The following is a 286,341-nucleotide window of genomic DNA, read 5'->3' as shown; positions in this document are numbered from 1 at the left end:
TCATACTGTACGTATAGTTGGGGTTATTTTTCCCAGTGTGCATTACTTTACACTTATCCACATTAAATTTCATTTGCCATTTTGTTGCCCAATCACTCAGTTTGGTGAGATCTTCTGGAGTCCCTCACAGTCTGCTTCTGTCTTGACTATCCTAAACAGTTTGGTATCATCCGCAAACTTTACCACCTCACTGCTTACCCCTTTCTCCAGATCATTTATGAATAAGTTGAACAGGATTGGTCCCAGGACTGACCCTTGGGGGACACCACTAGTTACCCCTCTCCAATCTGAAAATTTACCATTTCTTCCTACCCTTTGTTTCCTGTCTTTTAACCAGTTCTCAATCCATGAAAGGACCCTCCCTCCTATCCCATGGCCATGTCATTTACACAAGAGCCTTTGGTGAGGGACTTTGTCAGAGGCTTTCTGAAAATCTAAATATACTATATCTCCTGGATCCCCCTTGTCTGCATATTTAAATGGCTCCCGGTGCTACCCCAACAGGGGCTGGAACTGCAAGCCCTTTAAATAGCAGCAATTTAAATGGCTTACAGCTCATGGCTCCACTGCTACTGCATTGCCTGGCAGCAGGGATGCGGATCCAGCCCCCTGATAGCACTGTGCCTGGGAGCCCTTGAAATAGCTGCAGTAACCCCAAGCGGCTGGCAGGCAACACGGTTGTGGCGGGGCCAGGAGCCGCGATCCCTTTGCTGTGTTTTTAATTCAAAGCCTCCAGCCCCAGACATCTCTGGGGTGAGGCCCATCCCCAGTAATGCTGCTTCCGCCCCAGGTTCCACTCCTTGCGGGGGTGGAGCTGCCCAGGGCCACGTACCAAAATTCATTGAGTGGTCCCCCCCACAACAATGATTGCCCACCCCTGCTTACTCACAGTCTTGAGCACAAGCAGCACCTAAAACAGCAATGTGGCCACAGTGCGTTGTATCATGCAAGCCAGGTAGTAACCCACTTCAACAGGCCTTTATTTACCAAGGGTGAAACCTCTTTACAAAGCTGCTGCTGCTCCCCTCTGTAGCTCTCACTCAGGCCTGGCCCATCTCCTCCCCCCTCCTTCCTGTTTCCTGTGCTTCCAGATTCCCAACAGCCAGTGCTCCCAGTTCTAATAAGTACAAGCAGCATCTAAAACACCACACAGTGGTACAGGCCAAGGCTCGGGATAATTACCTGCACACCATCCCACCATTCCTCTTGGCCTTGCAGCTGCTGGCTGTAGGTGCTAATGCCTGCAGGCTACCCAATTGCTGCATGAAGACACTCTGGCTACGCCTAGATTGGCATGATTTTCCGCAAATGCTTTTAACTGAAAAGTTTTCCGTTAAAAGCATTTTCAGAAAAGAGCATCTAGATTGGCACGGACGCTTTTCCACAAAAGCACTTTTTGTGGAAAAGCGTCCGTGGCCAATCTAGATGCCCTTTTCCACAAAAAAGCCTCGATCGCCATTTTCGCGATTGGGGCTTTTTTGCGGAAAACAAATCTGGGCTGTCTACACTGGCTCTTTTGCGTAAAAGTTTTGCGCAAAAGAACTTTTGCCCGAACAGGAGCAGCATAGTATTTCCGCAAGAACGCTGACAATCTTACATGAGATCGTCAGTGCTTTTGCGGAAATTCAAGCGGCCAGTGTAGACAGCTGGCAAGTTTTTCCAGAAAAGTGGCTGATTTTCCGGAAAAACTGGCCAGTCTAGACACAGCCTCTAAGTTTAAACAAATCCATGGAAGACACCAAGAACCACCAAGAAGAAAATAAATCACCAGACCCAACTTTGCTGAGGACTCAGGCCCCGGATCCTTCTGCTCTAAAACCCACAAGCTGCTTCTTCTATTTGATCTAAAAGAGATCTTAAATAGTGAGCAATGGTTGAATATCCTTTCCTTTCCATGGGCCAGCCACTAGAGAAGAAGAGGGGAAACAGCATTGTCCATTTATTGTACTTGTATGACCATCAGCACTTTAGTATTGGAGTGCCTCACACTCGAGTGTGTTTATCCTCACTACCATCCCGGGAAGCAGGCAGTCTTATCCCCATGTTACAGATGGGGAACTGAGGCAGAGAGAAGGTAAGGGCCAGATTTTCAAAGAAATTTAGACTTAGATGCAGGTGGGCACCTTGGCCCAGATATTTATAGACATTCCTCCTCTCTGTGTTGCCATGCCCAACTCATTTGGGAGCTAACATTTCATTTTTCCAAAGGGATTTAGGACATGGGAGCCAAAAATCACATTGCCTGTCAACTATGTGCCTAAATCCCTTTGGAAGATAAGACTCAGGCTGAGGAATCAGTTAGACATTGCAACACTGAGCATAGCAACGCCTAAATGCCTATAAAGATCTGGACTCTCAGAAGTATTTCCTCTGACGGTTGCCAGATGGTTTCTGAAAAATATACCGAGAAAAAAAAAAAGAGGACCCCAAGAGTTGTTAAGCAAAACAACAAACAGCAACAACAAAAACCCCTAAAAAGCCCCGCATAGTCCCTTTAACACTTTACTTTTGAGGCTTTTTGGCTTTAACAGGCTGCCAGCAGCTGCCTGTCATCTTGTCTCCCTGCACCGGCCTGAACTGCTCCTCTGGGGTACATCTAAACTACATGGCTCCGTCGACGGAGCCATGTGGATTTGTTTGTTTGGCAAAGGGAAATGAAGCCACCGTTTAAATAATCGCGGCTTTATTTAAATTTAAATGGCTGCCGCGCAGAGCCGACAAACAGCTGATCAGCTATTTGTTGGCTCAGCGCGCTAGTCTGGACGCTCCCCTGCTGACATGAAAACCCTTTATCGACCTCCCCGGTAAACCTCATCCTACGAGGCATAGCAGGGAGGTCGATAAAGGGCTTTCAGGTCGATAAAGGGCTTTCAGCGGGAGCGTCCAGACTAGCTCGCTGAGCCGACAAACAGCTGATCAGTTGTTTGTCGGCTCAGCGCGGCAGCCATTTAAATTTAAATGAAGCCGCGATTATTTAAATCACTGCTTCATTTCCCTTTGCCAAACAAACAAATCCACATGGCTCCATCGATGGTTTAGACACACCCCTGCTGAACCCAGTAAGCACCTGGGATTTTCGCCTCCTGGCTGGGAAAAAAAAAATCAGAAAATACCAGACATTTTAGATGTCCAGTATTTTCTGAAAAAAATTTTTTTACCAGACAGGAGGCAAAAATACTGGACTGCCCGGTTCAGTACCGGATACCTGGCAACGCTATTTCCTCTTCTGGAAATCTCACCAGTCGCCTGCATTCTCAGGCCTCAAAATATGCGTAAAAGTTTGTCCCTGTGGGACTTGGCATCAGTCCCACAGGGTGCCTGTTTCAGAGCAAGGAATTGAATCCTGGGCTGCTTTCATCATTGGCCCAATCATTCCTCATTAGGGTTGCCAGGTGTCTGGTATTGCACCAGACAGTCCGGTTTTTGGGCCCTCTGTCCAGTAAAAACATTCAGAAAATACCAGACGTGTGCAATCGTTTTCCAGCTGGGTGCCCAACGGAAGCCTGGTGGGGGGAGGGGCACATGGCTGGGAGGCGGGGCGCGATCGGTGCTGGGAGCCTCTGGTTGCATCTGACGTAGGCGTGACGCCTTGGGGAGGAGGAGAAGCCCTGTCCGTGCTCCTGAGCCCTGGTCAAGCGTGTTGTGGAGCTGTAGCCGGACTCGCTCGTGCTTCGCCGGGACCGTGTGTGGGACAAAGTGAGTCCTGGGATCTTCTTGTGCCCGGGTCAGTCCTGTTCCCCGCTGGCCGATTCTTCCCCCTCACCCCGATCTCCCCCAGTGAGCCCCGCTGCCCCCGAACCTCCCTGCCTCCAGCCCTGCTTCCCATCCCCGCCTCCTCCCAGCCAGCCCCACTTCCTTCCTGGCTGGTCGCCCCGCCCCCACCCCACTCAAGTGTATCCAGTATTTTTTCTGAAGCTACCTGGTAACCCTATTCCTCATTGCTACAAAACTAAATCCGTTGTTTCTTCTCAGCCCAGCTGTCACGAAGGCCCACTGCTTTCTGAAATCAGTGAAGGCTGTTTTTGCCTACGCCCTGACAGAGGAAGGCAGAATGTGGTAGATACAAGCACCATTCCAGACACCCCTGAGATGTTCTGGTGTTTCAGTTTAGGAAATACACCCGTGTCAGATCTATGCTGAGGGAAGGTTTCAGGAACAAGTTCAGATAAAGAATTAACCTGAATCTTCCCTCTGGAGCCTGAACTGAAGCTGAAAGTTTTAGGTTTTTTTTAAAGTTCAGTTAAAAATAATCAAAAATTTTTCTTTCATTTTGTTTCAGAACTTCCTGATTGTAACTAAAAGCAGAAGTGCTTACATTCTCTGCAAGTGGCTGCACATGCACAGACTTTTGGGTAATGGCACCAGGAGAAACGGAGGCTAGTAAAAATGCTAGATAGGGCTTGGGACATTGTTACTACAGTGGATCTATTGACGTAACTTATGACCCCCACATACTCTTTGACACCTTCATATTTCCAAGGCATCAAAAGCAGGCTCATTCTGGGCAATAAGACAGCTTTGAATGCAATTGCGTTCTCAGTGCAAAGCTAGTCAGTTTTGCTGAACTTAGCAGAAAAAGAGAAATCGGAAGGCTCACTAAGGCCACCAAACAAACCCCCCAATCCTTCAAAGAACTCCCCCCACCCAAGGTACTTTGCACCTACCTTGGCTCTCTGCTTACTACTCACTGCAGGATCAGATTCTGAATGGTGAAAGTGGCAGCGTGAAATCTAGTGGAAACACCGTCACAGGTTTTGTACACACTCAGCTGGTACTATTCCCAGCCAACGCAGATACTTCACATGATGGTCAACCCGATGGTGCAGAGGCAAGAAGTCTGGATGGATATGCCATCTGAATGATGGGGTGGTAAGAAAGGGAATAAACACAAGTTTGGCTGTGTCTACATTGGCATCCCTTTCCAGAAAAGGGATGCTAATGAGACACTTCGGAATTGCAAATCCGCGGAGGATTTAAATATCCCCCATGGCATTGGCATTTGCATTTACATGGCTGCCGCTTTTTTCCGGCTCGGGGTTTTTGTCGGAGAAAAGCGCCAGTCTAGACGCGATTTTCTGGAAAATAAGCCCTTTTCCGGAGGATCCCTTATTCCTACTTTCAAGTAGGAATAAGGGATCCTCCGGAAAAGGGCTTATTTTCCAGAAAATCGCGTCTAGACTGGCGCTTTTCTCCGACAAAAACCCCGAGCCGGAAAAAAGCGGCAGCCATGTAAATGCAAATGCCGCAGGGGATATTTAAATCCCTCGCGGATTTGCAATTCCGAAGTGTCTCATTAGCATCCCTTTTCTGGAAAGGGATGCCAATGTAGACACAGCCAAGGGGAATAAGCTACGGCAGAATAACCTTTTCCTTTGGCACTGACACACCAGCTCTACCGGTGGGTTCTGACATCCATGCAGCGAGGCCGCAGCAGTACAACGGACAGCAGGACACATTGTACTAATGTCAGGAAGCCAAGCTGGGGAGGAAAGGGAAAGACAAGAAAATTATTGCACAGGAAAGACGGGGTGTTGTGGTGTCCAAGGAACTGCCACGTCAGTCACAGTACAAACTGGCTTTGGTACGCAAAAACGTGCAATCAAGTTCTATTTCCAGCAATGGTAAACGCCATTAAACAAATACCCAATAAGTGAATAAAACACACAAACCATTTCCTCCCTGTTTCCTTCCATTCGGACAGAAATGCTTCAATTAATTATCAGTAAGGAAATAAAACCCTAAAACGAATGGCTAGGAATATTGTTCAAATAACTACTCAGCCCCATTCCCCTTCTCATCCTGCGGGCAGTGTTGTTCGGTGATCTAAAGCAGTGTTTCTCAGCTAGTGGAACGAGTACCCTGAGGGGTACTCGAGAGAAGTCTGGGAGGTACATCACCTCAACTAAAATTTGGAGAACGGCATTTTTGTTGTAAGTTTCACAGCGTTTTATTATTTTTGTACTTTTTACACCCAAAAATTCATCACCCGCCTGGCTACGATTAAGTTGTTTAAACAAATGTGTTGCAATGGTAGAAAAAAAATATGTGTATCTGAAAACTGCAGTTACTGGGGGTACTTTTTTTTTGTTTGAAAAAGAGTTACTTTATTTAAAAAAAAGGTTAAGAAACACTGGTATACAGCAGAAACAAAATACAGGACTACGTAGCACTTTGAAGACTAACAAGATGGTTTATTAGGTGATGAGCTTTCGTGGGCCAGACCCACTTCCTCAGATCAAATAGTGGAAGAAAATTGTCACAACCATATATACCAAAGGATACAATTAAAAAAAATGAACACATATGAAAAGGACAAATCAAATTTCAGAACAGAAGGGGGATGGGGGGGAGGTAAATGTCTGTGAGCTAATGATATTAGAGGTGATAATTGGGGAAGCTATCTTTGTAATGGGTAAGATAATTAGAGTCTTTATTCAAACTTAAGTGTAAAGTGTCGAATTTTAGCATGAAATATATATAAATATATATATAGTATAAAGCAGAGATCTGAGATCTAGACACAACTGACTCCATCAAGGAATCCCTCGATGGGTTGTGTGGAAGTCACTTAACCTCTCTCTCACTAAGCCTCGCTTTTCCTAGCTAGCAAATAAAGTGATGTATTTCCTCTTCCCTGCCCCCAGGGCCCGCTCTGAGGTCTAGTTAGCTGACGTTCATGTAGCACTGAAAACTCGGCAACCGAATAGACAACTTCCTGCAGTATCTTTGAGAGACCACATTATGAATGGTTTGTGTGTCATTGTGGCCTAGGGATTATAGACACTCCACAACGTTTACCGCAGCTTCAACAGAAAGTGAAAGCAATGAGGGATAATTAAAGCAAATCTTGCAGGTTACCTAACACCTATGGGCTGTGTCTACACTGGCATGAATTTCCGGAACTGCTTAAAACGGAATACTATTCCGTTTTCAGTTTTTCCGGAAAAGGAGCGTCTACATTGGCAGGCTGCTTTTCCGGAAAAGCCCTTTTTCCGGAAAAGCGTCTGTGGCCAATGTAGACGCGCTTTGCCGGAAAAGAGCCCCGATCACCATTTTCGCGATCGGGGCTTTTTTCCGGAAAAGACTACTGGGCTGTCTACACTGGCCCTTTTCCAGAACAGTGTTCCGGAATAAGGACTTATGCCCGAGCGAGAGCAAAATAGTTTTTCCGGAATAGTGGCTGATTTTGTACAGTAGAGCATCGTTGCTTTTCCGGAAATTCAAGGGCCAGTGTAGACAGCTCGCAGCTTATTCCGGAAAAGCGGCTGATTTTCCGGAATAAGTGGCCCAGTGTAGACACAGCCCCCGAGAGGAACCACTACCTGGGAATTTTGCGCATTCTGGTTCAAACTGGATTTTCCAGATAGCAACAGACAAAGAAAAGACTTTTGGTTCTGGTGCCAACACTGTTATGAACTCGTCACCACAGGACAAGCCCAGTTGTGAGATTTGAAGGGCTGACTTCTGCCACTGATCCAGGAATTGGGGTGGTCTTTGGTAAGCTTTTTAGCATGTGTATAGGTTCTTTTATGGTCTTATATTAAATCTCTTGCTAATGCTTTTACCTTAAGAATAAATATGCTTGCTTAGAAGGAGATGTGTAACTGCTGGCAATATGCTGTTCATAGCCCAAAACAGAATCCAGGGACTGGCATATTGAGTATTTCAGAGTGCAGTTCTGGGAGCCTTGCATCTTGAAAAACCCGAGTCAGAAGGGAGAGGGAGGCAGGTCTCTGCGCTGGAGAGAAGATGCTAGGGTCTAGAAAGCTTTAAGAAGGCCACCCACAGGGGACCACAGAGAGGAAAATAAAGGTGGGTTTACTCGTGAAACCGTGATATGCACTAAATATTATTTCAAACAAACAGCCTTAAAATAATGAAATCCGAGTGAAGAGAGGTAGGAAGTGATAAAAGGGCTGTGGTAGCAGTCAACTTCCCTCGCCGGCCCTTATTTAGATCCCAGAGCAGTTTTGAAAATCTAGTTCCATTTGTGGATCCTGTAAGTGGCTGAAAATTCTAGCCTTAGCAACTAGCTCTTCGTGCTCTATACAGGATCCTTTGGTGCGTGCTGGGTCTCCGTGAAGTATTACACCTTCTGACTGGATAAGTAAATTGGACACTCAGTAAATAGAATGCCGTGGGCACAACTATTTATTTAATCAATTTGAGCTTTACTGGCTTTTAAACAGAGTCTTTCCCTGGTTAATAGGTGAGTCTGCACTGAAAAATGGCACCTTCTTACTCGACAGATCTGGTCCCTGCCTGTATTCATTCCAAATTCAGATCAGCTGACTTATTTCCGAGGAAAGCTTTTACTGGCTTTCACCCGTCACCCCTGTGAGAGTTAACACAGCTGGGAAAATGAGCTAGATTTTTTTTTTTAATCCATCACAACAGGATTGCTTACTAAGTTCTGACAAGTTACATTTGTGCAACATCTCTGAATACAAAGGGGAGATCCCAGGGGTCACTAAAGGCCCAATTGGACCCAGGTCAGTAGTGATGTTGCATGAGAAGGAAAGAGCCCACCTTGACTCTCAGAACCCAGGTTGAATCAGCAGGGCTGGCGCTTAGAAAAGTATCATTATATTACAGGTTGAACCTCCCAAACCCAGGACGCTCTGGTCTGGCAGGGCCACAGATGTTGCTGGACCAAAGAGCCCCAGAGGTAGAAGCTGGAGCCAGCTGAGAGAATACCAGGCTGGATAGCCTCAGCTGGGCCAGCAGCAGCTGACAGAGGTCCCGTCCAGCCAAGGAACCCCTAGCATCAGCTGGGCCAGGCAGCCGGGGAATCCCAGCTGCAGTGGGACTTACAGTGGCAGGCGGCTCAGCTGGAGACTGCCCCTTTCCCGCCCCCATGGCAGCAGGGCCAGTGGTAGCCAGATGACCCCACCTGGGAACCCCAGGATACCCCCGATGGCAGCGGGGCCAGATTGGGCAGCCCCAACTGTGGAACTCATGGCTGTAGAGGGGCGGCAGAGGCAGGCAGCTCCAGCTGGGGAACCCCAGGGAGTTTCCCGCGGCAGCAGGGCCGGCCCTAGGAGCGGTGCAGTGTGGCCGGGCGACCTCAGCCGTGGAACCCCCAGCGGCAGTGGGGCTGGCGGCAGCCAGATGGCCCCAGCCTGGGAACCCTGAGGAACACCGGCTGGCAGCAGCCAGGCTGTCCTAACTAGGAACTCCAGGAGACCTTGGGGCAGCGTGCAGGCAGCAGGATGGGGAGCCCGTGCCAGGCCAGCGTTAGTGGGACCAACAGCAGGGCTGGGAGCCTGAGGGAGAGGAGCAGTTGCCAGGGAGCACTGTCCGCCCCTGGTCGGGCACATTGCCGGGTTCAGGACAGCGCAGGTGCCGAGGGTGCCAGAGCAGGGAGGACCAACCTGTAGTCATTGAAGCACATTTAATGCAGAAATCACTGAGACACAAGACATAAAACTCCACAACGCCCTGGGCAGTCTCTTCTCGCAGCACGAAACTGCTTCAGAGAGACACCACAAAAACTCTCAGCAGTGCAAATGGCAGAGGGGTGTTTCTTCCTTCAGCCCCCACCAACGTGGGACTTCGTTCCCTTCTGCTACTGCTTATGAAAAGTTCACACAGCTGGTGTCTTGGGTTCAGGAAAAAACAAGTAAGAGGAGGAAGGGGGTTATTATTTGATTAACAGATGGGGTGGCAAATTACTCACTTGCATGCTGGCATAGCTCACACAAGAAAAGGGTGCATCTTTCTCCCTTTCTTGGGCCTGGTCTGCTTCCAGAGGTTCAGCTTAGAAAAGAGGAGACTAAGGGGGGATATGATAGAGGTCTAAAAAATCATGGCTAGTGTGGGAAAAGCAAATAAGGAAAAGTTATTTACCTATTCCCACAAAAGAAGAACTAGGAGCCACCAAATGAAATGAATAGGCAGCAGGTTTAAAATAAACAAAAGGAAGTTCTTCTTCACTCGCACAGTCAACCTGTGGAACTCCTTGCCAAAGGACGTTGCGAAGGCTAGAACTTTAACAGGGTTCAAAAAAAGAGCTAGATAGATTCATGGAGGTTAGGTCCATCAACGGCTATTACCATCCTTACCCATCCTGGCTGTCCCTAGCCTCTGTTTGTCTGGAAATGGATGACAGGAGAGGGATCACATGAGGATTACCTGTTGTGTTCCCTCCCTCTGGGGCATCTATTTTGGCCACTGTCAGCAGACAGGACACTGGGCTAGATGGACCAATATGGCAGCTCTTATGAGCCTTTTTCCACTGCTGCTTGGGGGGGGGGGGAGTCACCCTCCCATAGCATCAGAGAGGACAGTTCAGTGGGTAGGGTGTTATCATAAGATTCAAGAGATTCCACTTCCGTTCCCCCTGTGATTTCAGGCCACTCTCTGAGCCTCAGTGCCACCGTGGAAAACAGGAGAGGCCCCTGCCTAGCAGAGCACGCTGAGGATAAAGAGCAAGAGGGGCTCGGGCGTGGCCGTGGCGTTGCTATTAGAAGTACCTTAGTCCTTCAGCTGAGGACTAGTTGAGTCTCATGGTTTTAGCTCTTTAGGCCCCAAGGTTTTCTTGATGGCCCAGCCAGCCCTCGTTACACAAACACCTGGGATGGGGCTCAGATTTGGAGGGGCCAAGTCTCTGGCGGTGCTCCCCCGGATACACTGGCTGTGGACCCTCATGCACCTCCTTTGAGCCCCTGGATGTGCAGCCGAGTGCCCGTTGAAGCTGCAGCACTCTGCCCCTCAGCCACGTTAGCGGTGGGGTTCTCTCCCATTCTGGGAACGGGCCCCTGGTGTCCAGGAAGAAGATTTTTTGCCACAGAGTTTGATTTTCTAACCAGCCCTCGCTCTAAGGCAGCTTCCCCGTACTATGCGCCTGCTGCACCAGATGCAAAAGCAGGCCGGGCAGTCTGTCCTCATTTGAATGTTTTCCTTCTCCTAGTGCCAGAAGTACAAGAGTACACTATTTGCTTGTGTCATGATCCACCAAACCACTAATTACTCCCTGGGAGAGAGTGCTACCTAGATCTGATAAAGGCTTTGCAGGCCGTGACTGACGTGTCATGGTGAAAGCCTGAGAGTTAAAAGGAGAAATATACACAACTAACTTGATCAACTTCCTGTTCTTGCCTCTTATCTCTATGGGCCAGACCGTCTCTAGGAAGCAAAACACCCACATACATCGTTACTTTGCAGCCTATTTCCAGGGAGCATTAATAATTCACACAAATGTTCCCGGGTTTGTCGCCTGCTACAGCGTTAGATGGACAGTAAACCACTGAACCCTCCCAGCTATGCTAATTAGGGTAAAAAACTGCACCTATGCCTGTTTCTGTGGGAGAAAACTCCTAGACCCTATTCTGCACTCACGTATAAGTGCGTAAATCCAGATCAATGCCCTGAAAGTTTTAGGGTTCTGCAAAATCACACCCCTCCCTTAAAACCTAACTGGAAATTCTTCCTCCCACTCTGGAACAGGGCTCCTAGGTTGCAGGCCAGTGACCTCCCAGCATTCATTCCTCCAGCAGCTGCTGGCTTTGGCGGAGAAGCTGGAATAGCAGTTACATGGGATTTGCAGGACAATTGAATCTGCATAATCCGATCCTGATGCTCCTATCGGTTTGGTCTAGGTGGGAGTTAGCACAGAGACAGCTTTATGATATGCAGGCTCCCCCAGCAGCTACGGTATGGGCAACCTCACTGCTAGACGGACCTTGGGTCTGACCCAGTATGGCCGTTCTCATGTTCTTTACAACCGTCCTGTCCTGGGGCTCGTACTCTCAGCGTGTTCCTTATGCCAGAGTAAAAGAGACCGGACAAAACTGATCACCAGTAATAAATAACAACCTCTCCTGCCTGCAACCACCTGGCTTTTATCTAATGCTTTTCATCAAGAGCTCGCCACATGCTTCACAAAGGAGGTAGAGACAATGATCTATTTTACATCAGGGTGAGCACCAGGAGGCAAAGTTAGTTGCCCAAGGTCCATCAGCAGAGAAGTGGCAGAGCCAAGAAAAGAATCCAGGTCTCCAGTGCTTTAAGCCCTCCAACTGCATTGCCACCATTTAATTCGCCCAGCTGGCCTGATATCTGAAGAGCGATACAAAGCAGCACACAAAGACAGATGTCAACTCCTGCCCGGTTTGCCACACTAACCCGGTTACTTTGAGACCAGCTGGGCTTGAGCTCAGATGTCTCACGGACTGGTGACATGGCCGTCCCCAAGCCCTGGGCATCTGCAGGGGAAGCGTGGGTGTATCAGAACAGACAGCAAATAAATATTTTGGAGCTGATCTCATTCTTGCATCATTCAGCTCTGTACCGACACGCCCTTATGCTCTGGGCGCTACCTAATCCTGTTTACCTAAAAGAGCTGTGGACGTCACAAGGAAAACCCTGAGCAAACATTCTGCTTGGAAACAGTTTTGGCTCACCACCTGCTCCCGGACTGGTCACCCTTGGAGCCGAATTGCTGTGTGTCAGCACAGGCACAAGCAGCACGAACATGACAAATAAAGCTCGTAATTATAATTCCAGGATGTACCTGGAGTCGAAGACTCAAAACCTAGATACTCGTACATGATACTGGCCAATGCATTCAACAGTGCTTCCAATTTCCAAACCAGTCACCCCACAACCTGCAGACTCTGTGGGATGTGTTTGTGTGTGTGTGGGGTGGGGGGGGTATGTTTACACTAGTCCCCTAGATCGATCTAGGGAGGTTAATGAGGGTGACCGAAATTGCAAATGAAGTGCAGGGTTTAAATATCCTGCGCTTGATTTGCACGTTCCCAGTCGGTCGCCATTTTAAAAATTGACTAGCCCGAAGTAACGGTCCCGTCTACACGCGGCAGTGAAACGGGATTCCGAAATAAAGCCCTAACTCGAATTAGCTGGTATTCCTCCTGCAATGAGGTTTACCAGCTAATTCGAGTTAGGGCTTTATTTCGGAATCCCATTTCACTGCCGCGTGTAGATGCGGACCGTTACTTTGGGCTAGTCACTTTCTAAAATGGCAACCGGCCGGGAACATGCAAATGAAGCACGGGATATTTAAATCCCACGCTTCATTTGCAATTTCAGTCGCCCTCATTGGCCTCCCTAGATCAATCTAGGGGGCTAGTGCAGACATACCCTGGTTGATCTTACTCAAACTTTAGAGACAGTACAAGGGACAGGAACAGTGTCAAGAGATTGGAGCATGTACCAGAGAGGGGAATAGGAAGGGCGAGGTGTTCTGGATTCCATTGCTGGTTCTGTGACTATTAATGGGCTCTAACCCTCTTCAGATTAATGTATTACCGCAGCGTTTCCCAAACTATGGGCCGTGGCCCGGTACCGGGCCATGGGAAAAAGATACTGGGCCTCAGCAGGCCTGGTGGCTGCCGGCAGGACTGGCCTTAGGCCGATTCGGGCCCTGGAAGGGCCAGCGAGTTACAGAGCCGGGGGCCTTGCTCCACCGATATGTGGAGCTGGGTCTCTCCCCCGGCTCTGCCTGGAGCGGGCACAGGTTCCCCCCCGCGCGCATGTCTTCCCACCCCGCCCCCAGAGCGTCCCCGCCGTGCACGGCTCCTTCTCATCGCCTGCTGCTGCCCATGTGCGGCGTTGCACGTGGGCGGGGAGGATGCCTGGACGTGATGTGACGTCACGGCTCGGGATTTTAAAAGTCTTTGTAGGCACGTGGCGGGACCACGCTGGCTCTGGCCCTGCCATGTGGAAGGCAGAAGGTAGGGAATGGGCTTGTGCGGAGGCGAAGAGGCGGCGGCGGGCTTGCGTGGAGGGGGAGGAGTGGAAGGAGAAGGGGCTTGGGCGGGGGGAGGGGAAGGCACCAAGGGACATGGTGCAGGAGAGAGACACAAATGGCAGGGGGCCGAGTGCAGACAATGAGGGAAAGGGCAGGAGGGGAGGTGTCAGTGGGAGGGGGGACAGGGTGATGCTGGGAGAGCAGAGGAGAGGGGAAGGACATTGGGGGCTGGAGGAGGTGGTGCTGGGAGAAGGCTTGAAAGAAGGGGTGGGCATGAGAGAGGTGGGGATGGAGCAAGCCATGTGGGAGGGCACAGAGGGGCAGGAGGGGATGGGGCAGAGAGTGCTGAGGGGGCGGGTATCAGGGAAAGAGAGGGCAAAGGGGGCAGGGGCAGTAAGGGAAGGGGGAGGCACTAGGAGGGTGCAGGGTAAGGGAAGGTGCAGGTGCCAGGGGATTCTGGGGTGAGGAGGAGGGGAGAGCTGGCCACCAGAAGCAGCATTGGACGGGGGAATCGGGGCAGGCTGGGGAGATTGGGGGGGCCGATGGAAGCAGGGCTGCCAGGGGGTGCGAGGTTGGGGGCAGGGAGCTGGCCAGGGAAGATGCTGGGAGGGGGGGGGTAGGGGAGAAGAAGCGGCCGCCGGAAGGAGGGCTGGATGCGGGCAGCGGGGCTGGCCAAGGGAGATTGGGAGAAAAAGTGGGGGGGACCTGGCTGCCCGGGAGGGGGTTGGGGGAAGTGGGGCTGGCCAGAGGCGCAGCGGGGGGAGCACGGGGGAGGAATGAATTGGCCTGCGGGGAATGGGACTGACCCGGCCATATGTAGATCTTGGGGCGCTGCCCCCGTTCCCCCCCCCGCAAAGCACAAAGCATGAGTTAGTCCGGCCCGGGGATTCTATTGTCCCCCCCCAAACACCCCTCCGAGTAGTTGCGAACTGTCTGGCTGGAGACACACTCATGCAGCCTGAGCACATTTAGCAGCCAGGCCGTTCGAAACTACAAACTGATACATCTAGTAAGAATACAACTTCCCTACTGAGAAAATGGCTGGTATTTTCTCAGTTTGTTTTTTGTGTTTATATTTTTGGGCTGCAAAGAGCAGTATTGAAAAAAAAAAAGGGGGTTCCAACTAAAGTAAAAAAGTTTGGGAAACCCTGGTCTACCCAGCTTTCTGTCTGTCTTACAGTCCATTTATCCAATCCATATTCCTTAACTTTCTGGCAAGAATATTGTGGGTGACCATATCAAAAGCTTTTCTAAAGCTGGCACTGGGGTTTTTGGGAAGACCAGAAACAACGTATTTGAATATTCATCATTTGATTAATGAATATGCAAATGAATATTACCAGTCCTCCAAAAGTTCGTGAATGGATTTACTGGTCCCCGTGTCAAAAAGTTTGGGAACCCCTGTATTGCCGTATTGATTGCACATTATTGAGCTTGGAGAAAATACAGGTGAGTTCAGTGTAAGAGTAAGTTCCTGTCTCACTTTTCCCTTCTGTAAAATAAAGCTAAATGATGCAGCCCCATCTCCAAGAGGGTGAGGTGAGGGTACATTTGTTAGAGGTCTCTAAAGTGCTCTGAGAATCCGGATGAAAGATTCTATAGAAGGGCAACATTTTACAGATGTGATTTCAACTTCAGGCTATCTGGTTCTGCTGGATAATTTCCAACCCTCAGCTGGCAGGATGGATTCAAACGAGACTGGGATGGTCTCCCCAGCAGGCTTGTAGAAATTGCTCAGAATAGTGTGCATTCCTCAGCTTGTACAGTTTTCAGGAGAGATTTATTTTTTGAAAATCTTCCCATGCCTTAGAAGTGAAGGGACATACTCCTCCTCTCACATAGTGCATCAGAACTCATCTCTGGAAGACCAGAAGAAGCAGGGATTGTCACAACGGGTTTCAAATGCAAGACCCCCGTAATCCATGAAAAACCCCAACCACAGGAGGCTGCAGAAGCCCATTCTGGGGCACTCTTCATAATTCACGCTGCAAAACTGGAGGGGCTTAATATGCTGCTGTTTTCTCTAATGAAAACGTTGCCATGGCAACTGTCTGATCACATTATTGTGGTGTGCAGATACCCACAGGTGTCTGAACACTTGCTAACAGCCTTGACCAAAGGCGATCAGCAGAACACAACAGCCAAAGCAACCAAAAGGTGACTGACTCCAAATGCTGCCTTGAGGGGATGCTGGTGATGGACTTAGGCTTAAGAAATGTAAGTGGGGCTGGAACCAAAACAGCCCCTGCAGCTACCCCTTCTGATCCCTTATCTTCAGCGATGGTGGGCAGGGGAGATGGGGCTCAGCACCTGTCTTGTGGCTTCCTAGGCTGACGTCACCACCCTTCTCCCCCCTGCACATGCACAGAAGCCTCTCCACACTGAGCATTTTCGGAGCTCCACAAGCTACCTATGCCTTCCCAATGCGCCAGTTAACCCTGAGCCGTTAAAGTGTCCTGGTTGACTAGACAGGGAGCCAAGTTGTTCGCTACATACGCTAATGCTGGGGGGAGAGATCACCCGGAACCGAACTCCCACATCTAAACACGGAGGCACGAGGAGGGGAGTCTGCCCTGCCTACGTACCAGGCCTTTGCATTTTTAAAAGAACTGCTGTTTGCAGAGAGAGTGACCGTTTTGATCTTGGAGTTGCCGGGGTGTCCTGGGAGAGGAATCACAGGCCCTGAACATTGTCTCTCTCCCAAGCAGATTTCACCCTGTCTAACCTAACTAGCTTTAGGAGGACGACCTCACTTTGCCGCTCGGCTACAGAGGCCCCGGGAATTCACTTGACCTGCTCGGTGCCTCAGTTTCCCCATCTGTAAAATGAGGCAGGGAAATAACTCTCCCCCAGGTGTTGTAACGACAGTGAGGTTCTCAGGCACTGGAGGGAGGGGGCCCATACAACTACCTAAACTACCTGGGAAAAGGCCGAGTAGAAAAGCTGAACAAATTGTGTGCAAAGGTTCCCGGAGTGTTCATTTACATTTTAAAATGAATTCCCTCTGATCACATTATAACAGCGGGTCTCAATAATTTTCTTTGCACTGCAGCCCCCTCCAGACAAAAAGGACTACACAGTCCCCCAAGGAGGGAACAAAGTCCGAGCCCCACCATGCCAAGAAAGGGCAGGGGGGAGGGGGCAAAGTCAGAATCTGAGACCCCCCCCCCAGCACTGAACACTGGGCTGTGTCTACACTCGCGGCTTCTTGCGTGCTAAATATGCAAATGAGGCTAAGCGTGGAATATCGCCACGCTTCACTTGCATACCTAATGAGCCGCCATTTTTGCAGAAGAGGCTCTTGTGCCAGAAGGAGCTGTCTACACTGCTCCTTCTCACGCAAGAAAAATCCTCTTGCACAATGCCGTTATTCCTGAAAAGTAATTGGCATAACGGCATTGCGCAAAAGGGTTTTTCTTGCGCAAGAAGGGGCAGTGTAGACAGCTCCTTCTAGTGCAAGAGCCTCTTCTGCAAAAATGGCGGCTCATTAGGTATGCAAATGAGGCTCAGCGATATTCCACACTGCCTCATTTGCATATTTCTCGCGCAAGAAGCCACGAGCAGAGACATAGCCCAGGGCGTCAGCCCCAAGGCAGTGCAGCTTGAGCTTTGGCTTTGACGCTGGGCCCAGAAAGTCTAAGCCAGCCCTGGCAACCCCAATACAATGGGATCATGGCCCACTGTGGGGCCCTGGACCCACAGTTTGAGACCTTTGCATGTGCTTTCTGCAGCTATTCTCACGAACACGGTAACCGGCAGCAGTTTTCAGAGAAGCGGTGGATGTTAAGAGAACATGGACAGAAGGCCAATATTTAGCACACGCACATGGGTATTTACACGGGGGCTACATCTACAGTGGCACCCTTTTCCGGAAATGCTTAAAACGGAACAGTTTTCTGTTATAAGTATTTCCGGAAAAGCGTCCATGGCCAATATAGACGAGCTTTTCCGCAAAAAAGCCCTGATCGTCATTTTCGCGATCGGGGCTTTTTTGCGGAAAAGACTACTGTGCTGTCTACACTGGCCCTTTTCCAGAACAGTTTTTCCGGAAAAGGACTTTTGCCTGAACGGGAGCAGCATAGTTTTTCCGGAAAAACAATGACGATTTTACATTAGATCATCATTGCTTTTCCGGAAAAGCAAGCGGCCAGTGTAGACAGCTGGCAAGTTATTCCGGAAAAGTGGCTGCTTTTCCAGAATAAGTGGCCAGTGTAGACACAGCCTGGAAGTAAGAACAGAAGCACGCCGGGGATCCTTCTTCAGAACAAGAATCGCGTGTGCCCTATGTGTTCAATCAGAACTAACCAATGGATCTAGAACAGGGATGAGGAACCTTTTTGGGGTCCGGGGTCGCTCACAAGTGAGAAAAAAACCCCAAACAAACCCTAACGTGGCCCCCACCGAGAAGCAGAAAGACACTCCACACACCAGAGTCGAGGAAGGCCCAGGCTAGTGGATTGTGTGTGCTCCAGCCCCATGGAGGGATGGCAAGGGGGTTGGAGTGCCAGCATGGGCTCCCCAATTCTGGGAGGAAGCCCCAAGCCTTGGGAGATTGATTCAGGCCAGCTGGGAGACACATCTTAGGTTCCCCACCCCTGATCTAGAATTTTGAATTCCAACCATGAACCTCCTGTGCAATATCTATTTACCAAGAGCTATTCATAGAAGGTATTTGGCAAATAGCTAAGCAAGAGTAGAATGAGAATAATACATGGGTAGGAGACAATTTGTGACTTGAATTAGGGTGGAATTTGCTGTATGAATCCTAGGTGGGGAATTGTTACCCAGCTCTATTGAAATACTCAAACGCTAGGGGCCACTGTTTGAAATCCCAATGTAGACCCTCAAGTCTAATATGCAATTTCATTTTTTTTTTTTAAAGGAAATGAACCAAAACCCCAGGTTGGACACACTTGCGGCCCTAAAACTTTGGGGGTAGGTGTGCGTCTGTCTGTCACGTCTTTCTATATTGAGGGCAAAGGATCCCTGGAAACCACAGAATTTTTAGAAGGGGAAAAAAAACCCTTAATATTAAGGTGTCTTTCCATGCTATTCCTTAAAGCAAAAATTCAGCCTATTAGTCATGTCATTATACAGCCAGCACTGCATCACTCTGTTTCATTATTAAATTGACTGGATTTAGATTGCAATCTCTCTGATTTAAAGAGACTTTTACAACACACTGGGCCCACACACAGTCTTCTCACTGATCAGATCAATTGACAGCTTTTAATTATGGGGAGCTATTAACATAAAAATGCAAAAAGAGTATGACTAGAATTTTTACAATTCTTTTAAAGGAGTCTGAAATTCATTCACAGGAAGCATTAGAATAGTGTAGGAGGCTGCTTCCTTCATTAGCCCAGAAACTGCACTTTCTCCTAAGTTGCTTTTTTTACAATTCCAATTTTTGGTAAACTTTTAGGGATCAGATAAAGTCAGCACAGCTATTTCTATTTATTATTTGCATTAGAGAAGCCCCGGCTAAGATCAAATCTATATTGTGCTATTCCCAATGCAGACACAAAGAAAGAAAGCATTTCTACCCTGAAGAATATATAATCAGGTTTGGCACAATTCCATTTCATTCATTGTATGTATATATATATATATATACACACACACACACACACACACACACACACACACACACACACACACTCCCTGCAAATTTTACAATCTCAATGCTTATTTTTAAGCACTATTTTTATCTGCTGAAATGTTCACAGTTTCAGGAAATGGAGGTGAGCAGACAATGAGTTCATGACAGAAGAAGCTGAGATTCAAAAAGTTTAAAACTTTAACCATTAACACAGACTGTCGTCATCAGATGCAATGTCAGCTTCCTAAGCCTTAATTCTCAAGCAGCATTTTTCCTTCCTTTATCTCTACATTTCAATTATATTAAATAGAAATATTTTTTCACTATACGCTGCCCAACTGACAAAAATCTAGGTTTACTGACATTTACAAAAAAAATTGATCTTTCCAAGTCTACTCTAATGTAAATAGACAAGACAGACAAATGGTGGGAGAAAAAGTGTGATTTTCCTGTTGCAGGTGGGAATGGAGGCATGGAGAGGCCAAGTGACTTGCTTGAGATCATGCTGCAAGGCTATGTCTATACGACGAATTTTCTCAGCAAAAAATATGCTAATGAGGGACTCCTTTGCATGAATCCCAATCTCATTAGCATATGTCCTGCCAATTTATTTTTGTGCAAAAACAAGCAGTGTGGATGTTTTCTTTTTGCGCAAAAACCCCTTTCTGCACGATCCTTATACCCCATAAGGATCTTGCAGAAAAATGGGTTTTTGCACAAAAAGAAAACATCCACACTGCTTGTTTTTGCGCAAAAACCCCAGCGCAAAAACAGATTGGCAGAAAACATGCAAATAAGATCACAACTCATGCAAATGAGTCCCTCCTTGGCATATTTTTTGCCGAGAAAACTCGTAGTGTAGACGTAGCCCAAGAGTGTGGCAAGAGGAGGGAACTGAATTTAGACAACCTGAAACCCACTCCAGGAGTGGCAGTGGCTGGAGTCCTGGGCCCTTTAAATCACCTCCAGAGCATTTCATGGCCCCCACCAGGCAGCTCTGAGGGCTGAGGAGGCTGGTGTGGCACGCACCGGGTGGCACTGAGCCCTGGCTGCCCCCAATTCTACCCCTTCCATGTGAGGCCTTTCTCTTCTGGGAGCACAGAGCTGCCCCCCACCACGTTGTCCAGGGGCCCACTATCAGCCCCCCGACTTTAAATCCAAGTCCATCCATAGTTGCTGTACAATCTCCGTTCACCAAGATGGTTGAATTTTTAATACCTGAGCTTTGGTAGAAGTAAACAGAGCAATGCTACCTCTAGAAATTCAACGGTAAGCCCTCAGGGCAAAACAACACACAGTAAGCCATATGCTGCAGGCAACGCTCTCCAGCCATGCTGATTTTCTTTGCCGATAGCACCCTTTGAGGGCTCACACACACACAGTAGATACAGAAGCATGTGACCCGGTGCATGCAAGGCAGGGAAGGAGAATGATGTAACTGCCTCACAGGATATTCACATCCGGATCAATAACTCGTATTCTGAGCCTCAGGCCAAAGAGCCGCACTAGTGAACGCTGAAAGCCTGCGTTTGGAACGGAAGGGCCGTGAGGTGGTTGTGAAGCACTTGCCTCACACGCGTCAAGGCTCTGGAGTCAGATGACCCAGGGTCCCATGGAGGATCAGAGGCAGAACTTCCTTTAACGGTCACCAGGGCCGGCCCACAATATTTTGGCACCTGAGGCAGGAAGCTCAAATGACGCCCCCATGCCCCCTCGCTTGGGCCAATACTTTGAAAGGTCTCAATTCTCTGGGTCCTACTGCCCCCCGCACCCTCACCCCACCATCTGGCACCTGAGGTGTTCGCCTCATGGTAAGGCCAGCCCTGAGGGTCACGGGAAGGACGCAGGATTAGCTTTCTGCAGCAGCCAGGTGGTCTGGGAGGAGATATCTGCAAGGAATAATGGGAAAAGCTTCAACAGAGAGAAAAGCAGGTCCTGGGGTTCCGGAAGGAGCTAGAAACTCCATTGCAGTTTTGTTTACAACGGACATTCACATGTTCAGTGAAGACCACCCTGAAGGAAGGGACTCGAATGCTGCTACTATTGGAAGCTTTTTTCAACCTATTTGGCCCAGGCATAGGGCACTGGCCTAGGAGTCAAGAGAGCTGGGCTCACATCCTGGCTCACTTACAGGTGCATCGCTTTACAGGCACCTTCGCTCAACCTCCCAGTGGGTGTGGGCATTGCATCTGCTTATTTCATAGAATCCCAGGGCTGGAAAAGACCTCAGGAGGCCATCAAGTCCCGCCCCCTGCCCAGAGCAGGACCAATCCCAACTCAATCAACTCAGCACGGACACCAGCCAGTTCTTGCACATGTCCGCGTGGCCTTGGCAGCGCAGCTGAAGGAGAACACACTGGGTTCCGTTGTGCTTCATCTCTCTGCCACCCAAGAGCTAATGATCCAAACGCAGAGGCAGATGGAGAAGAGGTGGCTGCCACAGAAACAGGCATCTTCTCATCTGTAACAAGACAAATGTGATCTGAAAGCCACAAAAAATACACAAGCACCTCATTGCTTGTTCCACACGGATATTTTTCTAATTGGGGCTGTACTTAAACTCCAAGGACCCTGTACTTAGCACAGCATGTACCTTTTTCCTTAATAGCCCAACAATCCTTGTTTTTATGCTGTCTGTCTGTCTCCCCTGTCCTATGCATGCCAGCGGTGTTGCCAAGCAGCCACATTCAGAATTCATCTGAATCCCGGGATGTTTAGATTTGAAGTGCTGGTTTCGCTCACTGTGGCGATGGGTCCAAACGGCAAAGTTGTCAGGTGAGTCAGAGGGCAGGAGAAGGGTCGTTTGGACCTTCCAGTCCAGCTCAGGAATGTCTACGTCAATCAAACTGCAAAAGAAGTTGGGCCTGAAAGATACCAACGTTGGCCTGTGTCAGTGTTTACCTTCCTTCTGCAGCCAGCTGTTCTAATGGGGACAGAGCTGGTCTGGGTGGCCATTAACTACAGTGTGGCAAACGCAGTGTCCTTGGTTGCCAGAGGCTCTGGGTTGGGTGTTTTTTGGCTTGTTTGATCAGCATCTTTTCTTCTGCTCCCTCCCCCTCCCCCCCCCACCTGATTCCCGCTCCCGCCTTGGCTTTCGGAAGAAATCACATCATTTCCTGTGGCTCTTCCTCCAGCCGCCTGGAGGAGCTCATGCACAAGCCTGTGCTGCAGCTGTCCCTGTTCCTCTGCTGCCTCGGGACCACTCCAGAAGTCCCACTCTGCACTGTTGGCCTCACACTTGAGTCACTTCCCAGTGTGCAATGGCAATAAATACAATGCAGAGGACGATGTATTTCATATAGGAACAAAGTACTATAAGAGTGCATGACTCCCAAAGCCCTATCCACATACATCTCAACCTGTGGAACTCCTTGCCAGAGGATGCGGTGAAGGCTAGAACTTGAACAGGGATTCATGGAGGGAAAGAGATTCATGGAGGTTAGGTTCATCAATGGCTATTAGCCAGGATGGGTAGGAATGGTGTCCCTAGCCTCTGTTTCTCTGGAGATGGGTGACAGGGGAGGGATCACCTGAGGATTACCTGTTGTGATCCCTCCCTTTGGGGCAGCTGGTATAGGCCTCTGTTGGCAGACAGGATACTGGGCTAGATGGACCTTTGGTCTGACCCAGTCTGGCCGTTCTTATGCAACGTAATGGGCTATGTTCCATGGGCCACCATCATTTTAAAGTAGGGAATGCAACACGCAAGACCCTCTTGTAATCTGAGCTCTGTTCAGGTAACAGCATTTTGTGGTTTGGTCCATGGCACCTTCTAGGAACTTGTCTGTTAAGTTTCTAAGCTGTTGTTCTGCTACCCAGCTAACACCGACTGTCTGTGGTTCCCAAAGGACCACCTGGCTGCTGGAGACTGGCTGAGCACATTTCTCTTTTGGTCACTCCACTTACCTGCCACACTTTAACCAGGCCTGCTGCAGCGAGAGGGGGTGCTGATGGGAAGGAGGCAGGGCAGCAGGCACGAAGGAGGCCCGACAGAGCTGGGGCTGACACACACAGAGGGCGTAGCTCCTCGACTCCTTCCTACGGCCATTTCTACACTTTGTGCAGACACAGGGTACTTCGGGGCCGCTTTGGAGCCAACGCGCTTGGCCTGAAGAAGTGCCAAGTGCATGTTAGCCTCGATAAGTCGGTCAATAGGAAGTCCTGCTGAAGCTCTTTAATTTTATAAGTCCCCTCACAATAGAGCGGAGAGCTGCCAACTTTCCTTTCGCATTGTGAGCAACACAAGACAGCCGCCTTCATGCACAGCTTAGCCTGGAAAATTTGTACCTCCCTCAAAGAACAGGGTTTAAAAAAAAAAAAAAACCAACACCCTGGCTAAGTAAAGCTGCTTCTTGTCTGGAGCCCAAGAGGCAACTTCTGCGTTTAATCTAGCGGTGACCTTCTCCTCCCTTCACTGGTTTCCAACGTTGTTATTTTAGGCCTGAAATGAATTGGCATGGTTGCCCTGAAGGGACAGCGGAACCCACGCCGGTGCTGGAGAATGGCTGTGTCTTTGTTAGACTGGGTGACGCAGGGTTCCCTGGGGGTCTGCTTTTAGTTATTGTGATGGTGGGGTTAGGGGAGGGAGAAATAAAACCATTCCCCCCCTGCATGTCTAAATGCACAATTCTACTGGGAAGCAAATTCAATAATGGATCATCTTCTCCCTGCTACGTGTCTGCGTGAATACAGCGTGGGGGGCTTCCATGAAGTTGTCAATGCCACCTGGGAAGAGGAGAGAGAAGATGGCCCGTAGACCCAGTCTGCACAGACACCGGTCCAATTGATATCAGAGCCCCTCAGTGCTAGGTATTGTAATGTCACATACACATTGGAGAGCCACCAGGCGTAGGATAGAGCTAGATTATGAAGGTTATAAAACATCATTAAACACAAGAAGAGTCTGTCACGGATACGACCCATCTGCCAGGACTGGCTCCATGTGTCCAAGTGGGTTATTCTCAATACCTACCTCACAAGAGGGGTCAAGCTTCTAGACCCAGGCCCAATGGCCAAACTAGGCTCCGTTTGAGCTATAAATCCTCCCTCGCGGGTGCAAATCAGAGCTGTGGCACCAGCCCAGCAATTGAAACCATGACCTCAGTGACATTATTGAAAGAGAACTAGATACATTCACGGAGGTTGGGTCCATCGATGGCTATTAGCCAGAATGGGTGGGAATAGAGTCCCTAGCCTCTGTTTGTCTGGGGCTGAGAATGGGTGACAGGAGAGGAATCACTTGACAATCCCCTGTTCTATTCACTCCCTCTGGGGCATCTGGTATTGGCCCCTGTCGGCAGACAGGACACTGGGCTAGATGGACCTTTGGTCTGACCCAGTCTGGCCATTATGTTCAAACGTGACAAAACTCCTAGTTATTTTACCAGGGCCAGGATTCCACCAGCATGCACAACCCCTAATTGTGAGCCCACTCACAGTTACCCCCACATAAGGGTAGGGATGGATTTAGTAGATCTTTGGGGCTACCTCTCGTCACAAGATGCTCACGGGTAGTGGGTACAAACTGTTTTATGAGCAAAAATACCAGCGCTGGGGAAGAGGAAGCCGCACACAGAGTTTGTTTTAAATTAATATTTTTTTCTAGCTAAGAAAACTCTGGAGATGGGCTGGTCAGCAGAGGAAAAGCTCAGGGTTTTCCATTTTCTAACACTGTAGACAGCTATTATCAGAATAAATATTTAGGCTGAGTTATAAACTACTGAGAAAAAGGACATTTTAAAATGGAAACATCCACAAAGCCATCACCCTGCAGTTCTATGACAATTTGGCTGCTTCTATAATAAAATAGTAATATCTGGCTCCTACATAGCATTTTTCATCAGTAGATCTCAAAGCACTTCACAATCTAATGTATTTACCCCACTTTACCCCAAATGAGGTAGGACAGTACTATTATCCCCATTGTACAGCTGGGAACTGAGGCACTGAGCAAATAAGTGACTTCCCCAGGGTCTCTCACAGGAAATCAGTTGCAGGAATCTGAACCAAAGTCAACCAAATTCTTGGCTGATGCCGTAACCACAGAACCATCCTTCCTCTGGTAAGAGGTAAGGACGCCTCACATTAAAATGTCAAATCACCTTTTGCATTTCAAAGCTGGAATTTTCAATGCAAATGTGGCTGAGAAGCTAAATCCAGCACAGCACATCCTGCTGTTTCCTTAGCGAGCGCACACACTGGATACTGCCTATGACAAAGAGCCTTCAATTTGCTTGTGTGCAAATTCCTTTGCCCTTCCGCATCCACCCTGGATGTCTTTTGCAGCATAACAAAAAAGTAGCAAAAAGCGATGGTCAAGGACAGTGAGAATAGGTAATTTCTTATGAGTGAGTGAGTGTAAAAAATGGCAAGCATTAAGAGTCATTTCAGTGAGCAGGAGCTAAGACCACGGTGCGTGGTCTTAGCTCAGTGCGTGATCACATACTGCTTAAGAGACCTGACATGCAGAGGATCGCACACAAACAACCAGCATGAGCAAAACTCAGTCACACCACACCACAGACAATGCAGCACATCACGTCAGCTCCCCTACGTGTACGGACCGGGTGAGAGTGGCCGGCGTGTGCACAACTCACTCTTCTGGGTCAAAAAGGTCATAAAATCATTAGAGTCAGGAAGGCAAATGCTGTACTGTGGAGAAAAGGATGCAGGAGTTTCTTACTTCTCCTGTGCCTCAGTTTCCCTACTGGTAGTCTTCCTTTCACTGGCTTGGTAGTTCAGCTCTCCGGTCAAATCCTCAAGCCTCTAGGAATAAACTAGAGTCCAAGAGAAGTTCAAAAATTTGTTTCTCCCCCCTTCTCTGGCCCTCTGGGACTAGGCGACTCTCAGATGGGGTACATTAAAGGTTGGTATAAATACATCCCCCTGTTGGATGCTCTGACCAAAGGTGGGGTCTTGCTGCTGAGCGCAAGGCCTCTTTGTGCTTTGGTGATGAACACTGTGAGCAGGAGCATCCCAAAGCCAGGGTCTGATGGCTGGCTTAGGGACACGTGTGCGGTTCCCTTCAGCCCTGTCCTTCTGACTGTGTCATTGCCTTTGGCAACTCAGTCTGGTTAACAGCAGCTCCAGCAATCTGCATTTATGCAAATCACCCGATTTGCCAAGCGCTTTGTGACATTTGCCTTTGATTAAAATAAAGTGCTATGAAAATAGGGCCATACCAGTCCCATCAGGTGACATAGCTTCTCTGTGGGCAGGTGTGATTGGCCAGGGACGCATTGCAGAGGGGAAGGAAAGAGCCACAGACTAGAAAGGCGATCCGAATGTAAATGTAAGGGGATTTCACATTGAAGGCCGATTCATGGGAGGCTGAATTTAAGCCAAAGGATCTGTGGCAGTCTCCTCTGCTCCAGCCTGGTATTTGTATATGGAAAACAGGAAGATTAAAGACAACAGAACAGCTCCACCTAGGTAAATAGTTAGCCAAGCAGTCCAAATACCGGGTGGTAAGAAACAGCTGCTGAATAGGGGGAGAGCAAAGGGGGAGAGAAGTGTCAGAGTAGATAGGAGGGAGAAAGAGATGAAAATGGGGCAGCTGTCAGGAGCAGGCACAGGAATGAGCCCCCAGGGAACCACCAAAGGTTTGGTCCAGACGAGCATCCCCGAGAAGTACAGAAAATCGTATGGTCTGGGTAGCAGGCGAATGAGGCAATAAGGCCGTTACCGGTCACTCACTGAGCTCACGCGTCTGTATGAAACGAGACCTTGTCCCTGCGCTTACCCACCTACAGAAGCAGAGGGAAGTGGACAAGCCCCTCTCAATCAGGATGGCGCTAGGCTAGCAGGCTGCCTGTAGATTCAGCACAATGGCGATCAAGCAGACAGGACATTCCCTCCCATTTCCTCTCGCCGTTTGCTTATTGTGTGTGTCACCCACGTGTGGGGAGTCACCGGGCCCTGCCAGATGTGACTCAGTCAGCAGGTAGAAGGTTTATCGGTGGAGAAGGATGCAGCGTAGGACAGTCTTGCCAGCACAGACTCCAGACGCAGGCAGTACACTCCATCTTGGAGAGCGGGGACCCAGAGACAGGGCCCTGGCCCTCCCCAAGCCAGTTGAGACCAACTTACCCCCAGCTCTCCCCACCTAGGCAACTCCTCCCACCTTTGTCCTGTTCGGGGGCAAAAGGTATCACCTGGTCACACGCTCTCCTGGGCTCAGGTTACAAAAGGCATCAGCCAATGCGTACGCGCAGGAGGCTATTGCAAGGAAATTCCCATCACCATCTAGATATTGGTGCAGTGCCCAGGAAAACAGACACCCACGGGTTACTATAAGACAGAACTCGCATGCAACGTAAGGCGAATGCAACGCCCCACTTCATCCCAGTGTGTAAACATTTGGCTTGGGCCACAGGCTGGACTGATCCAGGCAAGCCGTGTGTGCACAGATGGCCGAGTCCCCAAAGGCTCCAGGGACAATACTTGAGCATGCAGCAGCAGCAGCAGCAAGTTTGAAGAAAAAAAAAATGCTCCTTAAGCCAGAATGACGCCATTTTGGCCAGCCTCAAAACTCTGGAAGCAGAACAGACCCAATAGAGCAGAACTGGCATTTCTAAAGCACCTCTTTGTCCTAAAGCACTCAGCAGAAAGCTCTGCTGCTAGCACGGGGTGCATAGATAGCCACTTAGGAGACTGCCGAAAGTTCCTACATCACTTAGGGTTGGATTCTAAAGTACGTATCTATTCTGTAAAAGCGCCGAGTTCCTGAATATGCAAGCATTAGAGTGCTGTGATAGTGGTTCTGTTTCACAGCAGTTCAGGCTGGATCACACCCCCAATATGGAGCTCAAATACATCAAGACCTGGGCAGATACAAAATCTGAATACTGCATCTGTAGCCACAGATATCTGTACTGACATCTGCGGATGTGGATACCTGTGGATTTGCAGGGCTTTACAAATACAGTTTTAGGCCATGACTGTACTTATGCAGAAGTTCAGATTAAGATATGCAACTCCAGCTACGTTCACTGTATAGCTGGAGTCAACGTACCTTAATTCGAACTTTGGCACAGTCTCCACCGTCAAATGCTCCCGTCAACTTTCCTTACTCCTTGCATTGATGGGGGCACTCTCAGTGTTCAATGTAGAGGGTCTTTACTAGGTCTGTTCAATTGAACTCTGGAAGATGAACTGCCTCGGTCCATCTTCTGGAAAGTGAAGACATGGCCTTAGTGAGACCACTGCTGGAATACTGGGTCCATTTCTAGTGCCCGTATTTGTAAGAGGTTGACTCATTGGAAAATGTCCAGCAACTAGAATTATCCAAGACCTGGGGGGGAGGGGGGGGAATCTATCCTGCAGGGAGAGACTTATCCCAAAATGGTTAAAAGCACTTAATTATGGTCTGTAAGTCTCTGCATGGGGAAAAGATTTGATAGAGCAAATGAAGGCAAAATGCGAGTCAATGGCTAGAAGCTGAAAGGCAGGCCAATTCAGACTAGAAATAAAGGTGCAATTTTTTAATAAGGGTAATAATTAACCCTTAGAACAAATTGCCTCAGCATATGTTAGATTCTCCGCTATTTATAGCCTCTAGCTCAAGACTGGATGTTTTTTCCAAAAAGATCTGCCCTCTCTCAATGAGAAATGACAGGTTTGATGCAAAGCCTCTGGGTCTGTGTTATACAGCAGGCCAGATGAGATGACCATAATGATTGCTTCTGGAGTCAGACTGCCAAAGCAAAATCTCAGCTGAAGTCATGAAGTTCTTCCCGTCTTTGAGACGGATACAAAAGACAGACTTGAGCTTCATCTGTGAACCCAGACACGCACACACTCTTCCCTCTAACTAGCTGCAGCAAAATGCTTATTTCAAACACTCCCAAACTTGAGTGTGCGCAATTCAGATACAAATTCAGCCTTGGCCAGGTTTTGGAGCATTCAGATTCAGGTCTTTACAGGGACGGGCTCAACTGTGAATTGGGATCACAATCTGGTTCCAGGGATTCGACATAGCCCATCCCTACGGACAACTGCTCAAGATGAATCACGTGTGGCATGCTTTGCACCAGAGTCACTTAAACACTCAGCGCAGACTCACTGAAATATGACTCATTCCTAGTGCAGTGATACCTAGAAGCCTCAGACAACCTGTTGTGCTAGGAACACACTTAGGGAACAACTGTCCCTGTCCAGAAAGCTTCCAGTTTAAAAGACTCTCTGTAACAGATGGATAAAACACAAGGGCTATGTCTACACTGGCAGGTTCTTGCACAAGAATGACTGTTCTTGTGCAAGAACCCGCAGAGCGTCCACACTGCCCACCCGCTCTGCCCACTGCCCACCTGGAAAATTCATAGCCAAAATTGGTAACAGCGATCTCTACCCACCAAACGCCACCTCTTATTCAACTGGAAAGGTTTTCTGAATCTATAACAGAAGGGGTGTGACTTTGAGGAAATTAAGGTGACAACTCACAGTCTCCTGAATGTTGGGTTTAGCAAAGTTTTGCCTCGCTATGAATATGAGTAAAAATTATTATGGACTTAAAGACCATAAGAGACCATTAAAAGTCATCTCATGTGACCACCTGTGTAATAGGCTGCAGCATCCCCTCTCCCAGTTCTCTCTAGAATGAAGCCACCAACTTGCGTTTGATTAAACATCTTGCAGCGTGGCATCTGGTTTTGATCGGAAGCCAGCAAGCAATGGAGAATCCAGCATTTCCTTTGGTGGTTTGCCATGATGGTTCATTACTTCAACCCTGGACTCTTTTCTTTCCAAGGTGTAACAACGAGGTTTATTTCCAGGTGGACAGCCTGCCAGAGATGGGTAGGTTGTACTGGGTTTAAACATTTCTTGCTAAGGAAGACAGAATACTGCAGATATGCTGTACTGCAGTAGAGTTCGAACATCTCTTTGTGCTTCTAGGCATTACATGGCAGCCCTGATGTCAAAATGGGTTCACATGGGCGCCAGATTCCCTTCACATGAGCGCCAGATTTAAGAGAGCACAACTCTGGGGCAAAGCTGCTTCACTCCTTTGGGTCTCTTGGCTTTGACTACCCCAACTTAAAGCACCTTCAACTTAACCATATAGTATGGCCGGTTGAGAGTTCTATGCCATGTTATGACCATGTTGGGGTCCATTCTGGGATTTCTAGTCCTCCCAAATGAGGAACTGCTAGTAATCATGACAGCCTGGTTTTCATGGGCTTCCCACCTCTTTTCTGTAGGCCCAAGGGTTTTGGAGACACAGAGGCTAGGTCTACACTGGCAGCTTCTTGTGCAAGAACAACTGTTCTTGCGCAAAAACTTACCTGCTGTCTAGAGCGCACACGCGTTCTTGCGCAAGTAAATTTACAGTACAGCATTGTAAAACAGGGCTTCTTCCGGAAGAGTTATTCCTCTCCCCACGAGAAATAAGCCCTCTTGCGCAAGAGGCCAGTGTAGATAGGCAACATGAATTTCTTGCGCAAGAAGCCTCTATGGTTAAAATGGCCATCAGAGCTTTCTTCAGCAAGAAAGCGTCCACACTGCCATGGACGCTCTTGCGCAAAAGCACATACCAGTGTAGACACGTTCTTGTGGAAGACTTTTTGTGCAAGAACTCTTCTGCAAAACAGTTCTTGCACAAGAAGCTGCCAGTGTAGACGTAGCCAGAGGTCTGAGTGCTTAATGGAACTGCCTAGCACAAACAAAAACCCTGTTCATTCCCCACAGTACACGTGGAGGGAAACTCAGCTCTTTAAATGCAGTGCCTCATCAATACTTCATGCCTGGCGGGCCGTTTCCTACAACGTCAGGACTATACTCCCCTCCCCTGTTTGCATCTCAAAGCTTGGCCAATAAAGGGGCAGAGCTTTCCACAATCCGATTCCAGTCTCAACCCACGTGAACTAGTCCTAGTAGAAGGCAGATCACACAGCTGATCCAAGGTGCTCAGGGACGGCCTCCATGCAGTACGGTCAAGCAAGACAGCAGCCATTTCCTGCAGTAGACTGGCACAGTGTGAAACGGGCCAATGGAGAGGTTCCATCAGGGTATGCTTTTCCATGAGCAAAACTCAAGGGCCACCTAATAAAACATCAATCAGTCGGCCAAGGAGTTTCCACAGGAACTGGGTAGAACCAGCCACTAGTTCAGGCTTTATTTTCAGCAGTCCCACTTAACAATATAGCATTGTTTGATGTCGGCTGGGTACGGCGGGGCTGTAAAGTGCAAAGCGATGTTTTCTCAAGGAAGTGCCTGTGAAGAGGAAGTCTCAAGCCGCTGATAACATGCTTTCAAGTTTTCCCGAAGAACAGGTTGCTCTCCGTAACATACTTGGGTGCACGTATTTGGATCCTAAGTACAGCAAAGCCGTTCTAATGGCTATCAACTGAAGGGAGGCAAAACCATCACAAAGTTACCCCCTTCTCTTTCTAAAATGGAACAATGAGGTTTACTTCCAGCTGGACAGCCTGCCAGAAGTGGGAAGGCTGTACTGGAACAGACTGTGCTCAGGGGAGACCGACTCCTTGGAAATTTAAAGCTGCAGTACACAGAGCCATAGGGGCTACAATATTGAGCTGGGTGGATGTGTCCTTATTTGTGATTTTGTTCATTATTTGTACAGGTTGAACCTCTGTAATCCAGCACACTCTGGCCCAGCAATATCTGTGGTATGGCATGATTTTAGTTAGCTGGATGCCCACTTTTCATGGGGTGGTCAAGTTTCCCGTGGTCCCATAAAGTTTGCTGGCAGCCAGCAGTTCTGTGCTGTTATTTAGCTCTATTTTACCCCTCAATGTCTTCTAAGGGCCCAATAAGCACTGGAAGTGTTGGTAATACTGCCACACCAGGGCTGGGGAAAATAGGGTGTGCGGGCCGTATCTGCCCCGCCAAGTCACCGGATCCCACCCATGGACACAGCAAGGAGCCCCAGGCAAACTCCTCTGCTTGCTCTGGACCCTGCACGCTGCTCAGAAAAGCAGCTGCTGGGTCATTCTGCCCCCGCCCCCCGCTTCTGCCTCCACCCCCAGCAAAATCCTACTGGCTGGTTTCTGACCAATGGGAGGGGCCCATCTGAAAAATAGGCAGCGCATGAAGCCCCTCTCCTCTTCCCCCCCCAGGCTCTTATTCACATATGGCCTCCTGCAGCCTGTGAGGGGGCAGAGCAGGTAGGGAGCTGGTTGCCTGAGAAATGTGCTGGCTGGGAATCAACCCAGGTAAGTCTCCTGGACAGAGTTTGCCTCTGGAACCACAGCCCCTCCCTCCCCCCAACTCACCTTCACCCCATATAACCCAAACCCTCTGCCCCTCACTCCTACCCCACATAAGCCAAGCCCTCTGCCCCTCACCTGAGCCCATACCCACTCCCAGATACAGCATCCCAACCCCCTGCCCCGGATTCTCAATCCTCTCATGCCCTACATAGAATCATAGAATCATAGGACTGGAAGGGACCTCGAGAGGTCATCGAGTCCAGTCCCCCGCCCTCAAGGCAGGACCAAGCTCCGTCTACACCATCCCTGACAGATGTCTATCTAACCTGTTCTTAAATATCTCCAGAGAGGGAGATTCCACCACCTCCCTTGGCAATTTATTCCAATATTTGACCACCCTGACAGTTAGGAATTTTTTCCTAATGTCCGATCTAAACCTCCCCTGCTGCACTTTAAGCCCATTACTCCTTGTCCTGTCCTCAGAAACCAAGAGGAACAAATTTTCGCCTTCCTCCTTGTGACACCCTTTTAGATATTTGAAAACCGCTATCATGTCCCCCCTTAATCTTTTTTCCAAACTAAACAAGCCCAGTTCATGAAGCCTGGCTTCATAGGTCATGTTCTCTAAACCTTTAATCATTCTTGTCGCTCTTCTCTGCACCCTTTCCAATTTCTCCACATCTTTCTTGAAATGTGGCGCCCAGAACTGGACACAGTACTCCAGCTGAGGCCTAACTAGTGCAGAGTAGAGCGGCAGAATGACTTCACGAGTTTTGCTTACAACACACCTGTTGATACAACCTAGAATCATATTTGCTTTTTTTGCAACAGCATCACACTGTTGACTCATATTCAACTTGTGGTCCACTATGACCCCTAGATCCCTTTCCGCCATGCTCCTTCCTAGACAGTCGCTTCCCATCTTGTATGTATGGAACTGATTGTTCCTTCCTAAGTGGAGCACTTTGCATTTCTCTTTATTAAACCTCATCCTGTTTACCTCTGACCATTTCTCTAACTTGCTAAGGTCATTTTGAATTATGTCCCTATCCTCCAAAGAAGTTGCAACCCCACCCAGTTTGGTATCATCTGCAAACTTAATAAGCGTACTCTCTATCCCAATATCTACATCATTGATGAAGACATCACAACCCAAACCCCTTCACGCCGTCCTGCACCCCAGTACCGTGCTCCAGGTCACAACTGCCTCCTTCACCCAAACTCCCTCCCAGACCTCACACTCCCTCCTGCATCCCAATCCCTTACCCCAAGCTCCCTTCTGCACCCCGCCTCTATCCCAGACTCTGCACCTCCTCCATCATTATCATAGAAGAGAGCAGCCCTCAACCACTTTCCAAAATCTTGGAATGCCGCCCCCCCCTCAAAAATTGCCTGCCCCTGTGCTAAACAACATTGACCTCCCATGGTCTGGAAAATTCTCTGGTTCAGCACAGTCGGCTCTTGAGTGTGCCAGACGAGAGAGGTTCAACCTGTAATAGTGCCTGTTAACCTCTGCTGATTAGTGGTTTCCAAACTTCACCACTATTCTTACTGCCATGACGCTTTCCAGGTCACAAGGGGGCTGTGAAGATTAAAGTGGGTTTGAGGGCTCAGTATACAACACTAAGTCCTATTAACCATCTCTCCCCGTGCTTCCTGTCCTACTGAATATCAATCCTTGAAGTCAAGGCCCGCTGGTGAAATGAGGTAAAGGTCTGTGGGTCTCCCCCATGCGAGAGGGCAGGCTGCATGATTTAACAGCCACAAAGCCACTGGATTGGTCGTCTGCAAATCCCTCCTTAAAAATTCCCTTTTCCTGTAATGCCTACACGGAATTTTCCAGGAGACCATTAGGTTAGCGGAATTGTCAATTGTTTCCCTGTGCCACTGTCTCTCTTCGTATTTGTCTTGCACCTTAGACCAGGGCTACTCAACACACAGCCTGTGGGCTGTTTGTTTGCAGTCCACGGTGCAGTTTGGGTTTACGTGGGGCTCAACACATGGCCCACAGGTGGGATCCTTTGAACATGGCCTCCACTGGAAACACGCTCCACAACAGCAAGGCAAGGCATCTCCCAGGCAGGGTGAGCACTGAAGCAGACAGGCTGGCTGGAACAGACGGGTACGGTGTCGGCATTTCTAGCCCCCAAGGAGGTAGTGCCGGCGGGACATTGTGAAAATCTATTTGCATGTATATGCAACCACACTTACATTGTGGCCCTCAGCATGTGCTGTGAGTATCATCGTGGCCCCCGGGGCTTCCAAAGTTGAGTAGCCCTGCCTTAGATTGTAAGCTCTTTGGGGCAGAGACCATGTTTTTATTCTATTTTCATAGAACGCCTAGCCCCAGCATCCTGGCATGTGACTGGGGCTTGCAATAATACAAATAGTTAATGAGGGTCCCTTGTGGTCCTAGAATCTATGAAACAGTTTCCTCGCTCCACAGAGTAAACACTGACCAAAAAAGTAGTATTCCTCTGTCCCCAAACCTTCCGTCCTAATGGCAATGGAATGACGATGAACATTAGCTTCCTGAATACAGATGTGTTGCAGAACACACAACAAACCCAACTCCTGTAGCAAAGCTCCGGGGATTGTGCAGCTGGAAGGCAGACAGGGCATCCCTTACTCATGGGTCATTTGTCATCAGCTATTCCTTCTCCACCTCAGTGGGTGATTTCTGAATTATGCTCATGCACTTAATTGCAGCATGTCCCCCCCCCCCCCCCGATCCAAGTGACTGTTCCACACCTGTGACTACTGAAGAGCCACCGCCCAGGTTTCACCTTGCTAGAAATAACAAAAGGTGGCCATCTGAAGCTCACTAACCCACCAGGGGAATGAGAAACTGACTCACGTTCGGGGGAGGCAGCTGCAACGGTGGCAGGCTTCATCATCGCGCCTGGCAAGCTGAGATCATTACCATTTGCTTTCGGCTCAGCTCTTCCTGCTATTGTAATTCATAGGAAAGCAGCAGCCCAGGGCAAGAACTGCACTGATGACATGCACTTCTTCCATCGCTGAAAGAGCCCTCCCCCCCCCACCCCTTACGCACACAGCACTGAGTGGCTCAGGGGAGGAAAAATAAGAGAAAGTCTTTTATAAGCCTTTTGCCTCTAGCTCCACAGGTTGAAATCCAGCACAGTCCAGTAGACAGGTGATCTGTGGTTGTGTGAAATAACTTGCCAGCTTTCACTTAGGGCTTCCCTTCCTTCATTTGTCATTCTCAGAAGGAGGCTAAGGCTAGGTCTACACTACGACCTAAGATACGTCGACGTACTTTAGATCAAACTTCCGCGGCATCTCCACTGCGAGAGATTGATGGGAGAAACTCCCCCATCAACTTCTTTTACTTCTCATGACCCGGTGTACTGGAGTCACCATCTGCGGTTGATTTAGTGGGTCCTTACTAGACCTGTTAAATGGAACCCTGAGAGATCGACCTCCCGGAAAATGGAGACAAGCTCTTAAGAGTAAATGAGCCTAGAGCTATCCCACAGGAAAAATGGGAAGCTAGTAAACCAGTCTGGTTTTGGGTGGGTATTTCACACCCATCTAGACTGCACCCAGCCAGGCCATCCACAAAGAGATAACCCTGTGTCCTCTGGGCTCCTATCCCAACTTGCATTGCTCTCAACAAGACTTGTGCATGTGGTGCAACTTCTTGTGTGCACATGCTCCAGTGATGACATGCATAGCTGAACCTGCGTAGCGTTGTGCAGCTTGCACACACAACACTACCCTCTCTGGGTATGCCTACACTGGCAGAAGGACCCATGGCACAGCCACACTGGCCCAGGTCAGGCTCACAGGGCTAAAAACTGCTGCGTAGATGTGCGGTCTCGGGCTCCAGCCCGCATTCAGTGACCTTCCACCCTTGAAAGGTCCCAGAGCTCAGATTTCAGCACAAGCCTGAACATCCACAGAGCTATTTTTCAGCCATGGGAGCCCACATCAGCGACCCCAGGCCAACTGTGGGTTTTTCATCCTCATGTAGCTGAGCCCTGGAAGGACCAGATTTGTGGGTGGTGCAGGAACCCCCCACCTTTGGGAAGGCCAGCCCAACCTGAATCCCCACAGGCTTCAGGGGAGAAGGTGTGAGGGCAGGGCCATAGCCTGGGTTGGAGGAGATTCAGCCAGCCCATATCTATTGTACACACCGCCTATGGCCTGATTCCATGGCTTACTCATGATGCAGTACAGTACCTTACTCAGCCAGCTGCCTTCATTTCAGTGGGGCTACTTAAACAGTAAAACACAAACTCCTCAATCTAGCACAAAAATCATTGCAGGACGCTAGCCCCCTTCCTGGACATGATACACGTATGGCTCAACTTCTACTGGCCTGGGTGCTGAGCATTTGTGAAAATCTGGTTATTAAGGCTCTCTCTCCAGGGTCTGTCTTCTAACAGTCCATACAGAAAGACAGTCATCTGGTGATGACTCCCCTACATTTGTATTGCCATGGGGAAGCTCTCTGGAGTGAAGTCTGCATCCCTGCTGAGTTTTGCATAACCCAGCTGTTTCTAGGTGCCAGAGCTTCTGCATTCGATTCCCGGTGTTGGATACTTTTCCTGCTTACTGTAAGTTACATGCTTCTTTATTCCTTCGTCACTCATTTTTCATTCTTGATGATATAAACTCAGATGCTGTGATTTTACTTTGGCCGGTGCTTATTTCCAGACTGAATAAATCTCACAAGAAGTCATTATCTGCTTATAAAATTTTCCTACTCTTCCTTCTCCTCCCTCCCCCCTCAAATAAACAACAAAGGTTGTTCAAGCCAGAAGACAATTTCTGTTTGCTTAGAAAGGAATACCCCTCCCTTTGCAGCATTGTGTAACTTGCAAATGATGGCCTGCAAGATGCTGGAGATACTGCTGGTGCCTACTGCCACAGGCCTTGAGGAATACAGGAGAAGTCTCTTAGGCAGAGAATGGAGATGGCTTGCAAGTGTTCTCCTGAAGCGCTGGGTGGTACGTTCATGGCACATGCAGGGAAGTGAGGCAGAAACAAAAGCACTTCTTGTAAGTTTGGAACGCAACATTATTTCTTAGATATTATACAAGCACCCAAAAGAGGAGGCTACAAAGCAGGCTGCTCTCCAAGTCAGAGGCAGAATTCAATCCACCACACTTTACTAATGGCAGACCGACTGCTGATGCTAGGACCAGATCATACATTTCCCTACAGCGTTCCTCATCCTACAATTTTAACACAGATTTCAGTACACTGTATGTAAACCAGTTTGTTGAAACAATCTTCAAGGAGCAATCTACAGATGTAATACTGTAGTCCGGTCTAAGGATGTAATAGTGTAGTCGATTAACCGATAAGCAAAAGCATTCACCCACCCCCCTCCATTCATTCACCCACCCCCCTCCCCCCAACCAGTACATTTTTTAGCAGGCTGGCCAGCAGACTGGCTCAGTTCTGGCTCATGCCAGGTCTGGGACCTACCCCCACTGTGGCTCTGCATTTCAAGTGTATTAGGAGCTGGGCAGGCAGCCTGGCTCAATTCCTGTTTGTGCTAGGTCCAGGAGCTCAAACCCACTCTCCCGAGGGGGCTGCTGTCACCTCGCACTGCTGCCTCTATCCGAGGCAGCAGCACAGGACGACCAGCAGCCAGTCTGCGAAGGGAGCCATTTTTTAAACTGACTAACTCCCGCCTGGCATCCCGCACTGCTGCTGGCCCCGCCCCCAGGGACTATAGAATAGTCGATTAACCGATAAGCATTCGTGAGGTTATTTGACTAGTCAATTAACCGATATTTCACATCTTTAGTCCAGTCCCCACCAAGCATCATCTAGATCATCCCTGGTAGATGTCTGTCTACCCTGCTCTTCAATATCTCCAGTGATGGAGATTCCACAACCTCCCTAGGTAATTTATTCCAGTGCTTAACCCGTTGGACAGTTAGGAAGATTTCTTAATGTCCAACCTAAACCTCCATTGCTGCAGTTTAAGCCCATTGGTTCCTTAAAGGCCACGGAGAACAATTTTTCTCCCTCCTCCTTGTAACACCCTTTTAGGTACTTGAAAACCATTATCATGTCCCCCCTCAGTGTTCTCTTTTCTAAACTAAACAAACCCAGTTCTTTCAGTCTTCCCTCATAGGTCAAGTTTTTAAAACCTTTAATCATTTTTGTTGCTCTTCTCTGGACATTCTCCAATTTCTCCACATCTTTCTTGAAATGTGGTGAAAAGAAGGAGGATTCAGCCCCGCCAAGTTACTGGACCATGTATAAGAACAAAAGGTTACTCACCTTATGCAGTAACTGGAGTTAGGTGGGGGATCAACACACTTGCTGGGCCCCTATGAAAGGGCTGGTGCCATGCTCCTGGAAGAGGCGGAGCCTTAGAGGGTAGAGGCTCCTATACTCCACTCCACAGGTCCCAGGTTCAAATCCGCCCGGCGGTGGTTACAAGTAGGGGCTTGTCTGGGTTCTCAACTGGGTCTCTGAAGCTCGGGATGCGCTTCCTCACCTAGGGGAAATATGTAACTCACACATCCAGGCTATGTTTACACTGGTGCGATCTTGTGCCAGAAATATGCAAATGAGGCTAAGCATGGAATATTGCCGAGCTTCATTTGCATATCTAATGAGCCACCATTCTTGCGGAAGAGGCTCTCGCGCCAGAAGGAGCGTCTACACCGCCCCTTCTGGCACAAGAAAAACCCTCTTGCGCAATGCCCTTATTCCTGAAAATAATCAGCGGAACGGCATCGCGTAAAAGGGTTTTTCTTGCGCAAGAAAGGGCAGTGTAGACTGCTCCTTCTAGTGCAAGAGCCTCTTCTGCAAAATGGTGGCTCATTCGATATGCAAATGAGGCTTGGCAATATTCCTCATTTGCATATTTCTGGCGCAAGATCGCGCCAGTGTAGACATAGCCCTAGTGTGGTTCACTGTCCCATGCCATGGCACCTGGACCACAGCAACAGCTAAGACCAAGAGACTTCTACAGCAGGGGCTGGGAGCCAGCTGGCTTTTAGCTCAGAGGGCAGAGGCTCCTATACTCTGCTTCAGCAGTCCCAGGTTCAAATCGGCCTGGTGGTGGTTACACTAGCGCCATTGATCAGTGATTTAAGGAAGCCATGTCTGCGCAGGCTCCTTGGGACTCTCACCATGGTAACAGCACTGAGGGTGCATTTCTGGGGTATATGCCACTCCCCTAGGCTGCGGACACGTAAGGCGGGCCCGTGACAAGATTTGCAGTGTTTGGATCTTGAGGATCTCAGCATCTTTGCTACTAACTGCCCCATAAGGGGAGCATATGGAACGGGCTAAGAGCTGAACCCAAAACAACATTTTTTAAACTAACAACTTTCTAAGGAACTATCTAACCTGTTTCTAACAACTGCGATTGTCCGTGTTTTTTGTAACGGTCTAAGGAATGGCGAAGCCCTGTCCCTGAGCTCCATCTGCAGCTGAGGAGGACTGAGAAGCAACAGGAGGGCCTGGGTCACGCACGTGCTACTCGCAGTATCGTTACCATCATGCGATTCCCACTGCGCAACCTGCGCAGCTACGGCTGTCTTATCTCCCATCAGCGGTGCCAGGACACAGCCCCCTGAAGTGGAGCATCCACAGGGACTCCACTCAGAGTTTGAATATGCAGGACAAGACAGATCCCAGGTGGTATCGGTTTATGATACAAACACTGAAGCAACTCCTGGCTCCATTGAAGCCTGCAGGAGTTTTGCCAATGACTGATAGGCCGCTTACCAGTTCTACTGTGGCTATGCTGCTATTTATACACTTGCTAGCTTGAGGAGAGCTAGTGTACGCGAGCAGGAATCGCTCTCCTAGCTCGTCAGGTAGCTGTAAGCTGAGGAACGGAAGATTCATTGCATCTCCATACAGTCAGTCCTAGTTCTCACCTTCCCCACTGTGAGAATAGGGATTGTTGTTTTTACTGACTTACCTCTCCAACAATCCAGGGCCACTACACTTACTTCACACAGGCTGCTGAACAGCCTTCAGAGGGTAACATTTCAGTCAATACTGATTGGGGTTAATGAAGAACCAATAAGGATGTTACCAATCGCAGGATTCATAGACTGAAAGACCAGAAGGGACCATGGTGATCAATCCTGTCATTTGACCTCTCTTCCACAGACCAGTTTCCTGTTTGAATGAACTAGAGCAGAACTTTCCGAAAACATCCCATCTTGACTTAGAATTTACCAATGATAGAGAGCACATTCCTTGGTTAGCAGATCATGGTTAACTGCTCTCACTGTTAAAAATGTGCTCCTTGTTTCCAATCTACATTCGTCTAGCTTCAACTTCTAGCCAAGGGATGATATCATGACTTTTCCTGCTAGATTTAATCACGTTTTTGTTTTCCATTGTAAACTGTCAACAAGTCACCCGTTTCCCGCTGTTAAAATAAATTGAGCTTATTGAGTCTACTCATCAGAAGACGCAAGAGTCTACACTAGAAGACATAAGCAGAAGTAATAGAACACACTCAATATATTTTCCTGTTTATAACTATGATTTCCAGAATTTGGGCCTGTCTAAGGGTGTGTCTAGACTACAGGGTTTTGTAGACAAAACGATACCTACACTGCAACGGAGTTCTGTCGACATAACGTCGACAGAACTCAGCAGTTTTGTCGACGGCTGAAAACCTCATTCTACGAGGAATAACTCTTTTTGTTGACAGAGTTCTGTCGACAGAAGGCGTTATTGCATCTACACTGCCCTTTGCATCTACACTCTCGTGTCGACAAAGCGGCTTGCTTTGTCAACAGAACTGGATGTAGTCTAGACGCTCTTTGTTGAGAGAAGCTTTGTCAACAGTATCTGTTGACAAAACTTGTCAACAAAAGCCTGTAGTCTAGATGTACCCTAAGAGCCTGAACCAGAACCATAAATCTGAATATACCCCAAGCCCAGAATTGAACCCAACTTCTGCAGCTCAGGATCACCTGTACTGCAAATCGTATGTACAGCCTTTTGGTAGGGAGGTTGCAAGGTCTGATAGGTCACTAGACTAGGCCTTTTGGCTCTGCCACTGATTTGATGTGCATCCTTGGGCCCTCACCTGTCACTGGAGACAATAATGCTTTACACAAAGGTGCGGAAATGCTTTGAGACCCAGCAGATGAAGAGCGCCATAACTCAGAGGTACTATTACAATGACCTCAGAGATGTTAGAAGAAAGCAAAACACAGAGTTTTGGTATTGATCAGCTTCTTGTTTCAAAAACATTACAAGTGAGAGACTGTCGTTTTAGGAGATCTCCTGTAGAAGAACTTAGGCTAATTAAAATACAGGATTATGTGTTCCTTTTTTTTTAAATTGTATTTTTTGGTATATATGGTTGTGACTATTTTCTTCCTCTATTTGATCTGAGGAAGTGGGTCTGGCCCACGAAAGCTCATCACCTATTAAACCATCTTGTTAGTCTTTAAAGTGCTGCATAATCCTGTATTTTGCTTCAGCTACACCAGACTAACACTGCTACATTTCTATCATTAGGCTAATTAGAAAGTGTATGTTCCTGAATCAGGTAAGATGGGTTGTTCTCAGTAAAGGAATGGAGGGGGAATGGGCAAGAATTTGATCCTTTATTTGCCTTTTGGGAGCTTGTTAAGGCTCATGTCTGAATGCATTCCTGTAGAAATGATGACAAACCAGTAACACTATTCATTTTGACTGCCAAGATGGCTTGCTTTTCCAGAACCTCTCATAATTCAATAGAATGGAATCTGCAGATTAAGCTATTATGCAAACAGGAACTGGTTAAAAAAGATTCACGGTTAAACCGCCTCCCCCTGCTTTTGTTGCAAAGGTTGCAGAGTGAGAGCCAGAACCAATCAGCCACCTACCTCACTGCAGTGTACATATACATCCTAAATGGAAAAACACTAGGATAATATATTCTCCACCCTAATACAATTACTAGGCCTCTACCAGGAAAAAGGGATTCATTATGGCAGGCATAAATACATAAAGAGAGACAGTCCCTGCCCTGAAGAGCTTACAAATGAAATTTACACATCACTATGAATTTAGCTCCCAGCCTTCAACATAAGCCAGCATGCACAGACGCAATTTAGATTTCTATTGACAAGCACAAAGTGGCACTTAGTTCCAAAGGCTTTAAGGCCAGAGGGGATCTTTGGATCAAGTCTGATTCCCTGGTTACTTGAACCTCTGGAGGACGTCCCTAATCCGGGACTAGCCGGTGTACTGAGGAGAGGGCAGCTCTGTGCGCTGCTGTTCTTGCCCTGCCCCAGCTGGAAAGGCTTTCTCCTTGTGGCTAGTGGTGCCTGGGAGCACAAATCCATGCATGTCCTGGGAAGCAGGGCAGTAGGTAAGCGCCCCACCCATATCCCCTCATGCGCAGACCCCTCCCCCAGCACCTTCCAAGGCCCAGCAAAAACCTTTAATCAGCATCTCCTGTTTCCCAAGGTTACCGGATTCAAGAGGTTCATGTGTATAACTCAGGCCTTTCTCCTGCACTGTAGGTTTCTTGGATATAAATGCAAACCAAGCAGAATCAAAAGCAAATGTGTGTCCTGTCATGCCTAGAATTACAACGGTGTTCGATGTGTTTTAATACGTGAAGGAAACGTTATGTCGAGGTGGGGAACCTCAGGCCCGGGGGCTGGATGCAGACCCCAGCTTGTGTGGATCTAGCCCCCGAGGCTCAAGGGATGTAGCCCCCCCCTCCCCAGCATTGGAAGCCTGCATTGGCACACCAGCCACCCCCACCGCGGGGCTGGAGCGCACAAAGTCTGCTAGCCTGGACCCCCCGCCCCAGGCTCTGGTGTGTGAGGGCAATGTGGGGAGTGTCTTTCTCCTCCTCAGTCATCAAGGGAATTTTTTTTCCTTTCTGCTCACTTGTGTGCAGCCCCCAATGATTTTTCTGAGGGTCAGTGGCCTCCCAATCCAAAAAAGGGTTCCCCACCCCTGCTTCTAAGGAGACTAGAGAAATACCTCCCCTCACATAGGGAAAACCAAAGAGAGAAGCCGGAATCCCAGCAAGGATATTAAGCAGATGATCCCACCAAAGGCCACAAAAACAAAACAGGAAAAAAAAAAACCCGAGAGCCAGTGGGAGTCTGCATGAGTCACCACCTTCAAAGAAATGACGTTCTTGCCAAAGCTAGACAGAGGAGAGGCAGAGACAACCCTCAGACTCCGCCACAGCCGCCTTAGCTCCGAGCTCTGAGTAGTCACCACACGACCTTGGTGAAATCACAGCGTGCCGGGCAGGCATGGCACGGTGGGGGGCCAGTGCCACGAGGGAGCAATTTAGAAGTGAAGCCTAGGCAGGGAGAGAGCGGAACAGGAGCAGGTTGGCGGATCTAATTCGCAGCGCCACAGGACGAGGGACTGCCCAGAGGGATCGCACTGCCCTACGTGCTGGCTGCCTGCCGGGGTCCTAGGTCCATCCTTTGGTTATTTCCCCTCCCGTTTTTCAAAATGCCACCCAGGGCAGCTTGGCCTTGCCTCCACTCAAGCGAATAACTTAGGCTGAGAGAAGAGTGCAGAAGATTCACTGATTGCAAGGAAAAAAGTTGGAGTTGTGTCACAAGCAAGAGGGAGAGGACACGGGTCAGTCAGTTGTTTTGAAGGTGGGGGCCAGAGGGGGCCTGGTGTGGGGGGGACAGGCCTGAAGGACCCTGCTCAAGCACAGCCCCCTAAAAGCCACCAGCACAACGTGTGCACCGATTGTAACTTCAGTAGCTGTGATCCGCCCTGAGTTCTGCCCCGCTTCCGAGGACAGCACGGTACTTCGGAAGGGTTGTCCATCCGCACGGTCTCTTCTCCAGGGCTGGCAGTCGCCCCGGTGGCAGGGCTATTTCCGACAAAGCATGAAGTTCGCCGCTCCCCGGGCTTAACGAACGTGCTCCCTCCAGCAGCAAGGGCCGTCGGGAGGAACCGTACAGGAGACGGGCGGTGCCACAGGAACAAACAGGGCTCTCTGCTTGCCCCACCATGCACACGCCTCATTGCATTTATCCAGCCTCTTCAGCCCCTGCCTGGTCATTAGAAAGCCACCCCACCCTACGCAGGCTCCACTCGCGAGCCGCCCCGCATCGCCAAGGTTAACATGGGAGACAGAAGCAGCAAAGGGTCTAGAGAGGGGGGTGGGCAACCTGCCTCAGAGTTCTATGCACTGCCCGTGTGCAACCTCCCCCCCACCCCACCCCAAGCACTCCCCCTTGTACTGCGATCAGGCTCGTGGGGGGCAGGGATGGGGCACGACTCAGACTGTTCACAGAAGTGCAGGGAGAGAGGGGAAGGAGTGGAACGGGGTGTGCTCAGGGGAGGCACGGAAAAGGCCTGGAGGGGGCTTGAGGGGAGGGGTTGACTGGTGGCGGGGCTTGGACTAGAGCCGAGCTACTCAACACGCAGTCCATGGGCCACATGGGGCCTGCAGCCTGTTTGTTTATGGCCTGGGGTGAGCACCAAAACAAAAGTCATCAATAGAGAGGTCTTCTGCTGAGATGCATTTTAGTAGTTCAATTCCTGGGCTGTCATTGCCCATTCAATGTGCTGTCATAGGGGTAGAAATCGGGTAACTATTGCATTTTATTAATATCAGCAGAACTGACTTAAATGGGGCCGGCGTGTTCTGCAGTCTTGCCTTAATCTTTGTATTCATGCCCCTCAGTGTGAAAGAAGCTATTTGCATATATTTGCATGTATATGCAACCACACTTAAATTGCAGCCCTCTGCATGTGCTGAGAGTATCATTATGGCCCCTGGGGCTTCCAAAGTTGAGTAGCGCTGGATTAGGGTGAGCAGCTACTGGCAAAACAGTGACACATTTAATGCCAGGGCAAGCGAGGTGCATGCGGATTGCACACAACATTGTGAGAGCCACGCATGTCCTCTGTTTCTTCATTACTTTTGCCAGAAGTTTAGTTTGCCCCTACTAATGGATCACTGGGTGTTGAAAAGGCACGATACAGAAGGAGCATCACATTTAGTCTTATTCTTGGCATCGTGGTTAATGTAGATGGTCGATTTTAATCTTGCAACCCGCTGAGATGAAGGGCCACTCATGTGGTGCACACACTATCCTGGGTTGCCCATTGCTAATCTAAAGGGTTAGGAGGAATAGCTGGACTACCTTGCTTTGGACTCTGCCTCTTAGTGGTGACTTAAAGGATGCTTGGATTTACACTAGAACTGGATGTAAAACTTTCCTCTGCCCATAACACTTTCAGTGGGGAAGGGGGGCGGGGGGGGGGGGGGGGAGGAAGAAAAGAAAAAAGAAAAGGTCCCCATCTTCAATTAGGATCAAAAGTAAAAATCTCAAAAATATCTGTGAACCAAAACTGAATGGGTTTCTTCTGTTTGTTTCAGATCAATATTTTTCTTTAATTTTTTTAAAATCTTTTTTCCCTGTCTATTCTCTGTATATATAAAAAAGTTTTTCCTGCCAGATGACAGAGTGATGACATCAGCATCAACAGGCTCTCCGCCAAGCAGAAGCGGCCAGAGAAAGGGGGGTAAGTGAGCTTAGCAAGCAGAGGGTATACTTTACATTTCAAAACAAAAGCACTGGTTCAATCTGGAATTTTTAATTTAGACCACATCAAAATGTTTTGGTGGCTAATCTGCTGAAGCCAACCCTGTATCACCAACATTTCCGTTTTGCTTTTGATGAACTGATATTTTCCAACAAGACCCGAATTCCCAACCAGCTCTAATGTACACATGCCTTCCACACCAACTGATCATGGCTACACAGCAGGGGTAGGGAACCTTTTTTGGGTTGGGGGCCACTGACTCAGGAAAAAAAAAATCAGTCAGGGGCCACACACAAGTGAGAAGCAAAAACAAGCCCTAACCAAAACTCCTCACTGACATGGCTCCCAACTGAGAAACACTCCCCACATTCCCCTTGCACACCAGAGCCTGGGAGGCTAAGAGATTTCGTGTGTTCCATTCCCACGGGGGCTGAAGTGCCAGCGCCAGCCTGTTTATATGAACTTGAAACACCCTCCCTCCGTAGCATAGCTACAAGTGACTGACCAGGCCATCGTCCCATTATTTTTCAGGCACGCGCCGCACGACCCCCTTGCACTTCGGTCAGCCCCTAGGAGCGTGAGGGCAACCGCAGGGTCAGTGCGGGGTGGGTCCGCATCTGCGGTGTGAAGGCAGCCCGCTCCGTCACACCCACTCATACCTTGCCTGCTTTTAAATAAAATGTAACCACTCAGGGAAAATAACTGATGTCCTTGTGAACAGAGCTCAGCAAAAACACCAAGGAATTTTTTTGGACAAAAAACTTACATGAAATTTTTTTCCTTAAAAAAAGATGCCCAGTAAGATTATGTTGGTCACACTGCCTGATGATTTATAAAAGGGTTATAAATGTTATGAACTTACTTGCTACTGTCTTAAGCAGCCAGAATGCTAGAGAGTTAAGCCCATCAATACAAAGCGTCACGGATAGCTATGAGTCAGAGTTATGAAGCAACTTATTTGACCTTTTGAACGTATAACACTTGATTCACCATTTATTAACACATCTATTAATAACGTATTAACCCTTGGTAAACGACTAATAAATTGGCCCTGACTGCAAAGTATGACTGAAACTTGTCCGATGTTTGACGCATCTGATTCAGATTTCACTCAGTGTCAAGAACAGATGGGTTTATTTTACATAGCTAGTGTTTCAGGATCATGTACAATACAAATAACAATTCTCCACTGCAGAGTTGGTCCATTACAACCAACAACTTCTCCATGCTCCCTTCCTTTCAGTTACGCTGCAAGAGAAAGAAAACTACTTGCATCCCCTGCTTTAGATTGAAAAGGCTGCCCAGATGTGTCTGCTATCCAGATGTCCTACTGAACTCCTCATGCACTGCTGGAAACCTTGTAGAAATTCAGGACCATATCTAAGCAAAAAGGTGTGTTCTATTACTGGGTTTATTTTAAATTTATTGTAGCTGGCAGCTCCTAAGCAGTTTGACTTTTATAGAGTACTTGACAGATTTCTATTTAATAAAACATTCCAGTGCATATATTATTGGGGATTAACACGAACCTTGTGGTGCTGTTCAGCACGCAGCCAAGGGATATAGGAGAACCTAGAGGCATTTCTTAGCCCTGGAGTGTGCACACCCAGGAGTGCTTTACGGAGATAAGACAAACGAATCAAAAATACTATTTTCAACTTGTGACATTTAGAAATTAGTCTTAGGAAACAAGACAAAAAATAGCAACACAATTAATTGCAAAGAGGGTTCTAAAAAAAATTATTTTGCTGACTTGTGGCTTTCCAGCAGAAACAGAGCACGGTTCTTGGAAAGTATGCCCAGACCAAGGCTGTGATCCAGGAAGCTGATCCACGCAGGCCAAACCCTACATCCATTGATTTTAACTGAAAAAGATTTCCCCTTTTATGGATCAGCTTGTAGGATGGGGATCTTGAATGAATAAATTGTACCCCGACTGTGACCCGAGTGACAAGAGAAGGACAGTTTCAAGAGTGGTTTCCCTGGGACTGAATGGTAAGTTCATATTGTTACAGATACACCTGCCTGTGTCCACAAGCCTGAGTCCTGATCCATACCGGTGCTGCTGCTGCCCCAGAAGTTGATGGGAGGGGGAAGATTTCCCTTTCTGGCCTGTGTTTGTCCATATGCAAAGAGCACTTTGATATGAGCTCTTAAGTGCCATTTTAGATTAAGGCAAAGAACAACAGAAAGAAAGAACAAAAATAAAGCTCCCATGAGAAAACTCAGTGTCATAGCTTTGGCAGCAAAATTAGATCCTTGGCTGTGTGTAAACTGTCACTTTGCAGACTTCTTTAAAAACTTTGCTTTAATGAGCATCATCTGGAGAGTATAAAAAAAGATTAAGAGGTTCCACAAATCAAGGTTCAAAATGCAGAGTCAAGACAGGCAATAGTTGTAGCACATGAGGGCATAAATATTACTTATATCTAATAAAAAATTGTAAGTTACACTAAAAAATATAATTTTTCATTTCATTTGAAGAAATTGAGGAAAAAATCCTACTATTTTTAAACTTCCCTCCTCTCCCTTCCCCCAGACTACAGAAAAATGGGAGAGTGAAAAGAATTGCAATTGTCAACAACTTTGATATAGAAAAATTGATTGTGTCAAAAGTTTTTGTTGGGAAGTAGTCAAAGAGCAAAACATTTCAACAAAAGTAACTTTTTACCACACAAAAATTGCTGCTGTAGAAACCCAATTTCTCGGCAAATAATTTTTTCAAGGGAAGGTTTCTGACCAGGGCTGCTACCAATGTTATGAGATCCTCTTAGAGAGGACAGAGAACTTTTAGAGACCTGAACATCCCTGTGTTAGGGATGTTAGGTGAATTGTTATCCTTATTTATAGACACACTGAGGCATGGAGAAAACTAATCCAGGGTCATGGAAGTGGAAACGTAACACTAACCTGCATCCTTGCTGAACACTAGATTGAGAAAGGCCTCTGTTCTCACATGCAAATCTTGCTGCAGCCTATAGCAGATTTTCATATTAACTAACACCTTGCCATAGGCACTATAACCAGAATTTGCTTTCACACAAAAACCTATGAGATCACCAACTACTGGAGCAGTTATTTGCTAGCATACAGCAGATTTAGCAAGGGCTAGCATGTTTGCTGAGCATCCATGTTTGCTACATCTAAGTTAATAAAAAAATGTCTTTGCTGAGAAGACTGGTTTCCTAGCAAAGCCAATGAGGAAAAACACTGGGAAGAACTTAACTGGCAGAAGCAGCCTCATCTTTGTATTTATCATGTGATTAACGGGGACCTCACAGATCTCCCTATGACACACTGTGCACATCACAACAGGATGGCTCCAAAAAGCAACTGACCTAAAGGAGACACTATTAGCAACATATAGTTTGGGCCAGAGCAGAACGGTTTAGATTTTGTTGCATACAAACTTCCCCACGCTCACGCTCCAGCCAGTTCATGACATATTGTACTGCTACAAATGACTGCTGCTACAAATGACTGCTAGCGCAGGACTAGACTGAACAAATACTTACACAAAGCAGTGACTCACAGCAGCCAGTTGCGGCATGAGACTATACTGTCTCTCAAAGCAAACACCTACCCCAACAATAGCTTGTCGCACCTGAAACGGTATGGTATAGTTACCTTTAAAGTGATCTTTAAAGTGCACGTTCTCTGGCACAAACTGTCCTAGACATTTGGCAGTGACTTTGACTCTGAGTTCTAGCGACCAGTGCGCGCCCCGTATCTGTCCACACTATGTCCAAGGCCCCGCTCTCACATTATACACAGTTGGTGCATGGAATAATCCATACTAACAGCAAGCAAGAAAAATAAAGTACAGGCAGTCCCCGGGTTACGTACAAGATAGGGACTGTAGGTTTGTTCTTAAGTTGAATTTGTATGTAAGTCGGAACTGGTACATATTGTAGGGGAAACTCTAGCCAAACATTTCTCCAGAGCTCAGTTTTATTCTCCCACACCTCACTTCCCTCAGTCCTTTATTCTCAAGCTGAGGTGTCTGCTGAGAAAAGCCGCTCCGCATCTCCCTAGTCTGCTGGGGGGGGGGGGCTAGCTTCACGTCTCCCTGGTCTGCTGGGGGGAAGCAGCTAGTGCGGGGTTGCTTCACCCCATTTGTAAGTAGGGATCCGATGTAAGTCGGATCCATGTAACCCGGGGACTGCCTGTAGATAGTCCATGAGGATTAACCTAACTTCTGCACTCTGGATATAACAGAGCATGCATCCATATCCTGGCTCACTGTAAACATTTATCGGTTTTCCCCTTCACCTCCAGGAAGGATCTGCTTTTGTCATTTGAGACTTACGCTGTGGTGTATCACAAAGGCTTGTTTCTCTCCCTACTAACACCAGCGGATGGTTTTTTCCCCTCCAACCGCATTGCCTCCTAGGAAGTGATACAATTATAAACACGTGTTGGATTTCACAAGCCATTTACACAAGTTATATTGGTCCATGCCACGCTGCAGAGTGCAGGAAGTATGGTTACCTCTGGTCCACAGAGAGATTACATCACTGCCCCGAGGTCAGACAGTGAATCGGGGCTTCCTGCCTACCAGACTCTGTAGCTTTGTGAATAGTTCATTGGCAGCTGACTGACAAATGCAGTTCTTCCCCAGAAGGAATCTGGCCAAACCATTCTCTGGGCAATGCCTGGTCTTTCATATCGGGCACTTACAGCCCCCGCCCTATTAGCCTCATTTAGCACAGACACTCTCATTGACATTTTTCTTCTTCTTTCCCTCCTCCCCCCCCTTTTTCTGCTATTTATTTGTACCCTGAACCCTGACTTCATTCATCTGAAGTGGGCAGTGCCCACGAAAGCTCATATCACCATCTACATTTTTGTTAGTTTCTACATTGCTGCAGGACCATTCCTGTTTTTTTCAGTTTTTGCAGTGGAAGCTGTCAGCCCAAACGTTAAGAAGCACAGAAATAACGTTTGGAAATTTCCAGCAAGGCTTTAGGGAAGGCTAATCCTCTCCCTCGTCCCAGGGGATACAGCTTCAGGGCCTTGTTCCCTAAACTCAGCTCAAAACACCAGAGTGAAAGGTGCTAGAAGCTACCCTCTGAGCAAAGATAGCTGCTTGCACAAACAATCCTGACTGGTACTGTAAGAGTGCAGGGTGCAGTGGGTGCTAAATAAGGGGGTGGGTAAGAAGTTGAGAGCATTTTAATCCAGCCTTCTTGGAGCCACCATGTTGTGCTGCAGTGAGGCCCCAACAGTGAACAGTGCTGCGATTCCAGGTACTTCAAGAGCTGCCCTTTAAGCCTAGTAGAAAAAGCTGGGAGTAAGGGAAGTTGATTTCTGTTCCTGCCTCAGTCTTGCTTGTGACCTCGTGGGCAAGTTGCATTCTCCGTGACTCAGTTTCCCGATATGGAATATTGCAACACTACCTTCCTGTGTGAAGTACTTGGAGACCTATGGATGGGAAAGGGTTCAGTGCAACCATGAATGCTCTCTGTGCTTCAGTTCCCTATCTGTAAAATGGGGATAATCCTTCCTTTGCCTATTTAAACTGTGAGCTCTCCACATAAGAACGGCCGTACTGGTCAGACCAAAAGTCCATCTAGCCCAGTATCCTGTCTTCCAACAGTGGCCAATGCCAGATGCCCCAGAGGGAATGAACAGAACAGGGAATCCCCTTCTCCTGTCATCCATTTCCAGCCCCTGACAAACAGAGGCTAGGGACACCATTCCTACCCATTCTGGCTAATAGTCATTGATGGACCTAACCTCCATGAATCTAGCTAGCTACCAGACTCAGTGGTTTGCAAATAGCTCATTGGCAGCCCGGGCTGGATTAAGTGGGGGGGGAGGGGGACTAGCTCGGGGTGCCTGATGGCAGCTGTAAGGGGCGCTGCATGCCCAGCCACATGGCGCCCCTTAGAGCTGCCATCAGGCACCGTGCGCCCGATTGCAGCTGTAAGGTGCACAGCGCGCAGGCATGTGTAGCACGCCTGCTGCCCGGAATGCAGGAATGGCTCAAACCGGCCCTGTTGGCAGCTCAGGGGTAAGGACTGTTTTTCACCACCTATATATACACTCTCTCTCACACACACACACACACACACACACACACACTAATCATAGAAAGATATTTCATGGGACAGTAGAAAGAATAAACACAATAAAGCCTCTATCTGCTGAGCACAAAACTCCGTTCTGTATCGAATAAGTTATTCCACTTCCAGGTAGGTGAACACAATGGGAACATTGTTAGAGCCATTTCCTCTACAGGAACGGAGTCATGTTAAAAATTAAAGCTAGAAACAAAGGCTTTAGGGGTGGGAGTAGGAGCGGACTGATATCCCATTGCTGCCATCCCCCTCACAACATGCTACCTCCATGAACAAAGCAACCAGAAGTAGCAGGGCAGGGAGACCTCTTTAAAAAGGGAACAATCACAAATGGGCATGGAAAAAAAATGGGATTATTTTTTAGGCCAGCCGAGAAATCTGACGGTGGCAGAAAGGAGCTGGAAAAACAAACAGGTGTGTCCGACAGCAGAGGACATGGTAGCTATAGCAATGGGACAGTTGATATTGACAAAAGGCTGCCTGCGTGACCTTATTTACAGTGCAGCACGGTCTATTAACTGGTGACATTTCCTGCATGTGCACGTTCAGCTGATGCAAAACTTGTTACATAGACAGGCCCGCTAAGCGTGGGGAAAAGGCAGAGGTGGGGACCTGAATGCAAGCAACTACATTGCAAGCCGGGGCGAACTAGGAGCAGGCAGGAAGGTTCAGGGAGACCTGGAGAAGCAACTTTTCAGTTCAGGGTCAGTTGCTCTATGCCCTCTATAAAGGCTGCTGGTCGCAGGCAGGAAAGGAGAAGGGTCAAGTGCTGCTCTAGCACCTCCTCAATTTAACCTGCTGGGCAGCAAGAGCCCCAGGGAGCTTGCAGCAGAAGTGCTGTTCCACTGGCTTTGCCGGAGCCATTAGCCATGGCTGGTGCCATCGCATGGGGGAAACTCTAAATATACAGGCAGGTGGGAGCATCTAGACCCCTCGCCCGGGAGCACCATAAAACAATCCCATCGAGAGCCCCCATGAACCAGTGGCTGGGATGCACCCTTCCTATTCTCGCGTCCATGAAAAGCTCTGTTCTGGAACGTCCATGCCGCTGGCTCCCTGGGTTTCCCTACACAAGGGACTGTGCAAACTTCCCATTGACATGAGGAGATACCCCTAGGGCAGTAACTCTATTCCCATTTAAAATCAAAGGCGGCCATCTCCCCACGAGTCTGACAACTCCACCCGCAGGGCTCACCCCCCTGAGTTCCAGTCTTGGCTCTGCCACTGCCCTGCTGCATCACGCCAGGCAAGTCACTTCTCCCCTCTGTGCTCCCCTTCCACTCTATTGTATGCTCTGGGGGGGAGGGGTCTTTATTCCATTTGTACTCAGCTCTGACCTTAGCCCAGGATTCTAGGCGCAACTTGCCTGTCTTGCTTATTTATATGCACCCCCTTCCTCCAACATTACCAGAGCAGTGGGCAAAGCAAGGCCCAGAGAGACTAAGTGACATCCCAAAGGTCACACAGGAAAGTTGTGGTGGAGGAGGGCATTAAAGGCTGTGGTGGAGCAGGGCATTAAAGCCTGGTTTCCCGACTCCTAGGCCAGAGTCCTAGCCACCAGACCACCCTGCCTCTCTTCCTCCCTCACCACTGCAGTACAAAGAGTAACAGTCGTCATCCCACAAGCCATGGAAAATGGCCTGGCATTTCCAACCAGACTATCTATTCAGAGATCCTGTCTCCTCAAGTGTTTCCTGCAGAGCGTGGCAGAGAGCCAAGTAAAATAATTAACCGTGTTCAGGTCAAATCAATGTTTCAGGACTGTGTGCTGTCTCGGCGAGGATGGGAGGCAGATCGCTTTGCTAGGGGACATGCTGTTTCACGAGGACAGGGAATGGCATCTGTTGCTTACTTTTCGCTCCTGTTACAGGTCAGGGAGCTGAAGCCGAGCCCGTAAGTTCCGCTGTCCACACCGGACCATTTCCCCCACCTCAGGTTCTCTCATGACACCGTGGCAGCGCCGATCAAAGAGCCATTGGAATATGCGAGTTCACCACCTCCTGGGGAGGGAAGAGGTGAGGAGAGACGGGAAACATTTGCAGCTTTCCTAAGCGACCCGCACAGGAGTCCAGACAGCATCGCAGAGCATGTTAACAGCATTGATTAGCCAAGCAGAGTCGCTAGAGTATTTTAAGTACTAGGTGCCCATTTGTACTCCAAGGCATGCGTGGAATCTCCAGTACTGGGACAAGCTACAAAACCATGAAAATCAGAGAGAAAAGGCTGGTTCCACACGTCTCACTCCCTCATCTCCCGCTCCCTACAGCATCAATTCTAGTTCTTTACGCAGCCTTGTTTTAACGAGTCTCAAAGGATGCGGCTCCCCGCTTCCAACAATCACACTGCACTACCCCGTTTTTATGTGCATTACTGCCGGTAGACCCTGAGATCAAGGCCAGGGGTCAATAAAGAGCTAGATGAATTCATGGAGAATGGGTCCATCAAGGGCTATTAGCCAGGATGCCAGGGCAGGGACCCTAGCCTCTGTCAGAAGCTGGAAAAGGGGGATGCATCACTTGATGTGCCCCTGTTCTGTTCAATGCCAGGTATCCCCCAAGGAAATGGCTGCCGCTGTAAGACAGGATACTGGGCTAGATGGACCTTTGGTCTGACCTGATATGGCTGAACCAGGTGCTACTTAGACATGTTTGTAAGACAGTCCCAAAGAGTTAACAATCTAACAAGACAAGAAAAAGGGGGGTAAGAGAAACTGAGGCACAGAGAGGAGAAGTGACTTGGCCAAGGTCACCGGTAGGGCAGTGGCAAAGAGGAGACAGCTGGGTTTATTCCCCCAAGTCACAATCCAATCCTCTTTCCTCTTGACCTTGCTGCCTCCCCTATTTAGTTTAGAGCCTAGGGCAGGGGTCAGCCACCTTTTGGAAGTGGCAAGCCGAGATTTAACTTACTTCTGTTTATGGGTCAGCGTGCCCTGACACTTTTCAAAGTTAACAACAGTCCTACTTACAGCAGCTTCATTAATAAATAAATGAAGATGCAGATCTCACCGTTTAGTGTGATCCTTGGCCTTGCCGAGTTCTCCGATCTCAGGCTTGTAGTTTGATATTTTAAGCAGCACGCAAGCCTCTGAGTCAGGGCTCAGCAACCTACAGCAGGCCAGAGCAGCCACCCTGCAATGCAGCTGCGGCCGTCCCCAACCCACCCGCCCGCGGCTTCAAACACTCTCCCCCCTTCCGCAGCAACCTGCCCGCCCATGGCTTCAACTCATCCACCACGCCTCATCTTCCAGGTCCACAATGTCGGCAGTAGCTACCCTACAATGCAGCTTCAGCCCCAGCGGCAGCCGGCCCCCAGTGTAGCCCTGGCTGCCCGAGCAGCTGCCCCCCAACATGGCCCTGGGCCATCTCCATCTCCACCGCACCAGCGGGAGCAGCCATGACATCTCCCAGGGGCAGCAGGAAAGCGGGTGCTGCTGCAGAGGTGGGTGGGCTTAGATTGGAATTTGTTGAGCATCGCCGCATAGGTATGCGCATTAAGGGAACACAGGCGCAGCCTCCCAGCTGCACAGGGGAGGAGGAGCAGGGCTGAGCTTCCACCTCGTGCGCCACTTGTGGCCCGCATGCTGTAGGCTGCCAACCCCTGGCCTAGTGTTAACTTTAGGACTTGTTTTGGGTTTTTGCCATTACTGCTTTCCCCGGGTTGCCCTCCTTTCAAAACTGTGTTCCGGGCTATTTCCGATCAGGAGTATCACACTAGCATCTTCCCAAGTCCAGTCCCATTTCCTCAGTATTTCCCAAGTCCGCGTGGGTAGGCCCATGCGGCGCCGTTTCAGCTCCCTGAACAAATCAGCTGAGCATGTGTGATACAGTCAGTCTTGAGAAGACCAATACCAGAAGGCCAATACCAGACACCTGGCAACTCTACTTCTCTTTCCTCTCCACTCCACAGGGCCACAAGCTGGGCTCAGGGGCTAGCAAAGAGCGGTGAAGACTCTGCTGCTTTTCTCTGGGATGTGGGAGCTGCTCAGGAGACACTTCCCGTCTGTCTTGGGGAGACATCAGATCACCCTGGACAGGGAAAAGCAGAGACTCCGTTTGGAGGAGGACTCCTGGGAGTCACAGCTCAGTGCACCTTGGAGGGATCATCTCAGTCCATTTCTTAGCAAGTTGTTGAATAAAGGGGGCTGATAACTTTCTGCAAGCTGCTGTCTGCCTCCCTCTCTTCCTCCCTCCTCCCCACTCGGACACACACATGTTGCCTCCCAGGGCACCCAAACATACATGGACTATCCAAGAGAACAAGAGAATTCAGCTGCAACAGACCTAGTGCTCCTGACCCAGAGTACCCAGCGTGCTGGCCAGTTTGGGGGGAGGAAGGTTGCCAACAGTAACAATTGCTGCCTAGTCCAATTTCCTACACAAACACTGCAGAAGCTTTGCAGGCCCCCAAGCTACTTCGTGAGTCAATGAACACAAAGTCTCTTATTAAGCAGACCACATTTGAACTCCTGAGCAATGCAAGGAGAAGTCTCTCTCTGCCTCCCAATGTGTGTGGAAAGTAGCTCCCTCAATCCAGGGCAGATCGAATGGCAAGACGTATACAACCTTCTCTCCCAGGCGCACAGACAGCCGCTCTGTGGGTGGAAACCCTCCTCGCGGCACTGAGCCTGTGTGTCACATTTACTGAAGTTCCGAGAAGAGGCGTTCCCAGTCTCTCCAGCAGGACACAATGTTCTTCCCCAACAAGTCATGGCGTTCAGCTGGCTTGACAGAACTATGGACACACTTGAGCTAATGTCTGTGCGTCAAAATTTAGAAAGTTTCCAGATAAAAGTATCAAATGCTCAAGCTAGGAAGCTATACACCCGAGCTAGCGCAAAATCTACTAAGGACCAAGTTACCGTGATAATACATAGTATAGTACAGAATACCTGCCCATGTTTAGCATTCATTGTTTTGAGAACACCAGTGATAGCTCTGTGGACATCCAGAAACTACCACTGCATCAAGAACACACAAAGGATGAGGTTTCTCTAGGAATATATAGAGCCAGCAGAGTGCTAACAGGCCAAATGGGGAATATATCCAGCTCTTAGTTGCGAAGAAGACTGCCTTAGCTCTGGTGCGCTGTCAACCTATTAGCAGCTGATTTCTCAATTTGGCCACAGAAGCCTCCAGGAAGTCGAGTCCAACTGCAGGAGACTCCTGGCCAGTGTTCTGCACATGGATGGAACAAAATTAGAGGGGAAAAAATGTGTTATGTGCACCACCAGTGGGAACCAAAAGCCTAGCTAGGATACATTTTTTTTTAAACTACCAAAGGGATAATTACAGGCAGTCCCCGAGTTACGCGGATCTGACTTATGTCGGATCCGCAGTTACAAATGGGGATTTTCTCGCCCCGGAGGACTGGAGCGGCGGGACGCCTGGTCCCGCCACCCGCCTCCTCCGGGGTGAGAAAAGCTGCTCCCCGTCTCCCTGGTCTGCTGCGGGAGCCAGCAGACCAGGGAGATGCGGAGCAAAGCAGCGGAGGACCCGGGCCGGACCCGCGGCCGCTTCCAGATCAGCTGGAAGCGCCGCGGGTCCGGCCCCGGGTCCTGCGCGGCTTTGCTCAGCGTCTCCCTGGTCTGCTGGGGGGGGACGCAGCTAGTGCCCCCCCCAGCAGACCAGGGAGATGTGGAGCAAAGCCCGGTGCCTGTGGTAGAGCAGGTGGGGCGCTGCCGGTTGGTCCCGCAGCACCGCTCCTTGGCGCTACTGGACCAACCCGGCAGCACCCCAGCTACTCTGCCCCAGGAGTCCTGATTCAGCCGCTGCTGATCAGTTTCAGCAGTGGCTGAATCAGGATGCCTGGGGCAGAGCAGCTGGGGTGCTGCTGGGTTGGTCCAGTAGCGCCGAGGAGTGGCCGCGCTACTGGACCAACCCAGCAGCACCCCAGCTGCTCTGCCCCAGGCATCCCCAAGTTAGCCGCTGCTGAAACTGACCAGCGGCTGACTACAGGAAGCCCGAGGCAGAGTTGCTCTGCCCCGGGCTTCCTGGAATCAGCTGCTGATCAGTTTCAGCAGCAGCTGACTTGGGGACGCCTGGGGTTCTTAAGTTGAATCTGTATGTAAGTCAGAACTGGTGTCCAGATTCAGCGGCTGAATCTGGATGCCAGTTCCGACTTACATACAGATTCAACTTAAGAACAAACCTACAGTCCCTATCTTGTACGTAACCCGGGGACTGCCTGTACTCTAGGCACAACAGGTTGGGCATTTTAGAACTCGCTTCTCAAAGAATTAAATTATGTGCAAGAGAAAAAAAACTCTGAAATGCAGACCAGTCAAAACCCTAAAACAACACTTTGAAAGAAGCACAACAGCTAGTGTGTTGGGAGGCGAGCGCATTCGTGAGTGACAAGAGATTCCCATTCTCTTAAGTACGCTGAGCGTGTCCAGCCATAGCAGCAGTTGCCTCCATCCCAACTCCTGCCATGTCCCCCCGCCTCTGTAGAGATGAGGTACAAGGGTGGGGGGGGAGGATGAGGACACACTGGTATCAACACCCCCTTTCTCTGCCTTTCCCACCCTGCACAGCAAGCAAGCAACTCCTGGGGGGTAGCTCCATCACAGAGAGCAGAAGCAGCCTGGCAGTGGGGGGAAGGGGGGAGGAGGGGTATCTGAAGTGCCAGCACCTGATAACCTCCTGGCCAAACTAATCAGGATCACCTGTCAGAGTTGCCAGGCTCTAGATCTCATCTCCTGGTAGGCTACCACTGTGATAACTGGTACCATCCCCCTACTAGTGCTCTCATCATGAACTCACATCAGTCCTTCTAATTCATGAATACTCTGTCCCCTTTAACAGGATCAGGAACATATGAGCACTCCAGGGATGAGGCAGGCACAAAAGATTTGAAAGAGGAAAATGGAAAAAGCCTGATGTGCTAGTCTGAAAAGCAAAAAACAAAACCCCAAACAACCTCAAGTTCTGCTTGGAAACATCCTGAAAGGATGAGCGTGGGAATGTTAAGTCTGCAATGCTGCTGGATACTGAAGGCATGTCTACACAGCAGGGCTAAAGTCACATTAAGCTACAGAACTTCAGCCACATCAACTGCATCGGTGAAGTCAAATTAGCTTAATTTGACTTATCGCACGGTCTACACAGCAGAAAGTGGAAGAAAGAACACTCTTCCTTCGACTTCCCTTACTCCTCGTGAAATGGGAGTTACTTTGAGTCCGAGTAAGAATTCCTCCAGCTCGACATTATTTCGAAATAAAGGCTTGCAGTGTAGAGGAGTGCTATGTTATTTCAGAATAACGTCAGTTACCCTGAGTCTTTGACTCCAGTCCACTTGCGCTTTCGGTCAGCAAAATGTTTGGCAGTCAGGCAGGTGAAAAAAAGTTTCGCTGACAAAAGCACTTGTGTGGACAGCGTTTTGTTGGCAGGAGACACTCTCCGTGTAGCGGGGAGGGGAAATTAGCTGCTACACAGCGGACCTAGCAGTGCCCACTGTAAAATCCATATGGACTTAACAGAAGCAGCTGGGTTTTATGCATCTTTGTAACACACCCTACTAATTCCCCACTATGCTAAGACTGTAGAGGTGCTAATTGTCCACATCATTGTTCCTACATGTGTGAACACCTAAAGCTTAACGATAAGTCCCATCCCACATTGTAAAGCTTGTTTCCCTTTTCAGACCTGAGGAAGCTCTTGGTGAAGCTCAAAAATGTCTCCCTTCTTCATCTGAAGAAGTGGGTTGTGCCCACGAAAGCTCATGGTACCATCTACACGTTTTGTTAGTCTGTACGGTGCTGCAGAACTATTCACTATTTTAAGTTTTTTCCATTACAGACTAACACCGCTCCCCCTCCTAATCTTCTCCCTTATTGAAATTGGTCCAATAAAAGATATTACCTCATCTACCTTGTGTCCAAAAAAAAAAAAAAAAAAAAGACAGCTGAAAAATAGAATTAGCTCAGTTGATATTTTTGGTTAATAAGAATTTTACTGCTGCTAGTTTATGTAACAGAACATCCTGAAAATGAGAGCAAGAGAGATGACCTATTCCTAAGCATTCTGATAAAATCAGAGGTCTTGATCTATTTCAAGAATTCAGTGGTTCTCTGCCCTTTCATATAGGACTATTCCTGCTCACAGCACAGGCTAAAAAAACCATTTAATCACATGGTTAAGTCCATTTCTAGGACAAGCACTAAAGTATTTAATTAACTTTAGGTATTTGCATAAAGCCATGCATTAAGCATGTACCTAAAATTAAGCAGGCACTTAAATGCTTGGATTAACAGAGGACTGCTGAACCAGAGGTCAAGAAGTTACACACAGTGGCTGTTCCAGGAGTAGACAGCACTGATGATATTACTGGAGAAGGATTCTTAATGGAACCCTTTTGTAATGTTTTGGGTTTACAGAGTTTTTCATCCTGAAATGTAAACCGCACTGCCCTAAAATACAGGCACTCCTGGGGCAGCATACAGCTGCTTAATAGCACCCTAATTTACAGGGTTTTTTTGCTTGCTTTCTCCTTCCCCTCTTTTTCTGCATTATAATCCAACCCCTTTGCCTCTTGCTTCATATTTGTCATCTGAAGAAGTGGGTTGTGCTCATCAAAGCTCATGATACTATTTATATATTTTTTGTTAGTCTCTAAGGTGCTATAGGACCATTGTTGTTTTAAGTTTAAATAGCACTTAGTGGCATTCTGGAGTAGTTCAGAGAGTCACTGACCAACACGGCTCCCCTCGAAATCTGCAAAAACAATGAGGAGTTCTGTGGCACCTCAGGGTGCATCTACACTGTGGCACTAGCTCCAAATAAGCGACGCAATGTCAGCTACACAAACTGCGTACCCTATTTCAAGACAGTCTATTTCGAAATAGGCCGCTAGTCCGACAAGCCCCTTAATCATCAGGGAAGGAGGTTTACTGGGACGTCGGAATAGCACACCCGTTATTTTGATTACATTTCAAAATGACTGGCACGCTACCAAGATGCAGAAAATACTATTTCAGGATACAAAGTATCCCAAAATAGAACCCCAGTGTAGATGTACCCTCAGAGACTAAGCCCTCCTTGTAGTTCAATGAGGTTTACTCCATTCACCTAAAATTGCAGGGGAAAGATAGGTAGACAGAAAGATACTTAACATGGAATTTGGCCAGAATGCCTGAGTTAACATACTTGGTTGCACTGTCCCTTTTGCTTGTTTTCATTTCTGCATTCATTCTACAACCATCACAGGTCATCCTGTGAGAGAATGCCAGATAAATAAGTAGCCAGCAGCTCCTCTACACCTATTTCTTTGGCTGCAATAGGCCTTTTATTGCTATGAGTCAGCCACTGAAGGCTCTAATTTATATTGCAGGAGCATCCTATGACTGGGCTTTTCAAAGAGACTAAGGGAATTGGGTGCCTAGCTCCCAATGAAATTCATTACAAATTCATTCATGTGCCAGCTGAGACACATTAGGCACCAGATATGTAGAAAAGAAGTCCTTCTAAAGCTAGTCCTTGGTATCTTGCCTCTTGCAGATAAAGTCAGCCTTTTGTTTTGAAGCCAAGTATTACACTGCACACATAGAACACTGCATGTTTGTGGATGTTGTGGTATCAGAATTCAAACAGTAAATTGCATCAACTCTACATCTACTGCAGTATACTGCAATGTGTAAAATACAGCTGCACTTAAGCTACTTTGTTGGTAAATGACATCACTTTAAAAGGGTTCCATTGTAGGAGCATTAAGACACTTCTACAAAATGTCAAACCACCTTTTTGGTGTCTAGTCCACAAAAGAGAAGGGACTATTGACAAATATTTCAAGTAGATTTTGTCACCCTTCAATTTACTAACACTTTGTGCTCTGGTTGCACACAATGCAGGTTAAGTCTTTCCTCTTACTTGCACTGAAAACTTAAAAGAAATACTGAAGCAGACTATATGACGGGCATACGGAACAACAACAAAAAATCATGGGAGGAGTGAAGTAAGCCATAAGACAGAACAGGGGAGAAAAGCGGCACTGGGAAATTGGATGGGAGCAGAGGGATTTTTACTCATTAAGACCATCACTGAAAACTCAGGGGGGCAGCGGTCTGTAACTTTAAAACTTTAAAAAACAATGAAGTAATCCTTCCTCGGATGCTCATCTGAGGAAGTGGGTCTTGCCCACGAAAGCTCATCACTGAAGAGTTTTTCAGAGGAGCACACTAGTCCTGAAAAAGGGCGGCAGCAGGAATCACTGTGCTAGAATCATACACATTAAAAATTAGGGAAGATGTGCTGTTTTCCAATCGCCATTTACATTAGCCCTTCTGTCACCTCCCTCCATGCGTTCCACAAACCAAAACATGCCTTCTGTTCTGCCTGCTTATCAAGAAGCAGGGTGCACTCTTTAAATGTTAAATCCTATAAAGCCCTTTGGGGATTCAATATGAATAGTGTTTTGGGACACATTAGGATTCACGTCTTAAGGAAAGAAGGGACCAACTTTTGTGTGTTCTATGCTGTCTGCAGCACTATGCACTCATGTGGGGAAATCCTGTATTGTTGCAGTTCGGTTTTGGCGCTGGAGAAAAGAAAGCACGAGTAGAACAGAACAATGGCAAAACAGGGAAAGTTATTATCCAAGAGATCTGATTGAACCCATACAACTGCTCATTCCTTTCTTAGCACACATTTCCTTAACCTTCTATATCATAGAATACTAGGACTGGAAGGGACTTTGAGAAGTCATTGAGTCCAGTCCCCCATGTGGACTGGAGGCATTTCATTCCTTCCCTATTAACTGGAGGCATCTTTCTTGTTTATAAGGCAGAGTAACTATTTGGCTTAGAGAGAGCTGCTCAAATCTCTGCTCTATTCTGAGTACAGCCTAAAGCTTCTCCCAGGATAGTGCTTAGATCACAGAAACATGGTTATCTGCCTTCCAGATGAGACTGATGACTCGGTGGTGTCAACCGAGTGACTTTGAAAAACATCCTGTTCAGCAGGGGTCTCAAACTCACTACCCACAGGTCATCTGTGGCCTGAGTAGTTCCACAATACGGCCGCCAGTATATGCGTCCCTGCAGCTTGGGGAGGGCGGGGGTGTGTCTCTGGGCAGTTCCACCAAGCCAGCTCCTGCTCCGCTCCTCTTCCTGTTACTGCCCCAGCAGCCTCCGTATTGCACCCTTTCCCTCAAACCCCTCCCCCAAGGGATGCATAGTCTGGGATTACTGGAGGGCCTGGCATGGGGTGTCAGCCGGGGCCATCGTATCCCCTTACACTCAATAGGATGGCAGGCGTTGTGGGGAAGCAGAGTAACACAGTAGCCTCTGCTCCACTCTGCTGCCATCTCTCGGGTCTCTCCACTTCCACATGGCTCCTGCCACCGAGTGTAGGGGAATCCCCTCTGACTCTGGCCCCAGCCTGCCTGCACTGGGCCACAGGGATGTGCTGTCAGCAGCATGAAGCTAGCACCCAGAAGCTGCTTTAGCCCTACTGCACTGCTGGTGGTGGTGCCGAGAAGCCCCAGGGTAGCAGGCGGGGAGGAAAGCATGGCACCACCCCCAGAACCTGCCAGGAGGATTTGAGGACTGGCACTGGTCCCAAGGTAAATTGAGTTTGAGACCCCGGCTCTTCAGGAACATTTCATTGTTTGTTTTTATTTAAAAGGTTTACTTAGAGACTTTTGCCTAAAACCAAGCTTGTGCTGTTTCGGGGTTCATGTGAGCGCATTACTTACCTGTTGTCACCTGAAGACACAACTGGCACTACTTGCAACAGTGTTTCAAGCAAGGTGCTATGAATTCAGTTGGGTCACAGAAAAGCACCACATGAAATATACTGTTCATTGCAAATACGAAAGAAAGTACATTTAGGACCAGAACATTGGGCTTGATAACTATTGTGGATGGGCCCAGGTTTTACAAAAGGGCAGTTCTAGCCAGTTAGGGGGTGTCTACAGGGTTTTTTAGAAAAAAGTGGCCTTTTTTCAAAAAAACCTTTCCTGCGTCTAGACTGCTTCCGCATTCTTTCGAAAGTAAATCAAAAGAGCATGGCTTTTTTTTTCCTATAGTGGACAATCTTGTTTTACGAGGAAGAACGCCTTTTTTTGAAAGTGCTCTTTTGAAAAAAGGCGCCATGTAATGAATGCAAACAGTGCTTCTTCGAAAGTACTGGTTATAGTCTAGATGCTCTTTTTTGAAAGAGGCTTTTTTGAAAGTATCTTTCAAAAAAGCCTCTTTTGAAAGAAGCTTGCAGTCTAGACGTAGCCTTAAAGTGGGGTCACTCCTGATTTATACTGTTATGACAAGAGAGCAGATTTAGGCTCAAAGTCTACAATGAGAATTTCATGCAAGTTGCTCAAAACACGTCAATGGATCTTTATATTTGATTCATATTGCAGAGGCTGTTCGTTCATCACCAAAGAACATACATTGCCTTTTATAGCACCTGTGACCCAGGAGTGCAAAGCACTTCACAAACTTTAAACAAACCTCGATTTATTTGAGTTAGAGAAATATTGTAAATGGGTTCCCAGAGCTGGGAGCTGTACTCTCTCCTAGCACTGGTGTCATGCCCGTTCTTTCTTGCTTTAATGTTTTAAGTGTAGACTTAACCAAAAAGCAATGGCTCCTAATCAGCAGGAGAGCCTAGATTACAAACCCAGAACCAATTCTCAGATCTTTTTTAACCAAACTCTCCCTACATACATTAAACATTTTAAATGCAGCATTTCACTGCTAATGTTCTTTAAGCTAATGTGTAATGTGCAGCCACACACTCCATCACTTTTGCAGAAAGCAACTAAGTTTCCACACCCATGTATTGTTCCATTAGCTTCTGCAATGATACTTAATGAATTTACAGAAATAAATGTAATGCTTCTGCTCCATTAGAAACCTGAAAATCCATGTTTACAAATTGAAGATAGGTAAACATTGGGGGGGGGGGGAAGAGGGAGAAGAGGCTCCATTTTGCTAGAAATACTATTGGCAGCATCTAGTTTATATGGGTTTATATGGGTTTGTCCACAGGCAGAACTGTCCCACTTTTGAGTGGCATTTTAAACTACTTTAGTTAAACCAGTGCTCACCCTTTGACTGAGCTTCAATTGATTAGGAATTAGAGATGATAAATATCGGTTACTTGATTAACCTCATGAATTCTTGTTGGTTAGTCAACTATTCTATAGTCCCTGAGCAGCCGCTGTCCAGAGGGAGAGGGGTCTGAGCTCCCGGACCCAGCACGAGCCAGAACTGAGCCAGGCTGCCTGCCCACCTGGTTCCTAATACTTTAAATGAAGAGCCACAGCGGGGGTAGGTCCTGGACGCAGTGCAAGCCAGGACTGAGCTGGGCTGCTGGCCAGCCTGCTAAAAAATTTACTGGCAACGGGGGATGGGGGGGAAGAGGGGAATGCATGTAGTTTATAGAATTAACCTATATGCTTTTGCTTATCAGTTAATCAGCTATACTATTACATCCCTATTAGGAATGGACACAAGTTAAATCTATAGAAATTACCCAAACCAAAACAAGCATGTGCATGCAGATTTGGACTGGTTTAACAGTGCAATTTTTTGCAGCCATGACTTCAAAAGTCAGTATAACACATTAATGGGATTTAGTTTCTTAAAGGGGGAGAAGCAGCTTGGATGCTGTCAGTTGCAAGGGAGTGTGGCAACAAACTTTAAGGGCACATAGGGACAGGGGTACATGGAGGTGGAAGCAGGAAAGGTCAATGGCATTTGTTTAGTTTGCTTTAAGCACGCCATAGAATTTTACTCAGACAGCAAGGAAAGTAACTTAAAATTGCTTACAGGTGTTGTACTATTGCAACCCAGAGCCCTGCTACCTCTTTAAATAGCTCCCTGCGGGCTCTTGCTGCAGCTCAGCCAGCTCTTGCCAGAGCAGCGCATCAGGGCGCACCCACTGACTTTCACTTCTGCTCTTAGAAGATGCAGTACTGGAAAAAGCAGCACACCCCACAATAAATGAATGAAACCAGCTACTTTACAATCTGATATGGCTCTCTATAATGTGAGAGGAACATCCCTGCCCTAGATTCTCGTAGCCCTTACAGGATCACTCAAGCATAGCACATCTTACAGTCCAGGTTATCAATGTGTACTCAGTAAACACACTTATTACAACTCTCTTTGGCCATGTACAAAAGGGGAAAGCAAATTACTGTATAGTCTGGCCAAATGCCAGAGGAGACTCCAGCTAAAGGGAAAACCCCTCGCTACAGAAAATCCCTTATGTTCCCACCAACCAGCCACTGGGAAAAAGCCTATGTAAATAAATAGACTTTGCAGCATGCTTAGAAAGCCAACAAACTGCAGCTTGAGTGGACCAGTGGGAAGCATCACCCTTGCCAGCAATTTCCTCTCCATTATAGTATGGGAGCTGCTGTGGCAACAGAGTGCACCTCCATGTAGTGAACACTCACTCTAGTACAGGAACTGTATAGGAGTGAGCCACCCCCTTGAAAAATTGTGGCTCAACCTTACAACTTGAACCACATACATTCACCTTCCAAACCTCTCCCCTCCAAGGGGGAAGGGGAAAAATGAGCCTCTATATTAGCACAGGGGTCAATCCACATGGAACCAAATGCAGGATGGGTGCCTAAGCCAAACCGTCATGTGATGCTGTGCGGCAAGGTGTGGTATCAGCTAGCTAATCCTAAAAAGAACAAACAGGTTTACTTAGTCATCCTGTCTCTAAATGATTAGTATGCAAAGTAAACATCTAGCTCTGGCTGCAAATTCAATATTCAGCAAGGGAAAGAAGACACAGAAAACTAAAAACAGTGTTGTACTTTTTTATAGAATTTTTACAATATCTCTCTTCATTTGCATATTTTACCCATATCTATAACTTTGTTACATGTTGAGCTCAATCAGAATAAATCTAAAGGTCTGATCTATTTCGAACAATCAAACAATAAAAATTGCAAATTAGTAAACCCGTAAGAAAAGAAATTTAAAATCTTTTAAAGTATTTAATGAAAGCAAGTCACATGTATCATTAGGAACAATGTGATTTGTTTTAAATACATCATATATGATTCAGAACACAATATTTTAAAATTAGGCACATTTTTTCCTTCAGCATACCTGTTTTCCAGCCAGCTTTATACTATTCCATAGTATCTTCTGCATCCACTTGGAACTGCTGCAGGATTTCAAAGAGCTATTGGTCATAAATACTAAATTCATTTTACTACCCCTCCTCCCCTTTTTACATGATTGGGGGGGGGGGGAGAAATCAATATTTCTTGCCCCATAAAACCCCACAATGAACAAACAAAATGTAAGGCAGTGAAGGACTCAGTGTCAACACAGGTGACAGTCCTTCACTTCCATCTAGTGGGTAGAAAGAATATTTAGCAGCTAATGCCACTTGCAGCCCTTTGAGAGGAAGATAGCTGACTGGTAAGAGTATTAAGTGGTATGCCTAATAAGCAACTTTGGCCACTCCTGCACCATTCTCAAGCCTTTATGCATGTTATATAGAAAATAAAAATACAGTCCAACATAAGACTAAGAATGAGGAAATGGCATGAAGGATCTATGTACAGTCTGTAACCCTGACATAAAAAAAGAGGAAAAAACCTTCTGTAAATAAACATAGGCAGATCTCAACAGCACATCACATGCTTTACATACTGCACCATCAGCCTATTGTATATGTGTACTGTTTATCCAGGGACTCGTTTGAGGCAGCAGGGAAGAAATCTGCACTGTTCCAGAGCAGCAGTTTTAAAATGCTCATCTAAGCCTTTGATACAATGTACACTGTTCATTAACATGGACTTTAAAAGATTACCACAGTTTTGGTGCAATAACCCCATCTCCAATGCAGACCCTCTAGGAAGAACTGACTATCAGATGACAGAAACTCTCAGTTTCTCCTGCAGTCTGATTCCAAGCTTAAAGGCATCATTGAGAAGAGGGAACCAAAGCAATACAACTGCAAATTCCTTTATCTAGGAGTTAAATGTACACCACAAGTAAATCTTACGTTTAGTATTCAACAGTGTCTCACCCCGGAAAGGAAGAGGGAACTAACTTTCATTATGTTATGCTGCAGGGGAATTTTCAGCAGAGTGCGCATTTCTCTGCCTCTTTCCAAATTTGGGCAGAGGACAAGTTCTTTCTACACCCTAGGATTTGTTTTTAGAGAGCCATCCCAAACCCTGAATATAGTGATTACAACTTCTGGTGCCAAGGAGGGGGTTCAGTTTTTAACCCCTCCACTCAGAGTACTCTTTCCAATTTAAACTTCTCTCCACAACAGCACTGGCCTTACATTCACTTAATGGAATGGCAACTGAACCAGCTATTTCCAAGGCTGCAGCACCAATGACCATCCAAAAAATAATAAAAATAAAAATAAAAAGGGGGGGGGGGGAGGGCACTAAAGCACATTGCACATTTCCCTCCTAGAGGGAGATAGCATCACCTTTGAGACACTCCCAGTCCCAGGTGGTTGGAAGAGAACCAGTCCATAGACTATTCCCAAATGCAGGGCTCCTATACACACACAACAGTGCTTTACACTGGCCTTTTTGGACAACTAAGACCAGTGAATAGGACACGCAGTTCCAACACAGTCATTGTCATTATGCCATTTTGATCACCTTTCCAGTCTCTGCCACTGATGCATCTGGCTGTGCTTTCTTCATAGTTTCATTCTGGAAAAAAAAAATCTATGCACAATAGAAGTTTTGCAGATTTTATATTCAACAAAACCAATCAGGCAATTAGCTCATACAAAACATAGCCCCACAACCCTTAAAGCTCCTTGCAGTCTTCTTCAGCAAGGAAATAACCAGAAAATTTGGGCAAGATTAAAGCCAATTTATTTCAACACAGAGGTCTGCTATTTATTCCACATTCAGCAGGAGTAATGCAGTTATTGCTATATGAGATAAATTGGGTTAATCACTAACTCCCATCACCCCTTGATGCTGGGAATCAGGGTTTCCCAATGTTCACCAGAAGGAGCTCCTGGGTTACCAGTAGCAAAGAGTTAAGAAAAAATATGGCATGAATAATTTCTTCGAAAAATGCCATCTTTGATAAACATAAAAGTTAGGCATCACAGCCAAGGTTCCTCAGCTTCTCATACCACCTCTTTCCAAAGCTACTCCAAGGACAGCCATTGTGATTTCTGTACTAAACCAGAATAATGCATCGTACATATTTAAGACAAAGTAGAGTAATATCAGTCAATCAATCAAACCAAAAAAGACCAGTGGAGCCTTTTACCTCTCAAGGATGCTCTGTCATTGGAATCTTAACTGCTCTTGGAACCACTCAATAGTTTTAAAACCTCAAATTCAGTAATGAGTTAACTGCTCGGGTTTTTCTCCACGTGGGGCGGCTTTCAAAGCAAAGTGAAAGCTGGCGGGTTTTAAGAGTGGGCTACTTTTACACAAACCAACAAGATTCTTCTTCACCAATTTTACTTCCAATGAAAAATGGATGCTGTTGATGGCATCAGCTTCAGTTCAGTAAAACTTTTCAAGTCGTCCTTACCAGTGATCATCACTCAGTTTTCCTGGGAGCAAGTATACACAGAAGCCCCTTCCCCATTCTCATACTTCAGAAATCTTCTCCCATTTTCTCTGAATAAAAAAATACTTTTCTGTTTACTCTAACATGCTAAAATATGTGCATATGTAACTGTAGGTAACATGTGAGTTACTCCAAAATGTGCTATTTCTTTGAAGTGCGTTTTTTACTTTCACAAATTCTACATCGAAGTGGAAAGGAGGAAGGCTGCAGAGTACCCATATGCTGAAGCTGAGGGAACTTTTCCTGAACGGAGTGAAGTAGTTTGTTCCAAGGTTCCAATGGACAAACTATTCTATCCCATGCGCTCCGGCCATGAGCCAGTATTAAACATTCCAGAGACTCGTTGATTTATTTGGATAGTTAATGGCAAGGCTGATAGCAGCTATGTTTTTCAGGGCCTGGAGAGGAGGAAGAAAAATAAGTGAAACATCATGAAGATTAGCACCGTCGAGTAATTATTACTTTAAGTTCTAAAAAGCCACCCTCTGTTGTGTGAGTTTAACAGACATAGGAATAGTCTGTTCTCTATCCATCTGATTATGTTCTGGCAATGAAGTAAATTGTCATGCATCCAACAAGCTCTGGATGCTTAACAAAAAAGCAACTGCATTTCCGATTGTCCAGATGTCTCCATCTGCTAAATCTTTGCTTTTGTAGAGACAAGTCAGTTAATATGGATGCACGAGGCAGTCCACTGCAGTGTCACTTCTAAATGGACAGTGGGTTTTACTAAGATGGAGGAGTTTCATATTGAATGAGTGGAGTGTTAAGGGAACCGGAGATGCAACAGAGATGTTGGGAGAATTAAACTCTGAATTCAGAAAGTTTCTGGAAAAAACAACACTTTGGGGGTCCAGGGCTGCTCCTACTGAATTCAATGGGAGCAGGATTGGACTCTGTATGACTTAAGTGCTAGGAAAGGGAATGCAGAATCCTGATATGGGACAAGTTTAATTTTGATAATTTACATTCACTCAATTTGCATTCTCTGTAATAATATTCCTGGCGGCTATCTATAAAGGAAGACAACTTCATGAGTAGTTTCATTTGAGTGGTTATAGTTAATTTAGTCCCATCATTTTGTGCATATAGTTGGAATTATGTTTTCCAAAATTCATTACTTTGCATTTATCCGCATTATGATTCATCTGTCATTTTGTTGCCCAGTCACCTACTTTTGTGAAATCCTTTGGACGCTCTTCACAGTCTGCTTTGATCTTAACTATCCTGAGAAGTTTAGTATCTACAAATTTTGCCACCTCGCTGTTTACCCCTTTCTCCAGATCATTTATGAATATGCTGAATAGGATTGGCCCCAGTTCGAACCCCTGCAGGACACTACTAGTTACTTATCTTCATTCTGAAAACTTACCATTTATTCCTACCCTTTATTTCCTGTCTTTTAATCAGTTATCAATCCACAAAAGGCCCTTCTCTCTTATCCCATGATAACTTACTTTGCTTAAGAGCCTTTGGTAGGGGACCTTGTCAAAGGCTTTCTGGAAATCTAAGTACACTATATCCACTGGATCCCCCTTGGTCACATGCTCGTAGATAACCTTAGAGAATGCTAGTAGATTAGTAAACCATGATTTCCCTTTATAGAAACCATGTTGAGTTTTCTCCCAACAAATTATGTTTGTCTATGGGTCTGACAATTCTGTTCTTTACTATAGTTTCAATTAAAATTTGCTAGGTACTGACGTTAGACTTATCAGTCCTTAATTGCCAGGATCACCTCTGGAACCCTTTTTAAGGATTGGTGTCACATTAGCTATCTTTCAATCATTTGGTACAGATGATTTATACAAACCACAGTTAGTAGTTTCACAATTTCACATCTGAGTTTTCAGAACTCTTGAGTAAATGCCATCTGGTCCTGGTGACTTGTTACTGTTAAGTTTATCAATTTGTTCCAAACCTCCTCTATAATGACACCTCAATCGTCACATTTGTCATCTAAAAAGAATGGCTTGGGTTTGTGAATTTCCCTCACATGCTCAGCTGTGAAGACTGATGCAAAGAATTCATTTGGTTTCTTCAGAATGACTTTATTGTTCTTGAGTGCCATTTCAATTGTCCTGTTGCCCCACTGGTTGTTTAGGAGGTTTCCTGCTTCTGATGTACTGAAGTTTTGCTATTATTTTTTGAGTTTTTGGCTAGCTGCTTTTAAAATTACTTTGCGGCCTTCCTTATTGTATTTTTACACTTAATTTGACAGAATTTATGCTTTATTCTATTTTCCTCGCTAGGATTTAAACTTCCACTTTTAAAACTATGCCTTTTTAATCTCTCACTCCTTCTTTTTCTTGGTTAAGCCAAGCCACAGTGGCACTTTTCGTTCTCTTACTGAGTTTTTTTTAATTTGGAGTATACCTTTATTTTCAGCCTCCTAATTTTTATGTAGTTCCCCTTTCTGAAATAGATTTTCGTCTTTCACGCACTGCAGCTGGATTGCCATAATCTGAAACTATAGTCTTCTTTAGGTAACCAATTGTACTGAAATATAAACACCTGACTGAGGAGGGTGCAAGGAGGGAATAGGTAGTGAATGCATCAAGGCATTTGATTCCATATATGTGAGAGGCTTTCAAAACAGTGAAAAATGCTTATCCTGCAATCAAGAACGAGTGGCTGTCTCTTCAGGACCAGTCAGAGGAAAGACTCCTGACAGATTTTTTGTTTTTGTTCTTTTTACCTGTGCTGTGCAGCGATGAAGATGCTCTTCAGTATTTAAGGCAAGCAAGTAGTCCTGCAGAGATCCAAGCTCCTGAAGGCAGAAACATACTCAGTGAGACTGCTTTAACAAGATGTTTTTAGCAATGTTATTCTACAGAACAGAATCAGCATTAGCATTTCACTCTCCAAAAGATATCAGCTTCAATTCATCAAAGTTTTCACAGAACCATAGAAACGTAGGGCCAAAAGGGACCTTGAAAAGTTGTCTAGTCCTGTCTTCTGCACATACACACACATCCTTGACAAACATTTGTCAACCTATTCTTACAGCCTCCAATGACTAGGATTCCACAATCCTCCTTAAAAGACTGTCCTTATAGTTAGAACTGTGATCGTAATATCTAACTTAAATATCTCTTGCTTCTTTTTTACTTCATCTTACATTTCGCTGATATGGAGATACATTTTTATAACATTAAAAATATTTGAAGCCTGCCAATCAAGGTCTCCTCCCTCCATTTTTTTCCCCCAACACTAAACATGCCCAGTTTCTTTAACATTTACTCATAGGTCACGTTTTCTAAACTTTTTACAATTTTTGTTTCTCTTTGGACTGTCAATTTTCATTTTTTCCCCCCCAAAAAGAGTGATGCCCAGAACTGGACATAATACTCCAGCTGAAGACTCCCCAGAGTCTGAGTTGGACAATTACTTCCTGTTTCTTACATTCGACAATCTCAGCAATCTACCCTAGAATAACAGCTTTTTAAAAAAATTGTATCATTCTTGATTCATATTGAATTTGTGATGCATTATGTCCCCTACATCCTCTTTGATAGTACTGTTATCTAGCCAATTAGTCCCCATTTCATAGTTGTGTATTTGGTTTTTCCTTCTCAAATCCTTTGTTCTTTATTGAATTTCACCTTGTTTCCAGATCAGTTCTCCAATTTGTCAAGGCTATTGTGAATTTCAATTCTGTCTTCCAAAGAGCTAGCAACCTTACCCAGCTTGGTGGCAGCTGCATATTTTATAAATGCCCTTTCCACGTCATTAAGAAAGACACTGAACAGTTCTGGACCCAGCACAAATCTGTGCCGGATTCCACTAGACGCATCTACGCAGTTTGGACAGCAAACCCCGGTAACTACTCTAAGTGTGGCCTTTCAATCAGATTTGCATCCACTTTATAGTAATTTCATCTATACCACATTTCGCAAGTTGGCTTAGGAGAATGTCATGTAGGACTGTGCCACAAGATTTACGGCAATCAAAAAATAATAGCCTCTACTGCTTTGCGCCTCCTCATTAGGCCAGGAACCCTGGCAAAGGAGGAAGTCAGGCTGGTTTGGTATGAATTATTCTCAGCATTTAATATTGGCTATTACTTAGAACCTTATTATCCTCTAGGTGCTTAGAAATAGATTGCTCAATAGTTTGTTCCAGTATTTTTCCAGGTATAAGAGTTAAGTTGATAGGTCTATAATTATGCTCAAGATTGCACAATTTTCACTTCAGGATTCAGTGTAGGTTTGCCTTGCATCACATTTAAACCTTAATTTCAAATGGTTATCAAATCCAGTTCTCCCTTGAGTGTAGGCAGAAGATTAGAGTATGCATGCTTTAGTTCGTTAGGAAGAACCGTGCCCATTATTTAAGGCTGTACGATTGATAAGGAGATAGTATATGTCCCGGTATTAGAGCTTGCCATTGAACTCCACAAGGGAAAATGCTCACAACTTGTCTGGTGCCTAGGAAATCCTGACTTACTTGCGCAGAGGAGGAAGAAAGCCATCTAGCAGTACATTCTACCTGCTGGTCTCAGTGCTGATGAAAGGGAAACATATGGTTAAAACAGATTGCTTACATTCACTCTGCTCTCTGTAACGAAGAAGAGTTCGGTGAGTGCACGATGGAGTGGAAGAAGAAGAACACCAGGCTTGGACACGTCATTGCACTGGTTATTTTCCATCTGGGTGAAAAGCTGCCACAGGGGCTTTAACAAGGTAAGGTCACAGTCCCTTAAAAAAATGCAACAACCTAACATCAGTTATTTAAGCAGAATGCAGGGTAACTAATATTAATGACCCCAAACCCATTTTTTATATAAAGAACAATATTTTCAAGGGAGCTGAAATCTAGTAACATCCTGAAGCATTTAACAAGAAGCTGATTAGAAAGGTAGAATTGGATTTTGAAATACCTGGTTACAGAAATGTTGCCGCTCAATTGAAACTCCACCCAAAAGAGATTCAAGATGCCATTTTTGGGTCACAGGTCAGCAAAGCATTTAAGCACATGCCTATTTTCTTCCCCTATGCAACAATACACTTATGCCTGTGCTTAACATTAGACATAAGTCCAAGTTCGTGGACTTAAACAAGCCTAAAGCACTTTGTTGAATGAGGCTTAATTGGCCAATTGGGATCTTTGAAATAACTGAATGCAGCACTTTATCAAATGCTTGGACTCCAAAAGTTAGGGCTTTGCAACTCTAACCTATAAGCAGAAAAGGTATTCCTATTTTTTTAACGTAAGTATAGGTCATCTGTATCACTTTAAAAGTAACAGGGTTCCCAATCCTGCCTTTCCTCACATTACAATACAGTGAAGTTTGAGTATAGTCTCTACTAGGGATGTAAGGGACTAGTCGACTATCCGATATGCATAAGCTTATCAGACAGCCAACTAGTCCCTCGACTAGACACTGCCCCCTATCCTGCTGTCTCTTTGGGGAACCGGCTTAAAAGCCGGTCCCCCAGAGCACTGCCTCCGCGCTTCTGCTTTTTAAATGTATTAAGAGCCAGCAGGGCAGGGTCCATATATTGCCCAATTGTCTCTTTCTGCCCAGTGCAACCACCTCTGCCAGCCAGAATCAAGTATGAACTCACCTGAAGCTATAGTTCCATTTATGCAGCTTGCATTGTATAAATTGCAATACTGAATCAGTAAATGTTTTTTCTCCACTTTGTCCTTGATCTCCTCATGTTAGCTAAGAAGGGGAGACTCACCCATGGATCCTTAAATTTATTTTAACAGAATTAACATCTAAAAACAATTAACTGGAAATCTGACTGACTAATAGATTTGTTCCAAAGAATCTTTTAAAAAGCCATCTAGAAAAGGAAAAATAATGTTCAGAACATCACTATTTCAACAATTTTTGGCTAGCAAGACATTATTGAAACCCATCATCAGCAAAAGAACCTACAGTAAGTACCTACTAGGGATGTAAAATCCCATTTAATTGGCTAAACATTGATTAATCGATTAACAGGGGGTGAAGTGTGTGTGTGTGTGGGGGAGGGGGGAAGCAGCCCTTCAGGTGGGCTGGAGTAGCTGGTCGCCTCCTCTTACCTCTGCCATAGGCAGGGGCCGTACTGTCCAGGATGTCAGGGCAGCCACCATACCACCAGGATGCCAGAGCAGCTTCAGCATCCTGGTCAGATCAGCCCTTGCCTGTGGAGGGCTAGACTGGTCCAGCATCCCAATCAGAGCCGCCCTGCTTGCAGGGCGCTTGGGCCCGCCATGGAGAGGCTGCTCCATGGAAGGTGGGAAGCTGCTCCAGCCCCACTGTTTAACCAGTTAACCCTTCACAATCCTAGTAACCTACTTTAAATTATGATCCCCTGGTTCTCTCAGGACTTGACTTTAGCATAGCCTTTCCTCAGAAGGTATGGGTTAGTGTACAAAGTGGAGCAATGGATTTACCTCTGGCTGCTGCACTGCACTATCTTCAGGAGTAAGTGGATGGCCTTTAAACGCTGGTGTCCGATCTGTCGGCATGCTACTCCAACCTGCCATTCCCAGATTTTGGCTAGTGGGAGATGTGGGATCACCCTTTCCTCTGACAGCATTTGTTTCAGAATCTCAAATCCTGGAATTGAATACAATCTGTTATATCTGTAGGGAGAACTGCAAAACCGTCCTCTCCCCAGAATTGTTATGACAAACAAAAATAAAGATTTCACAGACAAAACTTGAGCTGGAGAAAGAAGGGCCAACTCCAGCCACCCGAAGTCCTTTCTTGGGCAAAATTTAATCGAAGTTATGTGGCTAAATTCCTTCAACTTTCTTTGAAAATCCCAACCCTAATATTTGCAATTAGAGTTTTGCCCAGGGAAGGACAACAGAATCTAAGCCCTAGTAAATATCTGAGGTACAGTAGGCCTAAGAGAATTGCAAAGCATTCCAATACAGAGTCATGTTTCAATAGACTATATTAAAATGTCAATTTATTAAATAAACCAATAAAGCCTTTCACACTGCATTTGCAAATGAACTAGAAGAGTCCATCGTAACAGGTATAATTACTCTTTAAACAACTTAAATGACTTCCATTTATAATTATCAATATTATGACAACTCTAAAGTGGTCTGTGAAACCCAAGTTGTATTTTGGTAAGTATCCTGGAGACTTGTGCGTGACGGATTTCGCTCCGAGTTTTCAAGATTCAGAATTTAGATACTTCTGTCATTGTTAAGCCAGAACGAACAGAAGCCATTCATCAAAACTCAGGATCACCCATGAATCACGTCACAACACTGTATTGTTCTTTTAAGAACACTTGAGGGGGAAAAAGCACATGCCAAGCAACCTAAACAAAAGTATATGCCAAGGAATGTTAATACAAAAAATGTGTGAAAGCATGGATCGAAGTAACTGTACTAAGTCAAATTAGTCACACTCTTACCTGTCTGGAACCTTCCAAGGTGACCTGCTGTCACTGTAAACTTGTAACCCCATTCAGTATTACTCATGTCAGAGGTGAACCGGTAATATAGTGTATCTCCTGTGGAAAATACCATCCACATTAGACCAAAAAAAAAATTGATAAGGTGCTATTACAAACAGAATAGAACAGAACTGAAAAGTTTACTGAAATAATTTGATTGTAGATTAAATCATCTTTCACCCTTCTGGTAATCCCAAAGTGAACAGAACAAAGACAAATGGAAGGCTGATCAAGAATGTTAAACAGCTGCCACTAGTGTATAAAGATACCCACACAGAGATTAATGCTTTCTATATTTTGTCAGAATTGCTTTAGCCAAGTGTGTGTGTAGGGGGGGAATGGGAGGGGAGAGGAGGGGAGGTGTAAAGGAAACTAGTGCACATTAGTTAAACCTCTTTTCTAACTGAACTGATTAATGATTTATGAGATATTGAGCAAAATTTACCGGATATTGACAAGAAAAAGGAGTAAGTTACTAATATATGAATCACTACTTTTAATTACCAGCTGGGAGCCCTCAAGCTTTTGAAAACTCTTCTGTACAAAGGATGCTTCTCCAAGTTTTGTGTGTGAGTGAGTGTTAGCAAAGATGAAAAATATTGCTAAGAGAGAACTGAGGATCTCAAAGAACCCTACTGTGTCCAGTATTCAGGTAACTAGTTCAATATATGCTACATAGAGCAGCAACATGGCTAGGGCTAATCATTTCAGTGTCACATCATGTCCATAAACTGGTATTTGACACTTAGCTATTCATACAACTTCTAGGATGATGCTCTGAAATCACTTGTCCTCTTTTCAGTCTTCTCAACACTAAGCATGCTGTTTTTCTTAAACCTTTCCTCATAGATCAGTTTTTAAATTTAATTTTGTTGCTCTCCTCTGGACTCCCTCCAGTTTGTGGGAGCCCAGATTTGGGGACAATATGCCAGCTGAAACCTCATCAGTGCCAAGCAGAGTGGAACCTCCTGCATTTTACATGAAACTTCTGTTACTACACTCCAGAATGATATTAGCCTTTTGTGCAACTGTACCACACTTTTGGCTTGTATAAGTTGGCCCTCCCTGGTCCAGCACCCTTAGGACCTGACTGGTCAGAGAGGAGGGATTTTGCTGGACCGGAGGCAGGGGAGGGGTCATTTGTGGCCCCTCACCTGCCACTGCCTCCCATCCGAAGCCATAGCCTGGCTGCCAACCACCCACCCAGTCTCTCCTTGTGCAGGGCTTCTGGCCCCACTGTGGAGGGCTCCAGCCCTACCAGGCAGTCCCACTGCCTCTCTGCCCTGCCAGACAGCTCCGTAGAGCAGCAGAGGGGCTGCTGGGCTCCTGAGTGCGCCATTAGGTGGCAACCCTGCTCCCATGTTCCTGGCCCTGCCACCAGGCAGTGCCGCTGCCTCCCAGCCCCACTGACAAGTTATGCCGTTGGGCAACAACCCAGCTACTGAGCTCCTCATTGTGCCACCAGGCAGCGGCCCCCCAACACTGCCGCCTCCTGGTCCCACCAAGTAGTTCTGCCATCAGGTAGTAGGCCCGCTGCTGGGCTCCTGGTTTTGCTGATTTCCGCTACTGGGATCCCAGCCACCAGCCCTCCAACTGGGACTCTCCAGTTCTGGAACATCCAAGATCCTGCAGATCACAGATACTGCCAGACCAGAGAGTCTGGGCTAGAGAGGTTCAATCTGTACTGAATTTGTGATATAAAGAAAGCCTTCAGAGTACTATGCCTAGCTAGTTATTGCACATTTTGTATTTGAGCATTTATTTTTCCTATCTGAATGCAGTACTTTGCACTTGTCTTTATTTACTTTCATTGTTTTGCTTTTAGGCTAGTTCAACAACATGAATAGAGAACACAACATGTATTTGAGTGAATTGGGGATGGGATAAGAGCAGGGGTTTTTCCATGTATGCCATGAACATCAGGGGACATAAATTAAACTAAAAGGTCTTGGTTTCTCACACCGCAAGCTATACTTATTTGTACTTACATATATTGTATAGCTATACAATGCATTTACCTGGAAGCTCAAAATCAGTCCACTTCTGCAGAGACCCACTGAAACTGTGCCGATCCTGTTGAAAATCACTGCTGCTGGACATGATTAATTCATCACAACCTTCTTCTGTATTACACTGAGAGTCAAATTTGATTGAAAGATAGATAGCACCAGGGATGTGAACTTTATCCTGAAGAAGGCAAACAGATGACACCCATACCAGTTTACTGTATCGGTATGCAAATAGTCAATAAAGGCAGCCTCTGATAAAGGTACAAAGATTACAATATCTCTATTAAAGAGTCTTCATTAGGTCAGTGGTGGGCTAATTCAAAGAGTGCAGAGTGCTGTCAAAAGTGACAACTATAGAGTCTAGCAGTGCTCATGTGTAAATAAGCACAGTTGTATTGCATGCCTGTAAACTGATTCACTGATCAAGAATGCCGGCTTCCAAGATACTGACCTCCAGAGCACATCTTACATGCATTAAACCACCCTCATACCAGAATTTCTACTGCATACAAATGCTAAGAGAACCCCCAGGACTGTCACTGAATTTCTGGGTCCAAGGGACATTCCTCTGTACTGTAGTGCAGAGCTAGGCAAAATACAGCCCGTGGGCCAGATAAGCCGCTTGGATCCATCATATGGCAGCCTGTCACTGCCCTGCCTGCCCCACTCCTACTCAGCACTCAGAAAAGCCATCCGTGGGGCTCTGAACTAGGGATGTGAATAGTTAACTGGTAAGCATTACCCTTACTGGGTGATGTTTACCAGTTATGGTTAACCAGCAGGGGCTGAAGCAGTCCCCTCTCCCTTCCCCCCGCAGGCAGGGAGCTGCTGCAGCTTTGATGGAACATCCCCCTCCCATGGCAAGCCTGGCCCAGTTGGAGCAGTCCCCCACCATGGTAAGGGGGTTGCTCTGGCCTGGCCATGACATGCAGGGAAGCCACTCTAGTGCAAATGAGTTGCCGTGCCCCTTGCTTACCCCTATGTGGCAGTTAACCAGTTAAATATAATGTTTAACCAGTTAACTGATTAAACAGGATTTTACATCTCTGCTGTGAACACTAGAGTTCCAGGGGAGGGGAAGAGAGGCTTCTTATGCTGTCCCCACCCCAGCAAATTCTTGCAGCTCCCATTGGCCAGTTTCCAGCCAGTAGGAGCTGCCTGTTTGAAGGACAGACAGTACGTGAAGTACCTCTTCCCTCTCTCAGCAGTCAGTTCAGAGCAGCATACACATGGCCCCTGCAGTTGCTCTGAGCACATGCAGGGGCATGGAAGGTAGGGACCTTGGTTGAAGAACTTGCTGGCCTGCTGGCGAGGAGCTGTCCAGGTAAGCACTTCCTGGCCAGAGCCCATCTCTGGCACCCTAGCCCCTTCCTTCCCTGCAACCCTTTCCCCCCCGGGTATCCCAAACCCTCTGTACCCCTAGTCCTGCACCCATACCCCTTCCCAGACCCTGCACCCCCCTCCATGTCACAACTGCACCCCAATCTCCTTCCCCAGGTCGTAATCCAACCTCTGCACCCCCTATACACCCCTGCTCCAGGTCACAACCCCCCTTCCAGATCCAACACCCCCTCCCTGCACCCCAATCCCTTAACCCAAGCGCCCTTCTTCACCCAACCTCCATTAGCATCACAGAAGAGTGTGGCCCTTGACCACTTACCAATTTCTTGCAGTGACCTCCCTATCAAAAATTACTGCCCACCCCTGTTCTAGCCACATGTTCTCTTTGCCCAACATGGAACACTGGTGCTGTTGAGTGCTCTCCTGGAAGAGGACTACCTTCTACCCTCTTACTAGTATGGTGCTGCTAACTAATGCCAGGAAAAGAGAAGTGCCTCTTCCTGGCTGCTGCAGCAGCCACAACTGGGAAAGGGGTGCATATTCCCCAGATGGGCCAGGCCCACATTTGTATGCCCTCTGCACTTCCCAGTAGAGCGAGAAATGCAGCAAACTGTGTACTTTCCCCACATTCCCTGACAAAAGGGAACAGCCAGCAATGTTCCTCTACAAAACTGAGGGAAGGGGGGGAAGCTTCAGCCCCCACTGACTTCCCTAAAGGCACCTGGAGGGTTGGAGGCAGGGGCAGTCTTAGACCGGGGTGGGGGGGGGGGGAGAGTTGGGAGTAGAGGGGCTTTCCCAGCTAGTTCCTTTCTCTGGATGTGGATTACAGGAGGGATCATGTGAGGATTACCTATTATGATCGCTCTCTCTGGGCATCTGGTATTGGCCACTGTCAGGAGACAGGAAACTGGGCTAGATGGACCTTTGGTCTGACCCAATATGGCCGTTCTTATGTTCAGTGGGGCTGCTCATGTGTTTAAACTGCATGTGTGGTGAAGTATTTTGCTGAATTGAAGGCTTTAATCTACTATATAGTAGAGAGAGTTTGTCAGAGTGAGTATGTCTGTCTGTCTGATCAAGAACTCCTCCTGAACAGTACGAGCTAAGACCACCAAATTCAGTATACAGCTTCCTCTTATCATAGCTTAAAGCAAGATGAGGGTTAGGATGTGCTGCAAAAATGCAGTGTGCCTAGAATGGGATTGTTTCTCATAAAACTATACAAGGAAAGAGAATCACCCTAAGGACACCATCCCTACCCATCCTGGCTAATAGCCATTGATGACCTAAGCTCCATCAATCTATCCAGCTCATTTTTTAACCCTGTTAAAGTTCTAGCCTTCACTGCCTCCTCTGGCAAGGAGTTCCACAGGTTGACTGTTTGCTGAAGTTAATTGGATTACTCACATGCTTAAATGAAGGCACACACACCATATCTGACTGAATAGGAACCTTACTTATATACTTTTGTACAAGGTGAAACCTCAGTTTTCGGGAATGCCTTGTTAACTGAAAGATCATGAGTGGGATTTGCCAGGAGTGCCGCCATAGGTTAAAAATGCAAGTCCCATTGCCTGAACCCGGAGAAAGGCAACAAGACTTATGCTCCCTAAGCCACACAGGTGCCATTAGAATCCTTCCCAGAAATTTCATTTCACACAAAACCTATGCAGACTCATTGCACTTTAACATATATAAATTACCTGAAAGTTAGTATTGTTGTTGTAAGGATGCTTGGATTCCCGCACTTGGATGGCCATTCCTGGTTCCTCCATAAATTGACAGGCGGTCAGTGCCATTGTTCCCAGCATGCTCTCATTGCACCCATGCAGCACTTTCTGTAAGATCTAAGGAAATACACCACCACATCACATACGGTCAGTTTGCTATCAAAACAGCATTTGCACGCTGATTTGACAAGGACTGACAAAGTTGTCTAGCAACACGACCCCTTAGAAAAGAGAAACCAAGCTACTGATAGGAAATAAAAAAAACTCAAAAACAAAATTACCAACTGGCCTCATTAGGTGAGCGTACAGTCCCCTGGAAATGAAGAAGGTTTACATTTAGTCCTCAGACTGCGTTTCAAATCCTGTTACTTTGGTGGGATTCTTGCATATTGAGACAGATTTTGAAAGGCCAGATATTTCATAACCTCTCTCAGCTCTCTGCATAGATGTTGGCATAAAGGCTAATCCCACAATGTCACAACATATTGAGATAGGTAAATAAAGCCTAAAGCGAACAAGACACATAATACTGATCTAGAGAATTTTACTAACATATCAGATTGACACTTTGCTTTCCATATCTACACTGACTTTTAATTTTAAGAAACGGTGTCAAATATTTCAGGCTTCAAATTCCATAAACCTACAAATATGAGTCTTAAATAATATCCTTCTACCAGTTATAAAATTACTAGGCATGTCAACGTGTAGACCACTACATGATTAACTGATAAGCCTGTATCAGAGGTGGCAAGGAACCGGTGCCCATGGGGAGCCCATCTTTTTGATTAACAAGTTCTTAACCTAAGCTTTAGGCATGTATACAGCAGAGACTAAGACTGAGATGAGGCATGGTGGAGCAGCCAGCTGAATAACGCCAGGAAAGGTATCAAAAGATTATTTGTTTCCTGGACATGCACACATGCTTCATTAGTTATATTCCAGTTGTGTCCAAAAGCCCTAATCCAGAGAGCAATGGCATGATGTGCCATATGGATACGTAGGTAGTTACTACTTGTCTTCAGTTACAAGTCTCAGAGCTTGTTTTCCTCAAACAATTATTTTTAAAGCAGAAGATTTTTAGGTATTTAAGTCCCAGCTTGACAAATCCCTGGCTGGGACGATGTAGTTGGGATTCTGCCTATTTTTAGCAGGAGGTTGGACTTGACCTCCTGAGTTCTCTTCCAACTCTATTGTTCTATGATTTTTAAAATACATACTGAAACCTAGCTAAAAACAGCATTTAAAATGGGCTCCTTATCCCACTGACAGTTTTCCAAATCCTAGCTGTTCATTTATTTGAAACAGCTGGCTCCAAGAAATAGGTTTTAGTTTTCTGTTGGTCACCAAGTCAATCTGTACAAATATTGTCAAAAACCCTTGTTTTTGGCTGAAAACTGAGTTTACTGTAGAAGAGATACACAATTTGAAGCTTCAAGTCTTTGAAAGTTTTGCATTTTGTTTTAATCACAAGTACCTCCAGGGGTTTGCTAGTCAGCTGGAAGTTCACATACATACAAGATTCCTTCAGACTACAAATGCAGCCCACTTACCTTCTCCCACAGCTGCTTCTCCTCTAGCTGCATAAGCATATCTAAAATGTAAGTCATGTGTGCTGGGCCACTCAGCTCCAGGATTTCTTCATTTACTGCCACGCCATCAGGCCATTCAGCCAATAATGAGGCAAGTACATGCCTGGCATAAAGAACAGCAGTGGCCTCATTCACTCGATACAAGTAATCCCGCACAGCTTTTTTGCTCCTGGAATCCAGCTCTTTGTGCAATAGTATGGAACTCTTGGTACGACGCTGTTTGACATAGCTAAGTTGGAGATCACTCTCTGTGTTGGTTATTAGTTTCTGGGTAATGGGATTGGATTCTTCAGTGGCTTTATCACAGAGTACAGGTTTTGACTGCAAGAGACAAGCACAGGTTTGAAAGGAGTTTCGAGGCAACTTCCTTCCTTGTGTCGAGAAATCTAGAACCAGAAGTGTAAATCATTGTTTACAGGTGGATAACTAGATTAATCAAAAATCACTAGTTCCAATCTTTCACAGAGAACACAACTAAGCCTGCTTAGGGAAAATGTATCTTAAGTTTGTCCTTTGATGCCAACGGACATAGTTACCAATTATATACCACTGATATTAAATACAGGCAGGAACCAACTGATTCTAATGCTGAGAGAATAAGCTTGACCTGAATTGTACAGATGAAGCAATAATGTCAAGGCTCCACACACTTTTTTGTGGTACTCCTATTGGATATACTGTAACTACAGTAATCACAGCCACTTAAGAGCAACTAAGAAATTAGCAGCTGTTTCCTTTCTGATGCTAAGTACAACTGCATTCAAAATCTATTCATTCCAGGCTCAAATGCCCAGTATCCAACACTGATCTACTGTCTTCATTCTTGTTTAGCTGAAAATATGTTCAGTTCAATGTTATTTTAAATAAGCCATGAATATATCAAGTACATAAAGACCACAAACATACAATGTTATTTTTAAACACTGAAAGTTATTCTAGCACTGGAACTAATTACTAACATATGTGGCTAATTTACCATCACTTGGGAGTCTTTAAATCAAGACTGGGTATTTTTTTTTAAAAGACATGCTGCACTTTAAGCACAAATAAGATACAGGTATCACTGGATTCAATTTTAGGACCCATACAATGCAAAAGATCATACTAGATAATTTCTTCTGGCCTTAAAAAGTAACTATGAATTTTTGGTGAATAGCCATTAAATGAGATGATCCATAACTTACTATGACACTATATTGTAGCTAGTCACAGTACTAGATACAGTTGTAGAAACCAGTAGGTATGAAACAAAAAAAAAGTTTAAAACATGTTTCCAATAAGTGAAAATTAGTGATGACCGTATACCTAAGCTTCTCCAATGAAACAAAAGGAAAAACTATGTAGCACTTTAAAGACTAACAAGATGGTTTAATAGGTGATGAGCTTTCATGGGCCAGACCCACTTCCTCAGATCATATTCTGACCATATATACCAAAGGAATACAATGAAAAAAGTGAACACATTATTAAACTGACAAATCAGATACAGTATAGAAGGTGGGGTGAGGGAGAGGGAAGCAGGAAATAGCTATTTATGAGTCAATGAATGGCTAATTGGGGAGATAAGTAGGGAAGCTATCTTTGTAATGGTTAAGGTAATTAGCATCTTTGTTAAAGCCCATTTGTAAAGTGACAAATTTAAGAATGAAAGAAAGTTCTGAAGTTTCCCTTTGTGATCTGGTGTTAAAGTCTCTTTGAAGTAAGATGCATATATAGTAAGGTCGTTAAGACTATGTCCAATTGGTTGAAATGAAAAGCAACGGGTTTTTCCTTGTGAAGATGTCTGATGTGTGGGCATTAATTCTTTGGCGAAGTGTCTGAGAAATCTGTCCAACATACATAGCAGAAGGACACTGTTGGCACATGATGGCATAAATTATATTTCTGGATGAACAGGAATGTGTGTTCTTGATCATATAACTGACACAGTTAGGTCCAGTGATGGTGTCACCAGAGTAAATATGTGGACAAAGTTGGCAACGGGGTTTGTTGCAAGGGAAAGTTCCAGGGTTGGTATTAATGTGGTATGTCCTGTGGTTGTTGGTAAGGATCTTCCTGAGGTTAGGTGGTTGTCTATAGGAAACTATGGGTCTGTCCCCCAGGGCCTCTCAGAGTGTAGTGTCCTGTTCCAGTATAGATTGTAGGTTTTTGATAATGTGTTGGAGGGGTTTAAATTGCCATGCTGGGCCCATACTAGGGATGTAAAGGGTTAACTGGTGAGCATTCACCTTTTCGGCATGCTTACTGGGGGTAACCGGTTAATTGTGCATGGAGGAGCCCCCTGCCCTGCCCAGTGGAGCAGTGGGCTCAGCCCAGGCTGGCTGGAGCAGCACCTTGGGACGGGGGGAGAGAGAAGGTTAAGTTGCTCCAGCCTACCTAGGCCTGCTGTGAGCAACTGCTCCAATGCCACCCGCCCCAGCAAACTGATTCACCGGTTAACCATATATTTTAACTGGTTAACATTTTAAGTGGAATTTTACATCTCTATCCCATACTCAGGATTTCCAGTATTTTAGCTGCATCCCAATGCATGGACTAATTGACACTTGCTACCCAGAGTCACTTAACTTGTCTTTTGCTACTAAAGTCATATGATCTGTTTCAGCAAAATGGATACACCATTCCTTGGTATTATTGAATCTATTCATATGGTAACACATCAGTGACGTGGTCAATGTATGTATTTATGGTTATATATTAGATAAAAATCTCTTGTGTGAAATAGGGAACTCGTAACATTGCAGTAAAGTCATAATTTGTTCTCCTGGTCTAAAATCTAGTTCTTCTAGATCTTCAAGAAAGAAACTGCAGAGAAGATGGATATGTTTCTTGCTGATATCTTACCTATTCTTTTTAATAGAATAAAGCAGCTTAATCTAAGGACTATGTAAACAATCAAATTTGGACTGTCTAAATTACTGGAATCCTTAAGTCTTATGATTTCAAAAGAAAAAGAAAATTTGGTAAGAGCACACACCAAACACGGTAATATGATCATGTCTGTGTCCACTGCTTTTGAACTCTGCTCTTCCAATTTCAAACGCTTGCTGGGCTGCCATTTTTGGGCTAATGTTCGGATCTTTTCATCTGTCGTAATCACATCTCCATCAAACCTTAAAAAGGGACAAATATTGCAATCAATTAACTTAAAGAGATACATTTGCATTTAAGGCTTTCCTGACTTGCACATAGAAGGCTCTTATCCAACTTCTACCTTACTCTTTTGTGAGGTCAGATCAACTAACATTCTCATTTGATCTTATTAACTGAAAAATATGTTCAAGTCTTGCAACTTGATTTTTTAAGCAGCAGATGGTACCAGAAGCTGTTCTGAGTGCCAGTAAGTAAGTAAGTCTATGCTCATCTCTCTTCCTCACTTAGGATGACATTTGAGAAATACTTTTATATCTGACTTTCCATCCATAAAAGCAATTTCTTCTACAGATAGATACTGAGAGTCAAGTCAGCCAAAGGAACATACGACATACTTCAAAAATCCTAGCTTCTGTCCTCACATCTGCAGTTCTAAATTTAACAGGAATCAATTTTCCAGTTACATTTTAAGTAGTACTATAAAGCAGTTTCATATCTTTTTCCATATAGCAGTTTCTGTTTAGCTCCCTGGTAATAGAATACAAATTATCTTCTATATTCAATGATTGTTTTTCTGCTGGATTCAGTAGCTCCCTTACCTCTTTTGAACTTCCAGGAAGAAAGAATCTGTTCTTTTCATCTGCAACTCATACATGGCACGAAGAATATGCAAAGGTGCATTGAGTGCATCATGCGTCATCTGAAACAAAACATAAGTAAGGCTAGGTGAGGAAAGGTGAATTTCAATTGGGATTATCTACACATACATTTTCCTGTTCAGCATATAAATAAAGGACTAATGAATTTCATAATCTCTACAGTTATAACTTACTAAAAACCTTAGTAATATTTATTTTTGAAGCCCACATATACAATTATATTTAATCTAGGCAATAATACAGTCAGTTATTAATAACTAAAAAAGTTGTTAAAAAATTAAAGACCAACACATGGAAACAATTGTGTCACACACAAAAAAGGGGGGGGGGGGGGAAACCGTACCAAGAAACATATTTTGGTTGCTTCATCCAAGCCCTCTAGAGGATCAAGTTTGCTTTGATCCAGATCAATGGGGCTGACAGACTGGTCCACATCCTGATCTCTCTCCCTTTCCTCTAATTCTGTATCCTCATGTTCCGCCATGGAGCTGATCTCCTTCTTTGAGGAGTACAGCATTATTGACAAAATCTGTATGGAAAAAAGCAACATGTGGTATATATAATACCTGTAGCTATTATTAGTGTATGTACAACTGGTACTTGTAAAAACATTATAAAAACTTGGACTGAATTATTAACACAGACTTTTCTAAAAACGAACAGCACTCAAATAGCATTTCCCATTTTTTAAATACTTTTAAATGCATGTTACAGTCTTCTATGAAGACATCTAAAATAATTACTCAGATTTAAAACAACTGAGAAATTAATTCTTCAACAATTTGAGTGTGTTAATATTCAAGTAATCCAATATAGGAACACCATATGATTAGCTGCAATTATCATCCACAGACAAAATGGTGTTTTTTAGCCATAGTCTTTTTCCTGAAAAACAAGTAAGTTACATATTTGGCTCCAATATGCATAGTAAAATTAACTACTAAGAGCAGCCGAATAACATACTGCCTTGGTCTTGCCAATTTATACCAGTTGTAAGCATCTAGGCTAGTACAGACACTAGGAGAAAAACTTCATAGAGCCACTATGGTCGGTTACCATAATGTAGAAAATCGCATTGCCAATTCCTCCCTTCAATAACAGATGTTCAAAATAAAAAAAAACCCACCACAAGACAAAAACCAATGTGTCCAACCATACGTTAGACCTCCCACCAGTTACACTATTGTAATGATTCATGTATATATGCTTACGTTCTGCGTACAGCAACACCATCTAATAAGTACTAGGGATGTTAAATATTGGTTAATTGAATAGTCGATTAACCTCATGAATTCTTATTGGTTACTTGACTATTCTATAGGCCCCAGAGGTGGGGCCAGCAGCCAGTGAGCTCCAGACCCACTCCCGAGGAGCCCCTTGCCACTCCAGGCTGCTGCCTATCAGAGGCAGCAGCGGGGGTGCCAGGTGAGAGCTGGCCCACAAGGGGAGCCAGTTTAAAAACTAGCCCCCCTCTTGGACCGGCTGCCTGTCACCTTGTGTTGCTGCCTCTGGATAAAAAGGCAGTAGCACGGGGTGGCAACAACCCCTGTCTGGGGGAGGGGAGGGTCTAAGCTCCTAGACCCGGTATGAGCCAAAATTGAACCAGGCTGCCTGCCCGCTGGCTCGTAATATACTTTAAATGCAGAGCCGCTGCAGGGGTCGGTCCCAGACCCATCGCAAGCCAGGATTGAGCCGGGCTGCTGGCCTGCCTGCTGAAAAATTTACTGAAGTCTATAGCGTTAACCCATAAGCTTTTGCTTATTGGTTAATCGACTACACTATTACATCCCTATCAGGTACCTTGGAGAGCTACTGATTGATTTAATTGAAAAATTAAATTGAAAAATAGCAAGGAGACTTTGGATACTACCCTCATTAAGCCTCTTGAAAAATCCCAGATTAAATCAATTCAACTAGGGGTGGCACGTTTGCAGAAATGTTGGTGGTGCCCAGAACTCACACTGCTCCCCCACTCAAACTCCCTTCCCCTTCCAAGGCTGCAGCAGGGCTGTGGGAGGTAGTTTGGGTTCTGGGTGCAGACTCTGGGCTGGGTCAAGCGACTGGAGTGCAGGAGGAGGTGCAGTCTCTGAGAGGGAGTTTGCTGCAGGAGAGGATAAGGAATTGGGCTGTGGGAAGGGGCCTGGGATGCAGGCTCTGGGCTGTGGCACCCCCCACCAGATACAACTCCTAGGCCAAGGAGTAAAGGGGATTTCCACATGCTGCTACTTACATACACCACTCCCAAAACTTCCCATTGGCTGCAGGGGTGTTCAGGGTAGGGGCTGAGCATGGACACACACCTGCCCCAGGCTGCAGGGACGTACCAGACGCCACTCTAGCCTTGCAGTACTGCTGGTGGTGGTGGTGGCGGCATGGTGCCTTGGGCAGTTTTCAATCACCTGGGGGTGGCAGGTAGAGCCAGGGGAAAAGACCCAGCTCCGAACTTTGGTGGAGTCAGGCCCTGGGCCAGGAATATTCCTGGTGCCTGGACACCACGGACCAATAATACTTGTGCTGGGAAAAAAGGAATTTAATGTGCAGTGAAAATGCAATATCTGGAGCTTTTATACAATAGCTGCTCTGATTTTTCACAAAATGTTACTTATTCTCTTACCTCCAAGTCTCTGAGAAGCCATGTCTTACTGAAACCAGTCCCTTTGCTGCACTTCTTCACCAGCAGTTTAAGTAAGCCCGAGTGAAGAAATGCTGCTTGAGTCTCCTCAAAACCATGAGTCTGTGAAAGAGAAAAAAGTTACTGTGGGAGGCACCTGACAATACACAATTCCCACCGTGCAGAACCTTCCTTATGAGAAAAGTAAAAGTGTATTCTTTTAAATATTCCAGCAAAATTTATCCTGACTCTCATTACTCACGAGATGTGTAACAGCACTACCATCTCACTGCTGTTAGTAAACACTAATTTTACTGTGCACAATGACAGAGGCCAGATGAACTCATTCAAATATGATTATTTTTCCCCCGCAGTTCTGAGAACACACCACCTCCCCTCATACTTACTTAAGCATCCTCATAGTCAGATTTAACACAGAGGAAGCTGGATCAAACACATGCCAACAATATTCCTGAAACTACTCTTCTGAGCTGTGCTCAGCCTCTATGTGCAGAGAATGCAAGAGGTCAGGTCTGACAAGTGACCTTGACTATTTTTTAATATTATGGTGATGCCTAGAACCTCTCAAGGATCAGGTTCATCCAGTGTTCCCTCTGAACTGGGCGGCAGCACAGCTTCTCAGGTGATTAATCAGCCCCAGCCAGTTAGTCAGCTCTGAGCAGAGCCCTGAACCTGACTGGGTGGGGCTGATGAATCACCTGTGAAGCTGTGCTGCCCTGCAGCTTAGAGAGAACACTGATCAGGTCCCATTATGTGAGATTCTTCACAAGAATGTCCCTGATCCAGAGAGCTCATGGTCCTCACTTCACACTTTGATGTAGCTGGTCGCTGTCACTGTCAGAGTCACACACACCCCCCCTCTCACCTTAAGTGTTCTGTACAATCCTTTAAGAGCAAGAGACAAGACCCAACTGGCTTCCACTGCTTCTGAATAGCTACTGTCCAGGCTGGTCTGCAAAAGGTGGCTGGTTATAAAAGCAAAATGCTGGAGATACTGTCTCAGTTGGGTTTGGGATTCAGCGCTTTCTTTTTCATATTTCTGAACCAACTGGTAGTCTTTTACTGGAAGAAAAAAAACCCAGTCATGTTAGAATTTTCTCTAGGCTCAGTATCCTTTGTATTATTGTAGTGTTTGGGGGGCCCCCAGTCATGGACCAGGGTCCCATAGTGCCAACTTGTACAAACACAGAATAAAAACCTAAGGCAGTACCTGTCACGTTAACCTCATAAAGAAGTACTGTTTTGTGTGGTCTGTACACCAACAAAACAATAAGAGAAATGTTATATTCTGTGCACATTTATAAAAGCAATAATAATATCACCTGGTACAAGAATATCAGAGTTTAACAGAAACCTAAAAAACCTGATCTGATTTATGGGGAGAAGTCAGATATATTTTCTCTAGGGACCCCAAGTTCAAAGCTGTGTATAAAATTATTTAATACAACTTTAGGCTTTGGAAACTCATAAGAGATATTGTAAGGAATATCATACAATTCTTAGATATAAGAATGTCAAGGCACCTGTTTTCCTTTTCCGGGTTTTGATGTCTACGACAACTGCCCTGCTTTTCTCAGTGAAGTGCTTTAGGATGATTACATTATGAGGCTCATTGGCATTATCCATGTACACTGAGCGAGTTCCCATGCACAGCACCTGCATTAGCAGAATAAAGTTAGACAGAGGACTTCAGTTATCAGTATAACAACTTTATTTTTACTTTATCTTACATACTTGGTTGTATTTTGTTTATATTGGATATCAAAATTATTTAATTATTCATTCCAATATTTGTTGGTATTTAGAGATATGCAATATATTTTTGTAACAAAATACCTCAGATGCATATTAACGATATTCCAGAGACACATAAAAAACACCAATATAGAGGAAAATAGCTTGCATTATATTGTTATAAAAGCCCTTTATGTTCAATTAGGGATGTCAACAAGTAGTTGACTGTACGATTAACCAACAAGCCTAGGTTTATCGGTTAATCTGGATGATTACTTGCATCCTCCCCATCCCCCACTGCCTCTATCAGCCAGCTCCCCCCAGCACTGGCTCCATGGTGCCTCCTGCTCTCCCGCCAGGCAGCAGCGAGGGTAGGAGGGAAGAGTCAGGGGACACTGACACAAAGCAGCAGACAGAGGCTGGTCCCCAGCAGCCCCTGTCCATGGGGGGCTCTGCCATGAACAGAGGATGCTTCATGTCAGCCTCCCCCACCCAACATCAGCTTCTGTCTGCAGGGAGCTCAGACCCCTATGGACAGGGGCTGCTGCCTCTATCAGAGGCAGCATCGTGAGGTGGCAGGCAGCCAGGGAGCTGGTTTTAAACTGATTTCTCTCGCAGACAAGCTCCTGCGGACACAGGCAGTAGCACAGGGTAGCAGGGGGCTCCCCCAAGAGTAGGACCCAGATCTCACTGGCTGCCAGTCCCACCCTCAGGGACTATTGAATAGTCATGTAACAACAGAGATTTCATGCAATGACAAGACTATTCAATTAACTGATATCTAATATCTCTATGTTCAGTGTTATGCTATTCCAATTTCAAGTTGCCCACAATTAAATGTATCCAAGCAAAAACCAGAGCTATGTAATTATATTGTTTCCCATTAGACAAAAGACTACAACCAATGCTAGACACAAAAGATGGACTTCTCAGGATGAGGCTTTGAGTTCTGTGGCATTACATTTATGGCATTAAAATGTAGCTTTGAATGTTGAATATTAAATTTTGTAATTATAACTCAAATCATTATGCATTTATCAGCATTCAATTACCTCTGGAAATCCAACAAGTACCAATAAGGTGAAAATATTGGTATGTTTTAACTGGAAGGGCAGCTGCTTAATACAATGGTCTGTGAAAGCTGCGATCACACTATGCCACTGTGTAGAAGCGTTCAAAGCTCGAAGAATATCTGCCATGGAGCATGACCAGTCCAGACCTACACGGCTAGGAAACAAAGTTAGATTGTGTTAGGCAGCTTGAGCGCAGACTGTTATGCAGCTATTCTCCCTCAAACACCAAAAACACTATTATGTTATTTCCACGTTTTTTCACAGCACTACTTGAGCCTTTGAATTCAGATATATAAATGCCCTTAATTCTATTCATTAAATGATTTTTTTTAAAAAATGGAGAATACTTAAAAATACTTAGTTTAGGACTGGGAATTTTTTTTCCTTCCTTTGCTTCTTCTTGCACATGAAGAAGACAAGCTTGGGGGTGTGGTCTTATTAAATAATCAGACAATTAAGTCTACATTTTGATATAACTGGATGCCAAAGTATCTTTACATAATGCCCAGGACCCTGTATTTCCTTGATTGATTAATCTCTTCCTCAGACCAGTATAGTACATAACAGCCAGTAGGACCACACAAGTTCCAAGACCAGAGTCCCAGTGGAGGGCTGGCGCTTAGGAGCCCTCCATGCCGGCAGGGAAGCAAGAGCTTGGTGCATAGCGGCAAACGACTAGATACAAATTTCAATCTATGGTAACATGAGACTTGGAAGTTGGCAGATTTCTTGATGTACAGCTTGTTCTGGAATCATACCTGGTATTCTATTTGTGGCTGTACTGATATTCAAGAAGTATATTTTAATGCTCTGCTAAAATGAAATGGATTCCGCTAATCAGAGATTCAGGCCTGATGATAGAACAGTGAAGGCTGCAGGCTGCCTGGCAAGGGGCCAGCAGTGGGAGCTAGTCAGGAGGCTGGGCCAAAGCTGGAGAGAACAGTGGCAGGGGAGTCAGAAGTGACTTCCCCATGTCCAGCAAAATCCCTCATCCTGGACCGGTCAGGTCCTGAGAGTGCTGGAGTGAGGCCCAACCTATAGATTATCTATGTATTCTATCTTTATATTCTGCATCCTTTTCTTAATGGTTTTTTAACTTTTCCAATCCCTCTTCCCCAGTAAAAATAATGGAATAATAATTAATCCAATATTTAATAAAGGATGCTATTTACCTTCAAGTTCCTCAAGTGTTTACGTCAAAGTACTGAAGAATGTACCTTCAAAGCTTTACTATTTCTACCTTAATGAAAGACTTTTCTACTTTTTTAGACTCCTCTACAAAGACAACTCCTTCTATCCTCCACTATAAGAATTGCCTCCCCATTTCGTTCTTTCCAGCTTGTCCATTTATTTTTTCCTGGACTGAGGGACATATTGGAATTAGGAGGAGAAGGAGACAGGTCACACCAAGAGTTCAAGAGTGAGGACTGGCCCTTGGTTTTTCTCTAAGCCCCAAAATCCTACCTTTTCCACAAGTGTGTCCTATATTAGCCCCTTGAAAATTACCCAGCTCCCAGTTGATTGCAACATAGGACCCGACCCTAAGAGATGTTGACCTTCAATAGGAGCCCTGGCTAATAGACTCTTTTCTGGACAGGGCTCCAAAATTAACCCAAATCATTCTTCCCCTCCTCCTGCTGTGCATATAAATCAATACTTATTTTTAGAGATGAACATTAAAAAGCACCTGTTTAAGCATACTGCTCCCAAACTGAACAAAAGATGAGTAGTCTTCCAGCCTTCTGGCACTGTAGACCCATCTCCTCCCGCAAACAAGCTATGTTTGGCTGAAAGGACTTTAGTCACTGCAGCATCGACTTCTGCGGGCATAAGTCTCAAAATTAACTGGCCCAGAAGACCCAGGGTTAAATGATAGGTTTCATTTAAATGGCCAGCATTGGCGATTACAACCTGAAACATCAGTGGGAGGATCTGTTCCAGGTTAATCAATGAGATTGTGCAGCCCTGTGAATAAGAAAAAAAATCTCATTAAAACAGTAAACACAGCAAAACCTTTAGTCATAGTTGTAAAACATAAAATGTATTTGCTCAAATTCACATTCAGTTACTCAATGTTCAGAAATCTTCACCTTTTGGGCTGACATTTCCAAGCCTTGTATCTACATAAAGGAAAAAAAATTGAGGGAAAGTTCTTCAGCCATGCAGGAGGGAGGAAAGAAAACAAATTAATCAATTCTGAACTTTTGGTATGCAGAAGTGAACTCTGGCATGGAAATAGCTCTGGTTGGGAAGATACTTCCATTGTTAAAAAGAAAAAAAATGCTCATGATTTGAGAGTTAAGCACGTATAAAAGTTATATTGGATCCAGGCAGTGAATTTGTTTCTAGCTAAACTTACCAACTACACATGCAGAAAATAATATAGAAAGAAATGAACTGCACATTGATAAACCATATAGAGATCCATCAGAACTGGGGGAAAGGGCTTCTCAGGCCCTTGCAAAATGTTTAGAGGATAGGGAAAGAGCATGTAGCCGCTTTCAATTATATTTGTTTTATATTAAAATATTTTTTCCATAAAATCAGATGGGGAAAACAAGGAAGGGAATTTACTCTGTGGTAAAAACTGGTGCATAAACCCAGAGCAAAAACTGTAACACCAAGTTGGGCTGATTTAAGGTTCAGCCAACAATTTAAAACAAAAATTGAGGTTTAGCTGATCATTGGTGGCTAATTAATAATGTAACAAAAAGCAAAAAAAAATTTAACATTAGCATTTTGATACAAACTAGCAAAAGAGGCGCTAAAGTTATTTCAGCTTGAATTTTGCCTATTGTTGTCATCAGTGCATTTCACAAACTGATGGAGGGGGGATTGTAATTCATTCTTACAGATTTGAAAGGTGGTAACATAGCTGCTAGCAAGCCCAGAATCCTCTTCTGAGAGCATTCAGCAAAGACTTGCTCCTGGCTAGGCATTAGAACTTTCTCAGCTTGCTTTTGGGATGAATCCTCTGAATTTTCAGCACCTGTGTTTTAAACAAAGTTAAAAAACAGTAAACTGTTGAATGTAAGTGAAAATTTAATATTTGAAATCTGAAATATAAATAGACACACTCAATGGGTTTATCGACACAGTGCATTAGTACCTGACATGTTAGAGTGGTCTAGAATTTACATCTTGTTGGTGGGCACTATAGCTGTGTCTATACTGCGAGTTTTTGCGGCAGAAAACATGCTAGTTAGGGACTCATTAGCATGAGTCACGATATCTTTACCATATTTTCTGCCATTTCTTTTTGCGCAAGGCGGTTTTGTTTAAAAAAAAAGCAGTGTAGCAGCTTCCGTTTTGCACAAGATCCTTATGTCTCCAACAGGCATAGGGATCTTGCACAAAAACCCTGTAGCGGAAGAGGCTACACTGCATCTTTTTGCACAAACCGCTTGCACAAAAAAAACGGCAGAAAATATGCTAATGATATTGCGACTCATGCTAATGAGTCCCTCATTACCATATTTTCTGCCGCAAAAAACTCGCAGTGTAGACAAAGCCTAACTGGCCCTGCTGGCAGGCACTAAAAGTTTCCGACTGTGCATGAACATAGTTTTGTTCCAAACAATACTACATTAACATATCTTTATGACAAGCCCTATATCTGATAAGATGTCTTAGAGACAGACTATTCAAAATAACCTTGTTCTGATTAGTATATTCTCCTCCAATATTATCAACCTTATTTTGGATTACTAAAATTAGAACTACTGCTGCAAATATGATCTGAATGGGTGGAATGCTGGCTTTTATAAATACTGCAAGAAGCATTTAACTTCCAAGTTAAGTGTTCTTTAGAATACTGACTGCTAAAACTATGGCACATTTGAAAAGAGTGGGTAAGAATAGATGGAAAAAAAGACACTAAATCAAAAGCTCTGGTTTTAAACCATGGGATGAGATGAAACCATATTTTTCTGAAGTATTTTTAAATATTTTCCATGTGCTTCAGCTTCCCACTATACTGTGCACTGCTAAACTGCTTTCAGGGCAGACCTAAGAGAAACAGGAGAATGATAGATGTGCCTGTGTCCTAGCTATCTGAGTGGACTGAATGGATCACTAGAAGGATTTGTGAAGGCCAATCCATATCAGTGGAAAACCTGAAAAGATAATGGAAAGCTCCCATCACCACAACATTTAGCACCCAGGAATCAATCAACCCAGAGGAAGGGGCTTTCCTTGGCTTCTCAGCAGAGTGCATGAACTCCTCATGGCCCTGCCTGGAGAACAAAGGACAGAGGTGACCAGCAGGGAAAAAAAGAGTTGGTTTCTGGAGGAGGCTGGCTGCTCTCCCCTGGGACTGACTCAGAAGACATGAGAGAGACAGAACCTGACATGGAGTTCAGCTTTACCCTTTATTCCTCTATGCTAAGCCAAAGACTTCCAATGCTGTATTTCAGCTAACTAATAAATTCTACTCTGATTTGAAAATGTTGTATTCCTAAACTGTGTACAAGTGTATACAGGAGTCTCTCTCAGTGGGACTTACTGGACAGAGCTTACAGTATATGAAGTCATTTTATTCCACAGCTGCCCCCCATTTCTTTTTCACTAATGCAAAGATCTCTACAGAAATCCAAAAGGAGTGAGAAATGCATTTGCAGAGGTAGTTGTAATTACAGGATTCCTGTTAAGTCACTTTTTCTTTCTCCTTTGAGAATTGCCTCTACATATCTCCACTTTAAGAAATCCTTTCTAGTTTTGAGTGTAAAAACAAAACTGACATCATGAAAACATTGGCTTGTAATGAAATTGTTCATTCCTTGTCAGTATAGCCACACATAGATAACACTGTGCACGGGACCTTAAATCTTGTTTAAATATATTCATATCTACATCTAAATTAATCATATTATATAGGGGTGCCTTTAAGCCATTATTTCATATTACACTGACCACAGTTTAGTTTTAAAAATATATAAGCTGTACTTTCTAGTCAAGGAACCGACTGCCATCCTACATGTAACCACTGACATTCTCAGCAATTAAACAGACACTTAACTACATGTATTTTAACACCCCTACTGTGGAGTATATATAAGTTGGATGAAATTGTAGCTCCTACCTGGAAGACATAATGATATGCTATCACCTGCAGAATTAAGAGCCAATATCTCTGAATCCTGTCTCAAAATATCTTTCTTTGTTAAATGAGCATTAGAAAGATTGTTTTGGCTTTCTTCTTTTTCTTGTTTATTTATAGAAGACTGAATTTCACCAAACACATCATCTCCTTTCCCCTAAAACACAACAAAACAAATGTACCAAGAGATTAAAGAACAATTTAATTCACTGAGTTAATGCCATGGAAAGAAACTGAGTGGACATTTTCAAATGGTTAAAAAAAAAGAAAAGATATAAAAACCCTTCAATTGATATATTTCATGCTACATTCAAGCCTTAAGTTTCAATATACAAAGTGAAAATTATACATTTTTCCCCCTCTCTCTCTCTGTGCGTGTGCATGTGCGCACGTATGTGCGCATGCGTGTCTATATATATGGGTGCAACATATATAAAGATTATCTTGCATGGAAAACTATTTGGCCTATGAAATCAAATTGCAACAAATTACCAAAGAAAGCTAGCACCCTAATAAATCTATTAGTTTCTAAGGTGCCACAGGACTCCTGTTTTTGCAACAAAATTGTAAGACTACAGAGAGGCACTATTTCCCTGCATCCACAAAAACTAATTTAGGCACACACAGCCCATTCAGAGGGGAACTGTTGGTTTGTCCTCACATGCAGTTGTGAGGAATCAAAGTCACCTTCAAAAAAGTGAGGTGACCCAGTGATGGAGGTATAACATGCTCACCCTATATCTGTTGAGGATAATATAATTAAGTTGATGCCCATTTTTTGTATTTTGGAATTTTGTAAAGAATCAGTACTTACATTGCAGTGCACAAAAGAGCTAGTCCTTGGCTTTTTATTAGTTCCCTTGATTACTTTATCCTTGGCATAGACCTCTGTAGTGCCACCTATTGGAGGGCTGACAGAAGTGGTCTCATTCTCTGAGAGAGTTTCACCTTCTGGCAACATGCAGAGGAGAGCTAAAGCTTTCAAACCTGATTAGAAAAGATTACAAAGTCCATGTAAGGATTGGATAGTAAGACATGTACCTGTTTACAGCCAAAAAACTGAATAGCAGTCTACTGACAAGGAACTGCAAATCTCTCTAGGGTTGCCAACTACTAGCTTACTATCCGATAAGTAAATGTTTACTGGATAGTCGACACTAGTCGACTAGTTGTTTCCACCCCCACTTACTGCTTCTATCAGACAGAGGCAGCGGAGGGGGGGGATAGGGGGAGAAGGGATGCTTCAAAGTGGCAGCACCAAGTGCAGCCTGGGGCCAGATCCTGGGCTCCACGTGACACTCCCACTTTGAAACACTGCTGCAGCCTGGGACCAGATAAGGAGTCCCCAGCTGGCCCTGAGCTCCCTGAGGCTTTGAAATGATGTGGGAAGCCCAGGGCCAGCAGAAGACTGCTTGAGTCCCCCTCTAGTCCTATGCGCTCCCCGCAGCACTTTCAACTTTGAAGTATAGCAACAGCCCTGGGTCTGTTGCTACACTTTAAAGTCCGAGGCGCCCTTATCGACTAATGGAATTGTTGATGCAAATTGCATCAACAATCAATGACCCAATTAATCTAAATTCAACATCCCTAAATCTCTCATCAATATTTTACTCTCAAATCTCAATACTGAGCTAAATTTGTCCAGTATTTTGCACCATGTTAATTATATTCTTTCATTAGAAAATGGAGCACATTTCTTGTTGCATTATCCAGTGGAGGCAGGATTTTCTATAATAGAGGAACATCAGGATAAAATTTAAAAAGATAAAAAAATCTTAGGTACCAGTACTCCAGGTTATTAACACTGAATGATTTCTAAGTATTTAATTTACTTTTCATCTTATAGGTACTTTAAATATTTGAACTTGCAAACTGCTGTACATTAACCAATAACCAAAGGCAGTGTGGAAACTGGTATAAAATGATACTTGTTTTGCTGATAACAGTTTTCAGCAACATGGTAGCTGCTAGCAAGAGACCCAGATATGGTAATCTATACAGTATAAAAAAATTCTAGGGTTGTTACTCTGAAGTGACCAGAACCACCTACAAACATGGCTGAGAGCTTAGAATACCACCAGGATCATTCATCACTGGTATTTACACTCAGTTACCATCCAATTTAAATTCTCAGCCATTTCCACCCTTTTATACTTTATAAATTAGATCTGTCAGACAAAACAAGCTCTCTCCAAGTTTAAAAAATAAACAAAACACACTTTACAAAGAGCTGTATTTTGCTACCCTATCACACTGAGCACAATCTTACTCTGCCAGAAGGTCTCAGTGAAGTCAATGGGATTATTTCTGCAGCACATTATTTCACCTCATGAATAAGATTAAAAGTATCGGGCAAATAAGTGCAGGTCAAAGAAGCACTTTTCCCCCCATGTCATTTTTTTCCTCTCTCAGGGCCCCTGTAAACAAGATAACTGGATCCATATCAGAACCAAGAAGTGCAGCCATCTTTGTTCGTTTTATGGCATGTAACAGGGACAGTGTGTCTTTTGGAACTGAAAATTTATGGAGAAGTTGTCCCAGTATATTAATCTAATTTTCTTAAGCTCTCTGGTTTTCCATCACATGCTTCATTATCTCTGAGAATATTGTTACTCACTTAGAAAGCAGATATAAATCATTCACTATACTACTGAATGCCGAGTAGCATCCCTCGAATATTAAGCTAGCTAGGCTTTTCTTTCCTTATAAACTGCAAAGGGACTAAACAGAGGCTTTGCACTAGGGACATTCTAACAATTATTATTTCAATAAATGGAGAATCTGGGTCACCTTTTCCATGCTGTGCTTTCATCAGGCAGTCTCCAATGAGCTGTATACATTGATGTTGCAGAACTCTGGCATGACTGAGAATTTGCGAATCCAGTTTCTCCTCTACTTCATCACCACTTGCCAAGTCTGCACAGTAGAGAGTCAAGGCAGCGAACAGCAGCCAAGAATAGTTGTGGATATAAGGTTGGATGAGTCTCTGTCGGTCACTGATTCGAATGGTCACCATTGGATATATTGTGATGCTATGAGTGGGAAGGTGACTGAAAGAAGGTATTTACATGTTAAAACTCTAGTTTAAATGCAAGTTTTCTTTCTTAGAAAAAAAGGAAGAACAGAAAGCATGTTTCAAAATTCTGAACTGCAGATCCTCATGAGGCATAAAGTCTCAAGAGCTGTGTTGGGCTCAAAGGGCCGCTGACGATTTATACTAGTTGAAGATCTGCCCCTAGGACTCCAGCTCTATAAATCAAATTTACATGAACAACTTCGGTAGCAATTTTGGAGTCATGGGAGTAATAAAAACAAACCACCATATGCATAAGGAGATCTTACTGATCTTCTAATACTTCTGGGTGGTAAATGCTTAGCCCTACAAGCTGTGAAAGATTTGTAACCAAATTACTTGGAAGTTTGGGGTAAGATATGGAGATTAAAAAAACACTTCTGCTGAACATTTGCTACTTTTCTCCTACAGACAATAATTAGATACTTTGGGGTCAGAAACAGGCTCCCAAGGAATGACATTGGAGTGTCTGTAAGTGGCCCTAATTACTGTTCTTGCCCATAAGCTGGTGAGGACAGAATCAAATACCAATACCTGTCAGAGTACTTTTTTGCAGAATAACACCCATAGCAAAGATCAAAGTCATCACACACATTGCAGTTCATCCGGCGACCTATAATATCCCCTTTGCAATGATCACAGGCATATTCCATGTTAACCATTTCATGGTCATCCTCATGACCTTTAGGTTTAACTCCACCTATATAGAATTAAAAAAAGTTTGCAACTGCAATGACCTTTGGGTACAATATCTATATCTTCCTATTCTTTTCCATAATATAGAGTAAACATATACTTGTTATTGTTATTGAATAGATGAGTACACATACTGATTAGAGAATTCATTTTGTCCCTTTAAGCACCATTAGATTAAACCAATAGAAAGCAACATCTGATTAAAGCTCTGGTCACCAAAGTTTTGCAAGCAGTGAGGGGCAAAAAAATAGGGTCTAGGAATTATAAAGGTACACTGAAGATGCAGGGAGCAGTTATATTACATTATAGAAACTATTTTTTACTATACAAGTTAGCCTTCCTATAGGATCTACAGTAGTTGTGCTTTATGAATTGAATCATTAAGCATGAGAGGGATAGCCATGTTGGTCTGTAATTTTAAAAACAATGAGCAGTCCTGTGGTACCTTAGACACTAACAAACATATTAAGTTAAGAGCTTCCATGGAGGAGTAGGGAGTGGAAATGAGAGAGAGAGAGAGAGAGAGAGAGAAACAGTTATTGTAGGACGAGTGTTAATGAAGCTAATTAAATCAGGTTGGATGTGTTCCATTCATAGCATTTGTTGTGAAAATGCAAAATACAAAGTTGGGGGAAATTGCCTTTGTAGTGAATGATTAACTAATTAATACCTTTCTTCAAACTAAGGATGTTAAGTATCGATTAATTTACTAGTCAAGTAGTCCATGGAATTTCCATCAACTACTCAACTAGTCATTAAGGAAGAGCACTTAAAGCACTCACTTCCTGCTCAGGCTGCAGCACAATTCCCAGCTGCTGCGCTGCACTCTTAAAGGGACAGAGCGGAGCAGGCGTGCAAAGATGCTGGCTCATTCTCCGGTCCCCCACCGGGTTTCAGGACAACCCTCACGCTGTCCTTCTGCATTTTTAAAAGGGTGGCTTATGCTGAGACAGACAAGCAGACAGGCTGCCGCTCCTGAGTCCCTTTTGAAATGCAGAGAGGCAGCATGAGGGTTGTCCTGAGACCCAGTGGGTGACCAGAGAATGAACCAGCGTCTTTACATGCCAGCTCCGCTCTGTCCCTTTAAAAGTGCAGGGGAGGAGCATGATCGAGTAGTCGATAGTGCTACCAGATAAGTTCCTGCTTATTGGGTAGTCAACTACGCCTTCACATCTTTAATTCAAACCCAAGTTGATAGTGTCAAACTGGTAAATTGGGGCGGGGAACCTCAGGCCTGTATGCTGGAGCACACATCTACTAACCTGGGTCCCCTTAGGCTCTGGTAGGTGAATGTGAGGAGTGTCCTTCTCAGATGGGGGCCATGTGAGTGAAGATTTATTTGGAGGGGTTTTTTTTTCCCTTTTCATTTGTGTGAGACCCCCGATTGATTTTTCTGTGGGTTAACAGCCCCTGACCCAAAAAAGGTTCCTCACCCCTGTTTTAAATGAACTCTGGTTCAGCCATCTCCCTCTGTAATTGGGTGATCGTTTTCCAGGATACATTGACTATTGACACTGAAGGGGTTTAAGCTGGGGGCTGTAGCAATGACCTACACTGGTCATCACACCTATAGCCCCCAGCTTAAATCCCTCCAGCACATCATTGACAATTTACAACCTATCCTGGAAAACAATCCCTCATTCAGACCTTGGGAGACAAGCCAATCTTTGCCTACAGACAAATGCCCCAACCTGAAACAAATATTTGCAAGCAATCACACCCCACATCACAGTCACATTTGCCCAAGAATGTATCCCTGCAACAATCCCCATTGCCAACTCTGTCCACAGATCTAAACAAACTCCACCATCACAGGATCTAACCATATCAGCCACAACATCAGGGGCTCCTACAACAGCACTTCCACTAATGAGATGTGCCATCAAGTGCTAGCAACAGGAATAGTAACACACATAAACCAGTAGTAGAACTTTTTAACTTCTCTGGACATTCAGTCATGGATTTAAAAGTAGCCATTCTTCTACAAATAAATGTTACCACCCAATTACAGAGGAAGACAGCTGAATCATCAAGGTCATTCACGTCATTCTCTTTTCCAGCTCACTGTGATCCTTCCATAGAATATAGTAATATGATTGGCTCCATTAAAACTGATTTAGTTTATGCCAAAAGAAATCCACACTAACCACATTTGGTTATTTTTTTTTTTAAGGAGACAAATAAAACATAAAATTTCTCCTTTCTTTTATTTTTTAACTCCATGCCAAATTCAAGTTCAGGTGACACTGGCAAGTATGAATCCTACAAGCACTTGCAAATTCAAAGTCACTCCTCTAGTTCTACTTATGTTAGCGCGCCCATTAAAAAAAAAAGCACATGATTCATACATATAGTATAAATTTAGGCAGGTGTTTCTCAGATTAGAAACAGGCAAAATTAGATGTGTTAAGATTTTAGGAAATTTCCAAAAGAAAAATCTTTCCCTTTGCACGCACATTAGAAATTTTCTATGAAATGGGCAATCTGGAAAGACACCGTTTGGGCTCTAGAAGTATGTTCTGACAAGAACCTTACCTAGAAAGCATGTTTTACATAGATCCATATCATTGCATTGCAAACAGCGGTAGCGATGCCATGGTGCAATCTCATCACAACCATCGCATGATATGTCCACATTCAACAGGTCACAGTAACGAGCAACAAACATATGCATCTGGAACAATAAATGGGCACAATTTACAAGTTGAATCTTTCCTGGTTTCAAGAAAGCCCTTTTTAAAAACACAAGAAGCAATGTTCCCTTCGGCAAGAAAGCATGAGGAGATATCTACATGTGCATTTCCAAGGGCACAAAGGGGAATTTGGTGCCCAACTCATAGAAAGCCAGTTTAAGCTCACTGCCTCTCTGTGCCTTTGAGAGATCTCCCTCCCCCCCAAACAAGCAAGGAGCAAGAAAAAAAGTCATGAGGTCACCTTTCTCTGCTTCTCTGGGTCAGCTTGGGCTATCTTTTCATACCAAGTCTCAAACATTATGTCCTGACATTCATCCATCCACTCAGAATTTTGCTTGTAGTCTGCAATTTCATCTTCTTCACTCCACTGACTAAAAAAAGCTCAAAATGAAGTTTGCTTTCAAACAAACTTCTTAATAATGCACACTGGAATAGCTTATTTTAAAAAATTAAATTAAGATAAAACCCACTAATAAGATAAGATCCTGTGTGTCATCTAAAAACTAAAGTGCCACCACAATATTCTAGAGACCTTCACCTACACAAAGAAAGTTTTAACAACACAATCTAGGAAATCCAAGCTCACAGAATTGCTGCTGGGTAATTACGACAGACTAAGAAAATAATGACTATTTCCAATTTAGAAGAATCTGGCCAAAGGCAAAATGGCAAGGTTAAAATGAACATACACTGAGACACGTAGATTTGATGCTCATGACAGAAGAGTAAGAGGACCACACCTATCTTGCTGGTCACTTGCCAGTAGTGAGATGCTGCTTGGCAATAGTCATCTTAAAAACAAATTTCTGCTAGTTCTAGATGTTGAAAATGGGACAATTTTCAAATGTATCTATTCCTCATCTGTCTTCACTACTTGTTTCAAAGTTCAGAGTTCATTCTTGCAAAAAAACTGTTTTAAAGCTTAGCTCTGAATTAAAAAGATAGTCTTCATGACTTACCAAATCACACTGTCATGAATACTTATGTTTTCTTGTGACATAGTCATAAGGAGAAGTGGTAACTGTATATCAACAAAGAAGGAAAGATCACTTGGTTCCCAGCTCATATCCAACAGGTGAAGGAGGGATGTCTGCACACATGATAAGGCAGGTAGCAATGATCTAAATAAATTGGGAAGACCATGACAGCTTTAATCTGAAGTTGAAGCAGAATAATTTTGGGGAAAAGATCAAAATATTTATGACTGAAGCCTTAAAAAAGTTAGTGCGTCTTACATTAAATCAACAGTAGAACCTTACTTTGCTAACCCACAGACTTTCAAAACTCCAGTACTTCTAACCAAAACATTCATTGTCTCAGGTCTGGTCTACATTAATGTTTTGTTATTCTTGCTAAATATACTACAGTACATTTACTAGTGTAGTGTACACTCTGCAGTATATCAGAGTAAAAAATTACATATTTGTCAAAATAAATTAACACATTTTCTGAGTTTTATCCTTGTCATTCCTAATTAGCAAAATTAAGTAAAAAGTGATTTTCTGTATTACAGTAGCATCAAAAGGCCCCAATAATAATAGCCCAACCTGTCCCTAACAGAATTTCCACTCTTGTTTGAAACAAGAAAAGAAGAGAAGAGGAAAATAATAGGAGGGAAGGTGAGAAGGAGGATAAAGGTAACCTAATAAACATTCTATATTACATTGGTAGGCTATGTTCCATACCTGTCACTGATGCTGTTAAATCCCTTCATGGCATTGACCAAAAAGAGAACAAGCTGATAATAGGATTCTCTAATTTCTTTGTGTAGCTCAGCACCACAACCTTCCAAGTGTCCAAAATAACTAAAAATTAAAAAAATTAGCAGATGTAGAATCTACCACTTAACAGTAACATAGCACACTTCTTTCAAACACAAGAAGCAATTTAATAAAAACCCATCATGAATAAAGAAGACTTTAGCGCTAAAGAGATGGTAAAAAACTCTAGCTATGCGACAGTGCCTGAGAAAGTTGGTTTTATAATTAAGTATTTATCTGCAGACTAGCTAATACATTAATCTACAAAGGGAAATCACAAAAGGGAGAAAAAAAATCAAGCAAGTATTGTTGACAAAACAAAAACTACTCTAACTCCAGTTTAAATTATTATACAAGAAAAAATATGAAACTGATCTATAGAGGCCACATTTTAAACTGAAATAAACAGAAAACTGAAGAGTGTGAATGTTTGAAAAATATTCTAGTCTCATTCTCTGTTTGCGCTGTGACCCAATTAGATAACTGGGAACATTCTAAAAGATCCATGCTGTAGCTAAGCTGCTGGCATAAATAGAAATACTGTTAACTAAATCTCAAAATTACCACTTTGAAAATGTAAATGCTCAAGATGCACCATAGAAAGTTTGCACTTAAATCTCAGCACAATATTTGCACTTGCTTTAATATCTATATTCAAAAGGCCATCACTTCTCATATTTTTTTCATCCTCAGCAATCAGTATTGAACCAGGGCATGCAGACATGTTATACAAAATAGCGTCAGCTGCAATTTGCTAAGTTACTTACTTTGAGAAATCTTTCTGGCAGGCCAGAAGTTCCAAGAGAAAAAGTACAAAGGGTGGCTGGAAACAGTGTGGCTGCCCAAGAGATTCTAAACACTGGCGAACTGTCTTCAATACTTCTAGTATATTTTGGGCTTGGGCTTTTCTCAAAGCAAGGACCTTTAAAATACTAGAAAAAATACAAACTCCAATTGGTGACTTCAAAACACTTGTTCTTTAGTACTTCATAATGCAATCAACACTTAAGTTAAACAAGTTTGACGTGTTGACACCTAAATCATTAACTGTACTGTGTACTGCCTTGAACAATAGTTTAGTTACAAATCTTTTACCCAAAGTTTCAGGATGTGTGGCAGAGCCAGAAATAGAACCCAGGGTTCCCAACTTCCTGTTACAACCTCTACACCTTGGGCTGGTTCTAGAAGAATTTCCTCCAGTTAAAATTTGCAGATTGACCCTTTAAAGATCCTTTCTCTAACTTCTCCAGATCTGTTACCCAAGACCCACTAATTCAGCTAAGCAGTTGTGATTTCAAGAGGCAGTTCTTTCCCTATTCAGCCACAGACAGGAAGCAACACCACCTCTCAAGCAGATTTGATGAAGCAGGGCAAAATGCAGCATCACGGCAGTAAGGGAAAGGAATCATTGTTCATCATACTGAAGTTCTATGTTCATTAAATCACCTACGCCGGTTTGTGAACCACAGGTTTGATGCTTCGATATCACAATATAATCGACTATTTTTCAAGCACATGAAATTAGAGGGATGTTACTAAAATAAGATGGTAATATGAAAGCATATTTCTATCTGAAAGCTTTGAAGTCATTCAGCCTTAAAGGACTAGTAAATTTTTCAAGTTTGCTCACCTTTCATGGGAAAGTGACTGATCCTTAATAAAGTTTAATATGTTTTTCAATATAGGATATTTCTCCTTCACAGTGGGAACTGATTTAGACTCTTCCATTGATCTAAAAGATAGCAGCCTTAATCTTCCACGGCTGAACTGAGGTTTGCGTGTTGGAGTGGAGGGAGGAGATGCTATATCCTCTTGCTGCGAAACTGTATTTTCAAGGGGCTTACTTTGAGATTCAGAGGCTACTTCTGTCTGGGATGAGTCTGACATTAGCTTAATCTTTGTGTCAACGTCTACCACTCCACCCCTTTCTGCAGAAGGGGGATGATTTACCCCATTTGAAGACAATGAGTTTGCTGCTTTAAAATCTGCTTCTACAATAGAACTAGTCCTTTGGCGTTTATCATCATGGTACTGCTGGACATCCTCTAATGCTGAAGCATCCCAATTATCAGAAACAGGATCTTTTGCTTTTGCTCTCTCAGGTAAAAACTTTAACAACAGTAGGCTCTTCTGAATACAGTGTTTTGCTGCATTATAAAATTTGGGGAGGGGAAAAAAAAAAGTTAGTAAAATCACCAAATCAAATATTGTGTAATACCTCTCCTATGTAATTTAGGTAGAAATTGGCTCTTAATTTTTTATCACCTGCCCGGAAAGTCTTGAAGGTATGGTTACGTGGCCCTTGACAGTGAGAGTCTGAATTTCCCTGATCAAAATTTTCACACCAACCGTACAAAGCATACAACATGTAAAGTGTCATTACAAACAAGTTTTTAAAGTGACAGTTCAACCATCAGTAAGATAGTCCGGCATACTGGTTGTTCTCTTTTTAGGAAAAATCTGTGGAGACAGTGCACATCACATCAACTTTTTATTCCTATCCACAAAGTTCTAAACCTAAGACAGCCCAAACTGCTAATTAATTTCCTTGAGCAAAAAAAAATAATAATAATAAAATAAAAAAAAAATGAGGAGAGCTGCAAGATAAAGTTAAGCTAAACCATTGGGAAAGACACTTACCAAGGATTTCTGGGTTTACTTCACTTGTTTCTGTATTCTGTTTCTCTGCTGTATCATTTCCTTTACCCATCAGGAACTTCTGCTTCATTTCTAACTGTAGATAGGAAGGATTTCATGTTTTTAATTTAATTAACATCCTATCCAGATGGCATGACAGCATGAAGACTGCACCATAATTGCAGAATCTCATTAGTGTGTCTTAAGGCTCTCAGAAGCAGACTATGGGTATGTCTAGACTACATGCCTCTGTCGCCAGAGGCATGTACATTAGGCTACCTGACATAGGAAAATGAAGCGGCGATTTAAATAATCAACGCTTCATTTAAATTAAAATGGCTGCTGTGCTGTGCTGATCAGCTATTTGTCGGCACAGCATAGTAGTGTGAACACTCCGCCGTCGACATCAAAGCCCTTTGTTGACAGCCCCGGTAAACCTCATCCCACAAGGAATAACGGGGTGGTCGACAAAGGGCTTTGATGTTTTCTGGATGCTCCGCGGTAAACATCAAAGCCCTTTGCCAACCACCCTGTTATTCCTTGTGGGATGAGGTTTACCGGGGCAGTCAACAAAGGGCTTTGATGTCGACCACGGAGCGTTTAGACTACAGCACTGTGCTGACAAACAGCTGATCAGCACAGCACGGCAGCCATTTTAATTTAAATGAAGCGGCAATTATTTAAATCACCGCTTCATTTTCCTATGCTGGGTAGCCTAATCTACATGTCTCTGGCGACAGACTAAGACTTCAATACAGGACTAGTTCTTTATGATCTACAACCTCCCACTGGCCATCTGTGGCACAATCCAGTGAAATCCACCACAAAACCTGACTTCTTGGAGCCAAAAGAAAGTGGAGCTGATTAAACCAATTATTTCAGTGAGAAGTTTTGCACAACAGCCGTTAGTTCGGGTAAAAGTAACTGTGCAAATAGCATCTTCTTAGTGAAGAGAGTTGATCCTTGTGTAAATCTTTTGAAGACAAAAGAATAATAATTTTACCACTCTGTCTATTAGGATAGCAGAGCCAAAATAGATGTGAAGGAGAGATTTCTCTCTGGTGGGTACATAAAGGTATCTGGAATAGGCTTTGAGGGGATACTGATGAATCCCTGTCATTTGAGGTTTTAAAAACAGGTTAGACAAATACCTATCGGCAGGGCTCGGCAATCTATTGAATCTACTGCGCATGCGCAGTGCGGGGCTGGCAAGCGGCTTTCGCCGCAGTTCGTCAAGCCCTGCCTATCAGTATCTTAGAAATGTAGGACTGTCCTTGTGGAATCGCTGCCTCAGAACAATAGGCTGAACTCGATAACTTCTTGAGATACCATCAAGCCTTCCATTTCTGAGATACAGGAAACCCCCGACATGCGACCCCCCCCTCCCCCCGAGTTCTGACCCCCCCGGCACTTACAAAAATGGCTGTAAGTGCGGAAGGGGCCAAAAACCCTTGGCCCACATTTATGACAGCGCATGGCACCCATCGTAAATGAGGGTTCAAATTATGATGCCCCCAACTTGCAACGCTTCCCCAGGAACCAATCGTGTCTCATGTCGGGGGCCACCTGTATTATAATCAAAAGAATGCCAATCACAGGGGGGGAAAAAGATCTCTTTGTACCCTCAGAAAAACCTCAGGAAGAACTTTGCTCACAGCATTTTTAAATACTGGTAACAGTGTATGAAATAAAAGGTCTAAGCTGTGATTATGAAGGTGAAAATTGACTTTGTAGGGCTAACAGTCAGGAAAAACTTCCTTCTTTTTTTAAACTGAACAAATTTTATCCATAATGATTGAGAGAAAATAAAAACATACCTCCCCCACGGAACAATTATTACAAGGCCACTTATCAAAGTAAAGGACGCAGACCCGGCCTTGGGGCTCAAGAGCAAAAATATATGTAAAAGAAGAAAACCTCAGTAGAAACAGTCATCGTGAGTAACCTTACCATCCATATTCTAATCCCATCAGCCAGGGAATATACTTGTGCAAACTCATCATTCAGAGAAATCTTGCCTCCACTGTTGACTATGAAAACAAAAAGAAAGACGAGTCCTTTTATTTGCTGCTTCAGTTTCACATCACTGAACAATTTAAAATAAAATAACTGCAAGAGACTCTCTTAAGTCAGTGGTCACCAGTAGATCTTGGAGCCTCTGACAAGTGATCTTGACTAGTTTGGCTGGGAGGCCATCAAGTGCTTCTCCCCGCACTGTCCTACTGCTGCTGCCCAGAGCCTCAGAGTTGCCCCAGGGAGCCTCCTGCTTGTTGTGCAGGGTGGGGGAGGCAGAGGGTGCTGATATCACTCTGTCCCACTCCCCTGTGCCCCATCTTCACAGAGTAAGGAAGGCGGGGCCTCAGCAAAGAGGTGGGGCTGGAGCAGGACCTCGACCTCGGAAAAGTGGTGGAGTAGGGGTACTTGGGTTTGAGGTAGATCCTGGACCCATGTTGTTTTGGACTCATGTTGTTTTGTTCCCTATGTTCTTAGGGATATGATTTTAATGCATACCAGCCTTTATATCATCTACTGTACCCTGAACAGCAGATCTATTTGCAAATTTCAGTAATGCATGAAGATATGCAGGTAGGGTTAATTTTTACATTGTTGTGCTGCAAATTTAGAGGCAGGAAAAATAGAGGCTATTCCCAGAACTTCAGTGGGAGCTGCAGGTGCTCAGAATGCTCAGAATCAGGCCCTGAGTGTCCAAATAGCATTTCTTTATTCAACAGATGAAAACTTACTTGTGTTACAACGTGCTACCTGAAGTAATGTATCATACATTAAAAAGAAAAACTGGCAACTCTACTCTCTGGAAAGGTACAAGCTGAAATGCAGAGAGCCAACTGCATGAGTTAGGAGCAGAATATTAACTCTAAAAAAACCCATGGTGGGTTACAAGTTTACTTTCCATCACCTGACAGTATGTAGGGGATTAACTTTCATTTCCTCCTCAAATTGTACAGTTAAAATGCAAATATTTTGTTTCTTGTTCTTCAGGAAACCTTTAATGAGAGCTAGAAATGGCTGAATTAGTGAGAGGTAGTTACAGGTGGCACAACTGGTGGGAAACAAATACGTCAGAGTTACAGTCCCAGTTCAAAAATCAATATCCCTTGTGGACTTGGCAAATCACAACATCTCTGACTTAGTTTACTCATCTTTAAAGCAAGAATAACCCTTATTTGCCTACCCTACTTAACAGAGGATTTGTGATAATTTGCTAATATTGGTAAAGAGTTCTGATGATAAAAACCACTAAGAAAGCATTATAATCTTGTTATAATCCACTGTGGTGCCCAACTGGTGATAGCAGCACTGTAATATTTTCTTTATACAGGATGACACATCTAACTTGAATATTTGTGAAATTAAATACATATTCCAAGTTCTACATCTGAATTATAGGATTTCTTAGAAATTATCAGCCTTCATTATTGATATATTCACTAATATCAGAGTTACCATATTTTTGTAGCTTCCCATATAAATCTGGAGTGAGATACACCAAAGCAGCAAATGTGGCGTTCACAGCTTGATCAACAGTGGAACCAGCAACTACATCTGTCTTTGGGGCCTGTTTTTTACATGCCTGTATAAGTCCTTTGAAAAGCTCGGAATTTTGCCCATAGAAATCCTGGCAAGGATCTGATTTTGCAAAGTCAAGCAAAAAGTTATGGCAGTCATCCGCATGAGAGTTCTTCGTCTGGTAAGAGAATTAAAACATTAATTTAGTATCAGCTGAAAAAAGCTTGCATCTCATTTATATAATTAAACATCCCATTCCTCAGAAAGATTTTACAGATAACACCACAAGGTTAATAAAAAGGGCAACATTTAAAAAAAAAAAAACCAGCTCATGAGATGGCCATCTTAGCATGGCAGAGTACACTTAGAAATGTATCAGCTCGTTAAGACAAAATAAAACTATTCTCATGCATAGTATTTTCATACCCATAGCATAGATAAGGTGGCTAATTACCTCTTTTTTATTTTGGTGCACTTGAGTGGGTTCATTTGTTTCTAAAGATGCCTCAGGACACATCTGATGCCTGAAGACAGGTTTCCATAAAGGAGAATTTAGAACTGATGTCACTTTTGAAGGAGGCAACTCTGCTTCACTACCTAGCTCTGCAAAAACAGCAAGACATACGTGAATTTATGTGTAATACTAAATGTTTTTGTTCAATTTTAAAGGATTGCATAAATACATAACTTTAAACACCTGCCATGAAAGTGGAAAAAGATGGCATGTTCAACAAAACAAATTTAGACTGATGACATCACACCACTCCTGTACAGTCTTACAACTATGAAACAGCTGACATTAATGCAGATTAATGACTAAAATGCAACAGAATGTTACCATTATAAAAAGCTTTACATTTAAACATCTATGACGTACTCATGATCATAGTACCTGAGTACTAGTTAACAAGGTTCTCTTAGCATGTTATAAGCCACCACAGACCTGCCATAACCTATTGCATGCAACAAAATACATTTAAAAGTATACACTGAGGTAACATTTTTTTAAAAATAGAAGCACCAAACTTTAGTTCCTAAATCCACAGCTAAGCATCTGCCTAGCTTTCTGGAGTATTGACAACTCAAAAAAGCTCCCAATGACCTCTATGAGAAATAGAGGATGTCCCAGTACCTCTGAAAAATAAAGCATGTGTCTAAATATAGACTGCTTCCTAACTTAGGATTTTCTCAAAAAAGCCTAAAAAGCCTTGAATGTCAAGCTTTCTATGGCAGGAACTGCTTCTCACTGTGTGTGTAGACAGTGCTTAATACTGTATATCATGAGTGATCCTAGAATACATGTAAACAATCAAACATAGAAACTTGTCTAAAAACTTCTGGGGAAGTTTAGGTAGGCAGAACAGAAAATTGGCCAAATCACATGGATAGGTTATACACGGCTAAGAGCAGATGACGTTTCATACTGACCCTTCAACACAGAGGCAGAATATATCAGAATGAATTCTGCATTAAGGTTCAAAGATTTAGTAAATCAATTACAGATTAGACTGAAATATGGTGCTCCAATACAGAAACTGAAATAAGTGTTCCCCAAGCTCATTTCAGATTTACGAAATTCCAAATTTACTTTAAAGTCAGCATAATTTATGTGCTATGAATTCTCTTACTTTCCATTGTTTTACTGCAAATTTAATGCTGCCAAACTATGGAGAACGAAATCCTCATGAAATCCACAGAAAAGGTACAGTATATGCAATGGCAATGAAAGCTTCTTCACACACAGCATGCTTCAACATTTAACATGACTGCCTCTGGATCATAGTAGTTATGACTCCAAGTCCATTCCACTGCTGGTTTTTGCATGGTTCACAAAGAGAAGGCTAAATAATTAGCATAGGGCAGCAATCAAACTTGCTGCACATACTCCACTAAAAAGTCACTGGATGGTTAAAAGTTTTGGTTACCACCAGCTTGATCTGTAACTTTCAAGTCAGTGGACTTTGTTTTCAAGTATGAGTGGGCTAGAACAACCTGTATTCCTCTTAAGAATATTAAAAAAAGAATAGATTTTTGCATTTCATTCCCATCATAGAAACATGATTGCTAGAGAAACTAATTTAACTTACCCAGTTGGGATCTCAGAGCCATACTCCGAGAAGCCAAGCGCCCCATCAACCTGGATACAAGAAGCTGTAAATCCAAGCCCCAAGAAACTGCAACATCTGGTAGGCCATAAGCAGTGACGGAGAACTTGTAGCCCCACTCATTATTACTGCTGTCAGAGTGAAAGAGAAACTGCAGCCGTGGGCCAGCCTTAAAGGTCACTTTCTACAGAGCAACAAAACAGTCATTTTGCCAAATGTACATGACAGGAAGACATTTTGGGGTCATGAGTTTCCTTCAGCAATTGAGTTTTTCAATATTCTCATATTTTCTCTGTAATGTGTGCTACCACCCCCATTACATGACTGAAAAACCCGCGGCATTTAAAATTTCAACTTTATATTAAAAAAATAATTGAAAGTTTCAGCTCACAATACAGCTTTTGATGTTAAAAAATACAACAAGAATTAAAGGTTACGCTGGAGTAGCTACAAAGCATAACTTGAGTGGCCACAAGTATGTAATAAATGAACTTAACTTACCACTTCAGGATTTATTTAAAATTAATGAGGTACAAGGGGATCAAAGAATAATATCAACTGTATGTTTAACTGAAGCGAAACATGATTTTCTATATGCTAGCCAGTGATGAGTTAATCAGATACTAGTACTGGAAAGGACCTTCTGGACCATTCAACATATTTGTTTCCATCACTGTAAATTACAGATTTCCTCCCCCTTCACCCATCTAGGTATTTAGAGATGGGTGTATGCACACATACACGAAAGACAAGATGTTGTCAGTTTACAAGATCTTTGCAAAACATATCTAAAATACCACAGAGTTCAATATTAAACACATGTATATTTTGCACAATATTCTATAGTCACTCACCTTGGGCCACTTCTCAGTGCCAACCTTCGTGTCATAACGAGTTTTTGCACCTCTGGCATCAGTGAACTCCAGGTAATCATATCTGCAGAGAGTACAACTCATTACTTATATATTTTTATTTTTTAAACTTTTGGGCAACTTTACTATAGGATTTCTCATCTTTCCCTAACCACCCCATTCTGGAGACTCAGCAATGTGGATACTTTGCTTCTTTCGATCATTATATAACTATTTCATTATTTCAGTACAACACCCCTAGCACATATATGGCCATTTCTGCAACAGAGCTCCCTGATCCTTAATATAAAGTTTAAGTATTAAGCATTTCTCAGTGCACGCCAGAAAAGCAGAGCTAAATTACAGAATGATCTGAACTTTGGAATAGTGGTTCTTAAGTGGGGTAAAGTGAATGCTGGGAACAGACAATGATGGGCACAGTTTTTTTCAAGTACTAGTGCAAAAGCAATCAATGGAAAGCATAGTCCCACTGCCTGAGGAACAGGGCCATGGCACTCAGGGCCTGTGCAGGAAGTTTATCTGAACTCTTTGAAGTGGGATTTCAGCTGTGTCAAGAATCTTAACCGTGGTGCAAAGAAGAGTACAAAGTGGGTCATGCATTCTGAGGGAGAAGTTGGTGGAGTAGGTAATGCACATAGGGAGGGATATGGCCCTCTGAATAGCTTTTGGAATCTGAAATGGCACACTGTTAAGTTACCTCCTTTCTGTTTCACATTTTTCATCAAACTCCACCTCAAAGTAAGTTGCCCCAGGACAAAGGAAAACTGAGACCTCATGGCAATTATTTTCATAGTTGTGAGGAGATTCCATTGTCCATGTTCGCAGCACCACGGGTTGTTCTTGCTGCCAGCTTTCCAGGTCCACCTGCGTAATTAAATACAACTTTCACCTTACAAGGGACAAATGCAAAACATACAGTGGGAGCACAAGATTATTTCACATTTGAGTGCAGAGTTTTGAATAGTCATATGCACAAGATATAGTACGCGTATGTGTGTAAGAACTTATCCCTCTACTCACTTCATTATAAGGAATGAAGCCAAGTAAGATTATCAAGCATGTACTAGTATTTTATTAACTTTTTATTTTCCTCTTTAATCTCTTTCCTGTCATCAATCCTTCTCTACTGTCCTATGTATTTATAGGCTCATCATTTCAGTGTCATTATCTACTTATTTCTCCTCCTGCCATATGCAGGCTCTTCTGAAATTTCTTATCTTTCCTTCCTTTTTTTTTAAACTTCAAAATCCAACCTTCCTATATTCAAATTACCAAAACCTTCATGAAAGCTTTTGTCAACCATAAACCTCTCCTCTGGACTCTCAGTCACTCCTCTCTTCCAAAATCAGTCTATCCAAAATGCTGACATTCTTCCATGGCTGCTATACCAACTGTATCACCACTCTTCAAAACCTCTCACCAGCTTGTTTTTCAATTAAGCTAGTGCAAGCTCTTCATTTCCCCCTGCAGAACAAAAGCATAATTTCACCCTTAAAAGTATTTTTCCTCTTATTTCCTCTTAACTCAAATCCACTCTCCCATTCCCTTTGATCAGCTTTTATATACTCACATACCACAACGATAGGTGTGGTATAAGAAACAAAAACAGAGATTTCCTACTCTTGACTCTGCATTTCATCATGCAGCCCCATATACTTGAAAATAGGTCCCCAACCTTGTACTTTTTAGTATCCTTTAAAAACTTCCACTTTCTCCTTTAAAACAATGTATCCCATTAATCCATCCCAACACAATGGGTATGAAACTGCAAGCTCCTAGGACAAATGTCATCTGTTGTATATTTAGAATGCAATCAAAAATATTAATTCACACAAACTTCTTAATCTACAGAGTGAATCTATTTTCAACCACATAATAACTAACTTATGTTCTAACTAAATCAGTGGTTCTCAATTGCAAGTATGCAAACTCCTAGAGGCATACAGAGGTCTTCCATGGGACATATGAATTCATCTAGATATTTGCCTAGTTTTTACAACAGGCTATATAAAAAGCACTAATGAAGTCAGAACAAACTAAAATTTCATACAGTGACTTGTTTTATACTGTTCCATACACTACATGCTGAAACGCTGAAACACATACACAGAGTTTATATTCCAATTGATTTGTTTTCTTTCAATTTATTTTCTTTTTTTTATGCCAAAAGTGAGAAAGCATGCAATTCTTCAGTAATAGTGTGTTGTGACACTTCTGTATGTTTTATTTTTATATTTTTGTAAACAAATAGTTTAAGTGAGGTGAATCTTTTATACACAAATCAGACAACTGAAAGTGGTACAGTAGTCTACAAAGGTTGAGAACCACCAAATTAATTGACCTTAGCATTTTTTTATTCATAACTTAGTTTACTTAAGTGAACATGATCTTTTTAAATAAAGACATGTATGGTCCCTTTAGAGTTGTGTGTTCTGAACAGTTTTTTTTATGTAACCTGGTTGCCCACTTGTAGTTGTGACTTCTCTGCTATAAAAATGCTCAAAATGACTTTACAGAAATCTTGGAGAGAGACAAGTTCATCGGATAAAGACCAAGGCAAAGAAGACTTCAGAAGGTTACAGAGAATCAGAGATGTTAAAAGTATCTATATCCATCTATCTTTGGTTACCTTATTAAGACTCTCTCCGGGTTCACTACAAAGATTCTTCAGCAGCGGTATCAAGATACTGAAACCTTGAAGTAGGGTACAGTGCGGAATGTCTAAAGTGCAGAAATCCAACAAGAAGATCACCTAAGGAAAAAACACACCAAAGTTACAAAGCCTTCATATGCATATTCACACTAAAGGAGAAGGGTAGGACATCCCACTCATTCACCTACCAGCTGCCGGGTTGCCATGGCAAAAACAGAGTTACTTAATTTTTCTACTATAAGTTTGCCACTATATTGGGATAAAAGTGATTCTAAAATTGTCCTGATATTTGACAGGAACTGACCCACATCTAAAAAAAGAAAGAGAAAACATTATGTAATAGAAAATTAGCCACATTGAGGATTCACTACTAGAAGTCTGTGTTTTTCCTGTACACTTCTCCTGGGCTTGATATTGTACAAAACAGAGAAAGACAGGTGTTGCCCCAAGGAACTTACAGGTCCCCTGCAAGCAATGATACACTGTCAATGACAATACCAAAAGCAGAAACTAGTACTTTAGTCAAACTACATCTCCTTGAGCTAAAACAGCTGTTTCAATAATCCTACTGTAAACATCTGATTTCATAGATCAGTGGTGGGCAACCTTTTTTGATCTGTGACCCCTGCACCGTGGGGGCTGCCAACTGCCGTGCCCAACCCCCAGCTGGCCAGATCTAGGCGCTGCAGGGGCCACCAACTGCCAGGCCCAGTGCTATGCAGCCACCAACAGCTGGATCTAAGTACCATGACCCCCCCAGGGAAGACATCCACGACTGCCTTGGGTTGCGCACCACTGTCCTAGATCATTGTTTCACTAAGGAATGAAACGAATTATGAACAAGGCCAGCAACTTTTAGATGCTAATATGACAACTGAATACATAACTCGTATACAAATAAAATTAAAGAATACAATCCAGGTTAGAATTTAGAAATGGCCCAATGTTACTAAGTACAAATTTTATACCACTTAACCATTCAGTTTATGGCCCAATTAGTTATTCAAGTAACTGTGGGATGCTATAGTGAGACAAAGCATGCCATGCTGATATGTGCCTTCAAAAAAATCTATATCAAAAGGTTTTATTATAGACAAAGCGTTCAGCTTTTCTTGGCATTACCCAAATCTTCACAAATAACATGCTGCCTCACCCAGAGGAGATTTTACTTTGGAGGGAGAGGATGGTAAGATGCACTAATAATGGACAACTAAAGAAACCATTTAAAATGGAAGCCAGTAACTAAAAATTCTGTTTCTTCATAGGCTCAATACCTAGCATATTTTTTGCCTCAAATTAGTTTCTCATGATTTTACAGTCTCCTCAGACATAACAACAACACAGCAACTTTAGCCATAATGATAACTGCAAATTGGTCCATATGGCTCTGGGCCAATTTTCAAATCTGTGAAGAGCACTGTAATGATAAGGATGCTTCAGATACAATAAGTGTCTAAAGATAAAAATGCTAATCAGCTTTTGAAAGCATATTTTAAAGTTCTGGATAATTGCCTATATTAGGCACTGCCTCAGCTCTGGAACTTACATTTTTTAAGAATTTCTATGGCAAGACTCTTGGCTGTATTATCACTTCCCTTAAGTTGTAGATAGCACCATGAAAGAAGGCTGCCCTGTACAGACCAGAATAAGGAGGACAGTACTGTGCCACTCTCTTGCTGCGCAATATCCAGCATCATCATTTCACACTGAAAAGCAATAATAGAACAATATCATCCCATGCACAACTATACAATATCCCATGCACTGCAGTGTGACAGATTATGGGATACGCCACATAAGATACATTACACTCCCCACTCCCTGCATGGCCTTCCCCCTCCCAGGATAGAAGGCAAAAGACCAGTCATATCAGTTGCTAGTGGATGAAAAAAAAATCAAAAGATGTATTTGAAAGAGGTTTTAGTAACTCAGAAATATGAACAGCAAACAGGTCTTTAAGTAGCTACAACTACATTTGGTACAATCCATTGAGGCTTTCAGTACATTCTGTAACAGACTACTTATTTTCACATGTGAAAAGTCCTGACTTTCCAAAGCAGAGATCTTTCAGCCTCTGGACCATGACTGGTTCCCACACTTCAAATTGTTTAATTTGCTCAATTCATTTACAGCTACTATGGAATTTTATGGAAAAACTCCCAAAGACAACCTATTCATTCAGTACATTACCTTATTTCTTACTTCAATGTTGTTACTGCTTAAGATATATTTAAGTTAGTTGGGACCCAATTCCTACAGTCATACATAAATAATTGTACTTGTGTGAATAATCTTATTTACTGGCTTCAGTCTCTTCACATCCAGCATGCCTTTGGGAGCACACCACATTCTATAGAAAAGCAGGCAGAAAAGAAGAAGTGAGAACAGACAATCTGAAAGGATAGCTACCTCTCTGGCTGCCACCAAAAAAAGGGTATCCATGACTGACAACACTGGGCTAATGTCAAAATCCTCAGAAACTTCCTTTTCTGGTAACAACAGAAGTCCACCTGGATCTTGATCACTGCAAAAGACAAAAGATCACTACAAAAGACTTTACTGAGTTAACAGCTAATGATAATAGTCTGAAACAGATGCCCTGTTGCGATGATAATCTACAGGGATCATTTGCGCGTGGTTTCAACCGGAAAAATCAAATCTCTAAAAATCTTTAAAATGCTTTTACACAGATTAAAACAAATAGCAAGTGTTTCTAACGATAACAGTTGTCTGAAGAAAAAAATTCAAGCATAAAACAATTAACAATGCTGCTCAGAGACACTGGGCAATACACCACAGCCTTAGGAATTATTTTAAAATTGGGCAATCTTTGTTATTGACTGGCACAAAAGGAGTATTAGTAAGATGCATAGAGCTTTTTATTTGCTTAAAGAGAAGGTCCATCAATAGTTTTGCTGACTTGCAACTTTCTTTTTCAGTAGAATTTGGAGTTATTGAAAAGGATGAGTAGGATGAAGATAATCAGATAAAGTTATTTTTCAATATTAAAGAGCCTCACCTGAAGTACATGCACAGGGATCTGAAGGTGAGATGCACAGATTGTTTATGTTCCTGTTCTGTTATGTTTTTCTAGGAAATGGAAGAGGTTTATGTTAAAAAAGTTTTTTTTGTAAAAAAATTACAGTGACACGATGGGGAAATAACTTTTGCTGTTTATAGGAGGATTAGTATTTTTACAATTCCAATAGATGTTTGGTTTGCATTTTCTTTATAAAAAAAAAATAGGCTCAGAAAATGGGTTATACCTTTGGTTTGTAAAAATTTGTAAAACAAAAAATGAAATTTTATCTTTACATTCTCCGCCATTGAGCAAGTCTTTAATTTAAATGACATTTAAATAATTTTTCCTTACATCTCCTAAATGGCTCTTTTCTAAATGCTATGTGCTTACCAAAAATTGTATTTATAATATAAATGTAGTATCCCATCACACATAAGAAGTCTTACAGATCCATATACACATGCTGTATTTTTTAATTATTGCAAGTGAATATTTTACTTTATTTTATTTTCCAATAGGATCTAAATCCAGAAGGAAACCATGATATTAAACACTTTAATAGTATTTAACAGACTTGGACACTATGTGTCAAATCACTGCCACAGGTTTCCTCCTGCACCTGCACATCTATCAATGGGAGTTGTGTGTCAAGACTGATTGTATGCTGAGTAGAGGTTATATCCCTCAAAGACCACTAATATGGAGCTTCACAATGCCACATTTCCTTTGTTAAACAGGAACTTTTGAGAGTATAAAAGAGCTTCCTTTGAAGGTCGACAATTTGAGTTCACAAAGTATGTCTCAAACTATTACTTTATGAAAAGGTAAAGGCAAGCTCCCCTTATCTGGAATGAAATGATTGTAGAGAAAAGGAGAGGAATATATAGATACCTGCTTTCTTTTCTGCATTAAGATAAGATACCTTAGAAATTAATTCCAACAAAACAAAAGAATTTCTCACTGCATGGATTACCATCATGGTGAAGAGCTGGTCCCGTCTGGTCTGTCTATCTGGGAAAAAGATAGCTGCTCCATTGACCAATGTGTTCTTAACTTCCTGCTTTAACATGGTCATGGGCGTGAAGTTGCTATCGCTCACGTCCACCACTGTACATACAAAAAGGAAACGGTTACAATTTCAAAAGTCAAGTATCAGAGGGGTAGCCGTGTTAGTCTGAATCTGCAAAAGCAACGAGGAGTCGTGGCACCTTATAGACTAACAGATTTATTGGAGCATAAGCTTTCGAGGGCAAAGATCCACTTCGTCAGATGCATGTAGTGGAAATTCCAGAGGCAGGTATAAATATACAGGCACAAGAAAAGAGTACCAATCAAGAATAAGGCTAGAGATAATGAGGTCAATTCAGTCAGGGAGGATAAAGCTCACTTCTAGCAGCTGATGGAGAGGAGAAACTGTTTTTGTAGTTGGCTAGTCATTCACAGTCTTTGTTTAATCCTAAAATGATGGTGACAAATTTGCAAATGAACCGTAGCTCAGCAGTTTCTCTTTGAAGTCTGTTCTTGAAGTTTTTTTGTTGCATGATGGCTACCTTTAAATCTGCTACTTTGTGTCCAGGGAGACTGAAGTGTTCTCCAACAGGTTTTTATATATTACCATTCCTGATATCTGATTTGTGTCCATTTATTCTTTTATGTAGGGACTGTCTAGTTTGGCCGATGTATATAGCACAGGGGCATTGCTGGCACATAATAGCGTACGTTACATTGATAGATGTGCAGGTGAATGAAACCATGATGGTGTCTACACCAGTGACACCATCACAGGACTTAACCAGATCAGCTACGCCACGAAAGCTTATGCTCTAATAAATCTGTGAGTCTACAAAGTGCCACAGGACTCCATCACTTTTGCAATTTCAAAAGATTAACCAACTATATTTATCTATCTTTAAATGCACAATAAAATTTCATTTCTTTTTCAAGACACAAAGCACAAGATACCCATCACACATACAGAATGTATAATTTGCAATGTGCTGGGATGTAAATCTATATTGAGATAATGTGCTGCACATTTACTGTCCAAGATAGTACATTCCAAGATACACTAACAGTTCCCTATGACCTATCCCTCTTCGATATGAGAGTAGGATCAAACATGGGCAGCCAGTAATCTAGGCAAGGGAAGGCATGGCCTTCCCAAAACTGCCTACATGCCCCGGCCACCAGGGAAAGCTGGGCTGCAGCACAGCAGCCCACCTCCGCAACTGCCTGGGAAGGCTGAGGCTATAGCACAGCAACCACGGCCCTTCAAGTGGCCAGAAAGGATGGTACTGGGGGTTGGAAAGGCTTGGTTCCAGAGGCAGGCCTCAGGCAGAAGGGGTGAGGCGGGGGTTTGTCTTCCCCAGCTGGGCCTTCACCCGCCACCCACGGTATCAAACACACTCATAGTTCCGTTGATAGACACAGAAAGGAGTCCACATAGAAACAGCATGCTTGTAAAGGATAGGATTTTAACTCAGGTTGTTACTTAAGGTCTGCCTACACAAAGATGTGAGAAAGCCTTTTGAATTGTAGCAAGAAAAACCATCTGTCAAAACAGGGGGAAAAATACTTTAAAACTATCACACTCGGCACAAAGTCATTCATCTCCTCCTTTTTTTTTCATATTTTCTTAGTATGTATTCAAGTTATGGAAAACCTTGTACTTACATAAATGGGGCAAAATCCTGGCTCCAAAGAAGTCAATGATAATAGTCTCATTGACTTCAATGAAGCCAGGCTTTCACTTGTACGTTACCAACCATGTGGGTTCATTCTAACATAGTGATGAGTGGGTAGAGATACTTATAAACAAATCTAATCCTTCCAGTGTTCCCTCTAAGATTTTCCAACCATGAGCAGAGTGAGTTTGGATGTGCGCCACCATGGCACCCAATTTATTAACACACACGTTCCTGGCTGCTGGAGCAGAAATACTGCCTCCCGTCCCCACCATGCAGAATGCCCCATTTCCAGCCATCGGAGCAGACCCCCTCCTCCCCCAGGCCATGCATCATATCCCGTTCCCAGCCGCCAGAGCAGACACTCCCACCCCGCCCTGAAGCGGGTCCTGTTCCCAGCCCCAGTCACCAGAACAGGCCCCAGACCATGCTGCCACGTGGCAGCCCTGGACACTGGAGCAGGTCTCCCCTCCCTCCAACCAAGCGGCTGGTTCCAGCCCTCGGGACCAGCAGCTCCCAACACCATGCTGTGCGGCTCCCCAGAGGTAGATGGGGGAAACATTTTTTGTGCATGCGCACATATTAAATGGGAACTATGAACCCTTTTACTTATTCCAGTACTGAAGTCAAAGGACCAATTTTTCTACTGGTGCAAGTAGATAAAGCTCCACTGAAATACCTTGCCATTGAAACTACTTTCAGGCCACGTATTAGAAGGACAGATGCAAGATCACTTCATCAAAGGCTTAAAGAAAATACACAAGTGAGCTCTCAACTAAACCCATTGATTTAAAAGAGCAATAAAGCATGACAACCTGAAAAGGCAATGGGCTTGCATTTTGGAAAATAGGTTTTATAAGCTCATGCTAGTGTAAAATTCCTTTAAAACAAATCAATACTAATTAAATTAGTAAGAACATAATATCAGCGAACCTTCACACAAATGCCTGTAGAGCTCTTGTGCAGCTTCTGTTTGGCCTGAAGTTTTGCTTTGAGAAACTTCCTGAGTTTTATTGTCTCCAGTAAGCACAGAGAAGCAGCTTTGAAGAAGCTGCAGTAGCACAGTCTGGGCAAAGAGACATTCTTCTCTTGGACTAAAAAGGAGGAAAAAAAACCAAAAAACCATACAGAAGTAAAATTTTCACAGGAAGAGCTCATTTCCAGCACACACTATATGCTAAAGCAAGTGGCACCTTGTTCCTTGAGTAATTTCATGGATTTCAATGGAATTAATTGAGTACTGCTGACAGGAAAAGGGGGAGGAAATTAAAACGGCCAGGAGCTTCCACTGCCGCTAGTACTTAGTGTTGAAGGCTCTCTAGGATAGGCGTGGCATGTTCTGGGTGGCACTGAGGCTGCCTGAGGTAGGTAGACTTAACCCTGCACCTTCCGGGGTGTGGAGCCACCCCATCCCTCTGCCCAGAGAACAGGCAAGGCTGTTGGCCCCACTGGTACCAAAACATAAAGGTTACAAATATTTATGCAGTGGTTAAAGCTGTCTAGTCTGGCACCCTCAGGATCTGACTGAAGCTAAACCAAAGAATTTGCTGAACCACAAGTCAATATTATCTAGAGGCATTACCAACACTTCCTCAGCTTACTGTGCTCTTTGAAGACATTTAGGGGTAAATCAGACCTAAATAACAGCACAGAACACTGAGAAACAGGGCTGGTGGCTGGAAGCAAACTTAATGGAAGTGTGGGAAACTTGGCCATACCTATGATCAAACTGGACATGCAGCATGATTTTAGTTAGCCAGATCACAGATGTTGCCGGACCAGAAAGGTTTAACCTATGTAATGTTGTAGCTAAAACCAGATAAGATAGAGATGGGAAAGTGGGCTTAAACTGTCATAAGGGAGATTTAGGTTGGACATTAGGAAAAACTTCCTAACTGTCAGGGTGGTTAAACACTGGAATAAGTTGCCTAGGGAAGTTGTGGAATCTCCATCTCTAGAGATAATTAAGAGCAAGTTAGATAGACATCCATCTGGGACAGTCTAGATGGTACTGGGTCCTGCCATGAGGGCAGGGGACTGGACTCGATGACCTCTCAAAGTCCCTTCCAGTCCTAGTGTTCTATGATTCTAACTATCGACTACCTCAGCTCAATGGTAGAAAACATCAGCTAAATTAAATGCATGTTACGTAAACATATTTATGGCTGTTTTGTGATGGAGGAGGGCCCTACTTTTGCCGTAGTTTATTGTAAAAATTCCAGAAAAGCTGCAGGTCAAGGCCTGTGAAGTCCAAGAGTGATCTGTACTTTAATCCTCTTTCTTTCTGATGAACCTGAAAGAAGAAAAAAAAATTATTCAATTCATTCTGCATAATGCATGCTTACAAAAAAAATTGAAAACTGCAACATATGAAGTATGAAAGAAATATCAAACTGCATATGAAATGCCACTGCCTCCAGAGACAACATGATCAGGCTTCCATTAGCATCAATCAGCTATATCTTTTCACTTGTTGCATCAGACTAACAATTTTCACTTCCTTTCACGTTTCTACTATTTAAGTAGGTTAGATTTTGTGAGAACAAGTTATATTTCTATAAACCAGTTCTAATGCTCCTGTATGCTTCCAAGAAATAAAGATTAGCTATTTGAAAGGTAGCAGAACTTTAATATATGTTGCAATAATTCCACTAAGCACTTTATCATAATGTGTGAGATATGGAAATGCAGTTCAATGTTCATAAAGAGGATATATTGCTACCTTACAAGAGGGCACTTAAATTTAGTTCTTAGTACACTAAAAGTCATTTTCCAAACACTTCAGGTTTCATGACTTGCATATTACTACTACTGTAAGCTGTAATTACAGCTTGCTTGTCTGGTCACTACATTATTTTATAATTCCTCTTAAGTTTGTTTTTGGTGTGCCACCATTTATTCTTATAAATGAATAATGTAATGACCACATGCTTGAACGAACTGAACAAATGTGGAGAGAAACATACCAGGTCCTGAGCAAGTTGTTGGATGAAATGAAGTGTTTTCAGGAGAAGGGTTGTTCCACAAATGCCATCATCTGTTGCTTTGCATTTCAGGCAGTTCATGCTTCTGTTGGGCTCCACTACAGTAGGCCGAAGATACCCCAGAACAGTCAGGCCCTGAACTCCTAGGCGCTCTGCTGTGTCTTGTCTCGTGCACAAGAACTTTACCATTAAATACTGCATAGAAAAATAAAAATACCACATGAGCTACATTGAACTATGTTGAATTCTAGTGCACAGTGGGGATATGCACCTTTGATTTTACAAAATCGGGTGCTAAAAAAACAAAAAAAACCCAACAACCTTAATTAATTCAACCTTATTTTGTAGTGTAGACATGGCCTTAGTAGCACTATTGAATGTAAGCAACATATACATTTAAGATCCAAAGCCATAGTGTCCTGGCCTCCACTACACCCTGCCCTGCTCTGCATTTCTGTAAAACACTAAGTTCTCTATGAGCTATATATTACAGGCCTCTGCAACTGCTATGTTCATCTGCAAACTCTGGTAATCCAATGATTAACTCAGATATTTTAAACTGTGTGTTCTGTTTCTTCGTTTTATAGCACCAAGTTTCCTTGCAAGTGGAAAAACAATAGCTTAATATAAAAAGAAGAGGATAAACATTTAAGGTAAATTAAATATATACATGCATTTAACTTAATTCTTTCCACATTTGTATAAAGAACCTGAAGTCGAGAGTTTCCATTAAGGAATACATCCCCAGTGTTCAAAGGTATTTTTTAATCCTGTAATCATATTGTATAACAGTTCAGACAGCTACTGAGCAAGGATATGGCATGTCCTTGATTCTATCACACAATCGGAACAGAAGGGAAAAGTCCCTAAGCAGCTACTTCTGATATTTTCTACCACTGGAAGAAGAGATTTGGAATCCTGGAACCAAATTAAAATTGAATCCAAAACAACTACATGAACTGGAAAACAAAAGTTTCACTTTTAATTGCTGCAAATTAACATGCTAATTACTGCAGTACTCAATTAATTCCATTGAAATCCATGAAATTACTCAAGGAACAAGGTGCCACTTATCTTGTATAAAGGTTGCAGAATCTAGACCTTATTTTGTAGTAATTAAAAGTAATCAAATTAGAATATTGAAAAACTGTGATTGTGCAGCTTGTTTCATGTTTTGTTCACTAGGCTTACAGTGGAACTCCTCCTCGTGACACAATCCCGTGAGTGGAAACTTTCCACGCTTTTGAGAGAGTCATGTCCCCACTAAATATAAACAAACTGTGGTCCATTGCTTTCACTGACTTTTTATAGCTTTAGTTAAGTCCTCTTCTTGGGAAACAAAAACCTGATGATTATTAAACTGGTCTTCAAGGAAGCAGGAAAATGATCATTTCCTCATTCACATTCAAGTCAGACTGCTCTAATTATTTCTTACTTGGGAAACTCTGCACTGCTGCATTTTGACATCCACTTCATCCCATTCTTCTTCCACCTCAAACCAGCCAACAGGATCATCCTCTCCCAGCTCATCACATGACAAATCACTTCTGCAGATAAAAGCAAATCAAAGTTATAATGAAAAAAAACCTTAAGGATTGCCCACCACTGCTACTATGTTACCCAACTATTTTTACCTGTTACAAAAATTTAAGATTCAGGAAAATGTAGCACCGTGGTCCCCATTTCCATGCGCCCGCCAGGTGCTCGGGGCTGGCCTGGCCCCGGGTGCGCGGCGCTGGGCGGGGGGAGCGCCGGCCCCGAGCGCGCGGCGCTGGGTGGGGGGAGCGCCGGCCCCGAGTGCGCGGCACTGGGAGCGCTGGCCCCAGGCGCGCGGCTATGGGGGGGGGGCCGCCCCTGGGCATGCGGCTATGGGGGGGGCAGCCCCCGGGGCGCAAGTGTCCCCGCCCCCTGGCGCCCGACGGCCGAACGGCCACGCCCCCTGGCGCCCGGCAACCTCGTAAGGTTGGGGACCACTGATGTAGCAGAAACATTTCCCATGCACAGACTCCAACAAAAGCTTGTATGCCATAGACTTTTTTTGTTTTTAAAGTCAATTTTACAGCATACTTGTAGTTGAAAGAGCAATGCAGCTATTAGGAATCAGCATTCTGCATAGATACAGCTCCTCAAAAGTATCAAATTGAGATTTTCATTCAAACTGGCATGGTCAGGATTATGTGTTTAAATGTAGACCTTTCGCTATGTAGTGTCAAGTGACTATTTGCAGGTACAGCAGTGGACACAAAGAAATGTTAAAGACTATTTTTCCAACTTCATCCACACTCTGAATAGGATAGAGGTGGTTTGCTGCAACATTAATTTTAAAATTGTTCGTTACACCCTGCCCACCTTTACCTGTTTTTTAAAAATTGCCTGAATTCTTGTAGTTTCCACTTGTCATAGCTTTCAAATTTTTTAAAATGCTCCTCTGCATGAAATTTTTCTGATGAGCTGTTATAAGCAAACACCAACCCACACTGGGCTCCAATAGCACCTTTCCGAACCTGAAAGGAGAACATAATACTAGAACACAGAGAAAACTAGGATAACGATTAAAATTATGTTTCTGCTTATAGTTACTCCCCAACTGACGAAAACTTATACACACAGGAATCTAGTTACCCTCAGCTCAGGTGGGCACTGCAAAGCATGTAGATATGCTTTAGGAAAATAAGTTAGCTTTTTCAAAAAAGTAATAAAAATTAAAATAAGGCACAAACAAGCTATTGAAACCTCATCCACTGTTTCCTTTCAGTCATGAGATTTTACCGATGCTTGGGGCATAACATTTTACTTTCCCACCAGAGTAAAGTTTGACATGTACTTAAAAAACACTATACTACATACACAAGAATTAGAAATATCTCATTGGCCCGAATAAGGTACAGGAAAAAAGCAATATAAAATACAGTAAGCTTCTGATAAATACGGCACCTTTGGGACCCAGGGGGTGCCAGATTATCAGATATGCCGGACTATCAGAAGGAGGGGCTATGAGGGGTCTGGGGTGGGGGGGGATGCCACCCCAGACCCCTCATAGCCCCCACCTTCCGATAGTCCAGCTCTGCCCCAGGCGTCCCAGATTCAGCCGCTGCTGAAACTGACCTGCAGCGGCTGAATCGGAGATGCCTGGGGCAGAGCAGCTGGAGTGCTGCCGGGTTGGTCCGGTAGCGCCGACCCTTGGCGCAGCGAGACCAATGGGGCAGCACCCCAGCTACTCTTGGGGACACCTGGGGCAGAGCAGCTAGGGTGCTGCCGGGTTGGTCCAGTAGTGCCGAGGAGCAGCGCTGCGGGACCAACCCGACAGCACCCCAGCTGCTCTGCCCCAGGCGTCCCCGAGTGCAGCTGGGGTGCTGCCCCATTGGTCTCGGCGCGCTACCGGACCAACCCAGCAGCACCCCAGCTGCTCTGCCCCAGGCATCCCTGTTAGGTCCAGTCGGCACTGCGGGGACCAACCTGGCAGCACCCCAGCTGCTCTGCCCCAGGCGTCCCTGTTAGGTCCAGTCGGCACTGCGGGGACCAACCTGGCAGCACCCCAGCTGCTCTACCCCAGGTGTCCCCAAGTCAGCCGCTGCTGAAACTGATCAGCGGCTGATTCCAAGAAGCCCGGGGCAGAGCAGCTCTGCCTCGGACTTCCTGGAGTCAGCCGCTGGTCAGTTTCAGCAGCGGCTGAATCGGGGACACCTGGGGTGCTGCCCGGTTGGTCCCGCAGCCCCGAGGAGCAGTGCTAGGGGATCTACCGGGCAGCGCCCCTAGCTGCTCTGCCTCCGGCTTCCCCGATTCAGCCACTGGTCAGTTTTAGCAGCGGCTGAATAAGGGAAGCTGGGGGCAGAGCAACTCCAATGGTCCCACTACCCGGAGCACTTCCAGGTTCCTGATGGTGCCGTACCATCAGGAGTGCCGGACTGTCAGATACCGGACCGTCAGATACCGGACCATTGGAGTTTTACTATAGATGGATCCCTGCTTAAAGTATGTTTGTGGCAGCATTCTGAAAACAGATGAGATTTCTGTTTTTCCTTTTGTGCAAGTTTCCTGTGACTCATGCAAACACAAACCTAAACAAACTGCTGTCACTCCATGAGGAGGCTCAAAATTTCTTGCAAATCACAAAGCTGTACATTCAAAGGTGAATAACCAAGAAAAAAGCATTAATCCATCAGTCTGCTTGCATAATGCAAACAAATTTCTTACCTTTATTCTAATTTGTGTCACCTGGAACGTAGATTCAGTTCCTGTAGAAAGAATGATACTTGCTCTGGTCTTTCCAGTCTCAGTAAGGAAGCCTAAAGGAACAAAAAGAAAACAGAATAAGGCTTAGAAGGCTGTCACCTTAAAATAAATGGATACAGAATTATGACAACAGGCGTAAAACAAAACCCAGCTCTCTGTTCTATTGCAAAGATTCAACCAGTGACTGAGACTTGAGATTCTACTTATAAGTTAATGTAAAAAGATATAGTGTCATCTTAGTACCAGCTGAACCCCTCTAGTCCGGCACACTCTGGTCTGGCAACATTCATGGTTCAGAATGATTTGAGTTAGGTGGATGTCCACTTATCACGGGTTGGCCAAGTTTCCTGCAGCCCAATAGAGTCTGCTTACAGCCACTAGTCCTGGCTCTCAATGTTCTGTGCTGTTATTTAGTTCTAGTTACCCTTAAGGTAGGTCTACACTGTGGGGCAAAGTCGAACTAAGATATGCAACTTCAGTTATATTAATTGTGTAGCTGAAGTTGAAGTAGCTTAACTAGGCTTTGGGCGCAGTCTACGCTGAAAGAAGAGTGTTCTTCCTTCCACTTCCCTTTCTCCTCGTGAAATGGGGGTTACTGGCATCGACAGGAGTGCCCCTCTCAGTTAAAATTAATGGTCTTAACCGCTAATTCGATCGAACCTTGGAAGATCAACAACAGCAGCAGCTTTGATCTTCTTCTGCAGTGTAGATGTACCCTGTCTTCTAAGAGTGCAGTAAGTAGTGGAAGTGTTGGTAATGCTGCTAGACAATTTTGACCTCCTGTGGTTCAGCAAATTCTCTGGTTCAGCATCAATCAGGTCCCAAGGGTGCTGGACTAGAGAGGAGCAACCTGTATATCCTCTCTCAGACCATGTCTCCTCTGAGGATGTTAAAATGCATGTGATTGAGTAACTATGTAACTGCTAAAAATGTTAGTGGTTACACACAGGGCAACAGCCAGCTCCCCAGGAGCTGGTGCATGCCAGCTTTTAAGGTAGCTCACCATGCATACTGGCTCCCGCCTACTGCTCTGTGCTGCTACCTCTGATACAGAGGCAGCAGCATGGGGTGGCAGGTAGCTCCCTGGGAGCTGGACCAGGAGCCACATGTAGCCCTTTGGGTAACTGATAAGCATCTTTTCCAATTACCCATTTAAATACTTATATCCCTACTCTCCATAGCCAAAGCCTGTCCTGGGACTGTACTATTAGTAACAGAAATTATTCTTGCAACTGCTAAGTTTAGTCACTCCTATTGAATGTTACTGAGGCCACTGAATTGACAGTGTTAACTTATCTAAAGGACAGCTTTTCTGGAAGCAAAGATAGGACTGTCAAGACCACTCTCTCCCTACTCTTTCCTCTTAAAATCCAGGACAAAATCTCAGAAGGACATGAGCTATAAATCCCTCCTTTTGTTACTATATTCTGAAGCAGTAGCATCAAGAGTCAAAGGCCAGGGCAATGTTACCTGTACACTTCAGCTAGGGGCTGAGTAAGTGGAAGAGAACGATTTAGTCGAAGAAACAAAACTTTGCAATGCAAACACCCCCCAATTTTGATTGCAAATAACCCCAAGACAGACAAGCGGCTTTCCAATGTGTGTTCCACATTAGTATTGCACAACTTACATGCCCCCCAAGTATGTTGCGTACTAAGCACTTCAGAAGATTTTCTAAAGAAGTGCACATTACTTTGACTTGCAGAGCCATTAATTATTGCCTCATTTATAATTTTTTCTGATTTTTAAGAATATTTTGAGTAAGACAGACATCAACAATAAAGGATGGCTGACTCTTGAAACAAAAGAGTCAAACACCTAAGCATATTCTACATGATTCTCTCTTCCATCCTTTCATCAGTGTTTGGGAAGTTCATGGTCTTTCATAGCAAAACATTACTCTATGAAATTTTTCACACCAGCCTGCTATTCACTTACAGCCAATGCACCAAAAATCTGACCTAAGATACCAAACGTGTTTTAGGGGAAGGAACAATTTCTAAGAGAAAATTCCCCTTGAGTGAGAATTACAATTTAGAGGCAAGTGTCTGCAGAGTTCCTTTTTTCTAATTGGCAAGCAGGGTGAAAATGTACAACTCTAAAACACTGCAAGAAATTGTAAGCAGAAACCTATACACTTACCGTCCCCTGTCCAGGGCTCAACAAGGAGGTTTTCAGGCCCTGATTTATCTTCCTTTCCTTTTACATCACATGCCTGAAGAGTTAGCTGTAGTGGCTTTCCTGAACAAGCAAATCAACAGATTTGTCACAGCTATAAAATAAACAATACAGAGCCACTGGCATGCTAAATTCTTTACAGCAAGAAGGTAAAAATAAGAAAGCCATTAAAGAATCACAACATCATAGAATCTTTTTTAATTTGCACAAAGGAAACTGAAACCCATTTTACTGAAACTTTACAGATCTGTAAGTATACAAAGATAAGAAAGTTGTTACAGCTGGACGAACCATGGCTGCCAAAATACACACATGCTTAATTAAAGAGTCCACAGTGCATGGAATATTAAATACTATTAAATATTATGTGAGGTGGCAGAGATACAGTTGTTATGAGAACCATAAGTGATTTTTTCCAGAAATTTGACAATAATGTTGTAGTAATATTTTATTTTTAACATATTTACATTTGTCACATATCAGAACCAGCGATTGAGTCTGATCTAAGTATTTCTCTATCTTAGGTTCACACCTGTATTCCTGGTAAGAATAGCCAGTAATTCAGGACTGGAGAGAAGTGGTTAAAGTGAAACTACTAACCTGAGATGAAGTCAATGTTAAAAAAATTGATTAAAAATAATTTCTGGTACTATACCTGTTGCTAAGTCTGCATGCTAATTGTGGTCCTATTTAAAAAGTACTTTTCTTCCTATGTTACTGAGTGAAAATCCAAACAAAAGGGAAACTGACTACACAGAAAGAAATTACATTGACTATACAGAAAGTACTGTTAAATGAGCAAACAAACAAACTAAAATATAAATAAAAAAATTTATTAACTTAAACTTATTAAAGTTTAAGTTAATACCCACAGAAAGACATTTTACTGCCTTATGCTAGACAAGGTTCAAGTTTAACCCTTTGATAAACATCCACATTTATTTTTTGCTTTTGATAAAGAAACTAAAGAATTGTACCCAGACTTGTGTACATGACATAGCTATGAAAAAATGTAAACAAAAAGTAAATATACTCCTCTCAGTAAAATGGGACAGAAAAAAAAAATCAGGAAGCCTGTTCTAGGAAGAAAAAAGATACCACAAGATAAACTTAGAGATGTGAACATCTTTGCCATCTTACTTCTGAGCCTACTGTCCAAGGAGCTCTTAAGCAAGCCTTCCTTCTCCAATGCGACATCACCTTTGGTTCTTGGAAGCATCGCAAGGATATCAAGTTTAGTGCTTGCACTGCTCTGATTCAAGTACCATTTTAGGAGATATACACCTTTCTTTTCAGCTCAATAATACTAATTAAAATAAAACCTCTTTATACCTTGATTGAAGGATCAAACCACCAGTTTACACACACAGAATTTGGAGAGCTGTCTATGATCTCTCTCACCCATGCTCGTAAACTCACTTACTCTTTCTGCAGATTGCAGTAACCATTCAAGTTGCACTTAAAGATGTCCCTGAAATATTTACCATATTTATAAAGCAGGTTTTGTCTAACAGTTGCCATTGAAGAGATGAGTGAAGAAGCCTTGTATAGAGAGTCCAGATGATCAGTGATAGTACAAAGTGAACTTATCACTTTAGCAACACTCCCTCTGGCAAGGGCAAAAGCCAATAATGTAAGTTCAACCTCTGGTGTGGCACAACAACTAGAAGATAAAAAGACCATGTACAAAAATATATAAGAAAGGAAACCTGCAATTTCATAATTAAGTACATGAAATGGTATATCAATCATTTCAATTAAAACCAATGATGTGGCATATTTATTAGGGATGTTAAGTAGCAATTAATTTGCTAGTTGAGTAGTCGATGGAATTTCGGCACGTTAGGAAAAGGCTCACTTCCAGGTCTTGGCACAAGCCCACCCAATTCCCCCGTTGCCATTCTGCACTCTTAAAGGGACAGAGTAGCTGGCACGCAAAGGCACTGGTTCAGTGTCTGGTCCCCCGCAAAGTCTCAGGACAACCATCCCCATGCTGCCACTCTGAATTCTTAAAGGGACAGAGAAGCGCAGCGCATTCCGCAGGTCTCTCTCACTTTAAGAGTGCAGAGCAGCAAGGGGGGGCGGGGAGAGGAAGGGTGAATGAGTAAATGATAGTGCTATCCGATTAGCTCCTGCTTATCGGGTAGTCGACTACTTGTTCACAGCGCTACTATTTATACAGCCAATTAAGCCATTTGTTTATAACAACTTGATAGCTAATTGTCCCATTCCACTCTTTTAAGGAATCATTGAAAATATTTTATCATCTAGTTAGAATCTCAAAGATTAAAAAAGGCTATTTAGTTTTATCACAGGAAGCCAGTATCCGAGTTTTTGTTATATTGGTCTTTTAAAAAAAGAGTATGCTTCTACTAGTACCCTGTATTTCACACTTTACCAGTCTAGAGCCTCCATCTGACATGATTTCATTCCCTTATATTTGCTCTCTATTTCTCTTAACAGATCTCATTACTTTTTGTACATCCACATAGAGCTAAACAGCAAAAAAAAAAAAAAAAAAAAAAAAAAAAAAAAAAATTCACATCCCAATAACCTGCGAAAGGCAGACCCAATAATCTAAACTTTTGTTGTACTATGTCCATACATATGTATGGGTAATGTGCTTATACCTAACACCTGAGGTTTTCTTACTGTAAACATTAATCTATTAGGTCTTTTTGTTTATAATTTAAAACCTAGTTGGCTAGCATCTGATCACATATAAACATGTCTAAAAGTATAATTCATATAAAGAAATCGATTAAATAAAAAGGAATCTAATGGAAAACTCCCAGCTGATTGCAGATGGAGCAGAATAGGGCCAACCATTTTGGTCTATATACCAAGGGTAATTCCTTAAAAATAATTCATGATGGCAATATTCTTCCTTATTACAAAAGAATAAGCTGAAAGATGGTACCTCTTGACTGTTTTGGGGAGCAGAATTCCTAGAATTCACATTTTGGATTAACTGCTTAGAATTTATTCTCAATGGAAAAAAATGTTAACTCTTCCACAGGTCCATAAACAGTTGTCACTGCAGCACTAGTGGCACATTAACTTATACTAAAAATACTCAATACTATGTCTCAAAACAAATATGAAGGAATGAGCTTTTGGCTTCTAGGTCAGCTAAATGCTCACACTGAAGAACTAAGGAACATATTCTTCATATTTATCTTGGAGTTTTTCATATTTGAGTTTTTCAAATTAACAAATGAGGACTACGACAAACGGAAGCTATTTTTGCAGTACCTATTTACTCTAATCATTTTCTGACACACAAGTACATTAATGAAATTTACCTGGTTATTCTTATAAGAAAACTATCTATTTCCTCCAAAACATTAGGAGATAAGAAGTTTGAGAAGTCTGTAGAACCCGATGTCAGGGACAGTGGGGGCATATGTTGCAATGCCTTCCTACATAAGAAAAAGAGAAACACCTTAGAAATAAACTCAAGTCAGAAAGAACTGAAGAGAAAGAAGCTTCAAAAAGGAAGGGCCACTCAGAATCTTCATACTTAAGTGGCTAGATCTCGGTGTTTAGGGTAGATGGTCTCTGCTGTATGTGGTGCATTAAAAACACAAAGCATTTGGTTTCTAGTTGGAGAAAGTAGTGCATAGATTTTTAAATAAAAGAGGCTATGAAAATACCACACAAAATTAAACCCTGCAATTGGATGCATGCCATCAGAGACTAATTTTGTGATATAGAGCACAACAAAACCATTTGATAAAAAATGCATTTCTAAATTAAAGTCAATCTAACACTAAGTAATATCTTGTTGGAAACAACTATAAAATAGCATTCCTTTATTAACCATGGATATTGGCAGACCAGAGAGGTTCAACCTGTACAAGAGTTTTTTGAAAATCATATGCCTGCCAAAATTGTTTAGTTTAGAGTAGAGTAGAGATGTCAATGTGCAGACAACTACATGATTAACTGATAAATCTGGATTTATCGGTTAATCCTGACAACTACCTACAGAGGCAGCAAGGGAGAGGGGGAAGAGAGAAGTATCAGAGGCAATAAGGGGCAGGGAGGCAGGAGCCAGTACCCTCACACACACCCCTGCGCTGCTGCCTATGATACAGAGGCAGCAGTGTGGGGTGGCTGGGGGCTCCCCAGGAGTGGGGCAAGGAACACATTGACTGTGGACCCGCCTCTGGGGACTAACAAATAATCATGTAACAAACCTGATGTGGTTACACAACTATTCAATTACATGCTGCCTAATAGCCCTAGTTTAGGGCTGTTAAATCCCAATTATGTCACTAACTGTTTAAACCTTAGGTTTAACTGGTTAAGCGGGATCCCACTCCATCCACACCACCATGCAGAAGCCAGCAGTCCTGTGTAGTGGGGAGGAGGGAGGGAAGGCAGGGCCTGACTTTTGTCTCTTCCCGCACACATGGGGCTCCCGGCAGCAGGAGCCAGCCCACCTGCGCAGGGAGCTGGCAGCAGGAACCAACAGCTGTGCACATGGGGAAGCCAACTTCTGACCCAAGAGCCGGCCGCACAGTGTGCAGGGAGGCCAGCACTGGGTCCTGCTCCCAGCTTCCACGCATGCATGGAAAGCAGGCTGCTCCAGGGTACTGATTAATGACGACCCAGTAAGCATCACCCATGAGGTTAACAGGCTACATGTTCACATCCCTAGTTTAGTTTCTTTTTGACAGTGTATAAAAACCTGTTCAACATAGAAGTTTAGTGCTTAACTATGCCATGCTGCCTCCTTGATATGACAGCAGGGTGGAGGGGCTGATTACCACTAACTGCAGAGTTTCAAGGGTGTCTACATATATTTTCCACTCACAGGATCAAGGCACCAACACAGATGCCTTGCTCTGATGTGTGCAAACAAACAGAGGCCCTGAAAGAAGAGTGAAATTCCTAAATATAAACCTAAACAACTAAAGACTTTAATATATTAGGACCGATGCCTTCTATCCATGAAAGGGTCTTAACTACGTACTGCTCATTCCATACACCACATGGTACACAATTCCTTTTTAGTTCCTGAAATATCTGAGAATGTTTAAACAATATTCAATATTTAACACTATTAGGATAATAAAGGCATAAAAAATTGGAAGCCTTTTCTCCCATGAAAAGAGATTGTTTAACAAAACTTAAAATCTTATATAACGATTGGCTCTTTTGAGTGTAATTAATATATATATGAATTACATTAACCGGATACAAGAGAAACAAAGAATGTAAGAAAGAAAAGGAATACCCTTTTAGAGTTAAGACGACTGCATTAACACATTAAAAAGCTACAAAAATATTTGAATTGATGTGAGGCAACCACTATGTGCTCTTTGAGACAGAACTACTAAGTAACAAACTGAGCAGTCAGCCACACACACACACACACACACACACACACACACACACACACACACACACACCCCCCCCCCCCCCCCCCTCATCTGGAACTAGAAGTATGTAATTAGATAGCAACAGAAACAAAAAAAGTAAACACATTATGGTACTATGTTAAATGTAAACTACTAAAAGATTTGACAAGGTAATGAGAAAAAGCACAGAAACAATTTCCTTAAGACAGTTAAAGCAGCATTTTCTTCTGCATAGAAAAGTTTCAAAGTTGTGTTAAGTCAATGTTTAGTTATAAACTTTGGAAAGGACGCCCACAAACACTTTGTTCAAACAAATAATCCCTCAGTAAGTGTAATTCTGAGGTTCTACTGTACCATATTTTCCGGCGTATAAGACGACTTTTTATGCTAAAAAACATCGCCCAAAAATCGGGGGTCGTCTTATACGCCAGGTATACAGGCAGTCCCCGACTTGCAGGTAGGAACGGGGCTTTTCTCACCCCGGAGGACACAGACTGCGGGACCTCGCGGTCCCGCCGCCCGTGTACTCCGGGGCGAGAAAAGCTGCTCCGCGTCTCCCTGGTCTGCAGACCAGGAAGACGCAGAGCAAAGCCGCGGAGGGGCTCCGGCAGCGGGGCAGCCCAGGCGCGCCGCGGCTGTCCCGCTGCCGGAGTCCTCAGAGGCTTTGCTCCCAGTGCCCCTGGTCTGGAGACGGTTCCCAGCAGACCAGGGGCGCCGGGAGCAAAGCCGGGGAGGTGGAGGGGTCCCGCGCCTGAGGCTTTGCTCTGGCAAAGCCAGGGAGGCGCGGGACCCCGCCGCTGCTGCGGCTTTGCTCCCGGTGCCTCTGGTCTGCTGGGGACCGTCTCCAGCAGACCAGGGACACCGGGAACAAAGCCGCAGCCGTGGCGGGGTCCCGCGCCTCTGAGGCTTTGCCAGAGCAAAGCCTCAGAAACGCGGCACCCCGCCGCCGCTTCGGCTTTGCTCCCGGTGCCCCTGATCTGCTGGGGACTGTCTCCAGCAGACCAGGGACACCGGGAGCAAAGCCGGGGAGGCGGAGGGGCACTGGGGTGCTGCCGGTTGGCCTCCTAAGGGGGGGGTAGTCTTATACAGCGAGTACAAGATGAAAACCTATCTTTTAACTAGAAAATTAGGGGGTCGTCTTATACACCCAGTCGCCTTATACGCCGGAAAATACGGTACTTTAAGCTAATTAGCTTGAGTGGACTGAAAGGATAGTCAGGAATGACAGTCCAAATAGATAAAGCTCTACATAAGTAAGGGCTATTGAAAAAGCAAACTAAATTAAGCTCCAGTCATAAAGAAAATGGAACACAGTCAACATATGAAAGCAGAAAACAACATTGAAAACAGGAAATGAATTAATTTCAGGCTTCTACGAGAATACTACAAGCCTTGAAAAATAAAAGTAAACTATAGAAGCATCTTGCCAGTATACAGTCAGCCATGTATTGGTATAGCAGGCATGTAAAAATAATTTACTTAGCCTGATGGTTATGTGTGGGTACTAGCCATATGTAGCAGGGCAAAGGAATGACTATTTGTAAATTTGACAAACTGGTAGCCAAGGGTCTGTTTAAATATCATGATGGAGGGAATGGAAACAAGTTATACAAGATTTTATAAAATGACAATTTTTATATAAAAAGCAATGAAGTTTGGTACTTACTGAGTATTTTGCAAGATAGTGTGCACAAATGCTGGATTGGCCTCCATGGAAGCTGTTACCAATGAGGTCAGTAAAGACCAGTACCAGATAGCTGAAGCATCACATACTGAGACGCCAACTTTCTTAACTCTTTGATAGCCAACAGCCCTGAGCCCATGGATCCTAGTATCACATCCATCACTAAGGCAACGCCTGATGTTTATCTGCACATCTGTTGGTAAGATCAATCAAGAAAAAAAGGTAATTTCTTTTTTTTCCTAATAAGAATAAATAAGAGAATCTTTAAGTTCAAAAGAAAAACTACCGGCATTACAAAAATGTGTAACTGAAGTACCCAGTATCCATGTGATCATGTGTGCATATAACTATTGCATACATGAGTATAAACATGCACAGACTAATCTGGAAAATTTAAATTTCAAGGGACTCACATGACCAACTATATGAAATATTAGCCCCTGTAACACAAAACATGGGGTCACAAGTTATAGAAGGGAAACAAAATTTTCCTCAACATGTAAATAATCAATGTATTTCACTCAATATTTTATTTTAAAGACTAACAAAAAATGTAGATGGTATCATATTGATAAATCATACTGATACCATCTACATGTTTTGTTAGTCTCTGAAGTGCTACCAGACTATTTGTTGTTTAAGTTTTTCCTGTTACAGACTAACTCGGCTACCCCTCTGACTATTTTATTTGTTATGTTTCAAAGGCAAATTTATTTGCCAAGGCTCTGGCACCTTCATCATATGACAGTAAAATGCAAATAATTTCAAAATTAGAATACAAGTAGTTAAATATGCTATCTTCATTTCAGATAATATACTTGCAGAGTTAATTTGAGAAAGTAGGTACCCTCTGTGGACACTTCAGGAAGCTATGAAAAATATTTTTCATGGAAAACACCCATTTAAATAAAACCATTGTTCAGTTAAACTTCAGAAATTGTCACTAGGTTCTATCCAAGAAGGCAGCCACAGATCTGTCATGCTTAAGGTGACAACACTGAATATAGTTTGTTAAACAAAAAGCTCAAAATATGTTGAACACGTTACAAAAGTCAGTTCACTCACGTACTGACAGAGGTGACATTGAATGACATTACAGCTGACACACAAACTGTTCCTTAACCAGAAGTGGAATTTTTGCTACATACTACCATCTAGCATATTGTGGCACTGCATAGAAATTCTTATAAATGCATTATGTAAGTAAATATATATTTTGGCATATCTTCAAATGAAAGATGCTGGAAATGCATCAAAAATTAAAACCCAGATGCTATGCAAAAAGACTTTGTAACATGGGCCAAGAACCACAATCAAAATTATCTGGAATAAGGACTTGGCAAAAGCCTCTGTATGAACACCACAAATTTCAGCAAGTTATCCTCATATCTACCCAGCCTTTCACTTTCAGAAAAGCAAAAAAGAAAACACCAATTATGTCTTTATTAACTCACACATCTGACTAATGTTAGCGTTTTCCAACAATGTCACGTAGCCAGTGATATTGCTGGGAATGTGAACATCTCGGACCTCCTGGAGATTGATGGCATTCCTTCCAACCGCCACCGTAACTTGCTGCGGCATATAACTCTGGTCATTAGCTGCCACTGCAATGGACAGATGTCTCAGAACAACATCTGGTTTCATCTTTAAACTGTAAGATGAAGAGAAATAAAACATACATATCTCCTAAAGAGAAAAAAAGAAATTAAGGGCCTGACTTTCAACCTAATCTTTGCCAACCTTCACTTCTGCAGGCACTAGCAACTGCAATGGTGTTTATCTAGCTACTTGTAACTAATCACCACTTCAAGCGAGTGCTTGAAGTGCAGGCTAAACCAGGTATTGTCTAGCTACTAATATCTGTGCCCATAAATGCAGAAGTCACTTCTGAAAATCAGACCCTGAAACTTTACATCATTCAGCAGAGTCTTCACTGTGTTATCTTATAGTCATTATAGGTGTGTAAAAGCAGAACAGAACTACAAAAGGACTATCAGTACTCTAGCACCAAAGAGAAATGTAATAACTCACAGTACAATTAAACACTGATGCTACGGGTACATCTAGACTACAGGCTTTTGTCGACAGAGGCTTTGTCGACAGATAATGTTGACAAGGAGCCTCTAGACTACATCCAGTTCTGTCAACAAAGCAAGCCGCTTTGTCAACATGAGTGTAGATGCAAAGGACAGTGTAGATGCAATAACGCCTTCTGTCAACAGAACTCTGTCGACAAAAGGCGTTATTCCTCGTAGAATGAGGTTTACCACTGTTGACAAAACTGCCGAGTTCTGTTGACATTGTCAACAGAACTCAGGGCTAGTGCAGATGCAGGTATAGTTTTGTCGACAAAAGTCCACTTTTATAGACAAAACCCTGTAGTCTAGACACACCCTATATGACCTCAAACCTATTTTCCATTCTATATTAAAAGTAGTGATATATTTTACTTCAAAATTGTGACATGAGTCTCTTAATATACTTGTATTGGGTAGTACTTAAACATTCATGATACAGCTAAAAAACTTTAAAAAATACCAAAGATGCTAAAAAAATAAAAAAGTAGTAATTTCCCCCCATGCCACACATGCATACTCAAAACAAAAATGGAAAATAAGATTTAACTTCATGTCTTTTTAGCCAGTTGTAACCAAAGTTAATACTTTTCATCTTAATATAAAGATTAAGATGATGCATAAAAATCACGTGTTTGCATCTGACTACTCAGTTACAGTCTAGTAACATTAAAATAAGTATTCCGCACTGTACATCTTAAGTGCTGACAAGCCTAAAACCCAGATGCCTATTACCATGCTACTGACCGTATCCAATGTGAGCGAGCACTCCCATCTGACTGCCAGAAGGATAAGGTTTCTCCATTAGTCATCTTGTCAATGTCTGCAGAGTTGGATGAGGTTTCTATGTGAGTATAGCACTTAGTGACAGTTTTGAGTTTGTCCATGTCTTGGTTACCATTCAGATCACTGGGGGATTCTGTAACGACACAGAAAAAAGAAGTCACGGATAAGGACACTTAAAAGCAATCACATTTCCCATATTCATATCTCCTGTAACACATTCTCTGCAAGGATGTGTCTACACAGCAGGGCTATTTTAGGATACCAGAAGTATTCCAAAATAGCTTCCCTGCATCTTTCAAAGATTCCCACTATTTTGAGATATGTGTCTCGAAATAGCGGCTGTGCTATTTAGGCATCCCTGTAACCCTCATACTATGAGGGCTAAGGGATGTCTCGAAATAGCATGTTATTTGAAAATTTGGTGCTGTGTAGATGCACCAAATTTCAAAATACGCTATTTCAAAATTCAATCGAAACAGATACACAATTTGCATAGCACAATTTGCGCATCTTATATTGAGTTTAGAATGCTGTATAGACTTACCCCAAGTATGTGCCATATTTAAAACAGAAGATAGCAATGTTTTATTAAAATTTTGCAGCACAGAGTGCACGCCAAGACTTAATCTTAATTTGCAACTGTCAATGTGAAATACTTCTATATTTCACTGGAAGTTTTGCAGACTAACTCAGAGGTGGGGAACCTTTTAGGATCTGGGGCTACTGACCCACAGAAAAATCAGTCAGGGGCCACACACAAGTGAGACGCAAAAAAAAAAAAAAACCCCACACCTCACTGACATAGCCCCCAACTGAGAAGGAAAAAGACACTCCTCACAGAATCTAGTGGGGCTCAGGCAGGTAAATTTTGTGTGCTCTAGCCCTGCAGGGAGATAGCAGGGGGGCTGGAGCATCAGCGCAGGCTCCCCAATGCTGAAGGTGGAGCCCTGAGCCTTAGAGGCTGGATCCAGGCAAGCCAGGGGTTGTATCCAGCCCCCAAGCCTTAAGTTCCACACCCCTGCTTTAACTTTTAACATAGTCTTTGGATTATTATTACCAGGGCTTGTCAAGCCATGCGGAAGTGCATGCTGTGCATGCACAGACCACGCTGCACATGAGCTGACCGTGCTACGTGGCCGCGCCGGGCTATGATCTACTTGCCACAGGCGAGTAGATTAACCTATTTGTCGAGCCCTGATTATTACACAATTGCAAACAGTGGAAAATAAACCAAGCGAGGAAATCTAGCCAGCCATTCTAGAGAGGAGACAGAGCTAATTGCTTCTCTGCAGAAATATTCTACTTGATTTTTTTCAACCTGGAGAAAATAATCAAGTATGGAAGAATGGAAAAACGTGTAAAGTCTAACAAAAACTTTAGAAAGTAAGCTTTTTCTTAGAAGTGCCAAACTATGAACATAGTGCCAGATTCAAATTCTACACAGGATACCACTTGGATAACCACAGAAAACACATTGCCAACAACTTAATAGATTTCTTTTCTACTGGACAATTTGCTTTAGGAATGGTTCACATATAAACTATGTTTCCAGTGAACCAACTATGATCAGTAAAGGGGTTTGATCCAACACAATATAACAAATAAATCTTCATTCTGAAAAATGATTAGGATATAGGAGAGAAACATCCATGCCAGTCACTCACAAATCAGACAATAGATAGGATTAAGGGAACCATTTCTTACCATTAGACTTACTCCAAGGAAAAGGGAAAGGCAAGTGTGTCAGCCTCAGAAGTCACTTCCAACAAAAATTTTGAAAGAGAGGACAGGGGTCTTGTATGTTTGTGGCTTTTAATTCCTATTTCAACCCCTGGCTACATCAAGCACATCAGAGAAACTGTATCAAGTTCACATACCCTTTTCTTTCAGAAGAAGCTTATCTAAAGAATCCTTCAGTACTGAAGATCGCATCGTACAAATATTATTGAAATACTCCAACACAGGGTATGGGATGACAATACTGGAAATACGGTTCCGGTGCAAGAATCTCAATATCATTGAAGCATGAAGACCAAGCTGCTCTTTCGACTCAGAAAATATGTCAATAAAACCTAAAGAGACATAAAAGTTATTTCTGTTTCCTGTATCACCTGCCTCACTCTGCAGCAACCAAACAGCACCCTCTCTCCTCACCACAATACATTATCACTGATCAGCTGCATTTTAATCAACTAATGAATCAGCTTGTGGAAGATTTTTCAAAAAGAAATGGTGCACACTTAAGACATTTAAAACTTAATTGGGGAAAGCACAAGAATACAAATAGTTTTCCAGGCACTGGAATGATTTGGATGGTTGACAAGTGTGAGCCTAAAGTCTTTATTTTGATGTCACTGCTTTAAAAAAAAAAAACAGTTAAAAAGTTAGTTTTTATGTTAATAGGGCACCACTGCATTTATTTGAATACTGATATATTAGATTCTAATGCTACCTCGATAATGGTATTTTGATTTGAACAGCTGGCTACATTGGTAGAAAGAACTCCTACTCTTCTGTTAGCTATCATAAAAAACTGATTGTCAAGTCCTCTTAATCACATCTATATCGAGCACTTCCTGAGAAAGATAATTAAAGTTTTGAAGGAAGTTAAACGACTGATACACATTCCACTGAAGCCTTAGAAGGCTGAAATCTGGAAAGTGACAGATGTTTCAAAGATCTGAAGTTTGGAAGATATGCAGAAGAAATTGATACACGTTATCCTTTTTACTTCCTCCAGTGCATTAGAACACTAATTACCAGAATTCAAATTCTTTCATATGAAAGTTGATAATGAACAGCTGCATTTTTCCTGGCACTTAAATTCTGTTATGAAATGGCAGTTTTGAGTTCTGTACGTCTCTCTCCAATACAGGGGTGGTCAATTTTTGATGGGGAACCACTCCAGGATTTTGGGAAGTAGTGAAAGGCTGCATTCTTCCACGATATTAATAGAGGAAGTGAGGGGTCTGGGAAGGAGGTTGGATGCAGAAGAGAGCTTGGGGCAAAGGATTGGGGTGCAGGAGGGAGTGTGGGTTCTGGGAGGCAGTTTACATGAAGGACTAGGGTGTAGGAGGAAAGTACAGGGATTTGGATTGTGACCTGGGGCAAGAGGAGCTTGTCACCTGGAGCAGAGGCCTGGGGTGATGGTCTGGGGTGCAGTAGTGGATGCAGGGGTTTGGGTTGTGACCTGGGGTAGGGGATTGGGGTACAGGAGGAGATACAGGGAGGGGTTTGGGTTGTGACCTAGGGCGGGAGGGGGTTATGATCTTGGTCAGGGGATTGGAATGCAGGATCTGGGTGCAGGGATAGGTTCAGTTTGGGGGAGCAGAGGGTTTGGGTTATATGAAGTAGGGGGACAGGAGTAGGAGGGGCTGGAGTGCCAGTGGCAGGTTCTGACTGGGAGACTTGCCTGAGTGACTCCCGGCCAGCAGCCCTGCACATTCCTTAGACAGCCTCCCTGTCTGCCCTACCTCTGCACAGGCTGCAGGGGCCATGTGAGTCTCTGAATAAGAGCTGGAGGAGAGGAAACTGGCCAATGGGATTGTGTTGGGGGAGGGAGCAGTGCATAAAGCCCCATTCCCTAGCAGCATGTAAAGCCTCTTCCCCAGGCTCACAGCTGTGGAAGAGAAATGTCCTGGTAGCTGCTTTTCTGAGCAGTGTGCCGGGGGGAGGAGGAGGGAAGCAGGGAGCCTGCCTGAGGCTCCCCACTGTTCTGCAGCCAGATCTGACAGTACGGCAGGCTGCATTCAGCATGAAGGCCATATTTTGCCCAGCTCTGCCCTAATAGATTTACCATATTTATTTTAGGTGTGTCTAAAATGAATAATTATGGGCAGTATGAAAGCTAAAATTGCCCATGAGTCATGTTTCTCTTTGAATTAACTCAGGAAAATAAAACATACAGTAGAACCTCAGAGTTATGAAAAACAGCATTATGAACGGACCAGTCAACCACATATCTCATTTGGAACCAGAAATATGCAAATACTGTGCAGCAGAGATAAAAAAATAAAAAGTAAACAACTAAAAGGGAAAGCAGCATTTTTCTTCTGCACAGTAAAGTTTCAAAGCTATATTAAGTTAATGTTCAGTTGTAAACTTTTGACAGAACAACCATAATATTTTATTTGGAGTTATAAGCAACTCCACTCCTAAGATGTTTATAAGTCTGAGGTTCTACTCTATGCAAATGATGCGTATCAATCAGAATTCAAAGAGAATAGTTAATGGTTCCTTTCACCATCAAACCCTCTTTGTATGACAGACAGCAAAAGAATGAATGGCATGACTATAGACCGAATCAGATGGAGTGATAGATGAGGATCTCAATTGCCAAGTGTGATGATGGCACTGACAATTACATAACATTAGTCAGAAAAAAAATCACTCTGAAGATGAAGTACAATGAGAAACTTGTTTTCTATCTATAATTTAAACTAGCTAAGATGTTTCCCCACTCACAAGGAGTTAAAAAAAAAAAGTATTAATACCAGCTAGCTTGCTGGCAATTGTGGGAAATGAGTCTTCAAAAGCTTCACATAACATTTCCTCAAATGAAAAATGTAATTGCTTGGACTGAAGACAGTTTGGGGAGAAAGATTAGGACCAACTGTTGATTGAGAGAGCTTTCCTTGGGGGGGGGGGGGGGGGGGGGATGAGGGGAAAACAGTTATTTCCTCATCTTCTCTTACCTGGAACAAGTGAGCAAGCCTGCAGCTGTCTAATTACATGACTAAGTTCCCCTTGAAGATTGGCTCCATTGGAATTCTTGAGTGCTTCCAGCATATTCTCCACATCCACAGTACCATCTCCCTCAGCATCAAACTGTGCAAAGGCCTGCAAGAAAGAAAAATGAAGGAAGATTGGTATTTACTCCAAACAGAAAAAGAATAGCTGTGTGAGATATTCTGAATAAGAACATTCTAAAAGGTTTAAAGAAAAAATCAGCATTTCCTGCAAAGCTAAATTCATTTTAACAGAAAATGTGATTTAGCTCATTACAGATGTCAATTAGCTCTATAGCATTTGCATGGCTTTCCCACAAAAATCAATTAATAAGATGGCTTGTCAGCCCCCTAAGATATAACAGAGTCAGAAAGACTTCCCCTGTAATTTTAACCTTAGGGTGCGTCTACACAGCAGAGCTTAACTCAAAATAAGTTACACAAGTTGAGTGTCTACACAGCACTTATTTCAAAATAGAGCACTTCTTCCTCCAACTTCCTTTTCTCCTCATACAATAAGGGCTACAGGAGTTGGAGTAAGAAGTCCTCCAACTTGACAGTATTTCAACATCATTTTGAAATAACTGCCTGCTGTACAGATGAGGACTAAGTTATTTTGAAATAACGCTAGCCCTCTCTCCAGCTTTTATTCTTCCCTAAAACACCAAAAAGCAAATGTGTTCAACATGGCCTATACAGTAAAAACAAATGCAAAATGTCTAAACTAAGCCATTTTATAGAAATGACAAACTACTAAAAAAAAAAAAAGTTCTCACCTCCTGCAAAAATCCAAATGATAGCTACATTTTCACCAAATGAGAGCTTTAGAATGCTAACTTTTATCTAACTGACAAGGGAAAAAATAAAATCCAACTACTAAAACAGGAAATGCAGGAACGTCTGTTTCACTCCAAAGAAGTTGGGAATTACCTCAACCTTAACTATAAAGAACTTAGCCAGGAGATCTACATATTTCAAAGACAGTTAAAGTCTGGACTTTGAGATGCACAGGTCTTCAGGTGCTTGTCTTATTTTTACAGCGTAGTAAATACAAGACATCAAATTTATTGGAGGGATGTTTGTGTAAGAGTGCCTTGTTTTTCTGTTTGTTTGAACAGCTAAGATTATATGCCTTTAAAATAATCAAAGTCATTTGCGGTAACTAGTTAGCTCAGGATAGCTGGCTGAGTTCTCTACTATATATTTTAAAGAATGTGTCTGCTCAAGAACAGTCCTCAATTGACATAATTAAGAGAATGTTGAAAAAGACTGAAGCAAGATGAGCCAGAAAAATAGGCTGAACCTAGAATAGGCTTGCTTCTCAAACTTTACAGAAAAGAGATAAAATGGAGAAATTAATGCTTATGTTTTGAAAACTAGAAGATAATGTTACTGGAAATCAAACTGACAATAGCCCTTTTTTGTTCAAACATAGCGAGTGATAAGAGTTTATAGGGATGAAGAAACAGAATACACTTGATAGAATCCCTGAATTACGGACCTGAGCAATGCGAGGTAAATCTGCTAGCGCACAAGCCCCTGTCCGCAGCCAGTCCTGGCTGCCAGAAACAGGGGCTGGTGCTGGAGCAGCCTCTGTTCGTGGTGGCAAGCCTTGTTCACCGCAAACAGAAGCTGCTCTGGCACCAGCCCCTGTTTGTGTCAGAGAGGGCTGGCAGCAGACAGGGGCTGTTGCTGGAGTAGCTCTTGTCCGCAGACAGCCCTGGACGCCGTGAACAGGGGCTGGTCCGGCACCAGACCCTGTTTGCAGCAGACAGGGTTGTCTGCCACGAACAGGGCTGCTGGACTCAGTCAAGCTGGGACCGGGCATCTCTTCCTACATTTAAAATGCAGAACTGCAGCACTGGTGGCTTCCAGAGCCGGCATGAGTCGAGACTGCTCAGCAGAGCAGTCCTATCAACTAGCCTGATAACTGCATTTTAAACATCCTCAATAATAACTATTAAACCACGTGGATGGGCAAAGGCTCCAGAAGGTAAAGCTTTTGATAATGCCTTAAAAATAACAGCATCTGTATGGCACATAGACCAATTTCAGATGGAGTGTCAGAGATTCCTGGTTTTTCCTACAGCTGAGAATATGTTAGCAACAATGTTCGAACACTGTTGCTAGCACAGTTTCAGTGATAGTAAAATTATGGCATTACATGTAACAGTAAAGCAAGAAACTTAGATCTTTGTTTCAGAGTGGAACAATTCAATGGGAATTAACTTTATCAAACATTACTTGGGTTGTCACAACAAAGAGTTCAAAGTACAGTTCAAAATCAAACCACTGTAGTCTTAATATGACTTCAAAGGTCAGGAGGAAAAGCCTAAGATAATGTACCCTTATTAAAGTTGGAAGCAAGCAGCTTGAATGCTGTTAACAGGGCACGCCCTGAATATGAACCATCAAATACACCCTGAAAGAACTTCATGACACTTCCACCCAACAGTAGGCTTGGAATGATATTTGCTGCTTCCAGAATCCCATGTAAGAATATGTATAGTCGACTATCATTTAAGTACACACTAATAGCTCTTGAAAAAAACCTAATTGCTTAGGGCAGAGTTTCTCAAAATGGGCCATGGGTCCACTTTGAGAAACCCACTAGCTGTCCTGCACCGCTTTGTTTACCTAAAGGGTCCATAGCTACAGAGCTTTGTGGCTCTCAGTGGCTTCCCACAGCTCTCCTTGGCTAGAAACAGTGAACCAGAGCCAATGGGAGCCACAAAGCTCTGTAGCTATGGACCCTTTAGTTAAACAAAGCAGTACAGGCCCACTAGCAGATCTGCCAAAGGCGGCTCACGGCCCACATTGAGGAATGTTGGCTTAGGATATATTAAAAAAAATGAGATTTTCTAATATATTTCTTGGGTGTGATGATTTTATATCCTGTGGTCAGATCTACGCACATATATTTCCACCTACTATGAAAGAAAGTCTAAAATAATCCACAATTTAAAACCTGTGTTCACAAGAACATAAGAATGGTCATACTGGGTCAGACCAAAGGTCCATCCAGCCCAATATCCTGTCTGCCGACAATGACCAATGCCAGGTGTCCCGGAGGGAGTGAATCAAACAAGTAATGATCAAGCAATCTCTCTCCTGCCATCCATCTCCACCCTCTGATAAACAGAGGCTAGGGACACCATTCCTTACCCATACTGGCTAATAGCCATTAATGGACTTAACCTCCATGAATTTATCTAGTTCTCTTTTAAACTCGGTTATAGTCCTAGCCTTCACAACCTCCTCAGGCAAGGAGTTCCACAGATTGACTATGAGCTGTGTGAAGAACTTCCTTTTATTTGTTTTAAACCTGTTGCCCCTAGTTTCATTTGGTGCCTCTAGTTTCATTAGTTTCATTTGGTGGCGCCTAGTTCTTATTTTATGGGAACAAGTAAATAACTTTTCCTTATTCACTTTCTCCACACCACTCATGATTTTATATACCTCTATCATATCCCCCTTAGTCTCTCCTGTTTTCCAAGCTGAAAAGTCCCAGTCTCTTTAATCTCTCTTCATACAGGACCTGTTCCAAACCCCTAATCATTTTAGTTGCCCTTCTCTGAACCTTTTCTAATGCCAGTATATCTATTTTGAGATGAGACCACATCTGTACACAGTATTCAAATGTGGGCGTACCATGGATTTATATAAGGGCAATAAGATATTCTTTGTCTTATTCTCTATCCCTTTTTTAATGGTTCCTGACATCCTGTTTGCTTTTTTGACTGCCACTGCACACAGCATGGACATTTTCAGAGAACTATCCACAATGACTTCAAGATCTCTTTCCTGATTAGTTGTAGCTAAATTAGCCCCCATCATATTATATGCAGAGCTTGACAAGCGACAGCAAGCCCTGCTCGCCAGTCGCGTGGTTTGGCACACTGCGCATGCGCAGACCATGCTGCATATGTGCTGATCGCGCTGTGGTGCCATGCAGGGCTAAAATCTATTTGCCATGGGCGAGTAGATTGCCCCAATTGTCGAGCCGTGATTATATGTATAGTTGGGGTTATTTTTTCCAACTATATGTGACACAGAACAATGTACAATATTCACAGAGCTGCTTATCTGAGTAATGTTTCTGATCCATAGAGAACAAAAGTGTTTCAATAAGAGAAGCATATTTAATAATTTAAAATATTATTCCATTTTTTAAAAGGTTGTTATTCCATGTTCATAACTGTAGCACAACTGCAGTATGGAGCCTATTATGGGCCTCTACAAGTATTCATGATTGTGTTTTTTGAGCAAAAGCATCCACTGTCCCCTCATGACTCAATCTCCCGTCTGACCTTATAAAACTATAGAACTCCTTAATAGAAATATTAAGATTAAACATTTCCTAATAGGGTTGTTAGATAACATTTTTTTAGTATTCATGTAGCTGCAACAAATTTTATTGGTTACACGGTTACTAAAATGGTCCCTGGTGGCAGGGCCGGCAGCCAGCCCCACTCCCGTGTAGTACCATGCCACCCCGCGTTGCTGCGTCTGAGACAGAGGCAGCAGCTCAGGGTAGCAGCAGCCCTGTCTGTGGGGGCCCAAGCTCTGTGGGTGGTGAGCCTTGACCTGCTGAGGACAGAGACCACTCCGCAGTATCCTCCCCCCCCCCCACCACGCTGCTACCTCTGATACAGAGGCAGCAGGGAGGGGCAGGTGGCTCCAGTGCTCGTGGGGAGCCAGCTTTTAAACCAGCTCCTCATGCTTCTGCCTATGAAAGACAGTAAGTGGGGACAGGCAGCTCCCCAGGAACTGGCATTTGTGGGGAGCCAGCTTAAAAGCCTGCTCCACCTCCCCCGCTCCATTTGCTGCTTCCGATATAGAGGTAGCAAGTGGAATGTTACACAGTCATTTTTATTAACCAGTAAGTCTAGGCATATCGGTCAATCGTTTAAACATCTATATACTAACATCCCTACTTCCTAACAAGATTAATATTGAATACTAAAAATTAGTGGTTGGAAACTGCTTTGAAATGTTCTTTTCAGATAAATTGAGCATCTTTGCTCAGGAAAGAAAGCACGTAAATGAGTTACCCCCTTCATCTCACAAAAAAACAGGACTTGGCTTGATTGTCAATGTATTTAAGACTCCATTCTTATAAGCATATGTAAATTCTCCTAAAATTCATTCCTCCAAAGCTTTCAGTATTGTGCAATTTTCAAAAATAAGTGATATCTGCATATACAACGTAATAGATGGTCACAGACAATATAAATACTGCTCTCTACTTTCCAGATTTCATTTACCTTCTCACTTCCCATTAGTTCTCTCTCTCTCACACACACACACACACACACACACACACACCCACCCACCCCTACCTTATCATGCCAAGGTAAATAGTTTAGTACATAGCAATGTATCAAACTCTAGTCTATCTTGATCAGGATTCTTTTGACCAACAAAGTGAAACCAGCTCACATTCTCTCCTATTAGCTTCTGAACAATGTACGCTGTCTTGGAAATCTAATCTTTTGGATTATTTGGGCTTGTTTAACACAGATACAACAACATCTTCATACAATGCCATTGTGTTTAAAACGGTTCATTGCTGTAGTACAGGAGAGATCTAACCACTACCCATATTATCATTCGCGAGAGAGAGAGAAATAAATGGCAACAGCTAGGACCACCAAATTTGGTATGCAGCTTCCTCTTATCCTAACTTAGAGTAAGGTCAGTGTTTGGGTGTGGCAGGAAAACGGTATGTGCCTGGAATTTGATGGTTTTCCCTAACATGAAAAGGGAAGGGGCTGATCGGAGGACCTGAGATAACGTATCAATCCATACAGCTTACTGGTTTTGATCACTGTAAACCAATATAGAAACCTGGTAAGTAGTATTTTAATGTATTACTATCTTCAATTACAAAATCTACTTTGTTGGTTCTGATAAAGAACAGGAAACACAATGGTTGGACTTCAGCAAATGAAATAAAAACACAAACAGTTCAGAACAAATCAATTCCACCTGTTGAGAAGGAGGGTCCTGAAAGCCTAAGAGTGTTGCCCCTTGACTTGCCCAGGGAATTGATCTTTTATATCCGGGTACAACTATCAAATGTTTCATAAATGTGAATTCTCTACACCCTTTCAGGCAGCTAAAATGAAAAAGCACTCTTTCCCCTCAATCTCACTTCAGGACCTCAACACTGAGGGAATTCTTTTCTTCAAACCTCAGGTTTCTGAGGTTGTCCCAACTCCTGCTATAATTGCCTCTCAATCTGCAACAGCAGTGTGAAACTGACAGGATTTCTGATAGACTACCAATTTTGAATAGCAGTCATGAAACTAATCAAAGTTAGTAAAATTAATTCCACAGCTGCTCTTAGGAAATATCTACAAGGGAAATTCTGCACACACCCAAAAAAAAAATCCGCAACAAAATTAAATATTCTACAAAACTCTGCATTTTTTGTCAAAATAATACACAATCTATATCTTGGAAAATGACCCCTCACTCTCAGAGACCTTGGGGGAAAAGGCTTATTCTTACTTATAGACAACCCCCCAACCTGAAACAAATTCTTTCTGGTAACCATGCTACACATCTACATCATAAGCATCTAGGAACCCAGCCCTGCAATCAGCCCCGGTGTCAACTCTGCCCACATATCTATACAAGCAAATTAATCACTGGACCCAACCATATCAGCTACCAAATCAGAGGCTCATTTAACTGCACAACCAGTAATGTGGCCTATGCCATCAAACGTCAGCAATGCCCCACTGCAATATATATTGAACAAACTGGACAATCCCTACGGGAAAGAATTAATGGACACAAATCAGATATCCAAAAAGGGAACATACAGAAACCTGTTGGTGAACACTTTAACCACTCTGGACACTCATGAACGGATCTCCAAGTTGCTGTTTTAGTACAGAACAATTCCACAAGCCAAATACACAGAGAAGGTTTGGAACTCTGTTTCATTCACAAGTTTAATTCTCATGCAAATGGTTTAAATCGTGATATTGGATAGCTGGGACATTATCAACCAACCAAACAATGAAGGTGCCAATGCTTCTTTATGTCTATGTAGAATCTAGCATTAGTACACTTCCTTTACATTGCAAACTAATAGGTGCTAATAGACTGTTTGTTGATTTTCAGTTTTTCCTGTTACTTACTGGCTCAGCTTTCCTTCGACATTTATCTACCTACTGCCTCTTGCTTCTACCTCTCTCCTCCAATTTTTTCCTTCTTCCTTTTCCCCACCCCCGACATCCTTCCTTTATTTATTGTTGGTTCTGGACAACCAACACTCGGGTCATCTGAAAATGTGGGCTGTACCCATGAAAGCTGATATCATCTACATGTTTTGTTAGTCTTTAAAGCAGTGTTTCTTAAACTGTGTTCCGTGGCACACCGGTGTGCCGCAAGGCAATCGGAGGTGTGCCGTGGAGAACAACAGAGTTCAAAATGGCCACCCTTAAGGGGACAAGTGACTTCCCCTTCCTCCTCCCCCAATTACTTTCCCCCAGACCCTATTTTTATTTTTTTGCTCAATGACTTTCCCCCGGCCTCTTTTTTTCCCCCCCTCAACAACGAGTCCTTGATGTTCCTCAAAAAAAAAAAAATATTGTTTGGTGTTCCTCCATCTTAAAAAGTTTAAGAAACACTGCTTTAAAGTGCTACCAGACTATTTATTGTTTTTGAAGTTTTTCCTGTTACGGACAAACTTGGCTACCCCTCTGAAACAATATAATCATGCCACTTTCAATTATTTTGGTAATTTATTTCAATACAGACAACAAAAGTGATTCTCTGAGGAACAGAGTTAAATAAATCCTCTACATCCACACAGTTCCTCACAGCAGGATCAAGGCCCTGAAGTAGGACAGATGGGGAGGAAGGCAGAGAACATAGTAGTTAGTTTAAAAAGTGGGGTCTGTCCCTGGTCTCTTCCAAGGGAGAGGTGAGGGAGTCCTCTACTGCTGTGAGGGCAATTGGATCATAATACCCATCTAAGAAAGAGCAGCAAGGAGTCCTGTGGCACCTTAGAGACTAACCAAAGTGTTGTAGCATAAGCTTTCGTGGGCAAAGACCCACTTCGTCAGATGCATGTAGTGGAAATTTCCAGACGCAGGTATCTCTAGCCTGATTCTGGCCTGCATATTTATACCTGCGACTGGAAATTTCCACTACATGCATCTACTAGTCTTTGCCCACAAAAGCTTATGCTACACCACTTTGGTTAGTCTATAAGGTACCACAGGACTCCTCCATGCTTTTTCGGATTCAGACTAACATGGCTACCCCTCTGATACTTAATACCCATCTAGTTGCTCCTAGTCCCCCAACCTTCTTCAGCTTCCCCTCCCTCAGGATCTTCTCCCCAGGGACTGTTCCCTCTCTGCTGCTCCTTCCATATTCATTGCCCCTTCCCTCAGGGCACAGCTCTATGTCTCCACTTCTCCCTTCCTCTGGAAATTGACTCTCCTTTGCTACTACACTGGTCACTAATGTAAATATCCATTTAAAATATTAACTGGTTAAACAATATAATTGTAATCGTTTAACCAGTAAACCCTGCAGCTGGGGTCAGGCCAGCCCACCGTGGGCCTGAGTCCTGCTGCTACTGCTCTAGCTGCTCCAGGGGGGCTGCTCTGGCCGGCCGAGGTCATGCTGCACAGGCCACAGTGGGTGGGGGTCTGCTCCCCCTCACCTGTCCCTCCAGTTAACTGGTTCCTGGGTAAGCATGCTGGTAAAAAGAGGAGAAGAAGGGATAAGACATCTATCATTTTGTGTGGAAAGACAGCATGACAAGATCAGGAAGAAAGGTCACAGTTCCCAATCCCTACATTCCATAGTTCCTTATATGCTCCTCTGGTTTTTCTCCCTCACCCCAGTACTCTCAACCTAGGGATTAGGGATGTAATAGTATAGTCGTTTAACCAATAAGCAAATGCTTATAGGTTAATCCTATAGACTACTTGCATTTCCCCTTCCTACCTCCCACCCACCAGCAAATGTTTTTAAGCAGGCTAGCCAGCATCACGGCTCAGACCCATCTTGCACCAGGTCCAGGACCTACCCCCGTCGTGGCTCTTTATTTAAAGTGTATTAGAAGCCAAGCAGGCAGGCAGCCTGGCTCAGTTCCGGATCACACAGGGTCCGAGAGCTCAGATCCTCCCCTGAACAGGGGCTGCTGCCTCTGTATCAGAAGTGACAGTCAGTGAGCGGAGCTGTTTTTTTAAACTGGCTTCCCTCGTGGTCCAGCTCTGCCTGGCATCCCACAGCAGCAGCACAGAGTAGCAGGGGGGTCTTTGGGAGCCAGCCGCTCCCCTGCAGACTATAGAATGGCCAAGAAACTGATAAGAATCCATGAGGTTAATCGGCTATTCGATTAACCGATATTTAACATCCCCAGTAGGGATGTTAATTTTGATTAATCAGCTAATTGAGTAGTCGATGGAATTAGTTGATGGGGGGAGGAGAGAGGCACTTGCTATCCCCACTGCACCTCTGCCTTTTAAATGTAGTAATAGCAGCCCACAGCTCTTACTACATTTAGAAGACAAGAGGTGCAGTGTAGAGCCTGGGGCTAGCAGGCTAGCAGGGACTCAAACAGTCCTTGAGAGTGCTGGCCCCAACTGCTGTGCCTCTGCCCAGAGGGCTCTTATTACATTTAAATGGCAGAGGTACAGCAACTGGGACCTAGTGCAAGTGGGAACTGCTTGAACCCCCGCTTTTGTTGTTTCCCCCCGCTGTGCCTCTTCTCCCTGCTGAGATGATGCTGGGTGAAAGGAAACTGGCTTTTAAACCATCTCCTTCTATACCAGCTCCTGCCCGCCACTTGCTGCCTCTAATACAGAGGTAGTTGGGGGAGCAACTAGTCAAGTAGTGACTCCACTACCTGATAAGCTTAGGCTTATCAGGTAGTAAACTAGTCGCTTACATACCTATCCCAATGCCCCTCTTGTTTAGGGTTGCCAGATGGTTTCAACAAAAATACCAGATACACTTAACATTACATCACAATCTGCATTACATCTTATTTAGAAAATAAGGATTTATTTATATTTTCTCATTTCCCAAACAGAAAGCTCCAATATTGGACTGTCTGGTTCAAAACCAGCCACTTGGCAACCCTACTTTTGTTCCCTCCCATCCTAACTCCTCTAGACAATCCATAACCTCCAAATGCCTCCAGTGAGCCTTAGCCCCTTGAATTCCCTCGAATCCTTTTGCCCCTTATAGTCACCCCAATGTTCCTAAAATAACCCCCTCCTTCAAAGCCCTCCACTGCCCTCTCTCATTCCTGTTCCTCTAGGTCTCCTTTGATTTCTCCTCCCCAAATCGCCCCTACACACCCGCCCACCAGGTACCAAACACTCACTCAGCTAAAATCCCTTCCTACCCTCGTGACGCCACAACTTCCTAGTTTCCCTCATTAACCCCAATCCTCCCATGACTCTCCCATGCGCCCTTGTGCCTCTCCGGGCCCTCCCCCCGCGCACTCCGCTCCCTGGCACCTCTCTGTTACCTCCGGCCCCCGGCACGCCCGCCCCCCGCCGCGGCACCAGCGCTCTTCAAGCCTCGACTCCCCTCCCCGCCGAGGGGACCCTGCTTCCTTCGGAACCCCGCCCCCCCCGCGCCCCTCACCTCCTCGCTCTCGCTGCGGGCCCCGGCAGCCGGCCCCGAGGCGCGGCTCTCCAGCACCTCGCAGAACTGCTCCAGGCTGACGGCCTCCTCGCCGCGGCCCAGCCGCTCCTCCAGCCAGCGCACCAGGGTGCTGTGGTGCCGGGACACCAGCGACTCGGGCTGGGCGGCCTCCCGCAGCCGGGCCGCGGCCTCCCGCAGCCGGGCCTGTTCCAGCAGCACCGCGGCCAGGGGCAGCGGAGGGAGCGGGCCCGGCCCCGACGGGCAGGCGGACCCGGGCTGCGGCGCTGCCGCCGTCCCCTCCATCTCCTCCTCGGCCCCCTCTTCCTCCTCCTCGCTGCTGTGGCCCACCACGTTCCCCATGGGCCAGGAGCTTGCTGCTGCGGTGGCTACCGGCAGCCGCCTCAGGCCTCGCGCAGCCGCCGCCTCCGCCCGACCCGGCTTAGTCAGCAGCCTCCCCCGGCTTCTGGACACCTGTCAACGCCGGAGGGCGGGGAGGCATCTGCCGCCAAGCGACAGCCGGCGCCGCAAAACGAGTCTCCCGGTCGGCGTTTTTACGAAATTGCCGTAAAGCGAGCACCGTCCGCGGGGGGGTGAACGCGGTGTGGTTGCCACACTGCCGTCATTTGATGCGTGCACTCAACTGTCGTGAGTAGAACACGCCTCTATGGAGCACGGCCTTGCTCGCTTTTTTTTTTTTTTTTTTTTTTTTTGCCGCGCCATCGTAAAGCGACAAAAGCGTCGTAAAAAAAAAGTAAGGCCGAAGGAATTGCCCGCGGGCAAAATGGCTGCTGAGCGCACCCTTGAGGAAACGGGGCGAGGCCAATGGGCGGGCGGAGCGTTGTACCACGTGGTCCAAATGGCATTCCCGCCATTTTGATTACGGGTGGCTGTCGCCTTTCCCCCCTCAGGCTCGCATGGGGTTCGGGGGGCTCCTGCTTCCCGCGCTGGGCGTGGCCGCCGCTTGGCTGCTGGGCCGCGGGTTCGATCCCCCGCCCTGGCTGCTCCCCTTCTTCTCCGGGCGGGGTCGGCTGCTGAGCCGCGCCGAGCTCGCGCGCCACACGGGAGCGCAGGGCGGCCCCGGCCTCTACCTGGCGGTGCTGGGGCAGGTGTTCGACGTGAGCCGGGGACACAAGCACTACGGGCCGGGCGCGGCCTACAGCGCCTTCGCAGGTATCCCCCCTCCTTCCCCCCACCCAGGGACAGTGCCCCCCCACCCCTCTGGGTGCTGTTGGTTCTCCCTTAGCTCTGTGCTGCGCCTCACGTGGGCATGAAAAACAGCCCCCCCTCCCCCCCAGTGCCTTAAAACCCCTGGGTCCCGTAGCTGGGGGGGGGGGGGGGTGGCTGGTTGGTCTCTTTGACGGGGCGGGGGGGGGCTGTGGACTGTAGCGCGGATCCTCCCTGCGCTGTGTGTAATATTCCAGCTGGATGTTCATCTTGTCTGCTTTCCAGGGAAGGACGCCTCCAGGGCTTTTGTGACCGGAGATTTCACCAGCGCTGGCCTGGTGGATGATGTTTCTGGATTATCGCCCTCAGAACTGTTGACTGTACAACACTGGCTTTCTTTCTACAGCAAGAACTACGTTTTTGTGGGTACGTGCTTGGTAACTTAGCAGAGTCACGTATGGGTTAATCCTCAGAAGCCTTGTTGGGTTTCTATTATCATCACTCAATACTGAAGCAGGGTGTTTTCCCAATTTTTATTTGGCCACGGAACCCTTTTAAACTCAAAGGAACTTTGCAGAACCCCTAATAAGTCTAAGATATGGAGCTGAAAAAGTAGACCACAACTAAGGAAGGATAATAATAAATGCTAAACATGATCATGCGATCAACATTTAGCTTAATTGCACATATTTAAAAACAAAAATCAAATATTATTTATTTTTTTAAATATGTTATTGTAATGGAATTTTCTCGCTGCACATTTGTTTTCACTTTGTGGAACCCCAGGGTTCCGCGGAACACCATTTGGGAATCATTGCTGTAGCAAGTGATCTTTTGGGAGTGGCTATCATTGCAATAGATTCTTACAAATCAGTCCCAAGGATCTGATGGCAGCATTAGATGGATACTTGCAATAGAATAATGGGCCTCCCAGTTGTCTAATAACTGTTGTTATTCCAAGGTAACCAAAGTTACAGTTGGATCTACCATATGCAAAGCTGCAAAAAATTCACTTTCAAGCAGATAACTCAGTAATGCACACCATAGCAATAGTGAATACCGATAGATGGATAAAAGCTGCACCACACGGTTAATCCCTGAACTGTAACATGCCAGAGAAAGTAGAAGTGTGATGTACCAAAAATCTGTTTGTAGTTTAGTGTCTACCAATTTTGGTGATTGGTACAAGCTTGTAAGGAACAGATTGGTGAGAGAGTTGAAGAAAAATTGATATATTTATGCCTCAGATCTTACAAACACTCATCCAGGTAATCCTGTTGACTTCAATGGGATTGTTTGCTCACAGTAAACAGCTTTTAAATCGGACCCATTTATCCTGAGCCAGAGATATTGATGGACCTTAACCATGAATTGTATCAGTGACTGTAAAGGAATTAAGCAACATGACTGGATTTTCTATTTAGATAAACTAGAGCTGCACTCTGAGATTTGGCTAAAAATTGAAAAATATAGACTGACTTCTGTAACCCAACCTTCACACGGAAGGATTGTAAACCTAGCTTTTATTTCTGATCAGCTCATCTTTCACACTGAGCAATAGTGACTCATGTTCTCAAAGTATCTGAAATCTCTGGTGTTCTGGAAATAATGTCCCATTGAAACCAAAATCCATTAGGTATTAGGGATGTATAATCCCATGTTGTTTAACTGGTCCCACCCCCTCCCCCCTCGCCGGGCTGGAACATCCCTCTTCTCCTCCCCCCTTGCTGCCCATAACCAGAGGCTGCTCTGATGTCCCAATCTGCCAGGCCTGCCACAGACAGAGGCTGCTTTAGCTGGAACACCAGAGCAGCTCCTGCTTGCGGGAATCCAAGGTCCCACCAGTTAATCTTAACTGGTAAGCCTTGCCCATTAACAGTGACGGTTACCAGTTTATTCATTGAACCTTTCCATCCCTATTACATATACATCATTTTTACTCTGTATATTAGCATATACAGGGTTTGGGGAGCATTCCAACAAAAGGCGAACTAAATGGGGAGTGTAAGTTTTATTTTCTACTGCTACACAAATGTAATGAAATCACAATAGCAGTAGTCTGATAAAAATGTGTTTGGCATTACAGGATCAGTATTGTGAAAAAAGACTGTATACAGGCAGTCCCTGAGTTACGCGGATCCGGCTTATGTCGGATCCGCAGTTACGAGCGGAGCTTTTCTCGCCCCGGAGGACGGGAGCGGCGGGACGCCCAGATGCGCCGTGGTCCTGCCACCCGCGTCCTCCGGGGCAAGAAAAGCTGCTCTGCTCTGCTGGTCAGTTTCAGCAGCGGCTGAATCAGGACGCCTGGGGCAGAGCAGCTTGAGTGCTGCTGGGTTGGTTAACAACCAGTCTAACCTCTAGACAACGTTACAGGCAGTCCCCGGATTACGTACAAGATAGGGACTGTAGGTTTGGTTCTTAAGTTGAATCTGTATGTTAGTCGGAACTGGCGTCCAGATTCAGCCGCTGCTGCAACTGACCAGCGGCTGACTACAGGAAGCCGGAGGCAGAGTTGCTCTGCCCTGGGCTTCCTGGAATCAGCCGCTGATCAGTTTCAGCAGCAGCTGACTTGGGGACGCCTGGGGTTCTTAAGTTGAATCTGTATGTAAGTCGGAACTGGCGTCCAGATTCAGCCTGTTGAAACTGATCAGCGGCTGATTCCAGGAAGCCCGGGGCAGAGCAACTCTGCCTCCAGCTTCCTGTAGTCAGCCGCTGGTCAGTTGCAGCAGCGGCTGAATCTGGACGCCGTTCCGACTTACATACAGATTCAACTTAAGAACAAACCTACAGTCCCTATCTTGTACGTAACCCGGGGACTGCCTGTAATGTTGTCTAGAGGTTAGACTGGTTGTTAACATTGGACTGGTGTCAAGTCTCTTGGCTTCTATTGTGATTTAATGTTTGTGCGTGAAAAAATGGAAATAGTGAATTACACCTATTATGACTGTTAATGTTTGCAAAAATGTTTTAAGATTCCTGATCAGAAGGCATTAAGTTGTGGACACTTAATTCTTTTAATTTTAAAATATGCTCAGAGTGCCCAAAACAGCACTTTCATGTACAATATAATGCTTTTTAAAGGGTTTATGGAGGCATTTTAAAAAATGTTATGGCTTTTTTTGTCCCATCAAAAGGTAAACTGGTAGGAAGATTTTATGATGAAAATGGGGCACCTACAGAAGCTCTGGAACAGGCTAATGCTGTCATCGAAGAAGGGCTGAAACTCAAGGGACAAAACAATAAGTTCCCACTCTGTAACTCTGAATGGAGTTTAGCTAGTGGCAGCAGATTCTGGTGCTCTAAACAAAGGTAAACATTGCCTTTCTGCTGGCGTGGTCAGACTCTGTAGAGACAAGCTCTGGACCTCTCTCATCTGCGACTTTATGTATGCTGGTCTAGGTACCACTGACAGCTTTGGCACAGATCTAGCAGAAATCGTTTCTGACATGTTTAGGCCACGCAGCAGGGATGATTGTTGTGTATCGATGTAGATGAGGTTAAGCCACTTAACCCCTTGACTCTTTTTGAGCATTTAGCATGAACCTGCAAAGAGAAAGGAGCTCTTAGCTCTGCTATAATTTACTTAGCTGTTGTATCTATCTAATGGGGATAGGAGGTTATTTGGATTCTCCCCACATACTCCCTTCCTGTAGGACCTGAAGAGTTCCTGCTTTTTGAGCCAAGGGGGGGGGGGGGTGGTTCTGAGCCTCTACCTCTGGGAGAAGAGGGTTGAGCTTCTTTCCTGGAAGCCTGAAATAGCTTAACTCTCCCATTCCTAGTTCTAAAAAGTTTTGCTGATCTCTCATCCAGGAGGTGCTGAGATAATACAGTGTTAAATGGTAGCAAAGCTTTTTCATAGAATCACAGAACACTAGAACTGGAGGGGACCTTGAGAGGTCATCGATTCCAGTCCCTTGCCCTCACAGCAGGACCTAGTACCATCTAACCCATCCCTGATAGACGTCTATCTAACCTGCTCTTAAATATCTCCAGAGATGGAGATTCCACAGTCTCTCTAGGCAACTTATTCCTCTGTTTAACCACCCTGACAGGAAGTTTTTCCTAATGTCCAACCTAAACCTCCCTTGCTGCAGTATAAGCCCATTGCTTCTTGTCCTATCCTCAGAGGCCAAGGAGAACAATTTCTTCCACCCCCACCCCATGACACACTTTTAGATACCTGAAAGACGCTATCATGTCCCTTCTCAGTCTTCTTTCCAAACTAAACAAGACCTATGAAGGAAGACTGAAAGAATTGGGCATGTTCTCTAGACCTTTAATCATTCTTGTTGCTGTTCTCTGAACCTTCTCCAGTTCCTCCATCTTTTTTGAAATGTGGTGCCCAGAACTGGACACAGTACTCCAATTGAGGCCTAATCAGCACAGAGTGGAGCTGAAGAATGACTTCTTATGTCTTGCTCACAACACTGCTATTAATGCCTCCTAGAATCATGTTTGCTTTTTTTTTTTTTTGCTACAGCGTCACACTGTTGACTCATATTTAGCTTGTCGTCCACTATGACCCTTAGATCCCTTTCTGCCATACTCCTTCCTAGACAATCGCTTCCCATTCTATATGTGTAAACCTGATTGTTCCTTTCTAAGTGGAGTGTTTTGCATTTGTCCTTATTACATATCATCCTATTTACCTCACACCATTTCTCCAGTTTGTTCAGATCAGTTGCAACCCCTCCCAGCATGGTCCAACCTATCATCTGCAATCTCAGGGAATTAAATCAGACATTCAGGTGCATTGCAAGAATTGTTTAGCAAAGCCCTTCTGCAACATTGTGGAAGTCACATCCTTATTAGCACTTGCTCGCTCTGGCAAGCCTTAGCTTAGTAAAATGGGTAGGAATTCTGTATTAGCATTAACAGAGTCTGGGAAATGGTATCTTCAGAGACCATAAACTCATCAAGTACAGAAGCTAATTTTAAAATACTGCTGCACAGTTTGTAAAATGCTGTTTATGCTAACTACAGTTCTGTCAAGGCTTTTGAACTAAAGATAGCAGTCTGAGTAGGTGAATTGATAGCTGTGCATGAGCAGCAATTCCAATAAATGAAACCAGTACCAAGGATCCAATGGAAGCATTAGATCAAAATGAAGATTGCCATTTCCCAGCAGTTCTAGCCACATAATGAATGTTGGAGACAATATCTGTCTGATAAAATACCTTTGAAGTCTAGCAGACATACACTAGCATTAACTGCATTCTAATAAAAATTGATAGAGAAACATTGCCATATATACCAGGGCTAAAGGTACCTTTACAGAAATGTATGCGTATCTCTTAAGTCAGGGGTGGGCAATAAAAATACAGCAGCCTGCCAGGGTTAGTCCCTGGTGGGCCACCACCACTTTGTTTACCTGCACTTCTGCAGGTATCAGACGATCACAGCTCTCATTGGTCTCAGATCACCATTCATGGCCAATGCAAGTGATGGGAAGTGACACGGAAAAAAATGCCACTTCCTGCCGCTTGCGTTGGTCGTGAATGGCAATTTGCAGCCAAAAAGAGCTGTGATCATCCGATACCTGCAGAAGGGCAGGTAAACAGAGGTGGGAGCCTGCCAGAGACTAACCCTGTGGACCGGATCCAACCCGTGGGCTGAAATTTGCCCACCTTAAGCATTAGATTTTTAAATTTAAAAAAACAAACAATCTTAGTTGGTGCTAGTGCTGTACTATCACCCATGTCCAACAAGATATTTAAGTATGGGCTTAATTTTAAGCATGTAAATACTGTGAAATATCAGTGGAATAGCTTGTATGATTAAAAGTTAAGTTGAGAGGAGTTGCAAGCATTTTGGAAGACTGAATTCAAAATCATCTTGCCAAACTGGAGAACTGTCTTAATTAAATGGGATGACATTTGATAAGGACAAATGCGAATTACTACTTAAGAATGAATAATCAATTGCAAAATACAAAATGGGAAGTGACTAGTTCTGCAGGACTGCTTCCTATGCAAACTAAATATGAATCAACAATGTAACAGTGTTGCAAAAAAGCAAACATCATTCTGGGATGTACTAGCTCAGGGGTGGACAAATTGTGACCTGCAAGCCACATCCAGCCCACCAAGCCATCAGATATGACCCGCAGCTCAGGAGCCTCCGGCAGGCTCCCTGCCTGGCCTGCCCCTACATGCGGCTCAAAGCTGCAGAGGCCATGTGCTTCTCCCATCACTACCACCACCCGGGGGAGGAGGAAGTGGGTTTGTACACTGTCCCAATCCCAGCATAATATCACAGCTCCCATTGGTTGGAAACTGGCCAATGGGAGCTGCATGTTTGCAGGGCAGACAAAACATGAAGTACCCTCACCCCCATGGCTCGCAGCAGTCAGAGCAGCACATGGCCCCCACAGTGTTCCGCTCTGAGCGGCGTGCATGGGTGGAAGGCAGGGAGCCTGCCTGAGGGACCTGCTGGCTAGGTGCCGTCTAGTTAAGTGCCTCCCAGCTACAGCCTGCCTCTGGCACCCCAGCCCTTCCCTTCCTTCCCACTCTCTGTCCCTTCTCCTGCATCCCTGCCCCATGTAACCCAAACCTCTGCATCCTTGCTCATGCACCCATACTCCCTACCAAACCCTGCCCCTCCCAAGTCACAACTCCCTCCTAGCCCTGCACTCCTCTTCTAGGTCAGAATCCTCTCCTGCACCTGTCCCCCTCCTGCACACCAATCCTCTGCCTTGAGCTCCCTTCTGCACCCAACCTCCATCCCATACCCCACACCTCCTCCATTAATACCATGGAAGAGTATGGCCCTTGACCACTTCCAAATTCTTTGAGTGGGCCCCCCATGAAAAATTATTTGCTTACCCCATGTTAGCTGGAATGTCATTAGCAAGACATGACAAGTAATTCTTCCACTTCACTCCTCACTTATAAAGCCACAACTGGAGTCAGGAAAGATATGGACTAGGGATGTAAATGGTTAACCAGTTAACTTGGATGGGTCTGGAGCAGCTCCCCACCCGCCCTGTGTAGGGGACTGCTCCAGCCCTCTAGGGCCCACCACAGGCAGGGGTTAATCGCTAGGATTTTTAGCAGTTACACTTTAACAACTTTTTACATCCCTAATATGGAGATATTGTAGAAAGTTCCATGGAAAGCAACAAAAATTATTAGATATCTAGAAAATATGACATAAGGAAATATTGAAAAAATGGGTTTGTTTAGTCTGGAGAAGAGACTGGATCATATTCCGGCTTCTGAAAATAGTCCTTAGTTCAGGTTACAGCATACTTGTAGTTGCCCCAGTCCCCTTCAGGAGAGTCTTGCACTCAGCTGCGGGTGTGAAATACATATCTATTGGGTGAGAAGAAAGAACGTGGTTTGGTTTAGCTGTTAGCGTGTATTTGATCATATTCTTTCATCCATAGTGGGGGAGTGAAGAGAGACTGGATTGGAGTACCCAGGAAACTGTACAAGCCTGGTTCCAGTGATAGTCACTGTGTGTGTGTGAGAACTACTGGGCCTCCCTCTGGACAACTGGATTCTACTGAGCACAGTGACAGAGGTGACTTGGACAATCCTAACCTACAGGAATACAAGGGATGCCATCCACTGGCTGACTGGTGTGTGTTAAAGGATTGAGTCAATAACCATATTGGTTTTGAGAGATGCATTTTTTGAGCTTCACTGTGGATTCTCTGGTATTGAGTCAGAAACAGGAATCCGTTTGTATAATTATGCCTCAGTAAATTTAAACACCATGCTGAAGTGCCAGGAAAAGCAGTGGATGCGTGAGAAATGGAAGGAGCATGGTAAGGAAAGTCATGTTAGAGCGGAAAATCTTTCTACAACTTGGTGGATTGGCACTTAATTCTGGCAAGAAAAAAGGATTTTTCTTCTGCAATCAAGAAATAGACATGTGTGGGGAATGGTGCTGGTGCGTGTAATATTTCATGCGAAGGGAGCTCTGAGCTAGTACACCACTGTAGAACCATTTTCACTTACTGAAGCACAGAATAGCCTCCCTCTCTTCACTCCCATCACAGCATTGCTCTCATTGTCACGCTAGTCTGCACACACCACCCACTGAGCCACCAACTCACTGAGAAATGACTTAGTAACTGAAGCTTTTCTCCCCGCTACAGTTATGTCATCTGGTATCTCGTATGGTTTGACTATCCAAAAGCTACATTTGTCAAATGAACACAGGACACTAGGTGATGCAATATCTGTTTCCTCAACTAGTGTTTGTACTATTCTTTGACTACAGGAAATACTGAGGCTTTTTGCGCAAGACGACTTTTGCGGAACAGTTATTGCACAAAAACGTGTCCAGACCTCAGAGCTCATTGCAAAAGCGATGTGCTTCTGCATGAGAGCCCGTCCACATTGCATGGATGCTCTTGCGCAAGAAAGCTCTGATGTCCATTCACAGAGTGGCCATCAGAGCACCTGTGCTTTTTCCCCCGATAGGAGTTTCTTGCCAAAAACCCTTCCAGACTGTCCATACCTGCCTTTTTGCACAAGAGCTGTAGCGCAAAAAGGAGTTACTCCTCACGGAGAGAGACTAAGACCTCTATGGGCAAAAGCCCTCATGTCAATTTTCTTGTGCAAAAATGTGCTTGTGGTGTGGACGCTCTACTGGTTTTTGTGCAAAAATCTTGTAATGTAGACATAGCCTAAGGGTGCATCTAAGTCCTTGTCTCCTATCGACTCTCTCCAAATACCCAGATGTCTCACTACTTCCATAGTATTTATAAGCCATGAGTCACCTGTTCTATTGAACAATGAAAGTGGCTGATATAACTGATTGTACTGCTATAATCCAGCAGTCTCTCCTCCCTTCCTGTTATTGACTACCTCTACTTGTTGAATTCTTTAATTAAATTGTAAAAACTTTAGGGCAGGAATCAGGTCTTTGGAAAGGCCCAGCCTCTAACTTGCAAAATTCAATAGTGACCCTAACTTCTGTCACCAGCTTCTGGATCATGACCTGTTTTCATTCCCTGTGGGGCACCTGCCATTCGCTGCTATCAGAAGACAGGATGCTGAACTAGATGGACTTTTTGGGCTGATCCAGTATGGCTGTTGCATTAGTCTTTAGGCCATATGCAACGTAAGCTAGTACTGTTCTTCTGTGCATGGCTACTTTGTACAAGCAATCGGTGTATACCGCCCACGTGCAGAAGCAGGGCTCCTCTTTAGAAGGCATGTCCTATTGTTTTGTTGGTAAAACTACTACCAGCTACAATTTCAACAGCCACTGTTTCCTATGAGCATGCTTGGCAACATGGGAGCTGTTTTCAAGAGAACCAATCTAGTTTCTTAAAGCAAGCAGCATTAGTTTCCAAAGTGCAGTAACAGGCCAGCAGGAGAAAGGGTAAAAGGACCTATACTGTCAGGCTTTCCTTATGAAGCTTCGGTCTAAAAAGTATGTTTTACAAGAGAGGAGAAAACTTCCTGAATGCCTGTCTTATCGAGTTCTCTCTCTCTCCTCCCCTCCAAAATTAACTAGTGCAAGTCATTACATGATGGGAGTCACAAGAAGGCAAAGCAGTATTCAAAAATACATAAGTGACAAGGTACATCCCCAACACTTTTAAAGTTAGCACACTAAGTTTGCTGTAGACCAGTTTTTTTAAGTGTTTGTACCACAACACAGGGATGGTTTAGAAGTTATTTATTAAAGTTCTTCTAGTTGTATTGCTTCTGTTCAAGTTTTTTGGTTCTTCCCTCTTGAGTACTAAGCTTGTACTAGGACAATTTCTCAAATGTGGCCACAGCACTCATGGGAGGAGAGAAGAGAGCAAAGCATTACCTCCTCCCCCTTGCTGCTGGATGTGCTGCCCCGCACTAGGGACATTAAATATCGTTTAATTGAATAGTCCAGTAACCTCATGAATTCTTATTGGTTAGTCAACTGTTCTATAGTCCGCAGGGGCAGCAGCAATGCAGGGTGCCAGGTGGGAGCTAGTCCACAAGGATAGCCAGTTTAAACACCAGCTCCTCTTGTGGACCAGGTGCTTGTCACCTTGTGCTGCTGCCTCTGATAAAAAGGCAGCAGCTCCTGTCTGGGGGGCATGGGTCTGAGCTCCTGGACCCAGTGCAAACTGGAACAGAGCTGGGCTGCCTGCCCATCCAGCTCCTAATGCACTTTAAATGCAGAGCCACAGCTAGGGGTGAGCTGGGCTGCTGGCCAGCCTGCTAGAAAGTTTACTGGTTGTGGAGGGAGGGAAATGCATCTAGTTTATAGCATTAACCCAAAAGCTTTTGCTTATCAGTTAATTGCTGCACTGTTACATCACTACCCTGCACCACCTCTGCGGGCAGTTGAGGTACAATATAAGAATGTTAAAGTGCATTTAAGTAAACATGTAACTGCTGAAATCATCAATGGTTACATACTGGGTGGGGGGCAGTCAGCTCCTTGCAAGCACCAGCTCTTGCCTTTCCCTCCTCCCCCACACTGCTGCCTCTGATCGAGAAGCAGGAGCCAGGGTGTGCAGGGAACTGGCTTGCGCTGGCCCTCCATGCCTACCAGGCACCTAGCCCTTGAGCCCAGGCTCATTGGTTAACCATGTGCACAGTTGCACTTTCATAGCCCTAGTACAATACTGAAGGAGCAAGATGAGCTCTTGCCTGATGGAGGGTGGGAGTGGAGCTCAGGCTGCGGCCCTGGGGTGGCTGGTGCCATTTATGAAGCCTGGCTGCATGGGCCTTTGGGCACCAACAGCTGCAGTATTTTGGGTGATGATCCCTCAGCTCTGGCCATGTGGCTTCAGACTACGGATGCAATAGTGTAGGTGATTAACTGATAAGCAAGGCTGATTGGTTAATGCTCCAGACCACATGCATTCACCCTCTACCAGTAAGACTGTGTCTACACTGGACCCCTTTTCCAGAAAAGGGATGCAGATGAGACAAGGCGGAATTGCAAATGCCATGGGGATTTACATTTTCCCTGCTTCATTTGTATGGTGCTTTTTGGTGGCAGCCATGTTAGTCTAGATGGGGATCTTTGGGAAAATAAAGCCTTTTCCGAAAGGTCCCTTATTCCTGATTTTAAGAGGAATAAGGGACCTTTCGGAAAAGGCTTTATTTTCCCAAAGATCCCCGTCTAGACTGGCGCTTTTTTCCGGCAAAGCCCCGAGCTGGAAAAAAGCGGCAGCCATGTTTATTCAAATGAAGCAGGGAAAATGTAAATCCCCACTGCATTTGCAATTCCGACTTGTCTCATCTGCATCCCTTTTCCGGAAAAGGGGTCCAGTGTAGACACAGCCTAAATGTTTTAGGCTGGCCAGCAGTCTGGCTCATGCTGTGGCACTGCATTTAAAATGTATTGGAGCCAGGCGGGCAGGCAGGCTGACTGTTCCAGGTCCAGAAGCTCAGGCCCCTGCCCAGACAAGGACTGCTGCCATCCTGTGCTGCTGTCTATCAGAGGCAGCAGTGTGGAGAGACTGGCAGCCCAGTCCTTTGAGGGGTGCTGGTTTTTAAACTGTCTCCCCTCATGGACCAGCTCCTGCCTGGCACCCTGTGCTGCTGCCTCTGATACCACCCTCGCCCCCACGTAACCCATAAGAATGCTGCAGGAGGTTAATCAACTATTCAATTAACATCTCTACTTCAGACTCCACCTCCAGCTTGGCCAGACTCATCCCTACCTCTGGCCTGCATGCCACCAACCCCAGTAGTGGCCACTTGCTCTGACAGTGTGGTAGCAAATCTGATGCTAGGTGATGATCTCTGGCCAGGTGGCACAGGCAGACACTGGGTGGTGATCCCCACCTCTGCTTTCTAAGGCCCAGCCCTGATTGCCAAGGAGGGGCACTGAGCCACCGCTGCCGCCCTGGTCATCAACCGCAGGCCCTAGCCTCCGACTCCTAGACCCAGACAAGGGGCTGACCCTGGGGTCTGACCCCTGGCCCGATTCAGTTGCTGACTACCTCTTGAAGATACAGTGAACCCTCGTTTATCGCGGTAGATAGGTTCCAAACCCGACCGCGATAGTTGAAAATCCGCGAAGTAGGGACACCATATTTAACATGTATACAGCGAGCCCTCGCTACTTCGCGGTTTGACCATCGCGGATTCACGTATATACATAATGTAATGAAAAAAGTCCGCGAAGTCGTGAATCCGCGATGGTCGAACCGCGAAGTAGCGAGGGCTCACTGTACTGATCCCTGGCCGGTGGCCACCTGCTGGGCTACCAACCCTTAGTCCTGGTTGTAGACTTGCTGTGGTGGACTGTGACCTCTGGCTGTAGACGCTGGCTGCTGCAACAGTGGTAGCCCCAAGTGCTGAGCTCAGGACTTGCAGTAGTAGGAGCCAAGTTAGAGGGAGGGATAGCTCAGTGGTTTGAGCATTGGCCTGTTAAGCCCAGGGGTGCGAGTTCAATCCATGGTTCCCCATTTAGGGAATTGGGGCAAAAATTTGTTAGGGATGGTACTTGGTCCTGCTGTGAAGGCAGGAGACAGGCTATCTCCATTAATTTCTGGCCATGCAGTGACTGGCTCTTGGTGCCTGGCCCTAGCCATATAGCTGCAGGGGTCCTTGTCTACCTCCACCATCCCTGTGCCATGTTCCTGGCCCCAGATCCTCACTGCCTCCCACTACTACATGCATCCTGCCATTGCTCCTGGCCCCTGCTGAGTCCCCCTTCCAGTCCTGAGTCTGGTTGAGACAAGTGGTATTAAACATGAATGTATCACTTCACAGATTTGCTAGTGAGCCGGGTGGCTATAACAAGTTACCTTTAAACAGCCTGCAAGGTAGCAACTATGTCCTGTGAAGTGATACTGAACATGCAGCTTTTCACAGTATTTTTGAGGCTAGAAAAAAACACACTTGATTTAAAAAAAGCTAAATCTCTATTAATTTAGGTCCAACAATGGGGCAGGAATGGCAACCCTGGCCTCTGAGAATGGGTGCCAAGGGAGGAGTCACTTGAGGATTCTTGTTCTGGTTCCCCCTTCTTCCCCCCCAGGATACTTGGCTAGATGGACCTTTAGTCTGACCCAGGATGGCAGTTAAGGTGCATAGTAATTTTTCCTAGTTAGTTATTTCAGGGAAATAACATCTGTGACCAGAAGCCACCAATAATTTGTTGTAAGAGCCCCTGTTCTAGAGCTTATCCACTCTGAAACCGTTCCTGTAGTTATACAATAGCTCTCCAGGGGAAAACTGTGTCTTAAATCAGAGAAAGTCTTATCAACTCAGCAATTCAGACAACCTCCCAACTTGTACTGTGTGGCTGCTGGAAGAAATTTGCTTCATCTCAGATTCATAGACATGAGGACTGAATTGAAAACTGGGTTTGTTCCTGAGTAAGTGTAAGTGGCACCACCACAGGACCTAACCAGATAAGCCACAACATCGGGCTCATACAACTGCACATTCTCTAAATGGGATATTTGCCATTAAGTGCCAGCAATGCTCCTCTGCCATGTGTATTGGCCGAACCAGACCATCTCTGCACCAAAAGGATAAAATGGACACAAATTAGATATCCAAAATGGCAACACAAACCTCTAGGGGAACATTTTAACCTGCCTGGTCACTTGATGGATTTAAAAAGTAGCCATTCTTTTACAAAGTAATTTGACCAGCCAATTACAGAGAGGCTGCAGAACCGGAATTCATCTACAAATTTGAGTGACCCTGGGCTTGAATAAAGGTATTAACTGTTTAACGCACTAGAAAGCCAAGTTTCGCCAGACTTTGACATCTGCATTTTCACATCAAAAGCGACAAATGGGACACATCCAGCCCACTTAATTAGCTTCATTAACATATATTTATAAGTACCTGTCAATTGTGGGACATACCAGAATCTGTGATATTTCCACTCGAACTCAGATGATGAGGGTTTTACCTATGAAAGCTCATGATCATAGAATCTTACGGTTGAAAGACTTCAGGGTCATTGAGTCCAACCCCCTGCTAAAAACAGGACCAACCCCAACTAAATCATCTCAGCCAGGACTTTAAGTCAGAACTTACAAACTTCTAGGGTTGGAGAGTCTACCACCTTCCTAAGCAACCTATTCCAGTACTTCACTACCCTCCTAGGGAAATAGCTTTTCCCAATATCCAACCTCATTTTTTGGAGAGTAACGTTAGTTTGAACCAATGGCTTTGGTTCGAACTAACGCGTCCTGGCATGCACTTTCACTTTCAAAACAGCTGTTGATCAGAGTAACATGCCGGTGATCTTATGCTAATGAAGCGCAGGATATTTAAATCCCCTCTTCATTGACTATTTCTAATGCCTACATTTGCATCCCTTGTTTGAACTAGGATGCAAGTATAGACATACCCTAAGCAAGGGCTCTGTTAACATTCCTCTATAATGCTACAGAGTAGCATGCAGTTCAGAGAATTACTTCCATAATCACATAGAATGAACAAATTCATATCAGTTATTTTTAGCAATGTTTATTGTCAAAACATACAAGTCACAAACAATCCTAACAAAATGCTTTTGGCTGGTTTTACAGTTACTCTGGAGCTTCCCTTTTTGAAGTAAAGCTACATGGATTAGATAAGAGGCATCTGCCATGTGTAAAAGTGACTTTGCACTTGTTTTCTTTCAATTCACTTCCAATTCAGTATTACATTTAATGCATATGAAGCTAAAAATTGGTTTGGGGGAAAACACATGAACTGAACTAGCTGACTGAAAGTCTAGATCTGTGCAGCACAGGAATTCAGGACTACACAGGAATGACTTCAGCCAAATCTATCCTGAAAGGGTTTTGGTGAGTGTATAATTTACTCAAGAGTACAGCAGAGTTAGTCTGCCAAAATAATTCTAATTAAGCAATTATACAAGTATTTTACCATATATGTCTGGAATAATCACTATATGCTTAATAGTTTACAAAAGAGAAGCCAAGTTGAAATAATTAAATCTTGCACCTTAGTTTCCAAGCAAGGAGGAAATTTACCAGTAAACCCTGGGAATAAGACTTTTCTTCCTGTACTTTATTACTGGTGCAGTAAGAGGATGTATTTTTATATTAAGGTTTACAGTCCACATGGTGTCTTTTCTCTAGTCATCCTCAATTTATTACAATGATTCATTACACAGGAGTAGGAATATTGCAAAAATACATTTAAGATTGGACTCAGAAAATCCCATTGTTTTAAGACTTTCTATATCATAAATAGCAAGGTTGACAGTTTCACATATTTTGATCACCGGGAAGCTTCTGAATGATCAATCTTTTATACTTTAATGCAACATGCAATAGCAAGAATTTGTTGCAATATCCAGGTCTCCAAACAAACTTGCTGCAGTGGGAAAAATCATCAAAATATAAAAACTACAGTCTACAAAACTCCCTATGTTCATTTGTTACACAGATGATCTTACGTATGCTACGTGACAAGTTGTACGAGTCACTTGTCTCCATACAGGAAGTCTTTAAGGCATCTGTAAACTGTTAGTAAGTTAATTAGTAATGTTTGTGTTAGTACCTTGAACACCAGTAATTCCAAAAACTTCTTGTTGTATTTACTAGAATGAAATGAAAGGTTATTCCCCTAGACTTTTACTTCAATATCTAATTTTAAATTCAAATGAATGGTGCTTGGAGGAGGGGCTGGATTGACTATCTTGGAGACTGAATTCCTTTTGCAACACAGAACAGGCACCAAAATTTCCCCCTTTCAACCACAACTGCCTAAAACTCTAAACCTGACAAAACTGCACAAAGCGGGCCAAGAAGAGAATTCAGTCTCATGCTCACCTAACCCAGGACATCTGTGATCAAATTGATGTTTAACATTCTGTAAGTTGTATCAAAGGATAGTAAGTGTGGCAGGGTTTTGGGGTGCCAGTTGTAAAATGTGCCACAAAGGAATCTCATTATTTGCCAACTTAGAAATGTATTAATCACCACTAGAGAATTAAGAGCTTTCACTGATTTGATAGCCTGTAACAGTTTATGACTACCACACCGAATAAGAGCTGAAGAAAAAAAAATGCACACCACTTCTCCTAGCAGCTACCTTCAAGAAATCAGAAGACAAAAACATAATAAAAGCACTTGGCATTTGTCAGATTTCTGTTGAGAACGTAGTCGCTTTGACTTCAAGCTCAAATGTACTTTCAGGTTGTAAGTGGAAGGCTATTAATACTCATACCTGCCTTGGAATTCCAATGAGGGACAGATGCCACATCAAGTATTAATGCTACTATTTTTTTAAGTGCTTAGCTAGGATTTAGGATTGTTTTATTTTTAAAGCCACCATAAATTTCTATTCCACCCCTTGAAAGTGAGTTTGCAACATGTAAGAGGAGGCTAGCATAAGAAACAAACTGCTTTGGATCGACTGTAAAAGCTGCTGAGCACTTCCCAGAGGGCTCCCCAAACTAAAGTGAATGACTTTAGAATAACCACTCCTATCATCTCATGTTGCATCTTCTCTTCTTCGCAGGTTTTAAGTGGGTAAGGAAGTGTGAGAAGTTGATCTCCACTTGTGGAGAGTCAGTTTAAGTGCAAGTGGTTGACAATTTCTTTGAACTGATAACTTATGCAAATCCATGATGAGCTACTAATATTTTAAACACAATCAGAAGTGATCCATTATTCTTAGATTGGTCATGATTTCTTTTGTTCAGGTGAACCATCATGCTTTGTAACCAAGTGGTTTTGAGACACTCATTCATGCCATCCTTCTCAAGGGTCTCAGAAGGAGCCTGTGGCAAGCTGCTATTCAAATTTAGGTATGCTGAAGGTACACACTGTTTACATCCAAGAATGCCACCTTTTAAGGAAGTGGCAGTATTTGTCCTTTATTGAAAGAACAGGGCTACTGCCATAGCTAACATGATTTGTACTGACCGTGAATGACAAAGTTGGTCCATTATTTCACTCTACTGTTAACTAAGTTCAGGGTTCCAGTTTTTTGCACCAACATATGTTGTAAGACCAATCAGTGCACTGAGATTCCATCTGAAATGCACTAGATGGGTGCTAGTCTGTTTTACTGCACACGCCCAAATTTTGCTCAACAAAGCAAATACATCCTATAAACCACAGAAATATAAAAAAGTAGCACTCTGGTTTGTCGGCTCATTTTACATGTAGGCAGTAAATACTGGACATGTCACTATTCCAGAAGACAGGGAAATTAGAGTTCAGAACCCCCATTGCACACACCATATCACGTACAGGTAGTGGTTAATGAACACTAACAAAAAAATATATATACACACACACACACAACTGATTTGTTCATGGAGCAAAGAGCAGGAATGCTGCATTTAGTCTGATCTACAGCTGTATAGCCCAGGACTAAAAAGGTTAAGGCCAGACACTTTAAGGACATGTTAAACTGACTGACCTATTCTTACCATAGAACAGCCAGTTCACCAACATAAGTGCTTCCTAGCAGTTAAGTGATTCATAGGCTACAACCCAGGGGGTGAGAGGAAGGACGGTGAGCAAAGGTAGGAAGAGGAGAACTAGACCTGTGTCATTGCTTCATGGATTCAGCATTTTTAAGAGGGACTACAGACTAGAAAAAACCCATTCTAGAGTTAGAATGTGCAAAGGTTTGACATTAGGCTGTTTCACAGTGCAATCAGAAATCCTTCCTGAAACCCCAACTGCCTAATATTTGACAGTGAACCTCCAAATACAGCCAACTGGCCATTCTGCTGGACCTGGAGCCTTGTACTGACCATCTAGAAGTGCAGAAACAGCATGCTGAGTCAGCAAAGAGGACTGGTTCCATCCTGCACTGATTAATCATATTGTCTTTAAAGCCAAGAAATGCCACTCCGGTAACTAGCGTCCCTTGTCGGATTCATGACTGCAGCTCCAGCACTATTTCTTCGCAGCAAGTACAGCCACCCAATTGGTTTTTAGTGTTTCTTCAATTAGTGTAAGCTCAGGTGTGTTCTCAGAACACTTAAGTTACACAAAAATGGTTTAAGCCAGAGAGACCACTAATGCAAAGGGTACAACAGAAGTGGACTTCACTGGTTCTACAGCCATCAAGGAAGACTGCCAATTTCTTCTTGAACATGCTGGAGCTAATAAGACATTTACAAAGGAGGTATCATTGTGGAATGGCAATCCTGACTCTTGTATCCAAGATATTGTAAAGCTCTCTTGTAAGGCCACGATTCTTCAGCTCTGCCCTTTTAAACCCTGTTTAAAGATTTAACTCAAAATGGGTCATGGCTGCCACAGCACAGTCCAGTGTTCTAAAAAAGCCTTCGAGGGACAAAGGGAACACTTCTTTGAAGACGATGCATTTGCCTCGAAGCTTAGTGCCATCTCTTATTAAAAGCCTGAAAACAGCAAGACTTTAGCTCAATGCAATGCACCAGAGCAAGCACAGGCCTGTTATTTTTTTTAATCAGCACAGGACACCAGTCTAATGCAATTTTAATTTCCATGCCCACTGCAACTTGGAGGGTCTAACTCAATTCAGGTTTATCACTTAGTTTTAGATGATCCTCTCCAAATTCATTAGTCAGTGAAATCTATCACGGCCCAGAACATTTATAGTCATACAAAATCATTTATGCTGGAATATATCTAACATGGTCCTTAATTAGTTCAGTCTATTGCCAAAGGAAGACATGTATAGGTCTTCCCTTTCCGGTGTACAAGGCTTGCTAGCAGAGCTGCTGTCCGAAGAGCACTGATTGAGAATCCCCCTGTTCCCACAACGTATTAGGAGACTCCTCCCAGAGTCAAGACGTCAAAGCAGATGTTACAAACACGAACCGGCTTGTTTAAGTCAAATTTTATGATGGGAATTTCCTTTGTTGAACATCTATGGCAGAGCAGACGTCCACAATGCCGGCTGTAGAGGGAGGAATAAAAAGCATTAGCTGATAGTTGTATGTTTAGGCACGTTGGATAGGATGAAGAGTGGTTTTTAGTGTTTGAGGCCACAAAAAGGAGTCCTCCTTTCTAGTAAGTGGCAGAGGTTCTTTTGCAAGAGATGCTTGTGCCAACACAAGAACTGCTTTCACTATAGTTATGTGCTAGTGGATTGGGAAGCCATCTTCCTGCTAAGACCACACTTACTAGAGGAGCACAGATCATCCTTTCAGTCTCCCCACACCTAGACTCCTCTAACATTCAATTTCATTTTCTGCATCCAACAGAGAGAGCTTCTTCCATTAATAGCAACTTTTTATCTCCAATCTAGGTGATTTTTGTCCCTCAAATGCAGCTTGGCTGCATGACTGGACAGTCCTTAATGAAAGGAATAAGGGCAGCCACTATATTCAAGCCTGATGGTCAGGTTTCTACTACAGCTTCCCTGATGACGTGTGGGCAAAGAAGCCTTCATTTTGAACCCAATGAGCAATACTAGCCAAGATATGCTATAGTCTTACTGACATCTACCTCTTAGAGCCGTCTACATCAGCTTTGCAGAGGAGTTCAGGAAAAAGGATCTATGGCCACAAGTCAAAGAAACTATGGTAGACTCATCTGGAACGGAGGCTCTTCCTAACACCAAACAAAGTAGTAGGATGGTTCTTTCACAAGTTTACAACTAAATATTTACTCGATACATCTTTGAAGTTGTATTATGCAGAAGGAAAAAAATCTGCTCTAACAGTACTAAACTGTACTTGCTTCTGTTCTCCTCCTTCCTCCCCACCCCCATATCTGCTGTTGCCTCACTATGCTTCCAGTTTCAAGTGACATGGGGTTGATGGTCAGTTGATAACTGAAGGTTTCATTGTCATGTGAACAGGACCACAATCCTTTTTGCAGGACTGTCAGACTGCTTCCAAAGTCCCTATGGCCTTCCTTCCAGGAGGGTTCACAAGCTGGAGCTATAGCAGGTTCCCAAGACAGTGTGTGAGGCAAATCTCTCATTGGCCCAGCCTCTGTTGACAGACTAGTTAGTCCTGTGAAAGGCATTCTTCACTCTCATCCTGGCACAACCATGGCTACAACTAGACAGCAGGTTTCCCTAGCCAACAGCCAAGCAAGTGACTTCAGTCCAATATATACCTCACCCCCCACACACACACATACCCCCCCCCCCACACCCACCTCCCTCCCTTGACAGGCAGCCTCCCTCTTTACATGCAGCTAACTCTCCAACAGCCTGTCAGATGGTAGCCTGCACCCAAAAGCAGTTTCAGCCAGGCCATGGAGCTCTGGAAAAAGAAAACAAAACCACCAACACAACTGATCTGCCTAGCAATTGAAGTAGGACATGGACAATGGCCTTGATCTCTCTGAATTAAGTACTCATTTATCCAGATGCATTTTATACCCTCTACAGAGGAATGTTTCTTCAAGCTAAGCTAGTTAGATTCTGAATGTGTCCCTTTGGGAGTGGAAGGTCTAATGTTTATATTTTGTTACCAATGATGTTTCCTTGTTGTGACTCCAAACTTGGCAGTGCATTCATAGCAGTTGGAACCATCACACCAGGGAGGTTCTTTTGACAGCATATCTGTAACAAAAGAGAGATACCTGTGGATTGAGTGCCTGCATGTCTCTTGCATCAAATCTCTCCCACTTCATAGCACAAACATTTTTATGAATATTTAGGATGATTATCTTGCCCCTGCTGTCAGAGTTTGGATCAGTGCCATCATAGGCTCAAGCAATTGTACCATTCCTCCCCTCCCCAACCTTAATGAAGCTGTATAGAGCAGGTCTTAAGCCTATACTAAAGTACAGAATATTCAGCAGAATTTTTTTAACTATTAAGTCAGCAGAAGCTAGATTCTTCCGCAAATGTTTGAGACTAGAATGCAACATTGAAACAAGCCAGAAAGTTTATTGTTCAAGATGTATGCAAAGAGCACACTAAGTGCTCAAGAAGGTATATTAAACCAATGGGTTTTAATCTTCTACTCCAGGAGATACTTTAAGAGTTATGGCCAGAGTTTAAGCCCAAGCGCCTGCAGTGAAGCACAAATCCACTGAAAGGTCTGGCAAAAAGAGTTACTGAGCATCTGCAAGTCTCAGCAAAAGCAGTGGAATATGCGGGATCCTAGCTCCCCTCAGGTCAGACCACCGATGTAGGGTCCCAACTTTAAGCAGATCTCACTGATACCGAAAGCCTAGGACCGTTTGTTTTTAAACTTTAACACATCATGTACTCACCCAAGAGTCTAAAGAGAAGCTGTTTTGTAGCAACTTGGTAGTTGAAGATATTGACGCCTTGATTATTGTTAACCCCAAGACGAGCCCCAGCTCTCACTATAGCACGGCACAAATTAGCATTTCCTTTCATATAGGCCAACAGCAGCACTGAAAAGAAAAGTCCAACATTTCCTTTCTTGGGCAGATTAACTTCCAAACACATACAGGTGCTACATGTATAACAAATAATATAGAATATTCCAGGACTACTGCATCAACTTTAGAAGCACTATATTGGCTAGTGGTTATATTCCTAATTCAATGGGAGAGATAAAAGGGTTTCCTGCAGGAAACAAAACTGCTAGGGATTTACATGAATTTGCTACACAGAGGAATAACTCTGGAGGAAAAAACCTCATCCCTTAAGCAAATTCTCACAAGAGGCCCAGCAAGCAAAGAATTGACAAGGTTACTGAAGCAGCCACCTTAAACGAAGGTCACACATACCAGACCCCTAAGAACGGACATGGAGCTTTGACACAGATGCTGTACTACTGTAATCCTCTCAGAATGCCTAGGTAGAAGATGGATAACTGGCCGATAAGCCACATCTGCTATTCATTCAAGAAAAAAGCATTCCTGAGAAGATGCATCTTTCAAACAAATAGTATTTCACTTTGAAAGCTGGTGGTCACTGGTTAGCCTGCCATTGTCCCAGAGAGCCCATGAGTACTGGTGCTGAACTGAGGATCAATGAATTGCAGAAATCTTATAGCTGTAATCTCTGGTCTGAAAGAGGGGAGATTCTAATGGTTAGTCTGAAGTGCAAGAAAGGTTCCCCAGGAGACAATGAAGGGATCAGAGTGGCAGTTACCTTGGAACGGTGACAATTTGGGCTTATAGAGTATAATAGATTAACGATTGAATACTTGTATTTGGATTACAAGTGCAATGCCAGCTGGCCATACTCCCCGCAGTTGATTGCCTGTACAATATTTTTTTAAGCCACCACATTCAGATTCTAGAATTACTGTATTCTTGTCACCTGTGTTTCCTTCAGCATCAGGTTTGTCCAGAGGGTATTCTGGCATACATTCCAAGAAGAGGTCACAGATGGCTGCTGCATTATCTTTCCCATAATGTCCCAGAATGTGCATTGGTGACTGACCTCTAGCAAGACAAATATTACAATAGATCTATAAAAAGTGTTATGCAGCTCAACATATTTACGCTACGGTTATTTCCACCAACTTCAGATGCACTTGTCCATAAAGTGTGCAAACCAATTTTTAGTTACCCATGATGTGCTTTAAGTTCACCTTCTACTTTCTTGAATTAATGATTTAGTTTAATGCATGTGATCTAAGCACTTAATTCATGGTGAGAAAAAGAGATCTGCTAAAACGGTGTTTCAAGCCAATTTTGAACATTTGTTTTGCACACCGTAAGTGCATCAATTAACGTCTAAGCTAAATCTACAGAATTAAAAGATTTGATGCTGTTTTATTAATATATATGTATACACACATTTTTAAAGTTGCTTGTGATCTAATAATCTGTGTTCACGCAGAGCAGTATGTAAATGCGGTATTTACCGAAGATTAAAGGCTTCAGCATCCACATTACATTCTGTCAGGAGGATACGGATATTGTTTAGACGACCATGCATCACAGCCAGATGAAGAGCTGGGGAGGGGAAAGACAAATCCAAGGTTCAAGTTGCATTAAGACTCCAGAGGCGTTAGGAAGCCTGGCAAAAATCAAATCCTTTTGATTTCTAGGTCTTACCCTGTCCCTCCTATACCCTTGAACAAATCGGGAGTCCACATACCAACTAAAAAAAAAGCCCCAGGAGTTGGACTGCTAAACTGCAAAGACTGGCAAAAGCTTGGAAGTGGGTTCATTTACCATTATTTCCATTTTCATCCACAGCTGCGAAGTCTACTCCATTCTCTAGAAGGACTGAGCAAATTGTGGGCAAGTCCTGCTGAGCAGCTAGGTGGAGAGCAGTCTGGCGGTGCTTAGTCAGCTCATTCACCTTTGCACCTGCAAGAAGCTGTTAGAAGACATGAGAATGAAGAGACCCCTAAAACACCTCCCTTTGAGAATATTAGCAGATCGTTCACTAGATCATTTCCACTCCAATGTATTGCAGAATGCTTTCCAACTAGTTCTTACATCACTTCTAAGGGTAAGGTAGATATTCCTATTACACAGCGATGAGGCAGAGATAAGTAGTCTATCAAGTTTGGGCCTATGACACATGGAAAAACTCCCAGTTTAAGGTTGGTGACTCGAGATTTTAGGAAGGTTACAATCTGCATTGAGACTTGGAGAGAATTCTAATCTATTGATAGAAAATAAAATACATGAATCTTCTACAATACATACCAGATTGCGCACAATAATTTCTGAGCCAGCTTGTACAGCGAGATGCAATGGTGTTAGCTTAGAGGCATCCTGGACTCTAGAATTTACATTGGCCTGGACACTGATGAGGAAGAGCACGCTCTCGATATCAGAGTTCTGAACAGCTATGTGGAGGAAGTTCCGACCTTTGTTATCCACCTGAGATAGTGTGAAAATACAAAGCAGCCTTAAATGAAACCATTCCTGAAGAGCAAGGTGCATTCAGTCTATTGTTAATCACTGAAACTTAACTAGACATATGTTCCAAGGCACAATATCAATTACTAAATCATCCTTTTCTCTGGCTGATGCAATCTTGTCCTACCTCATATCTTTCCAGAATGCAGCTGCAAAGACCTTTTCCTACCTTGTCAGTTGGGCCACATCAATCTTCTCTATGTATCCCTCTAGTGGGTCTCCCATCATCCCAAACAGGCTACTTGTTTTACTTAGGAGGCCCTTCACAGCCCATCATTTCTCATTCAGTGTCAGAAAGTCAACCTCTTCCCAATGATGCCAACCTCCATTGTCCAACTGCTAGGATTCCACTACAAGAGTTATTCTCCCTCATGCTGGAGAGGCCTGTAAATATTTGCAAAGCTATCCTTCATGACTGATCAGTGCCATTTTTTTTTAAACTCAAATCTTTTAGGTTCCCGATACAGAGACATTGGCCCATTAGAGCCCCGTTGTTTCCTTGAGTTGTCTGTGTAAATCTGTTCTCATCTATTACAGAGACTGAAAATAAAACAATTTGAGAGAACAGCAAGTATCTGCAGAGTGCCCACTTTCACTAGGGAACAGATACTCAGTTACCAAGAAACACATGGCTGAATGGATTTGCTAGCACTTAACACACCCTCCATTTTCAATCCAGTACTACAAATTTGTGCTGTAAAAGTTTCAAAAATGTGAAGTCTCATTAATTTCTAGGTGCAACTGCAGGTTGGATAATACTTTACTGAAACCGGCAAATTTGCCTATTTGTTATTTGTGGAACATGCATGTTATACTAATGTAAACACACAAACCCCAACACACAAGTGCTCACAGAATTACGCTGTGTAAGTGGGGGGGGAGAAGTATAACACTAAGTGCATGACACTGTTCACATGCCTTGAAGGTAGCATTAAGTGCCCATAGATTTTTAGGATTAAATTATACAAGTTTGTGTAGTTAAATCTGTTACCTGCACTATGCACCCAAAAAACTTGAGTTTTCTTAACTTACACAAGGTAGGAGAACTGCTCAACAGTCGTCCGAAATTTCCACCAAGAAGCCTGATAATACAGGTGAAGGTTCCACAGTTTTATATTGTATTAAGTCATGAGAATGATCTTTTACATTGGGTTTTCCTGTTCAGAACAGACTGTCCCAGAGCCAGTACTTGACCAAAGAAATTTCATTTCTAGAATTACAACACTGTTCTAGCATGTCTATTTCAACTGAAGTCCATAAGATGGGACAGTCTGAAATAACAGTTATTGCGCTACAAGAGAATATTAATGCCCTGTTTCTCCCATTCCCTGCTCAGCACTCCTCTTCAAACACAGACAACCTCAGGTTTCCTAGAAGACTTTGCTTTCACACCACACTAGATTAAGATCTTAAGTAAACCAGTTAAGAATGAAATAAAGCCAGATCTCTGCAGGGCACAGGCTACTAACACCTAAGCATCAAGGTTCCCTCTAATCCAGCGCTACTCAACACACACAGCCTGCGGGCCTGCAGCAGGATTTGAGTTTATATAGGGCTCAACACGTGGCCCGTGGGTGGGAACCAAAACAAAAAAGTCAATAGAATAGTCTTCTGTTGAGATGCATTTTAGTAGTTAAATTCCTCGACTGTCAGTGCTCATTACAAGTGCTGTCATATGGGTGGAAATTGGGTAATACTGCATCTTATTAAAATCAGCAGAACTGACTTAAACGGGGCCATTTGTTGTTTAGTCTTGCCTTAGTCTTTGTATTCATGCCCAACAGTATGAAAGCTATTTGCATATTATATATGCACAACCACACTGAAGTTGCGGCCCTCAGCATGTGCTATGAGTATCAATGTGGCCCCCCAGGGCTTCCAAAGTTGAGTAGCCTTCCTCTAATCTTTCCTATCCATGTGCAGAATAAGTCTCATGCACCGAGGCATGTGCCAATGTGCACCATCAGCAACAAAACCTAGCTGTGGTCGCTCTGCTAATCAGCTGGGTGGCACTGGAATCTTTCCTGAGCAGTTGCATGAGTGCTCACCTACATGGAACACTTATCTAGTAGAGTTAAAAAACCTACCTAGTATCCATACATATCACGGCCCCCAAATTACCTGCTCAGCAGCTCCTGGCTCCCGCTTTAGAATGGCCTCTGCTGCTTTGTTGTTCTTGTAGGTCATAGCACATGCAAATGGGGTCATGCCTTGCCGATCACGCATATTCAGTCTGATTTCTGGATGTGAGATCATCAGCTGAATGATGACACTATGTTGGTTGCTAATGGCAACATGGATTGGAGTTCTTCCCTCTGCATCCTACAAATAGGAGACCATGAAGTTCACATTGCAGATTAAAAGATCTATAAATGTATAACCTTCTCTGTCTCCAGGACATAGGCAAGTGCAGCAAGACTGGGATAGTCTGATGGAGGATTTAAAGGTATTACCTGATTTAAGTAAACTGTTATGCCTCTGTTACCTTTAAAGGTAACAGACTTATTTGACTTCGTCCTTGGGTCCTAGACTTCAATCTGTTTGTGAATCTGGGCTGCCTATTCATTCTCAAATACTACTTCTTCCTCTCCCTTAAGAGCCCTGCATTTTTGGAGTCTTGAGTATTTAACAGCTGTGTCCATAACACATGCCCATTGAAGCACATTAGACATTTCAGCCACTGGCTACTTGAATGTTCTTCTGCCCTTCCCATGCACCTGCCTATTCGAAGTTTAAGTTTCTTTACACTTCCTGTATCATGCAAATACACCAATATAATTACTTTAGGCTCTTAATTGCCTGTTATTTTCATCTACTCCATTTAGGCTGAACTACTGAGACACCTACACCTTAGTTTTCAGAGGAACAACAAGCACCAAACATTCCAGAAAGTTCTATGGCTCAAGCAAGTATTTTAAGGGAAAAAAAAAAAAAAATCTAGAAGTGTCTTATTGATGCAACATAGAAACAGAACTACTTCGGGATTACCCAACTTATATATTATGCCACTATTTGTTTTCTTCTAATTATGAAAGTTTTGAAATGGATAACATGGATCGTTAACTACATGTAGCTACATAAAGCACATCAGTTCTAACACATCAATGCCACACATCTAGTTAATCTTCTGGATAGCCTGGCAGGACCTGCAGGGTAGGTGTGCCCACTAAATTCAGGGATTTTTAGAATTCCTAGTTTTGTTTTTACTATTTCTGAAGGTCAGTTTCTACACAGAGGGGATTAAGACATACGAAAGAGATAAACCTCTTTATTATGAAGTTGAACATACATGTACAACAGCCAGATAAGTAGATCTCCCCAGTGCATTCAATCAGACTAACAGCCTTCCAGATGGGTGGCTTAGAAGGGAGGGCACTGGATAATCTGTTTTTAATTTTAAAACTGCAACACTGACACCAAGATGGTGCCAAATAAAAGATTAGCATGTTAAATCAAAAGTCTCAAGCTAACAAAAAAAAGTTTGAAAAGTCTAGACTCTTGGAATAAGTATAAATATCTTACATACCTGTGCATTTACATTGGCACCAAACTCTAGTAGGCACTGTATCACTTCTTCCAGCCCCCAGCAAGCTGCCAAATGCAGAGGTGTCTGTCCATCACGAGCTTCCTCTTCTCCTTCTCCATTAGCACCTGGCTGTCTAGGACTATTTACATCACAGCCACTGGAAACAACAACATGCTAATCAAGTCTATTTCCCTGGATGAACAGATACTATCAGCTCTGAACCAACATGGAAAGCTCTTTCCTTACAAAGACTTCACTAGCTGCTATTAAGAACATAACATAAGAACGGCCGTACTGGGTCAGACCAAAGGTCCATCTAGCCCAGTAGCCTGTCTGCCGACAGTGGCCAGTACCAGGTACCCCAGAAAGGGTGGACCAAAGACAATGATCAAGCGATTTGTCTCCTGCCATCCTTCTCCAGCCTCTGACAAACAGAGGCCAAGGACACCATTTTATCCCCTGGCTAATAGCCTTTTATGGACCTAACCTCCATGAAATTATCTAGCTTCTCTTTAAACTCTATTATAGTCCTAGCATTCACAGCCTCCTCTGGCAAGGAGTTCCACAGGTTGACCACACGCTGTGTGAAGAACTTTATTTGTTTTAAACCTGCTACCCATTAATTTCATTTGGTGTCCTCTAGTTCTTCTATTATGGGAACTAATAAATAACTTTTCTTTATCTTTAATTGCATGTGCTAAGCACGTAAGTTTTACCCTTACCCATGTTTACAATAAAAGCCTTAATTGTGAAAGTTCACATCCATCTGGGGGGAGAGGAGGGAAGAGCACTTTTACTACGGAAGTCTTCAGTGATCATGAACAGTGAAAAGCCTAAAGTATTTCAGGTTTCCTTAAATAGTTTTGGCATTTCAAGACAGCTCTCACAGTTGCTATCACACATACATGAGGCATGTACCTGGTAGCGTATGTCACTGCTTCATAAATGAAACTTGATCCATGCTAAAGAGAAAAATCTAAACAGAACAGTCTGTGGATTGAGCGTTCATTAAATTCCCCAAGATTAATGAAGGAAGTGTGCCCACTCGACTTGAAAGAATTAAGAGATACAGTATATTTGCCCTCTACTGGTGCACCTATTCTTTATTTGCAGATGTTAAAACTGTCTTTTTACAGTTCATTAAAAAAGCTACTGTTGGATAATGCTCAAGGCAGCACAACTCTAGTTGAAGGACAGTGCTGTTTAAAGGTTCTAAACAAGAAGGAGGTGTGGCCCAAACAAAAAAAATCCTTTGTAGTGCAACAAAGTGGGTGAGAATCTCTTGGACCAACTTCTGTTGGGGGAAGATAAAAATTTGAGCTATGCAGATAGGAGGAGCTCAGTGTAAACTTGTTTTGCACCAATAGACGTTGACCCAAGAGAAGATTGTCTCGCCCACCTGCTCTAATATCCTTGCAAAGAGAGCTACACCACCATTTTATGAAGCAGATTCATGTCTGACCTGCGAATAAGGAAGCATGCTATTGGTTCACTGTTTTCATCAATGGCTCTATGCAGAAGTGTCTGTAAGCATCCACTTGGTCCTGGACCCCAGCAAGTTGCATCACAGCCATGTCTTACCTGAATTAAGAATGAAGCACAGTAAGCTAAAAATGCCTCCATCTCAGTTACTAGTTAAAAGAAAAAAATAGCCAGGTGAATGTGTGGCAGCTAAATGCCTTCCTTGCCTGCCACCTACACCAGCATGACTAACCCACAGTTTAATTATTTGCTCTTTATTCCTTCAATAGTTCTTGTTTTTTGTAATATATTCTCCTTGTAAAAAAGAGTATTAGGTACTATCTAGTCTTGTGAAATATTTTTGTAAAACTGTGTAAGGATATGATGAAAGTGCTGGTCTTACCAGAGTTGAAGCAATATCTTCCAAATGATTTTCCAGGGCAAGCCATAGTGGAGGATTCCCTTTCTCATCTGGCACAGACATGTCTGCCCCTCTGGTACAAATTGCGTCAACCACAAGGGGAAGCTGGTTTTTTATAGCTAACTGAAGGGCAGTCTCTCCATCCTGAGTTCTGTAATAAACATCTATTGTCATCACCTCATTAAAGATACCAATCTTTGTTTCAGTAGTTTGGCAGATCAGTATCAGCTCTTGATTCTCATACTTGATTTTAAACTCCTTGGTTAGAAAAGTGTCTAATTTAAGACACATAGGAAAGATAGGTCAATAAATTTAGTCAGTAGCCACATACTTTTCCACTTCTCCCCAAAAATTGTCACTGCCATAACATTAAAGCCTCTGCATTAGTGGAGAATGCTGTTCTGCATGTTTCTAGTGTAATTGGGTAACATCTGTTGAAACCAAAGCTTGCTCTCTAGCCGTGTGGTACTACTACCATGAAGGCGTGTGCAGTCATCCATAATGAACCACTATTTCAGAGCAAAGGTGAATCAAAAGGCACTGGGCTATCACAGGGAAGTATGGCATTTAGTCCAGTGTTGTACTCAGCCCAGATGACTGGATCTCACAAAAGAGGCCCCATGACAAAGTCTTATATTTTAGCTTTTGTTTTAGCCATGAAATGTAGAAGAATGCCTTTCAAGGATGAATTAATCATAAGCCAGTGCTAAATTGTCTTCCTGAGTCTCCAGGCATTAACAGCTATGAAGATGCTAGGTGCTTCCATTCATCTTACTGGGTAAGAATTTTGAAGTCTATTGGATGAAGACTGTGGATTCTCTAAGGATGCACCTGATTTTAGAAAGTTACTAAACCAGCCCACACACACAAGTTTAAAAAGGGGGGGGGGGGGGGGGGGCGCAAATACTGAAATTTTTCCTCTATGCTGGGCTATTCAGAATACACCACCATTAGGATCTAAAAGAAGCTGAGTGAGTTAGTGTTCAACCCTTGATCTTTGGGCAAGTCTTTCTTTGCTATCGGTGGGAAATCTGACATGGCTAGAGAGCGGTATGCATGTTACCAGCTTTATTGGTGGCACATCAACCATAATTAATATAAAAGCCTTACCTGACATTTATATCCGCTTGATGTTCCAGCAAGAAGAGGGCACTCTTGCTATCCTGTCTCTGTATTGCCATATGTAAGAGAGTCTGTCCATCTGACATGGTGTCATTGATGGATGCCCCAGAGCCAAGTAGCTGAGCTGCTATTGTGTGCATGCCTGTAAAAGGACAATATTTTCCCCCTATAAAAAGGTTTCAGTACTGCAAAAGCAAATTGATACACATACAACGTTACCATTGGGTCGAGCACTCTATCCCCAGTCTCTACCTACCCAGACTCTGCATCCCCAGTGTGCTCCTGCACCCTCCCAAAACCACTCCCCATCCCACATGCTTCTGCACCCTCTCCCCCAAGTTCCACTCCCTTCATGACAGCAAATGCCCATTGTCTGGAGAACTCCATAATTGACATGAACCTATTTCTCCAGGCTGCTGGATTAAATAGGTTCAAGTGTATTTAGGTGCCTAAGCTATTGTATTGCCATAATTCTAGAACTGCACTCAAAAATGCTAAGAGACTAACAATACACAGAAATAGTTTATCACCCTTCCAATTAAGATTTTTGAACTGATTCAACACAACACATTAATATCCCAGTTATATGTGAATCTCCAATAGCTGTGTACCAGAGTGTCTGACAGCAGGGAAAGCTAAACTTTATGAAAGTCAAGCCAGTATATTTAAATCTCAATGACAGACCTAAAGGGCTATCCTGAAGTACAGGAAGTCCCCAGGTTACGTACGTCTCGGAGGTCTGCTGGGGGGAGGGGGGGGTGCAGCTAGTGCGGGGTTGCCTCACCCCGTTTGTAAGTAGGGATCCGATGTAAGTCGGATCCATGTAACCCAGGGACTGCCTGTACACATTGCTACCATTGTGTGGTCTCTAGCTAGATACAAATGTCACGACAAGGAGTTTTGACTTGTCCAATTCACTGAAGTGGAAAGTAACCTTTGAGAGAGGGAAGGAAATTTATCTCCACCCATGAATTGAGGAAATGGTAAGTTTTCCATATGCCTGACAAGCAATGCAGTGCTAATCTAAGGGAAGGGACAGATCTTTCCATCTGCTGGTTTATTACACTCAGCATATGAAGCAAGCCAAAACAGACTTTTTTAAAGCTGTGTATTTGCTTCACATGACCGAAGTAGCTATATGTGCTGTGAAACTAGAGTGAGTTTCCATTAGTCCCTTTCCCCCACCCCTCAGATAAATCTTATCTCCTCATTTAAAATTAGGTTTCTAAAACACCTGAAGTGCACACTTGAACTATCTTACTCCAGGCTTCAGAGATTTAGTGTACACTAAGGGCCAAGGCCCTTTGGTTTTAGTCAAACAATTCCTTGGTTTAAAAAGCAATTTGTTTTATTGATTTTTCACCCAATTTTTTGGGACTGTTCCAATGACAATTATGTTAATAAATTAAGTTATTGGATATCATTAAGAGGATAAAATCTAATGTAAGTAATGCAAGGCTGCCTGTTAAATAATGCAGCATAGTGGAAGATATCCATGCACATGTACTGCTAAAAGTTCAAAAACTAAGCCAAAGCATTAAACGGCTTTTACTTTTAAGGCTTACTTCTCTCTATTGATTGCTTTTTTGTCGTCTTCCTGTCCCAATGATTAACCCTGATATTTACCAAAAAACTGAAGTTTTTGCACTGATTTTCATGCACTTGAGTGGAATCCAATTCCTGGCAAGTGTTAATCAAAATAAAGGCCCTCCGTCTTTCCCCCACCAAAGCGTGCCTGGCTATCCAGTAGTTCCATAAACAGAAAAGTGTTGATCAATAGTTCTCCCTCAGAACAGGTGTGCATTTGACAATAAGTTTTCCACAACTACTTTTTTTCTGCAAAGAATTTAAGCCATTACCTGTCCACAAGGCTAGTCCCAGGACTGTTTGGTCTCTGGAGTCCTTAAGACTGAAGTCAGGAATGATTTGCAAATTGTTGGGAGCATGAAGAGCATTAGCTGAAAGACACCGTATTATACTTTTGATTAATCACCCCAGCAAAGTTGGTTAAGCGGTGTAAAAGAAGTGTTCCTATATTTTTAAGCATCAATGTTACCTTGAAACCCCTCAAGACCTGTTTGGTATATTTGGATTTCAATTGACACAAATTACCATGTCACTTACAAAATATTTCCCCAAGGTAACTTCCTAACTAAGCAGCAATAAAGACGTTTGAAGGAAATTTGTTGGCACTACTCAACGTTAAATATAATTCAGTCACAAAAGTAAAAGTTACAGTCAAATCCAGGATTTTATCAAGTCTTGCTCCCCATGGAGGAACAGAAATACCCACTGTCCTTATATCTAGATATCAATTACTGTAACAAATTCCTATGTAGTTACTAAGACTGGAGGCTTGAGTCCTGCATTCATCTGAACAAGAGTATTTCTCTCCTTGGTGACAGGAGTTTACAATTTTCTCTACTCAGTCTGAAATGAAGGTCGTTGGGGGGGGGGGGGGGGGGGGGAGAAGAGAAGAGGAAAAACTGAAGGAATTAGTATCTGTGTGGGTGTCTCTTGCTTCCTCATTGTAAGGCCAGCCTCCAGGACAGACACTTCCTTTATATATCAGGAGATCATATTAAACAGAACAATGCAGAACTACGATGTTTAGCAAAACTAACTCTGGTAGAAATAAAGGTTGAACCTCTCTAGTACAGCAACATCCATGGTTCAGCAGGATTTTAGTTAGCAAGATGTCTACTTATGGGTGTGGCCAAGTTTTCCTTGGTCTCAAAGTTGGTCTACAGCCTCCAGTCCTGGTTTTTAGTGTTATTTAGCTCTAGTTTACTCCTAAATGTCTAAGAACCCAGTAAAGCAGTGGAAGTGTTGGTAATGCTGCTAGACAAATTGACCTCCTATGGTTTGGAACCAGTCAGGTCTCTAGTCCGGCACCCTTAGAAAATTCAACTTGTAACTGAGAAGTTACACTTGGAAAACAGTAAATCTAAGACAACTCAGCCTACAGGAATAGAGATACAACTCATGATATGATTTATAGCTTGCCATACTATGCAGATAGCTGTAATCTTACCCATCCAATAGTAGTTGTGCAACTTGAACAAAATCCTACCTTTTTGCTCCAGGATGACTGATACCACATCTGGGTGGTTGTATGCTATAGCCATATGAAGGGGAGTTTGCAGATAGACATTCTCTGATGCAGTTGGTGAGGTTGCATCCTTCCGACTAGGCACTGCTTCTTCAGTCTGGATATTAGGATTAGCTCCTTGTTGCAGAAGCTCTGCAGTAAGATTTGCTAAACCATGCCGACAAGATGTATGCAATGGAGTTTCTCCCTTTAACAAATAAAATTTAGCTCTGAAACCAACAGCTAAATGTAGGAAGAATGGTGTACTGTGACTTCCAAGATTACTAGTATACAAACTAAGTAAACACTATGGGCAGTTAAAATTAGTCTGAATTATGATACAGCATTTCTAACCATGGATGCATCTAGAGAAGTATTGATCACGGGCATTATTGGGAGAGGGAAAAAAAAGCATTAACACATCACTGCAGTATGTACTGAACCTTTCAATCCGTGTGCCATGGAATAGTACAATTGTCTGTACACCATGACACAGAATGCTAGAGTGAGAGGACCACCAGATTTTCATCAATAGGCCAATAGTTTCCTCTCCCTGCCAGAAAACCTGTAGACTGTTTTAAACTCTGTAGACTTACTGAATACTTGTCTCCAACTGAATAAGTAACTAAAGTTGATTTTTCATTAATTGCTTGGCTTCATAAGTTTAGCTACAATAAAGGGCCTGAGAATAAGAAGGGACGACATGGGAAGTTTAGTGGGGTTAGTTACCTGCATTATGTTTATTGCAATACAAAAACAAAAATTGAACTTTTACCCATTTGTTTCTGTGGTTCACTTTTGCCCCATGGGTTGCCAGGAAGAGAGCTGCTGCCTCATTCCCCGCTCCAGCTGCCCTTTGCAATAAGCAGTTTCCTAAAAGACAGTAGCAAAGTGCATGCAAAGTTGAAGTATTATACATGGATTACAAGTTACAATTTGGAACATGGTCTAGTATCATTCCAAGAGATTTAAAACTTAGAGCAGTAGCAGAGATAATGCTTATTGAAGGATAGGCATGTCTGATCAGCCCCATCTTTACATTTGTTGTTTTCTTGCTGCCATTGCAGAACAAGCTTTAGAATTTAGAAAGGGAGGACAACAGCAGGAAACACTCCTGACTTCAGATGCCTGAGGATTTTCTATCCATTCTACGAGCCTCCCCCCATGAGAGCATCTATAATTCTCAGCAGGAAGAGTACACCTGGACCTTCCAAAGTTAGCCATTTATGATGTATTCTAGTTTGTATGTACAGCTGAGTCAGAGTGCAACACAATGTATAAAGTAAGGTTCAGAGCCACTGTACCTTCTCCTATGCCTATTCTCTAGAGATTTTGGAACGATCCCCATCCTACTGAGGTAAAGACAGGGCCTGTGTCAGTTCAGACCTCAGAAGAGCAAAGCCCTACACCAGACTCCTTACTTAGGGGCAAGATGCCATTAAATGAGCTTTTATGCTAATCTCTGCTTTTGTGACCTTCTCATCTAAACCTTTTGCCTAATCTTGAATACAAACCTCTGTTTTACCTGTTACTGTGTCTGGTGCATCTGTATTGCTGCCTCGCTGGATCAGCCGTGCTGCAAAGCTGTTCTCATCGAAGGAGGTTCCATTTACAACAGGGACATCGTCAAACGGATTTACAGAAGGATCAGAAGACACGGTAATATACTGAACTGCAAGCCACAGAGCTGTGCTTCCCTCGTGATCCTTCAATTCCAAGTCTAGTCTAACAAAAAAAAGTTAGATTTTTAGATACCCCTTTTTGTGCCTCAAACCATTCACCAAAGATCACCTTCCAAGAATCTGAAAAAATAAGACTCCAATAAAAACAAAGTTCTATATAAACAGAATTGCTAGGTCTGATCACCAGTGTCACCAGTTAGGTGTTTTGATGGGTTTGACAGGTCTTCTGCTCCATCAATGATAAAGTTTTGGCTGCATGCATGCATGCGCCCCTGTTTAACGCATTAACCATACACAATTAGTTAACATGACAGACTTCAAGAGATCCACCAGAGACTACAAATCAGATAAGGATTGAAAGCACCAGGCAAGGTTTATTGCCAAGTGAAGTACAACAGTAAATGTTAATGAACAGACTCACTGCTGTGCCACTATACGCATGTACACCGTAACAAAGGACTAACACTTAATCAATACTATGGATTTGGCATTGCCTCCCCCAGTCAGTCAACAACCACCCTTTGTGGTACACTTATACACAGGTACAAACAAGTTACACATCACTCCTGTAGTATTAGGTTGCCACCCTCTGTTGCTTAGTTACCACCTCATACAAGGGGTGGGGTTCAATTACTGCTCATTATGCTGTTAATTTAGACCCTGTCCTGAACCTGGGTCAGTATGTATGTTATTTGTGGGGTGGGTTTTGGTACCAAGATGTTTCTTAATTAGGTGTTCTGTTATAACCCCTGTGGAATGTGCTCATGGCCTGTGCCTAGTACCTCTTCAGTAGGAGTGTTCTTGTAATAGCAGAACTGTTCTTGCCAACTTTGTGAGCAGGGCCTGCCTCCTACTCACAGCTTAACTCTGCTTTACACATTAGCAAAATCTTGACCATTGCTGTCTAGGCCTTAGGCCTCATACCCAGTCTGTGATACATGGACTTATGCTACATTCCCTCATCTTACTACATTAAACTATTCCCTTAGACCTGTATTTATAACCCTTTAAACTCAATGGAGAAATTAAAAATTCTGAGGCTATAGTGAAGCCTGTCTTATGTAAACCACTTCAAGATAGAAATCTGCCTCAAGTGACTGTTGAAAGACTCAGTTTTAGATAGGGATATTTAGTGTGTAAAGTAGTGTGTAATTCATTAATGGTGTAGTTAACAAAAATTTAGTGCTCTATAAGCACTAAGTCAGAGCAGGGGTTGATGCAGAGTTCTGGTGAGAGCCAGGACTTGCAGGCTAGTTCAAAAACTTACTTGCGGGTGGGGACAGTATTGTGTGTAGGCGATAATGTTAACTGATCAGCACCCCGCTTATCAGTTAATTGTTTAATCGACTGCAGTATTACATCCTTAGTTTTAGATTCTAAACACATTTCACCTAGAGCACTCAAGCAGGGACTGCTCTCCTAAAGCATCTTCAATGTCGTACTCCGTTCCCATGGAAGTTGAACTGGAGGATGTCAGACTAGCTATTCCTAGAACCTGATAACTGCTCATCCATTTTGCAATTCTAGTTCAGAGTTATACCTCCGTGCTTTACCTAAAGCAAAGGTATTGCTATGCCCTTCGCTTCCTTGCAGACTATGGTAGCATTAGAGAAAAATCCTCTTTTGCCTCCTCTATACCAAGCCAGAAGACCAGCTTCACCAATACAGGTTTCCATTTGAAACTCCACATGCAATAGCGAGCTCATCTCACCAGCAGAGCTCATTTTGCTTTCCAAAAAGAAGGGCAACAATACCCAAATGGGTGACTTCAGGATAAGTCACTTCAACTTCTCTTGTGCCTCCATTTCCCCCCGCCCCTTCCCCCATCAAGCAAAGCTAGAAATAGAGCCAAGGGGTCATAGGCGACATTACCTCATGCAGACTTTTACAATTTTGCATCCACAGAATCTACTAGCAGTGAGGAATAGAGAGGGGCTAGGTTTGTTTAAACAAGAGAAATAGCTTACAGCTATATTCCTCTCCACTGTATGATTGAGTTTGAAATACTTTGAATAGGGTAAGAACTTCACAACTGAAACTTACTGTTTGCACTGGAGAAGCTGACTGAATACAGGATCATTCCTAACAACAATTGATGCGTGTAATGGGGTCCTGCAGAAAGAAAGAAAGTCCCTTACAATTAGGAAATAGTTGAAAGCTAGTGAAAGAAGATTTCATTTCACATTCCCATACACATTTTAAGTCATGTCAGACTTTGCTCCTGCACAACCCTCCCACTGACTTTCAAGGTTAAGTACAAGTCTGTCCTGACATCAGGGACACGAGAAGCCTGTTAGAGCATCCAAGCAGTTTAGCGCTATGTAAAATATTTAACTTCTCTAATGGTAAATGTGGGTCCTTCAGACCCGTAGTCCATTCCCCACTACCCAAATCTACTAGTCTTGCATTTTCTGCAGCCTGCTACTGTTCCTAGACACCATTCAATAGGACATTTGCTACTCTACCAAAGGCGGGTGGGGGGGGGGGAAAGAGCTATAAAAGCATTTTGAAGCTTTCATATATGGGACTGTTAGTCTGATAGAGACTAGGCACCCTAAACTGATATCCAGGGGACCCCAACAGTTTGTCATCACCCCTCTTAGTTCCGTTCCTTTGGCTATATGTACATTGATGTATTTCACCAGCCAGTTCCATCCTCCACCTTTATGCTGCCATTTCAGTACTGTTGGAAGAATGCCATCTAGTATGCCACTCCCTGCAGGACAGTGGAGGTATTTGCAGGTCTCCTGTTGAAATAATCTAGCTTGATCTATTTTTGTTGGACACCCTATTCCTTGACGGTACACAGATTTCAATGAGCTGCAATACAACTTATTAGATAGTTGTTACCAAATCAAGATCCTTTTACAAATATATTCACCTTCCTTTGCAGTCTTGCATGTTTGGATTGGCTCCAGCCTGCAGAAGGGACTCTGCAATCTGTGCCATCTCTGACATCACATCTGGAAAATGCTTCTTAGGGCTGTATGATGCAACAAGGTGCAGAGGAGTCTCCTGGTCTCCCAATGTAGCAGCATTCACACGAGCACCATTTTTAATGAGAAAGTTGGAAGCAAACTTATCTCCTTTTGGGATGTACAAAAGGAAGAGATTACAGAGCTGGTCTTTAGACTCAGTAGCTTGCGGTCTGCTATGGTTCCACAAGCATCCTGAAGTGCGTTCCAATACCGAAAACACAACTGTTGCTTGATACTATGTTCCTCCCTGCTAGAAGCCATTAGTTGTGATGTACAATATAAAGTTGGTCAGGCTGGCCCTTCAGTAAGACTGCCTTAGACAGCCAGTTTGTTATTTAAAAGTTACATTCTAGCTCAAAGAATGTGAGGTAAGTGCTTGGCTGAAATATTTTAAAGCATCCTGGAATGAGTTTTAGTCCCTGCCAAAACTATGGAGTTCAGTCGAGAGAACAGGTTCTTCTCCACATTAACGAGTCACGGTAGAAAAAAAGTCTACAAAGTATCGCTGCTATTGGACAACAGCAACAGATAGGAGCTTGTTTACCCAAATTACTTTGTTATACAAAGTAAAAAGGAATGTCCCATTCTAGCTCTGAAGCGTTTCAGTGTACATCTGTATAACAAAGCTATACCCATCGGTTATTTTGGTTCACACTTCCCTCTAGTTCCAAAGCCAGCAGCCCTGGGGGTCAACAGGTAGAGGAGGCATGGAAATATGCAGGTCGCACCATTGCGCTAGTTATTTTTCAGATGACATGACATTTAAATTACACAGTAATAACAGAAGTCAGGGACTATCATGCACTGTCAAAAACACTTGAGACATTCCTTACTCCTGAAGAACTTAAACATCTACACAGCCAAGCTAGACAAAGGAAGCATTATCCCTATTTTATGGGGAGATGAAGTGGTTTTTCCTGATTTGTGAGTGGCCTGTGAATTAACTCAAATGTTTAGTCTCAGTCCAGTGCTTTAAATCTAGCCTTCCTTCTCTCACCTTGTGCAGTTAAGAACAAGAGTGTATTTCCATGCACAAAGGAAAAAAGTTTCCCACTTTATAGGTTCCTATTTTGATATGGCAGTGAATTTTACAGTAGCAACATGTAGCTTTGTAGGATCTATAGAGCAAGCCCCACTAAAAGGGTCATGTTTCAGGCATTTTTATTTGAGGAACTCCCTCAGTCAGAAGAAGTTAAGCTAATCCTGGCAGTGGTTTAATTCTTCCTGGAGAAGCCAACTAATCAAGATGCATTACCACAGCACCCCATTTTGACAATTAACATAGCAACTAACCCACTGCATCGTCAAGTACAGGGAAGTAGTTAATTGCAAGATCTAGTCCAAAAAACTGACAAGAAAATATTCATATTTAAATGCTGAAATTAAGTTGCACAGCACTGAAGCCCTTAAATGTTACCTTTATACCCGGTTTCAACAGTTTCATTAAGTTGCAGCCTTCACACACAAACCCAGTTCCTAGTAATGCTTAGTCTTGGCAGTGAGTTAAGGGTATTCAGCTCCCTTACAAGTCCTGCTCAACATTTTACAGCATCATGCTCCCCCCCAATACTATGCTGGTAGGGTTAATGTGATTAGCTGCAACCTAAGACTAATGAAGGAGCTTTGCTTGGTACTGAGCTCTTAACTTCAGCTGTAAACAAACTTCGTATTAATATCGAGAAGCATCTAATTGAACAATAAACTTAATGAGTTTTCACCTAAAGCATCCATGCATGCAGCAAAGAAACAACTTTGTTATTGTAGGCATTAAGTAACAGGCAATGAGGCCACTAGGGTTTATACCAGAGCCTCATACAGCCTTATCTGGTCAGGGAAAGATATAAGCCAAGACCATTTCTCTGTTCTTTAAGCCTCCGGAGCATTACTGCCATGGCAACCATTTCCTATTAGGTTCTGTGAATCCTCTCATGTATCTGCTTTCCTTCTTGTGTTGACAGCAGCTCAGGAATCTGAAGTCAGGGACTGTTCTAAGTACCAGTGATGATTTACTGCTCACTGGAACTTGGAAGCAGTCACCTACACGGATACATAATACATACCTAATATTAATGGTCATGAAAACTAAGGTCCCCCTCCAAGCAGCGGATAGTCATTCTCCCTATGCACCAAGGGTTGAAAACTCCATTAACTCTACCTTATTACTAGAGAGGACAGCTGCTGCACATCTTACAATCCTGAGGGAAGGAGATGGAAGAGAATCTCTTTCCATCCTCTTCTTGAGGCATCAAGTACAGCAGTGGTCCCCAACGTGCTGCCTGTGGGCGCCAGGGCACCTGCCGGGCCATTTATGGGCACCCACCAAACAAGATGGGCTGGCCTCGCCCCCAGGCACGTGGCACATGCGCGGTGCCAGCCTCTGCCCCTGGGTCACGGCATATGCCAGTGCCAGCCCCAGGGTCACAGCGCATGTGCAGCCCCGCCCCCAGGTGCCCGGCAGCCCCAAAAGTACAGACTATTGCAGTAGCCAATGATGTACGAGCCACTACATTAAATGGAATTAAGATTTAAACATCTCTCCCTCTGCCCCTTCATTCACATTGGGCTAGGACAACAGCAAAGTAGTTCGCATATGAACACCTGCAAGAAAAACTAGCAATTTCTTTTCAGTTGCCAACCCAGAAAGCTCGTGTTTACATCCAACAAGAATCCTTTTAATGAACTTTAACTATTATTTCTATTAGGTTTTTATAACTAGACAGTAACCCTAGGCCTTGGGCTTCAACGCTCTCCTTTTGCCAAGGAACATTCAAAATGAAAATTGAGATGCATAAAAACCAGTCTCAATTAAGATACACACAACCCTGGAAAGAGTTGCAAAAGCAATATCCTTACCTCTTTGGATGGCTTTGTGTAACAGACTCCAGCCTCTCTTATCCACCATATCCACATCAGCTTTGTAATTGACTAATGTGGTTGCAATACTTTCCAATTTTCGTGAGAGGGCTAAATCTAAAGCAAGGTCTCCATTGTGATCCAGTTCATTGAGCTTCCCAGGCAGCTACAAACAGTTGACCAACATTGAATATACACATATTCTGAGTGTTCTCTTGCAACTTTAAGATGCATGTTAGTTTCAGTGCAACAAATGCTAGTACTATATCCAATTAAATCCCTTGAGTGGTCTTAAATACACACAGCAAACAAAACACTATTTTACAATTAGAGGTAACAGTTGATTTTGAAACCAACTTTAATTTGTGAGAAGGCAGAATCTTCCAGTATAATCAGAGTCATTCTCTACTGTTCAGAGAAAAATCTTTTGGTATCTCCACTTATGAATAGCTCTAGTTTTGTATCTGAACAGTTTAAATCACAAAACAAAACAGTAGGCAGTATATAATTTCTTTAAACAATCGTTTCAAATAAAGTTGCAAACAAATGAACTAAAGTAACTGAAAAAGGGGTTACCATAGTCCTCATGGTAAGAAAAATTTAAGTTTATTACAATGTAAACTATATAAGATAAGCCGATTGATATTGGTTCTTTGGATGTTACTAACACCTGTAGTTGAAATGCTTGCATCGCTATACCAGATAAGCCATATTCCATCATCATTCCTATTAATACATGGTATTTGTTACTCCTGAGGGAAACTACATCAGTGTGCATGCAGAACTCATGGTCCCTGCAGAAAGGGAAGCCACAAAAGTGGTCATGAGTCCCTCCCTAGCAGCACAGGTAGGCAGGTTTAGGTGCCATGAGCATTTAGTAGAGATATAAACATCACTGTTGGGGCAAGGGAGTGGTGCATATGAACAGAAGGTGTGCACACATGAATGCACCACGAGCATAGAGCATCTGTGTGGTGGGGCAGAGCTTTGGAGGAATGTTTCTAAGGAGGTAGGTGTGGGGTAGGCTCTGTCCCCTCAGGCAGAGGAGAATGTAGTGGCCTGCCTGCTTAGTTGTTCCCATTGTTTGTGAATTCCTAGCAGTATACAAGTCAGGTAACATTTTAAGGCTCCTTTACATTGCCAGACTGGTGTAAAGGAGCTTTATTGTAAAGGACAGTAAGACCTTATAAAATGCTCATGGTACTTCAGTAATTAGAACTAGAATAGTTTGACTGAAAATTTCTTCAAGGTATGGTCCATGATCTCTTTGCTTTAATCTCTCTGGAGATGGTCAGTCCTCAATATAAGTTAGGCATTTGAGTGCCCAGCCTTCACTGCTCTTCAATTGCCTAGGATGCATCATTGATCATATGGCTGCATACACTATTGACTAATAGCTAAAAGTAAAGGCCCAATACTAGATACATTACTGTGAGGGGGTTTGAGAATTTTCTCCAATGCTCCCTCACCACATTAAACTACAGTACAATAGATGTATAAATTAAATGAAAACAGTGTAATTAGATTTTGTTTTAAGAAGTATGCAGAATTTTAAAATTTGTGTACAGAACTTAAGTTTTGGTGCAAAATTTCCCCAGCGGTGTTTTATGCAGTACTTTGTGAACATTAGTGAATTCTCAGTACCTTTGAAATAGAAAGGTGCTAAACATTATATGCTAAGTCTCAATAGGTTCCTTTTCTTTAAACTTTATTATTTCCTTCACAGTATGACTAGAGAGCAACCTACTGTTCTTGTTAGTCAAGATGACAGTTAAAATGCCGAGCCCATACCTAGTCCCAAACTAAAGGAAAAAAAAAGCCATGTTCACTCTAGTTCAAATTGAGGCAGTAATGCTCACCATACCTGTGAATCCATTTCAATAAGATAAAGGAAAACAACATCTTCTCTCTCCACTTTAATTGCTTTATGCAAAGGATATTCAGTCTTTGATTTGAACATTTTATACAACAGTTGAGCACTCATACTACTAAAGTCTTCCTTCCGTAAGTCATCCTGTGATTAACAAAAAAAATATCCAAGTTAAATTGGCTTATTGCCATGACTTGTTTGCAAGCAAAATAATCCACAAGAATTGTCCTAGCAGATTTCTGCCATCCTGTGGTAATCCAACAGGTCTTAGAAAAGGTAGTAAAGTGACAATATTCACAACATCTATTTATTTTGAAATCTGAACCTTTAGTTCTAAATACAGTTAATTTCCATATTTGTACAAAGGCACCCATCATCCTTCTAAGGGGAGATAAAGGGCACTTCATAAAAAACCCTGACGTTCTAAACGTACTACAGATTGAACTAGTAATAGTTCCAGTTGTTAGAGATCTTCTGCCAAGAAACTGCTTAAGACAGCCTTTGATTTGACATTCCACATCAATTCCCATAACAGTAGAAACAAAGCATGTTTTAAAGTAGATCATTCCTTTTCTGTATTTGGAGAAAGTGCATATCCCAAAAACCTAAATACAGCCTCTCCCCAAGTTACGGACCAAACACTTGGCCATAACTCAATTTGTTCGCAACTTGGACCCCACTGAGTTACGTAGCGACCGTGCTGTTCGTAAGGGCGGGTTGCGTTCATAACTCGGGGACCGCCTTTACAACCGCTCAATGGGAGCTTTGGTCATAAATGCGAACAGTCATAACTCGACTGTTTGCAACTCAGGGACCGGCAGTACTAGAATGAAACGGGACTATTCTGAAGACATGTTTCCATTTGCACACCGAATAGTGGGTTTCATAGAGAGCTTTGGATCCTGTCCTTGGTAATTATAAGAAGCTAGTCTCTATCGAGTTGAAAAACACACACATCAACTTTTAGAAAGTAATAGTGAACTGCCCAGTATGTTCTAGGATGAAATACCACTTAAGCTCAGGGTACATCTACACTTGCTCCCTAGTTCAAGCTAAGGATGCAAATGTAGCCGACCAAAGTTGCTAATGAAGCGGGGATTAAGTATCCCGTGCTTCATTAGCATAATCTCACCCACACGTTATTCTGTTCACCAGCTGATTCGAACCAGGAAGCGTGCTCTGGGACACATTAGTTCGAATCAACCCCCTTGGTTTGAACTAACGTTATTCCTTAAAAAAGAGTTGCTTCATTAGCGATTTTGGTCAGCTACATTTGCATCCCTAGCTTGAACTAGGGAGCAAGTGTAGACGTACCCTCAGATAATAGTATGTATGAAGAGTTTACTGCTTCAGTACATAATTGTTGCTGATTGAGTACAGAAACCTTCAGCATCTACGGTAGTGGTGAAGATGATTCTCTGCCAAAAGTGAAGTAACCATTAATATTTCTGTACAGAAATAAGACTTAGTTATGAACAATCCTTTCACTTTAATATACAATAAGCATTTATAATCTGCCCTTGGAGAGAAAAAGTAGAAGTTTGTATACACAGAGAAAAATTTCTTATTTCCTGTGCTAGAAAATAAGTTGGAAATTAAATAGGTCACTTTTATGGCTTGACAACTATTAATGGCTATATTAAGAGGGGAAATCGATGTTTGCCTAAAAAGAATCCCAAGTTCTCAAGTCCAATGATGGACAAATCTCAGACAGTTCAGAATTAGCTACACTAATATCAGTCTGAACTCATGGGACTCTAAACTTGGCTGAAAACTTCCAGCAAGATTCAACAGCTAGTTTCTTGCAATAGTTTTCATTTCTGCTAAATCAGTCTATGTATCAGTCTGGAAGGAACTTTGAAGCAGAGGAAGATGAAAAGCGTAAAGAATGATTTGGGTTGCTTTCTACAAATGGGCAAACATTCAGAGAAGAGGCTGGGTTGAAAAAACAAAGGCATAAGAGGATACATCTTCCTGACAAGGTATGCCATCCTTCCTTGAACATAAACAAGCCCTCTTCTGGGGCAGAAAAACAAGTCTTAATGGATTTAACCCACACTGTTTTAACACATAGTACTAGCATTTAATGTGATTGTGACAATGAGAAGTGAGACACCAATTCAATCAACAGTAAGAATCTAAAGTTTAAGTTTTTCAGCCTGCAGGCTACTCTTTCCCATTCCCCTTTTATTATAGTACTTACCCAATGACTAGCTATTATTTCTGCACAGTAGTTCAATAAAGTGCTAGCATTTAGTTCCTCTGCAGTCTGATAGAAACAAATGCAGTTCCTGACGTTTACTAGTGACATGACTCCTTTTTCACACCTGCCAGAATGAAGAAATGGAGTGTGGATTAATTATCAAGAAAGATTTTCCTGAAGAGTCAGATTCCTATTTCCAAAAGGAAGTGATCAGTTATAGGAACATGTGGAGGCCAACCAATGTCAGGTCTAATAGCTGTATAAACAAGAATGTATAGTATTACAGAAATGGCTTTGTATTTAAAATCTAAAAACTGACAAACAGTCTCCTATAATAGTGTTTTTCACACCAAAACTCTGACGAGAGCAGTGTATTAAAGAGTTCCCTCCAAAGTAAAAGATGACACCCTAATCTTCCCTCTGAAGTAGACTGAAACACACTGTAAGGACAATAGTTGCAGTCTTGTGTCACCAAGTTACTTTGACACCCCTTGGGGCTGGTCCAGCTTTCATGCTGAAGAATGAACACTGTAAAGAGGTACTATAATGCTATATTTCTGAGGAAGACAGGAAAGTGAAGACTCACCTTCACATTCTGTGTGTGTACAAGAACATTCATTTTCGAAAATCCTACAAACTCATACAATACAGCATGTTGTGCAAGCCAAGGAGATTGAAAGGAGCTTTCACACAGTCAAGAGTTCTGCTTATTTTAGACCCACCACTGATGCCTAGCCACATACTTGGGTGGTTATGCCATTGCCTCTCATCAATTCCTGGAAGCTCACCTAATGAAATGGACAAGTATGGTAGAATACACTGCAAAGTACCTGCATTTCTGCTAAGGTGAGAATAAGTCACTAGATTGTAACCATTAGTATATGGGATTTATTTTAGTGCTATGAAAAAAGAAAACCCAATCACAATAAAGCTTTACAAGCCAAAACCTTAGACATTGCATTAGGCACAAAGAAAAAAAGTACCAAGATGAGGCTAAGTGCTAGATTTCAGGCACTCCTCAGTAACAAAGCTAAAGGCCATGAAGATCACTAGGTAAAAAACAGCACTTTGTAAACTGACAGGAACAAATTTCCCTTCCTCGTATGGATTGAGACAGTGATCTGATTCCGGAAAGTGGTGTCACTAATCCAACTGCCCTACTTAATGCTGCCAAGGCCTGCTAGCAAGTGAAAAAAGGAAGAAATGGAGAGGCCATTTGAGCAATAACTGACAGCTGCCCAGAATAAGAGGATGCTTTAATTACTGACCTTTTGGATCATTTCATGAAGATCTAGTCCTCTTTACACAATTTCCAAGTGGATGAGGAACAAGATTAATCTGTCGTCATTTTGCCCTGCCTCCCTCCTACTCTCAAGCCCCAAACTGGTCAGTTAGCAATATTACTTTGTTTTGAAAATCTGAAGATATGTATAATTAAGATAAAAAGTTGGCATTTAAATTGGCTAGTATGTTCAAGACATTGCTGCTATTGATAATGTTGCATTTCCATTTCACTCAGTCACTGAACACCAAGCAAAAAATAAAATGCTAACAGTCAATCTTAATTCAAACAATTAAAAAGCCTTTTATTGACATTACTATAACAGATTATTTCCTTTGATGTGGGAAACCAGTTTCCTTTCCTAGAAAAATCCTCCAAAAATGTACCTCACGTTTTCAAGCCATGTCACATTAGGGTCAGGGATTTATGGGTTGTTTGATTTAGGGGGATATACAGGCACCCCAAGTTAAACAAAAAACACAAACTTACATCTGCACGTACAAAGAAAAGCTCACCAGCAGCCTGAGGCTAGGATGTCCTTTATGGGGCCCTGTACAGTACTATTAAACTGGTGCCCCTATGTCCAGAGGCGGTCTTGGGGGCAAGAGAGAAGGAAGAATGACAATTTTTAGAGATGTGATTTTATTGCTTTAAAATGGTCAACTAAGGTCCTGTAGACTAACAATTCACTCAAACTGCCAGTATATGCCCAAGATTGGCACATACCTGTTAAATGGGTTCATCACTACTTGAATGGCTCTTTCAGATTCAGTGTCTGCTAATAGGCTGCCAACCCCTGTGCTAGACCTATGACTTGAGAGCCAAATAATGAGAAGTGTAAGGTTATGCATTTAGGGATTAGTAACAAGAATTTTAGTTATAAACTGGGGACACATCAGTTGGAAGTAACGGAGGAGAAGAAGGACCTTGGAGTCCCGGTTGATTAGAGGAGGACTATGAGCCGCCATTGTGATATGGCCGTGAAAAAGGCTAATACGGTCTTGGGATGTATTAGGCGAGGTATTTCCAGTAGAGTTAAGGAGGTGTTAGTGCCATTATACAAGCAAGGCATTGGTGAGACCCCATTTGGAATACTGTGTGTAGTTCTGGTCTCCCATGTTTTAAGAAGGATGAATTCAAACTGGAACAGGTACAAAGAAGGGCCACTAGGATGATCCGAGGAATGGAAAACTTGTCTTATGAAAGGAGACTCAGGGAGCTTGGCTTGTTTACCTTAACCAAAAGAAGGCTGAGGGGGGACATGATTGCACTCTAAATATATTAGAGGGATAAATACCAGGGAGGGAGAGGAATTATTTAAGCTTAATACCAATGAGGACAAGAACAAATGGATATAAGCTGGCTAGTAAGAAGTTTAGACTTGAGATTAGACGAAGGTTTCTAACCATTAGAGGAGTGAAGTTCTCGAACGGCCTTCCAAGGGAAGTAGTGGGAACAAAAGATCTATCTGGTTTCAAGATTAAACTAGATGGGTTTATGAAGGGGATGGTTTGATGAGATAACATGATCTTGGTAACTAATTGACCATTCATTATCAGTGGGAAATAGGTCAATGGAGGGATGATAGGAATTACTATAGAGAACTTTCTGGGTGTCTGGATGGTGAGTCTTGCCCACATGCTCAGGGTTTAGCTGATCGCCATATTTGGGGTCGGGAAGGAATTTTCCTCCAGGGTAGATTGGCAGAGACCCTGGAGGTTTTTTGCCTTCCTCTGTAGCATGGGGTACAGATCACAGCTGGAGGATTCTCTGCATCTTGTGGTCTTCAAAGTATTTGAAGGCTTCAATATCTGAGATAGGGGAGAGGATTATTCTAGGAGGAGTGGGTGAGATTCTGTGGCATGTACTGTGCAGGGGTCAGAGTAGATGATCATAGTGGTCCCTTCTGACCTTGAAGTCTATGAGGTCTCAGTAGGGAGCCAGATCTGGCTCTTTTGGAGCTCCAGTTAAACTTCCTAGGTCCCTCTGCAGCAGGAAGCCAGCACTGGCTCTCTGCTTACAGCTCCCCACAACATTGGCATGCCAATGCCATCTTCCTCCTGTGGGAGGGTGGGGAAAAAGCCTCAAGCCTCCCCACTGGATCTAGCTGGGGGGACAGCCTCGCAGGGCCACTTCCTGGAGGCTTCCCCTTTGCTCCCATTGGCCAGAATCCAGCAAATGGGAGCAGTGGGAGGCAGCGTTACACAATGCCTGTGACATGAAAACAAGTCCCCACCCCCCTATCTCCAACTCAGACCTCACACCCTGAGCCCCTCATACCCCCACATCCCCAGACTCCTCCCATAATACTCCTGCACTCCCACACCTCTCAACCTTGAGCCAAGTTCATCATATACTCAAACCTCTGCTTGAGCCCCTCATACCCCAACCCAGACTCCTGAACCCACACATCCCCAGCCCCCTACCATAAGATTGTCAGAAGACAGCCAGAATGTGTGCATGAAGCTGTATTTGACCATTATGTCAACTTCGAAGGAATGGGTGAAGAGATACAGCAGAAGTCCCATTAAATAAAGTCTGTGAATACAAGGTTTCATTGATGCTATATTATTGTCAATCAATATTAAATTGTATTTTTTCAGTCATGCAAATGGGCATTCTTATACTGCTCTTTGTTGACCACTTGTTCTGAATTGTGATCTAGTTTGGCTCTTTAGTTCGAAAATGTTGCTGATGCCTGGTCTAGCAAGCTTTTAGCTAGTAGGCTAATTAGAGCCTCTCTGGAGGAAACAGAGCCACAGAACAGGAATAGGAAGAGGTAGGTGGATGCACATTAAGACCCACTGGTGTCCCAAATTTTTGGCTACCCATAAACAATACACAGCTGCATAGGGCAAGGATGGCCCTGGCATCAGGGAGCAGGCAAGAGGCACAGGTGGTGGCAGTGGCAAGCAGGAGAGATGCTAGCCAGAGGACTCCAGAGGGTAGTCGCACAGCCAGCAGCTAGAGTAGCAGCGCTTTGAAGGGGAAGCCACTGCAACTGCATGCTCCCTCCTCTGGTGTCCTCCAGCCACACTCCCCTCCCTTGGAGGTGGAGAATGGCATGAGCATGGGCTGGGGGGGATGTCCAGATGTACCCTTTAGAATCTCCACCTACCTCCTTATCCTCTTCTAATTAAACCTGCCTTTCCTCAAGCACCAGCATTTAAGGTTAACTAAAAAACTATTTCCATTATTTTCCCATTGCAAATATACAGTATCACAGCTACATTGATTCAATAGGCTTTTGTGGGCTAGCCTGGGACCACAACTACTATTTATAACATTGGAAAAAATGCATTCCATAGAAACAACTTACAAACTTTTAGAACATAACCCATTCCTAAGTGGGGGCTTCCCATACAGGATTCAGAAAGTAAACTACTCAAGAAGTGGCCTCTGTAAGAGTTAAAGGCTAAAGCTTGATTTTTTTCTGCTTATGACCAGCTGAAATTGTTTAATTAAATTTAAAAAAGTGTATTAACATACCTCTTCGATCTTAACTCAGACCCATTAGTTAATATCTCCTACCAATAGGCTGCAATAGTTATTTTAGCACAAATGGCAGATTTCCAAGAGCCAGGCTAATTAAAGCCAAGCCCACAACATTCTAGAGGCTTGACTATATCCACTTCAATTTACCTTTCCCTGAGGAGTTGCAGTTGAAACCGATTGGCTAATTTCATCAGTTCTGTCAAAAATACATCATCTTCTCTCAGTTCTAGCTCATCTGTATATATCCAGCGCAGCATTGCCATGGTTACCTCAGGGTCAGCATCTGGTGAAAAAAAAAGTGACAAGGCAAAAAAATCCAGCGACTTAAGTCTCAAATATGTGCCTTTGAATTGAAAAGTTTTTTGGTTGATAAAGTTACAGCTTTGTAAAAACAGAATTGATGACAGACAGGCGTCTCATCTCCAACTAAGCAGAGAAAAGACAGGTCTATAGTTAGATAGGAGACCAAAGAAAACCCATGGTGCTATGTGGCACACTTTCTTCCCTGTCACTACTGATCCAAATTCCCAGTGTTGTGACACTGCTGGAAGTTGATCACACTGCACATGAGAACTAATGTTTCTTTAAGAGTGTTATTAGCCTTGATTACCTTAGTCAAATTCCAACAAGGATAACTACTTCGTCAACGTAGGGCTCCCCAAACACGCTTTTGCTGTTTGACTTATACAAGTTACTTGCTTTCCTACAGCGTTGCTGCATGCTATTTAATAGCTGCTGAATCCCACCCAAAGGTGGCTGCAACTGTTCTTATCTAGTTTGCTGTCACTGTTTGGGATCCTACCACAGGCAGGATGCTAGAGAAAGGCAAAATACCGTAAGTTATATTATTCTGTTTGAGGTTATAACATTTGATTTCTTAATTCTGAAGGACTCCTAAATTCCAGCATATGAAATCCATAGCCACAAGAAGCAGAGGTATCAATTCTGGTCACAGTGCAAATCACTAGCTATTTTAAAAGGCTACAATACACAGCTTTCAACCTAGATTTAAACTTGCTCCTGTTAAGACATTAATACTCCTCATCAAGCTGCTGTCTATACCTGTAACATGCACGCTCCAATTACAAGGGCAATGAAATAAAGATCCCATTTAGTAGAATAACCTGATTAACATACGTAAGTTGTTAGTCGACAGAATTTTTATCGACTACTTGAATGGGGAAGGCAGCCTGTTCCCCCCCCCCCCCCCCCCCCAGCTTCTACTGTGTTTTAAACTGCAGAATTGAAGTGGGGTTTGGTCCTGGACCCAGCACGAGCCAGGACTAAGCTGGGCTGCCTGTCCAGCCAGCAGCAGTCCCTGTCTGCTTGGGGGAGAAGAGGATCACAAGTCCCTGCTGGAACCCCCCCAGGACAGGAGCTGCTTTGCAGCAGCAGCCCCTGTCCACAGGGCAGATTCCAACTCCCCACTGGCACGCCCCGCAGACAGAGGCTGATGCTGAAGCAGCTTCCCCAGCCCTCTCGTGCTGCTACCTGTAATAGAGACAGCAGCTGGGAGGGGGGGCCAGGGCAAGCAGCAGTGCAGACAGTGATGGGGGAGGGTTAGGGTTAGTCTGACCCCCCCCCCCCCCCCAGCTCCTGCTTCCACCCCTTGCTGCCTCCAATACAGAGGCAACAAAAGGGGTATGTGGAATGCGAGTAGTAGACTCAACTACTCGATAACCCTAGACTTATCAGGTAGTTGACTACTATTACATCCCTAATACCATTAAACAACTTTCCATCAGCTCAGTGGCTTTTTAAAAATACAGTTACTAACTTTTCTTATGTTGCACAAACAAGTTTTGTTCGACAGGGTATGTGAAAATCTTAACTGTATGGAAGTTAAGAATTTTAAATCTGATACTACTTTGGTTTTCAGGGTGTATTTACAGGTCATGCACTAGCATTCTTCCAGATGCCACCTGGTACACCATTCCCCAAGCAAACAGTACTCTATGCCAGCATAGCAAGGTAAATGCCTTAAGCGGGAAAGGCTAAGCTACTTTTAAATATTTAGTAGCTGAAGACAAGGTGAATGAGTTAATATCCTCTTGTGGACTGCCTTCTGTTGGGGAGAATGACTAGCTTTTAACTCACTTTGTGTCTCGCATCCTGGAACCAACACAGCAAGCTAAAGAGCAAGTTTTAATATAGCTCTTTAGTTCATACACTGCCATTTAGCATCTTTTCTAAAAGAGGGAAATCTAAACTATGTTTAAACATGAAAATAGTGAGGTTTTACAGATATTTACTATGTGGACTATGGAACTGTACTATTTAGTGACGCACAGGAGACTTATGAAATTGAACCTATAGGCTCAAACAGAATTGGAGAATAATTCTGAAGACTGTTAAGACTACTTCAATTCATACGGTCACATCAATTCATACATGCCCAGCCTTCTGTTAAGTTTCATTTCTCTACAGTCAAACAAGATACAAATGGTATGATGACTCAACTAAAAAGTTGCTTGATCAATATTCATTTTCCAGATATGTAAAGCAAACAGAGGCAGAAGCAAGTTTAAGGACCTAACTTGCCAGTGTTCAATTTTTTATGTGATTCTAGATCACATAAGCACATGAAAAGAAAAGCCAGCTATCTCCAGGATAATGCTCAGAAATGTTATCGTGAGTGGCAGTTTATGATTATACCCTTCTTACCAGTATTAGAGAAAGGGGTGCTTCTTGTAGAGAAACTCACAAGCAGTTTGTGTTCAACATTAGATGTAGTTTCTGCAGCATGGGTAAGCTATTTGTCTATTCCAGAAGTATCCCTAAATGTTAAGCACTAGGACCACTAAAAACCAGTATATGGCTTCATCTTACAAGTAAAAGCAAGGTAAGGGTGTGCTTGTGCCAGGAAAATGGGATATGCCCCAAACAGTATTGCTTCTCATAAAACCACACAGGAAAGAACCAAGAGGTAGGCGAAAGGGGCTGGCTGAGAGGGTGTTCCCATTCTTCCCCCCCCCACCCCAAATCCAGGACTGCCCCTGCTCAAGGCCTCCCAACCCCCCTCCTCAGGCACTCTTTAGGGAGTACAGGGACAAAACTCCTCTTCCATTTTTATGGGAATAGCAAGCAGTGTCCCTCTTTGTCCAGGAAAAGTACAGTTTGCTGCATTTCTCCTTCTGGCTGGGGAGTGATGAACCTTGACCTGCCCCAGCTGTGCCCTCTGGAGTGGTAGTGGCCATGAAGCTGTGCTTCTCTCCTAGCCCCAAGCTGCTGTGATCACAAAGGGGTGGGGTTGTCCTCAGGGCAATCTGTATACTGAATCTCTAATTGCCAGCCCCACCCTAGAGCAATGGATTTAAAATAAACAAAATAAAAATTGAGTTAAGGGCCTAAGCAATGCTGGGTTAGTCTTCTAATAGGTCTCTAAAGACGATGTGCCAGGGCATGTTTCCTCAGAGATTCCAAGCCGTCTAGCTTAGTAGAAAACTCCTTTGCTTTAAGGACTGATCTGGCTCTTTAAGACAGATTTATTTTTCCACTACATTTACATTTTCTATCAAGGAAACAAGTGTGGTGGTTCACTTATCTTCCACATCATTAAAATGCAGAGATGGTGGGTTATTGATCCAACTAGTATTAACATTAAATTTGCAAGCTTGTTAGTATATTGGAGACAACCTATTCCATTAATTATAAAGCAAGTACTGTGTACTCAGTAATATTCTCAATGATAGGATGAAACCTTTTCCCAGGGGACCTTTTTATTAGTTGTTCAAGAGACATACAAAGCATTACACACTGCCAAACAGTAACTAACCTGACAGATCCAGCTCCTCAGTTGACACTAAGCTGGCTAGACTCCAAGTCTCACTGCGGGCTGCCAACACAAATTTGTGAGCATTGATGCGCTTGTCCCCAACCTTTATCTTCAGATCGCTGATGGAAGGAAAAAAGCCCAGATGTATATACAGAAACGTAACCCGTGCTTAAGTACTTATGGACTTCAGATCTGTAAATATCTACAACGTACATTTAAACAGCTAAATTTCAGCTGAGTTATTTACTATTCAGTAGAAGTCTTTCATTAACATAGCAATTAAATGCCAAATGGTAGGTTTGTTCTTTTAATGGGTTAAGTGAGGTATTTTCAAGAGCTACTACTGTTAGTACCATGAGGAAAATGCAAGCTAAGCTCTGTAAATAATATTCATTTTAAATAATCCTGTAATCTGTTCATATAGCACAGACCAAAAATGATGGATGAGATGGGGAGTGGGGAGACTGAAGATTCAGCCCAGAAAATACTAAGTTGCCATCAGCTACACAAGCTTTTAGAAAACACTAAGAGGACTATAAACAAAGAACATTTGGCAGAGCAGTCAACCTGCATGAAAGCAAAACCCCAGAAATACCCCATTTCCAGGAGAGCTGCTGCCAGTCCATTAATCCCATGCTAATTTTTAGTCAGATCATTCTTTTATTCAGAAAAGTTACATTACACTGATCATTTTCTCCATTTAACATTATATAGCTAAGTTGTTAGGTTCTTGAACACACTGGATTGTTTCTCATCCATTTGTTCTTCACCACTACACCCTTGCATCCCAAACTTACCAAAGCCTTACTTGGGAATTTAAATGCTTAGACTCAAAGAAAAATTATTTTGGGAACACGAGTTGCACCACTCTCCTAGACGGCTAGAATATCAGGTTTAGAATCAGATTTCTTGCACACTACAAGATGAAAGCGTCTTTTCTGTTCCTATCCCTGTAGGACAGTGGTCACCAATCAGTAGATCCCAATCTACTGGTAGATCTTGGAGCCTTAGACAGGTGATCCTGACAGGTTTGGCCAGAAGGCTGTCAGATGCAGGCACTTCATCTGCCCTTCTAAGCACTGTCATGTTGCTCCTACCCTCTGCCTTGGGCCTTCTCTCCCAGCCCTAGGAGCCTCCCAATCCCTCCCTCCACCCAATCACCACAGAACAAAGGGGGGCAGGGATGGAGAGAGTTTGCTGGCTGCTTTTGGGAGTGGTGCAGGGCCAGAGTAGAGGTAAGCCTGCCTTAGTCCCCTGCACCACCATCCAGAAGCCACCTGTGGTAAGTGGTCCCCATCTGGAACCTTCACTCCAAACCCTGGTTCCAGTGCTGAACTCTTCCTACACCCCAAACCACTGCCCTGCTGGGGCTCTTGTACATGTCAAAGGAGGAATGTGGAACTCTGCATGCAGCCTGGGGCCAGCAGGAAGTCCCGCTGATTCTGGGCTGCTCTCCATGTGCCAGCTTTGAAACGAACAAGAGTTCCCAGTGGGGGGCTCTTGTACATTTGAAAGTGATAGCACAGCATGGAGCCCAGGTCAGCAGGGGATTCAGAGTCCCCTGCTGACCCTGGGCTCCATTCTGCGCTACCCATTTGAAATGCCACATGGAGCTGGCATCAGCTGGGGATGATGAGGCGGCATTTCAAAGGGGCAGTGCTGCACAGCTGAGCCGGGGATCAGCTGTGCAGCGCTGCTGCTTTGAAGTACCCCTTCTCTCCCCCATCTTTGCTGCCTCGGATAGAGGAAGCAAGGGGCGGGGGGAGGGGAGGGGAAGTTGACTAGTCGACTATCTGATCAGCATTTGCTTATTGGATAGTCGTCTAGTCCTTAACATCCTTAGTTTGGGTTTGAGGTGGATCCTGAATTGCATTTAAATTCAAAAAATGATCTCATTTTTAAAAAGGTTGGAGACCACAGCTCTAGGAGAACAGGAAGCTACAGACTTACTCAGATTAATAGACTATGCCTTTTTACAATGTATTAGCAGATGTTACCAATCCTGGTTGTTCCTGTTCAGAAGGATTTGAGCTTTTACACGTGTTCTTGCAGTGATTAGTTCTAAAATATGTATTGTCGTTAAATAAGTAACAGAGAAACATCCATGTTCCCTCAGTTTTAGACATGGACTAAACATTCCCTGAAAGTCAGTTTCCATATGAAATATGACAGTTACAAAAGTGAATGGTTCCAAGCTAAAAAATGGAGGGAAGGCATCAAACATTATCCTCCATGCTAGCTTGTATTTTCAATAAACTTCAGAAATAACACAACTCCTGCTCTCCACTATGTTTGCTATTTGTAGTAGCAACAAGTGATCTTTCTGAGTCACCCATATCTCAGGTAAGAGCCTGTCTAGATAGTGCCAGTAAAGCACTCTAGAGGGATGTGATCTGTAAGGGTGTGTCTAGACTACATGCCTCTGGCGACAGAGGCATGTAGATTAGGCTACCCGGCATAGGGAAATGAAGCGGCAATTTAAATAATCGCTGCTTCATCAGCTGTTTGGACGCTCCACGGTCGATATCAAAGGCATTTGTCGACCTCCCTGGTATGCCTCGTGGGATAAGACTTACAGGGGAGGTTGACAAATGCCGTTGATGTTGACCACGGAGCGTCCAGACTAGCGCGCTGAGCCAACAAACAGCTGATCGGTTCAGCGCGGCAGCCATTTAAATTTAAATGAAGCAGCGATTATTTAAATTGCCGCTTCATTTCCCTATGCCTGGTAGCCTAATCTACATACCTCTGGTCGCCAGAGGCATGTAGTCTAGACACACCCTAAGAGTGCTCCAACTGCCCTGTGTAAACCCTGCTGCTCCCTCTAAGAGCATTAATGTAGCCAAGTTCATATTAAATATTACCCAACTTGATTAGATTAGAGGGGAGGCCAGGGGACACCAGAAGGGCAAGCAGGGTGGTATGGGTCAACAAGGTGGTTAGACCACTTTACAAATCATGCTCCTCTGGTGTACTTTGCTGCACCCTGTAAGCAAGCCTAAAATAAAAATAAAGCAGCTGTCTTATTTTGTTCAGATAAGATCAGCAAACATCACACAGGAAATTTCCTATTAAGTTATCCTGAAGAATACCAGGTTTGAAGATAACTAGATTAGTCAAATTTTGCAGAAAAAAGTCAGACTGACACTATACTTGATTTTAATCAAACATGAAGGACAGTCCCTCTCCACAGAGCTCAGAATCTGAAATAACACGTGAGAAAGATTTATAGTTTGATCAATACTGCTTCTATTGCCGAGATGTCTCTTACCTATACTGCTCCTGCTCATAAAGATCAGCTACAATGGTGAGAAGTCGACTGATGAAGGAGTCACTGTCATTCTCTTTGTTAGATTTGGCAGCCAACAGAGTACATCTCCTCTCTGTATCTGCTAGCTTCTTCTGCAGCTTTACATACTCCTGGCGGAGAAGCAATAGGTGCTTCTCCAACTTGGCCACGTCCTCTGCAAAACAAGACATGCAGTTCAGCTGAAAGACTTGATATCTTTTTCTTGGCAATTGTAGCTCGCTCCCTCCCTCAATTTACTGTTTGTATTTCAGCAAATCTGTTCCCCTTAGTTTGCTCATGAGCGTTCTCTCTAAATATCACTAAACCCTCATTTTTATGACTGGTCAAAAATAAATTTGCAAGCAGGCTGGAACCCTTAGAATGAATACCTACAGTGTTCTACCAACTCAATGGGAATTGGTTCAACATTAATCAGGCAGATCCTCAAGTTTAAAAAAAATAATCTCACAGACAAAGCAAAAGCAGACATGGGGTTTTTGAAAAATAAGTGATGCTCAATGCAGTATTGGGGGTTAATACAGGCTCAGTCTGAACTTCTTCCCTACTGGAAATGGTTCAAACCTTCCCCTATCTCCCACCCCAAAAGCCAGAGATCTAGACCATTCCACTGCAGTCACAAAGATCGCAAAGCCTCAACAGTACCTCTCTTCAGGAGCCCATATCACCGAACATGTTCAGATTATTGCCCCCCCCCGCCAAAAACAAAACAAAACACACAACACAAAACAAAAAACAAAACAGACACAAAGTATGCATATATCCTACTTTAAAAAAAAAAACACTTCTCCAGCATTACCACCACCACCTAATGACCTAGAAACAGAGGGCCAAAAATTTGATCCATGCTTGGCAACCACTATATTTAACTCAGAAGTCCCATCTCCCAGCTAGTGCAAAATGGATTTGAGTCAGATTATGGATGTAAACTCTTCCACAAAGTTTCTAGATAAGGCCATTTTTGCTTTAACATGATTTGTATTTCAAGTCAGTACATGTTGTTTCCAGAATTTAAAAGCATACTATTATGTACCTTCCGTATCTGGATAAACCACTAGCTGAATCATTATAAAGGAGGAAAAAACCACATACCCCCCCCCCAAGACCTAAGCAAAAAAATCCCATATTGGCAGTGGATGAGTTTAGATAAGCCAGGTCTTCTCTAATTATAATTTGAGATGGAGTGAAATGCTATTGCACCAACTAGTTTGCATGGACAAACATGCAGATATTGACACTTGCATACAAATATTTCTAAATCGCTTGAATGGTCCCCCCCGATTCTTGCACTGAAGGGAATATTAATTTTAATGAATGACAGAGTCAATCATTAATACACTCGTTAAATAACCTGGGCAAACTGTAGGAAGTTTCCTTCTAACACGCTAACTTGGAATTAGGGAGACCATCACTAAAAGATTTTAATCTTCTGTATTCCTATACACGCTTATCTTTTCTGCCTTACCTCTAGCATGTCAGACACAGGCTCACATTACTTTCACATGGCAAGAGAGAATCTAAATGCATACTCTTGTGCTGTACAGTTGGGTAACTAGAGATAAGTGACTTGCCTGAAGTCACAGAGCAACTGTGATGGATAGGAGGAGTGCTGGCCAGCACTTGATGACTAAAGGATTAAACTCAGATAGCTAAGGGTGTTGGCAGGGAGCCAGAAGAACCAATGAGATCCAGTGCTGAAATTTGAATTATAAAATGTACCTGCTTGTGTGTGTGTGTTATAAAATTTACCTCTGTGTGTGAGTTCTAAGTTAGGAGGTGGAGGAAGCAAGATGAAGTAACAAGACAGAATTAACACGCCTACAAGGAATATTGGGCATGGGAATGGACTGGGCCTTGAAGTACGGATCATTACAGATTGATCAAGATATTTGTTTTGTTGTTTAGTTAAATTTCTCTATGTAAAATCCATATGCCTCCCTCCCCACATTTACTATATCTAAGCTGCACCAGAAATACCTCCCCCCTCCCCCCCCCCCCGCCCCCCGCTGGTGTGTTTAGACTACAGGGTTTTTTGAAAAAAGTGGCCTTTTTTTGAAAAAACTTCCCCTGCTGCCACGTTTTCAAAAGTAAATCGAAAGAATGCAGCAGTTTTTTTGACCGTGGAAAACTTCATTTTATGAGGAAGAACGCCTTTCAAAAGTGCTCTTTTGAAAAAAAGGCACTATGTAATGCAAACTGTGCTTTTTCAAAAGAGCATCCAGACTGCCTGGGTGCTCTTTCAAAAAAGCAGCTTGCTTTTTTGAAAGTACTGGTTGTAGTCTAAAGCCGTAGGTTCCCAAACTGGGGGGCATGAACAAATTCCAGGGGGCCACAAGGCAACCCAGCCTCACCTCCTCCCCTGCAATCAAGTTTTGCTGCCCTGATCAGTTCTTTTTTTGCTCAACAAGTTTTGCTTGGGGGAGCGGGGGTGGGCACTTGAGGGTTTTTTAAAAGTCAAAAGGGGGTGTAACACCAAAAAGTTTGGGACCCACTAGATGCTTTTCGAAAGAGGCTTGCAGTCCAGATGTAGCCTCTGTGGTTTAGTTTGCTTTTTTCTTGTCTGTAACACCTAACAATTAAGTATGCTTTATTAAGTGTAGCTTTGTTAAAAGTTACCTTTAAGGCCATGATTTGTGTGTCATGAAAAGTAACAGGGGGTCTGTGCATGTGCCTGCCTATGACTGAGAGGTCAGCTATTAGAGATTGCAGTTTATTTTGTGTGTTTTTTTTCTTCAAGCTCTTGTGATAAATTAGCTTGGGGTACCCCTCGAGGAGAAGTTCAAATGTTTCTTCATGGTTTTCAGGGTTTTAATTCACTTGACGGTGGCAGCCTCTCCCCCAAAGCCAGTGAATCTGTGATTCTGGGGAGATTTTGTAAAACAGAACCTATAGAGGCAAGGTATTTAAGGTCTCTTGTGGGCCCATTCATTCTGCACTCGGAGTGCCAGAGTGGGGAAACAGCATGACACTTACAACCAGCCTCCCATTAAGCACATTACAGCCAGTCCCCGAGTTACAAATGCGCGATCCTGCGCTTACAAACAGCGCAGTCACATTTAAATGGAGTCCGACTTACAAACAGATCGAGTTATAACCAAGTGTCAGTATGTAACTCGTTCGTAAGTCGGGGACTATCTGTACAGGAAACGCCCGCCTTACAATGGCCTGAATTGCGACCCCACAAACTTACAAAAATAGTCGTAAGTGTGGAAGGGGCCAAAAACCCCTGACTTGTGTCCTTGGCCCACATTTACGACAGCACACGGTGCCTATCAAATGGAGGTTTGTGTTAGGATGCCCCCGATTTGCAATGCTTCCTCAGGATCCGGTCCCATCACAAGTGGGAGGCTACCTGCACAAGATGGTTTGCTCTACCTGAATTTGATTTTAACAGGAAGGGCAGATAATCAGTTACAGCTGTACTTTCTAGGGTTGCCAGGTGTCCGGTTTTGAACCGGACAGTCTAGTATTTGAGCTTTCTGTTCGGGAAACAAATTAAGAAAATATAAATATCCAGTATTTTCTAAAGATGTAATGTAGATTGTGATGTAATGTCAAGTGTGTCCAGTATTTTTGTTGAAACTATCTGGCAACCCTAGTACTTTCTAGAAAGCACATCATGAGCTACTGCTAGAAAAGTCTTCAATTTCCATTGCTGTTACTAGGGATGTGAATGGTTAACCAGTTATGATTAATGTGATATTTACTGGTTATGGTTAACTGGTGGGGACTGGAACCCCACCTGCCCCCTTTAATCAGTTAAGCATAATGTTTAACTGGTCAACCAAACAGGATTTTACATCTCTTCCTGTCACTCTGCAGTCAGTGCCTATCAGCGCCTATCAGCTGCATCTGAGAATGTACAGCCCATAACATTTGCCTTAGCAAGGATGTACACTTAGTTTTAAAAGTTGATTTTGTGCAATGCCAATGCACAATTAAGCCATCACCCACAGATGGCCACTGCAGTTTGTGGGCACAGCCAGGACGAGGGGCGCAGGTCCGCTCACTGGAGCGGGTCCAGGGTCATCTGCACTTTCTGCTTGTCCTATGACAAAGGAACAGCCAGCGGTGTTCCATACTAAGGAGAGAGAGCTTCAGCCCCCTCCCACCCTCATTAAAGGGGACCTGGGTCGTGGGAAGCTCATGGCTGAGGCTAGGGTTGACAGAAGACCCATTCCATCAGTAGCAGCACCAAATTAGAAAACTTGCTACTGTCACTGTTGTCCATATTCTAACTAAAATCCTAAAATACTGGCTCGAGTCTTCCTAGTCTCCCTTCAATTTAGCAAGCCTCTCTACCATGGGCTTACCCACTGGTTAGGCATTCTCACATCCACAAATGTTTGTTGGTATAAAACTGAAACTTTAAATTATTGTAAACTAACAGTTTAATTCTATCCCTGGTGAGTGAGGAGATCTAATCATGCCTTGACAAGCCACTATTATTGCTCATTGTTTGCTACAAGTTAACCAGGAAGGTCTCCACAGAAAAAGCCAGGCATTGGCTTATTTTGCATGCACGGGTCTGTGCACCCTGCATGTTTGTAGAAGTCAGTTATTACATTCACACACATTAACCTTATGAGTTGTACAGCATACTATGCAGCTACAGTTATTATGAAAACGAAGCCCTTATTGTCTAGCCATCATTGATGATGGTAAGTCCAGAAACAGTTATATAAACTTCACTAGTTTGTCACAAAAAGTGCTACTTACATCTAGTGAGGCTGTTGGCCAATTTCCAGCATAGTTATTTCACTAATAATTTCTCAGAAAGCAGACAGTAGCTTTCAACGTTTACCAGTGTCAATTCTACGCAAGAATCTCATTATAACTATACATTAGTGTGAAGATTCTCTTCCACAGGATTTCCAATACAATTGTGGAACACATTTATAATTTATGTTTAGTACCCTTCTGCAGAAATAAGACAGCGACAATAAGAAAGCAAGAAAAGTACTATACATTTAAGAACCTATGGAAAAAACATCAACTAGGATTATGTTAGCAATTTAATAGTAATGTTGATACTGTGTGAATTTCCAGATTTTTTAAATGTAACAAAGGACACTATAATTGTCTCCCCAAGTGTGCTCAGTCAGTGCTTGGATACTGAAAATGTAAGTGAATTTCACTTTCAAATTCTGAAGGATTCAATGTTCAGGCTATAGACATGACAGGAAAAGACTGTTTAAAAAGCTCTCACCTGGAATGTGTTGAAGTTGGCTAAATAAAAATACAATCTTCCTCCTAAAATCAAGTTGTTCTACAACAGATTAATAATGGATTACTTTTGTAAGGCTACTTTGACTTGTCTGGAAAAGCTAAAGTGCTTGCTTTTCTATTAGATAAGACTACAGCTGACAAGCCTAAACTTTCCTAGAAGACTTTAACCAAGTTTTTCCTGCCATATATTCCAATCCTTGAATCAGCAAAGGGCAATAAAGACCACAAGGACAAGCAATAAAGTATGCAGCACCAAGTAATACAGGAAACTAACACTTTCCAAAATTCCTGGTAAGCTAAAATATCAGTAGCTTTCATACCCTGTGAAGGGGTTTAAGAGTGACAAGAAATACAAGTACATTTCTGATAAGGCCAGTTCTCTTGCAGGAGCCAACTCTCTCCATTTACAGGGTTGTTCTGTTCTTATCTGAGAAGGACAAATGTGGAAAAGACCTTACCAAGGCAGGTTTCTTAGAGTAACATCTCCATACTCACAGAAGGCTAGACTTATTACTATCCCTTCTGACAGACACACTGAAGAATCTGTAACAAACAATCTATATACATTTGAGTAGGAGTGGCAAATTTGCAGTTGAACAGAAACTGAACTAAGTGTATCGGTTACCTCTTCTCCCAAAATTCAGCTCTCTACACAATGCCCCTTCCAGGACCCTGGCCTGTTCTCATCTGTAATACCTTCCAGGTTCCCACTCCAGGATCTTGAGCCTAGTATTACTTCCTCTTATCGCCAATAAATCTTTATTCAGGCTTTCCCCACCTTCAGGTGCTAGTCCAACAGCAGCTGTTGCACACCCTTGTTGCCTATGTAGCTCCCAGTGGGAATGGGGCCTATCTCAGGGGGATAGGTATGTTAATGGTTAACCAGTTAACTAAAACAGGGTTTTCCATTCCTACAGGAGACAGCACATTTCTTTGCCAGAGTATCCCCAGAAGCAAGTGTAGATCTTGTCTACATTAGAGATAAGGATTTCAAGGTGTCAATCTAGTGGCATGTACACTGCAACAACATAAGAGTGTTTCAATCAACTGAAGTTACTAATAACCCATAGGGAAAAGTGGGACCCTTTATCTAACCTAATAGAGGGTGTACTTTGGGTACTAGAGCCAATCTATCCCCTACCACTATGGCTGCTGCTTGCCTTATAACCAGACTGCAGACCAGTTGGAAATGGCTGGCTTTGTGCTTTTGGCTCAAAGCTAAACAGAATTAATTCAGAGACACTTTGAAGAGCATAACTCTCTCATTACTAGGGATGTGAGTGTGAACCCATGTACACGATTAATCTAAGAGCCTGGGCTCATCAGTAACCTTCACAGTTACATGCAGCAGGGGGGTGGGGCAGGAACCAGTGTACATGGGGAAGCAGGTTTCCCACACATACCAGCTCCTGTGAGGCCACCTGCCCTCTTGTGCTGCTGCCTCTGATACAGAGGCAGTGGGAAAGGGGAGGGAGATAGGATATAGAATCCAGTATGCACAGCGCCCCATATGTGCTGGCTCCTGCAGAGCCACCTCCCTCACCTTTCTTCTTGCTACTGAACTCCAACCGAGGCAGCAGCATGTGGGGGACAGCATGAGGCAAGCACCAGCTCACATGGAACCACCTGCCCTCCACCACTGCTGCCTCTGATACAAAGGCAGCAGCATGGGGAGGGGTGGGAGCCGGTGGCCGCAGGGAGTCTGCTTAAAAAAAAAAAGCTACTGAGGAAAGGAGCATTTTAGAACATACTGTGGACATGGTATCATGGCTGCAGTCAGTTGGCAAACTAAGGAATTATATATCTGACAACCATTTCACCCAACTCCACAAGAGCAAGTCTAACAGAGTTTGAGGGCTGGCAGGCTGGACACACGGATTGTTGTAATAGACCAATAGAAGTTAACAATTTTCAAAAATTACAAAAATTTCAAACATTACACTTGCATACTATTTAATTCACAAACCAAACTGGTCCATAGACAAAAGATCAGAATGTGTTTCTCCAAGACTAACTGGGGCACAGATGGGCTTAATTTTAAAAGCACCCACTTTTTTTGAAAACTGTGCTTATTTTTCTAAGCACAAACCTAAGTTTATCAACTATGAAAAGTTAGTCAGAAGTAACTTCATTTTCTGTTGACTTTATGCATTTGACAGCTCTTTGTATTGAGTCAGTTTCTTTTGTGGAGGAATACAGAGTCTTTCATGCTGAACACCTCAGTAATGCCCCTAAACACCAGGCTACCATAAAACCCCTTATAATTTAAAGTATTTGTATTTCAATGAAAAGTTTCAGGATACACAATTTAAGGGTGCTCAAATTGGATTTTATTAAATTAAAATTCAGTTTGAGTACCTTTAAACTGTGTAAGCATTAGGTTGTGTTTTCAAACACTAAAATAATGTTTTAATTTTTAACTAGGCTTGCAAAAAGTTAACATTCATTTGTTTTTACAAAGTGCAAAAGCTCAATGCTAACTTTTTTTTTAATTGGTGGAAAATGTAATCTTGTAACTGAATTATTGTGGCTCTAAAAGACTTTATGCAACTTTCTACAAAAGAATTGATGAGCTAGAGCACCACTAAGCTTTACTTAATTTGCTAGCGTGATAAGCTTCCTGGTAAAAATGATCCACCCGTTTGTTTGAAAGGGCTGCCTTTCCCAGCAACATCTCATCCCTTTGAGGATTATCTGACTCTTAACTTCTGTGGAAGGCTTCCCTACCAGAATCAACAGTGTTGATATCACAGACCCTGAGAGGAGAGACCAACACTAACCCCAGCGTCCTGGTCACCACTTCCTTCAAGAGACAAGAGGGAAAGAGAAACTAGGAAATTGACTCTCCCCCTGCTTCCTTGGGGAAGGGAAAGAAATAAGGCAGGCAATGGAAGTTACCATCCAAGTTTGACATAGGAGAGACCCCCCCCCCAAGGGACATGGGACACCCCCCCCCCACAAGGGACATGGGACACGGACACAGACCCCCACAAGGGACATGGGACACGGACACAGACCCCCACCCCCGACTAGGCGCGCACCCCCCCCCCCCCGCAGGCTACTCACCTGAATCCCTGCCCCCCCCCCCCACACACACACACTTAAGCGATGACCCCACTGACCCCAGGCACAGGCGGGATCGTCGCCACCCCCGGCCGGGAGCGGGGCCAGGGCGGCGAGGGGCCGGGATGCCGAGCAGGGGATGCCAGACCCCCCGCCCCCCCGCCTAGGGAAGTGGGGGGGACACCTACTTGCCCGCCGGAGCCGCCATGGGAAGCGCCCCCCCCAGGCTGGGGGACCCCCCGGGACGAGACGCCCCCTGTCGGGACAAGCTGCGCCCCCCCCATTCAACCGCCGGCACCGAGCAGGGCTCCGGCTGGCAGCGGTGGCGGCCCCGGCTCAGCCCCTCGCCCAGGGCTTCCGCCCCCCGCCCCTCACCTTCCGCCATGTTGGGTCCGGCCGCCTGCGCCTCTCGCGAGAGGCAGCGAGCAGGGCCCTGGGCCGAGCGATCTCGCGAGAGTGAGACCCCGGCAGCGCCCTGGGCGCCTCTTTATGCGGGCGGGCTCGGCCCGGCGCTGCGCGTGGCCGCGAGACTCCAGTTAGCGGGGGCGCCAAACCCTCCCTCCCAGGGGCACCCGCCCGCCCCCTGCAGGGAATCCCGGGGACTGACCCGCTCGTTCCCCTGCGGGCCCCCCCTCCGCCCCCTGCAGGGAATCCCGGGGACTGACCCGCTCGTTCCCCTGGGGCCCCCCCTCCGCCCCCTGCAGGGAATCCCGGGGACTGACCCGCTCGTTCCCCTGGGGGCCCCCCTCCGCCCCCTGCAGGGAATCCCGGGGACTGACCCGCTCGTTCCCCTGGGCCCCCCTCCGCCCCCTGCAGGGAATCCCGGGGACTGACCCGCTCGTTCCCCCGGGGCCCCCCCTCCGCCCCCTGCAGGGAATCCCGGGGACTGACCCGCTCGTTCCCCTGGGCCCCCCTCCGCCCCCTGCAGGGAATCCCGGGGACTGACCCGCTCGTTCCCCCGGGGCCCCCCCTCCGCCCCCTGCAGGGAATCCCGGGGACTGACCCGCTCGTTCCCCCGGGGCCCCCCTCCGCCCCCTGCAGGGAATCCCGGGGACTGACCCGCTCGTTCCCCTGGGCCCCCCTCCGCCCCCTGCAGGGAATCCCGGGGACTGACCCGCTCGTTCCCCTGCGGGCCCCCCCTCCGCCCCCTGCAGGGAATCCCGGGGACTGACCCGCTCGTTCCCCTGCGGGCCCCCCTCCGCCCCGTGCAGGGAATCCCGGGGACTGACCCGCTCGTTCCCCCGCGGGCCCCCCTCCGCCCCCTGCAGGGAATCCCGGGGACTGACCCGCTCGTTCCCCCGGGGGCCCCCCTCCGCCCCCTGCAGGGAATCCCGGGGACTGACCCGCTCGTTCCCCTGGGCCCCCCTCCGCCCCCTGCAGGGAATCCCGGGGACTGACCCGCTCGTTCCCCCGGGGCCCCCCCTCCGCCCCCTGCAGGGAATCCCGGGGACTGACCCGCTCGTTCCCCTGGGGCCCCCCTCCGCCCCCTGCAGGGAATCCCGGGGACTGACCCGCTCGTTCCCCTGGGCCCCCCTCCGCCCCCTGCAGGGAATCCCGGGGACTGACCCGCTCGTTCCCCTGCGGGCCCCCCCTCCGCCCCCTGCAGGGAATCCCGGGGACTGACCCGCTCGTTCCCCTGCGGGCCCCCCTCCGCCCCGTGCAGGGAATCCCGGGGACTGACCCGCTCGTTCCCCCGCGGGCCCCCCTCCGCCCCCTGCAGGGAATCCCGGGGACTGACCCGCTCGTTCCCCCGGGGGCCCCCCTCCGCCCCCTGCAGGGAATCCCGGGGACTGACCCGCTCGTTCCCCCGCGGGCCCCCCTCCGCCCCCTGCAGGGAATCCCGGGGACTGACCCGCTCGTTCCCCTGGGGCCCCCCCTCCGCCCCCTGCAGGGAATCCCGGGGACTGACCCGCTCGTTCCCCCGGGGGCCCCCCTCCGCCCCCTGCAGGGAATCCCGGGGACTGACCCGCTCGTTCCCCTGCGGGCCCCCTCCGCCCCCCTGCAGGGAATCCCGGGGACTGACCCGCTCGTTCCCCCGGGGGCCCCCCTCCGCCCCCTGCAGGGAATCCCGGGGACTGACCCGCTCGTTCCCCCGGGGGCCCCCCTCCGCCCCCTGCAGGGAATCCCGGGGACTGACCCGCTCGTTCCCCCGGGGGCCCCCCTCCGCCCCCTGCAGGGAATCCCGGGGACTGACCCGCTCGTTCCCCTGCGGGCCCCCCCTCCGCCCCCCTGCAGGGAATCCCGGGGACTGACCCGCTCGTTCCCCCGGGGGCCCCCCTCCGCCCCCTGCAGGGAATCCCGGGGACTGACCCGCTCGTTCCCCCGCGGGCCCCCCTCCGCCCCCTGCAGGGAATCCCGGGGACTGACCCGCTCGTTCCCCTGGGGGCCCCCCTCCGCCCCCTGCAGGGAATCCCGGGGACTGACCCGCTCGTTCCCCTGGGGCCCCCCTCCGCCCCCTGCAGGGAATCCCGGGGACTGACCCGCTCGTTCCCCTGCGGGCCCCCCTCCGCCCCCTGCAGGGATTCCCGGGGACTGACCCGCTCGTTCCCCTGGGGGCCCCCCTCCGCCCCCTGCAGGGAATCCCGGGGACTGACCCGCTCGTTCCCCTGCGGGCCCCCCTCCGCCCCCTGCAGGGATTCCCGGGGACTGACCCGCTCGTTCCCCTGCGGGCCCCCCTCCGCCCCCTGCAGGGAATCCCGGGGACTGACCCGCTCGTTCCCCTGGGGGCCCCCCCTCCGCCCCCTGCAGGGAATCCCGGGGACTGACCCGCTCGTTCCCCTGCGGGCCCCCCTCCGCCCCCTGCAGGGAATCCCGGGGACTGACCCGCTCGTTCCCCTGGGGCCCCCCTCCGCCCCCTGCAGGGAATCCCGGGGACTGACCCGCTCGTTCCCCTGCGGGCCCCCCTCCGCCCCCTGCAGGGAATCCCGGGGACTGACCCGCTCGTTCCCCTGCGGCCCCCCTCCGCCCCCTGCAGGGAATCCCGGGGACTGACCGGCTCGTTCCCCCGGGGGCCCCCCTCCGCCCCCTGCAGGGAATCCCGGGGACTGACCCGCTCGTTCCCCTGCGGCCCCCCTCCGCCCCCTGCAGGGAATCCCGGGGACTGACCCGCTCGTTCCCCCGGGGGCCCCCCTCCGCCCCCTGCAGGGAATCCCGGGGACTGACCCGCTCGTTCCCCTGCGGGCCCCCCTCCGCCCCCTGCAGGGAATCCCGGGGACTGACCGGCTCGTTCCCCCGGGGGCCCCCCTCCGCCCCCTGCAGGGAATCCCGGGGACTGACCCGCTCGTTCCCCCGGGGGCCCCCCTCCGCCCCCTGCAGGGAATCCCGGGGACTGACCCGCTCGTTCCCCTGCGGGCCCCCCTCCGCCCCCTGCAGGGAATCCCGGGGACTGACCCGCTCGTTCCCCTGCGGGCCCCCCTCCGCCCCCTGCAGGGAATCCCGGGGACTGACCCGCTCGTTCCCCTGGGGCCCCCCTCCGCCCCCTGCAGGGATTCCCGGGGACTGACCCGCTCGTTCCCCTGCGGGCCCCCCTCCGCCCCCTGCAGGGAATCCCGGGGACTGACCCGCTCGTTCCCCCGGGAGCCCCCCTCCGCCCCCTGCAGGGAATCCCGGGGACTGACCCGCTCGTTCCCCTGCGGGCCCCCCTCCGCCCCCTGCAGGGAATCCCGGGGACTGACCCGTTCGTTCCCCTGCGGGCCCCCCTCCGCCCCCTGCAGGGAATCCCGGGGACTGACCCGTTCGTTCCCCTGCGGGCCCCCCTCCGCCCCCTGCAGGGAATCCCGGGGACTGACCCGCTCGTTCCCCTGCGGGCCCCCCTCCGCCCCCTGCAGGGAATCCCGGGGACTGACCCGCTCGTTCCCCTGCGGGCCCCCCTCCGCCCCCTGCAGGGAATCCCGGGGACTGACCCGCTCGTTCCCCCGCGGGCCCCCCTCCGCCCCCTGCAGGGAATCCCGGGGACTGACCCGCTCGTTCCCCTGCGGGCCCCCCTCCGCCCCCTGCAGGGAATCCCGGGGACTGACCCGCTCGTTCCCCCGGGGGCCCCCCTCCGCCCCCTGCAGGGAATCCCGGGGACTGACCCGCTCGTTCCCCCGCGGGCCCCCCTCCGCCCCCTGCAGGGAATCCCGGGGACTGACCCGCTCGTTCCCCCGCGGGCCCCCCTCCGCCCCCTGCAGGGAATCCCGGGGACTGACCCGCTCGTTCCCCTGCGGGCCCCCCTCCGCCCCCTGCAGGGAATCCCGGGGACTGACCCGCTCGTTCCCCTGCGGGCCCCCCTCCGCCCCCTGCAGGGAATCCCGGGGACTGACCCGCTCGTTCCCCCGGGGGCCCCCCTTCGCCCCCTGCAGGGAATCCCGGGGACTGACCCGCTCGTTCCCCCGGGGGCCCCCCTCCGCCCCCTGCAGGGAATCCCGGGGACTGACCCGCTCGTTCCCCCGCGGGCCCCCCTCCGCCCCCTGCAGGGAATCCCGGGGACTGACCCGCTCGTTCCCCCGGGGGCCCCCCTCCGCCCCCTGCAGGGAATCCCGGGGACTGACCCGCTCGTTCCCCCGCGGGCCCCCCTCCGCCCCCTGCAGGGAATCCCGGGGACTGACCCGCTCGTTCCCCCGCGGGCCCCCCTCCGCCCCCTGCAGGGAATCCCGGGGACTGACCCGCTCGTTCCCCCGGGGGCCCCCCTCCGCCCCCTGCAGGGAATCCCGGGGACTGACCCGCTCGTTCCCCTGCGGGCCCCCCTCCGCCCCCTGCAGGGAATCCCGGGGACTGACCCGCTCATTCCGCTGGGGGCACCCCTATGCCCCCTACAGGGAACCCTTGGGGCATGAACCCCAGCCCCTCAGGGGACATCTGATCCCCCCTACAGGGGACCTCAGGGTACTATCTCCAGCTCCCCAGAAGAGAACTCCTGGGGTACTAACCAGGTCATTCCCATGGGGACACCCCATGCCTCCTACAGGGAACCCTTGGGGTGCTATCCCTATCCCCCCTGCAGGGAACCCTGGGGCACTATCTCCATTCCTCCCCCCCCAGGGGACATTCCCTATCCCCCATCACCCCCACTCTGCATTGCTTAGGGAAACAGTAAGGAGAGCCATGGGACCAGAGTTCAGTTGGAACTGATACCTCCCCCTCCTTTCCCGTCTCCTGGTTTAGCAGTGTAGTGGGTCTGCAAGAGATCCTTGATTCTGGAGTTTATAACATGTTGAAGCATGCTTCCCAAGTGTCCAAGGACATCATTCATTTTTAATCCCAGAACGCCCTAGCTTCCCCACATATTTAGCATCCCCTCGCATTTATATTTGAAATATAATATAAATAAGAATCATGACACTGATATAGATTTATTTACAGTAAAAAACAAATCACACAGCACTTTACATTTCTTACATTAGTAGATTTGTGCTGCTCATTTTAAATCCCTGTCAAACATTGCATTTCATTTTGGACTTTTGCGAATGGAGCCGCACCTATTGGGGAGCTGTGGTGATGGTCAAGTTTGTGGCAAAACTCAGAAAGTAGGAACTTTAAAGTGATGCTGTCAACCTGTAATTTAGCTAGCTAAAGACAAAAACTAGACCTAACAGTATGTCCCTCATGTCATGGGGAATCCTGGTTGTCCACAAAGTCCTGTCAAAATATTCAGTAAACAAACAAAAAAGAGGAAAATTACTTCTCTCTAACCTATTTCCGTTATAGCAAATTTAGGCATCAGTTGGAACAGATGTAAGATTTTAATCAGATTTTCAATTTGAGCACTTTTGTTATTATGAGCTGACTGAAAGAAACCTTGCTATGAGTTTGTTAAAACCTCATTGAGGTTGGTGTGAATGCACCCCTCAATTAACATAACTGTCAGGATGAATATCACAAGCCTTCCATCCAGGACAAAGGAAAGGCTTCCACTGAGTACTGTGTGTTGTGTGTGTCCACATGTGTCTAAAGGAAGGGAAGCAGAACAGTGAGGCAGAGGCAAAAGCAAGAAAGCTTTAGTCAGTAAGTTCAATCTGACCCTGGAAAAAGCAAGAGAGGAAGCTATTGGGTCTGTTACCTAAAGGGGCTGTAAACTAAGAAAATACTCATCGTGTTCTTGGTAGGGACATGCATTCTCTTCATCCTCTTGCTGCAAGGAGGGAGGAGGAGGCGGGAGCCAGTGCCCGTAAGGAGCCAATTTTAAGCTAGCTCCCCATTAGCACCAGATCCATCTGCACCCCCCCACACTAAAACCTGCACTGCTGCCTCTGATAGACAGTCAGCAGCGTGGAGAGTGAGGGGGACAGGCAGGAGCCAATATGCATGGGGAGTTGGCTTTTAAGCTAGTTTTTAAATCATCTCCCGGGGAGTGAGACTGGGAGCTCAATGGCTGCCTGCCTGCCCTGCCTCTGGGAACTATCAAATAGTTGGGTAACTGCTAAAATTTGATGCAGTTACATGACTCTTCAATTACATGCTATCTAACATCCTTTGTTCTTGGTGCCCACTACATTTGGGGACACAAGATTTTGTACATTTATTGTAAAAGATAACATCAGCTACCAGACTCTTATCAGTTACTTCCCAGTGGAACATTCCCCCAGGATCCTGATCTTTGATTAGATTCCCTGACTGAAAAGGGGCAACTATGTATTTCTATTCCATCCGTTTTATTGTTCCAGGTGCAGTGCAAACATGTAGAAAAAATGCAGCTCTTGTCTCAGGGATGTTATATTCCTTGTAAATGACAATATATAACAGGGTGAAACAAATATCTGTGGAAGAGAGGGAGGGTGAGAGGTAAGAGTAACATAGGCATGCTTTTAATAGAATAGCAGTGCATGTGATGGAGCTCACTACTTGCTCTTTTCATTTCCAGAGGATCCCCCCGCTCTTCGCTGGCTTGAGAATTATATAACATTTTGTGTGTATCTATGGCACCTTCTATCCACTGATCTCAAAATACTTTGCACGTAATTAACATTCACAACCCCGTGTGTCATAATATTGTCTTTATTTTACAGATAGGTTGCGTCTAGACTGGCATGATTTTGCGCAAATACTTTTAACGGAAAAGTTTTTCCGTTAAAAGTATTTGCGCAAGAGAGCCTCTATACTGGCATGTGCCTTTGCGCAAAAGCATCCGTGCCAGCGTAGACGCTCTCTTGCTCAAGAAAGCTCCGATGACCATTTTAGCCATCGGGCTTTCTTGCGCAAGAAATTAACGTTGCTATCTACACTGGCCCTCTTGTGCAAGAATACTTGTGCAAGAGGGCTTATCCCTGAGTGGGAGCGTCAGAGTATTTGCGCAAGAATCACTGATTTTGTACATTACAAAGTCAGTGTTCTTGCGCAAATACTCGTGGCCAGTGTAGACAGGCGGCAAGATTTTGCGCGAAAGCGTCCGCTTTTGTGCAAAATCATGCCAGTCTAGATGCAGCCATAGGGAAATAGAGGCACAGAAAAGGTAAGTGGCCTGCCCAACGTTATACAGGAAGACTGAAGTGAGGTTGGGCACAGAAATCATATCTCCAGACCCCTACACTTCCTGTGCCTTTACTTCCTTACTATATGTACTAGTACCTCTACAGATAACTATGGGGTGAGGGGGGGGGAGAGATATGACAACTCTGGCAATGCCACGCAACATTGAGCTAAACCCACCTGACAAGAGAAGTTTGTGTTTTAAAAACTGGGGGCTTCTGGTGACAATATGGAAGGATATTCACTGAGTGCAAGTCTACATTATAAAGTTAGGTTGATCCAGCTATATCAGGGGTGTGAAAAATCCATACCTCTCAGCAACCTAGTTAAATGGCCTAACCCTCAGAGCAGACCGTGCTGAGTTGACAGAATATTTTTTCTGTAATGTTTCTAGCAAATACATAACCCAAGATTATATATCACCATGAGAACGGCCCTACTGGGTCAGACCAAAGGTCCATCTTGCCCAGTATCCTGTCTGCCAACAGTGACCAATGCCAAATTCCCCAAAGGGAGTGAACAGAACAGGGAATCATCAAGTGATTCCTCTCCTGTCACCCATTTCCAGCCTCTGACAAACAGGCTAGGGACACCATTCCCACTCATCCTGGCTAATATAGCCATTGATGGACTTAAGCTCCATGAATGTATCTAGCTTTTTTTTTTTAACCTTGTTAAAGTCCTGGACTTCACAACATCCTCTGGCAAAGAGTTTCTCAGGCTGACTGTGTGTTGCGTGAAGAAAACACATGCTGACAAAAATCCAGGCATGTAATAACAATTTACATTTATACAGAGAGCATTTTATCTGCAAGGACTTGAAAGCCCTTTAAAACATTTGACAACCTGATGCAATAGTTTTGACAAACAGATACAACAGTTTTATAAAGGAATTTTTCCAGACTAGTGAAATCCATCCATCTCTGTGATGTAACATGACAACTATTTAATAGTGCACAGGAACAGTACACCTCACAGTTTAATTCAGGACAAGATGTGTATGTTTTTCAGGCTGCTAGACCAAAGAAGGAGATTAATTTTAGAAGTGAGGATCTTTCACTCAGGGCTCCAACTTCCAGATCCTAACTCCTGGGGGTGTCGTCTATACTTGCACCCTAGTTCGAACTAGGGATGCAAATGTAGGCATTCAAAATAGTCAATGAAGCTGGGATTTAAATATCCCGCGCTTCATTAGCATGATCTCACCGGCGCATTACTCTGATCAACAGCTGTTTCTAAAGTAAAAGTGCGTGCCGGGACACGTTAGTTCGAACCAAACCCCTTGGTTCGAAGTAACATTACTCCTCAAAATAGGAGGAGTTTGAGGAGTAACATTAGTTCAAACCAACGGGTTTGGTTCAAACTAACGTCCCAGCGCGCACTTTCACTTTTGAAACAGCTGTTGATCAGAGTAACTGGTTTTGAGGCCAGTTTTGTTCAACATCTTTATTAAGGACTTGGATGAAGGGATGGATTGTACCCTCAGCATGTTCGTGGATGACACTAAGGTAGGGGGAAAGGTAGAGACGCTGGAGGGTAGGGATGGGGTCCAGAATGACAGACAAATTGGAGGATTGAGCCAAAGAAATCTGATAAAGTTCAACAAGGACAAGTGCAAGGTCCTGCACTTGGGATGGAAGAATCCCAAACACTGTTACAGGCTGGGGCTTAACTGGCTAAGCAACAGTTCAGCAGAAAGAGACGTAGGGATGACAGTGGATGAAAAGCTGGATATGAGTCAACAGTGCGCGCCTGTAGCCAATAAGCTAACAGCATATTAGTTTGCATGAGGACGAGTATTGCTAGCAGCTCTACAGAAGTGATTATTCCCCTTTATATAGTGTGGGTGAGGCCACAGCTGGAGTATTATGTCCAAATTCTGCCCCCCCCCCCCCCCCCCAATCACCGAAAGGGCATGGATGCATTGGAGAGGGTCCAGCAGAGGCCAAACAACATGATTAGGGGTCTGGAGCACATGACCTACAAGGAGATGCTTAAGGTTTCTGGGCTTGTTTAGTCTACAGCAGAGACGAGTAAGGCAGGATTTGACAGCAGCCTTCAAGTACCCGAAAGGGGGGGATTCAAAGAGGATGGAGAGAGGCTGTTCTCAGGGGTGACAAAGCAGAAGGAGGAGCAATGATGTCATGGTACAGTGGGGGAGATCTAAGCTGGATACCAGGAAAAGCTATTTTACTAGGTGGGTGATGAAGCACTGGAATAGGCTGGCTAGGGAAGTGGTGGAATCTCCATCCCTAGAGATTTTAAAGTCCTGGCTGGGATGATTTAGTTGGGGTTGGTTCTGCTTTGGGCAGGTGGTTAGACTTGATGACCTTCTGAGGTCTCTTCCAACCCTGTGAGTCTATGCATGATGTGATAAAATCCATTCTTAAGTGTGAGGTGCTTAGTTACCCAGAGAGAATGACACAGAAGACTGTAATGTATATGGTAATACCCAAATGACCTCTCCCCTGTTCTTGATCTTACATCCATCCATTAGTTGCTTCCCATCTTACATCTCCTTTGGTTCTCTGGGTTGTAAGTTACATTTATTTTAACCCCGCCCCCCCCACTCCCATTGAATGACAAAGGGGTGCATGTTATGTAGCTCATTTACAATGGACAGGTAACACATCACCCTGCTTTAGGATTACCACTAACCAATTTGCTGATAACTGCTGTGAGAAATGCTCCCTATTTCGTGGCCACTGTTGATCTGATTAATAATCACTAAATAGGACAGCCATCCTGTCTTTTCTCTTTCACAAGGCATATTGCAGGGAGATGGAAATAAAAATATTGCTAATTTCCTCATTCTTGAAACACTTCCCTATCTGGCATGACATCACCAGTGCAACATTCTAGGGAGTTACAATAGCACGTGACATAGGACACTGCCTTACTTGTATTGGAACAGCACCTATACTTGTGCTTCAGCCCACTTATGCCAAGCACTTCACATATACAAATTCCTCTAGGGAATTTGCATTCTAAGGGTAGATCTACGCTTAAATGACTGACTACAAAGGCTCTTTTAACTGCACATCCACTTGTGATCTATATGCCATCAAAGCCCCTCTGTATATGGGCCTAACTGGACAGTCTCTACGAAAGAATTAATGGACACATCAGATATCCAAAAGGCAACACACAGAAACATGTTGGGAAACATTTTAACTTGCCCAGGCACTCATTAATGGATCTCAAAGTCACCCTACTGTTTCAGGCCAATTCCACTGTGTAGCAGACTACACAGGGAAGCCTTAGAACAGTGGTTCCCAAACTTTTCAGCATCACACCCCCTTTCTGATCTGAGAAACTCACGCCTCCCCCACCTCCCAATAGCAGCAAAACTTGAGCAAAAAAGAAAAAAGGAACTGACAGGGGCCAACACACAAAAATAGCAGCACAACTTAGAGGGCAAAGAATTGATTGGGTGGGCTGGGTTGTCTTGCACCCCCCCTGGAATTTCTTCACACCCCCCCAGTTTGGGAAGCCTTAGAATTTAACTTCATTTACAGGTCTGATTTCTAGCACAAAGCTATGAATAAAGACATTAGCTGGATGGCCCACTACATTCCACAGCCTAATGACATTAAAAAAACCCACCAAACAATTTGCACCTTCTCTAGCAGCATCATGTCGAAGGGACACTAAAGCTGTGTCTACACTGGCGCAAACTTGGCAAAAGCGGCCGCCCTTGCGCAAAAACTTGCTGCCGGTCTAGTGGCCGTGTGTTCTTTCGTAAGTAAACTGACATTCTAATGTATGAACTCAGGGCTTCTTGTGCCAGAACTCTGACGCTTCCACTCAGGAATAAGCATTTTTTCACAACTGTTCTTGCGCAAGAGGCCAGTGTAGACAGGCAACATTACTTTCTCGCGCAAGAAAGCCCTATGGTTAAAATGGATGCTCTCGTGCAAAAGCACATGCCAGTGTAGTGTAACCCCCCTTTTCCTCCCCGAGTTACTGGGGAGCAGGTCACACTCACAGGTGTGCCTGGGCACCTGGTGTTTTAACCCAAAAGAGATCCTGAGCACCCTAGTGGTGATGGTGTTTAGTTGGGGAAAGCCCTATCCACCCCCTTGCTGCAGTCCCTTGCTGGCAATGAATGTAAAATGGCGATGCCTCCACCTGGCTGGCCTTGTACACACACTGGTGCCTTGAGAGCCTCCAGGAATATCCTCATTCCAACATAAATCTGGATCTAATTCCAGAACAACTACAAATCATAGACATCTAATAGAACACTTTAAAATAAACAATCTTTACTTAACTTAAATAAACAAGGATTAACGGATTAGCAATGAACAGCATTAACAAAACACATTAATAATTGATGCTTATATAGCTAGACAACAGTGACCCCACCCCAGTGTGCACACCCTTAGACTCAGTCTCAGACACTCGCTTGCATTGGCACGCTGATGTTGCAGCTGTGGTGAGGATTTGGTCCAGGCTAAACAGCAGCTCTGTCCCAGGCAGTACTTTTCCAACAAGGCCCAAACTTACTGCCTCATGCTGTGCCTATAGGAAGCAGCCTGCTAACTCCCAGTTCCAATAGGCATCTAGTAGCTGCATCCAACAGCCCCTCCACTGGGTCAATGTCCTTGGCAGCAGCCTGGCTCCCCCTCTGGTTCCAAACTCCAAGGCAGAGTCCCAGACTGCTAGGCCTCTTTCTTCAAGCACATGGAGAGAGCAGTCCTCTCCCATACCAGAGTCCTTCCTTCCTGTTTTTCCCAAGGGCTCATGGGAATTGTAGTCTGGATTGTAGCACACAGGGTCTTTACAGAATAAAACAGAGGCCCCTTTAGTAAGGGGACTACAGTAGACACTCTCTTCTGCAAAAGAGTTTTTGCACGAGAACACGCCAGTGTAGATGTAGCCTAATTGACTATTCCTCCCCCCTTTTTCCTTTCATTCTCTTCCCCCCCCCCCCCCCATTTATTTAGGAACTGGACCTTTAATAACTCCATTCATCTTAAATGGGTTGTGCCCATGAAAGCTCATACCACCATCTACATGTTTTGTTAGTCTAAGGACCTGCAAGACTATTCATTGTTTAAGTTTTTATAAAGACACAGTGGCAGTTCTATAGCTATGCCACTGTAGCACCCAAGGGCAGATGCTCCTTATGCCTTGGTTGCCTAGCAACATAGTTACCACCTCATGGGGAGAGGAGGTACTTAGGTCCCTAAGTTAAGAGAAGTTGTGTCACCTAGAGCTGTCTTCTACCAGGGAGAAGTGGTACAGATCTTTCACACCTTAAGACATAGCTATGCTGGCCTAAGTTCCTAGTGTACAGCAGAGGTAGCTACATCATGCTTATCTTAACCTTCCTATTAACATTCTCTACCCACTATTTACCAATTTAACTATTTATGAACATTTTCTAGGCATTGCAGCAAAGGATAGATTTGTAGAACAGCAGTGGAGTACTATCAGATTTTCATGGCTAGTGCCTCTGAAAGCCCAAAGAACATTGCTCATGTTCTTCCCATATTTTGAGGAAATTGAAACAATTCAAATTCCTATTAAAATGTTCCTAGTGCTCATGCTTTTTGCATTCTGCAGTCACATCTCTACATCTCCTTAGGAAGAAAACAGAAGCACTGTCCACTCCAAAATACAAAGGCAGCTGTAGCTAAACAAATACCCAACACAGCAGTGATCTATGTAAAACATGTATTGCCACTTGTGAGATCTGCCAAGCAGCAACAACTGTCAGCTTTAGATTATTTTAATAATTCACCTTGCACTCACTGCAGGCATGAGCTTCTTCTGTGAAGATGGCAATGCATGCAATTACTTTAGTGGTTAACAGGAGAGCAGAGTGTCAAAAGGTCACCCCCTGGCATCTGAATCAGTGACACCCATTCTGTTAGGTCACTAGACTGCAGTCCCTACTCTTAGCTTCAATAGGGATGAGGGCAGACTTAGGTCATTTAAAGAGTTGTTTTTCTAGCTAGAGAATAGGTGTGCACAAATATTGTACTTTGTCCTGCTCATGTTTTTGGCATTTATGCACTATAATCCAAACCACAATTCATCATCTTGAGTTCTGCTGCTGTCGCAGGATATTATAGTTGTTCAACAGGCCAGCTAGCCAAGACAAGGCTGTCCTAGTTCTCCTCCTTTAAAAGCAGCAGCTCTGGCCCGTGGAAAAGACACGTTTTTAAAGATGGCTTGTGCTTAAACTAATAAGTAGACTCCATTATTTGTGATTAGTTAATCTGTACTCATTTGCTTTTGAATGGACATCAGCCATGTATGACAGAACAAACTGCTATAGCCAGATAGTGTTGGGTAATTCTGGGGGCAGCTGGTTTTCCAGAGACACCTCATCACAAATAGTTGTCCTAGAAGACAGTGGATTTTTCTTAATGCTTTAATTATGGAATAGATGGCACCATGCTGCTGGGATACAGTATAGTCCTGAGCTTTCTGAAGAAAAAGGGAGCAAATGCTAGCCAGCTGGCTGGCACAAAGCCTCCTCCCCCCTCAGCAGGAGCCAAGCAATTCTGGTTCCAATTTGCATGCGTCAAAACAAAAAGGAAAAAAATCCCCCCCCCCCCCCCCCAACAGCTATTGTGTCTGGGCACTAACAGCTCTGCCCAGATACATCTGTCTCCCTACCAGAAGAGGCTATTTAATTTAAAAAGTTGAATTAATGGTTTGCTGAAGTATTTTAATTAATTACCAAATATGGAAACTGTATAGTAAGTACTTCTACATTCATCTAAAGCTGTATGAACAACCTTCCATTTTAAGTTTTAATTAGTGTTTACTAATTGGCTTTTTACTGTGTGGCTGCTCTAGAACTACTAATTAGTGCAGTAACTTCCCCCTCCCTCCCCAGAAGCCTGCCATATGCTTTCTTTGGTCCTCACTTTTGTAAAACTGCAGCCTAGAATTAAGTCTAGCCAACTGTTCAATCTAATGATTATTCAAGGATTTATGGCAGGATGACTTCTAGTAAAATTGAAAGTGTGGTTTATCAATTACCACCACACTTTTTGCCACTAGCAGTCTTTCTAGTACAGCAAATGCCAACACTAGTATTCCACAGTCAAGTCTTATACACTAAAGACTTTTCAGTGGAGATCTACGTAATTAAGTATTACTGCTCATTGGAGGCTTCTAAGTGGCTGTATAAGAGATCGCATTTTTCACTTGAATTTTAAAGTATGCTTTTTTGTTTTTAAACATGCATCTTTAGGTCACTGCTATAGAGCATACGAGAAAAAACCAACACCTCCGAAGATGGACACAGGATTCTAGAGGTTAGACCGGGGCTTTACTAGACCAAAAAGAGAAGGACTTCCATCAAAAAAGGCTCTGAACCGATAGCTTGGCACAAGATTCTAGTATCTACGGCAGAGATTTTATTTCTGCTGCCCACACTTCAATGTAGCACCTCTTATGCACATCTCCCACCATTCACCTTCCATTAAGTTACCTGTTGAACTAGTTACTGTCCATGAGTATTATTGAAGAATTGGCTTGATATAAATAATCTTGTTACTTTCTCTGTTGGGTTGTTTTGTTTTGTTTTTTAAATAAAATTTGGTAGTACCAAGTCTCATTGCAGGATGCAGCAAGTACTCTGAATCTTGAAGTAGAACTCATTTTCTACTGCTTGAGATTCTCAGTGCTAGCCTTAGTTTTTCAGGGCAGAAGCCATGCCCACTAGGCCCCTCATGACAACCTTCAGGTTCTACAATAAACATTAGTTTAAAATATAAAAGTCTATTTTTGAAGACTGCCTATTGAAGACTGCCTATTGGGTGCTAACAGGGAAGCAAAGCACCAACTCAGGCCATAATCTGTTTAAAGCCTTAAACTACACATCAGATTCTTAAAAAAAAGAACAAAAAACCGAAACACAGCTTGACACAAAATTATTGGAAAAAATTATATTTTGGAAGAACTCACTACAGAAGGTGACAGAATTCCAAAATCAAATTACATGAAAATATACATCGCAATTCTCTTTGTACATTAGGTGAGAAAAATCTGCAGTAGAAGAATAGAAGGCAAAAATATGAAGGGCCACAGAAGAGAGAATAGGGATAAGGGAAACGGTATTTCTGATACCAAATCCAGAATTTACTAAGTTTGAAAGCTTACAGATGTGCATACCTTTTAAATCCAAAAAACTTAAAAACAAAGACAAGAGGCAAAAACCAGAGAAAGCAGCTTATCCTATCTTGAGCTAACTTAGTCAACTGAGCACTTCCAAACCAAAGCTCTCAGCCCTTTGAAAAAATAGCAGGCTCAAGGGTGCTCCACAGCCAGAAGTTTTATTGCTACACCCAATCCAAGAACTGTGTGCAACTGAGTCAAAAAGCGGAAAGGGGGAGAACCTTTGCATGGTCAAAGGTCATCAGTATCAGATAGTTGCTTATAGATCCATCCTTTCAATGTTTGATTAGGAAAATCTGAACCTTTGAGGAGATTACAGGGTAAGGTTGGGAGTATTTTTTCCCCCCCAAACAGATACTAAACTTCAAGTGAAAAGTTTTAATTAAGCCTCAATTGTTCAAAGAAAAATAAAGTGGAAAAATCTTTAATCCTAATTGGTTTTAGTTTGACATGCTTCAAAAGGTTTTTTTAAAAAACTGATAAGAAACAATGAACAGGGAAAGAAAATTTGCTAAAATCTTTTAGAATGTACACGATTTTTATCCTAACTACAAGACAGCATTATTTGGTACACTGTGTATTTGTGGATGTACATGAACAGTATATATATTATCCGGATCATGTTGTGCTATGTACACATCTTTACAATTCTTCCTGAAGGTTAAAGCAGTTCATTAGATTTCAAAATGCGCAATCATCTTATGTTGGCACTTGTTAGGCTCTTGTCAGCATTGATAACTGGCATGTTTATTGCAGCCCAGTTCCAGCCAGTTTTTGCCAACATGTTACAACAGAAGTCCAGCAATAGGTGGGTAGAGTGCAGGAAAAAACAGTGCCATGTTTCTCAATTGGAGACCTAATAATACAGAAAATACAGTCATTAGCACATTGATAAAGAGATGAATTTTTAATTGCTCCTGGATGAGAAACAGTGCTTGTAGTCCAAAAGAGTCATTTACAGTTGTCTGTGCTCAAACCAGTTTACCTGAATTGTGTGTTTCTTGCTTGGCTTTTAGAACTAACCACTCAGTCATCTGAGGGAGAGGAATCTAATCAGCGCAATGCTTCAACACAGATACATTTGAGCTCTAAACCTCTATGTCAGTTAAATTTTTAGTACAAGTGTAAGCATTTGAGTGCATTATATATACACACACACACACACACACACACACACAGGTTCCTCATATGCATCTAGGATGAGTCCATAGTTGAGTATTTGTATAGCAAGCAAGCAAACATTTTAAGATTCTGAATGACTGAAGTTGACTCTAGTAGTATTTTACAGGAGAGGAGTATGAACAGCAGCATAAAAGTAGCACGCACTTTTATAACAGTAATGCTTTAAGTCTATTTGTGAAGCTAGATTTCATCCCTGCCACCAAACGGAATTCAAGAGGACTTGCCTTCCATAAACAAGATGACCAGCTTACTCTGTAATCAGCATTACTTCCTTCTACTCGTGGGCATCGTTCATGCCAAATGTAAGTCGCACCACTGTACTTATTCAGTATGGCAACATAGCTTAAAAAGTATTGTCCACTGGATACAACACACTGCCTTATTTGCTATACCCATTGCTATTCTACAAACAGTTCCCATATTCTAGCTCTGTTCACCTTTCCTCCAAAGGGAGAAATATCAAAGGGAATTGCAGGTCTAAGTTACTCACACATTTCCCATATATCTTCAAGATTTAAAGAACAGTCCACTTCTCTCAAGCATGCCCTTTCAGTTTCAAGTCAATTATGCCTGGCTGTTTGCTGTGGTCAGAACCAGTATCAAGTGGGATTGCTGTTTGAGTAATTATGCAGCCTGAGTACAGCAAGTCTTCTCTAGAAGTTTCATGTTAGAAGTGGTGGGGTCAAGAAACAAGAAGTGCAACTAGCACACATTGTTCCACGTTGTGAAAGCTTCGCTGAGAGTTAAGTGTTAAGACAATCAATCCCTTCCCACAGTGAGGTCATTCAGCAGCACAATTTTGCTACAGTTAGGTTCAGGATACTAAAATGCAAGGAATGCCAGTTTTATGTGGTGGATAAGATGTGGCTTAATGGCTACAGGGAATATTTGTGCCAAACTAGCCATTTATCACAAGACTGCTAAACTCTAAAAGCTAATTTAATTGAATACAGAAGTTACTCCTTGGCAAGTTAAAAAGGGCTAAATCCCTTTTCAGGCACAGATAGAATTCAACAACAGTGAAGAGACAAGAACACTAAAACTTGTTATATACATAGGATCATTCCAACACAATTTGTCCAACATCAGATCTGGCAAGAGTTTGCATTTTAAATCCTAGCTCTCTGCATGAGCAAGGGGATGTTAAGTAGCTTGCTTAAGGGCAAATGTCTAACCACCTCTCCATCCTGAGACTTCTGATCTCATGACAGTTACAGAAAGAAAATGGTTTTGTGCTTAGTAGCCCAGCCTCTCTTCTCTGCAGAAGAGAGACTAGCATTTCAATTCTGTTTCAAGCTACTGAAAAAAACAAGGTCAAAACACCCAAACATTCTCTGTGAAAAGATGGTGTTTCAGTCTAGAACCTGTGGTTGTTGGTAATAAGAGTGGATATTTAGTCCAGAGAATTAAAACATGTAATAGTTCAACTCCCACTCTGAATTACTGCTGACTACCAGTTTGTCAAGTCGACTCCTTTTCCTTGAGGAGCTACTGTAGTTAAGCACCATGTAGTATTACTACTAGTATGGGCAATGGAATATGTATTTGTAGCCACTGCTGAGAACTGGTATAAAATACAGCCAAACCAAATCTCAGACTTGGGGGGGATGCATATTAAGATAGTCTGGATTAACATGGCACATGGCCAGAAAAGGTTAGCCAGCTCATAGGCTGACTGACCCAGGATTAACCTTTGAAAACTTGTTCGGAAGATGTGTAAGTGACAGTCGGGCTGTTGAATTAGATTCCAGTAGAACTTTAACAATGCAAACTTGCATTGTTAGGTCAGTAGGTGTTGGCCCAGGTCTTGTGAGGACAGTAATCCTGGTCTAAAACTTTGTTTTGGTGTCTTTTAAGGTTACGGAGAACTGTACATAAATCGTTTAATGGATCAGTTACCTTGTGCTAACTGCCACAATGTTTCGGAGACAGAAGGTTATAACAAAAGCCTCATGTTCTCCCAGGTCAAGAGACTGCTGCAAAAGCATAATGCTCCTTTAGATAGGATCCTCTGTCATCTCATATCTGATTGGATGCTCTCCAGGAAAGTTGCAAGCCATGAAGGATGAGATCAAGTGATCATGGTATCCTTAAGTCATGGCCCATTATTATAAGTTGACTGATCTGAAAAAATTTCTCTGCAACTAAAAGATCATCTCTATTATAGATCTCAATCTCAAGAATTCAACTTGTGTCTGTATTTATATTGACCTTTTAACCAACAGTCTTTAGTTCACTTACAAGTACTGGTTACAAGTGAGAGCTTGGAACAAGGTCTAAAATATTTTCTTAACCTGGAAGGTAGTGTGTCCAATCCTTTGGGACTGATAGAACTTTCTAACCTGGGTGTCTAGGTGGAAGCCTGAGGCTCGGTACTGGGCACTGTTTGGACTTTAACCAAAATAATATAGAAACAGTTTTGTTCTGGCTTGGTAAATAGCCACCAGCTTTGGGATTGGCTATTACATTTTTTCAGTGCACTCTAATTGAGTGACTTAGATGGCTCTCCTGGGACCCTAATTATCACAAAGCTAATAAAACTAGCATGAACATTACCAACCCAGGCAAAAAACTTAGTGGAGTAATGCATGAAGGGGAAAAACCCACACACATTTAGTGTCTCCAAAGCCTTGTAGTCTTTGGCAGTGCTGAAACTAGGAGAGAAAAAGCAAAGCCTCGAGAGAGGGGAAGGTATTTATGCCTGAATAAGGGTTTGTACTGTTGATGACTTGCAGGGCAAACTATAAACTAATGGAGGTGAAGGTGACTCCTTTAAGATATCACTACTTACCCTGAAAAAAGTGAAGCTACTAGCTGCTGAATAAGTATCACTCAAAAGCAGTCTCTTGGCTTTTTCTTACACAGCGGGCAACTTTCCTTTTGAATTCTCCATTTCTGTCTTCTCTCCATTCTTTCTGTAAAGAAGTAGTTGGACAACTGATGTTAGTACCACAATAAAAGATTACAGCAAGAAATTCCATATAAGTTTCCAGTACCAAAGTTTGACTCTGTAAGACTCAGTATTTAAAACTAGTCAAGCTGTTCTTGAAAGAGTCATGGCATTTCGATGCTTGAAGAAAAAAGCTTGAGGCTCCTGGAAAGCTGGTCTCTAAAACCATGGAGACCTAAACTAGGCCATTTCTACATTTTAAGCTTTCATCAAGAAGTTTAGCCCTTGAGATTACAAAATGAAAAACTGAACACACACCCCGACCCCCTTCTCTCCACCTGGTTCTTTCCAAACGGAAGCCACGTTTAAAAACCATGTAGAGAGATGTTTGGTCAGTCCTAGGCCATATGCAAAGCAACAGCAGATTCATAGGTAACACCCAAAGGGCCATTCTGATCTCCTGCTGAACACAGACTATGGGAATTAATTCAGGGAAATCCTGTTTTAAAACTAGAACATATATTCTTGACTTAACTGCACACAGTAGATTCTCCATTATAAGCCTAGTAGTCACCCTCACTGTTGAGATCTGCTTTATGGTCTGAACTGGTCTTGCTTCAGCTTCCAGCCATTTAGGTCAGTACACATTTGTTAGATAAAAAGCCCTATATTACATTTCTATTCTCAATGTAAGTACTTACAGATAATCAAGTTAGCCTTTAATCTCTTTAGCTTAAAGAGACTGAGCTGCTTGCTTAAGGCAAGTTTTCCAATATTTCTGTCACTCTCATAACCCTTCTGAGCCCTCTCCAGTGTATCATCAACAACTCCCTTTCACATTATTAACTTTAGTTCTGGTGTCAGCGCTACACTTGCTATTCAGAATCTCATGGATAGCAGTGAAATAAGTCAGATGTCCAAGGATGCCTACCAAAGCCATGAGCAGAAGCAGACACTATTAGCTATCCACATACATGGGTGCATCTACACTGTAGGGCTTAACTTGAAAGAAGCTACACAAACTGAGCTATGTCAAATGGGAGCGTCTACACAGCACTTACTTTGATATAGAGCACTCTTCCTCTGCCTTCCCTTATTCCTTATACAATGAGGGTTACAGGAGTTGAAATATGTCCTCCACCTTGACAGTATTTTGACACTATTTCAAGATAGCTGCCTGCTATGTAGATACAGACTAAGTTATTTCAGAATAGTGCTCGTTATTCTGAAATACTGTTGCAGTGTAGACTTACAGTTAGACAGCATATTTGTCTATGGCATTTAGAGGATACTGGAAGTCAGAGATACACCCAATAGCCAGACATGAACAAAAACAACAAGAAACAAACCCACAACCCAGATGTGCACATGCAAAATCCCACTGGCAATCTGAGAATCCAGAAGTGGCAAGGGAACGTGGACTGTGCACCAGGACAAGTATTTCTCTTCTTTCCAAAATAGTAGGCAAAAGGTAAAGAGCTGCATAGAAGTAGTTAGGGAAGCAAAAAGTTTGCACCTGGGATGCCACTGCAAACATGTACAAATTAGGGGCGTTAGTTGACTACTCTATTACCTGCTGTCTAACTGTATGAATTCTTAGCAGTTAGTTGATTACTCTATAGTCCCCCAGAGGGCAGGGGTGGCAACCTGTGAGTTCCCTGGGAATAGGGGCTGTTGCTGCAAAGCAGTCTGTCTGTGGTAGGCCCAAGCTCTCTGTGGACAGGCTGCTCTGGTAGCAGCCCCTGTCCGTGAGGAGCTCAGACCCCTGTGGAAAGGGCCTGCTGCCACCCTGCATAGCAGCCAGAGGCAGCCAGTCTGTGAGGGGAGCTGGTTTTTTAACTGGCTCCCCTTGCGGATTGGCTCCTGCCTGGTACCCTGTGCTGCTGCTGCCTCTTTCAGAGTCAGCAGCGCAGGGTGCTCCATAGGAATAGGGCCAGAGCACACTGGCTGCCACCCCTGGGGACAAGAATGTTGACTAATTGCTAAGAATTCGTTTTTGCAGTCTTGTTCTTGTGCCCATTCCAGGGGCACTTTTTTAAAAAAGTTGCACAACACTAGAGCAAAGGCCACATGGATTGTTGGTTCACATTTTACAAAACATGGGCTTAAGGGACAGAAAGTGACTTATAATTGGACATTAATCAGTGAGTGATAGATATCAGTAGCCCACTCTCAGAGTCTCTGGAGAGAGATTAATTTAGATTTGCAAGTCTGTCTTCTAGCACGTGTATGTGTTGATAGCTGTAATATACAGACACCAGGCAGGCCACCTGTGGAGGAGGCCCTGCCATTCTTTCCAAGAACAGCTGGAGGTTTTTCTGTGTAAAATATATACAAGTCTCATTATTATTACAGCATTCAAGCCATCAATTGGTGGCCTTCTAAGGGGGCTTCATGTTCTCCCCTCTTTTGGAGGCAGACAACCAAACAAAAATAAAGATGTTAAGTATGAGGTAGAGGAAAAGACAAGTAATAGTCTGTACAACCAATGCCCACTTCCAAAGGAGGTTAGCATTTGCCATGAAGACTCCTGTGCATTCAACTGCAGAATAATAGTGCATAATAGAGTTTCATTTTTTAAATGACTATTTAACATTGTGTACCTGACTTTTCTGGTTTCTACTTTTTTTTTTTTAAACACTACATCTAGTACTCTTTCCACAATTTCTAACAACTAAGTAGTTCTGGTAAAGTTCTGGAAAAGGAGCTGAATTTGAGACTCTAGCATTTAAGACTAACTATTAAGCTTTGTTGCGTGTTCATTTTTACTGGGCAAGAATAGAGTCTTAGTGCAACATAATATTAGGTGACTGGTAAGCAAAGTCAAATGATGCCCTTCAGATTTTTGTACTTACTTCATTCTAAGTTTCCTACTGCATATAGCAGCACTGTAATTAGAAAAGCCAGGAGACTTACCGCTGCATCGACATTAGCAGGAGAGTCACCATTGGGATCTGCCAGCATAGAAATAACACTAATCATTATAGTTTCCACTGTATGGATGGGAAGCCAGCGTTCCTCAGGTTTTTCATAGCCATATTTGTCTTCTCCAGGCTCATGAAGAATGGAAATACAGACATCACCGTTCTTATCAACTAAAAAAAATAAAGCAGACAATAGGTATATTTTAGTGTTGATTAGATAGCTGGCTTCAGGATATTCAATGGGGATGTTATCCTTCATCTGAATAAGCAAGGCTCGCCAAGTGGCGGCGAGCCCCGCTCACCAGCCGCGCGGTTCCGTGCTCTGCGCATGCGCAAATCGTTCTGCACATGCACAGATGGCTCTGCGCCGGTTCTTCCGGGTTGTAATCTACTCGCCATGGGCAAGTAGATTACATTATTTGTCGAGCCCTGTGAATAAGTAACCTATTCCAAGTGCCTTTAAAACAGTTAATGGTGGAAAGTTTCTGGAAAGACACCATCGAGTTGACAGTTTGAGAACATCTTACAGAGAGGCTGCACAAGAAGGAAGTTTTGCAAGAGAGTAGTGCAAGTCTATTAGGGATGTTAAATATCAGTTAATTGAATAATTGAGTAACCTCATGAATGCTCATCAGTTAACCGACTAGTCTATAGTCCCAGGGCATGGGGCTGGCAGCCACTGTATCAGAGGCAGCAGCATGGGGTACCAGGTGGGAACTAGTCTGGTTTAAAGACCAGCTCCCCTTGCAGACCAGCTGCTCGTTGCCCAGTAACAGAGTGGCAGCAGTCCCTCTATGGGAGGTGGGTCTGACCTCCTGGACCCAGTGCAAGTCGAAACTGAGCTGGGCTACCTGCACGGTTCCTGATCCAGCTCTGCATTTAAAGCGGGGGAGGAGGGTTAATCGGTTACATCCGTACTCTAAGGCAGAGGTTTGCTTTAATATGGGTACAGTGAGTATTTTCAGTTTAATTGCAACCTTTTCAAAATTTCTGTAAAAAAAGTCAGTTATTTTTCCACAACTATAGTTCGAGACTATTCATATCATGATCATTAGAACTATAACATGAAGTGGTCCTGTGAGCCACTTTGAAACCTCCATTTTCAGTTTAGTGAATTTTTCTCCCTTGTCTGGAGTTCAGAGTCTTCTAGTTAGTAACCCCGCTGGCAAAGGCAGGTGCTTAGGAGTGGCTGTAAAGGTCTTCCCAGGAAAAAAAAAAGTCTATCAAAGCATATGAAAAGTGGGCAATGCCCACACCTTGGACAATTTGTGTGTGTGGGGCCTCAGGGTGTCCAGAAGGGTCAGGCTGGGGCTCTGAAGTGCACTGCTCTAGCAGAGACTGTAAGATTGCCTAGGGAGGTTGTAGAATCGCCAATGATGGCGATTTAAGAGCATGTTAAACACACACCCCTACCTGTTAGGGAGAATTTAGATGGTGGTTGGTCCTGTCATGCATGCAGGGGACTGGACATCCAGAGGTCAAGTCCCCTTCAGTTCCATGATTATCTAGACCATGCCTAACAAGTGTCTAACTGGCTCTTACAAATTGCCAATGATGGAGATTCTACAGCCTCCCTAGGCTATTTGTTCAAGTGCTTAATTACCCTGATAGTTATAAACCTAAATCTTCCTTGCCACAACTTAAACCCATAGCTTCTTGGCCTATCAAAGATTAAGAAAAAAGGTGTCAAATGTCTCCCTCATGACAGTGGGGATTGGTCCTGCCTTGGGCAGAGGGCTGGACCTTGGCTCTGTGATTCTAGGACAGCTTTTTAAGAATGTTAAAGCAGTTGTCCCCCTCTGTCCTCTTTTCGGTAAGAGATCAACTCAGTTCTTTCAGTCTTCCCCTCACTGATCATGTTGTCTAGCCCTTTATTCACTGTTGCTCTTCTCTGGACCTTCTCCAAATCTTTTCTGAAATGTAGCACCTAGAACTGGACACAATACTCCAGTTGAGACCTAATCAGCACGGAGCAGAGTGGAAGTATTATTTTGTCTTGCTCACAATGCTCCTGCTAATACATCTCAGCAGATGTTTGCTTTTTTTGCAATGGTTGACTCATTGCTGGTAGGTAAGGTCCCATGGGAAGCAAGACCAAGATCAAAAACAACTGAAGAGACTTGGCAGTTTTTCAAAGGGACATTATTAAGGGCCCAAAAGCAAGCTATTTTGTTGCCTAGGAAAGATATGGCAAAAGATTGCCTTGGCTTAACCAGGAGATCTTGCATGATCTAAAAGATCAAAAAGGAGTAAAAAATGGAAACTAGGACCAATTACAAAGGATGAATATAGCTAACAATACAGGAATGCCAGGGCAAGATTAGAAAGGCAAAGGCACAAAACAAGCTCAAACTAGCTACAGGCATAAAGGGAAACAAGAGGACATTCTATCAATGCATTAGAAGCAAGAGGAAGACCAAGTATAGGGTAGGCCCACTGCTCAGTGAGGAGGGAGAAGCAGTAACAGTAAATTTGGAAGTTGCAGAGATACTTAATGACTTTTGTTTTGGTCTTCACGGAGAAGTCTGATGAAGGAATGCCTAACCTAGTGAATGCTAGTGGGAAGGGGGGTAGGTTTAGAAGATAAGAGCAAGTTAAAAATCACTTAGAAAAGTTAGAGGTCTGCAAGTCACCAGGGCCTGATGAAATGCATCCTAGAATATGCAAGGAGTTGATAGCTAAAGGCTCAGATACCTCCTCTATCATCTTTGGAAAATCATGGAAGGCAGGAGATATTCCAGAAGACTGGAAAAGGGCAAATACAGTGCCCATCTCTAAAAAGGGAAATAAAAACCACCCAGGAAACTACAGACCAGTCAGTTTAACTTCTGTGCCAGGAAAGATAATGGAGCAAGTAATTAAGGAAATCATCCACAAACACTTGGAAGATAATAAAAGTGATAGGGAACAGCCAGCATGGATTTGTAAAGAGCAAATTATGTCAAACCAATCTGATAGCTTTCTTTGATAGGATTATCTTGTGGATAAGGGAGAAGCATTGGATGTGGCATACCTAGACCTTAGTAAGGCATTTGATAGTTTATTGATAAGAATATCCTGTGAGACTGTAAGCAAATACAACTTAGATGGGGCTACTATAAGATGGGTGCATAACTGTTCAGAAAGTAGTTAACGATTCACAATCCTGCTGGAAAGGTATAACAAGTGGGGTTCTTCAGGAGTCTGTTTAGCGACCAGTTCTGTTCAATATCTTCAACGATTTAGATATCGGTACAGAGAGTTTGCAGATGATACCAAGCTGGGAGGGGTTGCAACTGTTTTGGAGGATAGGGTCAAATTCAAAATGATCTGGACTAATTGGAGAAATGGTCTCAGGTAAACAGGATGAAGTTTAATAAGGACAAATGCAAAGTGCTCCACTTAGGAAGGAACAATCAGTTTCACACAGAACGGGAAGCGACTGTCTAGGAAGGAGAATGGCAGAAAGGGATCTAGGAGTTATCGTGGACCACAAGCTCAATATGAATCAGTATGACACGGTTGCAAAAAAAGCAAACATGATTCTAGGATGCTTTAACAAGTGTTTTGTGAGCATGACAATTCTTCTAGACTTCAGTTGGAGTATTGTGTCCAGTTCTGGGCACCACATTTCAAGAAAGATGTAGAAAAATTGGAGGTGGTCCAGAGAAGAGCAAAGAAGAATGATTAAAGGTCTAGAGAACATGACCCATGAAGGAAGGCTGAAAGATTTGGGCTGGTTTAGTTTGGAAAGGAAGATTGAGGGGGGACATGATAGAGGTTTTCAGGTATCTAAAAGGATGTCACGGGGGGGGGGGGGGGGGGGAACTTGTTCTTCCTGGCCTGAGGATAGAACAAGAAGCAATGGGCTTAAACTGCAGCAAGGGATATTTAGGATGGACATCAGAAAAAAGTTAACTGTCAGGGTGGTTAAACACTGGAATAAATTGCCTAGGGAGGTTGTGGAATCTCCATCTCTGGAGATATTTAAAAGTACGTTAGATAAATGTCTATCAGGGATGGTCTAGAAAGTACTGGGTCCTGCCATGAGGGCAGGGGACTGGACTCAATGACCTCTCAAGGTCCCTTCCAGTCCTAGTATTCTATGATTTAGCTTGTGGCCCACCAGGACCCCTAGATGCTTTTCTGCAGTACTCCTCCCTAGATATAAAATGGAAAGTGACTGTATGAAACTCCTTGCTTCTTCCCGAGTACACTGCATTTGTTCTTGTTGAACATCATTCAAATTATAACCCTATCCTCTTAATACTTGCTTGTGGACTGAGGGTTTGCTTTATGATGTACTCTCTATGCCATTATCTGACTAAGTAGATTAAGGTATTGAACAGATGCAGAATTGATCCCTGCAGAACCTCAGCCATTATGCCCTTCCAGCATGACTAAACAATTGATAACTACTCTTGGAACAGTTTTCTAACCAGTTTTGCGCCCATCTTCTAGTAGCTCCATGTAGGCTAGAATTCCTTAGTCTGAGAAGGTCTTGCAAGACAGCTTCAAGTTTTACTAATGTCAAGATATACTAGGTCTACTGTCCCTGCTCCCTCCACAAGGCTTATTACCCTTTTGCAGAAAGCTATCAGGTTGGTTGTACAGTAGACTTCTGATAATCCGGCACCTTTGGGACCCAGGGGTACTGAACCCTCCCTCCTGTTGCAGGGAGGCAAAGCCTGCGAGCAGAGGAAGGGGAGAGGCGGCGAGAGGCAGGCAGCTGCATTCAGGAAGTTCTAGTCAGTTACACTTACTCCAGCTGGATCCACAGCCGACAGGCTGCTGCTGAAACTCACAAGAGATCATCTCCCCTCCCTTGTGAGTTTCAGCAGCAGCCTGTCACCTAGGGATCTACCCATTCCCACCGCTCCCCCTCTCCCCTCCAGGCAGTAGAGAGGAAAGGTAGACTGCGAGCCTGTTGCCGGGGCAGTGTAATTGATTAGAACTTCTTGAAACAGCTGCTTGCCTCTCCCTCCCTGGTTCTGCCGCTTGCAGGCTTTGCCTCCCTGCAGCAGGAGGGAGGGTTTGGCACACCCCCGCCAACCCCTACCTTCCTCTGCCCCCCCTCCTCCAGGCAGTAGAGAGGAAAGGTAGATCGAGAGCCTGTCGGCTGTGGATCTAGCCTGGGGGCAGTGACATTGACTAGAACTTTCCGAACGCGGCTGCCTGCCTCTTGCCCGCTCTCCGGTTCTGCCCCTTGCAGGCTTTGCCTCCCTGCAAGAGGAGGGAGGGTTCAGCACACCCCCGCCAACCCCTACCCTCTCCTGGCCCCCCCTCCGGGCAGTAGAGAGGAAAGGTAGACTGAGAGCCTGTCCGCTGTGGATCCAGCCCAGAGCAGTGTAATTGACTAGAAATTCCTGAAGCAGCTGCCTGCCTTTTGCCCCCTCTCCACCACCCTGCAACATGACGGAGAGTTTGGCGCCCCTGCCCCTGACCTCGGTCCCCTTCCCTTCCCTCTCCCCTTCCACTCCCGCCCCCCAGAGGCAATAGATAGAGCAAAGATAAATTGCAAGCCAGTCGCCTGCAGATCCAGCTGCAGTTAGTGTAATTGACTAACAACTTGAAGCAGCTGCCAGAGCACTTCCGGGTTGCAGTTGGTGCCGGACCATCAGAGTTTTACTGTATATGATTTGTTCTTGACAAATTCCTGTTGTCACTTATCTCCTTACCATCTAGGTGTTTAAGAACATAAGCACAGCCATACTGGGTCAGACCAAAGGTCCATCTAGCCCACTATCCTGTCCTGACAGTAGCAAATGACAGGTGCCCTAAAGGAGTGAACAGAAGAGGTCAACATCAAGTGTCTACCCACTGTCACCCATTTCCAGTTTGGCAAACATAGGCTAGGGAGACCATTCCTACCCATCCTGGCTAATAAGTATTGATAGCCCAAACCTCCATGAGGATATCTAGCTTTTTTGAACCCTGTTAAGGCCTAATCTTTACAACATCCTCTGGCAAGGAGTTCTACAGGTTGACTTGTTCTTTTCATCCTGCCACTTATTTCATTTGGTGACCTCTAGTTCTTGTATCTCCACACCAGCCATGATTTTATAGATTTCTATCTTATTCCCTCCTTAGTCTCCTCTAAGCTAAGAAGTTCCAGTTTTACTATTCTCTCATATGGCAGTTATTCCAAATCCCTAGTCACTTTTGTTGCCCTTTTCTGAATTTTCCAGTGCCAAGATCTTTGAGAGGTGACCACATCTGCACACAGTATTCAACATGTGGGGCATACCATGGATTTACAGAAGCAATAAGATTCTCTAGCCCTTTAATTCCTGTTTGCTGACTGCTGCTGCACCATGGATAGTAGAGATGTTAGATATCAGATTATTGAATAGTCATGTAACAGCATGAATTATTGGTTAAACAACTATTCAATAGTCCCTGGGAACGGGGCTGGCAGCCAGTGCGCTCCACTCAGGGAGCCCCCTGCCACCCTGCAGTTACACAGGACTGGTCCCAGTATGAAACCCCACAAGACATTACCTCTATCCTTTCTGAGAATCTCCTTTCTGAGATTCTTCTTTCCAGAAAGCCAAGTACACTATATCCACAGGATCCCCTTGTCCACATGCTTGCTGACTCCCTCAAAGAGCTCTAGTAGATTGGTGAGGCATGATTTCCCTTTACAGAAAGGATTTTGCCTCCCCCCCCCCCCCCAATGTTATATTCATCTGTGCATCTGACAATTCTGTTCAATAGTTTCAATTAATATGCCCAATCTTGAAGTTCGATTTACTGGTCTGCAATTACCAGGATCACCTCCAGAGCCCTTTTAAAAAATTGGCACCACATTAGCTATTCTCTATTCATTAGGTAGAAAAGAGGATTTAAATAATATATTTATTACTGTACAGCTACTGTTAGTAGTTCTGCAGTTTCACATTTGAGTTTTCATGACTACCATCTGGTCCTAGTGACTTGTTACAGTTTAGTTTGACCTTTCATTTAGAAGATTTTTGGAACACATTGACAGTGACAAATCTGAAGAATTGTCCCCTAAAGAGAATGGCTCAGGTTTGGGAATCTCCCCAACATCCTCAGCTGTAGAGACCAATGCAAAGAATTCAGTTAGTTTCTCTGTAATAACCTTATTGTCCTTGAGTGCTCCCTTAGCATCTCAATCTTCCAGTGGCCCCACTGGTTGTTTGGCTGTCTTCCTGATTCTGATATCCTTAGCAGATTTTATTTTTTGGCTAGCTATTCTTCAAATTCCCTTTTGGCTCCCCCCCCCTTTTTTTAAACACACAAACTTTGTGAGGTTATGCTTCTGTTTTTCCTCACTATAATTTAACTTCCACTTCTTAAAGAATGCCTTTTTCCTCACTGTTCCTTTTTCTTAGTTAAGCAAATCACAGTGGCCCTTTTCTGGTTCTCTTACTATGTTTTTTAAATTTGGGGTATACATTTAAGTTGAGCCTCATTATGGGGTCTTTGAAGTTTCCATTCAGCTTGCAGGGATCTCTCTTTTGGTACTGTACCTTTTAAATTTGTTTAACCTCCTGATTTTTGTACAGTTTCGCTTTCTAAAGTTAAATGCTACGGGGTTGGACTGGTTTAGCATTTGTCCTATCACAGGGATGTTAAATTATATTATGGTCACTATTTCCAAGTAGTCCAGATATATTCACCTCTTGGACCACATCCCACCCTCCCACTTGGGACTAAATCAAAATCACCTCGTGGATTCCAGAACCAGCTGCTCTAAGCAGCACTTATTTACGGCATCAAGAAACTTTATTTCTGCATCCTGTCCTAAGGGGATGTGTATATGGGCAATATGGGGATAACTGAAATCTCCATTATTATTATTGCAGCGTTTATTTTTATAGCTTCTAACCTCCCCTAGCATTTCATAATCACTATCGTTATCCTGGTCAGTAATCTATCCCTACTGCTATATTCAAATTAGAGCATGGTATTACTATCCATAAAGATTCAATGGAACAGTTTGGTTCATTGAGAATTACTTCATTTGATTCACACAGTGCTGCTCCCCCATCAACATTACCTGTTCTGTCCTTCCAGTATGTTTTGTACCATGTACCCATTCTACCACGCTTCTGTGATGCCTATGTCAATATCTTCATTCAGTACAGGTCATGCTAAATCAGCCTTTTTATTTAGACTTCTGGCATTTAAATATAAAGCACTTTTAAAGTCTTCTCAATATTTAGCTGTCTGCCATTTCCTTATGCTACTCGTTTGACGGATCACAACCATACTTTATCTGCCATCCTCTCCTCTTTATTAGGACACAGATTCTCTATTAGACTCCCAGTAAGGTATGTCTGTCCAATCCATGTGCTCCACCACACCTGTTGGCTCTCCCCTCAGTTTAAAACCTGCCCAGTGATCTTTTTCATTTTAATTTTAAGGTGCCAGCAGTCTGGTTCCATTTTCTGAATATGGCAGTGGTTCCCAACCTTTTTTATGCCAGGGATTGGCAAACACATTCACAAACCTTGGGTGGACTAGTAACACTTTTATTTGCATAATGAATATGCAGATACAGTAATTACTCATTTAACACGTGCCCACTTAACACATTTTCACAATAGCACGATTTTATTTTTAGGGAGTGTTTTTTGAACACCACAACCGTCCCCGAAATAACACGAAAATAATCAAGTGACAGACTACATGCGGCAGTACAAGTTGGTGAAAAGAGTGGTAATACGCATGAGCGGCTGAATACACGTGGTAACAGCGCTCCTCCGCTCACTCAGATGTTTATCTTTGTGTCTGCAGTGACTGGTGTTGCTAGATATCTAATGCTGACATTGACAACCCAGCACCAACAAAAAATTGACTTTTCCACCACCACCACCTGAAATGCAACCCCCACCTTTTCCATTATTTTTTAATGGGAAATTGACCCTGCATAGCACGTTTTTGCTTAGCACGAACATTTTCAGAACTGTTTCTACAGAGTTAAATGAGGAATTACTGTACAATGTTACCTGACTGCCTGCCCCAACCCATCCCCTATGCCCCATTAACCTCTGACACCTATAGCCCATGCTAACACCCTCTTACCATGTGAGCCCACCTCATCCAACACTCCAGAGGAGCATGGCTGTTACTGCCTTGCAGAAAGGGGGAGTGGCTGTTGCCTCCCCAAGCACCTTTTCAAAGTTTCTGGAAAAAAGTCAGTTATTTTTCCCACAACTATAGCTCGAGACTATTCATATCATGATAATTAGAACTATAACATGAAGTGGTCCTGTGAGCCATTCTGAAACCTCCATTTTCAGTTTAGTGAATTTTCTCCCCCTTGTCTGGAGTTCAGAGTCTTCTAGTGAGCAACCCCGTTGGCAGGGCAGAAGGGGGTGGGGAGCTGGGAGGAGGAGAAGAGTTGCAGCCTTGCTGCCATTACCGAGGGGGAAGGAAGGAGGCGCCTCCTTCTCTGCCTCCTCCTGCCACCAGCAAAAGCGGCCGCTAGGGCAGAGTGTGAAACCCCAGCTGGCTGCCATTACCGAGGGAGGTACCTCTGTCTGCCTCATTGTTGCCAGCAAAAGCAGCTGTGTGGGCAGGGGGAAGTGTCCGTTGGTGGCACGCGCACTCCCTCCTCCTTCCCCAAGGGCAGAGGAGGGAGGAAAGCGCCTCCTGCTCCATTTCAGTCACCATGGCTGCTGGAGCTGAGCCGCTGCGAACAACCAGCTTGAGCTTTGGTAGCTGCTGTGAGTGTCAACAGCCAGCAGGTTGCAGCCCAGCAGCTGGGAATTGCTGATTTATGGAGTCTATCCTTCCTGTATAGACTCCTTTTTCCCAAAAAAAGTTTTCCCCAGATCCTAATAAAGCAAACCCTTCCTCCCTACACCATTATCTCATCTCACCCATGCACTGAGACCCTGTAGTTCTGCTTGGGTATCTGGCCTTATACATGGAATTGAAAGCATTTCAGAGAACACTGCCACTGTGGTTCTGGATTTCGATCTCTTTCCCAGCAGCCTAAATTTGGCTTCCAGGACCTCTCTCCTATACTTCCCTATGTCATTGGTACCTATGTGTACCTCAGCTACCAGCTCCTCCCAGCACTACACAAGTCTATCTAGAGGTCTTGAGAGATCTGCAACCTTTGCACCAGGCAGGCAAGTCACCATGCAGTTCTCCCAGTTACCACAAATCCATCTGTCTGTTTCTAATGCTAGAATCCCCCATTTCTAACAGCCACCTTTTCCTAAGGACTAACCCCGCAGAGGTTGAGAGGATACCACAACATCTGAAAGGTGAGTCAACTATGGAATCGTTTCCCTCTGCTCCAGTTGGATGTTCTCCTTACCGGACACTTTCACCCTCATCACCACAGATGCTACCTGACTGGGGGTGGGACCATTCTACGTGTCCCGGAAAGCCTTAAACATGTACCTCTGCGCCTCCCTTAGTACCTCCAATTCAGCCACCCTGGTCTCTAAAGTGTATGTGGTCTGAGAGACAGGAGCTCCTTGCACGAAAACAAACACATACACCACCTGCCAAATTCACTGCTTAATTATTTGCTCCTTTATCTTTCCTGGTACAGAAGTCAAGCTGACTTGTCTTCTGACATTCCAGCTTGTATCTGCCAAGCTAGTGATGTAAAGTTAACCCAGTTTTCTTCCAGCTCAAAGATGATCATTAAGGCAGCCCCCAACAGTTTGCCTGGGCCAGATATTGCCCATTAATACATGCCACTTAAAGCCTGGTACGGCAGATGTGGATGCTTGGAGCACTGTCGTTGAGATCACTAAGTGTCATGTATGGAGAGGAGAAGAAATAGTATATTACAAGGTGAGGCAGCTAACTGTAGCCGTTTCAGGTTTTACAACACAAGACCCATGTGACCTCTGGGTAGTCTTTTAGTCACATCTTCCTTTTCATTTACAAATACAGAAAGCTAAAACTGTAGCAATTCTTACCATTTGGATGCCAGATTTCTGTGATGAACTTCATTTTCGGCGGCCTGAGAGGATAGTCTTTTGGAAAAGTGAGATGAGCCTTGAATACGCCACCTTCACTGGGGAATTAAAGAATTATCAGTAAGTAGTTCTTTGGAAGTCTCAAACAAGAAAATTAAGCCAGAGTGACATTTTTAACCTCTATTAGATGTAAACCTTTTGTAATGTTGGCATCCATTGTAATTGTATTAGCTTACACAATGGATGGTTAAGAACCTTTTACAAGCTACTCACCATCCCCTCCTAATACTCAGACTACAATATGGAACATTTTATTTTTGCAGAGCACAAAGCTTCATTATAACAATTCCACAGAGCTCTCAGCTAGCTCAGTGATTAAACATTTAGAGTCACTGGTTACAAATTCACCTGCCTGACTCCCACTGCCTTATATTGGCTGGCGATACCGTCAATACTTGCAATTCAACTCCCAGCAGAAGAATAAGCATACAACTTAGTCAACTCTTCAATTGATAGGCCTGCTCTATAGCTAGGTTTACTGGTGCAGTACCGAGTTATGAATACCAACTAAATCAAGGAATCTCAGGAAAACTTGCTAAACTGTGTCCAGGGCCCTTACCACCATCATTTTTTACTGATTCTTCCAATGGCAGATTTCTGCACTTGGATACCCGTGGGCTCCAACAGCACAGTCAAGTTATTTTCTAGCATTAGTAGAGAGAATCTCTGTGTTATCCAATTTAAATGGCTACGTGTGAGTTAAACAAAAGAGAGGTCCCGTCCTATCCTGGCATAGATTAGGTATAAATGCATCCATACTCAAAAGCCTAACTAATTTGGTTGTTTAAGTAGGAAGGTTTGAAGCCAAGGAAGCTAATTTTGGTAGCCAACCCCTATGCAGATAGAAACCCTAGAAATAAGCAAAGATTTCACATTAAGGCTTGTCTCCTCTTACCACACACTGCCTTTATTCCTACTGCAACTGAACATATACTTCATGGACAAGGCCTATCACTGAAAGTTGGGAAAGCAGGGTGTTGAAACTCTCATGCTATTGGCAGACTATGACAGCGTTCTCTCACGGTTGCCACTGTCAGCTCAAACGGCTACATCTTTAGAGGCCTAGATTGCTAATGAAGATTAAGACTCTACAATCTGAAGTTCAGACATTGATAGGATGTGGGATACTCATGATATATTACTGCCTGATTATAAGAGGAAAGATTGAAGCAGAGTGCTGTTCACAAAGAGACAGCTAAATACTGATACCTCTGCATTAGTTTATTGTGCTATCAAGAAATCCTAAATCCCTGGGAGGGAAACAGAATTAGTGGCTTGGGTATTATACATGGTATTGAGTTTTAAGAGGCTCTACAATCTACGTTCTCCTATTGGGGATTTTTTTTTTTTTTTTGGACAACACTGATGTACTTCTCTGGGTGATATTCATTGTAAAAAGGTCTCATTCTCATAGGAGTGAGAACTTAAGTCCCTAAAGGAGAAGGCATTGCTGAGACATGCATTAAGCCAACAATTAACTCCTTCAGACAGAAAAGCTATTGCTATAAGCAAGCTGATGTGCCTTTATTAATAAAACCCTACAACTTCGCAGTTTATACTTCTTATTAAAAGTTAGGACTCATAACAGGTGTTTCCCATTTCATACTGGGCAGTGAACAGAAAGACCGACAAGACAGGACTCTCTGGCTTGTGAATCCAGATGCTTACAGAAACAAGCTAGAAAGATAAGTTCTGTTTAAAAGTAATTAAGTCACAGTCTAATGGTTAAAGAAGGAGTCAAGCTCTCAGAGTTTACTTAGTTTGATCCCCAGACTCACACCTTGAACAAGTTGTTCAGTTCCCATCTGAAGTCAGCAAAGCTGAATGACAATAAGAATAGGCCATTTCCTGGGAATAGGAAACTGAATGGAGTGCAGCAGTCAAAGTCAACCAATTGTGTCCTACTTCGGTACCAAGTTGCAGAGTGTGTTTCATTGCAAGCTCAAAGCATGTCAACAATTGAAATTTGGAGATCATTCTTTCAATCAGTCAAGTAGGGGCAATGCCTCCCTCACTGAGGCAGCTGCTGGCCTTTCCCTGCTGCAGATGCTTAGCAGTCCCCTGCAGAAAGCAAATCAGTATTCTTGGCATTGGATTAGTCCTGGATCCTCTACTACCAGGCTGAGCTGGGAGCAGGAAGCTTTTCAGAGAAAAGGATATACCTTGTTTGAATGCCTGAGCCTAGGGCAACATTTATCAAGTTAGGGATCCCCAGAGGAAGTTACAAGGCTAGTAGGGGGGCTCGTGATATTGCCACCCCCACTTTGTTGCTGCCTTTAGAGCTGAGCAGTCAGAGCAGCAGCTACTGGCCAGGTGCTCAGCTAAAGGCAGCACAACTGCCAACATCAACACAGAAGGAAGGATGCCAAAGTATTGGGAGGTAGGGGTAGGTCAAAAAAAGTTAGAGCGCCCCTGGCCAAGGGAATACCTTGCAGAAAGTGGTTACTCCTTCACACAGGCATTCATGAGAAGGAAGGGAAACAGGAAGGTGAGAACCTAACAAGTTAGAGCTTCCAGATTCTCTGCACAACTGTAATTCTAAGCATATTATCTACAAAGTGACCATTAACATCCCTAATCAGTGGGGGCATGCCCAGGCCCACCGCACATGCACACGCACACGTACACAGCTGCTCCAACCTGGCTGGAGCCCCCCTCCTGCCCTGGCCACAGTGGGCTGCTCCCAGGTGGCTGAGGTAGGCCTCAATCGCAGTGCAGGAGGGAAAGCGGAGAGCACTCCATTTAGCTGGTTAACCAATTGAACTTAATGTTTAGCCGGTTAAACAGGATTTTACATCCCTAATAAAGAGTGCCACCCTGAATTACAATTTACATTTGGCTGTCTGCTGTTATGAAGATGGTATCATGGCATCTTATGTGCTCTCATATCTGTGCAATCCATTTGTCAAGAAGCAAGGTCACAAACCGATATCCGACTGGCATGCTCCTACTGGAAATATGGCACACTGCTTGGCCCTTCCCACCTACTACCCCACTGAAATTTTCATGACAGTCACTCAAAATTATCAAAACCTTTGATAGACCTGAATGAGAGCAGTTTATTCCTGGCTCTGTTTTGAAATACTTATGCCACATGAGTTGAGATGTTGCTTATGGATGCCTGAGGCATTTACACTAAATACCTCTTCCTGTGCTTTCAGTTTCAGCTCACCTTGTATGCCCCCAAAAAGTCCAGCACCCCCACTTCTGATGTGACCTGTCCATCAAAGCTGAGCTTCTGATAATCATTGTCTCAATGTGGTTTGTTTTGTTTTTTCCCAGGATGAAAAGTTTGATACTTGGTCTTGCCAGCAGACCTTCAGAAGAGAGCAAAGACAGCATTTCTCACATCTGCATAAAGGGAGGCTACAGTGTATATCAGTTTCGTTGACAGTTTGATGATATGCTGATTGAGTAACCTATGATGAATGATTCAAAAAGCCTGGAGTGCTTCTAATTTTTTGTTTGGTATTTCTTGATGTAAAGAACTAGTATTACGTGAAGTGTTTGACATTCTTTTTATACCACTGAGGGTAATGTTAGTGCAGTGGCTGTGGTTGATGGGACTGGTTAGAAGAGTATTTCATTTTCCCCCCCCCCATGTTGATGGTGAATCCAAATTGTTTGGTTGCCTTTGAGAACCTGCCCAAGATTGCCTGCAGATCACTTAATCTTAGTGTAAGTAGAACACAATGAGCCACAAAAAGGACTTCAACATACTGGTTCCTCAAGGGCTTGTCATAAGCTTTTGGAGACTGAAGACTCTTGTCTGTTCTTTACCTAAGTAGATGCCCTTTGGAAGGTTGTCATTTGCATAATTCAGAATGGCTGTGAAGAGGCCCCAAAAGGACTGGTGCCAGCATGCAGCTTGTTTCAGCCCACTAGATATAGGGGAAATGGTTTGAGAAGCCTCTATTTTGTGGGTTTAAGAGAAGTACCTCTGAAGACTGTTGGATAGTTGCCATGGGAATTGCTTTTAAATGGTCCTCATTTACAGCCAGCTTTCAACATGCTAATGGCCACACTGGATCAAGACCAATGGTCTATTTAGCCCACTATCTTGCCTTCTGAAAGTGGCTGGCACCAGATGCTTCAGAAGGAACGAACAGAACAGGGCAATTTATTGAGCACTCCAACCACAGTCATATGCTATGTCTAGACTGAACACTTTTTTCGACAGAGGCTATGTCAACAGATACTGTCGACAAAGCCTCTGTTGAAAAAGAGCGTCTAGACGACAGTCAGTATTGTCAACAAAGATGCTTTTTTTTTTTTTTTTTTTTTTTAAAAAAGAGTCTAGAGGCTCTTTCAAAAAAGCAGTTTGCATGCAATAGCGCCTTTTTTCAAAAGTACTTTTGAAAAAAAGGCATTATTCCTCGTAAAATGAGGTTTACTGATGTCAACAGAACGCGGCGGTAGTATAGATTCAGTTATAGTTTTGTCGACAAAAGCCAACTTTTGTTGACAAAACCCTGTAGTCTAGACATACCCATACAGTCCCAGATTCTGGAAGACAGAGATTTAGGGACAGCCACAGTAGGGCCGTGTCCAGACTCAGGGTTTTTTCAGGAAAAGTGCCTTTTCCCGAAAAAACTTCCCCTGTGTCCAGACTCAAGCCGCATTCTTTCGAAATTATTTCGAAAGAACACGGCTTTTCTTTCGATGGCGGTAAGCCTCATTTCACGAGGAAGAACGCCTTCTTTCGAAAGCTCCTCTTTCGAAAGAAGGCGTTCTTCAATGTAAAGAGGCCGTCTTCGAAAGAGAGCATCCAGACTCGCTGGGTGCTCTTTCGAAAAAGCGGATTTCTCTTTCGAAAGATCCGCCTGCAGTCTAGACATAGCCTAGGAGGGCTGCATACCCGACATATTGGCTAATAGCCATTGTATGCACTTACCACAACTTGCAGTTAACCTATGGAATTCTGCCAGGGGATGTAGTGAAAGCCAAAAGAATTAACACGGAGAACAGATTCCTCAAGGACTATTAGCCAAGATAGTCAGGCATATTACCCCCTACTGCAAGTGTGGATCAGAGGATGGATCACTCAGACTCCCTGGTTCTGTTCATTCTCCTGATGCATCTGGCACTATCAGCTGTCAGACTACTGATCAATTAGGACCATTCTTATTTGACAACTGGGTGCAAAGTAAGAATATGAAAGTAACCATGTACACAGTAAACAGATGAGCCTGGGCTCATTGGTTAATGTTCAGTTACATGCAGGCTCCCGGTACACATGGGGAGTCAGATTAAAAGCCAGCCCCTGTGGAGCAGACTGCCACCCTGTGTGTAACCACTGAACATTTCAGTGGCTACATGGTTGCTTATTAAAATTTTAACATCCCTAGTGCAAAGTAAAGATTAATGAGGAACATGAAACAGTGTGACTATTCCATCTTTGAAGCATTACCTCTTCTACACCTCACAAAGCTGTGAGTGGGCAGCAGCAGCAGCCGCCATGTCTTGACCCTTTCAACTGGTGGGCTAAACCAGGCAGAGGCTTGCCTTGAGGAGAAAGATCTATTCTAAACATACTAAATCTTTGGCAGACTTTGGAATGGCACTGTAAAGACATACTGTGAAATACATAAGGCTTGACAAGGCACAAAAGACATCAGTGGTTATCTGCTGCAGCTAAATCAAGTTCAGTTGTTTCAACCTTTTGAGAGAGTGGTCTTGGACATTCTATTTATGGTTGGAGCCAAGTAATTTTTGTAGCACTCAAAGGCTTCAGTCAGCTATTGATTACTATCTGGTCAATATTTCATTGTAACAAAGTGAAATATCAGTTAAAGCACGGGCTTCAATAGCACTGTGCAGGAAGAGTACTGGAAAGACAGTGGTTTAACTCAGATACAGCTTCTGCTTCATTAAATAAAGATTTAGGACTTGCCAGAAGGGCATTTAAGTAGCCTTTTGGGGGGGGCGGGGGGGAGATAAAAGCTTATCTTGACAACTGTTACCCATCCATTTATATAAGTAATGTTTAGAAACGTTATGAATGTGCCCTTATAAAAAAATTTCTAAGCTGAGTTGGAAAGAGGAATATGCATTCTGAACTTGTGCGCCAAGATTCATGAGCGGAGAGCACCTTGCATGACAGAAGAACTATCCTCTAGTATCACTCCCAAATCCTTAAGTGGATTATTTGGAGCCTTGTTGGGCATGGGAGGAAAGCACCATAGCTGACAGATCTGCTTTAAAAGGAAGGCTAAGCGTACTAGATAACAAAATGGCAGATGAAATTCAATGCTGATAAATGAAAAGTAATGCATATTGGAAGACCAGTCTTAACTATACATATAAAAATGAGGGCATCTAAACTCACTATTACCTTGCAGCAGTAGTCAAAAAAGAAAACAATGTTGGGAATCATTAAGTAGTGGTAGAGAATACATTTCATATTTCCATTGGTTGCCCACATCTTGAATACTGAGTACAGATGTGGTCACCCATATTGAGAGAAAGACAATGGAATTGGAAAAGGTTCCAAAAAGGGCAAAAGTTAGGGGTATGAAACAGCTTCTATATGAAGAGAGATTAATAAGACTGGAACTTTTCAGCTTAGAAAAGATGATTAAGGGGGATAGGACAGAGGTCTATAAAATCATGACTGGCATGAAGAAGAGTGTTTACCTCTTCCCATAACATGAGGGCTAGGGGTCACCAAAGAGGCAACAGGCTTAAAAAACAAAAGCAAGTATTGCCCATAATATGCAGTCAGCTTGTTGAACACCTTACTCCACAGGATGTTGTGAAGGCCAAGACTATACCCGTTCAAAAAAGAACTAGATGCATTCATGGAGGACAGGTCCATCAGTGGCTATTAGGACACCATCCCTGCCCATCCTGGCTATCTGTTTGCCAGAAGATGGGAATAGGTAACAGGGGATGGATCACTTCATGGATTACTTGTTCTGTCCATTCCTTCTAGAGCACCTGGCATTGGCTACTGTCAAGATAGGATACCAGGCTAGATGGCCCTTTGATCTGACATTGGTATGGCTGTTCTTTGAGCAAGTAGAGGATCCTAAAAGCCCCTGTATTGCCTCCCCACCCAAAGTCAAATAAATGCACAATGAAGGGTGGTTTTCCCCATGCTCCGTGGAACAAGTAACCTCTTTAGAGCTTGCAAATAGTTGCAAGGTAAGATTCAGCACACATCCAGTAATGCAACAACAATGTCTGCTATAACAAGAGCACCAAACCATTAAAGCCTTACTCTTAAACTAGAGTTAAACATGAACACTACACATTGGTTAGAATCTCAGCATGAAGTTAACATGCCAGGGTACACTTAGTTTTACTATTATTGCTAGTACTTACTACAGTGTATCTGGAGGACCAATAATGAGGACTTCCCATCGGTAAAGATCATTGTCGTCTATTAAACCTGCGGAAAAACCTTCCACTGGATTTTTGTTGAGCTCTGTTTAAAAAGCAAAAGAGAAAAAAGGTTGTGAGCCTTTGTGCTCATTAATACAGTGTGCATATTTAGCAACTAGCATAAAGAGGTTGAGTGGACTGGTTATAAAAAGTCACTGATTGGGGTTTAGTATCCCTTAATTTGTGAACATTTTTATACCTCCTTAGGTTCAGTCACTGATCTGCTTTCTTCAGAAGAAAAGCTCAAGATCTAGGAGAAAATCCCAAGAAGGCAGGTGCCAGAATAAGTTTAAGGTTCAGGCAATGCTAGAGGACTTGCAGACCTCAATCTTGACAAAATAAGCAATGTTAATTATGTAGTGCAGTGTTCCTAAAATGTTGGAGGGTACATTTTATTTTAGCTTTACAAGCCACAGCACAAGAGCAAGATTGAAGACATTATTCTTGCAGTATTTGAAGAGTTAGTATTTTTAACCAGTACTTTTTTCTTTTGAAGGGACTGAAAAGCGTTTCAGGATCCAAGAGAGTAGCAGAAGCAGCTAAGTGTCTGACAACTTAGTCAGAAGGTAGTGGGTTCACAGGGTTCAATAGGAGCAGAGATAGTCTAGGGGGATTACGGTTGGGAGAAAGACTAGAGGAGTCTAGTGCCAGGGATTATATTTTATATCACCCTTATCCACTCGGGAGGGGAGAAGGGGTTATTTGTATCTGGCTTGCTGTGCTTCTAGGCTGGCCATATACATTATGGTGATTGCTGGATGGGAAAAATGTGCATTGGGAGTAGTGTTTCTTCATTTTTGGAAGAACTACCAATTTTTTTTGAATGACAGATTTTAAATGTTGCATCTTAATACAGAATGGTAATTTTTAATATAGGGTTACATTACCATTCCAGGACTGGAAATAGCTGCAAAGATTTAGGAAACCTTTGCACCTGCAGTCTTGTTTTGTATTTGGGAAAGGAAGAATCATTGCTCCTTTCAAGTAACTGTTCAGCAATAAAATCTAGGACAATTATATGCACATTGCTAAAACCACTAAATACTGCCAGTTGCAACAGGACTACAGAAGCCAAATGTATGCTTTCACAACTATTAGTTCACTAAAAAAGATTATGATATACACAAGTTAAGAGCCAGTCATCTAATGCAGGTTACAGCAAAGTTACTTGGTTGAATTACAGGTTCTACCCAAATTAGGCCTCAAAACTAACACTGATGTTTATCTTTCTAGAAAAAAAACCAAATATCCCTTAGCAGAATCATTACATAAAAATGAATTAGTATTGAACTGAGAAGCTGGATTTGCACTTTATACAGCTTTGCTGAAAAAGCTGCAGGTTATAGGTGAAGTCCAAGGAATGGATAGTCTAGCTTTTGGGGAATAAAGTATTTGCTGTTAGTACCGTTTCTCCAGAGATGATGACACTAACTTGTATTTTAAATAGCAAATTTAAGAATAAAACCCTATTTTACAGTCATAATGTACTTGACTTAATGCTTTTTATTTTCTACAGGTTACCCATAAACAATTGCAGAGGCCAGGGTCAGGTCACAGAAATGCAGTAGCCAGGTGTAGGTAGTGAGATTGAGAATTCCACTAGTAATTTGAATATTGAAGTTCCCTGGTTGAAAATTGGCACTAACACTGAAGACTGGACTCTTAAAATAAGACTAAGCCAAGACAAGCAACCATCACTTAATTTACCTGTGGTTCTTGAGTGCTTTGTTTTCATGGACTTGGGTACACTTATACACCAGACTGGAACCTTTTTAACCAGTCACGAGAGACGTGGCTAGGCATCTCTCCCACAGAGCATAAAGGGTGGAGCAGCCCCAAATACCATTCAGTTCTTTGCCACAAACCCAATTAATAGGGCTGCATAGCAACGAGGAAAGGAGGTCGATTGTGGCAAACACCTTTTAATATCCCTAGTGCATATTTTGGTAAATGTGTAACAGCTCAAGTTTTTAGCAGTTACATGTTTAGATAGGGGAAGGCAGCTCCTTGGGAGCCAGTGCCCACGGGGACCTGGCAATTGAAGCACAGTATGTGTAAATAGCATGCCATAACTTCAGATGTTTAGGCCAGTTCACAAGCTGGCATCCCGCACCATACCAGCTCCCAGTCCCCTTCCACCAGCCTGCACTGGTCCCCGCAAGCACTGGCTCCCACCTGCGCTACATGCAGGCCCCCTCTGCTCCCTTCTCCCTCGCTGCCTTTAACTGTGGAGGTTAACAGATGAGCCCAGACTCATTGGTTAACCATTTATACATGTACACTATCACATCTCTAGAAAGCACATGAGCAGAACAATTTGAAGACTGCAGTTAGATATCTTATTGGCTTATTGTATCTACTCCTTGTCCCACACATGGATATATTGGTATTCAAAGATTTGTTGGATTGCCTATCAGCCTAAAATAGATAGGAGTCCTACATAAGCAGTGATCACATCTAGAAGTCAATACCATGGAGTATTAACTAGTAAAAATATACATTGAGCCCCCAGGTAGTAGTCCTATACATATATGGGGTGCTATTTATGCATACTGTGCAAGTTGCTTCAACACTGATCAAGTGAGATCTAATTGAACTGGAGGATGTTGAGCCCACACATTCACACAAAGCCTTTGAAAATAGACTTCACTCCAAAAGGTAGGGGTGAAACTATGAAAAGCGAGTGATTTACAGCATCATTTGTTCCATGAAGGCAGTGAGCCAAAGACCAGAAAGGACCACTAGATTATCCAGTCTGACCTCCTGAATATTACAGGTCACCATCATTAGCAATCACACACTAAACCCAACAGCCAAATGACAAACTATCACTGCCTAAAGAAACTTGACTACTACATGCCACGAGCAGACAAGAGGAGGGACAGACATGCACCAGCGCTTGAAGCTCCCTGGTTTCCAAGGAAATGATTAGATGAGGTAAACTCAGGTAATTCTAGCAAGTGATCTATACCAACATGCGGCAGAGTTGAAAATCCCACAAAAATCATTGGACACTGCTGGAAAGAAATTGTCAGCACCAAAGGAATTCAAACACTTTACAATTTCTTTCAAGTCATGAAGAAAGTATTTTGCTAAAAGGCTAACTTGTTTATTAAGAACCACGTGCTTAGGGTCAGTGTGCTACAGTACTGTCAAGCCTTGACTGTGGTGAAACAAGAGTAATACGGCATCCCTGATTTGTACAATACTTTGTGACATTTGTTGTCTAGTTGCTAAGAAGAACAGTTTCTATAGTTAGAAACCATTCAAAACAGAAGATGATGGGTTTTCTTAAGACCCTCTATACAGTATTAAGGCACTCACACCAACTGCAATGTGTCAATTTAACATGCTATATTCTGTTGGATTAAGTTTGCCAAGGATATTCAGAGTTTCCCCACTAGAATTGTGGGCCGACTGCATATCCAAGGCTCAGATATTTTAATTAAGAGTGACACCTTATGGAGCCTACAAGTTTGGTTTACAACAGGCTCCTTAATAGTATCAGAAAAATCATTGTGTCACTATGGGCACACCACTTAACCTATGCCATACCACTTCCCTTCTCCATCCTCTCCAGTGTACAGACATGGGAAGAATACTACTACTACTTAATGTTTGCATAGCACTTTACACACACGGGCAAACTCATAACATCCTTTTGAGTTCAGATGAAAGAGCTTTTCCTTGCAACAGGTGGCATGCACAACAATCTGACCACCACTTCAGGTAGAGTATTTGTTCAATAATTTTGCTGCACAATGAATTAATGCGGGGGTGGGTAACTTCTGCCCTGCAGGCCAGTTCCAGTCCTTTGCCAGTCTCCACACCATATGCTTATCTGCACTCCAGCACTGTGGATGTAAGCACCAGCTTGCCCCAGTGTGGGGGAGGAGGAAGAGAGCAGGGCAGAAGCAGCCCCAAGCATCGCCTACTCACAGGGCTGGTGCACGAGTGCTAACTGGCCAGAACAGGGAAAGCCCCTGTACCATGAACAGGGATGTCAATATGTAGTCAACTATACAGCTAGCTGATAAGCCTGGATTTATCAGTTAATCTGGTCAACCACCCCTTGCTGCCTCTGTATTGCGGGGGGGGGGGGGGGGGGAGGGGGGCAGGAGGAAGAGAAGAGCAGTGGTAGCCAGTGCCTGTGAGGAGCTGGCTTTAAGCAGGCTCCCCACAAGCACTGATCTGCCTGCCCCCTCACCCCAGCCTCAGAGAGACAGCAATGCAAACAGTGGGGGGCAGGAAGTAGAGCTGGCAGGGGGGAGGAGGTCTGGGGGCCAGCCTGGAGAAGGGGGGATGGGAAGCAGAGCAGGGGGGGGGGGGGGTCGAGAGCCACGGCACTGGCCGGGGGGGGGGCAGGAAGCAGACCTGGCAGGGGTGGGGTGAAGACACTGGCTGCAGCCAGAGTCCAAGGGTCCCCACCCCCAGCAGGTGCTCCCTTTAGTCGAGAGCAGAAGCCAGGCAGGGCTGGGAATCCCAGTCCCCGCCCCACCCGGCTTTTGCAGGCGACCGCAGGGCTCCCAGTGCCAATCCCGCCCCGCCTCCGCTAGGCTTCGGTCCGGCTGGAAAATCAGAAAATATTGGACATTGCACATGTCCGGTATTTTCTGAATTTTTCTACTGGACAGACAGTGCAAATACCAGACTGTCCAGTAGAAAACCAGACACGTAGCAACCCTAGGTGTGGAAGCTGGCTTGAAAGCAAGCTTTCCGTGCACGTTGGTTCTGTAGACCTGTCTGCCCACCCTCACTTGCTGCCTCCTACAAAGAAGTGGGGCAGGCATGAGATGATTCTGGGTGGAGCCAGCTTAAGCCAGATCCCCCCAGCACCAGCTCCATGGTGCCACCTGCCCCCTTCTCCCCACACTGCGCTGCTGTCGATATCAGAGGCAGCAGCATGGAGGAAGGGGTGGCAAGAGAGATTGCTGTGAAGCAGCCTGTCTGTGGGGAGCTTGGCCCACTGCAAAGGCTGCTATGCATCACAGAGCAGGCTCTGTCTGGGGAACTTGGACACGTCCCCCTATCCCAGATACAGAGGCAGCAGTGCAGGGTGGCAAAGGATTCCCTCGGAGTGGGGCCAGGAGTGCACTGGATGCTGGCCCTGCCCCTGGCAACTATCGAATAGGCATGTAACAGATTGAATGGTCTTAACCACACTATTATACTGTATCTAACATCCCTAACCCTGAAGTATGTTTTTGATTCTCAATTGGGAACAGGTGACTCAGGATTCCCCCTCCCTCCTACTTGTGTGGCCCCCCGACTACTTTGTGTGTCAATGGTCCCTGCCAGAAAAAAAAAGGAGGTTCCCCACCTGAGTTAATTGATTAGAACCATTTGTCATGTCACTCCAAGGCTTCTCCAGAAAACCTTGAAAATTTTGATATTGCTTAGAGTAAGGAGGACATTCAGATACTGCCTATGAAGAGTGGAGCACACACTTTAGAGCATAAAAGCGACAAACTCTGTTCTCCATGCAGATACTGAGCAGAAAGAACCAAAGTTGAATTTCAGACTTCAGTGATAGGAAGTCTAGTAGCCCGGGCAAAGAACTAGTAATAATCCATCAGTTGCTCCTCAGGCATCCCTCTAGCATTACAATTTCTGCTGAATGACAGTGTGTAGATTTTAAAATAGTATTGTTTTGAGAGGGCATGGGGAGGAGGAATACTAACTTGGAGGATAGGGTATGTGTTCATTCTGAATTTAACTTCCTTGAACACAGTATTCCTCTTGCACAGAACAAATTAAAATCAGAAGAAACATCTTTCATAGCCATGTTTAAAAAGCCATGAGCTGTCAGAAGATTCCTACTGAAGTGGTTGGTTCTTCCCTCCTTCCTATTTACTCAGCATATAGAGCTTAGGGTCTACATGGCTACCCCACATAAGATTTAGCAAGAGGTGTGTCAGCTCTCACATCTTCCAGTAGCAGTACTTATCCACCACACCCACTCATGAGTCTGATCCCAGTTTACGGGGAAAAGCTTTCAAGAAAAGGATTCCTGAAACTTGCATTAGATCTAAGAAGTGGGATCAAGGCAAGCAAAGTCAGTTACACTGAAGCCTGTCAGAAGTGTCTATAGATGAATTTGTGACATTCTTCATCAGGGATCCGGGGGTACAGAAGGATGAGATGATAAAATGTAACACTGTTCCTATGCAATAGGCTAAGGGCCTGAAGTGTGGTGAAAGCAGTCATCTTGGAAGAGCACCTGTTTGTCCAAATTGGTTCAACATAAGGAGCACTTTGCACAACTACAATCTTGTTATACATGCAGATACACCAAATGTGGGCAAAACACTTGGTTTAAACCAGTTCAGTCTGTGCAAGTCCGTATCTCCTTTAATATCAGTGTCTCCCTTGTTCATCCCCAATCTTTCAATTTGTTCAAGGAAGGACAATTTTCTGCTCCTGCCATTCTTCATCACTTACTCCGGGAGATCAAGTCTTAGGAACTACATCAAGTTAGACTTATTTGTTGTTAACAGTATAATCTGGTTAAGTTTCAAGATATCTTTGGAAAGAGTCTGTGGCCAACATTCCCAACACAGTGCATTGTAGCACCAGTGTTCACACTTTGAGAACCACTGGTCTAAAGGTTGTCTCATGGCCCACTAGTGGTCTGTGACCATCTTGCAGGTGAGCCTTGGGCTTGGGGCTCAGCACCTACCCTGTAGTGGTGGACCCGTACCGGCACTCCAGACCGGTGCCCCCACTAGTTGCTCCCCTCCCCCTTGCTGCTTCTATCAGGAAGAGGCAAGGGGGCAGTGGGAGGAGGTGGGAGAAGAGAAGAGGAGGGAGTGCTTCAAAGCAGCAGCACCGCATGGAGCCTGGGGTCTGCTGCTTTGAAATGCCACATGCAGCCCAGGTCCCAGGGCTGTTGCTACACTTCAAAGGCACCCGTATCAACTAATTGAATAGTCAGTGCAATTTGCATCAACTAATTGGCTAATCGAATAATCTAAATTTAACATCCCTAGCCCCCCATTCCCTGTGAGATTGGAGTGCCAGCACTAGCTCCCAGCTGCAAGGGGATAGGGTGTGGGGGGGAGGAGGGAGGAAAAAGAGGTGAGTCTTACAGGTCAGATCTGGCTTGCAAGAGAGGAGGTAGCGCCATATGCTACCACTCCCATTCCTCCTGGCTGGGGGAATGGCAGTACAGGAAACCACTCACCCAGAAGCATTCCCTGCTACTCCCACTGGCTGGAATAATGGCCAATGGAAGCAGTGGGGTATGGTGCATGGAATAGGAGGAGGTGCAGAATCAGGTATGTACCTCCCCTCCTGCTAAGACACCCCACTTTCAGCCTACTCCTCCCAGACATCCCCATCCTGCTCCTGTACCCATTTTATCATCACAGCTGGTTGCAGGAAGCTTTACGTTGAGCAGGGTGGGCTGCAGGCTAAAACGTTTGAGAACCACTGCTTTAGACAAGAATTCTCAGTATTAATCTGGGCTGCCTCTAGTGAGTCAAAGACCCAAGTTTTTGTCCTAAAAGAGGGGCATAGGGCTCATCTGTTGCTTAAATCCAAGCAAGATGCAGGGGTATTTTAATGCTACAAACACTGGAACATACCCACCTCTTATTTCACTAGTTGTGAGGGTGCAGGGGAAAGCCACTTTAACCTAGTTACTAGGCAAGCAATTATCCAACAGATGAACACAAGCAACTTATGAAGATTATGCAAAGGTGGCCATTTGTAACTTTGTAGTTGAGCAATTAGAACATGCCTTGAACATGTCAGGAACAGAGAAGGCTTACAGACTGGGTATGACAAGACAGAGCTACGTTAGAAGACAAAGCAGCAGAATCTAATAACCAGAGTAAAGAGACTGAAGGAGTAGTATCACCGGAAGTTAATGCAGCACCTGGAGCAGAAAGAGACAAAACATCAACCTTAGTTTTACCTCACTGCATTTAGTTTGTGTTGTTGTATATGAGCTTTGAGTGATGAAACGTGGCCAGGAAAGCTTTCAACTAATACTAAATTTCCTGTTATGGTGCTACTTTTCTGTGGTTTAGTCAAGTCAAAGCAAGTACTAGATGACCAGGCAGTTATACAGATAACCTTGAAGCACTATTTATATTTCTGTCCCCAATATACAGCAATCATATTTAAACTAGATTTAACTGGCATTACTCAGGTCCTTAACTCAATTTTTGTTTTTTTTTATTTAAATCCTTGCTGTGGGGTGGGGATGGGAGGGTAAGGGGTTCAGTATACAGGCTGCCGTGGGAAGAGTGAGAAGCAGCTTGGGGCCCCAGCCCTCACAGCAACAGTTTGGGACCAGGAAGGAAGCAACTCTCCATGGCTGCTGCAGCACAAGAGGGTGCCCTCTCCCAGCTGTACATGTCCCCTGGCTGGGTCAGGTCCACGTTTGTCTGCCCTCCCCACTCAGATTAAGGAATGCAGCAAAATAGTTCAGTTTCATCAGGGATCAAGGGGAAGTGAAAAGCCAGCAATGTTCCTGTACAAACAGGGAGAGGGAGAAGCTTCAGGCCCCCCTCCCAAAAGGGCACCTAGGGTATGGGAGACTGGAGTGGGGGCAGTCCTGGATGGGGAAGGGGTTCACCCTCAGCCAGTCCCTTTCCACTGCCTGGTGATTCTGTCTTTAGAATGGTTTGTGAGAAGCAATCCTGTTATCCTGGCTCAACCAAACCCTTACATTGGTTGGAGGGGATAGCCAGGTTAGAGGAAGCTGCATGGCAAATTTGGAGAGCCTAGCTCTTACTGTTTAGAAGTTCTTGAACAGACTCTAAAAAAATAGTAGATTAGGGAAAATATTTAGTGTGAAGGACAGCATAGGACCAATATGGTTTAGTCTTCTCTGTCTTCCTTTTGGAGAAATAGTGTTTGAAATCAGAAAGGGAGACTGTGATCCCTCAAAGATAGGGGGAGTTATAAAATGATAGATGTAGCCCCTCCCCAATTAAAAAGCAAGTGGGGTATTAGGGAAAGTTGAGACTCGTCAACCTAAGGCCTTTAGCATATGTAAACATTCTAAATTCAAAATAACCATTTTAGTTGCCTGGACTTGTTTTTCCAGAAAGCAAGGTAATTCAATTGCTCATATAATTTCCACAAGGTTTTCTACTAGTTACTAAGTCTGACTGCTCAACTTACATTTTAGTTGATTTGCCTGAGAGGAGGAAAACAGGCACAAAGTTATAGGATATTGCAACAGGTAAACTTAGGAACTCGATTAAGGTGCAGGTTGTACCTCCCTGGTCCAGCATGGTCAGGACCAGTAATGACAGAATTTGCTGCCATGGGCCCCTGAGCCAGCTAGCTCCCTGCCTCTAGACTCTTCTACCTTCTCCCCTGCTAAGGGACCAACTGGCTAAGTAGCAGTTCTGTAGAAGAGGACCTGGGGATTACAGGGGATGAGAAGCTGGACATGAGTCACTGTGCCCTTGTTGCCAAGAAGGCTAATGGCATATTAGGTTGTATTAAGAGGAGCATTGCCAGTCGATCTAGAGATGTGATTATTCCGCTTTACTCAGCTCTGGTGAAGCCACATCTGGAGTAGTGTGTCCAGTTCTGGGCCCCCAATTACAGGATGAATGTGGATGCATTGGAGAGGGTCCAGTGGAGGGCAACCAAAATGACTAGGGGGCTGGAGCATATGACCTATGAGGAGAGGCTGAGGGAGTTGGGTCTATTTAGTCTGCAGAAGAGTGAGGGGGGGATTTGATAGCAGTCTTCAACTTCCTGAAGGGAGGTTCCAAAGAGGCTGGAGAAAGGCTGTTCACAGTAGTGACAGATGGCAGAACAAGGAACAATGGTCTCAAGTTGCAGTGGGAGAGGTCTATTTCACTAGGAGGGTAGTGAAGCACCGGAATGGGTTACCTAGGGAAGTAGTGGAGTCTCCATCCCTAGAGGTGTTTAAGTCTCGGCTTGACAAAGCCCTGGCTGGATTGATTTAATTGGGATTGGTCCTGCTTTGGGCAGGGGGCTAGACTTGATGGCATTCTAAGGTCTCTTCCAGCTCTATGATTCTATGATTTAAACCCCAAACAATGGGTACTTAATCTGCACCTTCTCCATCAGTTTCATGTAACATGAACACTGACTTCCCCCCCCCTTACTCCTCCCATATCCCCATTTATTTATTTTGCAACTGGACCTTTAATACTCCATTTATCTGAAGTGGGCTGTGCCAATATCTTTACAGCTGACCTTGAACAACAATTCCTCAGCCCTCACCCCCTAACACTCCTACTTTACTTATGCTACATCAGTGACATCATCATATGGACCCACAGTAAAGAGACTCGTTGAAATCCTTGTGGAATTATTCAAAACTTCCACCCTACTATCAACCTCAGCCTGGACCAGTCCACAAGAGAAATCCACTTCCTGGATGCTACAGTACAGTTGAATAATATACAAAGGTCCACCACCCTATATTGGAAACCTACCAACTGCTACACTTTCCTTCATGCTTCCAGCTTCCATCCCAGACATTTTTCAGTTGATGGTATATAGCCAAGCCCTATGATACAACCAGATTTGCACCAACCCCATAGAGACAGAGACAGTCACCTACAGGATCTTTACAGAGCATTCCTAAAACTGAAATACCCACCTGGGGAAGTGAAAAAAATTGACAGAGCAAAAATATATATATTTTACCCCATACATGAACTACTTCAAGACAGACCCAAAAGAGAAAAAACAGAACTCCTCTTGTTGTTACCTATAGTCCACAACTCAGGTCCCTCCAATGCATTATACACAATCTACAACCCATCTTGGAAAATGATCGCTCACTGAGGCCTTGGGAGAAAAACCTATTCTTGCTTACAGACAACCCCCTAACCTGAAACACATTCTTCTGATAACCATGACACACAGCCATGTCATAAACCTCCAGGAACCCAAAAAAAGATGCCAACTCTGCCCACATATCTACACTGGAATTCATCATTGGATGAAACATAAGCCACAAAATCAGAGGGTCATTTGACTGTACATCCAATAATTTGATCTGTCAAATGCCAGCAGTGCCCCACTGAGATATTGAGATATCTATCTATATCTCAATATGACAAACTGGACAATCTCTGCAGGAAAGAATCAATGGAAACAAATCAGATAGATGTAAAGGGAATATACAGAAGCCTGTTCATGAACATTTCAGTTTGCCTAACCAGTCTGAGAGACCTGCAAGTTGCTGTCTTCCTCACAAGCCATCTCTACAACCAAATATACAGAGAAGCCCTGGAATCCCAGTTCATCCACAAGTTCAATCCACATGCTAATGGACTCAATCGTGATATGGGCTGGTGGGGACTACCCACTTAGGGAGCTGTCAGCACCTTCAGTGATTATCCTTCCTGTTTTAGGAATCTATCAACTTTGATTTTTATCTGCTTAGGTTTAAGCACCCATTCTCCAGATACTTAATGCTCTGTCTCCCTCTCCCTTTCCTTTATTTCGAGTTTTCATATCCCCAACTCCAGTCATCTGAAGTGGGCTGTGCCCACGAAAGCTCGTGATACCATCTACATGTTTTGTTAGTCTATAAAGTGCTATCAGACCATTATTTGTTTTTTTCTGTAACTAACTAGGCTACCCCCTGAAGCTCATCTACATGTTTTGTTAGTCTTTAAGGTGCTGCTAGACTATTCCTTAATTTTTTTTAATGTCAGTGTTACTCCTGCAGAAGTAGTTCAGACATGCTTGAAAACCATAATTTGAAGGCTAAGACCCTGAGAGTGTCCTAGCAAGGATGCCTAAATCAAAAGGAGCGTTATCCAGAAATGTAGCTATTCTTCATCTCTCAGAAATGCCACTCAGGATGTTTAAAGCTGTAGTTCTAATCTTAGCAAGGGGAAAAAGCTTAATGCACATGCCTATTTAGTTATTTCTGAACTGGAGATGTTTGTTTCGAACAGAAAACATAACTACAAGATAGTACAAGCAGAAGGCAATCTACTGTACATTTAGAGAGTTTGTGTGTTCAAGAATTCCTCCTAGACATTAAGACCTAGGACCAACAAATTCAGCATACAGCTTCTTATAAATTTAAAGCAACATAAAGGCTTGGTTGTGACAGGAAAATGGGATGTGCCTGGAATGGTATTGCTTCTCAAATCCAAACAGAAAAAAAAAGACAGAATCACCAAATCATGTACAGTCCTCAAACTGACAGATGAGTGAATGCTGAAAAAGACTGAACCAAGATGAGCCAGCAAAATAGGATGAACTTGGAATAGGACTGCTTCTCAATAAACCTTATAGAAAAGATAAGAGCTGAGAAATTTGGAATAGTGGTCTTTGACACTTAAAATCAATGCTTATTGTTTGAAAAAAAAAAAACCCTTTAAAAAAGTTACCCCAAACCACATTGACTACTGCACTTTGTTAAAAAGCAATAAGAGTTTATAGGAAAGAAATACACTTCATAGCGCACTTAAAAAATGGGGAAAAGTTAACAATCCTTTAAGAAATCCAAAAGGAAAACTTCATAACTTTTTAAATATACAGGCTTTTTTCAAACACTTATTTTCCTTTTATTTGAAAAAAGCCTTAGAGTTAGACACAAGCAACATCAGGTACAGCTGCTAAGTAGAGTACATATTTTTAAAGGAGATGGATCAAACATGAAGTTGTATCATTTTTCCTAATATAAATTAATCTGTTTCCTGTGAAGCACATTTCTGAAGTAGTTATGTTTAAGCAACATTAAAAATTAAACAATCTTTGCCATCGTAAACAGGCACTTGGTAGTCAGGCGATCAAGGGATTTGGGTGTAAACCCCTGCCTTCTTACCAAAAAACCCCATAACCCAAACTGCCCGATAATAGCAAAACCAAGTTTCAGTGTGAGTACTCCTGGGTGGCCCCATGATTGTTCCGTTCCTCATTCTGTAGCATTCCTTGTCAATATTTCTGAGAGATGAGTCTTGTTTTTCCAAGACATGGAAGTATCTTCATGTAGTTTTCCTGACTCCTGTTTTTCAGGAGCAGGCAAAGAAATCACCACCACCAGAAATCTAGAATTACTCATACTTCAAATATTACAACTCAAGACTAAAGGATAATTATGCTTGGCTGGCAGTTTAAGAAGTAAAAATGAAGAGTGGGAAAGAGTTCTTAATACAATGGTCACCTTGGTTACTTTCACCAACAGAAATTTAAAAAAGCCAACCAAAACTTGGTTGAATTGGCAGTGTGGGTGACTGGCCACTTAACTTCTGGTCACTGTCCATCAAGGTAAAGTACTAATGTTAGTTCAGCTAAAAGTCAGGACAAAGGATTTTTTTGGTAGAAAGGGTACTGGAGTCAAGAGGGTGTGCTTTTTATTTTCTATTTTGTCACTACTCACTGATAGCTTTCCCAGAAATACTGTTGCTCTGGTGACAATATTAATGATTCATTCCCCTTTAAAAGCAAAAATCAGAATTGGGCAACACTAGTTACATCTGCCTGCCCCATCTAAAGTAAGGCTTGCCATGTTAAGTTTGACTACTATTAATATTCTGTTACGCAACAGAACTCCTTTAGTCAAGATTTGACAGCTTCTTGTATTGGTCCAGGATCTACTTGATATACTGAAAGCACATGTACAGTGTAACACTGATAGTGCCCATAATTATATATGTGAAGTGTGAAAAGCTAGTTCATTGCTTCCATCAATACCTCCCTTAGAAAAACAGGACTGTCAAGTCTACATTGACTGGAGAGACTCAGATACGATTTAAGCATCTTCAAGCAAGAGGGAAAGAGAAAAAGTTGGATACAAAAATCAGATATTAAGTCAGGTTGAGAAGTTAAGCATAACAAACTACAGCTTTAGATCGAATTACACACAACAAGAGCAGTCGGTTATGACTATTATTTGTCATACCAGCAAGTAGATCACCCTGTCAGCTGACAGGAGCATTGGCAGCAGCAACTCTAGATTTAAGTTACAGCACTACTGGGAAACAGCTTTCTAGTAGCTAGACTTCCCACAATGCAAAAAGATAACTAGAATAGTGTATTGGGAAAGATGTTATTACATCTCCACCATTAAAACCCTTCATTAAAGGTCCTGTCCAAGTTGGTGTTTTCTTTTCAAGCAAGTTAAATTTCTAGCTAGTGGAAAAGAGGTCTTTACTTTAAAAGTAGCAATAATCTGGTCAAAAGCTGCCCTTGGATACATACACCAACCAGCTTCTGTTGTAGTGTGTGGTATTTTGCCACTGATTAGGGGATGCGGGAGGGGGAGAGAAACAATTTCCTATACTTTACTACCAGTGGAAGTAAAGTATATGGAAAGGAGAAATGGAAGTAAGATGAGTCCTAGGGGATTATAACTGCTAGCTATGACCAGTGTTCCCTGTAAGCAGAGCGCTTGGACAGCCAGCCAAGAGATTCAGGTGCTGCCCAGCTGATTAGCCAAGCACTCACAGCCAGCAGCATGTGTTTATTACATTAGTGCACACAATTATTCTGCACATGGATAAAGAATAAACTTAAAACAACAAAAGGTCTGGTAGCACTTTATAGACTAACAAAACATGTAGATGGTATCATGAGCTTTTGTGGGCACAGCCCACTTCTTCAGATGACCGGAGTATTAGCTATAACCCTGCTTTCCTCTTTCCTGAAAGCTTTTGCCCAATGCTGTCAATCTCTATCCCACTCTTGGTGGGACTGATGGCTCTCAGGCCCACTGATTGTTTCCTCAGGGTTCAGCTCTCAGGTTCCCCATCCACACCTTGCTCCAAGTCTAACAGATCTTATTCAGATCTCTGTGCTCAGATACTACTTAGAACAATGTTTCCCAAATAGTGTTCCGCAGAACCCTGAGGTTCCATGAAGTGAAAGTAAGGGTTCCACAAGAAAATTCCATTACAATAATATTTTATGATTTAAAAAATAAATTGTGATTTGTTTTTAAATGTGCAATTAAACTAAGTGTTGATCTCGTGACCTTGTTTAGCATTTATTTATTATCCTTACTTATTTGTAGTCTCCTTTTTCAGTTCTGTATATTAGACTATTAGGGGTTCTGCAAAATTTGAGTTTAAAAGGGTTCTATGGCCAAATAAAATCAGGAAACACTGATTTAGAAGGATATGGATATCATCCTAGAAGCTATTTTACCAAGATTTGATCACACAAAGCATCTCCTTTGCTGTCTTTAGTCAGCCCCCGCCCTGAATCTCATCCCATGACTCACCAGCCTTCCCTACTATGCACAGCACTGAGTGTGATGTACTAGTCCCACCAGGAGCAAACAGGAATATCAAAATATTAGCATCTTACATTTTGTTTGGAAGTACAGCAAATATTGTGGGTGGGAAGAAGAGTGCAGCTGAGACCTGGAAAGAGGCAGTCAGCAGTGGGTGAATACAGACATCAAGCCCCACTCTGCATGAGGATTCAAGTGGCCTACTATCAGCAACTACAGAGTCCGCGAGTCTGTTTCGGTTCAATTTGCTTTTTAGAAATCCCATCCATGCTAGCAAATTACAGAGAAGTGAAGTAGTGCTTTGAAGACACCAAAGTTTCTTTGCCCTTCCTAAAGTTTAGGTATTCACTACTGGAGGATTCTGTGGAGCTGAACTAACAGGAACCCATGCAGGGAAGGGCTCCCAACCTCATAATAATACAACACTGTGGGTGGGTTAGATCTGTTCCAAGCACTGTCAGAGTATTTGCACGGTCACTCCCAATACTGTATGATCAGTGACAGCAATGGTGACCGGTTTTTTTAAAGTTCTCTCACCAACGTAGTAGGCAAAGCACATTTTTTAAAACTAAAGTTTCAAATAAAGCTGTTCATCAGAAAGTGAAGCCCTGAAGTGAAGCACTGAAACCAATTCTACTTTGACTACTCCAGTGTACTTTTGAGTTACCAATACTTTTCCTTGTTAACTCTACACTAGAAGTGACTCAGAATTTCAGAGACTCCATACAGAAATCAGATCTACATAATTTCTTCATTCTTTAAAGGAACATTATCAAAATTTACAGTCTTCATGAGTAATGCCACCTGAAGGATGTTGTATTGTCTCTGCCATCGTTTGTTCTTAAATAAAAAAGAAATCTTGGGTTATGATAAACCACATCTGAGGCACTTAATTTGTTTTTTCAGAGAAGCATCAGTGATTTGAAACAGAAAGTTGAATGTCCAACTTAACAAGACTATTGCAGTTACAAAACTTGCATTTACCATGAAAGAGGCTATTTCCACTGCATACACTCGATGCTTTGAAGGAACTACAGAATTTCCAGACAAGTTTATACCCACCAAGATTAATATGCAAGAGTGTGGAGACCACAAGACAGGAGTGGGGAACCTTTGGCACATGGGCTCTGCTTGGCAGGGGGGAGAAAACAGCTCTGGGTACAGCAGCTTAGATAAGCTCTGTCCTGACACTCCACTCACAGGCTCCACTCCTGTTGCTCCCACTGGCTGGAAACTATGGCCAATGGGAACAGCAAGGGGGAGGGGAAGTTGCAATGCCTGTAAGGGCAGCATGCCTGCATCACCTCCCCCCAGAACTGCACCAGATAGACCCCCCCAATCTCATGCCCCCCTCCTCCTTGACAGCCTCCTCCTGAATCCCTAATTTTTGGGCCACCCCAGAATCTAGGGGGCTCCACCCCACCCCCCAAAAAAACCACACCACACATGTCCTGGGCCTGCAGAAGAGTTAATCCAGCCTTCGGGATAAGTCCTGAGCCTCACCCGGGGCTGGAACTGAGGGGAGTGCAGTGTCTTTCTGCTTCTAGTTGAGGGCCACCTCTGTGAAGGTTTTTTTTTTTTAGTTTCTCACTTAAATGTGGGCCCTGGCAAATTTTCCTCTTGATTAGTGGTCCCCAACTCAAAAAAGGTTCCCTACCCCTGCCATTAAGGTTTCTGTACTGCTAAAGCAAACATACATCTGGGCTGTGTCTACACTGGCCACTTGAATTTCCAGAAAAGAACTGACGATCTGATGTAAAATCATCAGCGCTTTTCTGGAAAAGCTATGCTGCTCCTGTTTGGGCAAAAGGGCCAGTGTAGACAGCATAGTACTGTTTTCCGCAAAAAAGCCCCGATCGCCATTTTCACGATCAGGGCTTTTGTGGAAAACTGCGTCTAGATTGGCCACGAACGCTTTTCCGCAAAAAGTGCTTTGGCAGGATGCTTTTCCGCAAATCTAGAAGTGCTTTTCCAAAAATGCTTTTAACGGAAAAGTTTTCCGTTAAAAGCATTTTCGGAAATTCATGCCAGTGTAGACATAGCCATACAGCATTACCATTGCTAACACCATTAAGCAATGGACACCTTCCTTACAACTTTTACACACCATTAAAAAAGATTATATACTAGATTACACCTGTGTGTTTTACCAGACTGACAGGATTTTTGTTCAGTTTAGATCATGTTAAAACAGTGAAAACATAGCAACTTAGTTTTTAACCTGGGTTAGCAAGAGTTCAAACCTTAGGGTAGCCTGGGATTCACCACGAGTTACTAACTTGAATTAAAAGCAGAGTTGCCTTGTTTTCACTGTTATTTTAACTAGGGTGACTAGATATTCCATCACCATCCTGGCATCAGGGGCTGAGTCTCATATGCAGCTGTACCCTTTCACCCCAGATGAGAGTGTCTGGATTTCTCACACATGCTATTCGGTTGCTTTACTAACCTGAGTACATGTATTCTTTTGCAATGGAGACACACTCAAAAGCAAGAGACAGAGCAGGAAGTGGAATTTCAATGCAAGTTAATCTAAAATTAGTCTAAAAATTATTTATGAAGCTAGAAGTTAATACTGGAAGAAAGCTATTGGTCATCTTGTTCCTTCACCCTGCTAAGGAAGGTCACATTTTCTAGTGATTTTTCTTCAATTCCAGTAATTCCTCTGACACAAGATGTACAGTTTGGTTTGATTGCTACTGAATGACCCCTTCCCCTGTATGACTCTTCCACTCACTGGAGTAAAGCCTTATTTGTCCGAGTTTAGTTTATACTTGGTGCCATGCATTTACTTACGATGTGAAGCAATTTTGTTTGGTGCACAAAACAAGAGAAAGGCTGTCTGACTAACACCTTAGTCAAACACCAGGTAAATCTGCTTTTAAAAAAGGTGCGACCAGAGTGAAATAATCGGGAAACCAGAGTGATCCATGTGCTCCTCCAGGGGGAAAGGGGAGGGGGGGGAAGAGAGACCGAGAGAAAATTACACGCTGCTTGCTGCACCCGGCACAGCCACAACTGCTAGACCATTTCTCTTTAAATCTGGCAGCGAGCAGCACATGGAGCTGCATTGTGCGACCAGCCACCCGGGCAGCCCCGCGCATGCTCGGCGCTGCCGCCGGGACAGGCCGAGCCGAGCCAGGTCCCCTTGTAGCAGCGGTGGCTGAGGCACACAGTGCTAGCCACGCAAGGCTGGTCAGGCCAGGGACAAAGGAAGGGGGGAGGGGAGATCGGCAAGCAAGTCAGAAAGTGAACCAAGCAGCGATCCGGACCTTTCCTATTGTATCCCCGCCCCAAAGACACTGGGGCAGGGTCACCACCTCCTTCCCTCCGGCGTCCCTACCCCCACTGGGCACCCACACGCCTGCAGGCCAAACCCCAGGCGTGTCAGACCCGTCCCGCGCCCCCCTCCCCGCCCCAAGCCAGGGGGCCTCCTACTTAGGGGCTTAAAACAAAAGAAAGGAGGAGGAATATGCCCACCCTTCCAACCGAGCCGGGGAGCGCGACGCTGGCTGGGGGGGGCTGTGACAGCTGCCCCTCACCGTAAGGGGGCTCAGCCCCCCCCCCCGGGGAACAAGCCATCGCCCCCTGGGGCTTTGTTAGCCAGCAGCACCCCAGCCTAGGAAGGAGAGACCCCGAGCACAGTCCCCCTCCCCCCCCGCGAGGAAGCACAAGGAACCCCCCCCCAAATCCATCTACCACCAGGAACGAGGTGGGGGGAGGGGACTCCAATACTCCCGACTGCAGCCACCATCGCGGCGGCGGACGCGAGAGAAACACTCTCACCCCCATGACGGCCCTCCCGGCCCCCCGCCGGAGCCCCTCCCCCACTTCCACCACGCAGCGCCCCTCCCCTGGATTCCCACCTACGCTCCCCCGCCGGCCTCGTTCCCTCAGCTCCCGGCGGGGGGGGGAAGGGGGCTACCCCAATCTGCCCTCCCCCCCCGCCTGTCCTCAACCCGCCCCCCTCCCGCGCTCCCGCCCGCCACAGGCCCGACGCCGCTCGGCCCCCTCCCGGGCCGCCGCCCCCCCGGCCCCAGCCCGGGTACCTGCTAGTTGCCTCCGCAGTAGCAGGGCCGACTGGAGCTCCGTCATTCTCCCCCTCTCTGCCCGGGGAGGGAGTCCGAGCGGCGGCGGCGGCGACGCGGCGGCGAACGAGCTGGCCAGCGGCGGCGAGTCCCCCTCACGCCGCCCGCTCGTGGCCCCCCCGGGGTCTGGCTCCGCGCCGGGCGCCGCCGTAGCACACAGAGTCCCTGAGTGGGGCTTAAGCCCGTCGCTCCGTGTCTGCGCTCACTCGACACCGCCTCCCCCCTCCCTCCCGGAATTTCACTGCACTCCAGGCCCCGGCGCGCACGCGCACTCCCCACCAGCAGGCCCCCGCGGCCGGCCGCCCCGCGTCGCCATCTTGGAGAGGTCCAAGTGGATTTCCCCCCCCCCCGCCGCCATTTTGAGAGGGTCAGTCTGGGGCCCACCCCTAGTGGCTGCTGTTGAACTTGGCAGTGGCTCACACTCCCGCCCCTCGTGGAGCGGGGTGTTCACTCCGCCATCTTCCCGTTAGCATGTCTGGGGTGGGGGTGAGGGGGTCCTGGTGAAGCCAGGACCCTGCATAGGCCATGGGTGCGGGAGGCGTTACCTCAGGAGCTCAAGGCAAGGAGGCGGGAGGGTCACATGGCATTGCCACGAGCACCTAGCCACTAAGTTATTCACAGGGATGCTGTGCAAAAGGGCGGCCCCTAGAGAATTACCCAGCAAACCCCTGCAGCCCTCAGCCTACCACACACCAACTCCTCCACATCCCAGACACCAAACAGGACCACGTCTTCCACAGCACAGCAACAAATAATACGGGACTTCAGCACGGGACCGATGAGGGCAACTCCTAGGGAGATGGCTGTGGCTAGAAAAAACGCCACCCTAGTCTTTCCCGACTCTGCGTGGCAGCTGCCATTGTGTGTCCTTTGGCTTATTCCTACGATGGGAGCTTTGCCTGAACGAGCTTGAGACAATGAAATAGTTGGTTTTTCCAGGTTCTGTGGACCCTCCCACCTCCCGGATGCCGCCCACCCACCTCCCGGACGCCAAATAGTTGAGGCAATGAAAGCATTTACAGACACTTCCCAGGACAAGCCGTCCCCTTAAAAGGAGTTCAGTAGTCAGCTCTGGCTGTCATCCTGGGACAACCCAGTCCAAAGGTACTGTAGCACTGGGGGTTACGGAAGCTGGGCTGGGGCAGTAAGGTGTGTTGCGGAAGGATTATAAAAGAGCTAGCCTCTTCCACTTCCTGGTCATTCTTAGAGAAAACGTAACATTTCCTGAGTTGCTTTATAGTTAACAGGGATGGTTGTAGGGTTTCTTATGAAACATCTAGGAAAAGGTTTAAACCAATAATTAAAGGGACAAGGAAACGGACCTAAAAGCATGGCAGTAGCCTGAAGAAAACATGAAGCGGGGACATCCCTAGGATTTATGTGGTCCTATGCAGTATTGTTAAACTGGTGCCCCTATGCCCGACGGAGATGATGATGATTTTTAGAGATGTGACTTTATGATCTTCAGCAAGACACTAATAACATACTTTTAAAGCAGATCTTAAACTAAGGGCCTGTAGACTAACACAGTAAATTCAAAAACGGCAAGGAGTCCTGTGGCACCTTATAGACTAACAGAA

General features: G+C 44.3%; 4 protein-coding genes and 1 long non-coding RNA gene across 8 annotated transcripts; 1 reads left to right on the top strand and 4 right to left on the bottom strand.

The window, feature by feature from the left end:
* Positions 1 to 20,061: 20,061 nt before the first annotated feature.
* LOC142819238 (uncharacterized) lies at positions 20,062 to 23,716 on the bottom strand. The gene is made up of 3 exons (XR_012897034.1): positions 23,223 to 23,716; positions 21,910 to 22,180; positions 20,062 to 21,777 (listed from the first exon to the last, which is right to left on the bottom strand). It is a non-coding gene; the product is annotated as an uncharacterized LOC142819238 (long non-coding RNA).
* A 43,116-nt stretch (positions 23,717 to 66,832) lies between these two features.
* Positions 66,833 to 158,988, bottom strand: ZZEF1 (zinc finger ZZ-type and EF-hand domain containing 1). Its single transcript, XM_075904370.1, has 55 exons — positions 158,378 to 158,988; positions 147,713 to 147,857; positions 144,896 to 145,090; positions 142,980 to 143,151; positions 141,609 to 141,808; positions 140,137 to 140,347; positions 136,407 to 136,523; positions 134,586 to 134,764; positions 133,066 to 133,164; positions 130,885 to 130,976; positions 129,046 to 129,194; positions 128,126 to 128,237; positions 126,673 to 126,885; positions 125,899 to 125,999; positions 124,640 to 124,800; positions 121,996 to 122,129; positions 121,020 to 121,090; positions 120,410 to 120,524; positions 119,547 to 119,706; positions 118,189 to 118,310; positions 117,977 to 118,099; positions 116,045 to 116,211; positions 115,330 to 115,411; positions 114,458 to 114,659; positions 112,825 to 112,973; positions 112,308 to 112,548; positions 110,793 to 110,872; positions 108,846 to 108,939; positions 107,836 to 108,352; positions 106,973 to 107,137; positions 106,131 to 106,250; positions 105,405 to 105,566; positions 104,687 to 104,816; positions 104,288 to 104,426; positions 101,591 to 101,756; positions 100,774 to 101,033; positions 98,798 to 98,970; positions 97,966 to 98,140; positions 95,738 to 95,874; positions 94,573 to 94,850; positions 92,865 to 93,039; positions 91,602 to 91,734; positions 90,944 to 91,140; positions 90,061 to 90,180; positions 87,790 to 87,975; positions 87,387 to 87,487; positions 86,672 to 86,807; positions 83,656 to 84,015; positions 82,076 to 82,219; positions 79,041 to 79,209; positions 76,981 to 77,079; positions 75,998 to 76,163; positions 74,154 to 74,307; positions 72,306 to 72,377; positions 66,833 to 70,005 (listed from the first exon to the last, which is right to left on the bottom strand). The coding sequence occupies exons 1-55, from the start codon at positions 158,735 to 158,737 to the stop codon at positions 69,931 to 69,933; spliced, it is 8,955 nt and encodes a 2,984-aa protein (XP_075760485.1). The 5' UTR covers positions 158,738 to 158,988; the 3' UTR covers positions 66,833 to 69,930.
* A 161-nt stretch (positions 158,989 to 159,149) lies between these two features.
* CYB5D2 (cytochrome b5 domain containing 2) lies at positions 159,150 to 169,206 on the top strand. The gene is made up of 4 exons (XM_075904373.1): positions 159,150 to 159,547; positions 159,827 to 159,967; positions 162,676 to 162,850; positions 166,929 to 169,206. The coding sequence occupies exons 1-4, from the start codon at positions 159,292 to 159,294 to the stop codon at positions 167,140 to 167,142; spliced, it is 786 nt and encodes a 261-aa protein (XP_075760488.1). The 5' UTR covers positions 159,150 to 159,291; the 3' UTR covers positions 167,143 to 169,206.
* Positions 169,207 to 173,917: 4,711 nt separating this feature from the next.
* Positions 173,918 to 225,080, bottom strand: ANKFY1 (ankyrin repeat and FYVE domain containing 1). Of its 2 annotated transcripts, none has more exons than XM_075904372.1 (25): positions 224,928 to 225,080; positions 216,225 to 216,417; positions 212,954 to 213,072; positions 209,326 to 209,461; positions 204,402 to 204,525; positions 202,193 to 202,342; positions 200,329 to 200,494; positions 197,379 to 197,583; positions 196,541 to 196,609; positions 194,341 to 194,540; positions 193,591 to 193,688; positions 192,798 to 193,023; positions 191,584 to 191,682; positions 189,713 to 189,866; positions 188,585 to 188,753; positions 188,183 to 188,301; positions 186,721 to 186,877; positions 185,316 to 185,516; positions 182,979 to 183,155; positions 182,496 to 182,643; positions 182,183 to 182,273; positions 181,633 to 181,757; positions 180,609 to 180,755; positions 179,859 to 179,949; positions 173,918 to 178,329 (listed from the first exon to the last, which is right to left on the bottom strand). In XM_075904372.1, the coding sequence occupies exons 1-25, from the start codon at positions 224,935 to 224,937 to the stop codon at positions 178,197 to 178,199; spliced, it is 3,507 nt and encodes a 1,168-aa protein (XP_075760487.1). In that variant the 5' UTR covers positions 224,938 to 225,080; the 3' UTR covers positions 173,918 to 178,196. The 2 variants fall into 2 exon arrangements, with proteins under 2 accessions (XP_075760487.1, XP_075760486.1); XM_075904371.1 differs by lacking the exon at positions 224,928 to 225,080 and adding an exon at positions 224,737 to 224,851.
* Positions 225,081 to 239,893: 14,813 nt separating this feature from the next.
* On the bottom strand, positions 239,894 to 285,003 carry UBE2G1 (ubiquitin conjugating enzyme E2 G1). Of its 3 annotated transcripts, XM_075904367.1 has the most exons (7): positions 284,723 to 284,743; positions 265,415 to 265,517; positions 261,261 to 261,405; positions 258,029 to 258,126; positions 247,126 to 247,304; positions 244,111 to 244,234; positions 239,894 to 240,993 (listed from the first exon to the last, which is right to left on the bottom strand). In XM_075904367.1, exons 2-6 carry the CDS (start codon positions 265,464 to 265,466, stop codon positions 244,148 to 244,150), a joined length of 561 nt encoding a protein of 186 aa, XP_075760482.1. In that variant the 5' UTR covers positions 265,467 to 265,517; positions 284,723 to 284,743; the 3' UTR covers positions 239,894 to 240,993; positions 244,111 to 244,147. The 3 variants fall into 3 exon arrangements, with proteins under 3 accessions (XP_075760482.1, XP_075760483.1, XP_075760484.1); XM_075904368.1 differs by lacking the exon at positions 261,261 to 261,405 and having other exon boundaries at positions 284,723 to 285,003; XM_075904369.1 differs by lacking the exon at positions 261,261 to 261,405 and having other exon boundaries at positions 258,029 to 258,121; positions 284,723 to 284,742.
* Between the last annotated feature and the right edge of the window lie 1,338 nt (positions 285,004 to 286,341).

This window comes from Pelodiscus sinensis, chromosome 21 (genome assembly GCF_049634645.1).
Source record: "Pelodiscus sinensis isolate JC-2024 chromosome 21, ASM4963464v1, whole genome shotgun sequence".
Classification (NCBI taxonomy): domain Eukaryota; kingdom Metazoa; phylum Chordata; order Testudines; family Trionychidae; genus Pelodiscus; species Pelodiscus sinensis.
This window is presented reverse-complemented; position numbering and strand designations above follow the sequence as displayed.

What these genes read in the sequence shown, in the direction of transcription:
- ZZEF1 (XM_075904370.1), bottom strand. Translation starts at nt 158,737, where the DNA reads ATGGGGAACGTGGTGGGCCACAGCAGCGAGGAGGAGGAAGAGGGGGCC. An exon ending in TGAGCCCTGGACAGGGGACG is followed by an intron (nt 130,977 to 133,065) that starts GTAAGTGTATAG and finishes TTGTTCCTTTAG; the next exon opens with GCTTCCTTACTGAGACTGGA. An exon ending in TGGGAAGCTACAAAAATATG is followed by an intron (nt 110,873 to 112,307) that starts GTAACTCTGATA and finishes TTGTTTTCATAG; the next exon opens with TCAACAGTGGAGGCAAGATT.
- CYB5D2 (XM_075904373.1), top strand. Translation starts at nt 159,292, where the DNA reads ATGGGGTTCGGGGGGCTCCTGCTTCCCGCGCTGGGCGTGGCCGCCGCT. An exon ending in CAAGAACTACGTTTTTGTGG is followed by an intron (nt 159,968 to 162,675) that starts GTACGTGCTTGG and finishes TCCCATCAAAAG; the next exon opens with GTAAACTGGTAGGAAGATTT. An exon ending in TTCTGGTGCTCTAAACAAAG is followed by an intron (nt 162,851 to 166,928) that starts GTAAACATTGCC and finishes TTTCATCCATAG; the next exon opens with TGGGGGAGTGAAGAGAGACT.
- UBE2G1 (XM_075904367.1), bottom strand. Translation starts at nt 265,466, where the DNA reads ATGATCTTTACCGATGGGAAGTCCTCATTATTGGTCCTCCAGATACAC. An exon ending in ACTTTTTGGGGGCATACAAG is followed by an intron (nt 258,127 to 261,260) that starts GTGAGCTGAAAC and finishes TTAATTCCCCAG; the next exon opens with TGAAGGTGGCGTATTCAAGG. An exon ending in AGAAATCTGGCATCCAAATG is followed by an intron (nt 247,305 to 258,028) that starts GTAAGAATTGCT and finishes TATTTTTTTTAG; the next exon opens with TTGATAAGAACGGTGATGTC.
- ANKFY1 (XM_075904371.1), bottom strand. Translation starts at nt 224,836, where the DNA reads ATGGGGGGGGCGCAGCTTGTCCCGACAGGGGGCGTCTCGTCCCGGGGG. An exon ending in AGTCATCCTGGAGCAAAAAG is followed by an intron (nt 191,683 to 192,797) that starts GTAGGATTTTGT and finishes GGTGTCTTTCAG; the next exon opens with CTAATGCTCTTCATGCTCCC. An exon ending in AGCCAGGAGCTGCTGAGCAG is followed by an intron (nt 183,156 to 185,315) that starts GTAATTTGGGGG and finishes ACACTATCTCAG; the next exon opens with GTGGATAACAAAGGTCGGAA.